Source organism: Phocoena phocoena, chromosome 5, assembly GCF_963924675.1.
Source record: "Phocoena phocoena chromosome 5, mPhoPho1.1, whole genome shotgun sequence".
NCBI classification, from domain to species: Eukaryota; Metazoa; Chordata; class Mammalia; order Artiodactyla; family Phocoenidae; genus Phocoena; species Phocoena phocoena.
In genome coordinates, this window is record NC_089223.1 from 96327381 (window position 1) to 96596215 (window position 268835).

Sequence of the window (268835 nt, forward strand, 5' to 3'; positions counted from 1 at the left end):
CTGTGTGCGCGCACACACACACACACACCATTTAAAGATATGTAGTTCCAACAGCAATTCTGTGACAGCAATTGGATGTCCTATAATTTGACACGTAGAGTTAGAGCAGACACATAGGTCAAGGGCTCAGCCCCACAAGACTGCCTCCACAACAGATGCCAGCCAGGAGTTTAAAGTATCCCAAAGCTACCCACACTTCTACCCAGCTGACTCCAAATTCAGGGATTCCCATGACTGCTCACCACCACCCCCAGGTGTGATAATTCTCTAGAATGACTGACTGGACTCAGGAAAGCGCTATGCTACCTACTCGAGCTTTTTTTTTTTTTTTCCTACTTGAGCTTTATCATAAAGGGGCAATGTATGGGATGCAGGGAGTGCAGAGCTTCCATGGCCTGCCTGGGTGTGCCACCCTCTCAGCACATTGGTGTGTTCACCAACCTGGAAGCTTCTTGAGCCTGGTTGTTTCAAGGTTTTTTATGGGATTTCATTGAGTAGGCATGATTGATTAAATCATTGGCTATTTAATTGAAAATCTTTAGTCCCTTTCCCCTCCCTGGAAATTGGGGGATAGGCCCTGAAAGTTCCAACTCTGTAATCACCTGGCTGGTTTTTCTGGTGACCAGCTTCTATCTTGAAGCTATCTAGCGTCTCCCAACCCACCAAGAGTCACCTCATTAGCATAAACTCAAGTGTGGTTGAAAGGGACTCAGGAATGACAAAAGACATTTCTATCACTCAGCAAACTCAGGAGGTTTCAGGAACTCTACCAGGGACCAGGGACAAAGATCAAATAATTTTTTTCTTATACCACAAGAGAATAAAAAAGTGAACACATAATACCCAACACCTAATTAAGAAATAGAATATCAAGGTACCTTTTTAAGTCTCTTATGTCTCTTTCTTAATGTATTCCCCCTTCTTCTTTCCCAGAGGAAACCACTATCATGAATTTTATATTACTCGTTACCTTTCTTTTCTTTAGAGTTTAGTTTATTATAAGGCTACCTAGGTGTATCCCCAAAATATGCACTGTGTTTTTGCTTTTTTTAAACCTTATTATGAATGTAGTTATTTTGCATGTATTCTTTTGTAACTAAGTTTTTTTTCCATTTAACACTGTTTCTAAGAGTAATCCAAATTTATGCATGTAGCTATAGTTCATTCCTTTTCACTACCATATAATATCTTGTATTAGACATACAACACACTTGAGTTATCTGCTATATTGTTTACTATTATGAATTAAACTTATCAGCATTCTCAAACATGGGCAAAAGTTTCTCTGGCTAATATGCCTAGAGGTGGTGTTATGGACTGAATTGGGTTTCCCCAAAATTCAAATGTTGAAGCCCTTACTCCTAATACCTCCCAATATCTCAGAATGTGACTGCATTTGGAGATAGGGTCTTTATTAATAAAGAGGTAATTAAGTTAAAATGAGACCTTTGATGATGGTGGGGCGGCGGGGGTGCCCTAGTCTGGTCTGATTGTTGTCCTTATAAGAAGAGGAGATTAGGACATACAGAGAAACGCTGGACATGTGCATGCAGGGAAGAAAGGCCAGTGAAGACACTGCAAGAAGACATCTGCAATGCCTGGGAAGAAACCAAACTTTATTCTTGGACTTCTAGCCTCCAAAACTCAGAAAATAAATTGGTGTCTAAGCCACCCAGTCTCTAGTATTTTTGTTATGGCAACCCTAGCAAACAAATACAGCTAGAATTGCTAGATGGTAGGATTATGCACAAGTTCAGTTAGTAACGCCAATATTTTTTTAAAGTACTTGGACCGATTTACAATCCTACTGGCATGTATGAGAATTCTTGTTCTACATCCTCGCCCAAACCTGATATTGTCAGACTTTACTTTCTCCAGTCTGTTGGAAAGGAGTGGAATCTTATTGTCATATTAATTGCATTTTCCTGATAATTAAGGAGAGTTGAATATCTTCATGTGTTTCTTGTTTCTATATCAATAAAATGCCTGTATATCTTCGTCCACTGTTCTGTTATTTGTTTTTTTATTACTGATGGGTAGGAGTTAATTTTAATGAAAGTTAAGATTTATCCTTTAATAACCTGTCTTCTTTTATGTCTTATTTAAGAAATTCTTCCCAACCTCCAGAGTAAAAGAATATATTCTCTCATTTTTTTTCTGAATGTTTTACATTTGAATCCTTAATGTATCTGGAATTGATTTTTTTTTAAGTTTGGTTTGAGGTAGATATATAGTTTCATTTTTTTCCCATGCTAATAACAGTTGTCCTAGTCCTATTTATTGAATAGTCTTTGGCAGCTCTGTTATACATCACATCTACCTATGATGCGGTTCTCTTTCCGGTCTCTAATTATGATTTTTGTCTACCTCTAGACCAGCATCACATTGTCTTAATTACTATGGTTTTATAATAAATCTTAATATATGGTAGTAAGTGGATTCTTTTGTTTTAAATTTTATATATATATATGTATATTTATTTATTTAACAATTGATATGTGTATGATCTTGAACCTTTCAAATGTGGAGAATAGAGCTAGGTGTGTTTTTTTTGTTTTGTTTTGTTTTGTTCTGTTTTTTGCGGTACGCGGGCCTCTCACTGTTGTGGCCTCTCCCGTTGCGGAGCACAGGCTCCGGACGCGCAGGCTCAGTGGCCATGGCTCACGGGCCCAGCTGCTCTGCGGCATGCGGGATCTTCCCGGACCGGGGCACGAACCCGTGTCCCCTGCATCGGCAGGCGGACTGTCAACCACTGCGCCACCAGGGAAGCCCGAGCTAGGTGTGTTTAAGCATAGGAAATGGTCTTTGCTCCAAAGACTAAAAAAATTCTTTTCAAAGGCAACTCAAAATCAAACCAGTGAGCCATTTCTAATATGAGACCAGGGTTTTTGGGGTATTATGGATGGGGTTTTAGGTGGAAAAAGCTGGTCCCTGAGTTGATAGTTGTTGAGGCTAGTTGGGTATATTTTATAGATTTCAGTGGTTTCTTTTCTTAATAAATATAGGATGTATCACTTGTTAGGTAATTATATTGGGCCTTTAATTACTACTTCTTTTGTATTTGTTATGATTTTCTACTCAGAGAATTCCATTTCTTCAGCAAGGCCTAATGATACATCAGGTAAGTGTACATAAAGTTAATAGATTTGAAGGTCATACTTTTTGTTACTGTTATGAAATTTTTCAAAGAGAATACAGTAAAATGAACCCAACACCTAACTTCAACCTTTATGAATATTTGGCCAGTTTTGTTTCTCTTCCTTCCCCCTCCTCGGCCACATGAACACACTTCACACACCCCATCCCACTCTCAGCCAGAATTATTTTAAAGCAAATCTTAGCTGTCACTTCATCTAATATCCAGTGTTCAGATTTTTCTAATTTTCTCAAAAAAATTATTTTTCATGCTTGTTTCTTTGAATTGGGATCTAAACTATATCTGTACATTTCATTTGATATTTCTTATGTCTCTTTTAATATTCAACTAGCTCTCTTCCCCTCTCTTTCCTTGACATATATTTGTTATAGAGATTGGGTCATTTGTCTAGTTGAATTTCCCATATTCTGGATTTGGCTAATTTCAACTTTATACTGTCACTCAATCTGTTCTATCATGTGTATTTCCCGTAAACTGCTATTTAATGGTAGATGATTGACTAGATTATAGCTTGACTTTTTTTCTAGGAAGTGGGGCAAAATACTTATGTGGTAGCTTATAAACATTTTATTGCATTCATATCAGGAGGTGAAAGTCTTCAATAATATTTTTCAAAGTGTCCTAATATACATGATTAAGGATTATAAATGTGTTCTGTAGTCTTTTCATCTCTAATCTTCCTGTTTTTACAGATGGGAAAACTAAGGCCTAGAGAGTTAAATATTTGCCAAAGACCAACCAGCTAACTTAATAGAAGTAGGGCTTTTTTCCACCTAATACTCCTTTCAGAATTTTGCTTCAGTTGTATATGGCTTCGTCTGAAGGTTTTCACGCATCAGAAAAATGTCAGAGGTGGTCAGGATGGCATTTCTGCCTGTTCCAACTAGAGTTTTTGTGACTGAAAAGGTAAGACGCAGTACATGTGTAACTGTGTAAAGTTTACACACTAGTAAAACACTCCCTTGAGTGGTTCTGTTTTTGCATTGCCAGTGTGATAGCTAAGACCTGAGTTTGAAAGTAACAGTCAGAGGGGCCTTAGACAGGACCTAAGCCTGAAGCTTGGTAAATCCAGGATAGGAAGACTGCAAGAAAATCTTTATAGGCTACAATAGTATTTAGTTATTTGGTCCTAAATAATTTTTTTGTGTGTGTAGAATTGTTCACCTCATACCTTTTTTTAAAAAATAAATTTATTTGTTTTATTTATTTATTTTTGGCTGCGTTGGGTCTCCGTTGCTACGTGCAGGCTTTCTCTAGTTACGGCGAGCGGGGGCTACTCTTCATTGCGGTGCGCAGGCTTCTCATTGCGGTGGCTTCTCTTGTTGCGGAGCACGGGCTCTAGGCATGTGGGCTTCAGTAGTTGTGGTGCATGGGCTCAGTAGTTGTGCCTCACTGGCTCTAGAGCACAGGCTCAGTAGTTGTGGCACACAGGCTTAGTTGCTCCGCGGCATGTGGGATCTTCTTGGACCAGGGCTCGAACCCTTGTGCCCTGCATTGGCAGGCGGATTCTTAACCACTGCACCACCCACCAGGGAAGCCCTCATTTCTTTTTTAATTATTATTTTTAAATTTATTTATTTATTTTTGTCTGTGTTGGGTCTTTATTGCTGTGCGTGGGCTTTCTCCCCTTGTGGCGAGCGGGGGCTACTCTTCCTTGTGGTGTGTGGGCTTCTCACTGTCGTGGCTTCTCTTGTCACAGAGCACAGGCTCTAGGCACGTGGGCCGCAGTAGTTGTGGCACGCGGGCTCAGTAGTTGTGGCTCATGGGCTCTAGAGCGCAGGCTCAGTAGTTGTGGTGCACGGGCTTAGTTGCTCTGCAGCATGTGGGATCTTCCCAGACCAGGTCTTGAACCTGTGTCCCCTGCATTGGCAGGCAGATTCTTAACCACTGCGCCACCAGGGAAGCCGCTTCATTTCTTTTTGTATTGTTATGCTTTGTTTCCCATTTTAGTTTTTACTTGTCTTATAAATATTAGCTGTAAGTTCATACTAATTTGAAGAAAATGAATTAATGTAACAAAATATAGGAAGTGAAAACTAGAGGGAAGTTACATTCCTCTACAGCTTACCTAACTGAACAGATGCTGTGAAATCAGTGATGTGAAAAATCTTCTAGAAAACTTCACAGAAATATCTTGAGTTGCTTCATCTTTTGATGTGTAAAAGTGGACTGTAGTGGCAGGCTCACTGCTTTCTTTTTAGTGAACTGACGGGAATTTGCAAAAACAGTGATTGTAGGTATATGACAAATAAATTTATCATTTAAAGCCATTACCTTGATCATTTTTTAATACAATAGAAATGAGCTGATACGGAGAAAGGAAGGTTTATGACTAAAATAAAAGTTTCATGAAATAATACTTTTACTTTGTGAGGGAAAAACGTTATTACATACAATTTCACTAATGTTTAAATGCAACATAGAGAAATAATCCCAAATAAACACAATACAAATAAAAATCGGGAACATTTTATTTAATGTGATTAGTATGCTGTCTGTTCATTCCAGTCTGAGATACACAAGGGCAGTTCTCACGTATCCGATTAACCCTGTTTCTTTCCTTTGTTTTTAATTGGATTAACTATTAAAGCACTAGTGAGTAGTACTACACTAATTCTGCTTTTCAGTGGACAGTCTTATTTCATCCAAGAGGATGATAAATTTAATGTCTCATAATCATTCTTTAGTGTTTATGAAAAGTAAGCTGTAATATTTCATAGTCTTTAATTACCAAGTGTGTATAACTCAATTTTTGATTGAGTCTTAGGAAGCCAGTGAATCTAACCAGATTTTTTTTCTTGAATGCATCAGTCTTTTTTTTCTGGGATATAATGGTTAAAAGTTTGAGACAGGCTGGAAGCAGTAAAAAATAGACAAAATATATGAAACAATGTTTTTAAAGACACTGGACATCTGTCAGTGAAGAACAGGCAATAAAGGACATGAATCCTGAGTGAGAGGAAACAAACAAGGTGAATTCTGTGATGACTCCAGCTTACTGCCTTGAGAGAATTTCCAGGCCTCAGCACAGCCATGGGGACCACAAGAAGAGCCTGGTGGGGTCCCTCGTTTGATAAGATAGAGCTGAGAGCCGGTGAAACCAAAGTGGCTAGAGTTTGCAGCACAGAGTACTAGAGAGGAGAGAGCTGCACAGAAAGAGAACTGTGGAAATCTGGAAAGAATCTCCCTTGCGTTTTCAGGTGAGTACTGATCAGTGCATGCAAGTGAGGAAATTACCTGAGGCCAAGAAAAGGACCACCTGAAAGTTTTAGAGGTAATAGACCCCAGCTCAAAGAGGGCTGGAAATAATGGCTGTTCCCACAAGACATACTGGAAAAGCATCATTCACAGAGCAATGGATAGAGTACATAGAAGGGTCTTGCCTCAATTGTGGGGAATAATTAGCCCTAGGCTGAGCACTGTTGTGTCTTGTATTTAAAGCAAGATCTGAAAACATCAAACTGTTCCCCAGTAAGTGTGCCAGAACAAAGACCTCCAGGAATACAAAAATATCCAGTACCTAGAAAGGTAAATCTTTCATTGTCTGGCATCCAATCAAAAATTACCAAAGATGCAAATAAGTGGGAAAATAGGACGCATACTAAGGAGACAAATCAATTGAAACTGATCCAGATGTTAAAATTTGCAGCCATTATATTGTAACTATTCCATATATTCAAAAAGTTAAGTAGAGACATGGAAGATAGACCAAACTTCTAGAGATGAAAACTACAATGTGCGGAATATAAAACACTGGGTGGGATTAATGGCAGATTTGACACTTCAGAAGAAAAGATTTATGAGTTTGAAGACGTGTCAATAGAAACTATCCAAAATCAAGCACAGAAACAAGACAATGAGTAAGCTGTGCACAACTTTCTAATACGCCTGTAATAGGAGACTAAGAGATGGGGAAAGAAATCTGAAGAATTTATTTAAGGAAATAGCTTAAAAGTTTTTTTAAATTACAGAAACTGTAAACCCACCAATCTAAGGAGATCAATGAACCCCAAGCACAAGAAGCATGAAAACAACTACACCAAAGCACATCATAATCAAATTGCTTAAAACCAGTGATAAAGACAAAATCTTTAAAAACACCAAAGGAAAAAGCATTGTTTTCAAGATGAGAATGACATCAGATTTCTTTTAGAAAATATTCAATTGAGACATCAATAGACAAACTTAATTAATGTATTAGAAAGAACCCTGTCAATCTAAAATGTTATGCCCAGAGAAAATATTTCAAAAACAGGTGAAATAACTTTTCAGACCAAAGTTGAAAGAATTCATCACTAGCAGATCTGTAATGCAAGAAATGTTAAAGCAAGTCCAGTCTTTCAGGCAGAAAGAAATACACTACAGACTGGCAAACTATAGTCTGCAACCTTGTTAGTTTACTGCCTGCGATCTAAGAATAGTGTTTACATTTTTTAAATGTCATTTAAAAATATCTCCAGAGATTGTCAAATGCTTCTTGGGGTGCAAAACCGCCTCCAGTTGAGAACTACTGGCTCTATATACCCCAGTTAAAACGCAGAGATTGTTGGATTGGATAAGAGAGCAAGACCCAATTATATGCTGCTTATAAGACACAAGTACATTAAAAACAGAAAAATGCAAAAAGAAATGTGATGGTAACACCAATCAAAAGAAAGCTAGAGTGACTATTGTTATTAGACAAAGTAGATTTCAGAACAAAGAATACTGCCAGGTGTAAAGAATGCAAAATGATACAACCACTTTGGAAAATACTTTGTCAGTTTCTTGTAAAGTTAAACATGCATCCATATGATCTAGCCATTCTACTCTTAGATGTTTACCCAAGAGAAAAGGAAATATTTGTCCATGTGAAGACTTTTACATAAATGTTCATAGTAGCTCTATCATTTTGTAATAACCAAAATTAGAAATAACCAAAGTGTCCATCAGCAAGTGAATAAACTGGTATATGATAGAAGACATACAATGGAACACTATACAGCAATAAAAAGGAATGAACTATTGATACATACCACAACATTGATGAGTTTAAAAAATAATTATGCTGAGTGAAAGAAGTCAGACAAATGATTCCATTTATATAAAATTCTAGAAAATGCAAACTATATGGAGACAGAAGATCAGTAATTGCCACAGAAAGGCAGGGGTGGGGGAGAGCAGGAAGGAGGGCTTACCCAGGGTACCATGAAACTTGGGGATGGTGGGGATATTCATTATCCTGATTCAGGTGAAAGCTTCTTGTGTTTATAAAAGATCAAATTGTACATTTTAAATATGTGTGGTTCACTGTATGTCAGTCATACCTCCATAAAGCTTTTACAAAAGTTTGTGCCAGAAAAGTTAAATGTACAATATCTTTATTTCTTTCAGAATATCTTAATTTTTTCCATATGTTGTGAAAACTTGGGGAGCATGTAATAGCTGGGGTGATTACTGCTATGACAGCAATGCCTTTTGGAACTTTCAGATGTGTTTGAATTTTGAAATAAATCCCTGTAGTTGTTAAGATAGTTCATCAAGAATGCTGAAAATATCAGTTAAGTATGTCATGTTATTACTTAGATATTGTCTTTGGAACTATTTGACAAATAGCAATTGCTTTTCAACTAGGAAAAAAATAGTTGACCAAGTAGTACTAGATATTTAATAAAAATAAACTTTCACTGAGTTTTTCAATACCTCAGTGAAATCACCAGAATGTCTTTGGATAACAGAATTTTCTTATATTGTACGTTAGTTGATAATGACTGAAGCTGGTATTGGGTGCATGGTGATGTTCATTATACCGTTGTCTCTATTCTTATTTTAGTTTGAAATTTTTCATCATAAGACATTTTAAAACATATATTACCCAGCAATATATTATCTACTCTAAATATATCTAATTCAGTTTTGTGTGGAGTTACGTATAAACAACATAACATATCCTGTGCGAACGAATCTTGCTACACATATCCAAGAAACTAAAAGCTATGCAGCTTATTATCATCAAATTGGATTTTGAAATCTTTATAGACTTGTGATGAGTATTGCTTCTAAATGTTCTGCAGTAGTAAAACAAATGAGCTACTGTGCTGGCACTCTGCATGTTTTTTTTTATTAATTAGATACAAAGTTATACACACCATATCCAAACATGCTGTAAGAAAATATGTGAAGCATTTTCTGTCTCTCAATTTGCTTTAATGATGATAGTAAGATTTTATCATTAACAGTGGTGGAAAGACTAAGAAATTAGACTGGAAACTTGAATGCATTTTTCCCCTTTCTTTATCAATAAATTCAGCAGGTTGTTTCCAAGGAGATTTAATTTTGAAGATTTTAAGCTTTTATTTAAAAATACCATTGGCAGTTTAATAAACCCACATATTAAATTATCTTCATTATAATCTCGTGTACTTTCTTATTTTTCGCTGTAGAATGTGGCTTGCATGAAATCAAAATTTGCTGTTTAAAATAAATATTTTTCTCCTTATTGCCACTATTTTACACCTCAGATCCAGCAGTTGAACTTGAACAGTTTTCAATTCACCATTCCTTATTCCTTTTGCTTAAAAAGTATGGTTTAAGTGCAATTTGCATTAGTTTTATTAAAATGTTACAATTCACAAGTTCAAAAATATCACACTAGATGTTTCCTGACCATCTTTCAAGTCAAATGAGAAGACAGCAACCAATTCATGTTTTATTTATCACATTCTCTCCATTAATTGTTCCTTGTAACAGTTGCCACTGCTGAGCATGGTATTTGTGGCGGTAGGTACAGTCCTTGCTCACACTTTGAGTAAGTTGCTCTGGCATTTTCTATGAAAAAGATTTGCTGATTTCAGTCCACAATTAGCTTGTGACCTGTTGCTTTTCAAAGCACCTTATTACGCCATTTGATTTGCATTTAGAGGCAATATGAGACTTTGCTTAGTCTCATTTGAGTGTTATGCTGAGTCTTTCCATATCTACATGTCAAATAGGAGGGTCAAATACATACTTAGTATGTAATTCATGAGTAGTATAAGTTGTTTAATATGCGTTGAAACTTTCACTTTAACAAATATTGAACGCCTATATAGTATGCCAAGTGTGATGCTAGGCACTTTTACATTTGCTTTCTCATAGATTGCCATAAAGGTTATAGAGCTTGCCCATGATCATGTGGTTGTTTAGTGAAGGAGCCAAAGAGTAGAACCAAAGTACTATGACATGCATTCAAGTGTCCTTTGCATTATACCATGATTCTAATCATTAAGAGTGGAATGAGATTTTCACAACTAATAGTTGCAATTTTTAACAGTACTATTATGGTTTAGATTTTCACATTAAACCAGAAAGTATTCAACATCTAGTAATTTCTTTTAAAATGAAGCTTATTTAATAAGCTGAAAACACTACCAGTGTGTAAAACCCTAATCTAGTTAGCAACTGGGTGAATTTTCTCCATTAACACCGCATGGCCTAACAGGCTGCACTGTCATCAGAGCAACAACAACAACAAATCTCATATATCTAAAATCTGAAAAGTTAAATCAGCCTAAAAGATTTGCATTAGAGGAACAAGATAACTAAATGGTCTTTCTTAAAAAGTGTGTCAATAGGAACTTGATGCAATTCGGTTTGCAGTCGGCCACAAGGAAAGTGAATCAACTTCCTCTTGCTTCAGCCCAAGGGTGTGGCATGTGGTCTTGAACAACTAACTTGCGACCCAGATTTCTTTGAAGGACTCCTCTAGAGAACATAAGTGCATGTATACTGTAGTCGTATACTGTAATCATCAGAGTCTTAGCAACAGCTAAATCCATCTCAGCTGAGAGCCCATGGTTTTTGTTTTTGTTTTTTTGTTTAGTTTTGTTTTTTTCCTTAATGTCAGGATTTCTGTGTAGTTTTGACTGAAGTTCAGGTAGTCTCATTCTAAGGTTGTGTTCCTTTCCTCAGATAAACTTTAGCTCTGCTCAAGTGGTATAAAATTTCAGTTGTTATTACATGTTTTAATACACTGATTGAGGCTCTGGTATGCACAAAGCTCCATTCTAGGCAATGGAGTTGGTGAGGGGCATGGGAAGGGGTGAGACAAGTGTAGCTTGGAGTGCATACTTTGGGCATTCCCTGTGGGCACCCGGATTCAGATAACTAGGTACATCTGGCATACTCGTAGGGTGGCCCCAGAAAAGTTTTACGAAATTTGCTGAGGTAACTTATGCAAGGCAGATCATCTTAAGGGAAAAAGAAATGAGCTGGACCAATACTAAAACCATTGTTGGAGTGAAGGAGGGATTTTGAATGTGATGGTATGGCTGTACCTCAAATTTGCCCTGGTTCAAACTCCCAAGAGCATATCTGATGCCCAGGGAGCTAGAGGGCTCCAAGTGAATACAGTTGAAAGCTACTTCACTAAATACGTGATGCTCAAGTAACCTTCCTTTGGGACCTCTTTAACAGTGTGTCACAAAGAAGAAAGCCATTCTTTACTACCTTGGCACCTAAGCTCATGATGATGTGAGAATAGAGGGCTCAGGGGAAGAAAGGAAGAGACACAGTGACTCACTTGTCATCTGGGGTAGCCATATCACTATAAAGGGAGTGAATTTGTTACTGAGCCTGTGAGAAACATCCCTGGGGATTCAGAGCACTTCTTAGTAATGATGGGGACATTCTCCTGAAGCTGCAAATTCTGCACTCGCTGGTGAGGCGGTGAATCATTTAGATTCACATGTTAATGGTATTGTGACCTCATCTGTATCTGTGGGCTGCTGGGGCCTGGGGAAATATGGGTTATATAAAGATGAAAAAACGTCCCTACCTTCAAAAAGGGCTCACTTTAGTGGGGAAAAAGACATGGTCATATGGATAAAAGTAAAATGCAATATATTCAATATTGTAAGTGATGTACTACACCAGGTACCTTATTGAATGACACATATGAGTATTTGCATCCTATTCTGTAGAAATTGGGGCACCATTAAATGTTTTTAATTAAGGGAGGTTATCAGATCTACATTAGAAACGTTTCTGACTAGCTAGTTTGGCAGAAGGATTGAATGAGAAGAAGCTACAGTCAGGGAGACTGGTAGTTCAAGCAAAAGGTAAGTAGGGCCTAAACTAGGTCCATATCAATGTGAGTAGAGAAGGGGTTGGATTAGAGATCTTTAAGAGGACTGTGTATTTTATTAGATATTCAAGTGATAGAGAGAGCTTTTAAAATAACTCTAAAATCTCTAGAGACTGTATCATACATTAAAAGATACAGATTCTGGTGCTAGACTGCCTACATTAGAATCTTGGCTCTGCTATTAACGGGATAGCCTTGGGCAAATTATATATCTCTTCCATCTCAATCTTTTCATCTATAAAGTAGGGAGGATAATAGTACCTACACTCCATACAGCCATTCTGTGAAAAGATAATTTAATACCGTAAGTCCTTAGCAGAGGGCCTTGTACTCAAGTTTGTTTGCTATTGTTATTCTAGCTGGGGTGACTAGATGAACAGTGATAAAAGTCAGGATGAGAACACAAAGGCTTGGCAGGCTCAGAGGACAGAGAAAACGGTGAGTTCACTTTTGGATATACTGAGTCTGGAATTTCTGACACACAGTGTTTGTTGAATAACAATAGAAATGAGTGGGTTTTTGTTTTTTAAAGAACTGTGGTTATGTGCCAGGCACTGTTATAAACTCTTTACCTGTATAATCCCATTTAATTCTCACACAATGCTGTCAGATAATTTATATTATTTCCATTTTACAGTTTATTTAGCAAAAGAGTAAACAGGCTTGTGGCTTAACAATATTAACAAAAACCTCGGGGCTTCCCTGGTGGCACAGTGGTTAAGAATCCCCCTGCCAGTGCAGGCGACATGGGTTCAAGTCCTGGTCCGGGAAGATCCCACATGCTGCTGAACAACTAAGCCTGTGCGCCACAACTACTGAGCCTGCGTGCCACAACTATTGAAGCCCGTGCGCTTAGAGCCCGTGATCTGCAACAAGAGAAGCCACCGCAATGAGAAGCCCTCACACTGCAACAAAGAGTAGCCCCTGCTCGCCGCAACTAGAGAAAGCCCGTGCACAGCAACAAAGACCCAACACAGCCAAAAATAAATAAATTTGTATGAAAAACCCCAAAAACCTCATTCCCAGAAGGCAAAGGAAGTTGTGATTTACTTTGCTAGTAGTAAGTGAGAAAGTAGATCAGCTGGGATTGGACCCAGACAATCTGATTTCCACGCTGGTATGCTGAACCACTATAATGGCTCAAACCATTTTGAACCTCTGGCTTCTAATATCTCTTAACACTAGAGTCTATTAAGATACATTGTCCTATTTTACATAGTGTTAAATGTTTAATAATAAAAATACCTGTCATTAAGTGGATGGCTACTATATGCCAAGCATTATATGTATAATCTTCAATCTCCACAATAACCTGTCAAGATATTATAATCGATATTTTACTGCAGTGGAGACTAAGGCTCAGAAATGTTCAGGAACTTGCCCATAGTTGCATAATTATGGAGAGATTTGAGCTCCTCTCTGTTTATTCCTGAAGTCTGTTTCATTTCTGTATCATTCATGTAGTAATCTATCATGCAAATTTAGCTATATTATATTTAGTGTATCATGTCATTGTGTTTTCCAAATGATACCATGAGTTCCATGAATTCTACAACCACCTTATGAAGTTTGAGAACCAGTTTTAATTATGGATGTGTAGTTAAAAACTGGGATAGTATTTTTCAAACTTTAGTTACATAGGAATTGTGTATAGGGTCTGAGACCTTGCCCCACATGTATTGAATCAAATTTCCAAGGGTGAGTCTCAGAAATCAGATCTTTAAGAGGATGGGATGTGTTCTTAATCAGGTTCCCAGAGGACTATATTCTGAATAACACTGTAAGGGATGGGGCTAGTTCACGTACCCTTGGCATCTGAGCTCTCTGGTTGAAGTCTTATTGTACTTGCATTGTCAGCACCATACAGTTTGTTAACTCTTAATTATTATTTCAGAGCTTCTCTCATTAATTTAGCTGAGAGCAAGCATTTAGCTAAGAACCTTGAAGCAGTACGTATTCTGTCTCCTGTTCTGCCACATATTATTTCCCACTGTCTGCACCCCTTTTCACTGATGAAGCTCTAGGCAGGCTATATGGTAGGACTTGTGTTTAACAGAAAGTGAAGTGTGATGCTGTACAAGAGGGAAAGAGCATCGCAGTACAGTGAAAATGAGAGATCTGGCTTCAAATTCAACTTGTACCTCTGAGCGTTGATTCCCTCGTCGGTAAAACTGGGCTGGCAGAACCTAATTCACAATGTTGTCAGATAATGTGGTGCCTGGTATACAGTTAGTCTTTCAGTGACTGATGGCTATCATCAATGCGTAATTTACCCCTACGTTTGGAGAGGAAGATCATAGAAGTATTAAGTTGTGTGTAAAAAAAAAAAGGGATATCATTTTTCAGGAATGTTCAGTTAGAGACAGGCAAGATTAAACGTGTAAGTCTATGATTCTTCATGAATAATAGCATTCCTTTTATTTCGACCCATCCTAAAGCTGACTCAAATTGGACATTTACATTTGGTAAGTATTTCACAACCACCTCTTACTTATTTCCCTGCAGACTCGGTCAATATGACTTACTATTTTATTTTATGTGGCTAGACTGTCAGCTTCACTGTATCCTCATGAAAGAACCTAAGCTAGAATGACCTGCTAAGCCATTCTGGGATGCTTGATCCCCAGAAACTGTGAAACAAATGTTTTAAGCCACTAAGTTTTGGGATACTCTGTTATACAGCAATAGATAACTAATACCATGAGACAAAGAGAAAACCTCTATCTTGTTTCAGCCACTGTCGTTTTGTATATTCTGTCACTTAACAGCCAAAACTGAGTCCCTCCTTTCTCCAGTTAAATTTATTTGTAGAATTAACCTAAAAAAAAAAAAAAAAAAAAAGTCTTTCGGGCTTCCCTGGTGGCGCAGTGGTTGAGAGTCCGCCTGCCGATGAAGGGGACACGGGTTCGTGCCCCAGTCTGGGAAGATCCCACATGCCGCGGAGCGGCTGGGCCTGTGAGCCATGGCCGCTGAGCCTGCGTGTCCGGAGCCTGTGCTCCACAACGGGAGAGGACACAACAGTGAGAAGCCCGCGTACTGCAAAAAAAAAAAAAGAAAAAAGTCTTTCAAGGTGCTATTTCTGGAGTCCCAGAGACTGAGAACTGGAGGAGACCAAAGAAAGCATCTTGTCCAATCTCTTCATTTTATAGGTGAAAGTAACAGCTAATATTTAGTGTTTTCTGTGCCAGGCTCTTTGCTAAGTTCTATATAACATGTAATTCTCAGGATATCCTGTGAGCTAGAGACTCACTGTCCTATTTTACAGGTGAGGAAACTGGGTCCGCACTCCTACCCACTTTGCCTTACTGTCTCTCTATTGTTAAAGAATACTTTCAAACAGTTCTATCACAAGCATATGCCAATGTTTTATTACAATCTTGCACATAAGGGAAAAAATCTGTAGTCATCCAAAGAATCATCCTGGTAGAGACATTTTAGGAAAAGTGACTGGAACGAATCACAAACTAGTTATAAAGAAAATAATGATTGGTTAAAGGTCAATTAACTCTTAAAGAACCTAATTCTGTTGGGCTGTTGGTGACTGATTTCCCGTAATAGAGAAGCACTTGCCTGGCAGAGTCCTTTTTACATGTGTCATAGATTAATCAATATGTATTAATTATCACCCCTTATCACTCTCAAAAGTGTCAGTACAGATGAGAAAACTGAAGCCCCAGAGTGGGCCATTGATTTGCCTAAGGTCCCATGGAAAGGTAGTTAGTGGCAGAGATGGAATTAGAACTCAGGCCAATGTTTTATGTATTAAACAAGTTGTTCCCCCCAAACCCAGCTATTAGTCAATTAATGGAAATCAGACACTCTTGTTTCTTTCTGCCTACATAGCTCTTAGCATTTTAAAAATTCCTGGGAGTTGCCTTATGTACGTGGGGATATTTTTTGTACTGTGTTCTGGGCTTATGAGGGAGGAAGGAAACAGAACTGATACTTCCCTAAATACTTTTTTCCCTTCTCTGTAGGCAGAGATTAAGCAATCACCGACCTGATTTCATCATTACAATGAATGTAAGCCTGACAATTTACAGGAAACTTATTGTTCCTTTCCATTCCAGAAATTTGTGATACTTCCCCTCACTACATGTTGCAAACAGCTAAGTCAAGTTGTCTGTGATAGTAGTCAACACCTTTCCCTTGGGCCGTATTCACTGCACCAGTTCAGCATGTTAGCTCATAATAGAGCCTTTGATTGGAGCTGGTGTTGACTTGGCAATATTTATTAAGAACAGGTAAGTGATACACGGGTATGTCTAGGGAATGGAAGGCTCTCACCTGTCTGGAACTTTTGCAAAGAAACATCATGGACCACTGTGTACATCTTATCTCCACATTTCTACTGGAGTAAACTATGGTCTTCGCAATACCTAAACTATTTCTTTTCCAAAGATAATCTAAGGAACTGAAGTACTCTAGATTTGGACACATATAGTTGGTGGAGTGGCCTACATTCTTCTTTGTCACCTTTCGCTCCTGTTCAGAGGTGAATAGCACATATTAGGCATTTAGTTTGTTGACATAAACTGATGACAGAGAGCTGTTTTTCAGTGTAAGGTTAAGTACAGATTGTAGGATGAGGAAGACATAGATTTATATCCCTGATTTTCCACTCACTAGCTCTATGACCTTGGACAAGTCAATAACTCTAAACATTATTTTCCTTTTCCGTCAAGTGGGAAAAACAGTAGAAACTTCCACATATGGTAGTTGTGAGGATTACACATGACAATTCATGTAAAGCACTTATAATACATGTTAAGACATCAATACATCTTAATAATTGTTTTCTTCTGTTTACCTCCACCTGTATCTTTTCTCTTTCCTTTAATCCTTCCCCCACTCTGTTTTTCCTCATCTTTTAACTTCTGTCCTATCTGTCCCTTTTTCTTTTATGCCTCTTCCTCTTCTCAGCTCTTCTGTTATCCTATGCCTTTGTATATGTCCAAGCATGTCTTTTTTTCATGTATGAGGCATCAGTGAATCACCTCTAGGGGAGAGAGCTCCACACCTTGAATAAAAGGGCACAGTAAGTAGCACCCGTATTCCAATCTGATGACTTATTCTTATTTATTTCATTGATTTTTTGGCTGCGTTGGGTCTCAGTTGTGGCACGCAGGATCTTTGTTGAGGCATGCAGGATCTTTTGTTGTGGTGCGCAGGCTCTTTATCGTGGCGTGCGGGCTTCTCTCTAGTTGTGGAGTGCGGGTTTTCTCTTCTCTAGTTGTGGCACGCGGGCCCAGTTGCCCCGTGGCATGTGGGATCTTAGTTCCCTGACCAGGGATCGAGCCTGCGTCCCCTGCATTGTAAAGCGGATTCTTTACCACTGGACCACCAGGGAAGTCCCTGATGCCTTATTCTTTTAGTCAAGAATGTGCTCCAAAAATGCAAACTTAAAGTTCTGGGAATGGACACAGACTCACTGTGAGCACAAAGGGACATGGAACAGGAAAATGCCCAATGTGGTAGATCCCCCCCACCCCAACTTTCTAGCAACTATTTGGACATTAAAAAGATCTGGCAGCTAGGGCGGCCTAGCCAAAGTGAAAATGGTCCTGTGTGTATGTCCTATAGGAAGTGCAACAGGGGCTTGGTGGTCTAAAGAAGAGAAGTCAGCTAGAACTCACTGGAATGGCTTCCTACCGACAAGCTGGGAAAGGCCCATGTCAGAAGGAAGGGACCGTGTGGCAGGAGATGAAGGCGCAAGTCTCCAGGCACAGGTACAGGAAGCATTCCAGGACTCTATATGTCCGTGCAGTAGGCTGGGGCTTCCGAGAGACTGGATATAGCTCTGAAATGATGGATCTAACGGTGATTGAGATTAATTAAACCGAAATCTTTAAAAAAACGTAATTTTGTTTTTCAAATACAAAATTTGGAAAAAAGTTTTGTTAAAATTTTGAGAAAAAAGTAGCTCCCCTCTCCCCTGAATCAGCCACAGTCCCAACACCAAAAGATAGCCACTGTCAACATTTTGATGTATTTCCTTTTATCCCCTTTCAAATGCATTTATAAAATACAGTTGCCATAAGATTGTTTCTATTATATTCATTTCTGTATTCTGACGTTAAAAGTAAACATGCTCATTTAAAACACTGGAAAGCATAGAAAAATATAAGGGAGGGAGGGACTCATCTATAACTTTTGTCAATCAGAGGAGACATTAAGGCTTTGTGTCATTTATGCCACCCTTTTTATGCATTTTTGTAAGCTTGTTATGGATTATGTGCAATTTTGATTCTGCTTTTTTCAGTTAACCTTATATCATACCTGTTTCCCCAAGGTCATTAAAAACACCATCCTTACCCTCAAAGGTGCTTCCAGTCCTACCAGGAAAATTGATGCGGACCCAAGGGTGTCATAAGCACAGTAACCAGAGGCAGAGCAGATTAGATACAATTTTGGGATAAACATAAAATGGCTCTACCTGCAATTAGCCCGGCTGCTGCTGATTATATATAATCGAACATTTTAGTATTTTTAAAGACTTAAAAGTCTTTTAAAATGCATTATTATTAACAAATTTTTATAACTGTAAGAATAATAGGTGAACACAGTAGAATATTAAAACTGTATCAAAGGGTATGTATTTAAAAGGCATTTAACTGTTTCCCATCCTAGAAGCCCTGCTCACAAATTTCTGCTGTCTTATCCTAGAAACACATACTATACTTTTTTTTTTAAAACACAAAAGAGAACATATTTAACAAAGTGTTCTCTACATTGTTTTTCTTCTTAACTTAGAACGTCTTGGTTTCATTCCATATCGGCAAACATAGATCTACCTTATACTTTTTAACAGATGCCTATTTGTCCATTGAATGAATGTACTATAATTTATTTATCTAATATCCAGTTGATAGCTAGTTGTTTCCAATTATTTTTGTCATTGTGCAAAAGATTTTATTATATCTTTTGTGACAAGCTTTTCTTTCCATAGTGTTATGGGCTGAATTGTGTTCCTCCCAAATTCATATGTTGAAGCCCTAATCCTCAGTATGTCAGAACGTGACTGTATTTGGAGACAGGGCCTTTAAAGATGTGATTAAGTTAAAATGAAGTGGTTAGGGTGGGCCCTAATGCAATCTTCCTGGTGTCCTTATTTGAGAAGGAGATTAGGACATAGACACCAGACATACACAAGCACAGAGCAAAGGCCATGTGAGGACACTGTGAGAAGGTGGCCATTTGTAAGCCAAGGAGAGAGGACTTAGAAGAAATCAAACCTGCTAACACCTCAGTGTTGGACTTCCAGAACTGCAAGAGGAGAAATTTCTGTTGTTTAAGTCTGTGATATTTTGTTATGACAGCCCCAGCAAACGAATACACACAGGCACTCATCTGTATATAGTGAAAACCAATGGGGAAATAGAATTCACTACTCAAGTTTAAAGAAAGAAAGTAAAAGTTTGGGGCAAAATGCAGGCTTATGTATATTTCATTTTCTGAGGTCCATGTGCATATAAAGTATCTGAAAGGAAAATGAAAAAAAAAACCCCCCAAAACCAAAACAAACCGTAGCATCTGGCCTCACATTCCAACTCAGTGGCTATCTTTTCTTTTAATAATGCCATCATCCCTGCTAAGAGCTTTACTCCTAAATCAACCTGCAGCAATTGTTGATTGGCTAATTTGACTGACAGTAAGCATCAACTCTGGTACTGAGTTAGGACTGGGATTCCAGCTGTTGGGGATAGCAACAACTTTTCATTGCTTGCTTTCACAAGTAACCCGCTGCAGGGTAAAGTGCTGTGTCACATACTCAGCTAAATGGAGTTAAACATAAATGCCTTAGAACTGACTTTCCCTGACCAGTAACCCTCTCCAGGGCCCTCAAAACCAGGGTTGGAAAATACCAGTGAAGAGGCCTCATGTCATCATACATTTAGGCCAACAGGGAGTGATTTGGCATTTTCTTCCCCTGTAGCATGCTGTTTTCAGAGAGAATGAGAGAAGGAAAGAACAAATTACCGATCCACCAGGCACTATACACTTTGGAATTTCACTGCTCTGTTCATATGCCTTATCTAGTTTCCTTGTTACCCACAGCTAGATGGTCTATTAGAATTCCTTCGCTTTCATTTACCAGAAGAAATCATAAAGGCATGATTAAACCGACAACCTTAGCCTTAATAACAGTTCGTGATCTGATGTAGTTGTAGGAATCCATAAAAACGATACTACACTGATCAATGTCTTCTTTTTTGGGGCGAAAGTTTAATGTAAATCAATCATTTATTCTGGATATATCAGGTGATTATTATCTTACTCAGCATATGGAGCAAATATTAATAACTTCTTCTGAAGGGAAGAATGACCCACAGGACTTATTTTTTTATATTACTTTATTTCTTTCATTTTGTCATCTTAAATTCCCTGAAATGGCCAGTCCAACGTGGCTGTAGTTTAGCTAACTACACAGCTTCAAATTCTAGGTTACAGTGAAACTGTGGGTGGATGGACTTTTTTGTTGTTAAACACATATTTAATGTGCTTGGTTCTAGGGGTACACTGGTGAACAACAGACACAAACAGGTATTGGGAAATAAAACATGGTGTATTAAAAGCTAGTTAAAATGAGGAAATTACAGAATGCCATGAACTTCCCTCATTCCTTCTTTCTTTATTCAACTATTGAGTACTAAGGGTATGTAAGATAGGCATTGTTCTAAGTGCTGAGGATAAAACTATGTGCATATTCTCATGGAGCTCATTGCTCTATATGACTGGTTGACCTGAGGTCTGGGTCTACATTCCAAGATAGCTAGAGTGACAGATTAGAATAAAGTAAAGAAATAGATGGAAAATAAGAAAATGTCTTCTGGGGGGTATTAAAAAATATAGAGGCAAAACCATAGTGAATGAGTAGAGTTTTAAAAGAAAGGAGAAGGGGAGAGGATGGGAGAAAATGAGAGAGATATCAAGGACCTTATCTATATTCTATTACTTAGGTGCTATTCCTGTTTCTAGGACAGACTCTGTATAAACCGTCATCTCTGTATCCCACACAACTAACAGGGTGCCTGGGACGGTGTTATTGGACCTAGATTTATATGTCCGGATTACTCGCTAATTTGTGGGATGCTAGGTAATTACCAGAATGCCTTCAATACTTAGTTTCCTACAGTACTACCTCACATTTGTTTTATTTAATAATGATAGCTTACAGACAGTACTTACTATGTGCTAGGTACTATTATAAACAATTCAAATGTATGAACTCTCTTAATTCTCATAACAATCCTATGAGGTAGGTATTTGTCTTAGTCAGCTCAGACTGTTATAAAAAAATACCATAGATTGGGTGGCTTATAAACAGCTGAAATTTGTCCTGGTCCTAGAGGTTGGAAGTCCAAGATCAGGGTGTCAACATGGTGAGGGCCAGACTGCTGATTTCTCCCTGTGTTCTCACCTGGGGAAGAGCAGAGAAGGGAAGCAAGCTCTCTAGGGGACTCTTTATTAGGGTTTTACCTTCATGACGTCATCTAATCCTATTATCTCCCAAAGGTCCACCTCCTAATAACACCTGAGGGGTAGGGTTTCAACATTTGAATTTGAGGCAGGCACAAGCACTGAGTTCATGGCTGTATTAACCCCATTTTATATACGAGGAAACTGAGGCACAGAGAAGTCACGGTAGCTTGCTCAAGGTCATACATGTAGTATATGGCAAACGAGGAATCCAACTTCATCTCCAATCTGTGCTTTTAAACACTGCTCATATTGCCTCTCAATAAATGCACATAGTAAGATTAGAGACAAACAAATGCATTCTTCTGCAAAGTTCTTTCTTACAGCCTTCTACTCCACCATTTATTGAATATTTATCAAGCCCTTATATTGTCCTGGAACTGTGATAGACAATACAGATACAAGGGGTGAACAGAGCATCCGGTTCTTGCTCTCCTGGAGTTTATTGTCATTAAGCAAATAACATAACCCTTCCCAGGTTCTCAGCCTTCCCTGTTTTCTCCCATTTCTCTGTGTCTATTAATCCTCCAGCCAGCCAGTCCAGGGTTGATCTGGATGAGCGAAGCCCGTAATAGGGTCTTCCTAGGTCTCCTGGAGGGCTGGGGCCGGGATGAGGTGACCTGTCGGGAAGAGCCAGACTGACCTTTTTCTTGGCAGTGACCTGGTTTGTCTCCTTTCTCCCTGAGCCTCGGGTTAAAATGGAGGGATGTGTCTCGAACTTCCTTTCCGCACTAACTTTCTCTCATTATTTACCCTCCTGCCCAGCACCGAAGGCCTTGCTGACATCCCTGACCTGGCGTCCCTGTGCTTGAGGTGCATTCCTACCTCCTTGATCCCCAGGAGACATTTTCCCTCCTTGGAGTCTCCAGAATTCCACGCGGCCCGTCCCTTTCGCCCGCCCCGGAGGAGATGCGTGATCCCAGCCCAGCCTCCAGACCCAGGCTCCAAGCCCGCCCCGAGCCCACGGGCCGCCATTGTCCGGTCCTGTCCCACGTCCCCGTTTTCCTCATGGGGCGCAAGTTTTGGGAGCCCCCAGTCCTGGTTCCCCCAATCGCTGGGACCTCTGACCAGCGGGCAGGCGGCCGGGCCGGCATCGGCATGGGCAGGGAGGCGAAGGGCGGCTCAGGAGGGCCGGGGCGCGCACAGCGCAGTCGACCGGGCGGTCGGGCCGACCGCGGCCATTGTACTCGGTTGCCTCGGCCTCAAGACCTGGTAGGCATAGCGGCAAAAGGCGCTGACAGCACCCTAAAACGACACCCCCTCCTCTCAGATCATGTGTTTTCTGTTGCGAAACATAACAGACAAACAGGAAAACGACTTGGTTTCTTTTTCTGGCGCAGAAGGAGGACGAGCAACGTGAGTTGAGCGGGGAGGTGAAAACGCGAGCCTCCGCCGCGCGCCTGGTCACGTGGTGCCGTAGGGACCGCATGGCGGCGACCCGCGCGCCCCCGCGTCCCGGCCGGCCCGGCAGCCCGGGCGCGCGCTCCGACGGGGCGGGCGCATGCGCAGGGGGGGGCGCCGCCTCTGCCCCGCGGCGAGGGTGTCTATGGAGAGGCGGCGGCCGCGCCTGCTGAGGCGGAGGCTGAGGCGGTGGCGATGGCGCCCTTCCCCGAAGAAGTGGACGTCTTCACCGCCCCACACTGGCGGATGAAGCAGCTGGTGGGGCTCTACTGCGACAAGGTAACGGTGTGCGGGGCCTCTGGCTCTGGGCGGCGCGGGCGGAGGGGAGGAGCGGGCCGGATCCCTGGGCGGCCGGGCCTGCGCGGCGCCCTCAGCCCCTGGGGGCCGCGCCGGGCGAATTGTAGCCTGCGCAGCTGTCAGCGCCGTGCTCGCTGACCCGCACCTTCCGCGGGGAGCCCACGCCCCGCCCGGCTGGCGGCCTCGGACGTGCCCTCGGAGCTCGCGGCGCGGCCCCTTCCCGGCCGAGGGCCTGGCCACCCGCCGCCCTCGGGGCGGGCTCCCCGCGGCCGCGCCGGGCCTCCCGCCCCTGCCCCCTGAGGGAGAGGGGCCCCTGCGCCCCTACCGATCTCTGGGGACCCCGGGCCGGCTACCTGCGGTGGCCTCCTCTCCCTCTGGCGCAGGCTGTTTCTGTAGTTGTCCGCCACCTCCCCCATCAATACTGCCCCCAGCCCTACCCCCGGCCTGTGTTGGGCCTCCCCGATTCTCCTTACGAACACCCATCCATTCTTCTGAACCTCTGGCCCGCTTTCTGGCCCAACGAGCACCTTCTCCCAACTCCTCCCTGCTCATTTTACGCCCCAGCTTTTCTCTGGTTTGATTTGGGAGAAAACTCAGGTTTCGTGGCTTACGAACCAGAGAACCTTCACTCTTCTTTTGTGGTCTTTTTCCTTGCAACTTTTATTGTCCGGAGCGTTTACTAGATGTCGATTTTGTTACAAGACAGCTATTCTCTGTTGGAATTCTTTACGTGGGCTCGAATAAAAGGGCTTCGGAACAAGTTGATTTAACTGCGAGAACCTTTTTGCACTCTTAATTGGTGCAGCATAAGCTGAAAAAGCACTTTTGTGGAGATAGTTCAGGGCTGTTTGCTCATGCTTTTTGAGTCCACATTTTTGTCAAAAATTTATGTTGGGTAGAGTTCACATACGGATATTCTGAGAACTTCAGGCAATCCTGCTTCATGTAGAAATGAACCAAACAAAAAGCATTTAAAGACCTATTGCTTAAGCATGGATATCAACTTTGATGAACTTTCAGAAATTACATAGCACTAAGCAGAACCGCTGTTGCGAGAAAAGAGGTGTTCTTATAGCCCATGAGGTGGTTGGAGGATGCCCCGTGTTCAGTGCCAGGCCACACTTAAAAAGCATCCACAACCATCTTTTCCCTCCCTCCATTTTGAAAATTAACAATACCCGATTCAGATACAGGTTTAAATACCACGGCAGTCTAGGACAGTGTTTCTCAACCTTGTTTGCTCAGTAGAATCACCCTAAAGCTGTTAAAAATGCTGATGCTCGAGTCACTAAAATCAGCATCTCTGAGGCTGGGACCCAGGTATCAAGTATAATTTAAAGCTCTCCAGGTGAGTCCACTGTGAAGCCAAGGGTGAAAACACCTTTCCAGGAAAAACATAATGAATGGGTAAGCCGTTAGTTAAGCTGTGTAACTCTGGAATTAAAAAAAATATATATTTGTTTAATTTATTTAGTTTTGGCTGCACTGGGTCTTTTTGCTGCACGCGGGCTTTCTCTGGTTGCCGCAAGCGGGGGCTGCTCTTTGTTGCAGCGGCTGGGCTTCTCATTGCGGTGGCTTCTTGTCGGGGAGCATGGGCTCTAGGCGCGCGGCCTTCAGTAGTTGTAGCATGTGGGCTCAGTAGTTGTGGCTCGCGGGCTCTAGAGTGCAGGCTCAGTAGTTGTGGCGCATGGACCCAGCTGCTCCGCGACATGTGGGATCCTCCCTGACCAGGGCTCGAACCTGTGTACCCTGCATTGGTGGGCAGATTCCTAACCACTGTGCCACCACTAGATTTTTGAGTTAGCTTACTGTAGTGTTTTTACCTGCTCTGGCTTTTGAACTTAGTTATTCTGATGGTATCCTTTAATTGCAGGAAAGAAAAAAATGGGGAGGTTTTTTTACTTTCTCAAAACCAAAAAGGGAAAGTTAATGAGGAGTAATAGAATTTGAGGTCTTCTCTCTAGACTGGGGAGAGGTGGTCCAGGACCACCTGAAATTGTTATGGAAATTTTGGTGCATGTGTACATTTTTCTAGGAGGTTTGTGGCTTTCATCAGGTTTCCAAATGATTGTGACCCTCCCCAAATTGGTAAGAATCACAACTTTAGCTACGTGCTAGACTAACCAGCGTATTTAAAAAATTGAAGAAGTCAGTCACTAATGTTGTGTGTCATTACCTGGTGATTGAGAACGTTAGAACAAATTTTGAAAATACAGTGCCCTTTTTAAAAACAATATTTGAGTCAAATAAGATTCTTTTTGGTAGTTAAATGTCCCCTTTTGAAATAACTAGGAAAGCATTTTCAATTTGACATAGCAGAAATTAAAATTATCACTAATTTTGAGTTAATTAGATGTAGTTAATGAGATTGTTGTATAAATTCATCAGGAAGATTAAAAATTCCAATTTTCTGAACTGTGGATCAGAGACCAAGGTGATTTAAGGGAAAAAATAAAACTGCGTAGGAATTACACATCCGGATTCCTTCTTGATACTGATAGTTAATTGGAATCTCTCCTAGGATGCCCTTTGGGAGCTAAAGGGGAAAAATGTATTTTATAATGGCTAAATTGTCTTAAAGGAGTATATGTTTTTATTAATTTGGCATCTCAACTTTTTTAAAAAATTATTTTATTTTTATTTTATTTATTTTTGGCTGCGTTGGGTCTTCATTGATGCACGCGGGCTTTCTCTAGTTGCCGCGAGCAGGGGCTACTCTTCGTTGTGGTGCGCAGGCTTCTCATTGCAGTGGCTTCTCTCGTTGTGGAGCACGGGCTCTAGGCATGTGGGCTTCAATAGTTGTGGCATGCGGGCTCAGTAGTTGTGGCTTGCAGGCTCTAGAGCGCAGGCTCAGTAGTTGTGGTGCATGGGCTTAGTTGCTCCACTGCATGTGGGATCTTCCTGGACCGGGGCTTGAACCCGTGTCCCCTGCATTGGCAGGCGGATTCTTAACCACTGCACCACCAGGGAAGCCCTCAACTATTGCCTTTACCATGTTTTGCCTGTACAGACCACGGGTATCCAGCCCAAACAGCATATAGTAAAACTTTACAAAATGAGAACTAGCTTTTGCACTTAAACGAAAAAGATACAAAATATGTTATTTCATCATATTCTATATGTTGACTCTGAATGCCCAGTAATTATAAAGTCAGTTTTATTTTGAATATTGACTTTTCAAGTACAATATATTTTAGAAGCATCCATTTATTTATTAGCAACAACAATTGTTTACGTGCTTAGACTAGTTTATTTAGAATAATTCTGAAGTTGTGGGCCATTTTTTTTTAAGAAGATGTTGGGAGTAGGAGTTTATTAATTAATTAATTAATTTTTGCTGTGTTGGGTCTTCGTTTCTGTGCGAGGGCTTTCTCTAGTTGTGGCAAGCGGGGGCCACTCTTCATCGCAGTGCGCGGGCCTCTCACTATCGCGGCCTCTCTTGTTGCGGAGCACAGGCTCCAGACGCGCAGGCTCAGTAGTTGTGGCTCACGGGCTTAGTTGCTCCGCGGCATGTGGGATCCTTCCAGAACAGGGCTTGAACCCGTATCCCCTGCATTAGCAGGCAGATTCTCAACCACTGCGCCACCAGGGAAGCCCATGAAGTTGTGGGCCATTTTAAATATTGCTGTATTATATCTAATTTAATACTTCGCTCATGGGTTTCCTTTTACATTTATAAAAGGTTTAGAAAGATTTTTCACTGTTGTTATCCAGACAGCAGTCCTTTTAGGTACGTAAAGGCAGAGATATTTCTGTTATATAGCTGGGGATTTGTAGGGCTAGATTAGTTAGACCGAGCTTACATAAGCAGTTAGTGATAGATCCAGATGGAAACCCAAGTCAGGATCATGATTCCTAGTTTAATTTTCTTCGTATAAAACCAGAGTTTCTAAAAAAATTTTCTGGTGACAGTCTATTATGAAATCTTTCGCTAATTCACTGACCTTCCAAATTAGGATGATTTTAGGCAATATTTACATTGGATCACATCCTTTTTTCCAGTTTATTCCAATTCCTCAGTTTTTCCTCTAATTCTCAAAACTTGACAACATTAATTCTGCCAGTGGGCATGGAGTTTCTACTGTCACTTGGCCCTGTAGTAGCTTGTATTGGCCATGCGAGATGTAGTTCCTATTCTTTAGGAGATTACAGTCACACATTTGTGCTAGGATGGAAATCCAAATGCCAGTTAGTGGGAGCAAAGGGAGGTATTTGGTCAGCTCTACATTAAAGTGTCAGGAGTGGGCTTACAGTCTCTTTGAACTGATTTCTGAGAACAAGGTAGGTGATGGTTGTAAAGATGTGCATAGTACAGAGCTTTCCAGACTGTACAATAAACCAGCTATAAAAAATTCAAGTGGTGGAGGCTTTATGGAGTGCCCAGGTTTTTCAGGTAAGGATATTACCTGAAGTGCCATCTACTTTATCATTTTACAAAGATAGGACATTTAATGAGCAAAGCCATAGGGAGAAAATAAGCTCAGAATAATTTGAATAGATTATTTTTTAAAAATTGAATGAGTATAGCTTTATGAAGAATTCATTTAGTTTTCCTCGATTTTCTGTTCCTATGCATACCTATAAAAACTGTTATTGACTGGCATTGGGTTATTGGAGAGAATACGTTTTGAATTGAGAGCTAAGGAGAGGAGGGAAAAGGGAATTTAATGAGTTCTTACTACATGCTTACTTACTTTTAATCCTCACAAGAGCCCTGTGAGACAAGTGTTATCCCTTATTTAAAGATGAGGAAACAGACTTAGTGGTTAAGTAACTTACCCAACTCACTCAACTAGTAATTAGGGGAGCCCGAATTTTTAACGTTTAGAATTTGTTTCCTTTCTGAAGCCCATGTTTTTTGCATTACCTTACTGGTTCTGCTATTTGCTACTAGCTATATGATTTTATGCAGAACATTTCACCTGTGGATCATAGGTTTTTCTATCTGTAAGTTAGTTTGAGCAGATAGTTATTAAGGTTTCTTCACTGAGTGTAAATCAACCTCGCTTAAATGAAAGCATTGTCTGGCCGAGGAGAGAAAAAGTAAAAACTTATTTGGGGTAATAGTATTTGAGTTTTTGTTATGCTGTTTTTCATATCTGCTTCTGAACTTAATATCTAGTCTTTAAGTGGCACACAGCTTCAAATCAGTTTGAAGCCAGGCTGTAAGTATGATTTTAAGTTGTAGAATGTCTGAGGCAGAAAATCAGTTTTTTAAAAATTGTTTACATGATACTCTTTTCTTTCTTTATAAATTTATTTATTTATTTTTGGCTGTGTTGGGTCTTCATTGCTGCGCGCGGGCTTTCTCTAGTTGCGGCGAGTGGTGGCTTCTCTTGTTGCGGAGCAAGGGCTCTAGAGCGCAGGCTCAGTAGTTGTGGTGCACAGGCTCAGTTGCTCCACCGCATGTGGGATCTTCCCGGACCAGAGCTCGAACCGGTGTCCCCTGCATTGGCAGGCGGGTTCCTAATCACTGCGCCACCAGTGAAGTCCCAGAAAGTCAGTTATAAATTCTTTTAAAATATGGGAGATACCATGTTACTGATTGTTACTATTTGTTGATTATGTGTATCCTGTTCTATGTAGGTTCCTTGTTGAATCTGCTAGGCATCAGACGATACATGCTTATAGGTCACTTGGGAACTTTTATAATCTTACTGTAGAACAGTGTTTTTCAAAGTGTGTTCTGTGACCCATTAGTGGGTCGTGGAATCGATTTTGTGGGTCAGAAATAACATTTAAAAAATGAGGGGACTTCCCTGGTGGTCCAGTGGTTAAGACACGGGCTTTCACTGCCGTGGACCTGGGTTCGATCCCTGGTCAGGGAACTAAGATCCCACAAGCCATGTGGTGCAGCAAAAAAAAAAAAAAAAAAAATGGAAAAGTAAATGATAGAGTGCATTACAAATTAGGGAGGGAAATATTGTTTCCTGAAATTTGTTTGAAGTGTTTGTGATGTGTGTGTCTGGATTGTGCTGTATTTCATACTAAAGGTCATGGTTAAACATGTTTGAAAAAACACTTCTTTGGGGCAGCATTTCTCAACTGCAGCACTGTTGACATTTTGGGCCAGACGGTTCTTTGTTATAGGGGCTGCTGTCCCGGGCTTTGTAGAATGTTTAGTCCGTCCCTGCCATTTACCCGCTAAGATGGCAGTAGTGCTTCTGCAGTCTCTAAACCTTGTCCATTAGTTCCTGGGGGGCAAAATCGAACCCCTGGAGAGAACTAATATTTTAGAGCAAGCATTCTTTCTGACAATTTACTCTGTTGGCTCTGAAGAGATAGCTTTATGATTAGGACTAACATTGCATCTTGTGGAAGGTAAGTAGGTTTTATAGTCATAGAGAGTTGACCTCTGTTTTGTTGTCTACCAGTTGTATGATTTTGGGTAAGTTATTTTCTCTGAGCTTCAGGGTTTTCACCTATAAAATGGGAATTATAACATCTACTTCCTAGGATTGTTGTTAAGAATTAAACAATATCTAAAAATATTTAGTATAGTACCTAGCACGCTCTAGGCCTCAGTATGTCCCAGATATTATTAGGGTCTAGGTTTATTTTTTTTTCTCAATCAAGTCTCTATGATTGAGTAACTTTCTAGAGGTAAACAATTTAAAAAAATGATTCATGTACACAAATTTTTTAAAAGTTAAACTGTATATGCTCAGGTTATTCTTTTCACTGCTAAATTTTCTGACTTTAGGTACCAGGTTAAAAACAGTTGCTCTTTTCAAGTGGAGAAAAACTGACTTGGGTAGGATAAGGACTTCTAATGATAGTTTTGTTTGGGTTAAATATAGGAATAACAGAAAAACCTAAGTAGGCTTATATATGTTATATTCTGTGTTCTTTAAATATATTAACTTATTAAATCATCACAAGAACCCTATTAGGTAGTTAATATTATTAGCCTTATTTTACAGATGAAGAAATTGAGTGAGGTACGTAGCAACTTAGTGACTTGATGGCAGAGATGGATTCATGCCTAAGCAGTCTGGCTCCAGAGTCAGCACTTTTAACCACTCTGCGGGATTAACTCTATGCATAATGGAGAGTCCTTTTGTCTAATTTGGTTCTCAGTCTGTAGCATGAACCTGGTCTTTACCTTAGCTTGTTATTAAATCCGAAGGATTTTCTAATAGTCCAGTGAGACTGTATGCAAAACTTCCTGGATGTGTTTTACGATGTTATTTTCCATAACTCACGTGAGGACATTATTTAGTTTTTTGCCATCCTTTTTGTTTTTAAAAAATTTTATAGCCATTATTAATGCTTAATTTACCTCTTATTTCTACTGACTTATTTTTAACTTTTTTTTTTAATATAATGGCACACGATAGAATTTGCTGAGATTAGCCCTAGTGGATTTTGTTGTGATTTTGTGTGGCATTTCTTAGGATAAAATCTACAACCTTGGTTTAACCAAATCCATCCTGTCTGTTATTTTTGTATGGCTCAGGAGCTAAGAATGGTTTTTACATTTTTAAGTAGTTGGAAAAAGTAAAAAGAATAATATTTTATGACATGTGAAAGTTACATAAAATTTAAATTTTAGTGTCTGCAAATAAAATTTATTGGAATACGGCCACAGTCATTCATATGACTACTTTTGTGCTACAACAACTGAATTAAATAGTTGCTACAGACAGTATACCTCACACACAAAAAACTTAATATATCTGACCCTTTACAGGAAAAGTTGCTAACCCCTGTTGTATTGGGTTGGCCAAAAAATTTGTTTGGGTTTTTCCATAACATCTTACGGAAAAACTGGAACAAACTTTTTGGCCAACCCATAGATAATTTATTTATTGTGGTTACAGTTTGTTGTCTTATTTCACTAGATTGTAAACTCTGTAAAGGCAGAGATGTCTGTTTTGTTCACTGAGGTATCCCAAGTACCAGAAACAGTGCCTGGCTTATAGTAACTGCTCATTAAATATTTGAATAGGGTAAAAAAACCCCATGAATTTATAAAAATGAATGATTAATTTTCAAAGTAATGCTAGCTAATACTTATTTAGCACCAGTTCATTTAAACCTCACAGCAACCATATGAAGTACAGGCGGTTTTATTATTCTCATTTAACACCAAGAAGAAACTAAGACATTGAAGGAGAAAAGTAGCTTACCCAGGGTTACACAGCTAAATAAATGGTAGGACTGGAGCCTAATCCTAGAGAATCTGGGTCTAGGTCTGGTTTTCTGTAAATGACTCATACCCAATCCATCTGCCTTTTACAGTAGATCATTGGTTAAATTATATAGTGGAATAGTCTTGCTTTAGGAGTTTGTTGTCTTTTCTGATGCTTTGTCATGAGCTGACTGTTCCTGCCCAGAGCAGGCAATTAAGACACCTTAGACTCTTCTCCATTTTAGGAATACTAGATCAGACTTTACAGAACAAGTCTAGGAAGTATGGTGTTTGTAGCTTCTTTTTCTCCATTTACTGTCTGTTGTTTTTAACCTAATCAGATTTTTCCTTTTAAAATGAATTTTGAAACTGGAATTGACATAATAGAAGATAGATTTAATATGACAGTGGAGGTAATAGAAGGTTTGAATATTACTTTGAACTTCATCTTGAATCGAGTTTCCCGATAATATATATGCTTTGAACATGAGAATTTAACTTGACATTAAATGTAAAAAAATAAAATTATATCCGAATAGTCATTTTCTCTTGTTGAATAGTAGAATTAAAGAAAATGACAGTGTATATATTTCTTTATATTTTCATTGATTTTTATCTTTCCTTCAAGTGCATTTACTTTCTCATGCCCTGATGTACAAGTTTTTCACATTGTACTATTGCAGTGCTTCCACTCTAGGAAGTATGTGATCCTTGTATAAACTGCTAAGTGTTTTCCCAAAAAAAAAAAATTAGTTCTTATAAAATTATCTAATAATGTTCTGGTAGCTCAGTCAGTGTTTTCTGAACAGATCAGACTCATCTTGATATTAAACTTTAAACAAATTATAATAGAAAGTTCTTGAATTTTTCACATTGTAAAAGTAGTATAATAGCATAAAGAACATTTGAACAAAGAAAAAGGTGCATCACATTATCCTAACACAGCTCTTTTAATGTTTATATGTAACTTTATGGAGTATCTGTATTTAGTATGTGCACAGAGTAATGGAATTTTAGGTTTCGAGGGAGTCTGGTTTAATCTCTTTTATTTAAAGAAACTGTTTTGTTGGTGCATACATCCTTTCCTTCAGAATTCAAACCAACATCTTCCTGTCCTGGGGTACTTTTTATTATACCATTATAACTTGTTTTTTATGATTTCCTTTCCTACTTTAACAAAGTATAAGGGAGGTATTTTGATATGTACAAAACTAAATAGGAATGCATTTGAGTATTTCCTATTGGTGCATATTTGCATGTATTTATTATGCCTTTCTTTTTAAATTTTTATTCAGCTTTCTAAAACCAACTTTTCCAACAACAATGATTTCCGTGCTCTTCTGCAGTCTCTGTATGCTACTTTTAAGGAGTTCAAAATGCATGAGCAGATTGAAAACGAATACATTATTGGTTTGCTTCAACAACGCAGCCAGACCATTTATAATGTGCATTCTGACAATAAACTCTCTGAGATGCTTAGCCTCTTTGAAAAGGGTCTGAAGAATGTTAAGGTGAGTTGCAAAAATGGATATTTATCACAGCTTGTGCCATCTTCTGATATGTCATTGGCAAAACTTGTTAGCATTTTATAGTAAATGATGTTACTATAGTATAGTAAATGTATGTTAAAGAAAAAAAATTATTCTGACACTTGTTAAAGACGGTAAGGAAGACTTTATTCAAGGGATTACTGCAGTGGGGTTTTGCAGTAGGAGAGAGAGATTGGGTTGAATTCTTATAGCCAGGGAGCAGAGGTGAGGGTCAGGAAAATTACTAAGAGGAACATCAAGGTTGGGAGATTCTTGCTAGACTGACTCTTGCTTCTTTTTGCTGAAGGCATACCAAGGTGACAAGATATTGAGGGTGGATAGATATTGAGGGTTATCAAATGCCAAGGGTGGTAGTGGTGGGGTTGATAGACTGATTCAGGATGATTTTGGTAAAACTGGACTAAGTGGGCCAAGGACAGAGCTCAAGGTCAGGGCCTGGCTGAGAAGACTCAGTGGATCCTGGCTCAGATTTGATGAGAATCTTTATCAGTTACCTCTTTGTTACTATATGTAAAATTCTATCATGAATGCTGCTCTCCAAATCTTAAAAGTGTTTTTGTAAGTTGAAATTTCGATTACTGTACAAATTTTACTTTCTGATAACATTTGCTGAACTCTTAAAAGAAATCTGTAGTAAATGCAGTTATGGGTGACTAAAGGTAGAATTGTTACTTAGAATGAACAGGGCCGTAGGGGTGGTTACAAAGAATAATTTTTAATTGTATGACGTAAAATTAAAGATATTTTTGGGGGTAGTTTAGGATAACGGTGTAGAGAAATTTCCCTATTAATTATATTTACGTATTATAGGATATTTGGTCTTCATTTGTCCCCCTTTTGGCAGTTGTAACTCTGTCAAACCACCATGCACCTTTCATTGATAGATTTGTGTTCTAGAAAGACTGTTCTTAAGTAGGGAAGATGATGGATTGAAGGGAAAAAAAAGACCCAAGCAGGAAGATTGTTATAAAAAAATTATTATAATAGTCTCCAGAAGAATACACAGTAGCTATTTGGTGGGGAGGTAGGAGATTGGGTAGGGATAAGGTACTGGGAGGGAAGATGGTATAGGAAGATTTATTTTTTTATTGAATACTCCTTTGTACTGTTTGAATTTTATATCATGTTCATGTATTACCTATTCAATAAAATGATTAAGATCAGAACTGAAGTAGTAACTAGTGGAGACAGAAGGGAAGGGACAGACTTGAAAGTAATGTAGGACATAAAATTGATAGAAGGTAGTGCTTGCATATACAGGAAGGAGGAAAGGAGAAAGAGAAAGGAAATAAGAGTGAGAATTGAGCTTGACTTTCTAGGGAATATAGAAGAGGCTAAAAAGATCCATTATGGGCAGGTTGGGTTTGAACTGCTTGTGCAGTCCAGGTGGGCATTTATAAGTAGGAGGCGGCATTAGTTGCGCTTCAAGGTTGGAAGGGTAATTTGGTTTGGAAAAGCAAATTTGATAATTATCAGCATGTAAGTAGAAATGGAAGCCACTTGGGCATGCTTAAGGAAAATGTGTAAAATCCTAAGAGAATAGGACATTGGATAGACTATTGGGAAGCAGGTTAATAAATTAGTTAAAAAAGGAGGAGACTAGAGAGGACTCAGCAGGGTTAAGATATTCCCACATTTTAAAAGTTTCATTATTGTGAATTTTCCACATGTACTAAGTTGAGAGGGCTGATACAGAAGTGATGGATAAGTTACAGGGAGATATGACCATAGTTCATATGGGGAAGAACTCTTTAGCTGTTGTGCAGAGTTAGAACGATTTACCTCAAGGTACAGTGAGCTCCTTGCCTTTAGAAGTGTAGATGGTCTTCTTCAGGATAATGTAACAGGTATTCTGAATTGTTTAGTAGAGGATACACTAGAGATGACCTTAAAGGGATTCTGTAATGATATAGTCCAGTAGGCGCTTATGAACCGCTCAGAGGTATATTAATCGGAAAACAGACACATTGAAATTGTATAAATGTATGCATTAGAAATCAGTAGAAGTTTTGAGCAAATACTTGCTATTTTTAGACTTTTTATGACATTTTTAAAAAGAAGTATGAGATCACATTACTAAAGGAATTCAAGGTTCTTTTAAGAGATGTTTTGAGGCCATCTTTTATACTTAGAAAAGTACAGAGACCATTTTGCTATTTGTTAGTCCCATTTTTTACCCTGACGTTTCAAGTTACATTTCACACTGACTTTCTAGGATCAGATATAGTATAAATTATGAAGCGAAATTTTTATAGAATACAGTTTTTTTGTTTGTTTCTAGAATGAATATGAGCAGTTAAATTATGCGAAACAGTTGAAAGAGAGACTGGAGGCTTTTACAAGAGATTTTCTTCCTCACATGAAAGAGGAAGAGGAGGTAAGCATAATTTTTCCTCTTCGTGATTTTGCTTTATAAAATTGGAGAAATGTTATTTTTCCTTTGAGTCTTCAAAATAATACATAGGAAGATGAACCTCCAGATCTTTTTAGAAAATGAAGAAAAACCCAAGGAAAAAAAACATTAATTTTGTTTCCTTAGAGAGTTTGTTGCTTTTCATTGACTGAGTGATTGATTTAATTCATTTACTCAAAAAATATTTATTCTCTTATTATGTGGATGGCACTGTATTGATTGTTAACTTTTTATGCTACCCTAATGTCTTTTCTGAACCTGTAGAAGATCCTTTAAACTTTTTAATGTTTTCTCTATTTCCATTCTAGGTTTGAAGAATTTTTAGTGTTCTTTTTTTAGTAGTGGATTTTAGTAATTAAATGGTGGTGTTAAACTTATCAGTCTTATAACTAGTGCACATGTATTAGGATATCCCTGAAGTGGATGAGCAAAACATTTTCTCATTCTCTTCTTTCTCTAAAGTGGGATGAGTATCAGGGTAAGGAATAGAGAAAATATTTTATGAGGAACTGGATTCTTGTTCAGCTGTAAATCAGTTATTATAGTGATTCTCACTATAAAAAGGCTTCACCTTATAATCAGATGGCCATTTAAAAAAAATCTACTTTTAAGCCCTTTCCAGACCAATTAAATCAGGTGGGAGATAGAAATGGACATGGATATATTTTAAAGGTTCCCCAAGTCATTGTACTATGCAAATATGCAACCAGCATTGAAACCACTGAGTTACCAGAGCAGTGTTTCTTAACCTGTGATGCACATCAAAATTATCTATGGAGCAAAGAAAAAAAAAAAAAGCCCTTGTCCACCTCTAAAGATTCTAACTCTGTCAGTTGGAGGTTGGGACTAAGCATCTGTTTCAAAGAAGACATCTCCTAGATAATATTGAATAGTTGAAGGTATCAGTAGAGCTCTGACTTTTATGGTTGGCAGTACACTGGGTACGGTTCTCATATGATTTAGAGGCCCTGTTTGGGTAGAGGTCAGTTGTTGTAGTAGCAGAAAGCAGTTACCTGACCTAAATGTCTCACCATAGGAGAGTGATTTAGAGTGTATGATAAGCTCTGTACAGGAGGACCTTCTGGTTTGGATGCTTGTAAATTGTTTCGAGAATGAGTGGAGAAGCCATAGAAAGAAGGATCTTGGTGGTGGTATTCTTCTTTGCAATTTTTGGGGAAACTAACTTGGTGGTAACAACTAAATTTTTATGTTTTCCAAATATGTGGTCATAATACTACACTTGAGCCATTAATACTTTAAAAGATGTAGAGTAAAACAAAACTAATTAAGCATATTTCCTTATGAGTATTTTGTTTAATTTAGGTTTTTCAGCCCATGTTAATGGAATATTTTACCTATGAAGAGCTTAAGGATATTAAAAAGAAAGTGATTGCACAACACTGCTCTCAGAAGGATACTGCAGAACTCCTTAGAGGTCTTAGCCTATGGAATCAAGCTGAGGAGCGGCAGAAGTTTTTTAAATATTCTGTGGATGAAAAGTCAGATAAAGGTGAGAGTCATATGTTCAGATAGCTAGCTAGCGATTTATTCGTTCCAAGGCCATTTACTTCTTGTTGATATGACCTCTATATTTTGTTTGAAGAATAATTTAGGCCATTTGTTTTCAAGTGTAGTAAATTTAATTGAGGACAGTAGTTTCTATCTTAGAATTTAGTATTGTCTGTGATAATTTAACAGCTCATATACTTGGGCCATGTGCAGCATAGTGTTTCTTGAAGGAGTTTATATATAATAATAATGATAATTTTGATTAGTAAGAATAACTATCAATATTATTTATATATAAATACATAATGATAATTTAATAATATTTTATTATTAATACTTATTATTATTTTGGTCAATCAAAATTATTGAAAACTACCATATACAGAGCACTTTTGCAGTGTCATCCAATTTTCTGAGCTCCACTGACCATAGTGGCTGTTTTTATCCTTCCTTGTTTTTTCTTTTTTTTAAAAAATCAGTTTTCAAAATCATTTAATGCTTATAGTTTTCTCTCTACCCTTTCTCATTCTCTTAGCTTATATCCAGGAATACACAGGGGAGTGAGTATGAGAGGCATAGTTTTTCTATGTATAGTCACTTTGAGAAAACAAATGACAAATGTAAATAAAATATCTCTGCTTTTTTTATTGATAGACTACTTCCTCATTTTTATTCTTTCTTTTGTTTGATAGCTTTGCCTTTTAAAACATCATTAAATAAAATTATTGGCATCCTGAGGCTAGTAAAAATTCCTTTGCTTTTGCTAGATGAGAAATAGCAATGCATTCCTGTTAAAATTGCTTGAAAGTGTTTGAAATTGGTCCTTTTTTTCTTATTTTTATTTAATAAAGTAGGTGAGATGCATGTTGGAACAAAATTGTTTTTATAGGTTAAGCTATAATTAAACCCATAAAGCTTGTGTGCTTCACTCTGAAATGCAGCTTGTGCTTTAGACATCAAGTCAGGACCTGTTGTATCTGGTTTAATTTTAATTATAAGATGGGACTTAAAAGCATCACACTTACTATATTGAATTTTCCCACTCCTTCAAAGTAAGTTATAGTTGTATTATGTTTAAAATATTTGCCATTTGTAAAGGGTTAGGTTAAAATAATTCATCATAGCATTTCTATATTTAAGTTGCTTTGTGAAGACAAATCAAATATATAAGGTACTCAGATTCTTTTTAGTACATTAATGATGAAACTTTTATATTTTATATTCTTTACTGTACACCTCATTTGCAGTTTTCCTTTGGAAAGTTGCTACTGAAATAACCCATTATAGGAAACTGGATATCCAATAACTGTTTTCTATATTAGCTGCTGACAAAAGATTCCTGATAAATGTTTACCAGCATTAGAAATATTTACATTATATTGTCTCAACTGGCTCATAAATAGGATAAGGTTGAGGCACCTAAACGTTATAGAGGTCAGATTTCAGAGTTCTGAAACGTGAAAATCAAAGAGGGAACACAAGGAACATGCTGACAGGAGTTGTAATGCATGAATGGAAAACGTTGTGAGATTTGTGTGCATCATTAAAAATGCCATGGATTTCTCATTATTTGACTGACTCTACACTTGCTGACTTACAGCTGTATAACCTGTTGGGTTCCTTTTTCAAATGATGCTTCTTATGCTACAAAGTGAGTATTGTATTTTCTGCGACGCCTTTGTAAGACGAAGTAAATCCTGTGTTCATTATTGTAGCTCCCACTGATGAAGTATGATTTGGACCACGATAGTTTAACCCTACGGGTTCTTAACAAGTTTAACATCTCCATGTTACCTCTAATCCATGTTATTTCCTTTTCACATCTTGCAAGCAGGAAGGAGTGGACTTTAGGCACTGGATTTTATTTATAGAAATGTGATTGTAATTTCTTACTGCATTTGCTCTTAGAGCCTTTTATGTTAAAGGTTTTCTTTTTTATTTCAGAAGCAGAAGTGTCAGAACAATCCACAGGTATAACTCATCTTCCTCCTGAGGTAATGCTGTCAATTTTCAGTTATCTTAATCCTCAAGAATTATGTCGATGCAGTCAAGTAAGCACTAAATGGTCTCAGCTGGCAAAAACTGGATCACTTTGGAAACATCTTTACCCTGTTCATTGGGCCAGAGGTAGGTAAATGGGATGCTTAGTTTGTTTTAAAAATATTTCAATCTGTTTTTTTTTTTTTAAGTATATACTCATAGACATTAATAAGCAAGGCCAGGGAGGGAAACTCTGAAAGGTTGCCTAAAAATAGGTTTCATAGTTAGATTATATGTCTTTGTATACATTTTTTAAAAGCTAACAATTCTGAAGTATTCATGAGTGAATTATGTGATGTGTGCAATTTCCTTTCAAATAATTAGGAAAAAATAGTTGGGGATGGAACGAAAAATAATTGGCAAAATGTTGACAATTGTTTTTTCTTAATAAATTTATTTTATTTATTTTTGGCTGCGTTGGGTCTTCGTTGCTGCTTGTGGGCTTTCTCTAGTTGTGGCAAACGGGCTACTCTTTATTGTGGTGCATGGGCTTCTCATTGCAGTGGCTTCTGTTGTTGTGGAGCATGGGCTCTAGGTGCATGGGCTTCAGTAGTTGTGGCTTGAGGGCTCTAGAGTGCAGGCTCAGTAGTTGTGGTGCACGGGCTTAGTTGCTCCATGGCATGTGGGATCTTCCCGGACCAGGGCTCGAACCCGTGTCCCCTGCATTGGCAGGCAGATTCTTAACCACTGTGCCACCAGGGAAGCCCCGATAATTGTGAAGATAGGTGATGAGTACATAGGTGTTCATTATGCTACTTGTTTAATGCTGCTTATTCCTACTTTTGACTATATTTGTAATTTTCCATAACAAAACATTAAAAATAAAATTAATAGGTTGTCAGAACAGCTTTAAATAATTAGATGAGTATTTTAAAAATACAAAATAAATTAATTCTATAAAATTTAAAGTTGAGGCACTGTTATGTTTCCCTTTTGATAGTAGCTCAAGATAACTGAATGTATTTTTGTCTTTAGCATATTTTTTTGTGATTAATAATGCCTCATTCTATAAATTACAATTTCATATTAGTTAATTTCATTGTGGTAAGTTAGTTTTACATGTGAACAATTAAAGAAAATTTTGCTTTCATGAGCATATAATGCAGTCATGGGATAAATACAACTAATATGGCATATATTCTTCTGTCACTGAATTAAAACAGTTTTTCTAGGTGAGTACCTCAAATTTCACATTAATTGTTTTTAGTTTTTTATAATTTGTCACTTTGACATGGAAATATATTTTTTACATAATTAAAGTGTGAGTCTGATATAAAAATAGTTTTATTTTTTATATCAATATGTAGCACTTTTAAATAAGCTTTTGTTAGATATATAATATTTTTTGCATGAAGCTCTTTGGAGTATTGGGTAGACTTACATGATCCAAATGATTAGAATTATTATTTTTATGTGGAATAATTTTACTTATTGTAGGATAATATATTAAGTGAAAGGTCAGATAAGGCAAGTATGGATATATCACATACTTTTTTATTAGATATATTTTTGATTATGAAGAATTACTTATTAGGTAGTAATACATAATTAGGTACTGTTTGATATAAAGATCAAATATGATAATGCTATGCTAGATTTCTGTGAAGTTAACCAGATTAAATATGCTGCTTTTTTTTTCTGTTTTTAATATGCTTAAACAAAAAGTTCCAATAAAAATGGTTGTAATTTAATTTATTTATGGTATTTGTTTCCTGTGATTCTTGATCCCAATTGATTTGACCCCCTCCAGGGGATGTTTTGAAATGCCTGTGGAGGCATTTTTGTCCCATCTTGGAGTATTACACTGGCATCCAGGGGGTAGAGGCCAGGGTTACTGCTAAACACCCTGCAATGCACAGGGAAGCACTCCACAACAAAGAATTACCCAGCCCAGAATATCAATGGTGTTAAGGTTGAGGAGCCCTCACTTAGATGTAACGTTAGGAATTCAATAAATTAATTCTGCATTGTCTTGCACTTCACAATCATGTAATTTATTTGCAGTGTATTCTCCAGGATCTTTAAATTTATGGTTTAGCTTTACCTTAATCTTTCCCTTTTTCTGTTCCCACCGACTTCTGAATTGCTAATTCACTACTGAGCAGAAAGTCTTGCTTCCTTTTGTTTATTAGCAATTGTCTTAATGTGGGTATTCCTGGAGCCAGTGTGAAGCCACAGTAGGGAAAAAGGTTAGGTTGTTTTCAGTGATTTCTGAAGTTTCTTGTTAAGACTGTTGATAATTATTTTTCATAGTTTTTTGGTATGTCTGAAATTGAATTCTGTGCTTATTTAAATGTAATTTTTTAAACCACAATTGTTTCTAACAATAGGTGGCTCATTGTGTATGGCTCACATATTTTTTGTGTGCAGACATTTTTGTTATAAATAGATTATATTTTTGTAATGGTGGCCGATCTAATCTTATTTTGTTCCTTTTGTTTTTTTTTGTTGAGTAGGTGACTGGTATAGTGGTCCTGCAACTGAACTTGATACTGAACCTGATGAGGAATGGGTGAAAAATAGAAAAGATGAAAGTCGTGCTTTTCAGGAGTGGGATGAAGATGCCGATATAGATGAATCTGGTAAGCTATGTCTGGAATTAAAATCGTTACATGGTGCTTTAATAATTACTGTTACATTTAACAAGTACTTAGGTGCTAGGATTTATGTATTTTGTGTTTTCTAAAAAACCTGGTGTTTTTAAGCCTGCTGCTTTCTAAACTTTCATGGAATAGTAAGCGTATTTAAAATTCTGTTTAAAGTAATTTTTAAATGTGTATAGGCTTGTTTCCCATATATTTTTTTTAACAGATTTATTTTTTTATTTATTTTTATTTATTTTTGGCTACATTGGGTCTTCGTTGCTGCCCGCAGCTTTCTCTAGTTGCAGCGACTGGGGGCTGCTCCTCCTTGTGGTGCATGGGCTTCTCATTGTGGTGGCCTTTCTTGTTGTGGAGCACAGGCTCTAGGTGCGGGGGCTCCAGTAGTTGGGGCGCGTGGGCTCAGTAGTTGTGGCTCATGGGCTCTAGAGCGCAGGTTAAGTAGTTGTGGCCCACGGGCTTAGTTGCTCCACAGCATGTGGGATCTTCCCGGACCAGGGCTTGAACCTGTGTCCCCTGCATTGGCAGGTGGATTCTTAACCACTGTGCTATCAGGGAAGCCCTCCCATATGTTTTTATATTTATTTAAACGCTTTAAAAAAAAATCAGAAAATGATGGCTGTTTTCCTTATTGAAATAATATACATTCATTATAGTGCTATGCAGTTTACAGTGTGTTTTTAGGGCCACTTCATTTGATCAGCTCAGTAGTATATATTGAGTCATCTGTGGCCCAGAGGAAGGAGCATAAAGCTGTTGAACCTGTTTATTAATTTGTAAACAGTCATGCCACTTGCCTCACATGGTGGTTATAGAATTAAGAAGTAATATATATGAAAATTCTTTGTAAATGGTAAGGGATTATATAAACTAGTGTAGCCATTCATTAAGCACCGTGGGAGAATTCAAGGGTGACAAAGACTTTATCCCTACCCTCAAAGAACTCACAAATGGGAGAATTTAGAATACATGATTCTTAATCAAGGTATGTATTGGAAAATGCTGTAATGAAGGTGCAGAAAGATGCTCTTTGGGAATATGGAGGAGAAAGACACAAATTCTATCTTAGATGTTACTTTAGATAATGATTAACTATTAAAAGATGATGAAAATAGTAAAAAAAAAAAATAATAAGATATTCTTCTACTTCGTAAAACTGAACCTGTAGGAATTTTTTATTTATAAGTTGCCCACTTATAGTAAGCTGGTCTGGCAAAAGAACTAAACTTGTGGAAAGTAAGGAATATAAATACAAAGATTATTGTTTTAGCAGCAAGTTTATTTTTATGAAATGAAGGTGCAAAACACCTTGGTATAGTTTTAAATGTTTGGAAGGTGTCATGTAAGGAGGTCTATTCCAGTTAGATTTGGTGATTTGCTTATCCTGTGGCAGGCACTTTCTGGGCATGAGGTTAATAGTGAACAAAATGGGAAAAAAAAAATCCTTGGCTTTGTTTAGCTTAAAATTTGGAGGGGGAGGTAGACAGTAAAGACAGGCAAAATATATACTGTATTAGATAGTGTTAAGTGCTGTGGAGAAAAATAAAGGAAAAGCGTGCCAGGAAGAGAGGAAAGAAGTTACCATTTTCAATAGATTGAGTAGTTAAGGTCCCTTGAGAAATTTGAGCAAAGACCTCAAGGAATTAAGGTCTTTACTCAGATGTCACCTTAGGGAAGACTTGAGTTATCCATTCTGAAAAATCAATTCATAATACCTGTGTTGAGTTTTAAAGGCTTTATCAAACTTAATGTGTTTATCTCAGCACTTACAGATAGACAAAGAGACTGCTGTTGTTTTCTTTCATATTGAGAGGGAAAGATTAAGGTTATAATGATGGAGCCTTTCTAAGGTAATATATGTGTTTAGCTGTTTAGTGTATCTAAGAGTAAACTTTGGATCTGTCATCTGTGTTAGTGCTTTTTCAGCTTAGCTGTCTTTACTAGTCTTGTAGAGAAGTAGTTATTCTTCATAGGATGTTTAGTTTTCTTTTTTTTAGGATTTCACAGTAAACAGTACACATTTGGATAGAGAGAGCCAGAGAAACAAAAGAATCATTTGGAAATAAAATTGTAGTAGAATAAATAGGGTTCACTAAAAGTCACTTTTATCCCTATATTTCACATATATGTCTAACTAAAGGAGGAATTTAGAATATTATCTGTAAACATGGAAACAGTCAAAAATTCAGAATTATTGTTTCTATTTATATTCCTTTTGTCAGCTACACTCAGTTTTGTTTTAAATGAGACTTCCTCAGCTTATCCTGTTAAACTGTTTTATGTTTGGAGACATTTGAGTTAGGTTTTCGGGTAAGCAAAAAAGCAATAGGATCCTGAGAAAGGTGATAAAATTATTAGTTCATTCTTTTTGGTGTAGTGTGTTTTTTCCCTTATATCAAATTGGAGTTTGTAGGATTTTTTTTTTTTTTTAACTGTTACAGTAGTGCATCCTGTTATACACATCTAAACTCTACAGAAGTTATTAAGCAGAAAACAAAAGCCATGCTCATTTTTAATTTCTTAAAAATTCTACGGTACTTTTTGTTGCTTGATTCATTATGACCAGCCTAACTTAATTGTTTCAAATCTCTTCTAGCTCTGTGTCCCTTTTATTGATATTTATGTAAAATAATGAATGAAACTTTTTATTATTTTTATTATGGTTTATTTTCCTCTTAGGATATAGGATATAGATATAGAATATAGGATATAGGATATCCTATATTCCCTTGAAGAACTTACACTATTCTTCAAGTAGTCAAAGTTTTTTCCAAAATTTTTTCGGTGCCTGAAACTGGAGTTATTTTTATCTTTTCTCTGATAATTAGCTTGAGAAGAAAATTACCTTCAGCCTTGAAGCATGTTAAAAAATTCTTCCTTTCATTCCCATTTAAACCTTTTTTCTTTTTCTATTGTCTCTTTTTAGTTGATGTCAGACCTGTTAATATAAATATTAAGTCCTGGCGAATGAGGACTTGTCCATTTAATTTGCTTTGCATATATAGGGGAGTTTAAAAGGAGAGCAAAAAGTATTTCATATTTAATGATTTGGTGATTCCTTGAGTAGCCTAATCATAATTAGTGTATCAAGTTCTTAGACTTTTGAATTCATTTTACAGAAGAGTCTGCAGAGGAATCGATTGCCATCAGCATTGCACAAATGGAAAAACGTTTACTCCATGGCTTAATTCATAATGTTCTACCGTATGTTGGTACTTCTGTAAAAACTTTAGTATTAGCGTACAGCTGTGCAGTTTCCAGCAAAATGGTATGTATAAATTAGCACTAGTTTAGGTATTAAGAAAAAGTAGCAACGATCTACATTTTGTTTGCTTATTCCTGAGTTAAATTAAAAAAAAAAATAACAGTTTACCCATGAGTGTACCTTCCCATGGGTAGGCATACACTGCTAATTTTCATCTTTTTTCATTTCAGTTCTCATAGTAATCTTTGTACATAGATATCATTGTCTTCATATTATAGAAAAGGAAACATAGACTGAGAGGTTAAACAGTTTATTTAGTTTCACAGATGTTAAGTGATCAAGCCCAGTTTTATATGATTCTTTATATTGTGTAAGGCATGGTAAGATGGGCAGGTGAAATTAAATCATGGTTTTATAAAAGACTATCTTGTGATATCCTACATTAGAATCTCCTTGGGTATTCCTTAAGAATGTAAATTTCCTGGGTCTAATCTTAGAATTACTAAAACAGATTTTCTGGGATTTCATCACAATATATATTTGTAAGGTAGAATTGAAGTGATTTTTACATGCAGAAAAGTGTGAGAACCACTGGTTATATTACTTACTAAAAGTTATATATTACTTACTAAAAGCTATGTCTCTAACCTAACTAAATTCTGCAGATCTTCACAGTGACTTTTTTTTCCCTCTTAGGTTAGGCAGATTTTAGAGCTTTGTCCTAACTTGGAACATTTGGATCTTACCCAAACTGACATTTCAGATTCTGCATTTGACAGGTTAGTTAATTTTGAATATACAAATTTAATGATTTCTTAACTATGAATCAGTAGAATTGTTCTGTAGTTTTTCATTTACATAATTACAGTTTAATCATACTATTACTTTCTACTATCAGATTTTGGTCATGTTATGGTAGTAGCACCCTCCAATTCTTTGCTTTTGTCCTTAGGTCCCAGCTGATTCAAAACTTATATGTGTATCATCCTGTCACCTTTATAATCTTGTACTGTGTCTAGGCTTTTGAGCCTTGCTGTGTAACCATGTAGCTTGGTACTGTGTTTTAAAGAAGTTTTCATTTTCAGTTGGGCTCCCAGTACCATTTGGCAAAGCTCCCTCTTCATAGTTATTCTAAAATTTTAACACTTTCTTCAAGCAACCCTCAGATTTTATTTCTTTGGATGCTGCTACTTTCCTTCCTATTCTACCTTGCCCTGCTGTTTCCCACCCTAGCATTTATATCAGCACCTCTTTACCAATTTCAGAGGGAGAAATGTATTCTTCTCTGGCTAAGGCTAATTCTCTACCAATTCCTAGAGCTTGTTCTTCTGAATCTTTCTCCTCTAATTATTATTTTCTTTCTTTCATGTCTGTAGAGCCTTTCCTCTATTGGTTATTTTTCAGGATGAAAAACAGTCTCTCCCTTCCATACCCTTCTCCTTTCCTACTCTTCTTTTGGGTTAGCAATACTCTTAGTTCCTCATTACTCTTATTGTCTTTTCATATTCCTAGCATTTAAAGTAGTGCCTAACAACAGATATTCAGTAAATGATTGATTATATTAGATTTAAAATTTTTCTTGTGGTTTCCATTTACTTACGTATAATCAAATCTTTTGAAGAATTTAACAATATCCACTAATAGTTTTGTTACCTCTTAATTATAGTTGGTCTTGGCTTGGTTGCTGCCAGAGTCTTCGGCATCTTGATCTATCTGGATGTGAAAAAATCACAGATGTGGCTCTAGAAAAGATTTCTAGAGCTCTTGGAATTTTGACATCTCATCAGAGTGGCCTTTTGAAAACTTCAACAAGCAAAATTACTTCGACTACCTGGAAAAATAAAGACATTACCATGCAGTCCACCAAGCAGTATGCTTGTTTGCCTGATATAACTAACAAGGGCATCGGAGAAGAAATAGATAATGAACACCCCTGGACTAAACCTATTTCTTCTGAAAATTTCACTTCTCCTTATGTGTGGATGTTAGATGCTGAAGATTTGGCTGATATTGAAGATGCTGTAGAATGGAGACATAGAAATGTTGAAAGTCTTTGTGTAATGGAAACAGCATCCAATTTTAGTTGTTCCTCCTCCGGTTGTTACAGTAAGGATATTGTTGGACTAAGGACTAGTGTCTGTTGGCAGCAGCATTGTGCTTCTCCAGCCTTCGCGTATTGTGGTCATTCATTTTGTTGTACAGGAACAGCTTTAAGAACTATGTCAGCACTCCCGGAGTCTTCTGCATTGTGTAGAAAAGCATCAAGGACTAGATTGCTTAGGGGAACAGACTTAATTTACTCTGGGAGTGAAAAAACTGATCAAGAGACTGGGCGTGTACTTCTGTTTCTCAGTCTGTCCGGATGTTATCAGATCACAGACCATGGTCTCAGGTAAGTAATCTGTTGCAGAGTATTAGGAAATGAGCACGTTCTCATTCTCAAATGGAGTGGAAAATTTTGAATCTAAGTCATTCCTTTCAGCTGATTTATTTAACCGAAAGAGTTAACCACTTCAAAGAGTTGTCCTACTGCAAAATTTTGGAACGTTAAAACTTCAGCATGAAGTTTCAGTCAGTTCAATTGCTTTGTAATGTGGAAGAACATAAATTTAAAAGTTTAATAAATACAACACAATAAATACACGCAACACATTTTCTAAGGTGCTTTAGTGGATGTAAAGATGAATAAGATACAGTTTTTACCCTCTAGGACTCGTAACAGAGAAGAAAATATGTATACTATATTCTGTGTATTATTTGTGTACATCCTTTAAGGGATGTTGAATTAAAGATTCTATGGGGATCAAAGGAGAGAGAGAGAGACTTCTCATCCAGTTGTAGCAAATGATCAGAAAATGTTATGAAGAGGGACTTCCCTGGCAGTCCAGTGGTTAAGACTTTGCCTTCTGATGCAGGGGGTGTGGGGTCGATCTCTGGTGGGGGAGCTAAGATCCCACATGCCTCGTGGCCAAAAAACCTAAACGTAAAACAGAAGCAATATTGTAACAAATTCAATAAAGACTTTAAAAATGGTCCACATCAAAAAAAATTTTTTTAATCTTTAAAAAAAAAGATAAGATGTAATGAAGAGGTGGCCCTTAATTGAACCTTGAAGATAGATGAAGGATTTTGATAGGTGGCAGAGGAAGAAGAGACCATTCCAAGCAGTAGGGATCATTTGAGCCCACAGTAAAGCACTGTTTAACTGTTGTTAGGGTATTTTGCTGTTACGGTTGTTCTCAGCGTTAATAATTGTTTGATTATCTGTGGCATGAGCCTTCAGAAATTGACTTTATGTTTTCTCTTTTACCCTGTAATAGACTTGAATTTTACTAGGGCTCCTTAATAATGGGGTGTCAGGCATGTTAAACAATGAAAATTCATCCAACATAAAGCCTATTACCCCCTCTTGTCTTTTAAGTATGATCTTTAGCAGATTAAATTGAACTCAGTGGAGGATGTTCAAAGGAGTATTCCCGTTTGGTTGTAGAGAAGGATGTGTATTGGGGAATAGTGGGGAGTAAGGCTATGACAGAGTTTGAATTCAGGGAAGAATTCATTTGGGGAATGGGGAACACAGGAACTATCTTACTTGATATTATTTGGACTGGTAGCTTATCAAAAAAGCTGCAATCTGAGTGCCGCTCAGATTTTAAAAAGTGCAACTCCTTTTAATCAGATTATCTTGAAGGAGTCTTTCTTAATCATTTAAATATTTATTGAGCATCTGTTGTGTGACTTGCCCTCTTCTAACTGCTCGAGATACAGAATAAATGACTCACATTTCCTGCTTTCATAGAGTTTATAATCTAATGGTAGAAATAAGACAACAAAGATGTAATATCAGACTGAATGTTCTGAAGAAAAGTGAAATATGTCTATGGGGTAGAGAATACAGAGAATGCTCCTTCACATTTGATGGACAGGAAAGGCCTTGAAAAGAAGCATTTTTTAAAGTAGAGATTGGGATGAAGTTAGAGAGTGAATTTCTGTGCATTTCCTGGGAGAGAAGCTAAGGAAATCGAAACTACAAATTTGATTTTTAGAAACAGCTTTCTTCTTGCATTTATTCTGTTGGTTTAAAAAGTATTTCAGTTAACTTAATAAGTTCAGCTGGTGTTCAGGTTTGAGAACAAATACAACTTGTGCAAGCATTCACCTCAACTTGGGGGAACAGAGTTGCTAGTTGGGAGTATTCTGTGTATCCTTCTGTAATAGTCATTATGTTTTATTCAGGGATGGGTAGCATGAATTTTGGCAAGTTGGTTATGGGGCTTGTTAAAAGAGCATTCACTGTAAAAATGTAGGTTGAAAATCAGTTTTAAACTAGATTGAAGCCGTAGGGAACATATAGTGTAGTGTGTAGTCTTCATGCAGCATTATCTGGTTTTCATAGGAATGAAATAAAATAAATTTTGGCTGTCATTGAGTAGAAGTAGCCTGTTTAAATTTTCAGCCTTCGTTGGACCCCTCACATTGCCATTATTGTTTCGGTACAAACTATTCCTTTTTTCCTTGAATCCAAGGCAACTGCTCTTGAATCTTTTGCAGATAGCATGTATAGTTGGGTGTTACAGTTAAACATTCTCTCATTTAATCTTTCGGTTTCACAATATGCATTTAATGTAATTACTGATATGGTTAAATTTATGCCTACCATCTTACTGTTTGTTTTCCCCCTGTTTCTCTTTTCTTTATTCTTGTTTTGTCTTTTCCTGACTTGCTTTGGATTTATTAAGTATGGGTTGGCCAAAAATTTCCTTTGGTTTTTAAGTAAAAATAAAAGACATTTTTCATTTTCACCAAGAACGTTATGGAACAACATATTCACTGTTTTGTTCCACCACCTTCTGCCATTTTTGAGGCAACTTCATAATTCCATCTTCCCAAAACTTTTTATCTTTTTGAGCAAAGAACTGTTCCAGGTGCCTTTTAGTGTTCTAGGGAATTGAAATTTTTTCCATTGAGAGAATTTTGTAAAGACCGAACAAAATAATGGAAATCCAAAGGTGCAATGTCTGGTGAATACAGCAGATGAATCAGAACTTCCCAGCCAAGCTCTAACAGTTTTTGCTTGGTCATCAAAGAAACATGCGGTCTTGTGTTACCCTGATGGAAGATTGTGCGTTTTCTGTTGACTAATTCCGGACGCTTTTTGTTGAGTGCTGCTTTTGAGTTGGTCTAATTGGGAGCAGTACTTGTTAGAATTAACCTTTTGGTTTCTGGAAGGAGCTCATAGTAGAGGACCCTGTTCCAGTCCCACCATATACATATCACCTTCTTTGGGTGAAGACCGGCCTTTGTTGTGGTTGGTGGCAGTTCATTTTGCTTGCCCCACGACCTCTTCCGTTCCACATTATTGTACAGTATCCACTTTTCATCGCGTGTCACAATTTGTTTCAAAACGGAACGTTTTTGTTACATTTCAGTAGAGAATTGCACGCGGAAATATAGTCAAGAAGGTTTTTTTCACTTATGTGGAACCCAAACATCAGAGCGATTAACATAACCAAGCTGGTGCAGATGATTTTCAGTGCTTGATTTGGATATTTTGAGTATGTCGGCTATCTCCTGCATGGTATAACGTTGATTGTTCTCAGTGAATGTCTTCATTTGGTAGCTATCAACCTCAACTGGTCTACCTGACGGTGGAGCATCATCCAGCAAGAAATTCCAGCATGAAACTTCGCAAACCACTCACACTTTCGATCAGTCATAGCACAATCTCCATATGCTGCACAAATCTTTTTTTTCGTGTTTCAGTTGCATTTTCACCTTTCTTGAAATAAGAAAGCATAATATGTCGAAAATGTTGCTTTTTCTTTCATCTTCAATTTTTGAGTGGCTACACAAAAATTCACTACTTTTGATAAGTTTTTTTTAAATGCACGCTGATATGACAGCCGTCACAAGACAATCTAACAAAATTGTTTCAAATGAACTTAAATATAACTAAGCCCTCCTACTAAAGCCATCTTACGGAAAATACGAACGAACTTTTTGGCCAACCCAGTACTTTTAGTATCAGTTTTATCTCTACTCTCGGTTAGTATATCATTTATTTAGTGTTTGCTTTAGGGTTTGTATGTACCTTGTAAATAAAATTGTGGTAAAATATACAAACCACAAAGGTTACCATATTAACGATTTTTTCTTAAATTTTATTTTATTTATTTTTCTAAACAGCAGGTTCTTACTAGTTATCCATTTTATACATATTAGTGTATATGTGTCAATACCAATCTCCCAGTTCATCACACCACCACCACCCCCCTCGCCACTTTCCCCCCTTGGTGTCCGTGTTTGTTCTCTACATCTGTGTCACTATTTCTGCCCTGAAAACCGGTTCATCTGTATTATTTTTCTAGGTTCCACATATATGTGTTAATATTCGATATTTGTTTTTCTCTTTCTGACTTACATCACTCTCTATGACAGTCTCTGGAAACATCCACGTCTCTACAAATAACCCAGTTTCGTTCCTTTTTATGGCTGAGTAATATTCCATTGTATATATATACCACATCTTCTTTATCCATAGGTCTGTCGATGGGCATTTAGGATGCTTCCATGTCCTGGCTATTTTAAATAGTGCTGCAGTGAACATTGTGGTACATGACTCTTTTTGAATTATGGTTTTCTCAGGGTATATGCCCAGTAGTGGGATTGCTGGGTCGTTTGGTAATTCTATTTTTAGTTTTTTAAGGAACCTCCATACTGTTCTCCATAGTGGCTGTATCAATTTACATTCCCACCAACAGTGCAAGAGGGTTCCCTTTTCTCCACACCCTCTCCAGCATTTGTTGTTTGTAGATTTTCCAGTGATTCCCATTCTAACTAGTGTGAGGTGATACCTCACTGTAGTTTTGATTTGCATTTCTCTAATAATTAGTGATGTTGTGCAGCTTTTCATGTGCTTCTTGGCCATTTGTATGTCTTCTTTGGAGAAATGTCTATTTAGGTCTTCTGCCCATTTTTGGATTGGGTTGTTTGTTTGTTTAATATTGAGCTGCATGAGCTGTTTATATATTTTGGAGATTAATCCTTTGTTGATTTGTTTGCCAGTATTTTCTCCCATTCTGAGGGTTGCCTTTTCGTCTTGTTTGTAGTTTCCTTTGCTTTGCAAAAGCTTTTAAGTTTCATTAGATCCCATTTGTTTATTTTTGTTTTTATTTCCATTACTCTAGGAGGTGGATCAAAAAAAGATCTTGCTGTGATTTATGTCAAAGTGTGTTCTTCCTATGTTTTCCTCTAAGAGTTTTATAGTGTCTGGTCTTACATTTTGGTCTCTAATCCATTTTGAGTTTATTTTTGTGTATGGTGTTAGGGAGTGTTTTCATTTCATTCTTTTACATGTAGCTGTCCAGTTTTCCCAGCACCACTTATTGAAGAGACTGTCTTTTCTCCATTGTATATCCTTGCCACCTTTGTCATAGATTAGTTGACCATAGGTGCGTGGGTTTATCTCTGGGCTTTCTATCTTGTTCCATTGATCTGTATTTCTGTTTTTATGCCAGTATCATATTGTCTTGATTACTGTAGCTTTGTAGTATAGTCTGAAGTCAGGGAGTCTGATTCCTCTAGCTCCATTTTTTTTGCCTCAAGACTGCTTTGGTTATTCAGGGTCTTTTGTGTCTCCATACAAATTTAAAAATTTTTTGTTCTAGTTCCATAAAAAATGCCATTGGTAATTTGATAGGGATTGCATTGAATCCGTAGACTGCTTTGGGTAGTATAGTCATTTTCACAATATTGATTCTTCCAATCCAAGAACATGGTACATCTCTCCATCTGTTGGTATGATCTTTAATTTCTTTCATCAGTGTTTTATAGTTTTCTGCATGTAGGTCTTTTGTCTCCCTAGGTAGGTTTATTCCTAGGTATTTTATTCTTTTTGTTGCAGTGGTAAATGGGAGTGTTTCCTTAATTTCTCTTTCAGATCTTTCATCATTAGTGTATAGGAATGCAAGAGATCTCTGTGCATTAATTTTGTATCCTGCAACTTTACCAGATTCATTGATTAGCTCTAGTAGTTTTCTGGTGGCATCTTTAGGATTCTCTATGTATAGTATCATGTCATCTGCAAACAGTGACAGTTTTACTTCTTCTTTTCCAATTTGTATTTCTTTTTCTTCTCTGATTGCCACGGCTAGGACTTCCAAAACTATGTTGAATAATAGTGGTGAGAGTGGACATCCTTGTCTTGTTCCTGATCTTAGAGGAAGTGCTTTCAGTTTTTCACCATTGAGAACAATGTTTGCTATGGGTTTGTCATATATGGCCTTTATTATGTTGAGGTAAGTTCCCTCTGTGCCCACTTTCTGGAGAGTTTTTATCATAAATGGGTGTTGAATTTTGTTAAAAGCTTTTTCTGCATCTGTTGAGATGATCATATGCTTTTTCTTCTTCAGTTTGTTAATACGGTGTATCACATGGATTGACTTGCGTATTTTGAAGAATCCTTGCATCCCTGGGATAAGTCCCACTTGATCATGGTGTATGATCCTTTTAATGGGTTGTTGGATTCTGTTTGCTAGTACTTTGTTGAGGATTTTTGCATCTATATTCATTAGTGATATACTTCTGTAATTTTCTTTTTTTGCCAGGTAGAGTAATCTTGGTTGTAGGTTCTTCCCGTTCATCTCTTTAAGTGTATCATGCCACTCCCTTCTGGCTTGTGGAGTTTCTGCTGAGAAATCAGCTGTTAACCTTATGGGAGTTCCCTTGCATGTTATTTGTAGTTTTTCCCTTGTTGCTTTCAGTAATTTTTCTTTGTCTTTAATTTTTTCCAATTTGTTTTCTATGTGTCTTGTCATGTTTCTCCTTGGGTTTATCCTGCCTGGGAGTCTCTGTGCTTCCTGGACTTGGGTGGCTAGTTCCTTTCCCATGTTAGGGAAGTTTTCGACTATAATCTCTTCATATATTTTCTCGGGTCCTTTCTCCCTCTCTTCTTCTGGGACCTCTATAATGTGAATGTTGTTGCATTTATTAATGTTGTCCCAGTGGTCTCTTAGTCTGTCTTCATTTCTTTTCGTTCTTTTTTCTTTCTTCTGTTCCATGGCAGTTAATTCCACCATTCTGTCTTCCAGGTCACTTATCCGTTCTTCTGCCTCAGTTATTCTGGTATTGGTTCTTTCTCGTTTATTTTTCATTTCAGTTATTGTATTGTTCATATCTGTTTGTTTGTTCTTTAATTCTTATAGGTCTTTGTTAAACATTTCTTGCATCCTCTCGATCTTTGCCTCCATTCTTTTTCCGAGGTCCTGGATCATCTTCACTATCATTCTGAATTCTTTTCAGGAAGGTTGCCTATCTCCACTTCATTTAGTTGTTTTTCTGGGGATTTATCTTGTTCCTTCATCTGGTACGTAGCTCTCTGCCTTTTCATCTCGTCTGTCTTTCTGTGAATGTGGTTTTTGTTCCACAGGCTGCAGGATTGTAGTTCTTCTTGTTCTTGTTGTCTGCCCTCTGGTGGATGAGGCTATCTAAGAGGGTTTTGCAAGTTTCCTGATGGGGAGGGACTGGTGGTGGGTAGAACTGGCTGTTGCTGTGGTGGGGAGATCTCAGTAAAACTTTAATCTGGTTGTCTGCTGATGGGTGGGGCTGGGTTCCCTCCCTGTTGTTTGTTTGGCCTGAGACGACCCAACACTGGAGCCTATTGGGGCTCTTTGGTGGGTCTGAAGGTGGACTCTGGGAGGGCTCATTCCAAGGAGTACTTCCCAGAACTTCTGCTGCCAGTGTCCTTGTCCTCACGGTGAGGCACAGCCACCCCCTGCCTCTGCAGGAGACCCTCCAACACTAGCAGGTAGGTCTAGTTCAGTCTCCTATGGGGTCACTGCTCCTTCCCCTGGGTCCCGATACGCACACTATTTTGTGTGTGGCCTTCAAGAGTGGGGTCTCCTTCCCCCGGTGCTGTTGAAGTCCTGCAATCAAATCCCAGTAGCCTTCTAAGTCTGGTTCTCTGGGAATTCCTCCTCCTGTTGCTGGACCCCGAGGTTGGGAAGCCTGATGTGGGGCTCAGAACCTTCACTCCAGTGGGTGGACTTCTGTGGTATAAGTGTTCTCCAGTTTGTGAGTCACCCACCCAGCAGTTACGGGATTTGATTTGATTGTGATTGCACCCCTCCTACCATGTCATTGTGGCTTCTCCTTTGTCTTTGGATGTGGGGTATCTTTTTTGGTGAGTTCTAGTGTCTTTCTGTCAGTGATTTTCAGCAGTTAGTTGTGATTCCGGTGCTCTTGCGAGGGGGAGTGAGAGCACGTCCTTCTACTCCGCCATCTTGAACCAGTCCTTCCATTTTAATGATTTTTAAGTGTACAACTCAGTGGCACTCTGAGTTCACAATGTTGTATAACATTGCAAATATTTCCAAAACTTTTTCAGCACTCACAACAGAAAGTGTAACTATCAAGCAGTAACTGCTTACTCTTCCAACCCTCCCAGGCTCCCTACTGTTTTACTTTCTGTCTCTATGTATTTGCATCATTTATACTACATAGATACATCATGTAAGTGGAAACATACAATACTTGTCCTCTCTGTCTGGCTTATTTCACTTAGCATAATGTATTCAAGGTTCATTCATGTTGTAGAATGTATCAGAACTTCATTCCTTATTATAGCTGAATAATATTCTGTATTTATATACCACATTTTGTTTATCTGTTTGTCATTGATGTCATCATCAATGGGCACTTGGATTGTTCTCCCTTTTAGCTGTTGTGAATAATGCTGCTGTGAATATTGGCATACAAGTATTTGAGTCCTTGTTGTCATTTTTTCTTTAATTTCTTTTAGCAGTGTTTTGCAGTTTTCAGTGTATAAGTCTTTTGCCTTAGGTAAGTTAATTCTTAAGTATTTTAATTTTTTGATGCTATTTTAAGTGGAATTTTCTTAATTTCTTTTTCAGATTGTTCATTGCTAGCATATAGAAATATAACTGATTTTTAAAAAATTAATTTATGTATTTTTGGCTGTGTTGGGTCTTCGTTGCTGCACGTGGGCTTTGTCTAGTTGTGGAGAGCAGAGGCTACTCTTTGTTGCATTGCACGGGCTTCTCACTGTAGTGGCATTTCTTGTTGCTGAGCACGGGCTTCAGTAGTTGCGGTGCACAGGCTTAGTTGCTCTGCGGCATGTGGGATCTTCCCAGACCAGGGTTTGATCCCGTGTCCCCTGCTTTGGCATGCGGATTCTTAACCACTGCACAACCAGGGAAGCCCCTAACTGATTTTTGAATGTGGATTTTGTATCCTGCTACTCTTCCACATTTGTTTTTTAGCTCTTAATACAGTTTTTTTGGTGTGAATTTTTTAGAGTTTTCTATGTATAAGATCATGTCATCTACAAACAGAGATTATTTTACTTCTCCCTTTCCAACTTAGATGCCTTAAAATAATTTTTTTTTCTGGTTTAATTGCTCTGGCTAGAATTTCCAGTACTGTATTAAATGGAAGCATCCATAGTGGGCATCCTTATTAGGGGAAGAGCTTTCAGTCTTTCATCATTGACTGTGTTAGCTGTGTGTTTTCCATATATGGCTTTTCTTATGTTGAGGAAGTTCTCTTCTAGTCCTAGTTTACTGAGTATTTTTATCATAAAAGTGTATTTGATTTTGTCACATGCTCTTTCTGCATCAGTTGAGATGATCATGTATTTTTTTCTCCTTCATTCTATTAGTGTGGTATGTTAATTTGATTGAGAACCGCCCTTGCATCCCTGGGATAAAACTCACTTGGTCATGGTGTGTAATCTGTCTAATTTGCTCCTGGATTCAGTTTGCTCGTGTTTGTTGTGGATTTTTGCATCCATATTTGTAAGGGACATTTGGCCTGTAGTTTTCTTTTCTTGTGCCTTTGTCTAGCTTTGGTATCAGGGTAATAATACTGGCCTCATAGAATGAGTAGGAAGTCTTCCTCCTCTTAAGTGTTTTTTAAGAGTTTGAGAAGGATTGTTACTTCTCTAAATGTTTAGTGGAATTCACCAGTGAGGCATCTGATTTTGATTTCTTAGTTGGGAAGCTTTGGTTACTAATTCAGTCTCCTTACTTGTTGTAGGTGTATTCTGATTTTCTGTTTGTTTGTTTGTTTTTTTCCTTGAGTCAGTTTTGTTACTTTTTGTGTTTCTAGGGGAGTTGTCCACTTCATCTAGGTTATACAATTTGTTGATATACAGTTGTTCATGGTACTATTTTATAATCCTTTCTATTTCTGTAAAATCGGTAGTAATGTCCTAACTTTCTTTTCTAATATTTATTTATTTATTTTTGGCTGTGTTGGGTCTTCCTTGCTGCTCATGGGCTTTCTCTAGAGTAGAGAAGAGTAGCGGGGGCTACTCTTCGTTGCAGTGTGCGGGCTTCTCATTGCAGTGGCTTCTCTTGTTGCAGAGCATGGGCTCTAGGCATGTGGGCTTCAGTAGTTGTGGCTTGCGGGCTTTAGGGTGCAGGCTCAGTAGTCGTGGCACACGGGCTTAGTTGCTCCGTGGCATATGGGATCTTCCCGGACCAGGGCTCGAACCCATGTCGCCTGCATTGGCAGGCGGATTCTTAATCACTGTGCTACCAGGGAAGTCCCCTAATGTTCATTTCTTACACTGGTAATTTGAGTCCTCTTTCTTTCTTAGTTATACTAACTAAATGTCAATTTTTGATGATCTTGTCAAAGAAACAAAGTTATACCTTCTATGTGTTCAACCTTTTAAAATTTATTAAGCCTTTTTTTGTGGCCAAACGTGATCTGAGTATTCCATGTGCACTTGAGAAGAATGTGTATTCTGCTGTTTTTAACCGGAATGTTCTCTTTATGTTTGGTAGGACTAATCTGTTAATAGTGTAGTTCAAGTTCTCTATTTCCCTCTTGATCTTCTGTCCACTTGTTCTATCCATTATTGAAATTGGGGTATTGTATTTCTGACTATTTTTGTAGGACTTTTCATTTTTCCCTTTAGTTCTATCAATTTCGTATCATATATTTTGGGGCTCTGTTGTTAAGTGTGTATATGTTCTCAGTTTTTTTTAATCTTCGTGGAGTACACCTTTTACCAATATATAATATCCTAATACCTTTTGCCTTTTGTAAACATTTAAAAATTTAAAGTCTTTTTTGTTTCGCAGTATTATAGTCACTCTTGCTTTGTTTTTGATTACCTTGTTTTTTTGGCCTCACTATGTGGCATGCAGAATCTTAGTTCCCTGACCAGGGATTGAACCCATGCCCCCTGCAGTGGAAGCCTGGAGTCTTAACCACTTGACTGCCAGGGAACTCCCCCCTTTTGGTTGCTTTTTGCTTGGAGTATCTTTTCTCATGCTTTTACTTTTAACCTCTTAGTGTTTTTGCATCTAAAGTGAGGTCTCTAATAAAGAGAATATAGATGGATCATGTTTTTAAAATTCTGAAGTTTAAAAATTTTTAATATAGTCTGTTAATCTCTGCCTTTCAGGAGGAGAATGTGATGGATTCATTTTTAAAGTAATTACTGATAAAGGAGACTTTACTTATGCCATTTGTCTGTTTCTTTTCCTTATGTTTTACATGCTTTTGTTCCTCATTTTCTCAGTGACTTCCTCTTTTTATGTTTTGTTTTGTTGTAATATACCATTTGATTCCCTTTTTCTCCATTTTCTTTGTTTTTTAAAGTTATTTTTTTAGTTGTTACCTTAGGGATACAATTAACATCTTGATCTTAAAACAACCTAGTTTGACAACCAGCTTAGTTTCAAACATGTACAAATACTCCACTCTTGACATCTCTGTCTCATCTCCTTTATATTGTTATTGGTACAGGTTACATCTTTATACATTGTGTGCCCTTTAACGTAGATTTATAATTTATAACGTAGATTTATAAAAAAACAGTAAAAGCATTTTTACTGTTTTATGCTTTTGTGTATGCATTTTTAACTAATTGCTTTCTACCTTCAAACAGTATTATACCACTTCACATAGAATGTAAGAATCTTAAAACAGTAATCGTCTGTTCCCCTCCCCATTCTTTGTGCTGTTTTTGTTACATATTTTATTTCTATATATGTTTTAAACCCCATAATACATTGTTAATATTTTTTCTTTAAACAATTGTCTTTTTTTTTTTTGGCCATGAGGCATGTGGGATCTTAACTCCCCGACCAGGGATCGAACCCGTACCCCCTGCATTAGAAGGTGAAGTCTTACCACTGGACTACCAGGGAAGTCCCAAACAATTGTCTTTTAGAAAAAATGAACAAAGAAGTCTTATTTCACCTTTTTTGCCATTCTTCATTCTTTTGTACAGTTTCATGTTTCCATTTGGTATTGTTTTTCTTTTGCCTGCAGAGTTCTCTGTAGTTTTTTGTACTGTTAAGTCTTTTGTCAGTAAACTCTCAGTTCTTGTCTGAAAAACTCTTTATTTCACCTTCATTTTAGAAAGATTTTCACTGTGTATAGAATTCTAAGTTGGTAGTTTTGTTTTAGCACTTTTAAGATGTTACATTGTCTTTCAGCTTGCATCATTTATGAGAATTGTATTAAATTTTTATCTTTGTTCTTCCGTATATTATGTGTGTCTTTTCTTTAGCTGCTTTAAAATTTTATTTCTGCTTTTAATGCAGTTTGCATATGGTATGCCTTGGTGTGGTTATCTTCATTGTTATCTTGCTTGGGGTTAATTGAGATTCTTGGATATGTTATTCCTAGCTTTCATAAAATTGAAAAACAAAATTCAGCCATTATTTCCTCAAGTACTTTTTCTCTCCTTCCTATTCTCTTACCCCTGCTTCTTGCTGGGACTTCCATGTATGTCAGACTTCTTGATACTGTACTATAGGTCACTTTAGTGTAATAGTTCCCTGGACTGTCATGACAAAGTACCACAAGCTAGGTGGTTAGAATGATAGAAATTTATTCTCTTAGAGTTCTGGAGATTAGAGTTCTATAATCAGGGTGTTGGCCAAACCATGTTCCCTCTGAAACCTTTAAGGGAGCATCCTTTCTTAACTCTTGAAACCTCTCATAGACCCAGGTGTTGCTTGGCTTGTGGCACTATAACCCCAATCTCTGCCTCAGTCTTCACACGGCCATCTCCTTTTTGTGTCTGTATATCTGTGCGTCTTCACATAGCATTATCCGTGTGTGTGTGTGTGTGTGTGTCTAAATATCCCTCTTCTTATGAGAACATAAGTCATATTGGATTAAGGCCCACCCTAATGACCTGATCTTAACTTAATTAAATCTGCAAAGACCATATTTCCAACTAAAGTCACATTTATGATACTGAGGGTTAAGACTTCAACATATCTTTTTTTGATGGGGGTGGGAGGGGACACAATTCAACCCATAACACCAGGGCTTTTTTTTTCCTTACTGTTTTTGTTCTTTTTTCTCTTGGTGCTTCATTTTGGTTAATCTGGTTGTTCTTCAAGTCCACTAATTTTTGCAATGTCTAATCACTGCTAATCTCATTCAGTGTATTTTTTATTTCAGATATTGTATTTTTCATCTCTAGAAGTTTGATTTGGTACACTCGTGATCCTCCCTGATATATACATATACACACACATATAAGCACATCAATAATGTATGTAAATATATTAAAACATAAAAAAAACTAATATATAGACATGTTTTTTGTTTCATTATGTTCATATTTTCTTTTAAATCCTTGAGCATATTTAAAATATGAAATCTGTTTTAGTCATTATCTACTAATTTCATCATCTTTATCATTTATTGGTCTGTTTCTATTGATTCTTTTTTCTGATTCTTTGAGTGTTTAGTAGTTTTTGATTGGATACCAGATAATGTGAATATACATTGTTGAATTCTGGATTTTGTTCTCATCTTTTAAAGATTAATACTTTGAATCACTCCCTGGTCTGTATTATTTCTGTAACTTGTATATATTTCTAAAACTTTTTTTCTTATTGCATGCATTATTAATACTTTGTTTAAATGTTTCTTTATTTGTTTGAGAGCAAAGAATGTATTTTGCATTTTACTGTGTAGACCTGTGCCTGACATACTTGGGTATTGGTGATAAAAAGTAGACTAGAGTGATCTTTCTAGTATGCATTTCTTATTACTTGTTATTACTCCTTTAAGCGTTTCAGTGAGTCTTATTGCCCTTTGGTTAAAGTTCAGATTCTTGGCCCTTGCTTGCCTCTGTAGTTTATATCTTGTTACCTTCTTTAAATCTCTTCCTTTTACTTCCTCACATCTTCACCTCTGCCAAAAAAAAGACAGCAAGTAGGTAAACATAAACATAACACACAAAACCATCCTTTCTTTAACCATACTCAGCTATTTTCGTTTCCTCCAGGTATACAGGCATACCTTGTTTCATTGTACTTTGCTTTATTGTGCTTTTCAGATAATTGCGTCTTATACAAATTGAAGGTTTGTGGCAACCTTGTATTGAGCAGGTCTGTCAGTCCTATTTTTCTAACGGTATTTGCTTGCTTCACGTTTTTGTGTCACACTTAATTCTTCAATATTTCAAACTTCCATTATTATTATATTTGTTATGGTGATCTGTGATCAGTGATCTCTGATGATACTACTGTAATTGTTTTGGAGTGCCACAAACCATATAGGATGGCAAACTTAATCGATAAATACTGAGTATGTTCTGACTGCTTCAACTGGCTATTCCCCCATCTCTCTCCATCTTCTCCTGCCACCCTGTTTCCTGAGACACAACAGTATTGAAATTAGGCCAATTAATAACCCTACAGTGGCCTCTAAGTATTCAAGTAAAATGAGTCACACATCTCTCACTTTAAATCAAAATCTAGAAATGATTACACTTAGTGAGGAAGGCACATCAAAAGCCAAGCAAGATAGGCTGAAAGCTAGGTCTTTTGCACCAAACAGTTAGCCAGGCTGTACAAGCAAAGGAGAAGTTCTTGAAGGAAATTAAAAGTGCTACTCTATTGAACACATGAATGATAAGAAAGCGAAACAGCCTTTTTGCTGATAAGGAGAAAGTTTTAGTGGTCTGGATAGAAGATCAAACTAGCCACAGTATTCTTTTAAGCCAAAGCCTAATTCACAGCAAGACCCTAACTCTCTTCAGTTCTGTGAAGGCTGAGGTGAGGAAGCTGCAGAAGAAAAGTTGGAAGCGAGCAGAGGTTGGTTCATGAGATTTAAGGAAAGAAGCCATAACATAAAAGTACAAGGTGAGTACAGAGGAGAAGTCAGTGCCTGGCTTCAAAGGACAGGCTGACTCTTCTGTTAGGGGTTAATGCAGCTGGTGGCTTCGTTGAAGCCAGTGCTTATTTACCATTTTGAAAATCCTAGGGCCCTTAAGAATGATGCTAAATCTACTCTGCTTGTGCTCTGTAAATGAAACCACAAAGCCTGGATGACAGCACATCTGTTTACAACATGATTTACTGACTTTTTAAGCCCACTGTTGAGACCTACTGCTTAGGAAGAAAAAACGTTCCTTTCAAAATACTGCTCAGAGATAATGTACCTGCTCACCCAAGAGCTCTGATGGAGATGTACCATGAGATTAATGTTTTTTGATGTTGTTTGTTTTATAAATTTATTTATTTTTTGCTGTGTTGGGTCTTCGTTGCTGTGCACAGGCTTTCTGTAGTTGTGGCGAGCAGGGGCTACTCTTTGTTGCAGTGCGCGGGCTTTTCGTTTCAGTGGCTTCTCTTGTCTCAGAGCATAGGCTCTAGGCGTGCGGGCTTCAGTAGTTGGGGCACGTGGGCTCAGTAGCTGGCTCGTGGGCTCTAGAGCACAGGCTCAGTAGTTGTGGTGCACGGGCTTACTTGCTTCATGACATGTGGGATCTTCCCGGACCAGGGATCGAACCCGTGTTCCCTGCGTTGGCAGGCGATTCTTAACCACTGTGCCACCAGGGAAGTCCCTGAGATTAATGTTGTTTTCATGCCTGCTAACACAACATCCATTTTGCAGCCCATTGATCCAGGAGGCATTTCAACTTTCAAGTCTTACTATTTAAGAAATATATTTTGTAAGGCTATGTAGCTGCCTTAGGTAGTGATTCCTCTGAGCTAGGCAAAGTAAATTGAAAATCTTGAAAGGATTCACCATTCTAGATGTGATGAACATTTGTGATTCTTGGGAACATATCAAAATATCAACATTAACAGGATTTTAGAAGAAATTGATTACAACCCTCACGAATGACTTTGAGGGGTTCAAGACTTCACTGGAGGAAGTAACTGCAGGTTAGAAATAGCAAGAGAACTAGAATTAAAAGTAGAGTATGAAAATGTGACTGAATTATATCCGTGATAAAACTTTAATGGATAAGGAGTTGTTTCTTACGGATGAACAAAGAAAGTGGTTTCTTCCGATGGAATCTACTCCTGGTGAAAATGCTGTGAAGACTGTTGAAGTGGCAACAAAAGATTTAGAATATTACATAAACTTAATTGTTAAAGCAGTGGCAGGGTTTGAAAGTAATTGACTCCAATTTTGAAAGAAGCAGGGTAAAATGCTACAGAGCAATCATTCGTGGAAGGAAGAGTCAGTTAATGCAGCAAAAAAAACTTCATTGTTGTCTTATCTTAAGAAACCACCACGGCCACCCCAGCCTTCAACCACCACCTCGAGATCAGTCAGCAGCCGTCAACATGGAGGCAAGACCCTCCACCAGCAAAAAGATTATGACTTGCTGCTGAAGGCTCAGATGATACAATAAGTATTTTTAGCAATTAGCAATAAAATAAAGTATCTTAAATTAAGGTATGCATATAGTTTTTTAGACATACTGCTATTGCATCCTTAATAGACTACAGTATAATGTAAACCTAACTTTTTTATATGCACCAGAAAACCAAAAAAATTGTGTGGCTTGCTTTATTGTGATATTCGCTTTATTGTGGTGGTCTGGAACTCAACCTGCAATATCTCTGAGGTATGCCTGTACTGTATTTCTCTGTCTTCATACATTTGCATTTGCTGTCTCTCTAACAAATGTTTACTGGCTAACTTCTGTTCACTTCTGCCTCCATTCCAGTTTAAACGTCACTTTTTAAGGGAAACCGTTTGTGACCCCTGTCCCCCTCCCTCCACCAAGGCCCTTAAATACGTTCCCAGGAGAGCATTCATCATATGATATTATAACTGCTTGTTTACTTTTGTCTTGTTTGATATCCCACTGGACTCAGTGAATGCATATACAGTTTACTCAAGTGTATTTGTGATATAAAGTTTTACATTCCATGCAGTCTGTCCTCAGTGTACTGAAAATTTGTAAGTTTTAGAACATGTAGCAGTTTCTGCATTGAGATACCTTCTGAGATCTTTTAGACCACTTTTTAGAAGCTGTTTTATTTTTTATTCTGAGCTATTCAACTTTATAGGAAAAAAAGAATCAATAAACTTTAAACAATAGTCTTCCTTTAAAGATGTCTATTTGTAATTACTGTGGCCCAGTCAAGCCACTGAAGTTCTGAACTGCCACTGTTACTAATTTAAACTGTAGGAATGGATCAGGGAATCTATGATTTAAGAAAAAGTCAGTCTTTTTCAGTCAAAATATAAGGAGAAGTATGCATTTAAATCTCTCACATGTATTGGGGTCTTGATAAGCTCTTTTTGATAGGCCAGGTTTTTCTTGTAAACATGCAATGACAAAACATTAAAATGTATGTACTGATCTTTGTCCATCAGTGCCTGTCACTGAATATATAAATATTTCCATAGTTTATTCTAATCTCAGTAGTTTACATATTTTTACTTACCTTTACTTCCTAATTTCCATGTATCTGCATAATCATGCTATTTGTTTTTTTTACTAAATTTATTGTATTACTAGTTTTTGGATAGTGCTGTCAAGATAGACTGTCTCTAGTTTTCCCAGTTTTTGCTGTTCTATAGAGAAAATTGATGTTCTCAGTTTTGCTCTTGATATTTTTCAGCTCTGCCATTGTCATTTCAGTCAATTTCTCATTTTATTCTTTTTATGTAAATTGTTTTTTAAAATTCTTCTAGGGTATGCCATGAAAAGCAATATTTTCATTTTTACTGAAATGAAATTCACATTAAATTCATTCTTTTAAAGGGTACAAATCAGTGGTTTTAGTATACTTATAAGGTTGGCAACCATTACCACTATCAAATTAGAAACATTTTCATTAAACCAAAAAGAAACCATTTACTCATTAGCAGTCATTCTTCATTCCTCTTTGCCCCCAGCCCCTGGTAGCCACTAATTTACTTTGTCTGTCTATTCTGCTTATTTTAGACATTTCATATAAGTGGAATTACATAGTATGTGGTCTTTTGTGTATGATTTTTTTCACTTAGCACAGTATTTTCAAGGTTCATGCATGCTGTGGCATGTATCAGTTCTTTATGGCTACATGATATTTATACTAAATTTTGTTTATCCACTCATTGATTAGTGGACATTTGGATTGTTTCCACTTTTTGGATATTATGAATACTGCTGCTGTGAACATTTGTTTGCAAGTTTTTCTGTGAACATATGTTTTCACTTCTCTTGGGTATATGCTGATTCTTTAACTCCTTGAGGAACTGCCAAACTGTTTAGTAATTTTCTTGATAATTTTTACTTAGTTTAGTAGGAGAGTGAAGATGACAATTCCAGGATTCATTACTTCCTTCCTGTAAGAATTGAGTTACTGTAATGTTCTTATAAAGAACATTTCATAGACTTGTTTATTGAATGTCTTCAGAAATGTCTCTGTTAAATGTATCCTGCCTAAGGATGAAGTTAGTTGTCATGTTTTATAGAGATACTTTAATTTTTCATTACCAGATTGAAAGGTCTGTTAATAGTCCATTGGGCCATAGGAATACATAAGTTTTCATAGATTTTACAATACATTTTAATTGTTAATATATTCTAATTGTTGAATTGCTTCTCTTACAGGGTTTTGACTCTGGGAGGAGGGCTACCTTATTTGGAGCACCTTAATCTCTCTGGTTGTCTTACTGTAACTGGTGCAGGCCTGCAGGATTTGGTTTCAGCATGTCCTTCTCTAAATGATGAATACTTTTACTACTGTGACAACATTAACGGTAATGCCTTTTAACAATGGGATAATTTTGGAGGAGTTGATTTAAAAAATTTTAACAGTTCTGAAAATTCTTAGGGTTTCTATTTTGTTTTCTAGATTTCTAATTACCAAACATTTTTACTTTCAGGTTTAGTCAGAAAGATAAGTTTTCTTATCTTTCTAAAGATAAATTTTCTTATCTTTTTAAAGATAAGTTTTCTTATCTTTCTAAAGATAAGTTTTCTTTTGGAGAGATATCTCAACTATCCATTCTGCCAGATTTTAGAAATATGTAATAGTTTAATCAATCTAAAGAGACAAGTTTTTATAGAATTACTAAAATTCTTATAAAATTTTGGGAAATTCCTCTAGAGTGAAAGAGCACTCATTAACAATACAGCGTATTGCTGTTCTAGATACACCTAATTCTTAGGGATGTTAGAGTTAGTTTCCTTGTAGGACAAGAAAACTTCATAATGTAGTAGAAGAAGGAGGACTGCGGTAATGTGAACTCCTCAGGGACCCTGAATCTGGTTCCAAATAAATCTCTTGGAAGATTGAGGAGAATGGTGAGTGTGGTATTGGGAAGAGGCTGAGGTGCTTTAAATGTGATTAAAATTCCTATAGTATTATGGAGATTGAACCCTGAACCTACTTTTAACAACCATCAGGTAAACATTTCTTGATTTTTTTGTTTTATTTTTTTGCGGTACGCGGGCCTCTCACTGTTGTGGCCTCTCCCCTTGCGGAGCACAGGCTCTGGACGCGCAGGCTCAGCAGCCATGGCTCATGGCTCACGGGCCCAGCCACTCTGCGGCATGTGGGATCTTCCCAGACCGGGACGCGAACCCGTGTCCCCTGCATCGGCAGGCGGACTCTCAACCACTGTGCCACCAGGGAAGCCCCTTGTTTTATTTTTTAAGCCTATTCCTGCCCTGCAATGGGACTGTTTAATGTGCTTTTTCAAAGTACGTTCAGTGCCCTTTTGGGCATTTGATAATCACTGGTAGAGACTGAAGTCCTGAAGCATGAAAAACTGCTCCTCAGTTATTAGTAAGGAAGTCAACCTCCTGTATTTATAATTGGAAAAAATTTACATGGTTCAGATTCTACTGTGTCTTTTTACATCATGTTTTTGTTTTTTTTTTTTTTTTGCGGTATGTGGGCCTCTCACTGTTGTGGCCTCTCCTGTTGCGGAGCACAGGCTCCGGTGCACAGGCTCAGCAGCCATGGCTCATGGGCCTAACCGCTCCGTGGCATGTGGGATCTTCCCGGACCGGGGCACGAACCCATGTCCCCTGCATTAACAGGCGGACTCCCAACCACTGTGCCACCAGGGAAGCCCATGTATTGTTATTTTTGAGAGTCCAGTTCATCTTAAGATCATGGGAAGATAAACGGAGTCTCTCAGGCAGAAAAATTGACAGACGCCAGCAAGACTAGAGGAATAGTATCTTCTTTAACGACATACCAGTAGGCAGAGAAGTTAGCAAATCTGCCATTTCTCAGAGATTAGATTTTTCTTAAAATGTATATGAAGAGACAGGAGATAGCAGCTCTTTTGTTTCTTGAATCACATTGGTGATGCAGGAGATGACCTCCCATGTTCTTGAAATAGCAACACTAACTTCAAGCATTTCTTTGCTCTCTGTTGCCTTTAGTGTATAAGAAGGAATGGGGAAAATTAATGTCATTTTAGTTGCAACCTGCTAAGTGTACAAAAGAAGGTGTGAGTGCTACAGTGCAGCACTTGCTGCTTTTGGGGATGCAATAAAGATATATATATATATATACTTTTAATACACGGTTATGTCATTGTGGGTTCACTGTTGTACTTACTAAGGCTTATAGGACATATTATGAAAAGTAGTCAGTAAGCAATTATTTTTTGTAAGAAAAACACCTTATTGGTAGGTTGCATTTGAACTGTCTACACTGATTTCAGCATAGGTTATGCTGGTGGGAATAAATCTCAGAACCTAATTTGTTATACTTATTTTGGGGTATATAGATGTTATTGGATTGGTGGGGGGATTGGGTTTCACTTCATTTTTATGATCTGCCTACTACTTTTGTGTGTGTGTGTCTTTTTAAAAAAAAACTTCTTGAAATAATTTAGGTGTTGGGATAAAGTTAAATACTTAAAAACTTTTTGCACTTTGTTAGTATGTTAGAATTCCTTTCATCTTGACTGGTTCTGAATATATAAATATTAAAGTGTTCCAAAGGAGCTGCTACATTCTTTTTGTTGAACGTTAAGTTTTTTTTGATAAATGAGTGGTAGTTTTCAATAAATGAATTTTAATGAATATATCTGACTTTAAAATGTTTGAAAGGAAATTGACCGTGCTTGTATAATCCAATACCAAGTCTCCTTTTACAGCTTCTTAAAGCATGATTTGGGGGAAATGGAAATCCTTTATAGTTTACAGGGTGACTTGTCATGTGAACTTATGTTCCAGAGTTCCAGCCAGTTGCTCATAAAGCAGTGCCCTGATACAATCTTTTCCTTAAAAGGCCATATGGACACTAGAAAGTGTTAGAATAAAGTTGCATTGTATCCAGTTTTGCAAGATGACACAGGATTCATCCAATATCTTTTATTATAATTCAACTTGTACAAATACTTAGTGACTATAAATATTTAGCACCCTTTTTATTATTATTTTTATTATTTCTGAAAGTAGTCAATATTTTTATACATGTTCTTAAACTAATAGGGAGCATATTTAGGTGACACATTATATTTTAATATTTGAGAGTAACACTTAACTAAAAATGTATTTTGTCAAAAGAGAGTTTACATAGTTAACTACCAGGTTGCTAACTAAAAGAAGTAAATGCTGATAAATAATACTCATTAACTAAAAAGTGCTAAGTAAAACAAAATTTTCTATTTCCTAAGCATTAGCAGAGATTTTGGAGAAGATAAATTAGTAATCAGATATTCAAACAGTGTCTGCTGTGAGCAAGACACTATACTAAGCATTAACATAAAATGCCATTTTTATTCTTAATGATTCTTTCATGACATTTAAATTTGTTATTTGATTGATAAAAAAGTTAAGATTTAAGTATAAAAAAAGGCTTCTTAGCCATAACATTTAAAAAATTCCTTGTCATTTAAGAAGTGTTAGATGGAATTGCCTAGTTTTAGAGCTCTGAAGAACATTTGAACAATGATAGCAAATAAACTTGTTGTACTGATTTGCATTTCAATGTATGTTTAATTTATGAATTAAGATAGATTAGATCACAGTAGGTGACACAGTTTCAGATGATTTGCTCTCTTATGTTTCTAATTTAAGTTAAAGAGGAATTAAAGGTAAGTGAAGGTAAGTGCAGATATACAGCATAAGTAATATGCTTAAAATCTAGGAAAAACAAACAATTCAGTAATAAAAATTTGGGAAAATAACAATAGCTACCATTATAGCTCTTCTTAACTAATATTTTAAAAAATGCTCTCACAAAATTTATTTTTACCATGCATTTAAAGATTTTATTTAATGATTATGCAAATATTATTTTTCTGTTTTATTATGCTTTACTGTAATTTAGCCCTCATCTGTTATAACCATTGGGTTTATTATCTTATATCAAGATTGACATTTACTGGTGATAAGTCAAATGTTTACCTTTGAAATTCCGTGTCTGTGGAAGCACAGCTGTCTACTTGAGATACTTGGCAACCCAACATATCTTAGTCATGTTTCTTTCCAATTCTACCTCACTTTTTCTGTTGCCTGTTTATTCTGTTGTCCATTTATTCCCTTTTCTAAATAGTCCTTCTGTGATGCTTAAGGGTCTTAACTGTTAACATTGCTTATGATTTCCATGCTTTGGCAATTGCTTTCTCCCCTGTTTTCTACAGTATGAAACTAACTTACAAACAGCGGTTGTCTTCACTTTTGCTTTGCCCTAGGCCTTCAACAAAATAAAACCCATTCATGGATGATACCACTTTCATGGATTTTTAGGATCAGTCACCTGGAATGTCATTCACCTTATGATGGGATTGTAGTTTTGAGGTTGTTAGTATTACAGTTGTTGGTTAAGTACAATTTATGCCCTTAGATTTCCATTGAAACTAAGATATTCTGGTGTGTATCTGAGAAAGGGAGCACATTTTATAGCAATATGAGCGTGAACTTTGTTTTGTGATGAATAAGGAGATGCTGACAGATATCAGGATAGGGTTACTTTCTACCTAATATAGGACACATATTTTTATCCCTACGTTTTTCTTCCCATATTATCCCCACTTCCATCCCTTAGACTTTGAGAGCAAAAAGTGACTCAGGTCACCAGAGTGGAGACTGAGGATCCTGAGCCTCTTTTTTGGGGGAGGTTGGTGAAAAACTGTGTGGTACAGGCACACCTCGGAGATATTGTGAGTTTGGTTCCAGACCACCATAATAAAGTGAATATTGCAATAAAGTGAGACGTGAATATTTTGGTTTCCCACTGTATAGAAAAGTTATGTTTGCGCTGTACTGTAGTCTATTAAGTGCAAAAGCATTGTCTAAAAAAAGCAACGTACATACTTTAATTTAAAAATACGTTTTTGCTAAAAAGTTTTAACCATCATCTGAGCCTTCAGTGAGACATAGTAACATCAAAGATCACTGATCACAGATGACCATAACAAATATAATAATAATGAAAAAGCTTGAAATATTGTGAGAATTACCAAAATGTGCCAGGGAGACAAGAAGTGAGCAGATGTTGTTGGAAAAATGGTGCCAATAGACTTGCTCAGTGCAAGGTTGCCACACACCTTTAGTTTGTAAAAAATGCAGTATCTGCAAAGTGCAATAAAGTGAAGCACAATTAAATGAAGTATGCCTGTGTTTGGAAAAATATGAATCTTTTGATTAGATTCCTTGATCCAATTGGCTCCTTTGAGGCTCCCATTTAATTTTCTCTCTTGAAAACCAGTAGCATACTTTACTTTGATTGCTTTCAGCCATCACTTATGATTTTTCCCTAGGCCCGTGATTGCAGTATAAAATTTCTTCCTTACCTTTCTGTGCTTTTAAAAATAGGACTATAGACATTTTGAAGTATTGTCGGGAGTTTCAGTTTGGAATATTGTACCAAAGTCTCCATGTCTCTTTCCTTATATTTCTCCCTTTCAAAAAAGTTAGAATAGAATTATATACTGAGAAAATGATAGATATGTTTTTGCAAAAACCACCAGTTTAAGCATTTCATCACAGGGACTGTGTCAGGGCAGGGCAATGATAGTGAGGTAGGAGATTGGCTCTTGGAGAAAGGCTCTAATGTACTAAGAAATTTCATTTTGACTCTTTGATTAAGATGACTAGCATTGTGTCTTAAGAGAAAATAGTCTTAACAAAAATGCTACTTCATGAATTTTAAGTATTTGACACATTTAACTTTTCATTTTCAAAATAGAATAGATTTTAATTTTGATTAAATAAAAAATAAGCTTGTGGTAATTCAATTTTATATTTGAAATGACTTTAAACTTTTATTATAGAACATTTTAAATATATAAACATAATAATATAAAGAAGATTTATGGATCATTGGCTTCAGCAGTTATAAACCTGTGGTCAGTCTTTTTTCATATACTATTGCCCATTCCCATACCTGCTCCCCGTATCCCAGGCATTATATTACTTTAAAAGTTAAGCATAAGTATTTGAAAATAAATGAAATCATAAGCTATTGCAGTTCCACTATGCTTGTAAAGTTCATTAGTTTCTTTTCTTACTTAAAGATACATTATTTCCATTAGTGAAATACATGAATGCTATACTTCACTGATTGTATATCCTAAGAAATTAGTCCTTTGTATTTTGTATATTGCCATTACAGGAATACAAAACAAAGTTAAATTCTGGTAAATAAGTGTGTTCTCTGTGTTTATTTGCAAGTAGTTATTTTCTTATGTTGGTATTAGCATAATTGCCTTCTTTTGCAATGGATTGCTACTTCAAAAGACAAAGAAAGCTAATTTAATATATTTTTCTAAGTTAAAGTCTTGATATCATTCCAGTGATTTTTCAATTATAATCCATTTGATAAAATAAATATTATTTTCTATAATAAAAGTATATTTCATGTACTTTTGTGGTCCTTACGTATCAAAAATGCAAGTATTTTGGTTCTAATTGATGAAAGAACTAATTAACTTTGTTCATGGTGCAGACATACTGAAAGGCTTCAATATAGTTAAAATGTCTTTTTCCACATTTGCTCGCCTTTATGAAAACTGTGATTCATTCAGAGTACTTGACATTTGAATATGCGCCATGATATCTCTTTGATACTTTCTAATTCTCAGCTTTGTTCCCTAATGGATCTTTTAATCTAGTGTCTGGGTAGCATAATGTGATTGGAATAAAATGTCAGTTATTCCACAAATGTATTATTACTTTTCTTTGTAATTGGATCATAATTTTTATTATGTCTTAGATATGTTTTTAATTATTCATTCATTACATATTTGATTCTGGAAGATAATTTCACCTAACCCTATCACATGACTTATTTTGGGTACAGATGTTAAATAACAATATGGCAAATATGTTAAGGCTATATCTACGTAGTTTATTTTTAACAAAAATTTTGAATGTAATATTTATTATAATTGCTCAATACTGGATTTTTTAGCTTATCTATTATAGATAAGGTTGTTTTTGCCTTAATTATATTTCTAGGAAAGATGTTCATGATACAAGAGATCCATTGTGAAGTTATCCTGGCAGTCTTGTTCTGTGGGTTATCTCTTTTCTTCTTGGATTTTTTATTTTGTAAGATTGTTGCCAAAAAATTACTTCTTTTCATTCTTCTTTTTCATTTACCTATATTAGTTAGTCAAACTGCTGTTGGCGATTTTTGTGCTGAATAATTTTTTATACACTCATTGTGGGATTTTACTTCTATGTTACAAATGTATTACTAGTTAAAAAAAAATAAGTGTTTTACTTCTTTCATTAGCAAGATTATTTTTGTGTGATAAGAAATGCCTCCTTTCACACTTTTCTGTTTTCATACAGGTCCTCATGCTGACACCGCCAGTGGATGCCAGAATTTGCAGTGTGGTTTTCGAGCCTGCTGCCGCTCTGGCGAATGACCCTTGACTTCTGACCTTTGTCTACTTCATTTAGCTGAGCAGGCTTCCTTTCATGCACTTTACTTATAGCACATTTCTTGTGTTAATCATCCCTTTTTGAGTGTGACTTGTTTTGGCCCCATTTCTTACAGCCTCGGAAATCTTAATTTACCAGTGAATTGTACAGTGTTGTTTCTCTTGCAAATCCTATTTTTGTTTTAGAAAGGGATTAGGTCTTTTTCACAGGGTGAGAACAATTTTATCAGATTTCTTTTAAACTAAATATTTTGAAGAAAATGTCACTAATGCCATGCCATTTAAAGTATTTTTTAGATTATTTTGAGTTTTGAAGTCAATGGGTTATTGGTTCTCTTCATAGATAAACACTGTACCAAGCCTTGCAGATCTTTTCAGACATACATTTTTGAAGTTTTATTTTCAGAGACTGCACAGTTTGGAAACCAGTCTCCTTTCCATAATATTTCCTTTATTTGAACAATTCTCAGAGGGCCAATTCAAACATATCCACATATAAGATTCTTTAAGATTATAAAATAAATTGGCTTCTTGGTGTTAGCTCAGGGAGCTGGCACAGCACCAGTGTCTTTGTATTCGCTTTCTTCAAAGACCCCTGGTTCCCACCACTGTCCGTAAATTGTCACATTTGGGGGAGGGGTTTTTAAAAGTTCCACAGTCATTTGAAGAAATGTATAAATAAAATCTACTTTGAGGACTTTACCAAGTAATTTCTTTTGTGTTTTGATTTTGTTGTAAATCTCAATCCAGGGTTACTTTACTGTGAAATGGGACTAAATAGGTCTTTTGAACTCCCTTGAAATCATGACTCTGACAAATGAATAGTTTTAGACAGCTGGATTGTCTTTTTGAAATTTATTGTGCAGTCGTCAGAATTTGAATTTGTAAGCTTATCTTCATTGCTGTTTGAAATAATAATTGTAATGGAGACCTGTTATTCAGAAAGGCACATATTGAGTCAATTTTATGTCATGCTATGTATAATTTATGTCACAAAGAAAATAGTCAGCAGCATGCCATCTATTTTTATAAATATCTGTAAGGCTGTGGAAGAGGAGGTAATCTTGCAGTTATGTTCTTTGTGGTCCCAGGTATTTTTTGTTTGTTTGTTTTATTGAGGAAGATGAAGAGCAGGAAAGATATAAACTATAGATAGACAGATTTCAGTTCAGGCTAAGAGAAAACTATTTTACACAGAGTTGTCTAAAGATGAAGGAAGAAACATTTGACGAGAAAATAAATGAGAAGTCACTCTGCTTTTAAATTTAACTAACATTTGAACTAAATACTGTGAGAATACCACAGTATTCTCACAGAATACTGTGAGATCACCTCTAAGGAAGGACATCTAATGACTCTGAAATTTCACTTTTCTCTAAGTTTCCTCATTTTGATTCCACTGCTGTTAACATTTGTGAAATATAAGATGGAACCCCTCAAGTTTCTTGTATGGAGGATTAGGGCAACTGTAGAAGCAGACCATCTTACCCTTTAAGTTTGTGTCTCTTAGCTTAAGTCCTCATGCCTCTTGTGGCACTACTGCGCCTAGCTGCCTCCTTTAAAAGTCTGGCCTAAGCACAAAGGAAAAAACGTTCTGGATTCCCTTAGAGAACTTGAGAGGAAATCTGAGTTTAGTGAACCGTTACAGGGTCAGAAGTTTTATTTTGTATGTTGACTGTTGTGTCATTACTGTACTTTTATTTCCTTAAGTGATTAATAAAGTTTATTTGAAAAGTTGACATCAGGGACTATTTCAAGAAAACAAACTAAAATAAGTCTTCTGGAGTGACTCCCATCCAACTGCATGGTAAAATTAGTTATCTATAACCAGGTCCCAAGTCATCAAGGGAGTACTCAAGCTTATACCCATGTAATCAGAAAACAGTGTAATATTTGGGGAGTAAAATTTTTGATAATACTTAATGGAAAAAATCATTATTAAATGATATTTTGGGACTTGGCTTAAATGTTATTCTTCATAAATTAATTAATTTGAGCAGCTAATTTCCCAGGGGTTCCAGGTAATGGAGGTGCCCCCTTTTTGCCTTGTACTGTGCCACTTGATGTTAGAAAACCATTAAATAGGACTTGGCAGTCTTGAACCAAACTGACTTCAACATGTGAGCACATTGCATGTGGAAACTCACTGTTTTTCTACCACCCCCACTACCCCCACCCATTTCATGGGGAGATGGCATAATCTGCATTTAATTTTTAAATATTACTGCTGTTCCATTATTAAGGATAGTTAATGCTTTAAAATTTCTTCTAAATTTATTTTTCATTGAAATATAGTTGATGTACAATATTATGTTAGTTTTAAGTGTACTGCGTAATGACCTGACACTTGCATACATTATGAAATGATCACTGTGGTAAGTCTGGTAACCATCTCAACTTATATAAAGTTATTACTGTATTATTGACCATATTCCTTATGCTGTATATTACATCCCCATGACTTATATAACAGGACCTCTTAATCTCCTTCACCTATTTCCCCTACCCTCCTCCCTTCTTGCAACCACTGGTTTGTTTTCTGTATCTATGAGACTTTTTGTTTTGTTTTTTAGATTCCACATATAAGTAAAATCATGTCATATTTGTCTTTCTCTGTCTGACTTATTTTACTTAGTATCCTCTAGATCCATCCATGTTGTCTCAAGTGGCAAGATTCTTTTTTAATGGCTGAGTAATACATATACGTGTGTGTGTGTGTGTATATATATATATATATATATATATATATATATATATATATATGTATGTATGTACTTTATCCATTTATCTTTCCATGGACTCTCAGGTTGCTTCCACCTTGTGGCTATTATAATGCAAAAAATTATAACATTATTAAATTATGTATAATTATATAATCAATATAACAATTATATAATTAATAATAGATTATAAATATAAACAAGTATGCTAATTTTATAATTATAAAATTAATAGTAATTATATTTATATTAAAAATTTATATTATTTATAATAATATAAATAATGCAGCAGTGAATACTGGAGTGCATATAACTTTTTGAATTAGTGTTTTTGTTTTCTTTGGATAAATACTCAGAAGTGAAATTGCTGACATTTCTATTTTTAATTTTTTGAGGATTCTCCATACTGTTCTCCATAGGGGCTGCACCAATTTGCAATCCCACCAGTAGTGCATGAGGGTTCACTTTTCTCCACATCTTTACCGACACTTGTTATTTGTTGTCTTTTTGTTGGCAGCCATTCTGACAGGTGTGAGGTGGTATCTCATTGTGGGTTTGATTTGCATTTCCCTGGTACTTAATGATGTTGAGCATATTTTTATGTGTCTGTTGGCCATCGGTATGTCTTCTTTGGAAAAATGTCTATTCAGGTCTGCTGCCCATTTTTTAACCTGGTTGTTTGTTTTTTTGATGTCAAGTTGTATGAGTTTTTTGTATATTTTGGATATTAACCCTTTGTCAGATATATCATTTGCAAGTATCTTCTCCCATTCAGTAGGCTGCCTTTTTGTTTTGTTGAGAGTTCTTTTTGTTTTTTTGCATGCAAAAGCTCTTTAGTTTGATGTAGCCCCATTTGCTTATTTTTGCTTTTATTGACCTTGCCTGAGGAGACATATCCAAGCTATTGGTAAGACCAGTGTCAAAGAGCATACTGCCTGTGTTTTCTTCTGGGAGTTTTATGGTTTCGGGTCCTTACATTTAAGTCTTTAATCCATTTTAAGTTTATTTTTGTATTTGTTGTGAGAAAGTAGTCCAGTTTGATTCTTTTTTAATGTAGCTCTCCAGTTTTCCCAATACTGTTTATTGAAGAGGATGTCTTTTTCCCATTTATATTCTTGCGTCCTTTGTCATAGATTAATTGATCATATAAGTGTGGATTTACTTCTGGATTCTATTCTGTTCCATTGATCTCTGTGTGTTTTTTATGCCAGCACCATACTGTTTTGATTACTGTAGCTTTGTAGTATGGTTTGAAGTCAGGAAGCCTGATACATCCAGCTTTGTTGTTCTTTCTCATGATTGTTTTGGCTGTTCAAGGTCTTTTGTGTTTCCATTCAAATTTAGGATTATTTGTTTAATTTTGTGACATGCTATTGGTATTTTGACAGAGAGAGATAGCATTGAATGTAGTATGGTTGTTTTAACAATATTAATTCCTCCAATTCATGAGTGTGGTATACCTTTCTATTTGTGTTTTCTTCAATTTCTTTCATCAGTGTCTTATAGTTTTCCATGCTATACCCACCTTAAATGGATATTGAATTTTGTCAAAAACTTTTTCTGCATCTTTTGAGGTGATCATATGATTTTTATTATTGAGTTTCTTAAGGTTATCACGTTCATTGATTTGCAGATATTGGATCATCCTTGCATCCCTAGGATGAATTCCACTTGATCATGGTGTACGATTCTTTTAACATATTGTTGAATTTGGTTTGCTAATACTTTCTTGAGGATTTTTGCATCTATGTTCATAAGTGACATTGGCTTGTCATTTTCTTTTGCATGTGTTGTCTTTGGTTTGGGTATCAGGGTGATGCTGTCCTTGTAGAATGAGTTTGGAAGCATTTTTCTCCTCCGCAGTTTTTTGGAATAGTTTGAGAAGGATGGATGTTAACTCCTCTTTAAATTTTTGGTGGAGTTCACCATTGAAGCCATCTGGTCCTGGACTTCTGTTTGCTGGGAGTTTTTTTGATTACTGATTCAATTTCATTACTGGTAATTGGTCTGTTCATATTTTCTGTTTCTTCCTAATTTAGTCATGGGAGATTGTACATTTCTAGGAATTTATTCTATTTCTTCTAGGTTGTCCATTTTATTGGCATATAATTGTTCTCAGTATAATCTGTTACGATTCTTTGTGTTCCTGTGGTGTTAGCTATAACTTCTCTTCTTTTGTTTTTTATTTTATTTGGACTCTCTTTTTATGTTGATGAGTCTGGCTAAAGGTTTATCAATTTTGTTTATCTTTCAAAGAACCAACTCTTAGTTTCATTGATCTTTTCTGTTGTTTTTTAGTCTCTCATTATTTTCCTCTGATCTTTATTATTCCTTTCTGCTAACTTTGGGTTTTGTTTGTTCTTTTTCTAGTTCCTTTGGATATAAGGTTAAATTTTTATTTGAGAGTTTTCTTGTTTCATGAGGTAGGCTTGTATTGCTATAAACTTGCCTCTTAGAACTGCTTTTGCTGAGTTCCATAGACACTGGATCATTGTATTTCCATTTTCATTTGTCTCCAGGTATTTTTTTAAATTTTTTTGATTTCTTCAGTGATCCATTGGATGTTTAGTAGCATATTGTTTAACCTCCATGTGCTTGTGTGTGGGTTGTGTTGGTTTTTTTTTTTTAGGTAGTTGATTTTTAGTCTTACAGCATTGTAGTTGGAAAAGATTCTTGATATGATTTCAGTCTTCTTAAATTTACTGAAACTTGTTTTGTGGCCTAGCACGTGATCCGGAGAATGTTCCATGTGCACTTGAAAAGAAGGTGTGTTGTGCTGCATTCGGATAATATGTTCTCTATATATTTAAAATCCATCTAGTGTAATGTATCATTTAAGGCCAGTGTTTCCTTATTGCTTTTCTGTCTGGATGATCTGTTCATTGATGTGAGTGGGGTGTTAAAGGTTCCTTCTATTACTGTGTTACTGTCAGTTTCTCCCTTTCTGTTTGTTAATATTTGCTTCACCTTGTTAGGTGCTCCTTTGTTGGGTGCATATATATTTATAGCTGTTATGTCTTCTTGTTGGATTGACCCCTTTTATCATTGGGTAATATCCTTCTTTGTTTCTTGTTATAGTCTTTGTTTTAAAGTCTGTTTTGTCTGATATAAGTGTTGCTACCCTGTCTTTTCATTTCCATTCACATAGAGTACCTTTTTATGTCCACTCACTTTCAGTCTGTGTGTGTATTTAGGTCTGAAATAAGTCTCTTACAGGCAGCATATATATAGTTACTTTTTTGTTTATTTTAAAAAATCTGTTCAGCCACTCTAAGTCTTTTGACTGGAGTATTTGGTCTATTTACATTTAAAGTAATTGTTGATAGGTAATGTACTTTTTGCCATTTTGTGAATTGTTTTCTGGTTGTTTTGGTAGTTTTGTTCCTTTTTTTTCTTTTGTCTTCTTCCCTTGTGACTTCCTGACTATCTTTAGTGTTATGTTTGGATTCCTTTCTCTTATTGTGTGTATTGATTATAGGTTTTTGGTTTTAGGTTACCATGAGGTAGGTAGGAAGTTACATAGATAGGTATATGTGATTGTTTAATGTTGATCTTTTTTAGTTTGAATTCATTCTCACAACCCTGCATTTTTACCTCCCTCTCCACATTTAATGTTTTGATACCATATTTTACATCTTTTTGTTTTGTGTATTTTTTGACTACTTATTGTGGATATAGATGATTTTACTACTTTTGTTTTTTAATTTTACTACTAGCTTTATAAGTGGTTGATATACTACCTTACGGTTTGTTTGCTTTTATTGATGAGGCTTTTGCTTTTTAAATTTTCATATTTCTAGTTGTGGCCTTTTTGTTTTCCACTTAGGGAAGTCCTTTTTTTTTTTTTTTTTTTTTTTTTTTTGTTGTATGTGGGCCTCTCACTGTTGTGGCCTCTCCCATTGTGGAGTACAGGCTCCGGACGTGCAGGCTCAGTGGCCATGGCTCATGGGCCCAGCCACTCCGCAGCATGTGGGATCCTCCCAGACTGGGGCACGAACCCATGTCCCCTGCATCGGCAGGCGGACCCCCAACCACTGCGCCACCAGGGAAGCTCAGGGAAGTCCTTTTAACATTTCTTTTTTTTTTAACATCTTTATTGGAGTATAATTGCTTTACAATGGTGTGTTAGTTTCTGCTTTATAACAAAGTGAATCAGTTATACATATGTTCCCATATCTCATTCTTCTTGTGTCTCCCTCCCTCCCACCCTCCCTATCCCACCCCTCCAGGCGGTCACAAAGCACTGAGCTGATCTCCCTGTGCTATGCGGCTGCTTCCCACTAGCTATCTACCTTACGTCTGGTAGTATATATATATCCATGCCTCTCTCTCACTTTGTCACACCTTACCCTTCCCCCTCCCCATATCCTCAAGTCCATTCTCTAGTAGGTCTAGTAGGACACAGTCTTTATTCCTGTCTTACCCCTAGGTTCTTCATGACAGTTTTTTTTGTTGTTTTCTTAAATTCCATATATGTGTTAGCATACAGTATTTGTCTCTCTCCTTCTGACTTCACTCTGTATGACAGACTCTAGGTCTATCCACCTCATTACAAGTAGCTCAATTTTGTTTCTTTTTATGGCTGAGTAATATTCCATTGTATATATGTGCCACATCTTCTTTATCCATTCATCCGATGATGGACACTTAGGTTGTTTCCATCTCCGGGCTATTGTAAATAGAGCTGCAATGAACATTTTGGTACATGACTCTTTTTGAATTACGGTTTTCTCAGGGTATATGCCCAGTAGTGGGATTGCTGGGTCATATGGTAGTTCTATTTGTAGTTTTTTAAGGAACCTCCATACTGTTCTCCACAGTGGCTGTATCAATTTACATTCCCACCAACAGTGCAAGAGGGTTCCCTTTTCTCCACACCCTCTCCAGCATTTATTGTTTCTAAATTTTTTGATGATGGCCATTCTGACTGGTGTGAGATGCTATCTCATTGTAGTTTTGATTTGCATTTCTCTAATGATTACTGATGTTGAGCATTCTTTCATATGTTTGTTGGCAGTCTGTGTATCTTCTTTGGAGAAATGTCTGTTTAGGTCTTCTGCCCATTTTTGGATTGGGTTGTTTTTTTCTTATTAAGCTGCATGAGCTGCTTATAAATTTTGGAGATTAATCCTTTGTCAGTTGCTTCATTTGCAAATAGTTTCTCCCATTCTGAGGGTTGTCTTTTTGTCTTGTTTATGGTTTCCTTTACTGTGCAAAAGCTTTGAAGTTTCATTAGGTCCCAATTGTTTATTTTTGTTTTTATTTCCATTTCTCTAGGAGGTGGGTTAAAAAGGATCTTGCTGTGATTTATGTCATAGAGTATCCTGCCTGTGTTTTCCTCTAAGAGTTTGATAGTTTCTGGCCTTACATTTAGGTCTTTAATCCATTTTGAGCTTATTTTTGTGTATGGTGTTAGGGAGTGGTCTAATCTCTTACTTTTACATGTACCTGTCCAGTTTTCCCAGCACCATTTACTGAAGAGGCTGTCCTTTCTCCACTGTACATTCCTGCCTCCTTTATCAAAGATAAGGTGACCATATGTTCGTGGGTTTATCTCTGGGCTTTCTATCCTGTTCCATTGATCTATCTTTCTGTTTTTGTGCCAGTACCATACTATCTTGATTACTGTAGCTTTGTAGTATAGTCTGAAGTCAGGGAGCCTGATTCTTCCAGCTCCTTTTTTCGTTCTCAAGATTGCTTTGGCTATTCGGGGTCTTTTGTGTTTCCATACAAATTGTGAAATTTTTTGTTCTAGTTCTGTGAAAAATGCCAGTGGTAGTTTGATAGGGATTGCATTGAATCTGTAGATTGCTTTGGGTAGTAGAGTCATTTTCACAATGTTGATTCTTCCAATCCAAGAACATGGTATATCTCTTCATCTATTTGTATCATCTTTAATTTCTTTCATCAGTGTCTTAAAATTTTTCTGCATACAGGTCTTTTTTCTCCTTAGGTAGGTTTATTCCTAGATATTTTATTCTTTTTGTTGCAGTGGTAAATGGGAGTGTTTTCTTGATTTCACTTTCAGATTTTTCATCATTAGTGTATAGGAATGCCAGAGATTTCTGTGCATTAATTTTGTATCCTGCTACTTTACCACATTCACTGATTAGCTCTAGTAGTTTTCTGGTAGCATCTTTAGGATTCTCTATGTATAGTATCATGTCATCTGCAAACAGTGACAGCTTTACTTCTTCTTTTCCGATTTGGATTCCTTTTATTTCCTTTTCTTCTCTGATTGCTGTGGCTAAAACTTCCAAAACTATGTTGAATAAGTGGTGAGAGTGGGCAACCTTGTCTTGTTCCTGATCTTAGTGGAAATGCTTTCAGTTTTTCACCATTGAGGACGATGTTGGCTGTGGGTTTGTCATATATGGCCTTTATTATTTTGAGGAAAGTTCCCTCTATGCCTATTTTCTGCAGGGTTTTTATCATAAATGGGTGTTGAATTTTGTCGAAAGCTTCCTTTGCATCTATTGAGATGATCATATGGTTTTTCTCCTTCAATTTGTTAATATGGTGTTTCACGTTGATTGATTTGCGTATATTGAAGAATCCTTGCATTCCGGGAATAAACCCCACTTGATCATGGTGTATGATCCGTTTAATGTGCTGTTGGATTCTGTTTGCTAGTATTTTGTTGAGGATTTTTGCATCTATATTCATCAGTGATATTGGCCTGTAGTTTTCTTTCTTTGTGACATCCTTGTCTGGTTTTGGTATCAGGGTGATGGTGGCCTCGTAGAATGAGTTTGGGAGTGTTCTTCCCTCTGCTATATTTTGGAAGAGTTTGAGGAGGATAGGTGTTTGCTCTTCTCTAAATGTTTGATAGAACTCGCCTGTGAAGCCATCTGGTCCTGGCCTTTTGTTTCTTGGAAGATTTTAAATCACAGTTTCAATTTCAGTGCTTGTGATTCGTCTGTTCATATTTTCTATTTCTTCCTGATTCAGTCTTGGCAGGTTGTGCATTTCTAAGAATTTGTCCATTTCTTCCAGGTTGTCCATTTTATTGGCATAGAGTTGCTTGTAGTAATCTCTCATGATCTTTTGTATTTCTGCAGTGTCAGTTGTTACTTCTCCTTTTTCATTTCTAATTCTATTGATTTGAGTCTTCTCCCTTTTTTTCTTGATGAGTCTGGCTAATGGTTTACCAATTTTGTTTATCTTCTCAAAGAACCAGCTTTTAGTTTTGTAGATGTTTGCTATCGTTTCCTTCATTTCTTTTTCATTTATTTCTGATCTGATTTTTATGATTTCTTTCCTTCTGCTAACTTTGGGTTTTTTTGTTCTTCTTTCTCTAATTGCTTTAGGTGCAAGGTTAGGTTGTTTATTTGAGATGTTTCCTGTTTCTTAAGGTAGGATTGTATTGCTATAAAATTCCCTCTTAGAACTGCTTTTGCTGCATCTCATAGATTTTGGGTCGTCGTGTCTCCATTGTCATTTGTTTCTAGGTGTTTTTTTATTTCCTCTTTGATTTCTACAGTGGTCACTTCATTATTAAGTAGTGTATTGATTAGTCTCCATGTGTTTGTATTTTTTACAGATCTTTTCCTGTAATTGATATCTAGTCTCATAGCGTTGTGGTCGGTAAAGATACTTGATACAGTTTCAATTTTCTTAATTTTACCAAGGCTTGATTTGTGACCCAATCCTGGAGAATTTTCCATGAGCACTTGAGAAAAATGTGTATTCTGTTGTTTTTGGATGGAATGTCCTATAAATATCAATTATTAAGTCCATCTTGTTTAATGTATCATTTAAAGCTTGTGTTTCCTTATTTATTTTCGTTTTGGATGATCTGTCCATGGGTGAAAGTGGGGTGTTAAAATCCCCTACTATGAATGTGTTACTGTCGATCTCCCCTTTTATGGCTGTTAGAATTTGCCTTATGTATTGAGGTGCTCCTATGTTGGGTGCATAAATATTTACAATTGTTATATCTTCTTCTTGGATCGATCCCTTGATCATTATGTAGTGTCCTTTTTTGTCTCTTCTAATAGTCTTTATTTTAAAGTCTATTTTGTCTGATATGAGCATTGCTACTCCAGCTTTCTTTTGGTTTCCATTTGCATGAAATATCTTTTTCATCCCCTTACCTTCAGTCTGTATGTATCTCTAGGTCTTAAGTGGGTCTCTTGTAGACAGCAAATATATGGGTCTTGTTTTTGTATCCATTCAGCCAATCTGTGTCTTTTGGTGGGAGCATTTAGTCCATTTACATTTAAGGTAATTATTGATATGTATGTTCCTATTCCCATTTTCTTAATTGTTTTGGGTTCGTTATTGTAGGTCTTTTCCTTCTCTTGTGTTTCTTGCCTAGAGAAGTTCCTTTAGCAGTTGTTGTAGAGCTGGTTTGGTGGTGCTGTACTCTGTCAGCTTTTGCTTGTCTGTAACGGTTTTAATTTCTCCATCAAATCTGAATGACATCCTTGCTGGGTAGAGTAATCTTGGTTTCAGGTTTTTCTCCTTCATCACTTTAAATATGTCCTGCCAGTCCCTTCTGGCTTGCAGAGTTTCTGCTGAAAGATCAGCTGTTAACCTTACGGGGATTCCCTTGTGTGTTATTTGTTTTTTTTCCCTTGCTGCTTTTAATATGTTTTCTTTGTATTTAATTTTTGACAGTTTGATTAATATGTTTCTTGGCGTATTTCTCCTTGGATTTATCCTGTATGGGACTCTCTGTGCTTCTTGGACTTGATTAACTATTTCCTTTCCCATATTAGGGAAGTTTTCAACTATAATCTCTTCAAATATTTTCTCAGTCCCTTTCTTTTTCTCTTCTTCTTCTGGAACCCCTATAATTCGAATGTTGGTGCCTTTAATGTTGTCCCAGATGTCTCTGAGACCGTCCTCAGTTCTTTTCATTCTTTTTTCTTTATTCTGCTCTGCAGTAGTTATTTCCAGTATTTTATCTTCCAGGTTACTTATCCGTTCTTCTGCCTCAGTTATTCTGCTATTGATCCCATCTAGAGTATTTTTCATTTTATTTATTGTGTTCATCATTGTTTGTTTCATCTTTAGTTCTTCTAGGTCCTTGTTAAATGTTTCTTGCATTTTGTCTATTCTATTTCCAAGATTTTGGATCATGTTTACTGTCATTATTCTGAATTCTTTTTCAGGTAGACTGCCTAGTTCCTCTTCATTCGTTAGGTCTGGTGGGTTTTTATCTTGTTCCTTCATCTGCTGTGTGTTTTTCTGTCTCCTCATTTTGCTTATCTTACTGTGTATGGGGTCTTCTTTTTGCAGGCTGCAGGTTCTTAGTTCCCGTTGTTTTTGGTGTCTCTCTCCAGTGGCTAAGGTTGGTTCAGTGGGTTCTGTAGGCTTCCTGGTGGAGGGGACTAGTGCCTGTGTTCTGATGGATGAGGCTGGATCTTGTCTTTCTGGTGGGCAGGTCCACGTCTGGTGGTGTGTTTTGGGGTGTCTGTGGACTTATTATAATTTTAGGCAGCCTCTCTGCTAATGTGTGGGGTTGTGTTCCTGTCTTGGTAGTTGTTTGGCATAGGATGTCCAGCACTGTAGCTTGCTGGTCGTTGAATGAAGCTGGGTGCTGGTGTTGAGATGGAGATCTCTGGGAGATTTTCGCCGTTTGATATTATGTGGACCTGGGAGGTATCTTGTGGACCAGTGTCCTGAAGTTGGCTCTCCCACCTCAGAGGCACAGCACTGACTCCTGGCTGCAGCACCAAGAGCCTTTCATCCACACGGCTCAGAATAAGAGGGATAAAAAGTAGGAAGAAAGAATTAGTAGAAGTAGAAAGAAAGGAAGGATGGAGGGAGGGAGGAAGGAAGGAGGGAGGGAAGGAAGGAAGGCAAAAAAGAAAGAAGATAAAATAAAATAAGATAAAATATAATAAAGTTATTAAAATTAAATGATTATTAAGAGAAAAAAAAAACGAATGGATAGAACCCTGGGACAAATGGTGGAAGTAAAGCTATACAGACAATATCTCACACAGAAGCATACACATACACACTCTCAAAAAGAGGAAAAGGGGAAAAAATCATAAATCTTGCTCTCAAAGTCCACCTCCTCAATTTGGGATGATTCGTTGTCTAAAGGGGGTAAGGAAGGAAAGAAAGAATAAAGATAAAATAAAATAAAGTTATTAAAATAAAAAGTAATTATTAAGAAAAAAAATTTTTAAAAAACGAAAAAAACAAAAAACGGACGGATAGAACCCTAGGACAAATGGTGGAAGCAAAGCTATACAGACAAAATCCCACACAGAAGCATATACATACACACAAAAAGAGGAAAAGGGGGAAAAAATTATGAATCTTGTTCTCAAAGTCCACCTCCTTAATTTGGGATGATTCGTTGTCTATTCATGTATTCCACAGAAGCAGGGTACATCAAGTTGATTGTGGAGCTTTAATCCGCTGCTTCTGAGGTTGCTGGGAGAGATTTCCCTTTCTCTTCTTTGTTCTAACAGCTCCCAGGGGCTCAGCTTTGGATTTGGCCCTGCCTCTGCGTGTAGGTCGCTGGAGGGCGTCTGTTTTTCCGCTCAGACAGGACGGGGTTAAAGGAGCCGCTGATTCGGGGGCTCTGGCTCACTCAGGCCAGGGGCAGGGAGGGGTGCGGAGTGCAGGGCGGGCCTGCGGCGGCAGAGGCCTGCGTGACGCTGCAACAGCCTGAGGCGCAACGTGCGTTCTCCCAGGGAAGTTGTTCCTGGGTCACGGGACCCTGGGAGTGGCGGGCTGCACAGGCTCCCCGGAAGGGGGTGTGTGGATAGTGACCTGTGCTCGCACACAGGCTTCTTGGTGGCGGCAGCAGTAGCCTTACCGTCTCATGCCCGTCTCTGGGGTCTGCGCTGTTAGCCGCGGCTCGCGCCTGTTTCTGGAGCTCCTTTAAGCAGCGCTCTTAATCCCCTCTCCTAGCGCACCAGGAAACAAAGAGGTAAGAAAAAGTCTCTTGCCTCTTCGGCAGGTCCAGACTTTTCCCCGGACTCCCTCCCGCCTAGCCGCGGTGCACTAACGCCCTTCAGGCTGTGTTCACGCCGCCAAACCCAGTCCTCTCCTGGCGCTCCGACCGAAGCCCGAGCCTCAGCTCACAGCCCCGCCCGCCCCAGCGGGTGAGCAGATAAGCCTCTCAGGCTGGTGAGTGCCGGTCAGCACCGATCCTCTGTGCGGGAATCTCTCTGCTTTGCCCTCCACACCCGTTGCTGTGCTCTCCTCCGCGGCTCTGAAGCTTTCCCCCTCAGCCACCCGCAGTCTCCGCCCGCGAAGGGGCTTCCTAGTGTGTGGAAACTTTTCCTCCTTCACGGCTCCCTCCCACTGGTGCAGGTCCCCGTCCCTATCCTTTTGTCTCTGTTTATTCTTTTTTCTTTTGCCCTACCCAGGTACCTGGGGGGTTTCTTGCCTTTAGGGAGGTCTGAGGTCTTCTGCCAGCGTTCAGTAGGTGCTCTGCAGGAGTTGCTCCACGTGTAGATATATTTCTGGTGTATCTGTGGGGAGGAAGGCGATCTCCGCGTCCTACTCCTCCGCCATCTTCCCGGAAGCCTCCTAACATTTCTTGTAAAGTTGTTTTAGTGGTACTGAAGTCTTCTAGTTTTTGCTTATCTGTAAAGCTCTTTATCTCTCCCTCAAATCTGAAGGATAGTCTTGCCAGATAGAATATTCTTGGTTTAAAGTTTTTTTTTTTTTCATCAGTTCTCTCCCTTCTGACCTACAGCGTTTCTGCTGAAAAGTCAGCTCATAGTCATATGGGAGGTCCCTTGTATGTATCTAGCTGTTTTTCTCTTGCTGCTTTTAATATTGTCTCTATCTTTAATTTTTTGCCGTTTTAATTATAATGTGTCTTGGTGTGGACCTCTTTGAGTTCATATTCTTTGAGACTCGCTGTTTCCTGGAACTGAATGTCTGTTTCTTTTCCCAGGTTAGGGAAGCTTTCAGCTATTATTTCTTCAAATAAGTTCTCTGCCCCTTTCTCTTCTCCTTCTGGAACCCCTATAATGTGAATGTTAGTGCACTTGACGTTGTCTCAGAGGTTCTTAAACTTTCTCATTTTTTAACTTCTTTTTTTTTTCAGCTTTGGTATTTCCGCTACTCTGTCTTCCAGTTCACTGACTGTTCCTCTGTATTTAATCTACTGATGTTTCCTTCTAGTGTATTTTTTATTTTTATTGTATTCTTCACCTCTGTTTATTTTTCTCTACAGTTTCTGTTAAACTTCTCACTGTGTTCATCTATTCTTCTCCTGAGTTTGTTGAGCATCTTCTGATTATTATCTTGAATTCTTTATGGGTTAGATTGCTTATTTCCACTTTGGTTTGTTCCTCTTCTGGGGTTTTGTCTTTTTTCTTCATTTGGAACATATTCCTCTGTCTCTTCATTTTGCTTAATTCTCTGTTTATTTCTATGTAACTAGTAGGTCACTTAGCTTTTATGATCTTGGAGAAGTGGCCTTCTGTCAGAGACATTTAATGGGGCCCAGCAGCACCCTCCCCTCTGCTCACTAGTGCTATATGTTCTAGGGGGTGTCCTCTTTGTGGGCTGTGTGGGCCTTTCTGTTGTGGTGGGGCTGACTACTTTGGGTGTGTGGTAGGTGGGGCTGGCCCCTGGCTCAGTTGGCTGCTGGGCCTTGCCTTGTGTGGTGGCTACTGGCTCACTGGTTGGTGTGGCTGAGTCTACGATGGCAAGCTGCATGTTCCAGGGGGTCCTGGGGTTGGTGCTGGCTGCAGGGGCTGGGGGTACCTGGTGGTGGTGGTGGTCCAATACCAGGTGTGCTGTTAAGCCCCCTGCACTAATAGACTAGAGAGAGTACTCCAGAATGGTGCTCACCAGCACCATTAGTGTCCTAATGGTAGAATGAGCTCCCCAAAATGGCACCCCCAGTGTTTATGTCTGTGTGGGGAGTCCCAGTTCCCTCCTACCTCTCAGGGAGTCTCTCCAGGATCAGCAAGTTTGTCTGACCGAGATGTCTTTCAAATTACTGCTTCTTCATTGGGACTTGGAGTGATTGAGATTTTGTGTGTACCCTTTAAGAGTGGAGCCCACTTGTCTCTCACATATGCAAACCCCACTGGCCTTCAAACCCAGACATTCTAGGGGCTCATCTTACAGGTGCAGGACCCCTGGGCTGGGGAGCCCAATGTGGGGCTTGGACCCCTTGCTCCTTGGGGAGAACCTCTGTAATTGAGATTATCTTTCCATTTGTGGGTCATCTACCCAGGGGTGTGGGTCTTGACCCTACTGTGTCTCCGACCCCCTTAGCCATCTCATTGTGGTCCTTCGTTATATCTTTAGTTGTGGAAAATCTTTCTGCCAGTTGTTCTCATAGATGATTGCTCTGTAAACAGTTGTAATTTTCCTGAGCCTGTGACAGGAGGTGAGCTCAGTGTCTTCCTATTCCACCATCTTGGCCACACCTCTGTGGATAGTTAATGGTTAATGAAACAATATATACACTTGGTTTAAATTTATATTGAGCTTTGTGATGGATTTTATGAAATAATGAAACTGTTTTTAGAATAAGAGGCAACAATTAAGTAAAATGCCTTGTGTTACCTGACATACATCAAGTGCCACATACTGGGTAGTGTTTTAAGTACTTTAAATATACTGACTTTTAAAATCAGTACAACAATGTGATGAAGTTGGTAATGTGATCATCCCAATCTTATATATGGGGAAAGTTAAGTAACAGACAGGTTAATTAACTGGCCCATGGATTACCCAGCTAGTAAGTGGCAGAACTAGTATTTCTCCAAAGCTCATGCTCTTAACCACTCAACTCTCCTGTCTCTATATTGCTATATTGGTAATGACTATTATGGGTCAGACCTTGAATTCTCCTTTGAAGGGTTCATAGTATAAATATCAGAGGCATGTAAACACATAATCATAATTTGATAGGGAAAGGCATAAGGGAATAAAGGTAAAATTTCCTTAACTTGGTTCTATTGTCTTTATGTTTTTTGTTTTGTTTTGCTTTTAAGTGAGATTGTATTCCAGCTACATCAGTGGTTCTCAGCTGGAGGTAGTTTATCCCATAGAAGACATTTGGCAATGACTGGAAACATTCTTGGTTGTCACAACTTGGCAGAGGGGAAGAATGCAACTGGCAGCTAGTGGGTAGGTGCCAAGGATGCTGTTAAACATCCTACAAAGACCTTCACAACAAGTAATTACTTGGCCCAGAATGTCAATAGTGCTGCTACTGAGAAATCCTGTTTTACATATTTCTATTTTGTGTACATCTTTCCGTGTCAGTACATACCTTTAATTCCTTTTAGTATTATCTGACTTTGGCTTCATCAGTTTGGGCTGTTGTAACAGAGTACCATAAGCTAGATGGCTTAAACAACAACTGTGGCGGTGCTCACAGTTCTAGAGGCTGGTAAGTCCAGAATCAAGGTTTCGGCAGATCCACTGTCTAATGAAGACTCTTTTTGGCTTGTAGACAGCCATCTTCTCATTGTATCCATGCATGGCATAGAGGGGAAGTAAGCTCTCTCCTGTCTTTCTTAAAGGGCACTAAATCCCATCTTGAGGGCTGTATCCTTTTGATCTAATTAACTCCCTAATTACTTATCTCTCTCTCTTTTTTTTAAATTTTATTTTTGGTTGCACCAGGTCTTAGTTGCCGCAGGCAAACTCCCTAGTTGTGGCTTTTGGGCTCCTTAGTCGCGGCTCACCAGCTCCTTTAGTTGCAGCACGTGTGCTCCTTGGTTGCAGCCAGTGGGCTTCTTAGTTGCGGCCAGTGGGCTCCTTAGTTGCAGCTCGTGGGCTCCTTAGTTGTGGCATGCAAACTCTTAGTAGCGGCATGCATGTGGGATCTAGTTCCCTGACTAGGGATCGAACCCCACGTCTCCTGCATTAGAAGGCATATTCTTAACTACTGTGCCACCAGAGAAGTCCGTCTCTCTTTTTTTAATTGAAATATAGTTGATTTACCATATTATGTTAGTTTCAGGTACATTATAATACAGTACATTATAGGTTATTACAAGATACTGAATATAGTTCCTTGTGCTATACAGTAGGTCTTTGTTCTTCATCGGTTTTATATATAGTAGTGTATATCTGTTAATCCCATACTCCCTAATTTATCCCTCCCCCACCTTCCCCTTCGGTAACCATAAGTTTGGTTTCTGTGTCTGTGAGCCTGTTTCTGTTTTGTAAATAAATTCATTTGTATTAATTTTAAGATTCCACATATAGGTGATATATAATATTTGTATGATAATCTCTAGGTCAATCTGTGTTGTTGCAAATGGCAATATTTCATTCTCCTTTATGGCTGAGTAATTATTCCATTGTATATGTATATACACCACATCTTCTTTATCCATTCCTCTGTTGGTGGGCACTTAGGTTGCTTCTATGTCTTGGCTATTGTAAATAATGCTGCTGTGAACATTGGTGTGCATGTATCTTTATGAATTAAGAGTTTTCGTCTCTTCTGGGTATATGCCCAGGGGATTGAGTGGGATTGCTGGATCATATTGTAACTCTATTTTTAGTTTTTTTAAGGAACCTCCTGACTGTTTTCCATAGTGGCTGTACCAATTTACAGTCCCACCAACAGTGTAGGAGGGTTCCATTTTCTCCACACCCTCTCCAGCATTTATTGGTAGACTTTTTGATGATGGCCATTCTGACCGGTGCGAGGTGATATCTCATTGTAGTTTTGATTTGCATTTCTCTAATAATTAGTGATATTGAGCATCTCGTGTGCCTGTTGGCCATCTGCATGTCTTTGGAGAAATGTCTATTTAGGTCTTCACATTTTTTGATTGTGTTGTTTTTTTGATATTGAGTTGTATGAGCTGTTTGTATATTTTAGAAATTAAGCCCTTGTTGGTTGCGCCATTTGCAGATGTTTTCTTACAGTCCATAGGTAGTCATTTTGTTTTGTTTATGGTTTCCTTTGCTGTGCAGAATCTTATAAGTTTGATTAGGCCCCATTTGTTTATTATTTTATTTCTTTTGCCTTGGGCGACTGATCTAAGAAAAAATTGCTGCGATTTATATCAGAGAATGTTTTGCCTGTGTTCTCTTCCAGGAGTTTTGTGGTATTACGACTTACATTTAAGTCTTTAAGCCATTTTGAGTTTATTTTTGTGTATGGTGTGAGGGAGGGTTCTAACTTCATTGATTTACATGTGGCTGTCCAGCTTTCCCAGCATCCACTTGCTGAAGAGACTGTCTTTTCTCCATTGTATATTTTTGTCTCCTTTTTCAAAGATCAATTGACCATAGGTGTATGGGTTTATTTCTGGTTTCTCTATTCTATCTATGTGTCTTGTTTCTGTGCCAATACCATGCTGTTTTTTTTTATAGCTATTTATTTATTTATTTACTTTGTGTTACACGGGCCTCTCACTGTTGTGGCCTCTCCCGTTGCAGAGCACAGGCTCCGGACACGCAGGCTCAGCAGCCATGGCTCACGGGACTAGCCGCTCCGTGGCATGTGAGATCTTCCCGGACCGGGGCACGAACCCATATCCCCTGCATTGGCAGGCGGACCTTCAACCACTGCGCCACCAGGGAAGCCCCTACCATGCTGTTTTGATTACTGTAGCTTTGTAGTATTTTCTGAAGTCTGGGAGGATTACACCTCCTGCTTTGTTCAGTTTCCTCAGGATTGCTTTGGCAATTCTGGATCTTTTGTGGTTCCATATAAATTTTAGGATTATTTGTTCTAGTTCTATGAAAAATGTCATGGGTAATTTGATAGGGATCACATTAAATCCATAGATTGCTTTGGGTAGTACGGCCATTTTAACAATATTCTTCCAGTCTAAGAGCATGGGATGTCTTACTGGCAAAGAAGAAGAGCATTCTAGATAGGAGGTGAGCAGGTACAGAAGCATAGAGGAATAAAGCTCATAGGGTAAGCGGGAACTCTTGAGTTGTCACAGTTGAATTTAGGGTCAAAGTGGCAGAGACAAGGCAGACTACTAAATAAAAACTTATTTTGCATATTTTGAAAATAATGATAATTTTATTTCATTATTTGTAAGTATTTTCTTCCCTTTGATCAAGAGCACTTAAAAATATTCTCATATCTTAATTATCATTTTTACATGATATAAAACATACAATGAAAAAATTATCTGTTGCGTATAAGGGAGGCAACATAGATCCAAACAGACAAAACATTTTTGGGATATGGGTGGATATATACAGCTAAAGCAAATTCAACATTAGGCGCATCAGTATTATGTACTCCAGTGCTATACACAGCTTCAATTAAAGGCTTCACTTCAGAGTATGGCATGTGAAGGGGAAATCCAGAGAACTGAAGGAAAGCAAAATAAAATTTTTAGTCATTAGTGAACGTGAAGTTTTCACTGTATTTTTTCCCTAAGTAAGTATGTACAGTTCTTAATATTCGTAATAGGAAGTCTTCCTTTTGGATCTTAAAGTCATTTATTTAGTTTTGTTTTTCTGTCCAGCTATATATTAGCAATATAGAAAATGGAGAGAGGCTAAATGTTGATTTTTGTTTTAGTTGCTAACATACTGACTTGGTGTTTAAGACACCTGTTAGTCACCCAGCTACTCTCCACTGTTTCCTTCTTTCTTCCTAATAGCCCCAAGTTTGCATAGAAACCCGTGCAATTCCAGGGACCTAGGTTAAGTTAATACCTTCTATCCCCTTGGCCTCAGTGTTGATCTACAGAAAAGAATGTATAATCTAGGAAACTTGAAAGGGATAGTGGCACGCAGATGCTCTGTCCTGCTCAGAGCAATATGTGTGCAGATGTGCGTCCTGCTGGGAACTATTCCAGCCATTTGCTACCACAAGAAAAGCCATCCTGTGGGTGATGCCACCACATGGAGGAGGGCAGAGTGGGAAGACTTGCAGACATGTGGTATAGCCCTGATAGCTACTTACCCCTAACTTTTACCTAAATAAGCCCATAAGTTGTTAATGTTCAAGCTTGTTTGAAGTAAGTTTTCTGTTACTTGAATTGAAAACATCCCAGCTGAAAAATGAGCCTTATAAGGTAAAGGTAATTTTTAGTCTGTGAGTAGAATTAAATGTACAACTTGATTTCATACTGTTTAGCCAATGAGGCTTACTGTTTTAGTTTGAGACTACTTTCTAGGTTTTAGGATCCAGATAAAGGATGTGAACACACAGCACTACTGACAGGCAGTAGAGAAAGCCTATTAATGAGAATTTTTCTTAGCAATGAAAAGCAATTAGTATAAAATATCCTTTTAAAAAAAATCTGACCAAGAATGGTTGGTTTCATCTGTATGCTCAGTTGAGTCTAACATGATTTAGCTAGATATTTTCATTTTATTTAATGCTCTTGCAATTTTATAAAAGATATTATTTTTCACAGGACCCTCCTACAAAAAAAGGTGGTGTTTTGGTTTTATAGAGGCATTTTGCTCTTTAATGGTAGGTTCATTCTTGAGATTTGAACTTCTAATCACATTTTTTAGTCTGTGCTGCTTCATCTGTGTACTTTGGGGAGTAATTTAGGCATTTTGATTCCAAAAACCCATAGTACCAAGCAATTTCCAATTTGAAATGAACTACTTACCCTGTAGTCTCCTAGCTGTTTCAGCAGTTCTGCTCTGTGGTCGTCTTCCACATCTTCTCCATGATTTCTTTCTAATAGAGGCAGGAAGTGACGCAGAGTAGAGGTACAGTATCTATTCCACCGAGTCAGATGGCGAGGCCTCCAGTCCATGATTTTTTCTTTTAGTATTTTTTCAATCCTGTTTATAAAAGATAAGTTCCATTTTTTGGTGACTTGACTTTTCCCTTGTAAACAAAAATAAAAAATAGTATTCTGAAACTATTAGAAGAAACAAGATTTTTGGGGGGAATTTGTTGTTCTTAGGATCCCAAATAAGGCTGTATTTGAAATTTGCAGTTGAGAGTAAATTGGTATTTTTTAGTAATAATACCTTAAAAAGGGTCACATTTAATCTTGTGCAGCTTGACATGCTGCTCTTCACACAGCTTGAGACAGTAGAAAGGGCACACAGGCTTTGAAACTAGAAAGGTCTGGCTGGGCTCAGAAGCCCCCTTTAACACTTGACAAGTATGTGGACCTCTCTGAGCCTCAGTTTCCACACGTGTGAAACTGGGGAAATAAGTTCTATTTTACAGCATTATAAGTATTATTGGGGCTCAAATAGGCTCTTACTAGCTTTGTACATGTGTTAGGTTTTTAAAATAGCTGAAGTTCACTTAAGCACTAATTGGACAAAATAGGCATATTTAAGCTGAGGGTTATGATATTGTCTGAACAAGACCCATAAATAACATGACGTTGAACTCTAAATCTGAGGTTAAGTTTTTGGAGAACTACCTATCATTGCTGGATTTCACTGCTGTATGTCTCACACCATGCTGATGCTAAAGCCTTCTTTTGAGCCTTGGGATTTAGAGATCACATTTGTACTCTGCATCTATAAACATGAATTAAAGTTTAATTGCCCAAATTATTTTACATTGATCCAGGTGGAAAATTGTTTAGTTGGATATTAACACTCCTAGTGACAGACTGCATATGCATTTATGGATATCAAGTGACCTGTCTTGTAGTTCAGCTGTAGCCACTTTGTCGGTGCGCTGGTAAATTAGCTCTTCTGGCTGTAAAAGAAAAAATAGTTCAGGAATTTTAGAAATCAGTTACATTTAATTTCAATAGCTATACATCCTTTTCTAAATTTTTTTTTAATTATGAACTCTCAGACATTCAGTTAGTTAGACATCGAGGATAATGTAACAGATGCAAATATACCCAAGACCTACTTTAAGTAAAGCATCACAAATTATAATGCTTTGTGGTTCTTTCTCAATTTTATCACCCTTTTCTGTCACAGAAGTAACCATGATCTGAATTTGTTTGTTAGCACTCTTTCATTCATCATATACTGAATACCTACTGTGTGCCAGGCACTTACTTACACAAGTGAAGGGGACAGAGCTGTGAATTAAATCCCTGCTCTCATGGTGTTTACATTATAGTCAGTGGAGATAGGCAAATTAGTGAAATGTGTTTATGACTTAACTACAGATGTATGTATCCCTAAACAATATATTGTACTGCATGTTTTCTGAAATTTATGTAATAATTTTATACTGTAAACATGCCATTTTTTCTCCCTTAACATTATATTTAGAATAGCAGATACCTATTTTCAGTGTGCTTACTAATACTCATGAATATTAATTCATTTGTGTAACTACTATAAAATATTCTACTATATACCATAATTTATCTCTTCTGTTGTTCCAGTTTTAGGCTTTTGCAAACAGTGCTCCTATGAAAATTGTTATGTTACCTTGTATACATGGGAGAATTTCTCTAGGGTGATTTTTCTTAAAACTTCTTTTGGAAAGGTTTGATCCACAGTAAAAACTACATTTTATATTACACACACAGTATCTATATATCTATAGCTATCACATTTAAAGTTTTAGTAAACAGTTCTCATGCTTACTATTTATAATGTATTACTGTCCAGGACCCTCTAAATTAATGTTATGAGCCCCTCCTGGATCATGCCCTGCAGTTTGATTTCAGGTTTCAATAGCAGTGATGAAATTAATTTAGTGAATTGAGACCAGCATTGAAAAAATTAAATGAAATATATTTTGTGGTATTCTTTTGGGTCATGGGACTCTGTATCAAAACTTACTCTTTCACATATTTGTGTACTGGTTCATGATATGTTGGTCTTTCTTATTGGGCTTAACTAACTTTGAAAATGACATATTATTCTAGACTAAATATCTAGGAGTGGAATTAAGGGTCAAAATATATCTGGCTACCCAATATAACGATATCACATTCCTCACTTTCTATATCTACATTTAATTGTTAATAAAAAAATTATACCTGAACACTGGAAAGGCCAGGATATGGAAGCCTTCTTGAAAAGAAAGATTTCCATAGCTTGGGCTTGGTGACATCAAAATTCATCCTTAATGGGGAATCATATTGTTGAATATTAAACCAAATCTAAAAAAGACAGGACTACATTAGCATATATGGTAGCAGATGTATGTGTATACATGTGTGTATGTATGTTATATAAAGAGAGACAGCAGAGAGAGACAGAAAGGGAACATGTAGCTTGCACATGTTTTTGTCATTTTGATTTTTAAGACTGATAAGCACTTTATGATCAGTGGCATCGTATAGTTGTCAGCAGCCTTTTTTTTTTTTTTAACATTTTTTATACCTGCAGTTGAGGTGCACCTTACGATTAATTGTAGGTTGATGAAATAAGGTAGTTCCTGGTGATAAGACACTTAGAATCTTTTGGAAGAAGACAGACAAGGCTACTCCCTTCTCGGGCTAGCCTTTCCTAACCTTGCTCTTCCCAGCCTCCTAATTGTGGTAGGTGTCCATCTCTTTGCTTCCACAGCACTCTGTAACCTCTGAGATAGCACCTGTCTTATTGAGGCACTGTAGCATGTTAATTCTGGAACCAGACCACTTGCATTTGAATTCTGGCTCCAACGTTTACTAACTGTGTGACTTTGGACAGTTTAATTACCGTATGCCTCAGTTTCCTCCTCTATAAAAGTGGGATGATCGTACTTAACCTCATAAGGATGATGATAACATTAAATGAGTTGATACATTTATACCTCTTAGAACAATGCCTGGTACATAGTAAGTACTCAATAATTGTTAGCTATTTTATTACTGTTGTTAGTATTTATCATTATTTATAGTTGTTTATCTCACTGGACTATTAGATGTTGCCTTGAGGACATTTGCCATGTGCTTTATTCACCATTGTATCATTAGCATCCAGCACAGCTCCTGGTTGGCGTGTGGTAGGCATATTGAGTAACTGTGTGCATGAGTGGTGAATTTGTCCATTCAACATAATCAAGTACCTTATATTTAGTGTCAGTTCTAATCACTGTGGATAAAGTTGTGAATGAAACATAGTTTCTACCAGCATGCAGTAGCTAAGGAAAAGACAGTGCAAACAAACAAATACATGGGATATCAGATGATACAAGACGTGGTAGATTGCATCCCTGGCCCCAGTTCCTCACCCCTTCCTATACCCACAGCCTTTGCCCTGTTACTTGGCAGTTACTCCCACTAAAAGGGCAGAAATGTATTTCCTTGCCTCTTGACTTTTGGTCAGTAGAATGGGATAGCAGTGTCATTATGTGACTTCTGTGTCCAAGCTTAAGCAGCTCTGTGTGTTCCTGCTTGCCCTCTTGTGCCTCTGCCAATTGTCATTGCCCTGAGTCCCAGAATAAAAATGCATGAAGCAGGGCTCTCCCAGCCTAGGTCAGCAGAACCATCCCAGCTGACTCAGATCCATGAGAATAATTGTCTGAAGCCATTTCTTTTGGGGATGGGTTTTTGGTATTTTGTTGTGGCAAAAGCTAACCTTACAAGGGCTATGGAGAAAACTATGCAGGAAGAGGTGAAATTTTAGGGTAGGCAGAGACGTTTTCACTGGAAAGAGCATGAAGGAGTGAGGGAGAAATTAATGAAGATACCTGGTCAGGGGAAGGGTCATCTATGCAGAGGAAATAGCAGATGCACGGTGTGTCTGATGTGTCTGAGGGACAGCAAAGAAGACTAAGTGACTTCAGAGGAGTGAGCAAATTAAAGCAAGAAAGAGATCAGCAGAAGATGATGGGGGCAGGGCAGCTGTCAGATCATAGAAGGCCTTGTGGGCCATTTTAAAGATTGAGGCTTTGACTGTTGAGTGAGCCAGGAAGCCACTGGAGTGTTTTATGCAGATGAGTGACATAATTTCCTTCTATTTTAACAGGAATATTCCTTGCTCTTTTGAGATTAGACAGCAGGGGGTAGGGGCAAGTCGTTTAAAGAAGGCAAGGTTTACTTTAAGAACTATAATTTGGCTGTAGGGTAGGGAATGTGCAGAAAGTAGTGGGAAATAGCACTGGAAAAAAAGAAGTCAGGTTACATAGGGCTTTCAAATCCAAGGTGAGACATTTATTTTTAAATCTGTATACAGTGAGGTACCCTCAGTACTTTTTGAGCCATTGAATGATGAAAGCTGAAATTCAGTAACAGGTATCAGTGTACCAAATAATGGACTGAATTGGAGACAAATTATTTAGTTGGCTACTTATAGTAATGCAGGATGAAACAATAATGATATGACCTGGAAACAGAAGAGGTAGAATCTATATGAGTTGGTATCAAAAGGATTGAAGTAGGAGGAAGTGAGGGAGGGGGAAAATCAAGGACAGTTCTGGGGTTTGAATCTGGGTAACTGACATCCACAGAAGTAGGAAGGCCAGGAGGAGGAGCTCTTTTTAGAGATAAAGGAGAAATGATACGAGTTGTGGATGGCCTGAGTTTGTGATTTTGGTAAAGCATCTGGGTGTCTAGCAAACAGCTGAAAATTCAGGACCCAAAGATTCTGGGGCTAGTGACAGAATTATGACTTTTTTTGCCAGGATAAACTAGATAGAGCTGTAATAAATAATGTGTGGTTCTGCAAGAAATCTAAATGTAGAATTTTCAGGAAAATCTACTTTTAAGGTGTGGAAAGAAAAGCCAGTGGAAGGAACCTAGGGAACTATTGCAGAGAAATGAAAATCAACAGTCCTTTATCAGTAAACCGAGGATGAGAAAGTGTTTTTTTGCATGAAGAGGTGATTAGTTGTGTCACGTGCCATAGAAAAGGACAGGAGAGGGAGGAGTGGAGTAAACCATTGGATTTATTTATGCATGAGCAAGACAATGGTACTTCTCAGAGGGTATTTCTGTAGAATGGTCAGGGAAGAGGACTAGATTATAGGCGGTTAAAGTCTGAGTGTACTGAGGAAGTGGAAGCAGGGCATATAATTAGTATTTAAAGAATTTTGGAAGGAAAGGAAGGAGGGGCAATGGTAGTTTAGGCTGTAGCCAGGTTGGGAGAAGCATATTTTAGAATTGTTGGACTTCTGAGCCTATTGGTGGAGAAGGAGAGAGAAAACATATAGAGGCCAAGTTGGGACAGTTAGTGGAGCCAAGTGTTGGAACAGGAGTAGAAACACAAACATGGGTGGAAGGGGGAGACTTAGTTCTTGGCAGAGGAGTGAAGGAGGAAAAAGGCTGACAGTCCAAAGAGGTGGTGTGGTAGAGCAGGGGCAGTTGAGGTTTCAGAGTGCCAGGCCTGCAAAGCGAGCCTGAGGTCCTCTCCTGAGGGTGGCCGAGGCTTAGAGCAGGTTCAGAGCAGCTGCCACGTGGGATGGCCGGCATCATGAGCCGCTGCTGCCTGTCTTGTTAGAAGAGGAGGAAAGGGGGTCTTTCTTCCTCCCCAAAACTTGGGCTTTATGTGAATTAGTCAACCATACAGTAATTGTTTTGAGAACTAATAATTTTGACAAAGAATGGAGTTCTCTGTAGGTTTTTTCAATGCCTGTTGACTCTGCCTGATTACTAATATGACCTTAAGATGGTTCTCTACATGTATTAATAGATGGAGCTTAGCAGATCATTTATGATTATGATACTGCTTTTAATTAAAAATAATAACATGCAAATTGTACACTACACTGCTCTTTTCACACTTGTAATTAATAATAGTTACCATTTGCTCAATACCTATGAAAGACAGGTACTTTGCTGAGTGCTTGGCATATGTTATCTCTAATTATAGTAGTAACCCATAGACCAGTGGTCTTCAAGGTAGGGTGCACATCACAGACATAATAGAAGAAATATTAGATCTTCTAATTATTTCTTTTCATTTTAAGAGTTTCTTCTGTGTGTAATATAAATAATATATTGATCCATAAGTAAATACATATATAATTTATAAATAAAAATACATATATTGGGGATATATGCTCAAATGACTTTTCTGACGGATAAAGTTCAGAGAACACTCAGGTAGATAATGATTATAAAAACAGTCACAGTAGCCAACACAGGGTTGCTACTGTATGTTAGCTGCTTTGCATTGATTATCTCATTTACTTCTCACAACTACTCTGTAAAGTAATTACTAACAAATACCTTCATTTTACCAGTGAAGAAACTGATGCTGTATAAGATTAAGAAACTTTCCTAAGCTTACATAACTAGTAAATGATGATGTTAGAATTTAAACTCAGGCAGTGTGATCCCATAACTCATGTTTTTAACCAGTGCCTTATAGAGTACCCTTCATAGTTAAATGGCCTCCCAAACTGGGTGCAAGCAGAATCACCTGATGGTACCTGGGAATCTCTTAGAAAAAGAAAAGGAAGAAAAGAAAGACAGTCTTTTCAGGTGATAAATTTGGCTCATTTAGTTCTCAAAACACTATGAGTTCGGCATTGTAAACTCTTACTTTGGAAGGGAAAACAGGACAAGCCAGAATACAAACTCAGGTCGTCTGAATCTAAATCCTAAATTCTTTCCTTAACCTCATTCTGCTTCTCGAAGATCAGGTGACTAATTCAACCAGAAGTTTTTATTTAGAACAGTTCTGCCACTGTGCTTGACACTGCGTTTCTTTAATTGGTATTATATATGTTTATGTAAATTTTTTGACACAAAATATTATTAAAATCAGTAGATCAATTTAAAAAAAGCAATAGTCAACCACATTTAAGAGGAAATGGTAATACTTACATTATCGGGACCTATTAAACAGCCCACGCTTTTTAAGGGGCAGAATGTATCAAATTGTCCATAACAATGTCCACTGCAGGGATTCCATATTAAATAGTGACTTTGCTCCCGAGTTAGCACATAGGCAGTTGGACCCTGAAGGAAAATAGCCATTAAACCAGTTTCCGATTAATTATGCTATTAAGGTCAACAGTAGTTTGTATAGACAGTTCATTATTTTAGTTGGACCCCTAATTTCTAAACCCCATGGCTAATGGTGAAAATTATTTTGCAGTTCTAGATTATGCTGAATTAATAAAATCAAAAGTTTATTTTTGCAAAATTCTTGCATGTGCAACTAGTGTGATATAGTGACCAAATAGGAATAGTGGTCATGTTACTCAACCGACATATCCTTTTTTTTTTTTTAAGTTAAATGGGGTATGTTGTGGGGTTTTTTTTTTAGTTTTACTGAAATATAATTGATGTACAACACTGTATAAGTTTAAGGTGTACAACATAATGATTTGACTTCCATACATCATGAAATGATGACCACAGTAGGTTTAGTGAACACCCATCATCTCATACAGATACGTTAAAAGAAATAGGAAAAAAAATTTTTTTTCTTGTGATGAGAATTCTTAGGATTACTCGCTTAACGGCTTTCATTTATAACATACAGCAGTGTTAATTATCTTTATTATGTTGTATATTGCATCCCTAGAACTTATATATCTTATAACTGGAGGTTTGTACCTTTTGACTACCTTATCTAATTCCCCTTCCCCCTATCCCCTGCCTCTGATAGCCACAAATCTGATCTCTTTTGTATGAATTTGTTTTTGAAGTATAATTGACCTACAACACTATGTTAGTTTCTGGTACACAACATAGTTATTTGATAATGTCTATACATTTCAAACTGATCATCATGAAAAGTCTAGTTATCATCTGTCACCATACAAGGATATTACATAATTACTGACTATATTCCCCACACTGTATATTTCATACCTGTAACATTTATTTTGTAACTAAAAGTTTGTACTTAATCTTCCTCACCTATTTCTCTCCTCCCCCTCATTCCTCCCTCCATTCCCCCCTCCTCCCCCTCCATTCCCCCCTCCTCCCCCTCCATTCCCCCCTCCTCCCCTCTGGCAACCACCTGTGTTTTTTGCTGTATCTATGTTTCTTTTTTTTTCTTTTTTTTAAAATAATTTATTTTTGGCTGCATTGGGTCTTCATTGCAGTGCACAGGTTTTCTCTAGTTGCAGCGAGCCGCGGCTACTCACTGCAGTGGCTTCTCTTGTTGTGGAGCACAGGCTCTAGGCATGCGGGCTTCAGTAGTCGTGGGTCGTGGGCTCTAGAGCACAGGCTCAGTAGTTGTGGCACACGGGCTTAGTTGCTCCGTGGCTTGTGGGATCTTCCTGGACCAGGGCTTGAACGCATGTCCCCTGCATTGGCAGGTGGATTCTTAACCACTGCGCCACTAGGGAAGCCCTTTATGACTGTTTGTTTCATTATGTTTGTTCATTTGTTTTGCTTTTTTAGATTCCACATACAGTATTTGCCTTTCTCTGACTTACTTCACTTAGCATAATACCCTCTAGGTCTATCCATGTTATTGCAAATGGCAAGATATCTTATGATTGGCTGAAGAATGATTATTGATGGAAATAAGTAGTCACTGCATTTTCTTTTTAGAATCACTTAAGATTGCTTTTTAAGTATTTAGAAGGCTGATTATATCTGAATACTACTTCTATTTCTAATACAGTAATTAATATTTGATATACATTTATAATTATGTAAATGAATAGAAGATAATTTGAGAGGATACTTACTAAACTCTTGACAGTGAGTACACCCAAGGAGGGGGTGGGATTGGGAGTTAGAGCCTGAAGAAGGACTTTAACTTTTAATTCAGAATACTTATGTATTATTAGATTCTCTTTTTACAATGAACATTTATTCATTCATTTATTTCTCATGTATGATTTCATTTGATGCTCACTATAGGCTTCTGGGGAAGGCAGGGCAAAACTTACTCTCCCACTTTCATTATAAGGCTCAGAGTTGTGAAGTGACTTGCTTAAAGTCACACAGCTCATGAGGAGTGGGCATAACCTTGAACCCAGGCAGGCCTTGTGACTTCCTAGCCCATTATTCTGTTCCTTGTACAGGCTATCTGGGAGATAATGATGGAGCATGAATTAGGATTCAGATATGATACTGCCTGTCTAGTAGCAACCTGTGCTGTCTAATTCCTAAGGATTCCTAGAGCCCTTCTTTTTGAAACACTCTTTGGATAAGCTGTTTCAGTCCATATGACTTTTCTAAGTTTGTACCCAAAATTACCCCCAAAACGTGCCCCAAATTTCGGGATATTTGCAGTGGGCTGGGGAAACAAATTTTTGTAGTCGCTATCTCCAGTCTAATAAAAATAACAATGGTGATACCAAAATATAGCTGTGGACATTCTTTTCTTTGTTCCTGTGGTTATCTGCCTTGTTGCCCTTTGCCTGCCGGGTTAATAGCAGATGCCTGTGGATGAAGCAGGCGTGAAAGACTCTCTGTCCTTGCCGCACTTCCTCAGATCCCCTTCGATCCTTGGCATGAATAACACTAGATCACTAAGGGAATCAGAATTCTTAGTAGCATGGGTGGGAGGGGGCTCTTGCTAAAAGGACAGAGCTAGGAGGGGACTATGGGTGGTAAAGGGCTCCGATTTGCCAAAAACACCCTGAAGCATTGTGCAGGGCCCGAGTACCCTGAAAACCACTTCATGTTTTATCGCTGGTTCTCTCTTCCTCTTGTGGAATCTCTGGGCTACTTTCCTTGCAACTCAAAGAATTGTTATGAAAATAAGTCCTGTCCATGATTTGGAACATAACACAGCCATCCATGTTAGCCAAGGACACTTTGTTAGAGCCAACCTATGTGGTCTTACCTCAGGAATAGCATTGCCCATCACCAGCCAGGCCTTCTTACCCAGGGAGAGGAAGTAATTGCATAGTAATACTGCATGCTCTTCTTCGTCTCCTGCCAGGAGATCAAGAAATTGCTGACCAAAATTAAAAACAAAAAATTATGTTGCATTGACTGGCCGCTTCATTCTAGATTGGCTGTATAGGATTTTAAAAAGTTATTGTTAAAATTAGTACCTTCAAGGATAAGATCTATTTTAAAAAGATTTTTCCAAATGTTGGTACTGTGTTGTTAATTCATTAAAATAAAAAATACCGCAACACTTTTAGTCGGACATGGTATTTTCTCTGACATCGATGACATGATTTCTAGAATCAATTATGGGGTGAGGTGTGGGAGACAAATTTCAAAGTTCCACGTTTTATTTTGAACTTACATATGGTAGCTCCCTGTGTACGAAAGACTTTCTTTGTGAAGACGTTATTTTCTAGAGCAGTTTTAGGTTAACAGCAAAGCTGGCAGGAAAGCACAGAGATTCCCCACACTTTCTTGCCCCCCCACAGGTACAGGCTCCTCCACCATCAGCATCCCCCTCCAGGCATGCCGCTGTGGGTTGCAATTGACAAACCTACCCTGACGCACCATGATCACCCAAAGTCCATAGTCTATATATAGGGTTCACTCCTGGTGTTGTACGTTCTGTGGGTTTTGACAAGTCTGTCATTACAGTATCATGCAGTGTGTTTTCACTGCCCTAGAAGTCCTCTGTGCTCTGCCTGTTCACATCCTGTCCTCCCACTGTGGCCACCACACTGTTTAAGCGCATTGCATGCATCAATTCATTTGATCCTGGAACAAACCTTTGAGGGCGATACTCTCATCTTCTCATTTTACAGATGAGAAAGTGGAGGCACAGGGAGACGAGGCAATACCTAGGAAGTGGAAAAGCCATTCTGGCTCTAGAGCACATGAACTATATTCTATTCTTCGTATATCTTCTTACAGATATCTTGAGGTTGTGGAAATTTTATCTCTTAAAATTGTGAACATTATGTTGCCAAAATATATTGGGGAGCAAGAAATTTTAAGTGTACTTCAGCTTCTTCCTTTTAGAGCTATCCTTCAAAGGGAGTTGTATACCACAGTTCAATTTTATGCAAACACAGTACAACATGAGATCCAGAAGCAGAATGGATACCAGTGATAATACATGTTTGTTTCATACTACTGAAGACTCATTTGGAAGTTTATGTAGCGTACGTTGATTGTAAGTTCCATGAGGTCAGAGGCCATTTTATTTTGCTCATAGCCAGAACTAAGTACAGTGTCTGACATGTGATAGGTGACCAAGAAATACATACTGGATAATGACATGCCTTTAGAAGCCCATAAATTAAGGAATATGCAATTTCCAAAGCCCATGCATTAAGGAATATGCAATTTCCAAATGTAATAGAGAATGTGATTTTGATTATTTTATGAATAAAATTGGGATGTTAAGGTAACATTGAGAGGATAAATTAGCATTAAGACATCTGAAGTGGTTTTGTGTGTGTGGGTGCGAGTGTGTGTGTGCGCAAATAATTAATTTTTTTGTTTAATTTCTGAACTTTGGGCAAGTTGAACCAGGAAGAAAAAAGTACCTCAGAATTTAGCTCATCCTGCTAAACAGATGGCTGTGTAGATTTTTATAATAACTAATGGGTGTTGCAATTTAAAATTATGCAAGCCATTTACTAATGTTCCATGAAATCAGCTCAAACTAGTAAGTCTGTGAGGGAGAACTACTTACATCAGATGTGCTCCACAGGTCACAGATACCAGCAAATGAAACAGTGTCAGGCAAGAAAGGAATCAAAGACACATATCGAGCCACCAGTTCCTGTTTAAACAAAATTAGCTGTAATCATTTTTCTAGTAAAATAGAAAGCTGGATCGTCTATCTCATTTCTTGGAAGAAAGTTTCATATATCACAAACATTTATGTGAACAAAATGAAACGAATGCTCACAAGTGCTTACTAAGTGTTGTGTTAATATTATCTCATTTAATCCTCTCCAAACATCCTGAGGAAGATTATTGTTATTATCCATCTTTTACAGATGAAGAAAATGGCTCTTGGGTCTCTTTGAAATGCTCTCATCTTCTTCCTGTGCCCGCCCGCCCCCCCCCCCCCACCTTATAACAAGACTCTCGAAGATCATCTTGTATTTTCTCTAGCCCAGTCCTGAAAGCAGCCATTTCTCTAAGAAGTCCTGGTTCCTTTTAGAGGGCAGTAGTATTTAGAAACCAAGATGGGTGCATCACTGTGGTTGTAACTCATTATTTCTATAATTGCTCAGGAGGCTGAACATCTTTTTATATACTTATTGGCCTTTCATGTTTCCACTTCTGTGAATTTGTATTCAAGTATTTTGTACACTTTTAAATTGATTTGTAGTTTTTAAAAAATATATTCTAGTTACTATTCCTTTGTCTATTACATATGTTGTAAATGTCCTCTCCTGATCGTGGCTTGTCTTTTCCTTTGTGCTGGTTTTTGCTAACTTAAGTTCTCAGTTTTAATATGGTGAAATTTATTCTTTCTCGTTATAGTTACAGTAAGTCCCCTACATACGAACGAGTTCCATTCCGAGAGCGAGTTCGTAAGTCCGATTTCTTCGTAAGTCCGACAAAGTTAGCCTAGGGACCCAAACACAATTGGCTGTATAGTACTGTACTGTAATGGGTTTATAATACTTTTCACACATAATACTTAAAAAAAAACAAACACAAAAAATAAAGAAAACATTTTAAATCTTACAGTACAGTACTTTGAATAGTGCAGTCTAACAGCTGGCATACAGGGGCTGGCACCAAGTGAACAGGCAAGAAGAGTTACTGACTGGAGGAGGAAGAGGAGGTGGGAGATGGTAGAGCTGAAGGATTGTCAGCAATAGGAGATGGAGGGCAAGCTGCAATTTCACTCACGCCTGATGCTGATGACACAGGTTCTGGTTCCTTGCCGGAACCAGATGCACGTTCACACCTTTGAAAGTTTGCAACTTGAAGATTCGTATGTAGTGGACTTACTGTAGTGCTTTTTTCTGTCTTGTTTAAGGAACTTCCTACCTCAGGTCATAAAGATAAAAATGCCTCTCATATTTAAGTCCTCAATCTATTTGTTGAATGGTGTGCAGCAGGAATCTATTTTTTTTCCCACGTGTAAAATCAGTGATCCCAATACAATTTATGTAATAGTCAATTTTTACTAATTTCCAATGCCAGCTTTGTCATATATCAAGTTTGAGTGGGTTAATATTTGAGTAGACCTATTCTGGATTTTTAAATTCTCTTCCATTTTTCTCTTTGTTATTTGTGTTCAATACCATTTTACCTTAATTACTACAGTCTCATAAGTATCTGGTTATGATGTGGCAGATCTTCCCACTGAGTTCTTCTTTCTTTTCAGGATTGTCTTTGCTATTTTTTTGCCCTTTGCACTGCTGCATAAATATTAGAATCAGCTTGCCAAGTTCCACTACAAGCTGTTTTAAAAATCTAGTTTTACAGTCTTTGTCTTTTAACTGGAAAGCTTAATCCCTTCACTTTGATTGTGATTATTGGTAAATATTTAGACTATTTCTACTACCTTATTCTGTGCTTTTTATTTATTTTTCTACAATTTTTTCTATGTTTTTTCCCCTCCGTACTCTCTTTACCCCATTTTGTTATTTTATCTCCTGCTGGTTTGGAAGTTATACTCACTTCTTAAGATTCTTTTAAGTTGTTAATCTAGAAGTTTCAGTATGAATATTTAACTTAAAACTCTAAAGTTAATAAATATCTTTGCCCTCATCTTGGAAAATACAAGGGCATTAAGATACTCTCATAGATCCTGTCCTGACATGTCTACATTTTTTTTCAGGATTTTTGTTTTATCTTGATTTTTCAACCACATTGCTTTTATTATTACTGTGAAGACGATGCTTGTTGATTTATTCACTAATTTCCCATTTTCTTTACCTATCATTATGTGTTGCATCTAGGATTTTCCAACAACCTTCCTTCTCTTTATATTTTTTAGAAATTCCTTAAGTGAGAATCTTTTGGTTGTAAATTCTCCCAATGTTTGTGTGAAAGATAGTTTCACTGGATATAAATTACTAGTTTGATGACTGTTTTCTTTTAGTCTTTTGAAGATGTCATTCCATTTCTGGCTTTCATTTGTGCAGCTAAAAACCTGTTAGTTTAATTACTGTTCCTTTTAGATAATCTGCACTTTCGCAGCTTTAAAGATCATCTTTGTTTTTTTTGTTCCCTATTATACACCTGGAGTTTAATTTCATTTTATTTATCTTGTGTGGGATTCATTGGGCTTCCTGAACCATTGTTGTCTTTCATCAAATCTTGAAAATTCTCAGCTCTATCTCTTTGAATATTGCTTTTCTTCTTGTAAACACAGTTTGGTCCTCCTCCCTCTATCCTCCATGTCTCTTAACCATTCCTTTATGTCTTCCATTTTTTTCTGTTTCTGCTATACTCCAAGTAGTTTCTTTGCCTGTATATTCATGAATTATCTCTGTATTTAACTGTATTTAATTTAACTCTGTATTCAACTATATTTGACGTTAGGTTTAAACTGTTTGTTCAGTTTCTAATTTTAACTATTCTTTATTTCTACAAGTTCCATGTAGTACTTTTAACACGCTGTGTGTCAGTTCTAATAGTCTATTGTCCTTTTGTTATATTTTCAATTCCCTAGATTTCTTAAACTTATTAAACATACCTATTTTATATTCTGAATCTGGTAATTTGTGTCCCGATTCTGCAGAATGTTGTTTCTGCTAACTTAGCTTCTTCATAGTGACTTATTTCTTCATTGATGATCTTTTATATATTCATGTTGCTTGGAACTTTTTCTGTGGAATTTTTTTGAGGCTGCGTTTAAAGGATGTTCTCCTAGAAGAATTTGGGTTTGCTTTGACAGGGACTTAGGGGCATTACCAACAGGGAATTCTTGAAATTAAATTTCGATTGAAGGTTTTTGGGGTCCTACAGGTAGTGTGAATTTCAGTCCCAAGTGTGAATAAGTACAGCTTAGTGATTAGGAATTCTTAGGAGAGACTTTTTTTTTTTCTCTTCCATCCAGAGTCAAGGCTGAGACAGGCAGGTTGTCTTCTGCAGGGCAGAGTATTTCCTAGTTTACCTACCAGTGAGTTTACACTTCAGGGGTCCCAGCTCCGTGGCTGAGTCTAACCCAATGCTCCAGCACCATGCATTACCTCCCATCTCCAGCAACCTTGAGGCCCATTGAAACCCATCTCTTGGCATTAGGAATTACGGGTGACCCCAGAGCAAACACTATTTCAAGCCCTCACCCTTGTGGAGTCTTACTTTCCTGTTGTTTCCTGTCTCTGGGTTTTCCTCCTCATCTTATTTCCATTTCAGTCATGATTTAAAACATGTTTTAAATATTTTATTCATCCCTCTTAAGTGTTCTCTACTGGGAGAAGTTTTCTGCATATCTACTCTGCTAGAGAGAATAGAAGTCCCTGTTAAGGTTTTTAATAAAAATTGATTAATAAAAGTAAATGTAATGTAGAACACAATGTTTATTTGGTTTTCTTATATATATCTATATCTGCAAATAGGCATATCATTACCCTGTTCCTAAATTACTAAATTAATGACTTATTAGCAGCAATTACTCTCTATACTATCCACTCGCCAAAGACAGTTACGGGTTACTGTGTCCACTTAAGAATAGCCCATTCAGCGTACAGTTCTGTTCGTGTGAGATTGCGACGGGTATGGTGCTTTGCAGGCAGACAATGATGCATGAGTATTTAATGGCCTGGTATGGATGTACTTTACGGGGATGGCCTACATGCTTGTACATACTTAAAGCTTGGAAATAATTTTTGCTTAATTTGAATTTAATGATGCTTACAGCATTAAATATAATATTGAGTAGTTATCCTGGTATAATAGAATGTGCACGAGTTCTAAGTCAGAGGCCTAGGTTCAAATTCTAGCAGAGTTATAGAGAGTACGTAATGAAAACATGTTTGTATAAGACATTGTGAAAGTGTAGAGCGTCTTCCAAATTTTAGTTTTCCAGCACCCAATGTAATGTCAGGGACACAGTAAGCACTCAATAATTAATTGTTCCCTGAAAGAATGGACTAAGGATTATTATCCTCACTGGTACCTTCAGACTTTTCTAAAGAAAGTAAGCCTCATGGTACTAAAGGAGTTTTAATCATTAATGATCTTGATCTAGTTACTATCCTAGGTACTATGAAATGTGTTAATTAAGAGGGCAATATACTGAAACTTTAAAACCTTTTTAGCGTCAACACCGATTGGCTGTGAAATACTTACTGCTGTTGCCTGGGGATTGTTGGGGTGAGTGTTAAGGAGCTCCTGAGGAGGATTTAAAGGCTTGAGATAACGAGTAATGAAGACGGTTTTCCCACTAATGTCAACCACTCTTGTAAGGCACTGACGATTTGGAAACTTTAAGGCACATTCAGCTTGAAACTTCTCAGTCGCTTGAAGCAATTTCTCATCTTCCTGAGAATCAAACTTCAAAAATAAAGACTCCATGGAGTTTGTATATCATTACAGGAGATACAGTAGAACCTATTCAGATACCACAGTCAACATGAACTCAATGTGTGCTTCAGGAAGTATGATTTAGTGACCCCCCCTACAAAATTGTCAGGCCCCAGTGTTCCTGAAGCTTTATTTAATTATATTTATAATTTAAAAATTAGATGGATTCATTAAACACTTAAAATATATTCAGCAGGGCTTCCTGGTGGCACAGTGGTTGAGAGTCCGCCTGCCGATGCAGGGGACACAGGTTTGTGCCCCGGTCCGGGAAGATCCCACATGCCGTGGAGCGGCTGGGCCCGTGAGCCATGGCCGCTGAGCCTGCGTGTCCGGAGCCTGTGCTCCGCAACAGGAGAGGCCACAACAGTGAGAGGCCCACGTACCGCAAAAAAAAAAAAAAAAAAAAAAAGTATATATATATATATATATATATATATATATATATATATTCACCAGCATTGAAAGAAAGTAGCCAACAGGCAAGCAGCCATATGGAAATTATTGGATTAATAAAGCAACATATAAAAATTAAACTATGATGTACTACTTCTGATTGATGAGACCAAGCAGTAGTTTTATGCGTATTTTGATGTTGGTTTTAGAGGGGAGAGGGCTCGGAAATCAAACATTTCAAATGCAAAGGTAAAGCAGCTCATGTTAAAAGGACCACAAATTCACAAGTATATATGGATGTATTAAAAAGTTTTAAATCCATAACCAACATACTAAATAATGGTAATGGGTCTCAAGGTAAAAGGAAGCAGAACTCGAAACATCAAATGTATAGTAGTTTTTTTAAGTGGTTCTCTGATCCAAGATGAGCCAATTCCCAGACTTTTTTTGTTTTGTTTTGTTTTTAACATCTTTTTTTTTTTTTTTTTTGTACGCGGGCCTCTCACTGTTGTGGCCTCTCCCGTTGCGGAGCACAGGCTCCGGATGCGCAGGCTCAGCGGCCATGGCTCACGGGCCCAGCCGCTCCTCCGCATGTGGGATCTTCCCGGACCGGGGCAGGAACCCGTGTCCCCTGCATCGGCAGGCGGACTCTCAGCCACTGTGCCACCAGGGAAGCCCCTGTTTTTAACATCTTTATTGGAGTATAATTGCTTAACAATGGTATGTTAGTTTCTGCTTTATAACAAAGTGAATCAGCTATACATATGTTCCCATATCTCCTCCCTCTTTCGTCTCCCTCCCTCCCACCCTCCCTATCCTACCCCTCTAGGTGGTCACAAACCACCGAGCTGATCTCCCTGTGCTATGTGGCTGCTTCCCACTAGCTATCAATTTTACGTTTGGTAGTGTATATATGTCCAACTCAAAGCAGCTGAAACAAAACAGATTTCAATTGTCTCTGGACATAGGGTGTCATTTTTCCTTCAAGCCATTGTTGAAACGTAGCATGGAAAAAAGCAGATATTTAAATGTTTTTACAAGATTTTTGTTGTTTAGTATAAAAATATATGTATGCTTGCTTACATTTCAAAGGATTTTAAGACAAACTCAAAATTTTATTAGAAAATCAATTTTTAGGTAAGATTTACATTCTAGGTAGTGCTTGAAAGTTTTGTTTGTTTTCAAGGAGGGAAATACATCTAGATATCCCCTTCATACTCTGCTTTACTTATTTTAGCATTTAAAACTGCTGATATATTTGTTTACTCTGTCTCCCTCATAGAGTAAGATTCTTGAAGTCAGGGATTTTGTTTTGATCTAGTTTTTTACCTTCAGTGTCGAGGATACTACACACATAGTACATAGTACATAGTAGGCACATGGTAAGTGTTTAACGAATGTTGTTGAATGAATGAATGAGAGCACAGAGAACATCCCATTACTTTTTTATGACTTTTAATAGGATCTAGTATACTGAATTGTTCTTGGCTTCTCTTATATTGGAGCTGGACTGTGGCTCCTGTTTCTAATTTGATTTCTGTATCCTAAGAAATTGAGGTAGCGGTTGTGGCGGATAGATAGCATGGAGGCATTTCCAAAAGCCTCCTGTATATTCTTCATGGGATGTGCCCTGACATCTGAATCCTAACATTATCATCATCGTCATCGTTATAACCACCTACTCAGCACAGTGCCAAGACACGGTAGCTACCGAATAAGTGTTATAATGAAGACATAAATAAATGAAAAAGGTGAGCTTACAAGACTTTGGTATGGATGTATACAGACTCTAGGGTATAAATAATTGTAACTTTAGAAAGACTGAGAATTATGAAACAAGGGTGGTGTGAAGAAAAGCACTCTTTTGAATTCATCCCTGTTTCCTTTAAACTCATTAATTTACATATGCATCCAATTATTTGAAAAACGTTTGCTGAAAGTCTAAAGGGTTCTAGGCAGTCTGCATAAATGTATATGAAACAGACCCCTCAAGAAACTTCTAGTCTGGAGGAGGACATTAATAAGCAATCAGGTGCTTGAAACACTTGACCAGAGAGCCTATAGGGATAGACACCATATGCTATGGAAGCATTAAAGAGAGGCAGCTATAGGCAGTGTCCAGAAAGAACAGTAAAAGTCTTCAATCAGTACTGACTACTTCCAAATTGAAAAAAGTATGTATAGAACTTTTTCTGCCACTTGGACCTGGATGTTCTGCTGTGTATTTTGACTCTGTAGTTAGTGCTTCTTGGGAGCAGGGCCCATGGTTCAATCATTTTGTGTTCTTCTCTGCACTGAGCATGCATAATGTAAGCATTTAATAGGTATCTATTAATGGTCATTAATACTTGTTTAGACCACAAGGATGCCATTTAATGGATTGAAACAGTAATTTAAGGGTAGTATGCCATGTTGGTAATCTAAGAAGTGCCAAGCAAAAGTTAAATACTAAAAGGATTTGGGTCGTTTATTATGAAACAAATAAAGATGGAACTGACAAATTCACAATTTGATTCAACATGAAATTTGGAAGATTCTTAACTGGCTCAATTCTTTAACTTCTAGGTTAATGTAAATATCTACAGAAAACTGAATGGGTTTATTTTCCCTTTGAATACCTATACTGTGGCAGCTCCACTGACCAGAAATAATTGTCCCAGCCACACTGTTTCTGTAAGAAGCAGCTCATGGATTTTACGGACGTGGAAACAGTGGAGGTAGCTCCCAGTATGCAGGTGACATTCAGACATGTGACTTCCTGATTCAGAGCTAAATAAGAAACTTTCTGACAAAATGAAATGGGCCAAAAGACAAAGGTAGTTATTCTTCATGAACTGCAGACATCTGTAGTTCATTGCCAAGGGATCACACATACATTAGGACCCAGCAGCTTCCATAAGGTGGCAGAGGACAGAAGCAGGTAATTAAAGCCTAATAACTATTGGCTGATGAATAGTAAAACAAAATGCTTGGTACCTTTTTAAGCATGTCACTCATCTATCAGAAGCAAGAAAGAAAAAAGAGAAGGAATAAGAGGAAGACTTCATTAACAGACATAATCTATTTTTAAAAACTTTTGTTTTTATCGAGACAGAGTAAAGTAGGGGGATGTTAAGAGTTTCAGGAGTTGCTACTGAATTTTTAGACAGTTCCATGAGTAAATATCTTTAAAAAATCGTATGGAATGGTTCAGCATGGGATGATGGTGGAGGGAAGACTCTAATGGGCTAATCCTGGCAGTTGCTGTTAAGTGGAAAAACAATTCCAGGTTGTGGTCCCTACTATTTAGGGCAAGAGCTTCTCTCTCCTTTCTGCCACTTTGTGTTTAGGACGCCAGGATCCTGTCAGTGCACAAGTCTTCCTTATCAAGGAGCAGCAGAGTCTGCCTTCCACAGGGGTTTTTCTTACGCCCTCATTTTGGAGGTCTGAGAGAAATGCCACATACAGCCACAGCGGGGCAGTGAAAAGCCACCAAAGGCAGCAGCTGACAGCCTTGATATCTCATTTTAAGGAAGGAAGGCCACAGGACCCTTAAAACTTCTGCAGGAGGAGGTCAGTGCCTGGGAAGAAGGCCAAGTACAAAGGCACCTCTGGTTTTCAGCTTTTCAGCTTTTCAGCCCCAGTCACAGACTGCTCTCTCATGGTTTGGAAGCTCACCTCCAGGTGGGGGACTAACTGACCGCTTTTGCTTCTGTTAAGAATACATAGAACTAGCAAAATCATCTTTTCTCTGGGAGCATTTTTCTGTGTAAACATGCTTTTTGACTTTCTCTTGAGTTTGTACATGAAGAAAAGCATTCCGAACATGTTTCCCTTCCTAGAAATATTTTGAAATGTATATATTCTAACATGATTATTGGAGAACATATTTGTTACAGCTTTAGTGACAAAGGCTAGCATATAAGGTTAATTTGAATTTCATAGATTTGTTTTTCCAACAATCCTTGATGTTTTCCTGTAAATGCCTTGCAAATAGGAAATAGTGATAGTATTTTTCTCTGTGACCCAAACTGTAATAGTGAAAAAGAAACAGAGGAATGTGCTCATTTTTTTTCAGCTCTGTCTGAGTCTTAATTACAGTGGATAAAGAGTCAGCATAATAATTTGGGCAGTGTAGCTTAGTAGTTAACAATTTGGAATTTTTATTTGCTTTTTTAGGCAGCTATATTCCCAGTGCCTAAGAAATGCCTGTCCCACAGAAGATGCTCAGTAAATATTTGTTGAATATATATGACTTAAAGTCAGACAGATGTTTGTTAGCGCTGCCATTTACTTCCCTGGGGTGAACTTGGACAGTTCAGCCCCATTTTCCTCATCTCCTAGTTGAAGACCCACCATACAAGACAACTGTGAGTATTCAGAGAGAGGACACATGTCAATGTCTGACAGAGTGCTCTGGACAGAGTGACAACTCAGCACATGTTGTTGTTGGTGGTGGTTGTCATTACTGTATTAGTTTATAATAATAAGAGGCCATGATCAATCTTTCTCCCAAGTCTGATAAGGGCAGTATGCATCAATGCTGCACAAGTATGTTACATTAAGAAAGTATCTCCCGATTCTGAAGGTTGGGAAACAGTTGCTAACAAGTAGAAGTTCTAGAAATTCTTTTTCTCTAGAGCTGCGCAAAATTAGGGTACTTGTGCATATACTTACTTGTTTCTGTCCGAAGGCACTGAAATAAACTGTGGTGACCCCTGAAGGTCACCTGGTTTTATGATCCTATGAATTGATTCAATATACAACATGACCAGGGACTTGAGGTCAGATTTAGAAATTCATTTCAGCATGCTTGCCAGTAAGTGTCAAGATAATAAAGCAATCGGCTTTTCTACTTTCATATTTCATTTTCTACCCAACGAGAAAATTCTTCTAAAAGTAGAGCCTGTTTATATTTGTTTTGCTTTGCTAAAAGTTTAAATTGCTGATTGACCTAATTATTGACTCAATGAAGTACAAGACCCACACAGCTGTTCTCTAACCTTCATTCTGTCCAAACCGAAAGAGTAATAAATGGATACTGAAGTAAGGAAACCTCTGCTTGTGCCATTCAGTACAATTTTATAAAAGCATGGCCTAGCAAGCATTCCTCAGGTTTCATCCGCGTCAGACATGCAATTGCAGAGAGTACGCAGTTACCTTTTCTCGAACCGACTCCCCAGGAACCAGCTGAGGCTCCAAGGTAATGAACAGGGTGATGTAGGAGCCTTCGCTCAGGCTTCGGACAGCGTCAAAACCCCGCTCAATAATCACACTTCGTTCCTTACTGTAGCCCAGAAGAACTGGGGGAATATTGATTTTAAATGTCCCATCAATCTGTGAAGAAAATACAATTCTGTAAACATCCTGGTGATTTTCCAACAGAAGTTCAAAGGTAAGTGTCAACTCCTCATCTGATGAATTCAGTAAAAACTGCTCAGACTGTATTCAGGGCCCACCCCGTCTCTCCAGGCTTGTCTCCTTAAGCTGTCACAGCAAGGGCTCTCTCTTTCCCTGCCTTCTTTGCTTGGTTCAGTGGAACATGTGCGAGTTATGCAAGTTGATTCCAACACTAGGTTGCCTGTGTTCAAATCCTGAATTAAACTCAAAGTGACAGCTTGTGCATTTGTAAAAAGGAGATAATAATAGTATCTACTTGGTAGGGTAATTATGTATGCTGAATGGATTAATAGATGTAAAACACTAAGAAAAATGCCTGTCCTGTGCTAAGTGCTCAGTAAGTGTTAGCTGACAACCAGTCCCCTTTTCTGGGATGCCTCAGCTTCCCATTTCCACCTTTTAGAATTTTAATCATTTTTCAAGGCTCAGGTCAGATATTATCTGCTTCGTGATTTGTTTTATCTCCACCAGCCTTACATACAACTTGCTTCTTTCATTCATTGCATTGACACATTCTGCCAGACTTTACTGTTGTGTGCATATTTATCATGTTCTTTTAGATAATTGTTCTTTGCAAATAGAATCTGTATTGTGCTCTATTTTGTATCATCCATCTCCAATATATCACAGTGTTTTGTATACACAGGAGGTGCTCAATAAATGTAGGCTGAACGAATTACAAGCCTCTTACATAAAATGACCTAAATTATGTAGAGGTTCAAAAAGGCAGAAGTTCTTACTCCTTTGTAGTCAAAGCAACAGTAAGTTTATGGAAGATGTCTAGTACTACAAAACTACTCAGGGCTAGACTTTGAAATCACAGATTTTCAGAGAATCCAATTTTTATTTCAGTGAATATGTCCTCTAGAGAGGAATGAAGGAAGCTCTTATTTATTTTCCTCTTTACATTGGTGGAGTTCCCCCAAAGCCTGTATGTACCCAGGCAGATGAGAGGGTACAAGGAGAAGAAGAATATAAATACAGTGCCATAAAAGTACAGCTGAAATAACTGGGCACATCTGGTCTGTAGAACAGATAGATGAGCCAGGAGGGAATGGACACTGTCTCCAAATAGTTGAAGTGTATGAATTTAAGACAGAGTCTCTCACCCTGGGCACTGTTGATGTTTGGGGCCGGAGAACTCTTTGTTATGGAGAGCTGTCCTGTGCATTGTAGGGTGTTTGCAGCATTCCTGCCTCAATACACTAGATACCAGTTGCACCCCTACTAGTTGCAACAACCAAAAAATGTCTCCAGATATTGTCAAATGTGCCCTGTCGGCTCATTTAAGAGCATGAGCTTTGGAATCAGGCAAAACATTTAAAATGACAAATGTGATAAAAATCATTCTCAAAAGCAATATTGAGATGTATAAACTCAGAAGTTGAATAGGTCTCTCAAATTTTACCAATCTCCTTCTTCAAGGATAAGCCAATGTAAAATGTTGGAAGTTGGTAAAAATTGAATCCCAGATCTGCTGTAAACTTTGGGATTTGAGTAGTTACTTACCTTTCTAGGCTTCTGTTTTTTTCATCTATAAAATGGGGATAATAATGTCTATTGAGCTGTTGTGAGGTTTAATTAAGGTGACATATAAACTAGCTAGAAATGGTATATATCACTAATATGCACTTGATAAATATAGTTATTCCTACTATTATTACCAAATTAGGAGTCTCCTTGTTTTGTGTAGCTCCAAACCAGGACCTATGAATGGGGGTCCCAGGGAGGAATTTAGCTTATGGCACAGTTTAAAGAAGAAATTTATGACAGAGATATTGGAAAGAGAGCAAGTTACCTTATGAGGCAGGAAGGTCCCTACTTCTAGAGAGTATGGGTATTACTAGGATATAGTAAAGGAGATTCATTTATCAAGAAGGAGTTTGGAGTAATTACTTCTGAGTACCCTTCCAAATGTGATGTCAAATAACATGGGCAGTTTGATTTGCAAAATGATGTGCTCTTTAAAATTTTTTTCATTTCAAATCTATTCAAAGAGGGAAATGTAAAATTTTTGGCACGCATATAGCTGCAGCGTCACCTGTAGACAGTCCCTTTGGTCTAGGGAGGATTGCAATTCCAAATGATTCTTGAAATTCCAACCAATCCAAGCCTCTCACACTTGAGTTTTGTTCTTGGCCTTGCTTGAGACCATGACCCAGGCAGCATTTGCTCTAATGTGGTCATCACATGTGGATTTAAACTGTTTCCTCTTGTAGCTGTGTGAGATTAACACAGTCTTTGGCTCAAAGCCTCCTGTTGCTATGGATTTAATACTGGGATATTAAAGCCATTTCAGAATCTTTAACTGTCTCAGATTAGAGCTACTATGCCATTCAAGAATTGTTAACCTAATGGATCCCCTTAAGCAAAATTGTTAACCTCTGAAGAATGGTATTTTAGTTGAGCAAGCCGCTACCAACCATTTTTCATTTTTGAAATGGTGAGGACTCTGGAAACATTAAAGCACTTGATTAAAATGGGCCATCAACTGGCCTGGTTGTTTTCTTCAAGTTATTTTCAGGCTTCTATCCACTCCACTTTTGTCATTTTTGACAAGTTTCTACTTTGTCCTACCTTCTTCACTTTCATTTAAAAGTTAAAAAATTCTCAGATTGGCAAAGTTGTACATTAACTACTAACTGTAAGAAAGATAGATGTTTTAATAAGTCATGCAAATATGACAGAAGATCAATGGCTTTATATAGGGATTTTTATCTTTCCAATAGTGGCCTTGCACATAGGTTCTCTCAGTGTTAAGGGTCTACTTCCACAAAAAAACCTTTAACAGGAAAAATGGATAGAGCAGTTCCCTATTCCTGTGAAATTCTTACTTTTGATGCTTACCCTTGCCTGGAAATATATCGTGCTAAATGGAATTTTCACACATCCCAACCAGTGTCTCTCAATACGGGTGTGGATTCCACTTCCTCTTTCACGGTCATCCTAAAGGAGGGGTGGGAAGTGATAATTGTTTAACAACTCCGGATAGGAAGTAGGAAAGCAGCAGGATTTTAGCTGAAAGCCTGGTAGGTTTAAGTTAAACAGATCTAAGTCACATTCTGGTTAAGACACTTAATAGTTCTGTGACCCTAGGAAAGTCATTTAACTTCTCTGAACCTCAGTTTCCTCATTAATAAATTGGGAATTTAACAATCTACTTTGTAGGGGTATTTTAAAATTAAGACTGTATAAAAAGCCCCTAGTACAATTCCTGGATCATAGCAGACAGTCAAGTTGAAAATAAAAAAACTGGTTCTCTTCCTCCCTTCTTTCTTTCCCCGTTTATACATGTCAGGTTTCAAACATTCCAAATTTGGGGATTGATGGGGCTCAGGGCAGGCTGCCCCCAAATGTGCCAAAGTGGCATATGGATTACTTTGAATTCAAGTTACTTGAAAAGCAGCTGGTGCAAAAACACTCTGACCCTCCTTTGTCTGCAGAAAGCAGGAAATAAATCTCCTGTGTGAAAGGTGCCCTCCCTGCACCTGGGGGTAGAGAGACATCCTTATCACCGGAGACAGGGAATCCAGGGCTGAGGAGGCTGTACAAACAAACCTTGTTATTTCTTTACTAATTTACCCCAAACCAAACATCTATGTCTTGTCAATTCTTCACAAATTTATTGTTTCTTTGTCTAAAAGGTATAAAAGCTGTCTGTTTTGGTCACTTCCTAGATCATATATCTATGAGACCTTTGTACATATAAAATTAAAAGTTGTTTATTTTTCCCCTGTTAATCTGTCTTGTGTCAATTTAATTATTAGACCAGCCAAAAGAACACACAAGCGTAAGGGGAAATTTTCTCCTCCCTGACAGGACTTAACACAATGGGTAGAGGATAGGAAAATGAATACAGACATCTTTCTCAAAAACGTGAACTTACCTCTAAGACATCATATAGAACTTCATCAAAAATGTTGATGAACACGTCATCTTTCACTGACTGCAAACTGGTGGTGCTGTAATCCCCATTGGGGGCCCTGCAAATGGGCACCCATGATCAGGGAGCATGAAAAGAGCAAAAGAGAAGTAATGAGTACTCAAATGTCCAAACTGGAAAAATACCTGAATATGAGCATAGATAGGAGGACTAATGGCAGTTGTCTCATTTAAAGGATTTCTCTAGCACGAAGACCCTCTAAGGTAGTACCTATACTCAAATGGCAAGGCAGTAGACTGCAGGCTCCGTGCAGAGAGACAAACCCTTTTGCTGGCTTGTCCTGGTGAGTCTCACATCATCTCCCAACCATGGTGAGCATTGCAAGGAGCCAGTTGCCTACATACAAGGTCTCCAGCTGATACTGGTGCTGGTATGTGGACTTCCTAAGCAACTGGGCTCTGGAAGGTGCTTCTCTGTCAGACCATTCCCTGGTCATAAACCTGTTGTTATGTGGCTGGTTGGATGGTCCCTGCTTCACACTCACTTTCCCCACAGATAAGTAAAGCAAGGTAGGGATGAGGTTCATCTCCTATAACATCACCTGCTGAGTCCAGCCAAACCTGGCCCAAGCAGGCCTCTCCATGGCATGGCTCAAGACCAGGCTACTGCATCTATTGTACTGAGCATTTGCCTTTAACTTTTCTCATTCTTTTTGCTTGTACTATTTATAAGAGTGCTATCTGTTTCTCCCTTCTGACTTAACTAGTTCTAACCCTTGCTCAGTCTCTAATTTACTATCTGGCATTAAGCAAGTTACCTTTCGTCTTTAGGTTTTAGTTTATTTTCTATAAAAGTAGAGCACTAGACTAGATAATTTCTGGGTTGCTTCAAGATCTGAAATAGAGAGTCTTTTAAATATGTAAAATCATTTAATCAAAAATTTTAAATGCCTATGTATTCTGATGAGGGAGGAAGCTTAATTTATGGGAACTAGGGAGCTTCAAAATTACTTACAGCTTCCAGAGTTGGGGAGATGGGGAAGAAAAGAAAAACAGTGTAGAGGCTGTGGGATTGAGGGACTGGGAAGCTTGGGCTGTAAGAAGCCAGAGCCTGGAGAGGAGTGGGGTGTCCCAACAATGAACCCAAGTTTCGGAAGTTGGACATTTTCCCATTTTATTCTTGATTGGAGTCACTTGTAGAATGAGGAAAATATGCCTACCTAAATGGAAGTTCGAGTTCTTCATTCCAGCTGGGGTTTGGGCCTTCAGCTGTAGTTGTATGGCAAATTGTTCGCTGAAATGAAACTTCTACAAAAGGACGTACTAAAACCTTAAAATCAAGAGCAAAGAATCTGTAACAGTAGAATTATTTTGATCCTAACAGAGGTAAAATATATTTCTAAATGGTGTGTTTCCAAAGAAAACAAGGCAGAAAACAGACTATGAACTTTCTAGGCAATTCTTAAAAATAGAAGGGGCAAGATTCTAAGTGGAGATCCAGCACTGGGGTATTTCACCTGGCCGAGGGGGTAGTCAGCACTGTGGGTTGCGCTTTGTGTGGTTGGGGAAGCAGCATGCTTTTCGCTGAAAGTCCTTGAAGATCTCGATGGCTGCTGGAATTTGCTAGGAGAGAAAATGTATGAAAGAAATAAATGGCATGGAAAGTCTAATTATATACTTTGCAGACGGTTTCTCCAAAGATGTATGGTGTTGGTGGCTATGGTGACAGACATACTCTCTAAGCTTGTTGATGCTTCAGAAGTCTTTTTGCATGCTCTGGTCCTCCTCAGTCACCTAGTGATTACGAGAGCCTTCCCAACTTTCATCCATAGGCCTGCATGTCTGTCTGGAATACAGGAAAGGGACCTCTTCTCTCTGCTCTCTCATGGGTGCCTTTTCCCCCGTAATTGAGAACCTCAATCCCTCTCAGGTAGCAGAATCCTGAGCTTCCTAACCAGCCTGCCCTGCCTCCATCCAGTTCTGGTCCTTTCCCACTGTATTTTCTTTGAACGTGCACTCTCCAGTAAACACGAGCTATACATCCCAGGTAAGACATCTCTCTCTGGGCCTGCCAAGCATCAATGGGAAAGGCGGTCAGGGATTCCTAGCTTGAGTTAGGATCTATGAGTCTTGCCCTCTTTCCCTTTTGAGCTGCCATTCTTAAAGGGAGAAATGAAGGTCATGTCCAGAGATCCTCTCCCAGATACCTTCCCCCTCATCCCAACAACCCACTTGCATATTTGTTTTTCGGGTTTTTTTAATAAGTTTATTTTATTTATTTATTTTTGGCTGCATTGGGTATTTGTTGCTGAGTGTGGGCTTTCTCTAGTTGCAGGGCGCGGGGGCTACTCTTCGTTGCGGTGTACGGGCTTCTCATTGCAGAGGCTTCTCTTGTTGCAGAGCACAGGCTTTGGGCGCACGGGCTTCAGTAGTTGTGGCGCACGGGCTTAGTTGCTCTGCGGCATGTGGAATCTTCCGGGACCAGGGCTCGAACCCGTGTCCCCTGTATTGGCAGGCGGATTCTTAACCACTGTGCCACCAGGGAAGCCCCTGCCTATTTGTTTTGAATTTTATGGTTTGCCAAGTATTTCACATTCATTTGCTTAGCAAAGTACAAATTATCTTTTTCCACCAGACTGTTTTACCTTTTCACAGAAAGGGTTTCAGACAAACTATGAGGCAATGAAAGTAGAACATTTAACACAACAGCGGCCAGAGAAAACCTTTTCCTGTTTGGAACACTGTCAATTACATTATTACACAAACACTTGTTAAGTACCTACTATACTTTAGGCCCTGTGTTAGACACTGGGGCTGCAAAGGCAAATAAGATAAACTTCGGCTCAAACTAGATAAACAAATAATCACAATATAGTGGGGTATATGTTAGACTAGAGGGGTGGGCATGGGCCATAAGAGTGCAGAGAAGGAGTTGAACAATCCTGTTTAGTTGCAAGGGCAGAAGGTTAAGATTTGCGTGGGTTTAGTGCAAGAGTTGATATTTGAACTGACTTGATGAGTTTACACTGAAATGTATAACATATAGGATCAACTATGCTCCCCTGTAATTATTTGAATGAAATGGTTTAACTTTTAAAAAACTTTATGGAAACCAAAACTAAGAGAAACACCTACATATCTTTTTAAAAAAACCAGCTTTTCACCCCACAGTTAAACTTTAATGCAATCAAGATGAATGTTGGGCTGTGTGGCTTAAGGAAGCAATGCTATGGCACAGATTCAAGAGCTTAAATGGACATTTACATATAACAAAACACTGAGACTAGCTGGTGATGATCAGATGTTCTATAATGGGTGGAAGAGTTAGTCAGCAGAAAAATAAAGTAGGGCAAAATAATAGGGGGTGGATAATTTAAAGGGAAGACCCTAGGGACAAAAGATGCCAGGGGCTTCTGTGATCAGAGAGCTGGATGACCTTGGGCAAGCCACTTACACTCCCTTCATTTCCATTTTCCCTTTTGTAAAATGGAGACAGTAATAGTAGTGAGAAGTAAGTGAAATAATATAAATGAAAGTGCCTAGCATAGTGCCTAGAACACGGTGAATGTACACTAAATTATAGTTTCCCTCATGACATTGACAAGGGCACCAGCAAAGAGAAGTAATTCTTGGACCTTCCATCTCTGTTCTCTAAGGGGATAAGAAACTTTGGCTCACCTTACCTATGGTGAGGGGCTCCCCATTGCCCCAATGTAACGAAATACAGTAGACATAATTCACTTCTCTGAGCAGATAAAAGAGAAGTCATAGTTTTGTGCTCAAACACATGTTTCAGAATCTAGAATATATACCTTTTGGGTATCTGCCCAGCTCTCACCCACTTCTCAGAACTGTCCTCCATCTTCAGGACAGGTCCTTGTGACCTGCCTCTCTGACTGTAGGTGACTAGACATGGATCAACACCTGACCCAAGTTAGGACCTTCAGATTCACTCCTGGGACGCTGACACCTGGTGGGTGGTACCCTGACAGGATGGACCACTTCCATCACATGGAGAAGAATAAAGCAAACCCACAGAGGGAAGCAAGCAAGAGAAACAATGGGGCCTCTGAAGAAGCCCATTTTAATCTTTACTTCTACCATGTAGTTTGGCTGTACCTCTTTTTCTTGAGTTCTAGGAGATATTCCCAATAAATCCCCTCTTTACCCTAAACTGACTGATTTGGTTCTGTAACTTGCAACCAATAGGGCCCTGACTTCATCAAGAACCCTCTTCCTCCCCGCCATCCCTGCCCTCGGCCCCCACAGAATAACAACTATGTTAAAAACGAGAGTGAACATGCTCTAAAGAGGTTGGATCCTGCACATTCCATCCCAGGGCTGTTCAGAGGGCTCTCACCTTGTCGTTGGCTTCCTCACTGGAATGTCATAAGCCCGGATAATGTTCACCAGCAGCTTTATGTCTCCATCAGACAGGTTTTGGGCTGTCACCTTCTTCCGGCCTTTTCTCCTTGGCCTCAGTGGTCGTTTTTGTTCTGCCAGCTTGAAAAGGCTCAGGCCCAAAATGCTAATGATTACAGAACAAGATTAGGATGCCAGGGAAAAGAAAGATCTGGAAAGTCTTGAGACAACTTCCCAAATGCTGCACCAAGGTCCCTCACAAGCCCCTGAAAAACTCCTTGTCTTTTTAAGGAGGGTGGAAATTGTCAAGAAGTCCTCCCAAGATGGGGGAGAGCCCACTCTGTAGATTATTAACATTCATTTTAACTGCTACCAATCAGAGGATGAAATTCATGTTCTGGTCCCTCCCTGCACTCCCTGCTTGCTCTCTGCCTTGCTTATCCACCAGCCCCTCAAATGTGGCCTGTGCTCTCCTACTGTCTGCTTTCACTCATGCCAATCCTGCATGCTGAATGCCTCCTTCCACCTCCCTCCTCATCCACCCACTCGGTTGCAGTTTTACCACTTTGCAGGGCCAGTATTTCCCCCTCCCCGGAGGCCCAGCCGCATTAGCCCGAAGCGAGGCTCCCTCTCCTGGGCCCCTGGAGCCCTCATTAGCCTGCTGCATTCACATGGCAGCTGATGTTTACAGCCTTCTCAGGCCCTTCCAGGGATACCTCACTCTCTGGAGTTAGGCAAAACTAGGTGTGAATCCTGCTCACCTTGAGCAAATTATTTCACCTCTTGAAGTCTCTGTTTCATCATCTGTAAAATGGGGTTGTTGAGAGGACTTTGTGAGGAGGTGTATACAGAGCACCCTGGCACTGGTCTAGCATTAGAGGCCCTAACATAGTGACTGTTGGGACGATGACAATGATTATGATGCCAGCGATTATGTTGGAGAAAGGAGGGGGTGGAGACAGGAGGGAGGGAGGGGGAGCAGGGGGATCCTCCTCTCACATCTCTCTTCCTCTCACTGAGATGACCTCCATTAACACTTCCTAGAAGATGAAAGCAACGCAGTGGATCACGGGGGAGAAAGGGCCATGGAGAAAATAACTTAATTCTGCCCCAGAGACTAAACAGAAACACAACTGTGACTGCGTATCAGGAAGCTGACGTTAATGACTATGCCCGAGAGCCACAGAACAAAGCCAGCGGTGCAGAGCTGGCCTCGGGCTGGCAGCGCTCACGCTGCTCTACTTCCCTGTGGGTATCAGAGCTGGCCAGGAGACCTGCTGGACTGGAGCCCTCTTTCCAAGAGACATGTGCCAGCTGGGGAGACGATGGCTCCAAGGGGCTTCCGGGGGCTGTTGTTCCCAGTTGCTTCCCAGGGTCTTCTGTCCCACAGGGCGCAGAGGAGCCACCATTTACCAGCACTTCTCTGGTTCAAGCAGAGTGCTAGGTGCCTTACGTATAATATTTCTAATCCTTACAAGTATATTTATCTCATTTTTCATATGAAGAAACTGGAGGCTCCAAGAGGTGATAGAATTTGCTAAATAGGAGGAGAGGGAGCTGGGGTTCAAAATCAGATCACCCTGACTACACAGCCCAGCTTCTTCTTTTAACATTTACATATATTTATTCATTAACTCATTTAAGACAAGAATAAGCCCATTACATGTTAACATGATATAAAATTATGAAAAATAACTATCCTTTTCAAAACAAAGAGTGCGAGGAGAATGACACTGTTTTACATTTTTGCAAATCTCTTTTTTTGATTTATTATATGTTTTAATTTATTTTTTATTTTAATTGAGATATAATTGACATATAACACTGTATACGTTTAAAGTGTACAATGTCTTGGTTTGATACATTTATATATGGCAATACGTTACCACTGTAGCATTAACCAACACTTCTATCTATCACTTCACATAATTATTATTTCTTTTTTTGTGGTGAGAATTATTAAGATCTAGTCTCTTAGTAACTCTGAAGTTTATAATCAGTATTGCTGACTATAATCACTATGCTGTGCATTAGATCTCCAGGACTGATTTATCTACTGGTTACAGGTTTGTACCCTTAAACATCTCCCCAGTTTCCCCCACCCCCAACCCCTACTCACTAACATTCTAGTCTCGGTTTTTATTAGTTTGGCTTTTTTAGATTCCATGTATAAGTGAGAATCATATAGTATTTGTCTTTCTCTGTCTGACTCATCTCATTTAACATAATGCCCTCAAGGTCCATCCACGTTGTTACAAATTACAGCCCATCTTCTTAATCCCTCTGCCAGGACAGCTACCTAACCCAAACTTGGGGACCTCAGAGAGAAACCTTTGCGGGGGGTCATGACATGGCACATCCCTTCTTTTCTCAATACTTTCTCCCTCTCAGAGAGGTGCCTCCTATCATGAGACTTTGCTGCCTCCCTAACAGTCAGCTTGAGAGCATCTTGGTGGCTTGGACCATTATATAAAGAAACATTTTAATTTAAAGCCAAGAACAAACCAGAATTAAAAGAAGGAAGAACATACCCCGAGCCTTCAGAACTTAATGCAGAAAGTAAAGCAGAAAAAAGAAAAAGAAAGAAAAGAAATGGAAAAACAGCATGAAAAATCATCATCTATTCTAAAGTGTAATTTTCATGACTGAAAAACAAACAAACAAACATTCAATGACTGGACTCTGGGCTTGGAATAAAGAGAGAGGGTTTGCATGAATTTATGTGGGCACAGCCTCCCTTCTGTACGAGGATGGAGGCAAAGCCAAAAGAAGGGGCTGCCATGGATTGCACAGTTTTTTGTCTCCTTGCCAACTTGATGGTGGAGAGGAAGTACATGCATAGGAAATGACCTTTTCAGGAGACCAAGAGATTTAATCACAGGGAGGGTCATGAAGTTAATAGACTGTGCAAGCCCACCAGTATAGAAAGTTCTCTTTCATCTTTCATGCATCCACCTCCAGTTGAGACCATCTGAGGATTATTCTAAATGATAGGGAGACAATCAAGCAAATAAACACAGTCAATTCCCAACTTCTATGTAAATATCCATTGTTCCCTGCTGCCCTTGCCTCTCACCAAACACATGGCAGCTCTGTGTCTCCGAGCTGTGGTGCTGGAACAGACCTCTCCATGCCACCCAGAATCTCAGTGGGCAAGTTCTCAGCCACCCCCACTGCCCTGTGATGGGAGAATAAAGGAGACCCTGGCATATGGAGGTGAGGAAAGCAGGAGGCGGATGTGCTGGAGGGGATGCTGTCAAAACTTCATGTGACTGGAATGAGAAGATAGCCAAGACTGGTGAAGTTCACTTGGAGGTGCTGGGAGGTGAGATGGGGTCCACTGGATGTGATGGAGAGGATCTCGTGTGACTTGTTCTAACAGAAAAACTCCAACTAGTGTAACATTAGGCATTAATCAGGCTTTACCAGTTTCCAGTATTATTAGGGGCCCAAATGCACACCATACACTGATAAAAATATTATATTTACATGAAATTTTTAATATAATACAATACAAATAATTTTAAAAGAAATAATAAAAAAGGTCTCTTTTTTTTTTTTTTTACCTGATATTAGGAACTTCTTCTTCTACTACCAAATCCGAAAGAAGAAAATGGTGTTTTGCAATTAGAAAACGATTTATCACTGATTCTCTAACCTGAGGAAAGAAATATGTTTTATTTAAAATGTTTTTGTTCTATGAACGCACACTTCACTGCTCTAATGTCACCTCAGTGCAGGTTTCCAGACCACCTTTACTTTTCTCTGCAGCTCTGACCTCTTCGTATTGTAAATCATCCAGCTTTCCTCACTAGCATAAGCTCCCTAAGGCAGAGGGATTCTATTTTGTTCTCTGCTGTATTCTCAGGACCTGGGAAAATTCCTGGCAGATAAGATCATAAAATTTAGCTGAATGAATGAATGAGCAACTACAAAAAGTAGGACCCGTCTCGAAGCACACACACTTCAGAACTGATTCTGAAGTTCTTCCCCTATTCAAACTGACTTGCTACCTAATTATTCTTTAAATAGAGGACCTCTTAAATGTCATAAATATTCTTTTTTTTTTTCATACATGAGCTACAGGGTAGATCAACCGGATGAGAAAAATGTACTCTAGCCACTAGGGCATTTCTTATAAGTTAAGTTAAAGGAAGGAAGGACAAAAGGATATTTTGACTTTCTAGTGCAGAAGGGCAGTTAGTATGTCATTTATCTTATTTTTTTATTACAAAGGTAATAAGATGCAAAAATTCAAATATTAAAAAAAAATCATGACTTAGAAAGTTAAGTCCCTTGTAATCATACCCCCTCTTAAGATAACCACTGATAATAAACTGAGATACATCCTAGTGTTTTCAGCGTTTCTGCATCGAATACACTCCCCTTGGTTCCCGAGCTAGTTCAAATTGGATTTTTATCACTTATAATCATGAGTCCAAACTAATACAAAGGAGAACCAAGTAACCATGTTCCAGAGTTGAAGATAGCTGTTAATCAAATTTAATCTGTAATTATGAGAAAATAAGCCTACCGGGGTTAAGAATAGAGACCTCCCACCAACCTTAGGATGTTGGCTATTTTTCCCCTATGAGGACTGTTTAAAATGGTTTTCCTTACCTGCTGGAGGTACTTGGCTACTATGGCCCTGTGGGTATCTATGTGGTCTTTGGTTTCAATTACATTTCTGTCTCGTAACCGTTTCTCATAGTCCTAAAATTAAAAGGAAGCCATACTTTTATGATTTAAAAATACTAGTACTCTCTCATGCCCTTTTTGAGATTAGAGAATTATTTATCACATGTGGTTTAAGTCACAAATTATGGTTCTAAATGTTCCTTCTGAACTTTTGGTTCAGAATTGATCTTTGATGCAGTATCCAGGATTTAGAGTTATTTGATTGAACTGCCTTATAAGTAGAAGAGAAATCTGTAATTACAAGTTACAATGTTCATGCAGAAAGAAATAGAGGTAGTAGAGTCGCTGTAGTTCAAGATGATAAGCTCACCCAAACAAGATGCTAAGCTCACCCAAACAATTAAGCAGGGCCAAAGGCCCTGCTTAAATGTTGCCTTTTATATTTCAAGTAAAGCAATTACAGAAATAGTAAATAGCGTCTGGCTGCAGCTGACTTGCACCTACTTGAAGGAGAGGAATGGCTGCCTTTGGCTTTGTCTTCTTAGGCCGCTGCACTTTTCTCTATCAATAAAATTCCATGGGGTCCCCAGGGAGATGCCATGTTCCCCTTCACTCCTTCCCTGGTCACAGCTGAATGCCCAGGGTGGCCCCTAACCCAGGCTGGGTGGCTCAAAAGTTGTCCCCAAGATTTTTAAACTTGGGACAAGAGGACACACCTCTCCCTCCTGGCTGAGGCTACTAGATGTGAACTTGGATGATATTGGTGACCAAGTGATGAAATAGAGAAATCTGTCTACAGTGGGGGAAAATGAAGTCACCATACCAAGGAAAGCCCAGACAGGATGGTGAAGGGGCCTGGCAATAGTTGGGTGTCTTTGAGACGCAGATGAACTCCTGTCATTCACATGTTTTAGATGTTTAACTCTATTTTGTGATTTCGTTATCTAATAAACTCCCCTTCGTTCATAAGCTAGTTCAAATTGGGTTTTTATCACATAATCACAAGTCCAAACTAATATAAAGAACCAAATAACCAAAAATATTCTCCCAGAATAATTTCTGCATGAAAAATCATACAGTCCTGGTATTAACTTCTAATGGCTCTCCCTTTACCTCATCAAACACACGCTTGTCTGGCTTTCACTGGCTTGCCCCATATACACAAGCCTATTACCTATAACTCCTCAAAGGCTCCCCGCTCCCATTCCCGCCATGTTCTCTCCTCTGCCAAGCCTTTGTGGATCCTGCTGCCTGTCTAGGGTGCCCAGAACTGTTCCCCACTTCCTTCCTGGCCCCCCGCGCCAAGGCTGCTCAAATCCTACCCACCTATTTTCCCTGCAGTGCTTACCACCGTGCTTTGTGCTTAGTAAATACCTACTGGATTAAAATGGCATTGAATTCCTGACTAAGGCACAATCCTTTACCACATTAACACTTAAAGAGACTCTTCAACCCTACACCTCTAAGTTTTCCTAGTTTAGATGTCATTATACTGAGACAAAGATATTATTTAAACATTGGATTCAACAAAAATAATGGGAAGGTTATGTGAAGTACTACAAAAGAGGAACTAATATTGCTACTGAGAACATAGCAACAACAACAAAATACATACATAATAGTATACCAAATGGCACAGCAGATATTTTATTAATAATAAAATAAGCTAATTTCTCACCTGGAATACCTTTTCCATAATTTCTCGGTCATACATTGGAATTTGTTTATAATTTCGGAATTCTGGCACCCCTTGGCTTCTAAGACCAAGAAGCCTGAATCGTTTGGATCTGTTTAATTCCTCATCTGAAACAAAGTTAAATTCCTGTTGTAGCTGTTCCAGTCGGAAGAAATCAGGGATGTAGGATTCACCACTGGTAGCAACCTATAAAAACCAAGAAAAACAAAACTCTAGATAACAGGCAGATTTCATCCAAAGAAACTTGGCACTGAGCTTTTGGGAATGACGTTTTAACGGTTTTAGGCAGAGAGACTTGAAACATCCATCATTTCATTTAAAGAGAAAATACACTAAAATATAATGGTAATGAGGCAGATGCTACTCTGCCTTTTATAGCTACTAATATTCATTTAGTAGCTATAAAAAGTATCATGAATCATTTTTCCAGAGAAATAAAAGTTAAAAAAGTTCATTTTTGGTACGCACGCTCCTCTAACAGTTGTCATGAAAATATACAGACTGAAAAATATGAGATTTATATCAGTGTATTACCAAGTGCCTACTGCAAATAACATTATTCATATACATAATGTATATAAAGTGTATGTATTTTAAATGTATTTTTAAAGTATTTTACACTTTAACATTTTAAATATATTTTAAAATATTTTTAAAATATAACTTTTGGACTTTATTTATGCACAAATGTAGATAAAGGCCCTAGAGTTGGCTGATCAGCTTCACTTGGCTCCACAGCCATGCTCTCCTGTCCCTGCACAGCACCTCATGGCCTTGGTCACTGAGAAAAGTGAACCAGAGATGGACCCAAGCACCAGCCTCCGATGCCCCTGTACCCTGGTACAGAAAGTGTGGCTTCAGCACCACCGAGAAACTAGCAGGTGTGGGCTGCACTCTGCCCAGGTGTCTGCTTGTTCCTCTGCTGGGTGCTTTGCCAGCTGCAACCTCCTCCTGGGCAGATCTCTTGCTTCTCTTCAGGGAGCAGAGATCTGATGGAGCTTTGCGATGGGAAAGGTGATACTGCTGTGAAAATCCTGGTTCATAAAAAAGAGGCCAGTCAGGAAGGCAAACTCTGTGTTTTGTCCTTCTATGGGAAGCAAATAGTTAAAAAGAAAAAAAAAAAAAATGAAGGAGACATATGCACTATATTATTGTCAATTTAAAGCTAGTCATTGAAACATATCAATAATTTGAAAGCTTTATATGAAATAGGCTACACTTCAGGTAACATGGCCTATTCTTTCTTTTTTTTTTTAAGGTGGATATTTTCATTTTAATTAATAAAACAAAAATGAAACAATGAAGACATATATTGGGACTTCACTCATTCACCAATTATGCAAGAAATGTTTTGGTTAAATAAGATAATTTATTCTTTCTAATAGTTCTCTAAGTATCAACATGCACTAAGTATCATGTTGGAAGGAGATTTTATGAAGATGAAAGTCAGAATAAACCAAAGCTTGCTTTGGGACTTATCTTAGAATCACTAGGAGAGAAGTGAAAGTTTTCATCCTGGTTATAGTTACCCTACTGATGGACTTGAACTAGGAAACGTGATCACGGAATGTGTTGCTATGGCCACTTTCTGGATCATCTACTTGTTTATTAGGTTTTGTGGGAATTATGAACTTGGGAGTAAAAGCAATTGTATTTGTTACCAAGAGAAATCATTTACTGACTAATGTTCCATTTTATTTACAACTTCATTGAAGAAAGAATTTTGAATGTTATGATAGATACAAGCAATTTATATAAAAAACACTTCAATGAAACCTAAAAGGTAATCTAATTAATCATACAACAAGAAAACAAACAAAACCACCATTTCTGAAAATGCCCCATCAGCCCTTCAAAGTATGATGGAAAGAGCACAGGACCTGAAATCACATCAACTTGGAGCCGTGTCTTACCATCTGTGGGATGTGGAGCAAGGAACCCTGAGTGTCTGGGTTCAGTGTCTCTCCACAGAAGGGGCAAATTGAAACCTTTCTTTAGGGGTTTCACAGAGGTTAGAGGTAAGAGTAACAACAACAGCAGCAGCTGATGTTGACCGTACACTGACCGTGTGCCCAGCTAGATGTTGATCCACAGCAGCTCATTTCCTCCTGACAACACTGTGAGGGCATCACAGGGCTTAGGGGCATGAGTGCTTGCCTTCATCACACAGCCAGTAGGTACAGAGCTAAAATTTAAACCTGTCATTCAACCCAGGCTTCATGCTCTTAAACACTATTGCACAGGAGAACATATGGGAAAGAAAATGTGTGTCAAGGCCCAGCCATTTCTGTTATTAATCACACCAAGTGGAGAAGTGGTGCGTGTCCAGATCTCCTGCCACATTACCGAGATGAGCTGCATCAAAGGGGCATTGCTGGGGTCATTGGGGTCAAGCTTGGACTCTGCTGCCCACTTGGCCAACTTTTTCATGTCTGTCAGTCCTGATGTGCCGATAGATGAGATGGCATCTGCTCTCTTCAAAGCACTGAAAATGAAAGTTGATTCCATGAGACCGACTTTATCACAGAGCAGTTTGCATTAGGACCACAAAATCCCAGGGACAGCACCGCTTAAGGAGGCTATTCCCTATGAGAGAAAATCTGATCATAAGGAAGGACTTTTGACATTTTTCTTTACTTGATGGTTACTATTAAATATGTTATAAGCATAATAAAGAAGTCTGAATGGTGGGAGAAAGTATTTTCAAGCACACATCTAATAAGGGGTTAATATCCAAAAAATATAAGGAACTCACACAACTCAGTAGCAAGAAAACAAATAATCTAATTAAAATGGGCAAAGGATCTGAACTGACATTTTTCCAAAGAAGACGTACAAGTGGCCAACAGACACATGAAAAGATGCTCAACATCGCTAATCATCAGAGAAATGCAAATCAAAACTATAATGAAATATCACATCACACCTGTCAGAATGGCTATAATCAAAAAGACAAGTGAAAACAAGTGTTGGCAAGGATATGAAAAAAAAGGTAGTCCCTTGTGCACTATTGGTGGGAATGGAAATTGGTGCAGCCACTATGAAAAACAGTATGGAGGCTCCTCAAGAAATCAAAAGTAGAACAACCATATAATCCAGCAATCCCACAACTGGGGATATATCCAAAGTAAACAAAATCAGTATCCCGAAGAGATATCTGCACTCCCATGTTTACTGCAGCATTATTTACAATACCTAAGACATGGAAACAACCTAAGTGTCCATCAATGGATGAATGGATAAATAAAATATGATACATATGTATAATATATATATCATATATAGAATATTATTCAGCCGTAAAAGAAGGAAATCCTGTCATTTGAAACAACTGGATGGACCTTGAGGGCATTATACTAAGTGAGATGATCTCAGTTCTATGTGGAATCTAAAAAACACAAATTCATAAAAACAGAGAATAGATTGGTGGAGCCAGAGGTGAGGGGGACGGAAAAATGGATGAAGGGACTCCAGAGTACAAACTTCCAGTTATAAGATGAATAAGTTCTGGAAATCTAATGTACAGCATGGTAACCATAGTTAATAATACTCTATTGTATACTTGGAAATTGCTAAGATAGCAGGTCTTAAAATTGCTCATCACAAGGAAAAAATTATAACTATGTGTGGTGATGGATGTGTTACCTAAACTTATTGTGATAGTCATTTTGCAGTATGTACAAATGCCGAATCATTATGTTATACATCTTAAACTTATACAGTGCTATATGTCAGTTATATCTCAGTAAAACTGGGGGAGAAAAGAAGTATAAATAGAAGGAATGCAACTGTGACCCTGCATTCCTACAACTCTGCCCAGTGCGTTAAAGTGTCCTCAGTCCCTGATCCAGACTAGTGACAGGTGCCTCTGCATCTGGTGCAGGATGCCCAGAAGGCCTCATCTCCCAGATAACTGGGGACCACTTGTACCTAAAATAAAAGAGAAAAAAAAAACACTTATGCAACCAACTTAAGAACCAACTTTGGACATGACTGAGTTCCAAGGGGGCCAGTGTGGTCACCTTGGTTGAGTTGGGGCTTTATTTTATTTTATTTTTTTTGAATTTAATTTTATTTATTTTTTTATACAGCAGGTCCTTATTAGTCATCCATTTTGTACACATCAGTGTAAACATGTCAATCCCAATCTCCCAATTCATCACACCACCATCCCCACCCCCTGCCGCTTTCCCCCGTTGGTGTCCATACGTTTGTTCTCTACATCTGTGTCTCTGTTCCTGCCCTGCCCGGTCATCTGTGCCATTTTTCTAGGTTCCACATATATGCGATAATGTACGATATTTGTTTTTCTCTTTCTGACTTACTTCACTCTGTATGACAGTCTCTAGATCCATCCACGTCTCTACAAATGACCCAATTTTGTTCCTTTTAATGGCTGAGTAATATTCCATTGTATCTATGTACCACATCTTCTTTATTCATTCGTCTGTTGATGGGCATTTAGGTTGCTTCCATGGCCTGGCTATTGTAAATAGTGCTGCAATGAACATTGGGTTGCATGTGTCTTTTTGAATTATGGTTTTCTCTGGGGGTATATGCCCAGTAGTGGGATTGCTGGGTCATATGGTAGTTCTATTTTTAGTTTTTTAAGGAACCTCCACACTGTTCTCCATAGCGGCTGTATCAATTTACATTTCCACCAACGGTGCAAGAGGGTTCCCTTTTCTCCACACCCTCTCCAGCATTTGTTGCCTGTAGATTTTCCGATGATGCCCATTCTAACTGGTGTGAGGTGATACCTCATTGTAGTTTTGACTTCCATTCCTCTAATAATTAGTGATGTTGAGCAGCTTTTCATGTGCTTCCTGGCCATCTGTATGTCTTCTTTGGAGAAATGTCTATTTAGGTCTTCTGCCCATTTTTGGATTGGGTTGTTTGTTTCTTTAATATTGAGCTGCATGAGCTGTTTATATATTTTGGAGATTAATCCTTTGTCTGTTGGGTTTTTTTTTTTTTTTTGCGGTACGTGGGCCTCTCACTGTTGTGGCCTCTCCCGTTGCGGAGCACAGGCTCCAGACGCTCAGGCTCAGCAGCCATGGCTCACGGGCCCAGCCGCTCCGCGGCATGTGGGATCTTCCCGGACCAGGGCACAAACCTGTGTCCCCCGCATCGGCAGGCAGACTCTCAACCACTGCGCCACCAGGGAAGCCCTGTCTGTTGATTTGTTTGCAAATATTTTCTCCCATTTTGAGTGTTGTCTTTTCATCTTGTTTATGGTCTCCTTTGCTGTGCAAAAGCTTTTAAGTTTCATTAGGTCCCATTTGTTTATTTTTGTTTTTACTTCCCTTTCTCTAAGAGGTGGGTCAAAAAGGATCTTGCAAAAAAAAAAAAAAGGAAAAGAAAAAGGATCTTGCTGTGATTTATGTCATAGAGTGTTCTGCCTATGTTTTCCTCTAAGAGTTTTATAGTGTCTGGCCTTACATTTAGGTCTTTAATCCATTTTGAGTTTATTTTTGTGTATGGTGTTAGGGAGTGTTCTCATTTCATTCTTTTACATGTAGCTGTCCAGTTTCCCAGCACCACTTATTGAAGAGACTTTTTCTCCGTTGTATATCCTTGCCACCTTTGTCATAGATTAGTTGACCATAGGTGCGTGGGTTTATCTCTGGGCTTTCTATCCTGTTCTATTGATCTGTATTTCTGTTTTTGTGCTAGTATCATATTGTCTTGATTACTGTAGCTTTGTAGTATTGTCTGAAGTCAGGGAGTCTGATTCCTCTAGCTCCGTTTTTTTCCCTCAAGACTGCTTTGGCTATTCAGGGTCTTTTGTGTCTCCATACAAATTAAAAAATTTTTTGTTCTAGTTCCATAAAAAATGCCATTGGTGATTTGATAGGGATTGCATTGAATCTGTAGATTGCTTTGGGTAGTATAGTCATTTTCACAATGTTGATTCTTCCAATCCAAGAACATGGTATATCTCTCCATCTGTTGGTATGATCCTTAATTTCTTTCATCAGTGTCTTATAGTTTTCTGCATACAGGTCTTTTGTCTCCCTAGGTAGATTTATTCCTAGGTATTTTATTCTTTTTGTTGCAGTGGGAAATGGAAGTGTTTCCTTAATTTCTCTTTCAGATCTTTCATCATTAGTGTATAGGAATGCAAGAGATTTCTGTGCATTAATTTTGTATCCTGCAACTTTACCAGATTCATTGATTAGCTCTAGTAGTTTTTTGGTGGTATCTTTTGGATTCTCTATGTATAGTATCATGTAATCTTCAAACAGTGACAGTTTTACTTCTTCTTTTCCAATTTGTATTCCTTTTATTTCTTTTTCTTCTCTGATTGCCATGGCTAGGACTTCCAAAACTATGTTGAATAATAGTGGTGAGAGTGGACATCCTTGTCTTGTTCCTGATCTTAGAGGAAATGCTTTCAGTTTTTCACCATTAAGAATGATGTTTGGGGCTTCCCTGGTGGTGCAGTGGTTGAGAGTCCATCTGCCGATGCAGGGGACACAGGTTCGTGCCCCGGTCTGGGAGGATCCCACATGTCGCGGAGCAGGTGGGCCCGTGAGCCATGGCCGCTGAGCCTGCGCGTCCGGAGCCTGTGCTCCACAACGGGAGAGGCCACAACAGTGAGAGGCCCGTGTACCACAAAAAAAAAAAAGAATGATGTTTGCTCTGCGTTTGTTGTATGTGGCCTTTATTATGTTGAGGTAGTTTCCCTCTATGAGTTGGGGCTTTATCAACAGGGCTGCATCTCTCATCACTCACAGTGTTTTACCTCCTCTCCTGAGGAGCTGGAGCTTTCACCCCCAGGAAATTTCTCCAGCATAAAACTCAATGAGACAAATGCAAAAGGCTTATATTCAAAGACATAAACGAGCCTCCAGTGGAAATGCTGCAGGGTCCTGGCTGAGAAAGGCCTTGTTGTTTTTATCGCATGGATACAAGCATTTGCACTGGATGGAGAGGGTGTAAAGGGAACAAAACCAGCCCCAGTCTGTTTTTCCACACATTGAAAATGACAGTCTTTGACTTGGGAAGTGTCTTCTTGGTGATCAAGATAAGTCCTTTTATTTTATGGAGGCAATTGAGACATCATTTCTAAGATGATCCACTCAAGACACATCTATTGGGGAAGGACAGAAGCAAGACACAGTCCAGGCTGCCTGGACAGGCATCAACCACAAGGAGAGAGGGCCCGTCCATCTGGAGTGAACTAGTGAGGCCCAGAGTCCCTTTCTGCTGTTCTGAGTAGAAACCTAGGGCTAGCAATCAAGGAAGGGGGCTGAGAATAGGGACTTTCATATAATCAGAAGGTTCTACACCAATCATCATTTACAATGAACATTTACTGAGGGCCAAATATTGATATATACAGCTATGTGCTATGTACTTTCCCCATTTGTGAAATCGGGAAAGAATACTTCACAGTTAATTGGTGAAGATTAAATAAGGTAAAGTGCTTTACTAATAAAAAAAAAAAACTGAAAATACTGGCACATAACAATAAAAGGAAAGAATGGGATATTGCAAGATTTTTCCCACTGGGTATTGTTCATGCCAATGCTGACATTGCTTATCAGCTTATTCTAGCCATACATTACCTTCTAAATCCAATATTCTGCTGTGACAATGGAGGAATTAAAGGAATCCCATTTTCTCCAATGGCCCATGCCACACTGTTGGACACTTTCCCCGAGGTCATTAGAATCAGTTGATTACTACCATCAGCTTCAAATGAGAAGGGTACTCCTGGGGAAACAGCAGATTAAATAGGATGGTGTTTAGAAAGAGGGAGGAGCCCAGTACTAGCAAGAAAGCAGAAAGTAGACAAATGGAACAGAGTGGGTGGGAGTGGTGGGGATGGAACACATAATTCAAATCGACATCACTGAACTTCTTCAGGGAATGACGCTCACCATCGGCCACTTGGCTCTATCTCTTGACAGCACAGTGTAGGCATTATAATAAACGATGCACTTTGTAGTGGGACCAACTGCATGTATATTCTGGTTCTGCCACTTGACAGCTGTGTGGACAAATTACTTAACTTCTCTGAACCTTGGTTTTGTTGTGTATAAAATAGAGAACATAATAGTACCCCCTTTTATGGATTACTGTGAAGACATTCATTTATTCATTCATTCAGTAGATACTTCTTTGAGCTCCTACTTCATGCTGGCACTATTCTGGTCACAAATATAACAGTAAAGAAACAAAACTGATAGGAATCCCTGTTCTCATGGAGTTTACATTCAAGTAGGAGAGACAGGTTATAAGCAAGATAAGTAAGAGACATGGGCAGTATGTTAGAGAGTGATAAATGCAAAAGAGAAACAAATTAGGGAAGGTGTATAGAAAATGTGTGTTTGGAGGAGGCAGGGGTTGAACTTTCAGACGGGGTGGCCCATGAGAAGTCACTTTTTAATAAAGGCCTGAAGAAAGCTAAGTGAGGCATGTAGGTATCTTGCGAAAGAGCCTTCTTGGCAGAAGGAACAAAGGCAAAGGCCCTAAGGTCAGAGTATGCCTGGAGTAAGGAACAGCATGTTAAGTGAGGTAACACTTGCAAAGACTCAGACATGCCTGGGAAACGCTGACCACTCCACAGATGCTATTGCTTAGCTGCTGTAGCGACGGTAAAGCCTCACTGATTTGGCCCTCACTGATTGGACATTAGTGATAAAAAAAGTCTCAGGTTAGGGCATTTAATCAAGTAAGGAAGTAAAGATTTTCAAGCATGAAATAGCAACTTCATGCTTTGGGGAGTTCCAGTTAATATTTTTAACACAAAAACAATACCACTGTTAACCCTATAACAGCATCTTTGTGTTTTTCAAAGATCTTTCCTTCATACTGAATACTCCATCTTGATCTTCAAAATAACCCTATATGACATTAAGGGTGTTATTAGTAGATCCATTTTATGAATGAGGAAGATGATATTCAAAGAGGTTACATGATTACTAGGATCACACAGCTTGTCAGTAGCAGAGCTGGAACTAAAAGCTTAAGCCTCCAGACTTTTAGACTGGTGATCAGTTTAGAGACTCAAAGAATTCTTGAAGATAAAATTCCAGATATGCTCTCATAATAAAAAATCACCAGGCACGTGAGGAAACAATCAGAATCAGACCAGTAAGCAGATAGGTGTTGGAATGATCAGATACAGAATATTGAAAAATATTTTAATGTGTTTTAAAGAATAAATGAACGAATTAATGAATAAAAGAAATGATCGAGGGTGTCAGAAAAGGACAAAAAGTTGTCAGAACTGACTGTAAAAAACTAAATAGAATTTCTAGAGGTGAAGAATGTAATCATTGAAACAAGAAACGTAGTGATGAGTTTCAATGACTCGACATAGCCAAAAAGTGAATTCATGATTTGGAAGACTGACTTAAAGAAATTGCACAGAATATAAAAGTGAAAAAAAGAGATGTCAAGTATATTAAAGAGAGGTTAAAAAACATGGTGGACAGAGTGAGACGGTCCATCATATATTTAATCAGAATTGTAGAAGGAGATAAGAGAATATTATTTAATAATCTCCCTATTATTTATTTCAAACTTTTCAACCTTACAAATAACACTGTGAGGTACATTTTTTTTATGCACAAAGTTTTGTCTTCATTTCAAATTGTTTTCTTAGGAAAGATTCCTAGAAGTTGAATTAAGGTGTCAAAGGCAATCTAAAGGCCCTTAATTCACACGGTAAAACTACTTTACACTTGCATAGTTATATGAATTTTCTGGCCACCCATAGTATATAAAAATGACTTTGCCAAAAATTGTATATGATTATTGCTTTAATTTTTCTGATAGCAATTTTATAATTGACTGCTTGTCTGATAAGTGAAAAAAAAGATATGTTCAAATTTGACCATGAATCCGTTAGCCATTGAGGCTTTCCATACCACTGCCAACTCCCTCGTGGTCCAGTGTCACATGCTGGTTACTGCTAAACTCCACTTCTTCAGTGGGAGCTCTTCCGGTGACAACAGTAGTTTCAGGAATAGGCAGAAACACTTCTGCTAGCAAGGTGGTACCACTGTGTCCAACTGTTTCATATACCTGAAATTGAGGAAGGGAACAGCCAAATAAAAACAGAAATAAAGGTGCTCACTCCCAGATAATGAGTACATTTTCCTGTGCTGGTCACTGTTCTAGTCAAGAGCACCCATCTCAGAGTGGAAAGTTGAGTTGTGTTGCTATGGTCTCCATGGAGACCAGGTTATACCCTATTTATGGTCACGTTGTTGGCACCCTGTCTTCTTGCCTGGCCTAATCTCCTGGGGTAGAGAGGTTAATCAAATTATCAGGCGACTGCAATTGTTTCTATGTCAAACTAATACACAGTAGTTTGGAGAATGGGCTTCCTCTTTCTCCTGGTTCAGATTATTTCAGAGAGAAACGCCATCAGGTTGAAAGGTGGGACAATATGGACATGCCACTAGATGGTTTATTATCTGCACCAACCTCAAAGTCAATAGGAAACGCACCATACCTAGAAATACTCTAGGGTATTCAAATCTGTTATTTGGTAAATCTCTCAAAGTTCTTTCCTTCAAGACCTCATTTTATTTGTTAGTTGCTGAAATCCTATCCAGCTTCTTCTCAGGCCTTCTCCCAAAATGGAGCTAACTTGACCACCTGTAGCTCTGATACTAACTACTGTGGTGTGTCTTACTGTAATGCCATCACCATGAGATGAAGGACCCATTGCCAGGGCAACCACAGATTATGAATACACAATACAGTCTCAGTAGGACCCTCTGCTTCCCCTGTATTCTTGGGTCATTTCTTTTGTGGTAAAAGATAAAATATTCCACAGCTCTGCTGGCTTCCTTTCCATGTTTTATTCTTTCTTCCCATGAGGCCTCTCTGGCTGGTACACATTTCTCTAAAATGCAGATTTTACTCTTCTATTTCTACAAATTAAGTACTCCTGTTTTCTTTTCATATCACGGCATGTGATATGAATTCTTGTCCAAGGATAAGGATGAGGATGGATTTGTACTGGGCTGCTATCCTGGCTTCATCTCCCTGGTATCTACCAGCTCACATTTGCAAGATGGCTGATTGAGCTTTGAGGGGCTACTGGGGCAAAGACAAAGCAGAGACTGCATAGGAACTGAACTCAAAACCCCAGACTTAGTACCACTGTGAGGTATTCTAACAGGCTGGATGCACCAAGAAACCTGTGATTGTTCAGGGCTTACCTCTGCCTAATTCGGGGGCTCAGCAGGAAGCCCATGAGTGGCACATTTAAGCCACGCTCTCCAAATTCATCTTTATCAGTAGATAGGTGATATTTTTTTTCCTTATTAAAAAGACCTTTTAGGGAAAATTTCAAATATATGTAATCTTAGAAGAAGAATATACCATGAACCCATCACCTACCTAGCTTCAATTACCATTAACTTATGGCCAATCTGGTTTTATCTACACTCTCAACCATTTGACTCTCCACCAGTATTTTGAACTCAGACATCATTTTACTGTAAATGTTTCAATATGTATCTCTAAAAGAGAAGGATATAAAAAGGCATAATTACAATACTATTATCACAGCAATTCCTTAATAATGGCAAATATCAGTAAGTTTCAAATGCTCTTTAGAGTCTCAAAAAATTACTTTGAATTAACATCACAATTTATTCCATACGTTGCAATTGATTGGTATGTCCCTCAAGGCTCTATTAATTTATAGGTGATCCCCCTCTCTTTTTACATTTTTTAACACTTTTTCTCTATATTTTTATTGGCTCAGAACTCCAACGGAGAAAGGAGGGCCCTTTTTTTTGCTTACCTCGACCTCTCATAAGAGCCTGCCAGTTTTATAATATCACAGACCTTAAAGAACATGTAGCAGGTTGTTGTTTACTGCACAGGAGACCTTGGTTTGACCTGTTCAATTATGGACTCACCGGCATCAAGTTTCAGTCTGAGAAAATGGTGGGTTTTTCTTTAAAATTTTTTGTACTTCCCCCCAAATTTTAATTCACTGAGACATTCGTTTGTATGAAGCCGTCTGTTATCTCGTTTAAACTTAACCACAATCCTATGAAGGACGGTTTGTGGTAAAGATTAAGCACGATAACAGACCCAGCAATTCTAGATTATGGATGTGTGTGGCTCGACAAAGGGGAGAAACTTCCCCTAGTCCCTCATCTCTTAAGTCACAAAGCTGCGGATTGAATCTACAACTGTTTCACTTCAAAACTCGTACACTTTTTCTTACATCTTCCTCATTGGTCAAGGAAAATCAGAAAGGTGATTAAACAATTAAGAAACCTTTTAAAGCCATAACCATGATCCATAATGTATAATTACTTTAGATAGATTGGTGAGAAATAATGACTGAAAGATAATTTAAAATCTGAATGAAAGAACCACAAAACATGGAAGTGCTATAAAAACAATGGCTACAATCAAAGGTTAAAGGATCACCTTAGCATGGGCCATCGTGATCAAAAGACCACCGAACTCTTCCTGTCTCTGACTTCCTCTCAGACCCTCAAGGGGCTTGCTTGGTCTCTCAGCAAGGCGAGGGTGCACTGTCCACTTCGCGCAGGGGCTTTACCTCCCTGGAAGGTGCCCCTGCTGTAATGGACACTGAGTGAGACCTGCCACATGCCCACCCATACTTACTTAGGTGCCACCACCTTTCCCTATGATTTCCCTGTGGGAATGCTTATTCCCTCTATTGAAATTCGTTGTTTATGCATCATTTGTCTTACTGGATGGTGAGATTCCTGAAAGTAGGGATCTTGTTTGATTTCCCTTTGACTGCTCAGTACCTACCATCTGTGAATTAATATATTTAGATGGGAGCAGGTTAACTCCCGTTTTTTTTTTTTTTCTGATTTTTTTGGACAAAATTTATTTACTTATTTTTACAGAAGAGACTATTTAGAATGAGAACAAATCACAACGAAGTATAAATGTTAAAAAGCTGGCAGATGCTATAAACTCACAAAATCCAGAAAAATAACACTACAATCCATTTTAGAACATTTCGTCACACTGAAAAAACTCTCAGACCCGCTAGCAGTTATTTCCCTTTTTACCTCCCCTTCCTGACAGCCCTGGCAACCACAGATATACTCTGTCTCTATAGATCTGCCTATTCTGGACATTTTAAGTAAATGGACTCATACACCTTGTGATTCTTTGTACCTGACTTCTTTCACTTAGCTTTCATTCTTAATGCTTTAAAGAATCAGCCATGTTGTACCATGTATCAGTATTTTTTTCTTTTGTTATTGCCAAATAATATTCCATTGTATGGCTATGTCACATTTTACTTGATGGGTATTTGGGTTGTTTCCACTTTTTGACTATTATGAATAATGCTTGTATGAACGATCAACATCATTATCCGTCAAGGAAATGCAAAGCAAAACCACACTGAGATACTATTTCACACCTACAAGGAGGGCTGCAATCAAAAAGGCAAATGAAAACAAGTGTGGCAAGGATGTGGAGAAAATGGAAGCTCACACACTGCTGGTGGGAATGTAAAATAATGCAGCCACTTTGGAAAGCAATCTGGCAGTTCCTCAGAAGGTTAAACATAGAACAGTTAATAGAAGTAAGTTGTTAGATGATAAATCCGTGGAATGGAATTGTTTTCTTCTCTCAACAGCTGGTAGACTTGGGTGTAGTATGGCTCTCAGATTTTTTTTACCTGACTTGTTTTACTCCCCACATGACTGTCAGCTCCTCCCACAGCCTGCGGAGGGCAGTGTGGTGGACAGGACAGGGCAGCCTTGTGGTTCAACGGGTCTGGGACTGAATCCTGACATTGCAACTTACTAGCTGTGCTGTGTGACCTTGGGCATGACATTCCCCTCACTTTTGCTCTCATTGTAAAATGAGGATGTTACCCAAAGCTCAGCAGGAAGGCAGTGATGCAGTTTAGCTGAGATGGATGAAAAGCCTCTTTCCCTCTGTATGAGTTCAATAAATGTTTCTTCCTTCCTTGTTTGGGCATACAGTTGACAACAAGCATGTGCATTTTTATAATACTTTGAAGTTTACAAAGGTCTTTCATAAACATGATTACATTTCCCAAATATCTCATTAAATCTTGTTGGCCAATTGATTTTATTCAGCTTTATGACAAAAGAATTTCTTTTGTTTAACTTAAATTTTAACTTGTAAGAATGTCTTTTCAAGACACACTATTTTTTTTCAAGGAAGACATTAAGTTTCTGAGGCCTTATAGGAATTTTATGGCATATTCCATATTTATAATTAAATCATCTATATTTCTAGGAACCCAAAGGCAAGGAGGTGAAAAACAAACTACATTAAGCCTTAAATGCTTAAAAAAAATCAGGAGCTAATAAAACCCTTCAAGTTAAGGCAATAGAAACCATACCAACAGTCAGAAAATACCATTTATGCTGGTAAAATGCTTCACAAGATGACATAAATGCAGTATTTATTTAGTTAAATCTTGCCTGACTTTGTGTTTCTCTTAACCACTCCTATGACTAATGAATTCCCAAACAGCCCAACACCCAGGGCAACTAAATCAGGGTGTGAAACACATCTAAAAATAAAAACAAATCCAAATATTTTTCAGATTCCTTATATCCCCTTCCATAACAGAATTCAGTGTTTGTTCACTCAGCTGGTCACCACGGTTAATGATGCCCAATAAAACATGCAGTTACTACATAAAGGGCATTTCTGGTAGATGTCAGTGGAAGGGTCTGTTTCCCCGTCTCCAGAAACACATTCCTGTCTAGTGTCAGAGAGGAAATGAATTGGAGAATCTTGGTGCTGAGTCTGTAGGACAGAGGCAACTACAGACTCTGGGGAAATGGAGGGTTTGCTGATTGGGACTACTGTCTCAGAAGGTAATAATCAACTTTTTTTTTTTAATTAAGGAAAAATGGATACCATCCCACAAAGCCAAAAAAAAAAAAAAAAAAAAAAACACAAAAATTTCCTAAACTTTTTACCCTACCTATTTTTTTTTTTTTTTTTTTTTTGTGGTACGCGGGCCTCTCCCGTTGCGGAGCACAGGCTGCGGACGCCCAGGCTCAGCGGCCATGGCTCACAGGACCAGCCGCTCCGCGGCATGTGGGATCTTCCCAGACTGGGACATGAACACGTGTCCCCTGCATCGGCAGGCGGACTCTCAACCACTGCGCCACCCTACCCTACCTTTTAAAGGTAGCCAGTTGATGTTAGTAAGCTTTGTAAAATAAGAATTTCTTTTATTTAAATTAAACTTTAACATGTAAGATCTGTCTTTTCAAGACACCCTAATTTTTTAAATAGCAGTTCTATTTAATGCTAGGATGAAATGCTATTTTTTTTTTTTTTTGGTGATAAGCGGGCCTCTCACTGTTGTGGAGCGCAGGCTCCGGACGCGCAGGCTCAGCGGCCATGGCTCACGGGCCCAGCCGCTCCGCGGCATGTGGGATCCTCCCAGACCGGGGCACGAACCCGCGTCCCCTGCATCGGCAGGTGGACTTTCAACCACTGGGCCACCAGGGAAGCCCAGAAATGCTATTTTTAAAAATCAGAAAATGGGCACTTTGGGCTTTATAGGTATTTGCAAATCACTTTTTGTATAATTAAGTTTAATTTTCATTTTCTTTCTAAGTCAGGGGTTCTCAACCTCAGCACTGCTGACATTTGGGGCTGAACAATCCTTTGTTGCATTATACTGTGCTGTACATTGTAAGATGTTTAGCAGCATCCCTGGCCTCGACTTACTAGAGGTGCCAGTAGCTCCTCACCACTTGTGATCATTAAAATGTCTCCAGACATTGCCAAAAGGCACCCCCCGGGGGGGGGGGGGGGGCAACATAATCTCCATTGAGAAGCACTGCTCTAAGCCAAATGAGTGTTTGTGTGTGTGTGTTTGAAGGTGGAATGTTAATGAAGAAACAAGACAGGAAATATAATTTATGTTCAACTGTTCAAAAATTCCTGTTGTATAAAGCAAGGCAGCATTGAATTCAGAATAGCAATTAGATCAACTGCTACCAAATTGGAACTGTTTGTGTGATTCTTATTAACTTCTGCATTTGGAATGGTGTTTGCTTTAACTCAACACTCTGGTGCAAATTTACCTGCTAACAGTATTTAGAACTGTATAGATAAGACAAACCTTAGAAATGTAGGGGCATTAAGTTTAGATAAAAAAGAATCCATCGTGAAGTAGTTTATACTGCGTGGTCTTAAGTCATGTTTCTCTTATTTTAAAACCTAAACAAAGCAAAGCAAAACAAAACACAGCAGTTTCATATTTTGCACATGGTGGTGTTGGATTTGGTATAAGTGGCTGCCCTGTAATCTCAGCCACCGGTGATGTTATCGTCCAGTCTGTTAATTGTCTCTTGGTTGATGTCCCCGTTTCCCTTCAGTGTTGGATCAAACCTTCCTTACTCTTGTGCCCACAGACTCCCTTCCTTCACTGAAAAGGCTGTGGGCATTGGAGGTGAACCCCCTTACGGCCAGCCTTCCACCCCCTCCCTTGTGTCATCACTCTTGACTCAAAGGACCATGCTATTCTGTCTTGATCCCACCCCTCCCGGTATCCTGTGGCATTCCTTCCCTCAACACTCCCACCCTCTTTCCTTCCTTTCTCCCACCCACTCCCCCTACAACTTTCCTTTTTATTTTCCAAGTCATCAATGTTTTGTGGACTGGCTGCTTTTCCCACAGCTGACAACTGTGCTCCAGTCAACTACTCCCTAAAGTAAACCATGGTCCCCTTTCAGACCCCTGATCCAGTTCCCTCCTTCCTTTCCCTGCCAAGCTTCTGGGAGGGAGTCTCCTTTTGGTATCTTTATTTTCTCTCCCCCTGTCCCAGTGAGCTACAGGAGGGTTATCAAGGACACTTCTCCAAATAGGATTGGTTTTCCCACTTGGAGAGTGCAATTCTGCAGAAGAGCCAGGGAAATCAGGAGAGGCTCTGGGAAGGGAAACTCGAGATATTGCCAACTTGGTTAAAAGGAAAAGTTCCCTATCTCAATCTGCATGCCAGGAATATGAAAGCTCAACAGGGTTGCTTCATAAGGAAAAAGTAATAATGCTAAGATATTTCAAAGCCACCCAGCAGTATTACACAACAGCTGTTAGTTTTGGGGAGTCAAGAAGATGAATATGGGGTGATATTATAGATGTGGATGATAAGGAAGTGAAGGTCATTATCACAAAGCTTTTTTATTTCTAAATCAAACTTCATTTTTGTGAAAACACCAAGCATTTATTTTGGAATGACCTCAGAAGCCAGACCTTTTCAAGACCTTTCTGGAAGGGCTCTGGTCCCATTCTAGCTCCCATTCTGTGAAGTCCCATCTCACCCTTCCCTTGGGGCCAACCTTGATTCCTCTTCTTTTTACTCCCTCTAGTCAAACCATCATCAAGTCCTGTCAGTCCTTCTTTCAAGGCTGCAGTGTTGCTCTAATTAATTCCTTCCTCCCATTTCTGCTGTGAGGCCCAACCCCATCCCCTCACTCCTGGCTTTCTGGGCCAGCCTGTGGACTTATCGTCTTCTTTGTAGGGCTGCCCTGGCATTCCTATCTCAAGCCTGGCTAGGAAACACTGAGCCTTGTGGTTCAAAACATGCAAGAAGTCAAACATCACGATCAGCACTGTTCCCTTCAGCAGTCCTATGTATCATACTGCACTGAGCGTTGCTTCTTTGTAGTTGTCTCTCTCGCATCTCCTAGCTGGATTTAAAGCTCCCTGAGACAGGGCCGTGTATACCTCCCTTTATACATGGCTTCCAATGCTCCACTATACTCCTGGCTCAGCATCAGACCCTCAGCTGGCTCTCAACAATTAAACAACATTCAGGGCTTGGTTGTTGAGTCATCAACTGATGCATTACAGTTCTGACAATCTTGGAACATTTTCTGAAACACATTACCTCTATAGAAATCTGATAGCACTCGCATAAACAGATGCATTTAAGGTGATTTTTCTTATCCTCCTGAAGTTGCCAGTAATCCTTGAACCTTCCCTAATTCAAAACTTGCAGTTATATGGAAAATTTCCAAATGACACAGTAGTATTCCTAGACAGTCAAAATACAATATCCTCTAAATTAATTTCATCTATAACCACTACTCAATTATAAAAAATTAGGCCATTGAGCCATTATGATATGTAATTTGATCAGTTATCAACTCTTTATGGATAGTTTAAGAACTTACCCAAGACTCCTTTAATTTGTAATTTTTTAAAGAAGATGACATGATTCAGCTCTTAAGGCCAAGATAATAGCTTATAAGTATATTCTTAATATTGTAGGATAAAATTTTGTTTTTTTATTTAAAAATTCATTTCATAATATTTTAGAGAATACCCTTTTCACATTACTTTATAAAATTGTTTTGATTGTAATATCCATAGCAAGTTAATATTCAAGAGAGTCAATGGGAGATAGTATAGGAGGCTTCCTTTATGTTTTAGAATATATGTGAAATAAAGTCTTGGTACATTAGTGGAAGGTGGAGGATGTCTTCCCACATGGTAATTCAGAACATTTAGAATGGCCCAGAGTGGGAGAGGGTTTCACAGACTGGCCAGGTGGTCTGAGCTCTCACCGACCAACAGGGACGCAGGCTGGACACCCGGATGCCAGGGCCTTCTCTCCTGTCCTTTGCACTAGCTTCAGTGTGGGAGGGTCTCTTTCCGAGGCCCCCAGTCCTTCCTACCTGCCATGTTCTGTCTGCTGCTCTCCCCCGCCTCCCTCTAGCTCTCTATCTGATCTCCTCACGTGAATCTCGGTCTTCCTCAACATCAGTTTTTCCTCTGCAGGGGAGGAAGGGGAGGAGTCAAGGATGAATCTCAAACAAGGGGGCAAACTCTGCGTAGCTGAAATCTTTGCTATTCTGTGGATGTGGGACAGGTAAGACTCTTAAGGGTCCCCAGCAACCTCTCATGGTGAAGAACAGGTGACAGCAAAGCATCGAGCTGGCTTTTGGAGTTTGTGTTTATTTACTTTCTCCATCAAGTTTTATTCTTCACTTACACAGTTTTCCCTGCGCAGTTAAGTCTTGCTTTAAACTGTAGGTTAACCACACTCAAGTGTGCAGGGCCAGGGCAGGAGGGTTCATGTGGGAAGCAGTAAAGATGTGGGGCTTCAGAACCAGCAGGGTGTGACCCTCCGCCCAAAGGCATTTGGATTTTAAATGTTCCAAAGCCCTTTGCCATGCAAGGAGAAAGACACTGCCTTCAGGCTCTGCACTGCAGAGAATCTCTGGCTAAGGAAGGCCTCTCTTAATCAGGTGTTAGTCGTACAAAGAATACCAGATTTTCTAATTTCAACAAATCTGAAATGGGATTGTGTCTTTGGATCCATGGTGCCTCGTAGTTAAGTGACTCAAATAATGGTGCCTCTCACAGGGAGAGATGATGGGATGAAACCCAGTCAGCAGGATCTCAGAGCCCCTCAGACACAACTTTGCTAAGGGACAGAGGAAGAGGAGCCCTCTACGTAAGCAGTCAGGCTCAGCAGGGGCTCCAGAGGAGCGGGGGTACACAGTCGGCGTGGACCTGGCACCATGGGCAGGGTTGTTAGTACCAGGCAAGCCGACCGGCCATCCACTTGGAGGTGCCCTCAGCTTCCCTTCCCAGTGCAGAGCTGGGTGACTCTCTGCTCTCACCTTCAGGCACCATCACCCCATCATGCAGAAATGTCGAGATTATTTTCCCACGGATATTCATAGGGAACTTTCAGGCTTAAGAAAAACTCACATTTTCACCAAACCTCCGCATTCAATCCCCTTTCTCATATCATTCTTTACTTTAACAAAATCTCCTTACTTTCTCCTCTCACCCATATTAAGTTGAGCAGCAAAGTAATTTCGTTCTGTTTTTCTTAAGTTCCCAAATACATAGACATTTCCTTAAAAATCAGATGGGTTTTTGCAGAATTACATGAGTGACTGGACTAAGCCTAGCACTAAACTTTCCAGAAAAACATTTTTCAATTTTGTAGCTATCAATGCTGTTATCAGCACAGCAAAGGAATTTGGCCTGAGTCATGATGCTAGGTGCTTTGTACATGAGGATCACCCTCAGCCCTCACCACCCCCAGATCAGGGATGAAAGGAGAAGGACAAAATTGCCACAGTCTCTGGAAAGCCCCAAACCCAGGTGGTTGACCTTGGGTGCCCAGTGCTGACCGGTTCAGGGTCACCATCTCATTTCTTGGCATCCCTACTTCATTCTGAGCATTTCTACTGTGCTTCCTTCCCACTGTCAAAATAACCCCCTATCTTAGCTGTTTCAAACTTCCTCTACTAGTTTTAGAAGGTTTTCAACTACCTGAGTCTAGACAGGGGTTGATATTCAAAACATTGAACAGTACTCACAGCCAAGTGCTAACCAATCACAAGAACTGTTACCGTACAAGGGGACAGGATCCTGGAGGCATTAACCTTGTTCAGACATACCCTTTAACTGGTCCATTGTAAGAAGGTCCAGAGGGTCTTGGAAGTGGGGTCTATGTGGCCAGGGTGGCATTTTGGGGGTCCAGGATGGAAACTCTTTGCTATTCAGTAGAGAAGTATTTAAATATTTTAATAATTACATAGCTATAATTGTATCTGCAGACTTAATGTCAATTACAATCAGTAGGTAGTGGCAGCCTGGAGTACAGTGTTGAGAAGGATTCTGAAGTTATATCCAGGCTCAGTGGGGGAAAATAGGGCATGATCAATTGTCATTTCTGGCAAGGGTGGTGGATAAGAATGAGAAATTTCTGCACAAGTGGTGGATGAGGATTAGTGATTTCTGCATGGGTGGTAGGTGGCAAACAAAGGCACCTGTGCCACATATTTGCAAGCCTAAGTAACATGCCTATTAGTATCATAAAAGAGAATCTGTCAGCATCATAAGAGAGGTTTCGCCATAAGAACAGCAAGCCTAAGACACTGTAGTAGATTGAATAGTGTCCTCTAAAACTTCATGTCCACCTGGAACCACAGAATGTGACCTTATTTGGAAATAGGGTGTTTCCAGGTATAATTAGTTAAAGATCCAGATGAGCGTATACTGGATTAGGGTGGGTCCTAAATCCAACGAGAGTGTCCTTGTAAGAGACCAAAAAGGACACACAGACAAGAGAAGGCCATGTGTAGATGGAAGCAGAGATGGGAGTGATGCTACCACAAGCCAAGGAACACCTGGAGTCACCATGAGCTGAAGAGGCAGGAAAGGTTCTTCTCTAGAGCTTTTGGAGGGAGCACAGCCCCACTGACACCTTGATTTCAGACTTCAGGGCCTCCAGAACGGTGAGAGAAAAAAATGGCTGTTGTCTTAAGTCACCAAGTTTGTGGTGCTTCATTATGGCAGCCTTAGGAAACTAAAACAGACACAAATAAATATATTGCTAATGGTGGCATTTAGGCTAGTGGGGAGCTTTATTTATTTTGGGGGATCCTAGCACCTGTACCCCAACCCCCCATTATAACCACCTGTGATTATAGAAGTTGATTTCTCTGGTATATTATGCTAGGATCTTGGTACAGCGTGACGTTGAAGTTCTCTGATGAATGAGCCAGAGACCTCTCTACCGTCCCCCATCCTCCCTCATCCCCCCACCTCATCTAGAGACACACACTTGATCACTGTGGCCAGTTACTCCGCCAGCATTTCTAGGAGCCAAGTGGGGTAACAGATCTTTTCTGACAAGACCTTAAGACGTGCCCAGGAAGAGCTGACCTTCTGTTCCCCTTGAGAATCTATCAGGACACCAGCATAGCCAATGGATGATTTAAAACCATCTTGCACCTGTGATGACCCAAAATTCTTGGGACAGTGACTATAATTAAAATATGTACCTGAAGTGTTAAACTCTCCGGCCAGTTGAATATTTTCAAGTTGAAAATCTGTCCAAAGTGAACACGGAAGTCAGCCCCAAGTGGCCGACTGTCGGTCCTGGACACTTCCTTGTTGTTGAAGGTCACCTTTAAATACAGCGAGCGCCTCTTGACATCCTCCCTTCGCAAGACCTCCACCCTGCAGAGTGAGACCATTCACTGGTGGGTCAGTATTCATTTACTAAGTATAACTGGAGTGTTTGACAAATGGGCACTGACCAGAATAAGATACACTGGAGCTGGAGCTTCAGTCCCTTTAGCCTTCATTGAACCAAGGCAGTCATAGGTCTTGCAGTGCTTAATATAATAAATAGTATGTGTGATATGAAATAAGAGGCCGTGAAAAGGCCACAGGGGATTTAGAACTGTGCTAAAGCATCACTGTGCTACGGTCTCCTTAATTATTTCAAACAACCCTTACATTTGTATCCCAAAGTTTAAAGTAAACAGAATTATATTATTTGTTAAATGGAGTGAGTTCAGACCATAAAGGCTAGTAGTGATTTATGTTTGGGGAGGATGTTTTAACCTATAAATATAATAGCATATTGTAGCATTTGGGTCAACTCTGCTTTTCCAAGATCCAAGCTTTTTCTTAACATTTTCCAATGGTGAGTCACTGCTCACTGGCTGCATGGGATTAAGAAATGTTCCTTATTGTTAAAGGTCATTTGAATCCCAATAGAACATAGGAGGTATCTAGGCAAGCATATCATTCTTTTTTTTTTTTTTTTAACATCTATATTGGAGTATAATTGCTTTACAATGGTGTGTTAGTTTCTGCTTTATAACAAAGTGAATTAGCTATACATATACATATATCCCCATATCTCCTCCCTCTTGCATCTCCCGCTTACCCTCCCTATCGCACCCCTCTAGGTGGTCACAAAGCACCGAGCTGATCTCCTTGTGCTATGTGGCTGCTTCCCACTAGCTATCTGTTTTACATTAGGTAGTGTATATAAGTTCATGCCACTCTCTCACTTCATCCCAGCTTACCCTTCTCCTTCCCGTATCCTCAAGTCCATTCTCTACGTCTGCGTCTTTATTCCTGTCCTGCCCCTAGGTTCTTCAGAACCATTTTTTTTTTGTTTTTTTGATTCCATATATATGTGTTAGCATACAGTATTTGTTTTTCTCTTTCTGACTTACTTGACTCTGTATGACAGACTCTAGGTCCATCCACCTCAATAAGTCAATTTCATTTCTTTTTATGTCTGAGTAATATTACATTGTATATATGTGCCACATCTTCTTTATCCATTCATCTGTCGATGGACACTTAACGTTGCTTCCATGTCCTGGTGTAAATATTGCTGCAATGAACATTGCGGCATGTCTCTTTTTGAATTATGGCTTTCTCAGGGGATATGCCCAGTAGTGGGATTGCTGGGTTGTATGGTAGTTCTATTTTTAGTTTTTTAAGGAATTTCCATACTGTTATCCATAGTGGCTGTATTGATTTACATTCCTACCAACAGTGCAAGAGGGTTCCCTTTCCTCCACAATCTCTCCAGCATTTATCGTTTGTAGATTTTTTGATGATGGCCATTCCGACTGGTGTGAAGTGATACCTCATTGTAGTTTTGATTTGCATTTCTCCAATGATTAGTGATGTTGAGCATTCTTTCATGTGTTTGTTGGCAATCTATATATCTTCTTTGGAGAAATATCTATCTAGATCTTCTGCCCATTTTTGGATTGGGTTGTTTGTTGTTTTGGTATTGAGCTGCATGAGCTTCTTGTAAATTTTGGAGATTACTCCTTTGTCAGTTGCTTCATTTGCAAATATTTTCTCCCATTCTGAGGGTTGTCTTTTCATCTTGCTTATGGTTTCCTTTGCTGTGCAAAAGTTTTAAGTTTCATTCGGTCCCATTTGTTTATTTTTGTTTTAATTTCCATTTCCCTAGGAGGTGGGTCAAAAAGGACCTTGCTGTGATTTATGTCATAGAGTATTCTGCCTATGTTTTCCTCTAAGAGTTTTATAGTGTCTGCCCTTACATTTAGGTCTTTAATCCATTTTGGGTTTATTTTTGTGTATGGTGTTAGGGAGTGTTCTAATTTCATTCTTTTACATGTAGCTGTTCAATTTCCCCAGCACCACTTATTGAAGACGCTGTCTTTTCTCCATTGTACATTCTTGTCTCTTTTATCAAAAATAAGGTGACCATATGTACATGGGTTTATCGCTGGGCTTTCTATCCTGTTCCATTGATCAATATTTCTGTTTTTGTGCCAGCACCATATTGTCTTGATTAATGTAGCTCTGTAGTATAGTCTGAAGTCCAGGAGCCTGATTCCTGCAGCTCCATTTTTCTTTCTCAAGATTGCTTTGGCTGTTCGGGGTCTTTTGTGTTTCCATACAAATTGTGAAATTTTTTGTTCTAGTTCTGTGAAAAATGCCATTGGTAGTTTCATAGGGACTGCATTGAATCTGTAGATTGCTTTGGGTGCATAGTCATCTTCACAATGTTGATTCTTCCAATCCAAGAAAGAGAGTGGTATATCTCTCCATCTATTTGTATCATCTTTAATTTCTTTCATCAGTGTCTTATAGTTTTCTGTATACTGGTCTTTTGTCTCCTTAGCTAGGTTAATTCCTGGGCAGTTTATTCTTTTTGTTGCAGTGGTAAATGGGAGTGTTTCCTTAATTTCTCTTTCAGATTTTTCACCATTACTGTATAGGAATGCAAGAGATTTCTGTGCATTAATGTTGTATCCCGCAACTTTACCAAATTCATTGATTAGATCTAGTAGTTTTCTGGTAGCCTCTTTAGGATTCTCTATGTGTGGTATCAAGTCATCTTCTGCAAACAGTGACAGCTTTACTTCTTTTCTGATTTGGATTCCTTTTATTTCTATTTCTTGTCTTTTTGCTGTGGCTAAAACTTCCAAAACTATGTTGAATAATAGTGGTGAGAGTGGGAAACCTTGTCTTATTCCTGATCTTAGTGGAAATGCTTTCAGTTTTTCACCATTGAGAACGATGTTGCTTGTGGGTTTGTCATATACGGCCTTTATTATGTTGAGGTAAGTTCCCTCTATGCCTACTTTCTGGAGAGTTTTTATCATAAATGGATGTTGAATTTTGTCAAAGCTTTTTCTGCATCTATTGAGGTGATCATATGGTTTTACTCCTTCAATTTGTTAATATGGTCTATCACATTGATTGATTTGTGTGTATATTGAAGAATCCTTGCATCCCTGGGATAAACCCCACTTGATCATGGTGTATGATCCTTTTAATGTGCTGTTGGATTCTGTTTGCTAGTATTTGTTGAGGATTTTTGCATCTATGTTCATCAGTGATAATGGCCTGTAGTTTTCTTCCTTTGTGACATCTTTGTCTGGTTTTGGTATCAGGGTGATGATGGCCTCGTAGAATGAGTTTGGGAGTGTTCCTCCCACTGCTATATTTTGGAAGAGTTTGAGAAGGATAGGTGTTTGCTCTTCTCTAAATGTTTGATAAAATTCACCTGCGAACCCATCTGGTCCTGGGCTTTTGTTTGTTGGAAGATTTTAAATCACAGTTTCAATTCCATTGCTTGTGATTGGTCTGTTTATATTTTCTGTTTCTTCCTGGTTCAGTCTCAGAAAGTTGTGTTTTTCTAAGAATTTGTCCATTTCTTCCAGGTTGTCCATTTTATTGGCATATAGTTGCTTGTAGTAATCTCTCATGATCCTATGTATTTCTGCAGTGTCAGTTGTCACTTCTTTTCATTTCTAATTCTGTTGATTTGAGTCTTCTCCCTTTTTTTCTTGATGAGTCTGAATAATGGTTTATCAATTTTGTTTATCTTCTCAAATAACCAGCTTTTAGATTTATTGATCTTTACTATTGCTTCCTTCATTTCTTTTTCATTTATTTCTGATCTGATCTTTATTATTTCTTTTCTTCTGCTAACTTTTGAGCTTTTCTATTCTTCTTTCTCTAATTGCTTTAGGTGTAAGGTTAGATTGTTTATTTGAGATGTTTCTTGTTTCTTGAGGTAGGATTGTATTGCTATAAACTTCCCTCTTAGAACTGCTTTTGCCACATCCCATAGGTTTTGGATCATCGTGTTTTCATTGTCATTTGTTTCTAGGTATTTTTTGTTTTCCTCTTTGATTTCTTCAGTGATCTCTTACTTATTTAGTAGTGTATTGTTTTGCCTCCATGTGTTTGTATTTTTTACAGACTTTTTTCCTGTAATTGATATCTAGTCTCATAGCATTATGGTCAGAAAATATACTTGATATGATTTCAATTTTCTTAAATTTACCAAGGCTTGATTTGTGACCCAAGATATGATCTATCCTGGAGAATGTTCCATGAGCACTTGAGAAGAAAGTGTATTCTGTTGTTTTTGGATGGAATGTCCTAAAAATATCAATTAAGCCCATCTTGTTTAATGTATCATTTAAAGCTTGTGTTTCCTTATTTATTTTCATTTTGGATGATCTGTCGATTGGTGAAAGTTGGATTTTATAGTTCCCTACTATGAATGTGTTACTGTTGATTTCCCCTTTTATGGCTGTTAGCATTTGCCTTATGTATTGAGTTGCTCCTATGTTGGGTGCATAAATATTTACAATTGTTATATCTTCTTCTTGGACTGATCCCTTGATCATTATGTAGTGTCCTTCTTTGTCTCTTGTAATTGTCTTTATTTTAAAGTCTATTTTGTATTATATGAGAATTGCTACTCCAGCTTTCGTCTGATTTCCATTTGCATGGAATATCTTTTTCCATCCCCTCACTTTCAGTCTGTGTGTGTCCCTAGGTCTGAAGGGGGTGTCTTGTAGACAGCATATATACAGGTCTTGTTTTTGTATCCATTCAACCAGTCTATGTCTTTTGGTTGGAGCATTTAATCCACTTACATTTAAGGTAGTTATCGAAATGTATGTTCCTGTTACCATTTTCTTAATTGTTTTTGTTTCATTACTGTAGGTCGTTTCCTTCTCTTGTGTTTCGTGTCTAGAGAAGTTCCTTTAGCATTTGTTGTAAAGCTGGTTTGGTGGTGCTGAATTCTCTTAGCTTTTGCTTGTCTGTAAAGGTTTTAATTTGTCTGTCAAATCTGAATGAGATAGAGTAGGATAATCTTGGTTGTACGTTTTTCCCTTTCATCACTTTAAATATGTCCTGCCACTCCCTTCTGGCTTGCAGAGTTTCTGCTGAAAGATCAGCTGTTAACCTTATGGGGATTCCCTTGCATGTTGTTTGTTGTTTTTCCCTTGCTGCTTTTAATATTTTTTCTTTGTATTTAATTTTTGATAGTTTAATTAATATGTGTCTTCGTGTGTTTCTCCATGGATTTGTCCTGTATGAGACTCTCTGTGTTTCCTGGACTTGATTGACTATTTCCTTTCTCATATTAGGGAAGTTTTCCACTATAATCTCTTCAAATATTTTCTCAGTCCCTTTCTTTTTCTCTTCTTCTTCTGGGACCCCTATATTGCAAACGTTTGTGTGTTTAATGTTGTCCCAGATGTCTCTGAGATTGTCCTGAATTCTTTTCATTCTTTTTTCTTTATTCTGCTCTGTGGTAGTTATTTCCAGTATTTTATCTTCCAGGTCACTTATCCTTTCCTCTGCCTCAGTTATTCTTCTATTGATTCCTTCTAGAGAATTATTAATTTCATTTATTGTGTTGTTCCCCATTGTTTGCTTGCTCTTTAGTTCTTTTAGGTCCTTGTTACACGTTTCTTGTATTTTCTCCATTCTATTTCCAAGATTTTGGCTCATCTTTACTATCATTACTCTGAATTCTTTTTCAGGTAGACTGCTTATTTCCTCTTCATTTTTTTGGTCTGGTGGGCTTTTACCTTGCTTCTTCATCTACTGGGTTTTTCTCTGTCTTCTCATTTTGCTTAACTTACTGTGTTTGGGGTCACCTATTCTCAGGGCAGGTCATAGTTCCCATTGTTTTTGGTGTCTGCTCTCAGTGGCTAAGGTTGGTTCAGTGGGTTGTGTAGGCTTCCTGGTGGAGGGGACTGGTGCCTGTGTTCTGGTGGATGAGGCTGGATCTTGTCTTTCTGGTGGGCAGGACTGCATCCGGTGGTGTGTTTTGTGGTGTCTGTGACCTTATTATGCTTTTAGGCAGCCTCTCTGCTAAAGGGGGGGGGGGTTGTGTTCCTGTCTTGCTAGTTGTCTGGTATAGGGTGTCAAGCACTGTAGCTTGCTGGTCATTGAGTGGAGCTGGGTCTTAGCATTGAGATGGTGATCTCTGGGAGAGCTTTTGCCGTTTGATAGTACATGGAGCCAGGTGTTCTCTGATGGACCAATGTCCTGAACTCGGCTTTCCCAACTCAGAGGAACAGGCCTGACACCCGGCCGGAGCACCAAGACCTTGTCTGCCACATGGCTTAGAAGTAAATGGAAAAAAAGAAGAAACAAGGAATGAAATAAATAAAATAAAATAAAATAAAAAGTTATTCAAGTAAAAAATAAAAAAGTAATAAAAAAGAGAAAAAATGAAAGAAAGAAAAAACAGAGCAACCAAACCAAAAAGCAAATCCACCAATGATAACAAGTGCTAAAAACTATACTAAAAAAATAAAAAAGGACAGACAGAACCCTAGACAAATGGTAAAAACAAACCTATACAGACAATATCACACAAAGAAGCGTACACATCTCACAAAAAGAGAAAAAAGAAAAAATATATATATTAAAAAAAAAAGGAAGGGAGCAACCAAATCAATAAACAAATCTACCAGTGATAATAAGCTCTAAATACTAAACTAAAATAAACACAAAACCAGAAACAAATTAGATGCAGAACACAAACCCCAAGTCTACAGCTGCTCCCAAAGTCCACCGTCTCAATTTTGCAATGATTCATTATCTATTCAGGTATTCCAGAGATGCAGGGTACATTAGGTTGACTGTGGAGATTTAATCTGCTGCTTCTGAGGCTGTTGGGAGAAATTTCCCTTTCTCTTCTTTGTTCACACAGCTCCTGGGGTTCATCTTTGCATTTGGCCCCAAATTTAAATGTTGGCCTTTGCTTGTAGGTCGCCTGAGGGCGTCTGTTCTTCACCCAGACAGGAGGGGGTTAAAGGAGTGGCTGATTTGGAAGCTCTGGCTCACTCAGGCCGGGGGGAGGGAGGGGTACGGATGCCGGGCGAGCCTGCGGCGGCGGCAGAGGCCGGTGTGACATTGCAACAGCCTGAAGTGTGCCCTGTGTTCTCCTGGGGAAGTTGTCCCTGGATCATAGGACACTGGTAGTGGCGGGCTGCACAGGCTCCCGGGAGAGGAGGTGTGGATAGTGACCTGTGCTCGCACACAGGCTTCTTGGTGGCTGCAGCAGCAGCCTTAGCGTCTCATGCCCGTCTCTGGTGTCCGCGCTGGTAGCCATGGCTTGCACCCATCTCTGGAGCTCGTTTAGGTGGTGCTCTGAATCCCCTCTCCTCGCGCACCCCGAAACAATGGTCTCTTGCCTCTTAGGCAGTTCCAGACTTTTTCCCGGACTCCCTTCTGGCTAGATGTGGCGCACTAGCCCCCTTCAGGCTGTGTTCAGGCAGCCAACCCCAGTCCTGTCCGTGGTATCTGACCTCCGAAGCCCGAGCCTCAGCTCCCAGCCCCCATCTGCCCCAGTGGGTGAGCAGACAAGCCTCTCAGGCTGGTGAGTGCTGGTCGGCACCGATCCTCTGTGCGGGAATCTCTCCGCTTTGCCCTCCGCACCCCTGTGGCTGCACTCTCTTCTGTGGCTCTGAAGCTTCCCCCCCGCCACCCCCATCTCCACCAGTGAAGGGGCTTCCTAGTGTGTGGAAACCTTTCCTCCTTCACAGCTCCCTCCCAGAGGTGCAGGTCCTGTCCCTGTTCTTTTGTCTCTGTTTTTTCTTTCGCCCTACCCAGGTATGTGTGGAGTTTCTTGCCTTTTGGGAAGTCTGAGGTCTTCTGCCAGCGTTCAGTAGGTGTTCTGTAGGAGTTGTTCCACATGTAGATGTATTTCTGATGTATTTGTGGGGAGGAAGGTGATCTCCACATTTTACTCCTCTGCCATTTTGAAGGTCCCTCGAAGCATATCATTCTTATAGCCACGAAGTTAAAAAAATCAAAACCTTCAAGAGCGGTCTTTAATTTTATTGTACATATTTGCAGAGATGCCCACTACAAATTCCAGTTATTGGTTAAGCCAATAGCAACTCAAATTTGTTAAGGAAATTTAAAGGTTAGAACATAAAAATCTAAAACACGCTCAGGGTTTTTTGGGTTGTAGTTGTTTTTTTTTTTTTATATTATGATGTATAGACACAACATAACACTTCTCATTGTAACTATTTTTAAGTATATATCATTCAGTGGCATTAAGTACATTCACAGTGTTGTGCAACCAACACCACCATCCTTCTCTAGAATGTTTTCATCATCTCAAATAGAAATTCTGTACTCATTAAATTGAGTGGGTAGTTTTAACTTTCTACCTCTCCATAATTTAGGCCCATCCCAGGCATGAAATTGCTCAGTTGACTTGAATTTTTTTTTTTCTATAAAAGACACTTAATAACAAATCTTGAGAAATATCCAAGACCCCCAAAGACTTCACTCAGGGTTTTTTAAAGGCTTATTCCCAATACTGCAACCTCATGCCACCAACAGACCTAAAACAGACTGTCTTCTGCGTGGCCCCCTTTGACCTGATGAAGAGGGTGGCTTATAATCATTGGCTTGGGGCAATCTGGTTTATAGTCCCCAAGCCTAGTGAAAACTCAGAAACTTCAGACTGAGGTATACATTCTTGGTCAAAATGGGACTCACCATAAAGGACTGTAAAATCAAGCCTCAATTTTCCCTTTAAAAAACGTGCTCAAAATCACATATTTTGAATGTTCATAACAAAGTTATACGGTATGGTATTTGTGGCCTGAAAGTAGCTAATTTAGTGCTGGGGAACAGTTTACTTATGTATAGCATCTGAATGCTACGAAGTTGAGAGAACACATGAAAATGCACAGGAAGCTACAGTGTAAAAGTAAGTTATTAGCATATTAATAGAAGTTTGAAACTAAGAAGATTGTGGGGTCTTATAAAGACATCCTGGTTAACCCCTGCATCCTAATATCTCCGATGCTGACTTCTCACTTTCTATGGTGGAGTAGTGAAGATTCAAGTCTGAGATATTCCCTGTGTTCATGATAGGTCTTCTGGGTACTGGAGTATTAGGCCTGGGATCTGGTGGTAATAATTATTTCAATATATTTCCTTTAATAGATAACAGTATAGTTTAACATGCATCAGAATCACCTGGAAACCTTGTGAAAACACAGTTTTCTGGGCCCTAACCCAGAATTTCTGATTCAGCAGGTCTCAGTAGAACCTGAGAATTTCCAACAAGTTCTCCAGGGATGCTGATGGTGCTGGTCCTGGGGTTACACTTTGAGACCCATCTCTGTAAAGTATAGGAAAGAAATAAATAGCAAACTTAAAATATTTTTATTAACTTATAAATTTCTAAAAAAAGGACGAACATATATATGTGTGTTTATGAACTTATTATATGTATAGATTTATAAACGTTATATAACTTTTAGGGATCACATACAAATGACTAGAGATGTAATTCTACCAGATCTGGAGGGCCTCAGATGGCCTCAGATGGCCTTGACTTTATCTCAAACTATAGGGAATATCCACAATTCCTTTGGGAGGCTCTGTGAGGCCTTCAAAGACAGCAGCTGGCCTAGGAGCAGCTGAAATCAAGGGCCAAGGAGAGATCTGGGTGTCTGTGCCAGGGACAGGGGGTGTGCCAGCAGTGGACAAAAAAGACACACTGAGGTTACAGATAAAGGCTCCAAACCAGAAGCCATGCAGGCAGGCACTGTGCAGAGTGTCCTCTACAGGCAGCTTCCAGTAATGAGCTCCTGAGTGGCCAATGGTGATGCGTTGCGTGGGTGAACCATATGAAATCACCAAAATCTGGACAAATACCTGCAATTTCATATCGTCCAACCTAATAAATATCTACAGAGACTTCATGATTCTCCTGATCATTCCATGTCAGTCAGGAGATGTACATTCCACATGGTGCAGTGTGTGTGTCACATGTCAACCTCATTCATGTTTGGAGCATCTGCTCACCTGGGACACTGGTCGTTGGGTGTCACATTCCCTGCGAGGCTCAACTCTGGGACCAGCGTGGGCTCCCCGGGCCTCCTCCGGCTCTGGGCTGCTCTCTCCCTCACCTGTTGCTCTATCACAGCCCGATCTGTGGGCTCTGGAGGGACGGGTTTCACAGGCTCCTCCCCGGGATCTGACTCCTTCATCTCATCAGGACGTTCTTCGACTGCTTGTTTGTTTTTCTTCTTTTTGGCCCTCTGTTGGGTAAGAGGCAACCTTATGTCAGGAATTTTGGAATTTCTTTGAAAAGCATAGTCTTCAGAATCAGATAGACGTGGATGCAAACCCAGCTCCACCTCAACCAGCTGTGTGCGCTCAGGCAGCTCACTAAGCCATTTGACCTCTCCATGCCTCAGTTTTCTCGTCTACAAAGTGGGAACAATTATAGGAAACTTTTTCCAGGTCTCTTGAAATGAGGTAATGTCTGGAAAGAACGTATCACAGTGCCTGGTCCCTAGAGAGAGCTTAAAAAAGTTAACTATTCATCTGCTCATTAGTATTGGTTCTAAAGACCAAGGATACATCTCTTTGGCTGCACACGCAGCATGCGGGAGTTCCCCAACCAGGAATCGAACCTGTAGCCCCTACGGTGGAAGCACAGAGTCTTAACCACTGGACCACCAGGGAAGTCCCAAGGATACATCTTGAAATTAAAATAAGGCTTGTGAATACAACTGACACTGCAGATCACCCTGATCTATTACTTATTGTCCCTGGATTACTTATTACTTATTGTCCCAGTTTTGCAAGGTCATATGTATAAAGTTATATAATTTTCTGGGGGAAGCCCAGAAGCACCAATACCCTACATTAGATAGGGCAAGCCACGTAAAATAGTAAAATACGTATCACAGAGCTTGACAGGCACATGAGCGATTACCAGGTTATTGCTGGTTCATTCAAACAGCCACAGGATGATACAGAGAACTGTTTTTGGAAAAAACTTTCTCTGGTATCAGCAGGCTGGGTGGCTTTTTCAACAAGTGCATTAATCAGTTCATTCTCTCATCCTTTTGTCCCCTAGCGAGGGGGCTGGGAGGGAGACAGAGCACAGCAGGCAGGGGACCCCAGTCTGCGTGCCCAGTTTCCCTCCTCCTGTCTCAAGGTGCCTCTACCCAGACCCTTCCTGTCCCCCAGGTCAGCTCTGTTCAAGGCTGTTTACAGACCTGGGCTTTCTTCCAGGCTTTCCACCGCTGCTGTGCACTTCTGTATTCCTCCATCTTCTGTTCGTACTCTTCCATGTGCTCTTCCAACAATTCACTTATCTCAGCCTGAATTTCTGCTTCATATGCTTCTTCATCAGCTTTCTGGTCAACTTTTTCCCTTTAAAATAATTTATAGCACCTTAGTTATTTCTTGAAATTAAGTGATAGAGTAAAAATAGCAGCAAATACCTGTATCGGGCTTGCTCTGTGGCAGCTCCTCTCCTAAAAGCTTTGCACAGGTGAGCTCACAACCGTGTGAGGCAGATACTGTTACCTTCAGCATTTTATACACTAGGAGACTTCAGCACAGAGAGGTTAAGTAACTTTCCCAAGAACACACAGCTGGTGAATGGAAGAGCTGGAATATGAGCCCAATCTATTTACACTAAGCCACAAAGCCACGCTGGGTTAGATGATCCAGATGGCACCCTGACACAGTGCCTGCAAATTCTCAGCTGACAGAGGCAGCAGTTTCATTGTAGTTACTTTAATTCTTCCCGTCTCTGAGGAACCCCTTCATTATGCTGCTACCAAATCCCTGAAGCTACTTTTTTGACTTTGGATTGACAATTTGAATTTTTCTTTGATGATTCTGCTGACAGTGCATTAACGTTCAGCCTGACCCAGAGCAGTGCTTCCCGCAGTGTGTTCTGTAGAGTTCTGGTTCTATGAGGTGCCCTACAAAAAAAAAAGGGTGCTGTGGCCAAATCAACACGAGATTGAACAAATGTGAAGTTTCCACGTTGCTTTGTGAAGGGCTTTGCAGAGCCCTTACATGCGGATGGGCAGTGTGACTCCCCAGGAGGGTGGGGGAGGGCAAGCATGGTATCCAGCACATCCCACCCAGCACTTCAGAGTTGTTTCAACCCATCCCCTGTGCTTATCTCCTAATGCGATCAGTATGGTCTGGCCTGCAGGTTCTGCTCTCTTAAAGTTCCAGCTCCTTTTTAGAGAAAGTTAGTCAAGCGCCTAGAGCTGACCAACGTTTGCATATGTACACGTGTGGCCTGGTGGGTTAGCAGTTAACAGGCCCCCAAGGCGCAGACTCTTACAAAGCTACTACTGAAGAAATCACTTGGGAAACACCTGAAATTTATAAACATCAGAGAAATTTGGCCCCCAAGTTATGTTCCATCTCTGATATATATTCATTCGCTTTCCTCCTTGTTAATCAGAGGCATGAATAAACTAGTTGAAATTTAAATATTTTTGCAGGAAGAAATAATGCTGTATCGTAAGGTAGCTAGATGAATCAAGAATGTGAAGAAAGGGCACTTCAAAAGAATTTAGGACACAGCTACTTGTGGGTGGAAGGGATGTGAAGTATCACAAAAAGGAAGTTTGTAACCTAGAGGTGACCTTAACTGTAAATTTCCTATAAATTTTTGTTTATCCTAAACTCAAGGGAGGAAGGAGAAAATAATCTTGTGACTATTTATGTTCTGCTTCTGGATGGAAGGGATGGCCTGGAAGATGGAATATGGAAGCCAAAACACTGGGATTTCTGGAAGACATCCACGATTTCTGTGGGACAGACTAACTGAACTTGTTTTTATATTATATTATATATTTTATATTAATTGAGCAGATACTACGTGGCAGGTGTGCTGTCTGGGACCAGATACCCAGTGGTGACAAGATCCCTGCCCTCATAAAGCACAGTCTTGTGTTTGTCCTGGAAACTGCAGAATGTTTTCTCAGTTTTATGATAATTACAACCCCCCAGCATCACAATTTGCGGCTATCTTTGGCTAAAAACTGACTGTTTTCAAAGCACAGTATCAGATAATTGCCCTCATATGTCACTTTTCACGTAGATGTATGGGCACATCACTTATGCAGATGAAACAAACAGGAAGGGACCAAAACCAGCAGCAGAGATGCTCTTGAATTAATATGCAGAACATGGTTTTGTTGTGATAACAGTACTCTTAATTATGTACCAAAGTCTAGTCAGTTCAGCTGCATAAATATTATCCAAGCATACTTTCTCCACACCACACACAAAGATCAATTCCAAATAGATTAAAGGTGAATTTGAAAGATTAATCTTCATTAATATGAAGATTACAGGAGACAATATAGTAGTATATCTACTTGATTCAGGGGAAGAATTTCTTCAAACAAAAAGCACTGATCAGAAAAGAAAAGACTAATATATTCTATCTCTTTAAAATTAAGAATTACCATTCTTCAAAAAGCAGCAAACTACTAAAAAGACAACTACAGAAGATTTCTGCAACACACGTCGACAAAGGTCTCATGTTCAGGATATATACCAAACTTCTACAAATTATGGAAAAGATAAAAGGACAAACAATCCAGTTCAAAAATTGGCAAAGTCTTGAACAGACACTTTGAAAAAGAGGAATTCAAAATGGCCAATTCATGCATAAGAAATATAAATTAAAACATGCCATCAGATTGGCAAAATGTTAATATTTGACAACATCAGGTGATTTGGCTGATATGGGTGACATGGACCCATGGGAACACTGGTCGAACTGAAAGTCAGCACAAACACTCTGGAAAAGTGTCTGCAACCAGCATATAAGTATTTGGAGAAGCACATCCCCTAAGACTCGACAATTCCACTTCCAGGTATATTTCTGGAAAACTTAGGCACATGTACCCTAAAAAGACACATACAAAAACATCTATAGAAGTGCTGTCTGATTTTATTGTCTGTGTCCCCTTCACTCCCAAACCGGAAGCTCTGGGAGGAAAGAGATGATGTTTATCTCCTTCATCAGTGTAGCTCAAGAGTCTAGCACAATGCATGACAGAGTGGGCACTTAAGAAATGATGAATTGTACTTGAAAACTGAGTAATATTTTTATAACAATTTTGAGAAATAAAATTCATTCTTTTAAAATGTAAAAAAAAAAAAGAAGTGCTGTCTATAACAGCTGAAAAATGGAATCAACTCAAATGTCCATCAACAGTAAAATAGACAAATTTTGTTATATTCATATAATGAAGTGTTATAAAGCAAAGAGAATTAACTACAACTGTGTGCCGAAAAGGAGATGAATCTCCAGTGGTATTGAAGAAAAGAAACAGGTGTGTGTTCACTAAAGCATACACACAATATACTTTCACTTATGGGAAAGTCAGATACAGGCAATATTAGACTAAGTGTTAGAGATTACACATAGATGGCAAAGCTATTAACTAAAAGCAAGGAAACACTGGTCATAAAAGTCCAGAAAATGGTTACTTCTGGGACGGAGGAGATGTAATTGGGGTTAGGAACATGGGGGATGCTCAGATACTAGTAATGTTCTAGCTCTTAACTTGGGGAGTTGCACATGGTTATTCATTTGTAATTATTATTTTAAAAATTATTTTAAAAATTGCATCTATGTTTAATACATTTTCCCCTATGCATGATATAACCCAATAAAACAATTTTTGAAAAAAGCCTACTTTCTCAAAACAAGTTTCAAGGGTGTATTTGTAAACCTCTGGAACTCTCGAAGGGATTTCATCTCTTTCCAGACTTTTATGATGGCCTTAAGCAATGTTCGATCTTTTTCTTGTTCAGCATCACGCAGTTTTCTTGTTTGCCTACAAGATATAATACATGGATATATATTTAAAAGTTATTTAGGTGTGTTTGCAAATTAGGAAAAGCAACTAATAATGCTATAGTGATTGTATAGTTAATTTCACAGCTACGATATTTCTTTAGTACTAGAAAACCAAAAATATGAATGCAAATTTGAAGTCAATAGGATGCTGGTCTATTTTTATAGGTTATTTGATTTTGTTTTCTCTAGTAGAATCTGACTCCAATTAAACTAAATTACCGTTTAAAATTCTCATTAATACTGTGCAATCTTAAACAGCCACTTTTGAAGTTATGAAAATAAGGGGCCCAGTAAACGTAGTTCTCATGGACTAATCTATGATAAACAGGAAAGTATGTTGCTGTCCCAGTTAATAAGTATATTAAAGTCTGCCTGTGTTAACACTAATCACCAGTCCTACGTTTAGGAGATGAAGTAATGTTACTACATCCCTTGGTGAGTTTTCAGTGCTGACTAGATTAGCGATATTTTTGGCTTGCTTTGAAGAGGCTTCTTTTGAAAATGCTTTCATTGTGATTGATATTATTTAAAGTGTTTGGGAATTATTTACTGCCTTACTTTAAGCCCCCTCTACAAATAATAGCCAAGTCCAGAGCCCAAATGTACTCTATTATGCCATTAGTTAGTTAATTAATTAGATTTTTTTTTTCTTGGGCAAGTATCAGGTGTCATTCCAGGGGATTCAGAAGTGTTCCTAGGAGATAGTAGGTGTCTCTGTTCTCAGGGAGTTTATAGCTTGGCTCAGGAGACAGACGCATAGATAAATGACTGACAGAGTGCCCTAGGGAACCATAGCCACAGTGTTTCATGAATCATCACCTCCTGAACTCCAGAAGGAAGGCCTGTGTCTGGAAGTTGGTTGTACTTGTGATGACTTAGTCTGGAGATGGTGCAGAGAAACACAGAGGTCTAGGTTTCTGATCATTCAGTTGGTGTCATGGAAAAGGAAGCTGGTAGAAGCTGATGGCCAGTTAGTGGCTGGGTAGCCAAGATTTGGGACTCTCGGAAGACCTTAGAAAAGCTAGGAGGCAATGAACTAGAATAAGAAACATTCTTCTTGAGGAGCAGTAAAGCATTCTGGTTAAGGGCACAGATGTGGGAACCAAGATACCCAGATTTAAATCCTGGTTCTAGCCGGCCTTGGGCAAACTATTTACTTCTCCATGCCTTATCTGTAAGTAGAGATGATAACAGAATTTATTTCACAGGGTTGTTGGGAGGAGTAAACGAGTTAATTAATACTAGAATCATGTCTGACATCTGGTAAGTGGTCCACAAATATTATCTGTCATTACCTAGTGGTCTGTTCTTCTCTTATGCCTTTAGCAGCTATCTCCCCGGCCTCCTTTAAAAAAAACTGCAATATAAAATTATTTTACTGAGTTATATGACACCTTAAGCCTTTCTGATATATTTTCTACTTCCTTTTTTAGTCCCTGACAAGATAGTTTCTCAGAAATGCTAAAAAGAACGCTTAGCAAGTAAAATTTGACCTATGAGCTAGAGAAGCAAAGAATCACGAAAGAATATTTAATTACAGATTGTTGCCAGACTATGGAGGAAGAGGAAAAGGCAACTATGATTAGGGAGCTGGGTAACACTTTTCTTTTTCTTTTTCTTTTTTTAAATCTATTTATTTATTTTTGTCTGTGTTGGGTCTTAGCTTCTGTACGAGGGCTTTCTCTAGTTGTGGCGAGCGGGGGCCACTCTTCATCACGGTGCACGGGCCTCTCACCATCGTGGCCTCTCTTGTTGCGGAGCACAAGCTCCAGACGCGCAGGCTCAAGTAGCCGTGGCTCACGGGCCCAGTTGCTCCGCGGCATGTGGGATCTTCCCAGACCAAGGCTCGAACCCGTGTCCCCTGCATAGGCAGGCAGATTCTCAACCACTGCGCCACCAGGGACACCCAAGGGTAACACTTTTCTGAAGCCTGATGTAGATGGGGTCTGGAGTGTGGAAAGGAGTCCAGCCCAGAGGTGAAACTTTGGGCGCCACATTGGCATCTAGATGATATTTAAAACCACAGGACTGGATTCATCTCAGGAGAAAATGCAGATTAACAAAAGATTAAAAACAAAAAAATCCTGGGAGGAACTCTGAACATTTAGAAGCTGGGCAAAGAAGGAAGATTAGGCAAAGGATAGTGGGAAGGACAGGTGGCCGAAGAGGGGTGAGGGCATCTGAGAGAGGGTGGTGTGTGGCACCCTGTGGGGACAGCGCCCAATGCCAAGTACCAAGGGGCCTGAGAGGTCCCCTTCTGCTTAGCAACACGGAGGTTCCCCAGGACTGTGGCAAGATCAGCCTCAGGGCAAAGGTGGGCGCAGGAAAGAGGCTAGACTGGACAGTGAAGGGGAGGGGAGGGAGTAGAGACAGCAGTACTTACCAAATTTACATTTAAAATACTTATTAGTAAATACTTGCCAGAAGTTTGGCTGTGAAGGGAAATACGGGGATAAAGTGGTTGCTGGATGGGGATCTGAGATCCTAGACTTGTTATTTGTTCAAGATTGAGCATATGTGAGGGTGAAGATCCAGGAGAGGGTTAAATAAAGTGTTCCCCTGTATTGCACGAACACCCATGTTTCCTTTCTTAATACAGCCTGGTTCCAGTGCAGAGGATGAGCAATGTGGTCATGATGCCGCTTACGGAAAATAAGATGGAAAATGCGTCACTGGCTGAGGTTAGCTGCCCCAACCTGGGACCTATCAGATACCCAGGGGTGGGCTCCAAGGCAGCTGGCTCATTAGCAGCTCCCAGGGGGCTGCAGGGAACAGGTCCGCTTGATGAGATATCCAGGAACAGACCATCTGCTTAGAATTTGCTTTTCCACCATGTGAAAAGTCAGTAAAGGACTAAAATCCACTCTTTCACTGCATCAGAAATGCTGAATCTCAGTGGTTTCCCATCTCCAGGGGTGGCAGGATGTTTGCAATGGGTCTGCGATCCATGGGTCCACCTGGCATGGTCTGTAGGACTCACACACGATTCTGCTACTGTTTCTCAAATACTGATTAATAAATGCAATTCCATATCAAACCTTCATTGTATCCAGAGTAGCTTTTTGTCACTTTTTCTTACTCAGTGTATACTAAAACAAAAATTACTTTCACAAGGAGGAGGCAATGTGCTTTTCTTTTAACATAGATAAGAATTTTCATTTTTAAACATACTCCTCACACTTTTACAACTATAGTATATAGTATAGTGACTATAGTATAGTGAAAATCACTAATTTTCACTTTGGTAGGAGAATTTCCAACTCAAGGGCAGATTGTTAGGAGAGAAGTATACATTTAAATTCCTTGAATAGATAACTGATAAGGACCTACTGGATAGCCCAGGGAACTCTACTTAATACTCTGTAATGATCTATATGGGAAAACAATCTGAAAAAGAGTGGATATATGTATATGTGTAACTGATGCACTTTGCTGTACAGCAGAAAATAACACGACATTGTAAATCAACTATACTCCAATAAAAATTAAAAAAGATAAACCCCTTGATTTATTAATTCCTGTTCTAAGAATTTATTCTGTGGAAATACTTATACAGGTACACAAATATATACATATAGGAGTGTTAGAGTACAATTTAAAGTAATAAAAAATAGGAATAATACAAACACCTATTAATGGGGAATGTAAAATCTATATAAATGTCAGCTCTTAAACAATGATATAGACCTAGATGTACTATGATAGGAAAAGGTCTCAGATGCGTTTTACATAAAAAAGCAAGTTGCAAGGTGGTAAATGCAATGTGATTCTTTAAAAAAGTAAAATATATACACATAAACACATCTGTGTGTATATATATATATATATATATATATATATATACACATGTATATATATGTGGAAGAACTAGCAAAAAACTGTTACCCATGATTTTCCCTGAGAAATAGGACTCTAGAATAAATGTTCACATTCTATATTGTATGTTTCCTTATTGTTTGGCAATGATCAGGGTTTTAATTTTTGAATTTTAATTATGAAAAATTTCAAGATATAGAAGAGCACATATAATAAATAATATGACACTTACTAACATTTTTTCCCATTTACTCAGAATTTTTGTTTGTTTGTTTTGCAATGTTAGAGTTCCATTTGAAGACCTCTCCATTCCATCCCCTTCTCTCCCTCCCTGGAGGAAGAAACTGGCACGTGTGTCTTTTCCGTCTGTATGTAACACACATGTGCGTACCTGGAACACATGAGTATTGTTTCACATGTTCTTTAGGGCTTGTGACCTGTATCACACAGCAAGTCTCCTCTTACAACTGATTTTTTTATTCAACACTATTTTATCCATGATATACGCAGATCTAATTCGGTCCTTCTAACTGTGGGAGGGACGTTCATTTAAAGATTGAAGCAGATGGGTTCATTCTGGTGTGGGGTTATCTCTAGCTTCTTACTCTCGTAAGTGATGCTGTGGAATGCTTGCACACATGTCCGGTGCACATGCGCACACAGCTCCTTGGAGTACATGTGTCTGAAGCAGAATTGCCAGGTCCTAGTCTGCTGGCATTTTCAACTCCTTGCTCGTCTCTGGACAGGCTGCTGTCTGAAGTGGTGGCTGTAGCAATATTTGTTTACACTAGCAGAGTGTGCAAGTTACCCTATTCCCCCTGTGCGCCCTCCCGTCTTCATTCATTTCTTGGACTTAAATTTGGTGTTAATATGATCGACATATATCGTTATTTCATTTGGCTTAATGTATTCAGTGCATGCAGAAAAACTCTGAAAAAATAAACTCTCAATATGTACAGGGGAAAAAAAGCAGTAGTTATAGATTTTACTCACCGAATTTCAGATTTATACTCATTGATGGTTTTTTGGGTTGTTTCAAGAGACTTAGGAGTTTTTGCTGGATTAAGGCCCATCTGAACAGCATTTCTTAGAGCTTGGAGCTAGAAAAGATATGGATACAAGATCTGAGTTAGAAGCTCTACTCCTTACTACAAGTGATGTGCTTGGACCCACCCACTTCTCCAGGGCAAAATGATGTCAGCAACCTGTGAAGGGATGTGCAAGCGTCCAGCCATCTCCATGCTTTCACTGAAGTGAATTTTGACAGAGAGCTATTGCTTCTATTAAAAAAAAAAAAAAAAGGAATAATAAAGAACTGTGTGTGTCCATCCTTGTTCTGTGGCCCAGATCCAGCTGCTCATGACAGATGCTACTTTTACTCTATTGTCTCAGAAACAAGTTTTCTTTCAAGGTGGGGTGGGGGTCTCTCTGGGGCCTGGACATATAACGACATTCTTGTGATATAAAGAGAGCATAAAATTATAGACCTATAGGAGGAGATATTGTGGAGTTATCTCTTATTTGGGTAGTAAGGTTTTAAAGTCAGGGCAAAAGTTGTCTATAGTCAAAACCACCCATGGAGATTCCACGGGACAGTGTCACATCAGAAGTAAATCCAAAATAGACATCCAAGGATAGACATTTCCTTATGCATCAGTTGAAACAACTGACTTTTGTTTAGGTACCATGTATGGGTAAGTTACATATAACAATGAGAATGTCTCTAAGGACACAGAGATTCTCAGGGCATGAATGGTCTCATCATATGAGATCACATAAGCAAGACACAGCTACCCACTGCCGGTGGGCGAGATCCCTTGCTCTGTTTGCAGGAATCGTTCTTTCAACCAAGTGTGTGCCACTGAATTTGTACAGGTTAAATGTACATGGTCGTATCCTTTCTTTTGCCTCTAGGTAGGTCAACGCATCACATCCTAGACAGAGGGAACATGAAGGAAGCACACGAGTATTTGCTGCTAGAAGGTATTTTTGTTGTTTGGGCTCCTCAGGAGAACCAACCCCCTCAACAATTGGCATGGAAGAGATCACGGGTACCTTGTCGGTAAGAAATTGTGCCTTGTGTCTCTGGCGTCTTGCAAGGTACTGGTCATATAACTGGGCCAGTTTGGCTGCCAAAACATGCTCTCGGCTAAAACAGGGATGATGTGTGAAGATTAACCCCGAAATATCAATGTCCAGTTGGAAATTTCCAGGAGGGTCTCCAGATCCAATCAAATGCTGACTTCTGTGGATGTATTTTACTGCCTGCCAAAGAGAGCAGAGTGTAGGGGGAACACAGTTAAAGCACTTCCTAGATACTGATCTGATGTGCAATAGGAAAAGTCAGATGCAAAATATTTCCTACGCTAATCAAGCCACGAGAACCTTGCTCCATTCCCTGTTCCCTGGGGTTTTAGGGGCCTGCCCTTTTCTGAACACTTGAAAAGTAAAATGAAGGACAAGGAGTGAGAAAAGAAATCATTTCAATCTTGCTTTCCTAGGTCTTTTAGGGTTTATCTCTACTGAGTCATAGCCCTAATCTTTGTCATGCGACTACCCCATTTCCTGGAAATCTTGGGCTTTGCAGCTGGTGACCTTGAAATTCTTTTAATGAGAGAAGCATAGATTCTAATCCAAACTGATCATTATTTGGATCATAGATATACTCTCCACGTGGAGAAGTTTTTAGTTTGTAGACAACAGCCAGAGACTAACATACTGAACTGAGCTTCAGGCTGGCACCTAGTTTTCCTGGGAAGAAGAAAGTCAGTCTGCAAAATAACAGAGGAAGAGATAGTTGGGGCAGCTGAGTGTGTAGAAAACAGGAGTGGAAATTTCCACTGGGGCTTTCCTGGATCACTTGGTATACAGTGTGTCAGATAAATCTCTGTTTTTCTTCCTTAAACTCATCAAGATATTCGATGTTGATCACTGCTGCTCATAGGTGAATCTAGTTTTGGAGGTTGCAGAGCTCCAAGGTGGGGAGGACACCTTTTCGATATTGTGTCTTCATGTTCTCTCCTTGTCATAGACATTGACTACAGTCAGAGTGTGGGGTTTGACACACTTCACTTGATCCTCCCCTTTGCAGAGAGGAGTTTTTGGAAGCTATTTATGTTATCTAGAAAAGATTATGTGGGCCAAAGGTATTATTTATAAGTTATGAGGTAAATTGGAAGCTGCAAATATTCTAGTCAGAAGTGAAGCATCTATCCGATGTTAATTGCGGGTAACGTGTTCAGGAATCTCTTCATTTAATTCGTCTTCATGGTATTATGTAAAGATGCTGAACTGGGGTCAGAAGCCTTGGATTCTAGCTGGGGCTCCACCTCTAACTTGCTCTGGAACCTTGGGCAAGTCACTACACATCTCCATGCCTCTATCTCTTTATCGTACAAATGGGAGGCTGAGGAAAAAGATCCAGTTGGCATTTTGTAGGTCACTAGGCATCATATAAAGCACTTCACGCATATCACCTGGTTCATTCTGTTAGGGAACTGCTGGCCATTAGACAAGAGCCCATGCTTGGGCCCTGGAAGGGGTCCCCCTTCCTGCAACAATTCCGTAGAGATTTTTGGTTGTCTACAACATAGTGAGGCCTGTCTGCGAGCAGCAATAGATTGAAAAGGGAAAAATGGGGTGTGATCTTTATAACTTGGGGCAGGAAGGATGAAGTCTGAGATGTGCAGAGGGAGGGATGGAAACTGGAAGAGGGGGCTCCAGAGTTAGAATCCTACATCACAAGATCCTAACGTTCTCCCCATCAGACTAAGTATGGAAAACAGGTCACACTGTGTGTATGTACAAGTATACATGTCCAAAAATGTATTCTCATTTGTTATATAGTGTGATCTCCTTTTCAGTTACTATTAGTCATTGAAATAGTACCAGTAGTTGCACTTACAGTAAAGCATATACACATGAGTCTTCATTTACCAGTAAATTTGTTGTTGGGTTGTCTTGTTGCCTGCTTTGTACCAGTATTCACGAGTAAGGATATATGAGTATATTTCCTTTTAGACATTCAATTTCATACTTATTTTCCCTCAAATTAGTAGACAATTAATGTATATTTAGAACTTATGATTTCCTACAGGACGCCTGTACCCTATGTTTTATAAAAGAACAAGTTTTTTCTGTAAAATAACATTGTCTTTTTGATGAGAAGACCTATAGATTTTTTATTTTTTAAAAATGTTCTTGTAAACTGGGATGTGTTTACAAGTATGCTATGCTTGAATAAGAATGCATTGACTATACCTCAGTACCTTCCAAAATATGCTGAATTGAACCTCCATTTGGATTTACAGGGAGGAAAGCCCATCCCTACAGGGGTCATATTCCAATATTTTGTACCTTATGAAAGTCCTAATTTTGACATTAATATCCTTACACTTCACACCGCAACAATGGAGGCCCATCTCTTTTCTTTCATTCAAGCAAAAGTATCCAGTTATAACCTGCATTCGTGTTAGAGGCTTTTAATCTGCATGTGGTGACTCTGTGTCTTACTGTCACACTGACCACCTGGATGAATTTTAAAATTCCCACCTCACAAAGGTGTGTACCACTAAACATCAATCCACAGACCTGACGGAAAATTCCTCTCTAATTGTCTGGCTCCTGCTGGTCCTTGCTTTGCTGTTCCTCTTACCATGGGTTGCAGAGTTCTGAAGTCGCTCAGGGTGTGGCCCTCAGGTTCCATCTTGTACTCTTCTTGGTATGAGTAAGTAATGTCAGTAGTATGGTCCTAATGTTACCTAGGTCAGCTGTACTTTGTGTCTCCTCCCCCAAATCTTCATTAGCCCATGTTTAAGTGATTGCTGCTGGTCTCTGCCTTCCGCTCAGCTCAACCAAGTGAAAAAGCTTCCAGGACTCCTGGTGGGCATTGGGTTAGACTGCTCAAAAGACCCCCAGCTCTCTTCCTATTAGGGAGAAAGACCCCTAGTCTCTTGTCTTTCTTTCTGTTGTATCTGTTTTCTTTTCTGAAAACTATCATGAAAACAGTACAAAACTTTCTCCTAAAAATAAATAATATTTACAAGGTATATTATTTTAATTTTGAAATTGATTTGATTCTTCAGTCTTCAGTGGAAAACTGAAAACGCAAACTATCAGAGGTGATGCACATGGGTTATCTGCTGATGTTCTCAGTGTGTTCAGAGTTGCTTGCCGATGGAGACAGAATTTTTAAGGTTGGACAGAAAAAGAACAATCATTGGTGGAATTAAAATAAAAGTTTCTATATTTGTCCTGGGAAAATAATAGCAACAGAACCTGAATCCAGCCCAGAGCCTGCAGTAGATTCTATAGCTGTTGTTCTGGTCTTCTCTGGGAAGATTTCTCGTTCTCCATCTTCTGGGTATGTCTCTAGGACATGAGGTTGGTGAGGGGGCATATGTCCCACTTAAAACTGACTAGTTTGTCCTTGGTGTTGATAATGTGAACCTTGGGGAAAGATATGATCCCTTTCCTCTGGAATTTCTAAGCTTAGGTTATCAAGGGTCCTAACACATGGAGAATTCTGGCCTGCCTACAACAGGAGAGAATGAGACCAGTCAACATTCAAGGAGAACCAGGAGAAAGAGAGGCAGAGAGACAGACCTGCTGGCACAGAGTCCCCGGTCCCAGAGTCCTAGTTCCTAAAGCCCCTCCTTCATGTTGTGATTTATCTCCAGATCCTTCCCAATTTTGTAAGCCACCAAGTTCTCTCTTTGCTTAAGCTAGTTTGCAGTGGGTTTCTGTCCCTTGCAACCCAAAGAGTGCTGACTACCGCAGTGCTCATTACACAGTAGGGGACCAATGCTTCTGTGAAAAATGGCTGAGAATAGTGGAAGGGGAAAGTGATAGTTTTATCATGTTGGGATTAACAAGGAGGTTGGAATTATGCTAAATTCCTTAGATTAGTGTGCAGTGTTGAAACAAGAGGAGGCAGCTACACATATGTCCCTGGGAATGCGTGTTGACTTCTAATCACTGTGCCTTTAACACTTGATGACATTTCTGTCTCCCCCCACTAGGCACAAAGTCTCTCTAAGGCCAAGTTTGAATGTTGCTACCTCTGAGTTTCCAGAGTTTAGCACAACTAAGAATATAGTAGACTCAGTTGAGGACGGAAAGAATTAAAAAGAAAAGAAGAAAGGCAGGAGGAAAGGTAGGATGGAAGGCAGGAGGAAGGAAGGAAGGAAGGAAGGAAGGAAGGATGGATGGAGGCTGTTGGAACAGCTTTCAGCAACCCTAAACTTACTTTGCTATTATGCTTAGGCAAACTACATAATATTGTTTATGTTTTACCTGCAATGTCTCATTTGGAATTTTCATTTTTCAGTTTTGGGTTAGTTACTTCTTACGAGGTATTAAATTGCAATCTTTCTCATTTGAGGTTTAACTTTGTTCTTTGCACAATATCTAATCTTTTTGCATTTCTCTATCTTTAATGGTCTCTAAAAAAGAATCCCAGTTTAGTAGCAGCAGAATATTTCGCTTTTAAAAACTACTTCTTTTCCCTCTGTAATTAAGGAAAATGTTCAAAGAAGGAGGGCTGAATACCAACTCCCTTCTAAATAAACCTCCTAATTTATCTAATAGGAGGACATACACTCCCTCATTTGAATTGGCAGTCTAATCAAAGAAGAGCCAGGCTTGACTCCCATCCAGGATGGGTTTGGTCAGTCCTGCTGGGTTAGCATCAGACCTGAGAGCTCTGAAGTGTAAATTCATCAAGCTCCATTAATGGCTCAAGGAATTGCCAATTCCTGATCTAGCACACCGACTTGGTTTTCCATCATTTAGTTGCCAGGATGAAGCCAGGCTCTAATAGGGCTACTGTTTTATAGGAGAGACAGCCGAGTTAAGGAGAGGAGTAGAAAACAAGGAATTTCTTCTAGATCCATTCGGCTCAACTAAGTCATTTAAATGATATTCAATTCACACTTTTACTGAGGCATTCCTACATGCCAGGCTTCCTGCCAAGTGCGAGGGTCAGAAGAGGAATAAAACAGTGTTTGCCCTTTGTTACTCTCAGGGTAGTGGAGGAAGGAGAGCGAAGATAGATTAATGATCTATGAATAAAACAATCACTGCCTGTTTATCTATTTCTCTGCTCCTGCATTGTGTCAAAACTCCCAGATATAAGGTATGTTTAGACATTAGACTGAAAATATAGGCCATATGCATTTAACACTGCTTCTTAAAGGCAAGCCTATTACATGGAACAGAGGGGAGAAAAAATGGGTTTTGGCATCAGACAGACCCGAATAAATGTAAGAAAAGGTGAAAGTTAGTAAATCAATAGAACTGTAAAAAATTAACTCTGAAAGAAACGCATTGTTGTTTGAATTCCTAGAAAGTTCCATAAACACATTAAAAAAAAAAAGACTGAGGTATACAAATCAACAGTGAAATTAATAGGCAACCTGTTATGGAGAAACAAAGAGGTAGGAATAACAAAGAGGTAGGAAACAAAGAGGGAGGAGAAACAAAGAGGTTATTCCTACCTCTTTATAACCTCTAATATAACCTTTGCTTCTTTCTTAGGCACGCTGACAGAGTCTCTATGCTTTGCTATGTTTGAAGCCTAACTTTCTATGAAATGACCTTGGAAGACTTCAGCCCCTTTAGATTTCTCCCTTCTCTAACTTTTGGTCTGTGATGCAGGATGACCAGCCCCTCGTAGTGGAACTATTATCTTCCTCTACTTTCCTGTTTCTGCCCACAAGATAGGAAGGTCTCCCCTCTCAAAAGTATTGGGAGGAAACTCTCTGTGCTCTCCCCACTCTCGCATCCCCACTGGCTCCTTCCCAAAAGAGAAGGAAGACTGCTTGATTAGAGAGTCAGCTGGAGCCCCAAATCCATTGGTCCAAATTCTTTGCTGGGCAGAGTAACCGGTGGCCTCTAACTGTCCCTTCTCAGCTCTCTCCCGAGAGCCTGCTCACTGGCCCCGTGGGTTCTCCACGGCAGTCCACGTGGTGAACTCATTGGGGCCCTTCTGTAGATGGGGGGACAGAACTCTTGGGAGATGGAGCCGGAAGCCCAATTGGTCTTGTGTCCAAGCAGCATTCTGCTGTCCAGCTTTATCCTTAGTTGCAGCTGAAACCTGCATCCCTCTCTGATTCCTGTGCATTTCCCAATTAGCTCAGAACTTCAAAAGGAGACGTATAAGGCTAATCTTAATTGGCTCCCTCAAGATCCTACTCTCCACAGTAATTACTCTTCTATTTTCTAATTTTAACCCATAAGTTTTTGCTTCATTATATCAGTGTTTCTTGCTGAAATGGTTGGATGGATGAAGAGACAAGGTGATGGATTATTACGCATGCATAAGACGATATTGTCTGGATCACTAATTATATCATGTATCTTTGTCATATAAGCAAATAGATGATAAATCCCGCATGGACTAGGACTTCAGTTTATGCTTGTTTTGTAAACCTACTCCCAGGGTCACATTTCTGCACAAAGTAGTCACTCATTACTATTTGTCTGTAATAGCAATATTTTATAGAAATTCATTTTAAAAAAGTGCAAACAGATACATCACCTCAATACTCACAAAAATAGTATGAGGTAGAGATGATGAAGATTTTTCAATTAAGGAAACAGCTCCAGAGTGGTCAAGGGAGCCTCCCGAAGCACAACCCAGTAGGACACCCAACTGCTCAGATTCTCTGACTTGGGCCTGTGTCTTCCCTGTTCAGCATGCCTCTCTATAGCTATATAAAATGATCTTATATCCCCTTATTCTCTTTCACGCTAGCAGTGTTGAAATAATTACATGGGTTTCTGAAGGAGGTGATCCTTGCTGGACATTTCAGGAAAGCAAGAGAAATATAATTAAATTTGAAAGCAGGCAACTGTCTATTCAGCACCAGCCAGCCCTCACTGAGCTCTGTGTGAAGCACTTTGTTGTGGCCTCTCCCACTGCGGAGCACAGGCTCCGGACGCACAGGCTCAGCGGCCATGGCTCACGGGCCCAGCCACTCTGCGGCATGTGGGATCTTCCCGGACCGGGGCACGAACTTGCGTCCTCTGCATTGGCAGGCGGACTCTCAACCACTGCACCACCAGGGAAGCCCCCTGAAGCACTTTTATGTATTGTCTTAACCATCTGCACAACAGTCCTAGGATGCAGATGCTATTATTACTCCCATTTTACAGATGGAGAAATCGCAGCACAGAGAGGGGGAGAGACAAGTTCGCCCAGTGAGTGACAGGGCCAGGACTCAAATCAGACAGCGTGGTACCAGAGCTGAGGAACATACCATAGAAAGGATTTGCGAGGATAGAAAATCTCCAGTTATATAATAAAGAGAAAACGAGGGAGAAATAATCCTGCAGTATATGTGAGATGACAGAGAGAAAAGAAAAAAAAATCAGGGTAGCTAACCTGGTTATGTGAATAAAGACGCTGACCTAGCCATTCCTACCTGGGAAACTCATTCCTTGTTTAAGAAGGGATTTGGTGAGGGCAGGAGACTCACTCTTATATAATATGCCTGCTGTTTGCTTTGCATGTGTAAGATAGTGAATTATTAAAAAAAAGTCAAAAGAGAATGTTGCAAAATCATCATTCCAATCTATTCAAAAAGCAAAGCACTTTCAAGCAAATTTATGTATTAAAAATGGGGAGGGAGGTTTACCTTTTTATACAGTGTTTCAAGTTCTGCCTTAATGTCTTGCTCCTGTGTCAGCATGAGTGGTCTTGAAGGAAACGGCTTGATGGGGTTTGGCAGCGCTAGGATTCTTCCATCATCTCCGAACCATCTCCTCCCCTGGGGATCAAGCAGAGGGACAGAAAATGGTTTACAAAATAAACAGCGTTTGCAGGGAAATTCTCTGTCAACATACGTATTTCATGCACCTTCCCCTTGCCCGGTAAATATTTTAAAGTCTCTGTTTCCATTAGAAATTGAGTTTTCACTAATGGCCCCAGAATTAATTTAAGATATAGTTTTCAACCTTCTCTCCTCAAAAAACGTTTAAGGAAAAAATTAAAGGATTGTTTAGGAAAAATGTGTTTTCTATTCGTCAAAAATTTAAGAAAGGCAACTAAGGAGAAAAACAATTGAGAACATTCTATCTTTGGACAATTAAAAATTTCTGTGAATTGGGAAAAGGTTGCCAATATCGTATTTAACAGGAGCCTGACTCCAGCTTGGAGAAGATGGGATGTGAGCAGAGGAGAGGGTGTGGTGTTTGAGGGCCACTGAACATATTGAGGACAAATTAAAAAAAAAAAAATGAACCACTGTGCAGATGCTCTCAGGAGGAAATGAGTACCACGCTGCAGTGGTGGCCCATAGGATAAAGAGCATCCGTGAATCCTTGCTGGGCTACAATGAGGCAGCAGGGCTGAGAGCTTACGGGCTCCTGCATCAGCAACCTGTTCTCCACGATGTTCTGGTTGGTCCTTGGCACCTCCAGTCTTGCCCCGATGTAAAGGCCTTCGTCTTCCGGATACCTGGGCTGCACATTCTCAGGAAGCTTTTTATACATAGGCACTAGACAGTTCATAAATAAATACAAGCCTCATTAGTGCCAACCTGAACGTTTCAAACCGCAACTTGGTGAATGAAAACCACCACCGGAGATTTTATTTAAGTTCTTGGAAACTGCAAATGCTCCAAACTGATTTCTGGAAGCAGGACCAAGGGAAAGATGAATGTGTTTACCCGCAGTATCGTGTTGGATATTCTACACCTAACTCGCCCGCGTGGCCTCACACACCGCGAGGACTGTGGTACCCAAATCAGAGGAGCTGCTCCTGGGTTCATCAGTGGAGTGAATTTGGACCAGATGCTTCTTTGAACTCTTTCCTTCCATACAAAAGTGATTGGAATATCTATTTCTTTGGGGTCTTGGGAGAATTAAATGAAGTAAAGTATGAGGAAGTGCATTGTAAATTAAAAAGTTCACTTGAGTCAACGTGACTTCATTTACTCCCTCACTCTTTGATCTGTTCATAGATCAGATCTTTGCTGACAGCTTCCCTGTGCCCAGTGCTCAGGAGGCTCTGTGGGGTCAGTGGGAGCGACAGGCAACAAAGGATGGAACAAGATGATTTCAGAGAATGGTAAGCACGGTGAAGAAAAGAACACCTGTGATAATAATGCAGGGCGGGAAGGGGATAGACTTGAGATGGAGCGGTGAGAAAAGGCTTTTCCATTTGCACTGCCTCCTGAAGATTGAGAAGGAAAGAGCTGGTGATGGGACGAGCAAGTGTGTCTGCCCAAGGGAACAGCCTGTGCTGAGTGGGAAACAGAAACACCCAGAATGCAGTGGTGCCGAGGGCAGGAGCAGTGCCTGGAGATAATGTCAGCAGAGGGTAGAGGGAGAGCCGGGAGAGCCCTGCACGTCTCAGAGGAGCTTGGGTTCTGGTCAAGGGGGTGGGGTCACTGAAGACCTTGTGCCAGGGAGTGACTGAGCAGATCCACAATTCCAAAAAGACATCTGGGCCTGCTTCTTCAGCAGAGTGGGCTAGAGGAGAAGCTGGCACATGACATGAGAAGCTGCTGACATGAAGGTCAGGATGTAATCTGGCAATGAACAACGAAAGGTGGAGACCTGTTTTTGTTTTATAATTATCTCACTCTAAAACACCCCAAATCCCTGAATCTGCTAATTTTCCAGCGTGTGGCCATTTGGACACTCTGCATCCCAAACCCATCCACAAAAAACAACTAATACCAGTGTTCCTAGGAAAACCTATCTCTGGGTCCTTAGAAAATGTGGAGCAAACTATCGTTTTACCTTTTTTTCTATCCCCCACCTCATCTATCCACAAGTCTAAACATCAGTCCACCGCTAGTCCAATGGTCTTCAAAACTTGTCATCGCAACATCCTTGGGTACTTGCTCATTATATGTATGTTTATTTATTAGGTATGCACTATGGCACAAACAAAATTAAATTAGGAAAGGATGAGATTAAAATTAAATGTAAGTAGAAGTCTTGATGTTTTCTTCCTATACCCCTGGGATGAACTCACTCTGCTTTGGAGACCATTCTCTAAACAGTAACAAGAAAACAGCAACAGTAATAGAAGTTCTTATTTTTGATCCCCTGCTAAGTGCTAGTCGCAACACAGGCACTTCACTCATATTATTTCCTCAATGCTCAAAATAAAAATAAATGCCCAGAGTCACCTTGCAGGATAGTTTCATTGTCCCCTGTCTTCAGGTGAGGCACCTGAGAATAGAGGAACATGCTCAAGGTCATACCTCAGGAAGGAAGAGCGGGGTCTCTGTGCTTGGTCGTGGGGTCGCCTCCACGGAATGGAGGCCCTGATTCCCTGCTCAGAGCAAGCGCAGTGCAACCAGGACTCCCTAAGCCTCTTCCACTGCCTCTACCGACTCCCAGTTTCTGGCCCGGTCTGAGACAGCCCCTGGGGTCTAACCTCCATCCCCAACTCAGGTGGGCTCCAGGGAGAGGCCTAACAGTGAATCCTCTGGGCAAAAACCCAAGTGACAAAGCTCCTCCTTGGCTGAGTTCGCTGCAATGCCTCTCTCCCCGAAGAAGCATCAGGATGCATGTGCACGTGGGTGGCCTCCGGAGCAGGTCACCTAGATCGGAAACCTGCCTTGCTTTACTAGCTTCATGGTCTTGGGCCAGATCCCTAACTCCTCTGAGCTTCTACTTCTTCATCTATAAAATGGGCACGACAAAAAGTCACTTCTCCAGCCCTGGTGGGTGGGTGAGGCACGTTTGTTGATACACATCAAGCATTTGGAAAAGTACCAGGTGGAATCAATGCACAGAATGCATTCACTATTGTTATTACTATTATTATTATTGTAAAGTTAAAATCCTTGGGTACTTTTGCCAGCTACCTACTAGAAAAAGAAACTTGGAATGTCCAGCAAATTATGATACTTTGAACGTAGTTGATTCAAAATGACCTCTCAAAAAGAAACAATAATTTGCTTTTGGCTCAGTATTTAATTGGAACTTAAATAGAACGGGAAAAATGAAAAGAAATCCAACTTCCAAGTAAGATAAGCTCAGGCCTCCTTTGCAGCCTGAGGGGTGCGCTCCTGCAGGACTCACTGGAACTGGGGGGATCCCTCAGGAACTCTCAGGAGGAAGGGAAATTCCAGGGGGAAAAAAGAGCAAAGGGAGACCCAGGAAAGAGAGGGAGAAAGGAGATGTACCTGGGAACCAGTCAGATGGTCCCGGCTTCAGTAGCCTGGCCATTTCCCCATGGAGGAGGAAGCTCGGCCAGCCAGCTTCCTGGCACACAGCTCTTCAAACCCCTGGAATCTCTGGAGTGGTAATTGTCTCCTGTATGCTAATGAGATGACAGGTGGCTGGGGCTCCTGTCAGGATGGGTGCTGGTGGCCAGGGGAACCAAGCATTTGAGGAGAGGGCTGGGGCTTTCAGCATCTGCCTCCCTCTATCCCTACCTCCGGGACAGGAGAGGGTCTAGAGAGAGAATCCATCACCAGTGGCCATGATGTAATCAATCATGCCTACATAATTGAAGCCTCCGGAACAATCCTCACTGAAGGGGTTTAGAGAGCTTCCTGGTTGGTGAACGCGTGGAGGTGCTGGGAGGTTGTGTGCCTGGAGAGGGCATGGAAGCTTTCCCTCGTACCTCGCCCTATGCATCTCTTCATCTGCATCCTCTATCATTTTCTTTAGTGTATAATAGACCAGTAAATATAAGTAAGTGTTTCCTTGAGTTCTACGTGCTGTTGTAGCAAATTATTCAACCTGAAGATGGTGTCATGGAACCATCTCATTGTAGTAGAGTCAAATAGAGCTGTGGGTAACCTGGTGACCCAATACCTAGGGTTGGCATGGGAGGTAGGGGGAAGTCTTGTGGGACTGAGCCCTAAATCTGTGGGTTCTGTGCTAACCCCAGGTAGACGCTGTCAGAATTCAGTTGTAGGACACCTAGCTGGTGTTGGAGAATTGGTTGCTGTGGGAAGAAACCCACACATCTGGTCACAGAAGTGTTCTAGAAGTGTTGAGTGTAAGTAGAGGATGAAACTGAGTTTTTCCTTTTCACAGCCTGAATCTCAGTCTCCCACACTCTCAGCCCCAGAACTGGTCATGGATTTGGTGGACGGGTTCCCATAGCATCCTGGTATTTCTTCTGCTAGTCCATCCATAAGTGTTGTTGAATGGATATTTTCCCATGTTCTATATTTTTTTGTCTGAACATATTTCTTCATTATGAAATTAGATTAGAAATTGGGATCAGTTGTGGAAATAGGCATCCTTATACACAAGCCACATTTCATTTGAAGGAAAACGAAGATGCCTAAGTTGAGCAGGAGGATAAAGAGAGCAAGTACCTGTCAATGTGCTGGGTATGAACAGGAGTTCTTTTTCCATCTGCAGACGAATGTGGACACTTTCATAATCCGCAGGTCTGACGGCCACAAAATCTTCAGCCGCATGATCTAAGCCCAGTAGGAGATGCTCAGCATCCCCGCCATCGAGCAGCTCTTCCTCGTCCTGCATTTCATTAAAAAACAGCAAGAGGGTTTCCTTGGTGGCACAGTGGTTGATAGTCCACCTGCCGATGCAGGGGACGTGGGTTCATGCCCTGGTCCGGGAAGATCCCACATGCCACGGAGCGGCTGGGCCCGTGAGCCATGGACGCTGAGCCTGCGCGCCTGGAGTGTGTGCTCCGCAGTGGGAGAGGCCACAACAGTGAGAGGCCCGCGGACCGCAAAAAAAAAAAAACAAAAAAAAAAAAACAGCAAGAAACAATCAGGCAAAAATAATTAATTTACTTGCAAAAATAATCAGTGATATTAAATGCAACAAACAACTTATCCTACAATAAAGTTACCTTTTCCTTTTATCTTTTCCTAAACAAAAGCATAAAACTATATGGCCTTTCCTATTTTATAAGCTTTGGTTTTTTCACTATTCCACATACTTGGAAAAATCAGAATGCACTGAGGTCAGAAGAGATGTGCAAAGCAAAGCAAGAGAAATCTCAATGACTGTGGCCTTCTTTGAGGGTGCCTGTACTTCCACAGTTACTCAAAGAACTTGGGTTCATGAGTTATGCAGCTTTTTAACCTTCCATCTAGCACTGACCCCAGGGCCAATGCACCAAGCATGGGTCCACACACTCTGCTTAGACTGCCTGGGCTTGAATCCCAGCTTCACCCCATGCTGCCTGGGTGACTGTGGGGAACTTACCTCCCCTTCTGATCCTCAGTTTTCTCAGTTGTAAGACTGGGGTATTAATAGATTTTACCTCTTAGGGTTTTGTGAGAAGAAAATTAAATAATGCATGTAAAAATTCTAAGCACAGGACCTGTAATTACAAATTGTCAGCTGAAGCATGTTAATTTAGTTTGAATATTTTCCAAACTTTTTTTCCTTTTCTTTTTCCTCCTCCTCCTTCTTCTCCTTTTCCCTCTTTTTTCCCCTCCTTCTTTTCTTTTTCCTTCTTGTTCTTGTTTTTAAAGTTTAAACCTGACATCCATTTATGAGGAACACCTTTTAAAATCCTGTGGAGAGGGAATTCCCTAGTGGTCCAGTGGGTAGGACTCTGCGCTTCCACTGCAGGTGGCATGGGTTTGATTCGATCCCTGGTCAGGGAACTGAATCTGCAAAAAAATCCTGTGGACGCTGCCAGGTAGCTGAAGACAATGGCAGTAGCCTAGCTTCCTGCCTCCTAATATTTCCTCCACAAATATGCAAAACGAAAATAAGGGTAAAGTAAATCGACACGGTAACCAAGCTCTCAGCATAAATTGAAGACAGAGAATGCCAAAAACTTCAACAAAGTGAAAAGAGAAATATCCGGTAATAATAGTATGTGGTCTTTCTTGCTCGTGCCCCATCTCTGCTTTGGGCAAATACAGGCTGAGAAAACTGCAGAGAAGAAAGGAGAGAGAAGCAAGTGATGGGGCCTGCAGATGGTCCAAAACCTCCACCAGAAAGACTAAACCCACTCTGAGTATGAAAATGCTAAAAAAGTGTCTGGGCAGACCAGAGCCTGGACTGCAGGCTACAGGGGAGGAGCTTCAAAGTATGCATGATTCAAAAGGGTAGTTTTAGAAACAGAAATTCCATGGAGAAAAAAATGCAAAAGGAAGGAGAAGTGGCTTTTGGAGAGAGGTGTCCTGATTTAAGAAGCCCACAGATTTGTTCACAGTCCTGCCTTCCAAAAATGGAGTCTGGGGCTTCCCTGGTGGCGCAGTGGTTGAGAGTCCGCCTGCCGATGCAGGGGACACGGGTTCGTGCCCCGGTCCGGGAAGATCCCACATGCCGCGGAGCAGCTGGGCCCGTGAGCCATGGCCGCTGAGCCTGCGTGTCCAGAGCCTGTGCTCCGCAACGGGAGAGGCCACAACAGTGAGAGGCCTGCGTACCGCAAAAAAAAAAAGTGGAGTCTGATACTCCTCCCTTTCTATGTGGACCGTACTTAGTGACTTCCTTCTATGAGTAGAATATGAGTTCGGTTATGTAGAGTCTGATACTAGGTCATAGAAGGCATCCTGGCTTCCTCCTTGCTTCCTCTCGGATCACTTGCTTTGGGAAACCAGCTGTCATGTCATGAGGACACTCAGGCAGCTTTACAGGAAGGTCTGAACTGACGCCTCCCGCCAACAACCAGCACTTGCTGGGCAGATGGGTGAGCCACCTTGGAAGCAAACCCTCCCAACTCTGTCAAGCCTTCAGAAGAGTGCAGCCTTGGCCACCTTGTCTGCAACCTCATGACACATCCTGAGCCAGAACTAGCTGAATATAGATTTGTAAAACAATTATTATAGAGCATGCTGAAGTATTCCCAAGCTTTCATAGACCTAGGTAAGAAATTCCATTTCTGGGAGTCATTTTTCAAGGGAGATGACTAAAAGCTAAGCACAGACATAGGCCAAATGTGCAAATTCTGAAACATTCCGGTGTGTTTTCCTTTTTGTTTTTTAATGTGGTAAAATATAAGTAACATAAAATTTATCATATTAACCACATTTAAATGTACAGTTCTGTGGCATTAAATATATTTACATTGTCGTACAACCAACGTTACCATCCATCTCCAGAACTTTTTCATCTTCCCCAACTGAAACTCTGTCCCCATTAAACAATATCTCCCCGTTTCCCCCTCCTCCAGTCCCTGGCAACCACCAATGTACTGTCTTTCTCCATGAACTTGACAACTCTAGGTACCTCATGAAAGTGGGATCACACAATATTTGTCCTTTTGTAACCGGCTTATTTCACTTAGCATAATGTCTTCAAGGTTCATCCATGTTTAGCATATGTCAGAATTTCCTTCCTTTCTGGCTATTATAAATAATGCTTCTATCAACACGAGTGTACAAATATCTGTTTGAGTGTCCGCTTTCAGTTCTTTTGGGTATTGCTGGATTGTATGGTAGTTAGTTCTATGTTTCAATTTCTGAGGAACCTCAGAAATAGGCTTTTTCCACAGCAGCTGTACCACGTTGCATCACCATCAGCAATGCACAAGTTTCTCCACATACTTGCCAGCACTTTTCCTTCCTTACTGCCTCCCTCCTTCCCTCCCTTCCTTCCTTTATCTACCTATCTATCTATCTATCTTATAATAGTCACTTTAATCTGTGTAAAGTGGTATCTTATTGTGCTTTTGATTTGCATTTCCCTAATGATTAGTGCTGTTAAGCATCTTTTCTTGTACTTATTGGCCCTTTGTATATCTTCCTTGGAGACATGGCTGTTCAAGTTCTCTGCCCTTTTTTTTTTTGTGGTACGCGGGCCTCTCACTGCTGTGGCCTCCCCTGTTGCGGAGCACAGGCTCCGGACGCGCAGGCTCAGCGGCCATGGCTCACGGGCCCAGCAGCTCCACGGCATGTGGGATCCTCCCAGACCGGGGCACGAACCCGTGTCCCCTGCATCGGCAGGCGGACTCTCAACCACTGTGCCACCAGGGAAGCCCCTGCCCATTTTTAATAGCACGTTTTCTTTGATTTCACACATCCCACCCACAATTACAGAATCTGAGTTGTAACTTGGTTGTGGTATGGGGCACAAAAACCTGCTCACCTGTAAGGTTGTGGGGGGAGAGAGAGAGAGAGGTTTCATTTGCCTTGGAGAGGTAAACATTTTGTATATGAAATGAATACTAATCCTTGTGTGGAGTCTAGCAAGAAAAATCTGTAAACGATGTTGCTACACTTTTTTTTTTCCCACAAGAGAAAGATGGACAGATTTAATTAAGGTACTTAGTCCCAAGATTATGGGGTAAAATCAAGGGCTAAGAAAGCAATGTGAATCTGGTATTCTTACTGCTTTCATTTAGGACATGGATGAGTTGTTCTGTGTGGTGGTGGTGAGTTTGTTCCCAGCCACTTTTTTCCTGGCTGGGATATCATCACAATCATTGTCACCATCATCGTCACCATCACCATCATCACGATCATCATCCCCATCATCACCATCATCACCAATACCATCATCACCATCATCACCAATAGCATCACCACCATCATCATCATCATTCCTTTCCTCATTACCATCCTAATACTAAATACCATTTTGTTTACTCCTTCTTGCACAGGTGGCTCTTCTTCCTCTTCTTCCTCCTCCTCTTGGTTAGTTCCATGTCTACTTTTTGCCTTTGGTTTTTCCTCTGATTCCTCTGGTTCGGGATCAAAGTTGAAAGTAAAAAAGTTATAAGCTTCCTCAGCAGAAGGGAAGCCAGGCGGAACCTACAGAGAAGCAGCAAGCAATAGAATTTGGGATTATCTAAACTGAGATAAGCTCTGCACGGTTCACTGACAGCTGGCTGGATGCTAAGAGCATCAGGCACATTCTAGGCCTCTTAAGCATATTACCTTTGTTGAAGGTGGTGAACTTTAACAGATGCAACAGGCCTCCTTAGTTAAGTAACTTTAATGAGTTACTTTTTATTATAAATCAGCAATTATTTACCTTTCTACAAGCACATAAATACATTATTTATATCAGTAAATGCTTTAGAAAAGATGATTAAAATGCAAAAAAGTGGATTCAATTGTTTTATAGGCCAATGCTGAGATACTTTTAATTTTGATCAATACAGTGTTTGTTAAACTATTTTTTATAAAAAAAGATCATTTTGGGGAGTTTGTTTTAATTCTTCTTGAGTTAGTATCCCCTTTTTTCCCCATAGTAAAAGCTGGTGCAACTTCATGGCCGAACAAGTAGTCTTATCATGAACATTTCCTGCCCTTCCATGCATTTCCCTTCCCCAAAGTAGGCAGTATTCTAATCTCTCCACATGATTCTAGGATTTCAAAAGTAGGAATCATTTCTCATACTTTTTCTCGCATACTCCATGCAATAGGAGTCAGCTTGTGTGTATAGTCATTTCTCATTGAATATTTTTGAAAAACAAACAAATCAACAAAATACATGATTTAAAGAATGCATGATTTAAAACAAACATGATTTAAAAAGACAGGATTTCTCACCGGGGGTTTAGACTTGATTTTTCGCGCAGAATCATGGAATTTTACTCTTGAAAAACCTTGGGAGTCATCTTCTTCTTGAGTCCTTTGTACCTCTCTACCTGGCTATACGAGTAGAAAAAAATGATAGAGACACCATTTAAATCAAGAAACTAAGGATGTTTTAAAACAAGCATTAACCTTCAAAAGTCTTATCTTTTGACCATTGATGCATCTCACCATTTCTAAGGAATGAAATGTTTACACATTTCAAATATATTTGAATGTTAACGTGGCTGAATGTTTTCTTACTCAGCTCTGTCACTCTCAAGACTAAACCAATATAAAAGTTTATAGTCAATAAACCTGAAAATGAAAAGTGTTATTTCATCCTATAGATCAATAGATTATCCAGCTCACAGAGCATCATTTCCAAACAGTCTATGAAGAAAAGTATTAATGATTATAAATAAGTCCAAGTGGGCAAGGGCTGCCCCAGGCCCTGGCCTTTCAGTTTTGTGTAAATCTCAGAATGGCTGACTGGGTCTCCTCAGGCATTTATCCAGAGACACCTCTGTGATGAAAGCTAGAAATACTTGGAACAGCTAAGATAAGGTGCCATAAAATTTCACCTAAATGCAGCTAGATGTCCGTCAATGGCCAGAATAAAAATGAGGACATCAGCTGGGTATAATCTATCATACTAGCAAGAGAATACATACACTTCCAATTTATGTAAAATTCTACGCTTTTCCTCCATCTTCTCATTTTGCAGTATAAGGTTAAGTAGTTATGTACCAGTACTCAATTACGTAGAAGTTGAAGGCATGCTAATGAATACATTTCACAGTGCAGTGCCAAGAGTTATTATTTGTCTTGATAAATTCCAGAATTTTAAATGGTGCTTTTGAAGATGAGGAAAGAAGCAGATGGGTATTACTTAGTGTAAGGAGAAACAACTGAAAAAAATTAGCATAGACTAAAGATCAGGTTCCAGTGCTGGATCAGGAAGACTTTCTAAGGATCTTCCAAGTTTAGTCTTCTCATATAACAGGGCTAAAGCTTTCTCGTTCACTGCTGAGGATGCCATTCTGCTCCTGCCTGCCTCAGAATCCCCCACCTCCGATAGCCCATGAGGGAGACTGATACGTTTGACAGTATGAAAACAAGCCAAGGGGTCAACCAATAAGAGAGAAGAGAAGCTTGACTCTGTGTGTAGGCAAGCCTTGGGTTTTAGAGAACTGTAAAGATGATGATACTAAAACACAAGACCAAGCAGAAACACTAGCCGTTTAGGAAGAAAAAGATAAGTAGGTTAAATTCCATGTGGCAAATATGTGTATGTGGAGATTAGTATTTTATTCTTTTTGTTTCTTCCCATCCCTTTCTATACTTGCTTGGCATAGAGGCTATTAAGTTCCAAAAATACAATTTCATTGGTGTCTTTCATTGTAATATTGACAGTTTTATTATGATATTTATGGACTTGATCAAAAAGCTTGTAATTTAATTTTTATTAAAATCTAAAAATATTTAAAAGTAAATTATACTAGCATATTAAAAGCTATTACATATATTTAAAAGGATTGAGTGTGCAGAATTAAATTTTAAAGAACTATTATCTATAATATCTTTATATAAGCTTAGAGTAACAATGACATTTAATTTCAACTTGAATGCCTATCATGATATGTGCACGTGTCCAGCCAGGAATTCCTGCTCACCCTTGAATTTGTTGTATCCTCCAAGAAGGCTCTATGGCCCTCTTCTAGCTTGAACTAGGCAATATCAAGTCTCATTAGTTTTACCATACCATAATTACAAAATATACTGGTTCTAGCCCTGATCTCTCTTCTAAACTGCTAATCAATGTTTTTAATTCCTTAAAAGACATCCTAGTCTGGATTATCTTGCAGATACCTCAGATTTTTATACATTCTTGATATCAGTCATGATATTAATCAAGATATATGATTTCCAAATAATTTCTCCCATTCTGTGTGTTGTCTTTTCACTTTCTTGATGGTTTCTTTGACGCTCAGAAATGTTTAATTTTGATGAAGTCCAGTGTATCTATTTATTTTTTTCCACTTGGGAGATAAGAAACCATTGCCTAAGCCAATTTTACATAACCTGACTCCAAGGCTGGAGCCAAGTGCCCTTTCTATGAGCTCCTAATAGCATCCACCACAGATCTTAATCATCCTGTACTTCCATTGTCTGATAACCTGCCTGTCATCCCTACTGGGATCCTTGAGAGTAGGCTGTGACTGACATCCCTGTGTATTCAGAGCCCAGTGGGCACCTGGCAGGAAGAAGTCTCCTGTAGATGCTGGCTGGGCAACAGGTAGAGTGTCAAGGGATCAGAACTTGGGTCACCTGGGACAGAGAACCAGACCCAGAAAATAAAGACATTATGGTCGTGTCTAGTGGAGACCAAGCAGTCAAAAGTTCCGTGTTATCTCCACTTTGATGTTGACATGTTCTTAGAGATTTGTGTTTGGGCTTTGTTCTCTTATCACAAGTCTGCTGAGTATAAAGTAAATAGAAATGCAAACAAGAGTTAAGCACGTGTTTGTGTTGATAATTTGGATTCTCCACCATATTCCCAACTGGTTTCTCCTTTTTTTTTTTTTTTTGCGGTACGCGGGCCTCTCACTGTTGTGGCCTCTCCCGTTGCGGAGCACAGGCTCCGGACACGCAGGCCCAGCGACCATGACTCATGGGCCTAGCTGCTCCGCGGCATGTGGGATCTTCCCAGACCGGGGCACAAACCCGTGTCCCCTGCATCGGCAGGCGGACTCTCAACCACTGCGCCACCAGGGAAGCCCTGGTTTCTCCTTTTCACTCTGACCCTTCAGCCTTTAACACTAGCTAACACTTACAGAGAGAGGGCTTACCATGTGCAAGGTGCTATCTGAAACACTGTAGCATGTATGAGATCATTTAATCCTCAAAACAATACCAAGAGTTGGGTTCTAGTAGTATCCCTATTTTACAGAGGTGGAAAGTGGGGTCCAGAGAGTAGATAAGTTACATGTCCAAGGTCACACAGCTAGTGTGTGAGATTGCCAGCACTGAATGCTGGGCAGCTGAGGTCCAGCATCTGGGTTCTTCCTGTGCTTTGCTCTTTGCTCCATAGGATATAAATGGACCACTTTTTAGATATTCCTTCTGCGTTGAGGTGTATACATGAAGAAATGTGCTTGTGAATGGTATGTTCCATTAGCAACCTGAGATCAGGTCTAAGGGCAAGGCAGTTGATGTTTGCCTCAAATCCACAGAATGGCTCTTAGGGGAGATAGACTATGACAGACATACAGGTCAAGGTCCTGCTCGCAAGGAGAAATAAATACCCTATGGGCCAAGAGACTACATTTGTACCTCTAAAACTTCCAGCTTGATTTGGATATCATATTCATGGCCCATGGACAAGTGAAAACTACCATGACTGTATGAAATGATTATCCATCAGAAGATACATACAAGGCCGGATATAGGAGACCAGACCCTCCTATCACTTAGACCACTTGACCAGAAGCCGAGACTCACACACCTGCTGAAACAATCAAAGTGTTTGTGTCATCATGATGGGATTTCAGGGCTTTTTTCTTTATTTTCCAGTATTTTAGAATTATGGCTCTTACAATTATGGCTCTTACGGAAGAAAATAAGTTGGAATTAAAGAACAAGAAATGTGTCCTCAGTAGAATGGAGTAGCAAATTGTCATAAAGCCTTTTTAGGGGACTGACTGAGTGTTCCGACAACCTATGAGGACGGCTGCAACTTTCCTTGTAATCATGCAATCTCTGTCTTGTTTGGGATGAATATAGGTAAAAATTTGTAGCATCTCATCATAGAAAAAGAAAAGGCATCATCTAAGAAATCAGTGGTTGTGTTTCAGAAATATCCCTAAAGCATAGACTTTGAAAACAACCAAAACCATCATCATCAACAACAAACCATTGGATTAGACTTGCAAACACTTCATTGAGCCATTTGCTCTGTTCTTTCTGTTCCTTCTTTTACCCTCTTACATGCTTGTCCTTCAGCAACATCCCTGCTACGTCTTTCTGTCTTTTACTGGCTTCTACTCTGATTCATGGGCTTTTACTGTCAGTTTTTCTCCAAGTGTTAGATTGTCTTCATTCAGTCTTCTTTCCCTCAGGAAGCAAAGGCACTCTCAAAACTTCAAAACTGACCACAGTAGAAACGCTTCCAAAATCTGTTTCTCCAGGCCCAGGTCCCTTCCTCTATGTGCATCTCCAGAGGAACACGTGCTGTGATGCCTCACCAGCATCTCAGATTCAAACAGAAATCAACCCAGTGCATTCAAACCACCTCCCTATCCTATTGTCAATTGCTTTCCACTGCTTATGAAAAACCATCAGTGCTCCTTAATGTAACACTCAGGCCCCCACGATCAGATTCTATTCTCATCTCTTTCTCTGTTTCCCAGCAAGATCCATGGACCCAGCAACACTGACCCTTGAGACAGACTGGGAATGAGATAGAGCTGGCGTCAAATCCTGACTCCTCCACGTACATGCTCTGTGACCTGGGGATAGCTTTGCAGCCCCTCTGAACCTCATATATCAAATGTGAATGGAAATAATAGTACCCACCTCATAGGTGTGTTGGGATAAGGGCATGTGATAACATGGGGCAGACTTGGCAAAATGCCTGGCACCGAGTAGCACTTTATAAATAGTAGCTATTATTATTAATAATAAGCATTTAACACCTCCTCTGTGCATAGCTCTGTTCTAGAACTTTTGCTGGAAAATTTATATTCTGCTTCATTGTCCTTGGTCACAAGGTAGAGATGGCCCATTTCTCACCTCTGTGCCAAATTCAGTCTCCAATTCTTTCTCACTGGGACGTCGTAAGCGCCTGGGCCGAGGGGTGGGTATTTCCTGCAGCAACGCACTTTCTGCTTTGGACTAAAAAGTCGAACAGAAAATTATTGCTACATCACGTCAGTGATGCTATGAAAATCTTGGTCACCATCTTAGGAGAAAATAAATCAGTAAAAAATACACGTTATACTTCTTTAAGAGATAAGAACAAAGATTTAGAAAAAGGATGTTAAATTCTTAAGTATAGTTTTCATCTGTGCCAATATTAAATACTGCATTAACATTTAGAACATGAAAAACAAATTTAACGGTATTCAAATCCATGCAGTTTTGAGCAAACAAAGCAAGCTAGACAAGACCAGAAGCATTGCAGTCAGCACCAAACAAAATATTCCTGTGGTTTCTCTCACCCTTGCAGCTTGTAATTTCTCCCTCATGCGTTCTCTCATGGAAAATTCTGCAAAGCCTGTTCTGGAAGCTGAAGGAATTGGAGGTAAGCCTAAAACAATACAAGAAAATTACTTTAAAACATTTTTTTTTTCAAAGGGAAGATTAGATTGAAAAATGGCAAGAGAATGTAATTTTATTTTGCAAATTTAGAACTTCACATAAGCAATCATGAGATAATGCTGATAACCATCCATTTGATGTAATAAGGACATGTCTTGGCTTCTTTAAGACGGACAGTGAAAACCTCGGTCCTATCAAGGCTGTTACATTGACTTAACTAAGAATAAAACGAATGACATTTGACTATTCAAGGCACAGACACACTTACCAATTCAATTACCATTGGGAAGAGGTTCTCGAATTTGTTGATTTGAGAAACAGGCTTGTCGGATGAATGGATGGCTATTGATTTCGGAGTTCAACTTTCAACAGCACTGATAACTTCAGTCAGAGAAACCTTTTCTATGAGAGGTTCTATAGCCCTGGGATATCCCATACAGACAACACATATTTTGTACATATTATTAAACCTATACATAAATATCATGAAATGTTGTTCAGCTATTTTGTGTCGGGCTCTGTGATAATGTGTTGAATGCATCTTCTCGTCAATCTTATGCCATCCCTGCTAGGAAGGATCACCTGGCACCTTGAAGATGAAGACTCTGAGGCCCTCTGTGATAACTGACTGGCATGGCGATTGCACACCTAGGAAGTGGAATGCTTGGGATTTGGTCCCAAATGCTCTACACCATTATGAAAGAGGTGGAAATAGAACAAAGCATTTGGGGAACAGAATGTTATGCTTGGAGCAGAGAGGCTGTACTGGGATGAAGTAGAAGATAAGATTGCAGAAGGAGTTTGGGGTGAAGTCATGGGGAGCCTCTGATGTCACATGAAGGAGTCTGGAATATATTCTCCATGTGGTGGGGATGTCTTGAAGGATGTGGAGAGAGGAGGAAGTGAAGCAGCATTTTCTGAGCTGTTCCTGGGTCTGCAGGTACAGCATGGTTGGAGTGGAGGCACCAGGGACCCCAGCTGGGATACCCTGGTGAGATAATAAAGAGGGAGTCTGTGGGAATAATTGCGAAGACGCCACAAGAAAAATGATACAGTTGTCCCTAGGGACGATGGCGAGTAGGGCACTAGTTCTCCCAGCAGTAGCAGCATCTTCTGGGCACTTGGTGGATGGGCAAACACTCAGGCCAGACAGACTCGGTGAATCAGAACCTGGAGGTGGAGCCACCATCTGGGTGATTTAAAGACACACTCAAGTTGGAGGACCCCCGGTTTAGAGCAAGAAAGAGAAGGTGAAGGTGTCTGAGGTTTTGACTGAGGTGAGTAGGGGTTTGGGGTTCCTGAGAAAGAGAAAAGAGGAGGGAAGCCAGTCTGGGAGATACTGAAGGGGGTCACTTTGCAGCTGGAATGAGTCTGAGGTGCTGGCAGGATATGGAAATGTGTGCTTGTCCTGCACCTGAGCTCCGGGAAGGGGTCCAGGCCCCAAGATGAAGACTTAGGAAGCGTTTCTACCGTGGTGATGTTAACGTTTTGAGAAAACCTTTCCCGAAGGAGAGAGTGCAGAGAGAGGAGGCTTCTGACCCTGTAGCCATTGGCACTGTTAAGGGACGAAGGCTAAAAAATGAAAGCAATAGAGAAGGCAAGATGATTTATTAGCAGGTGGAAGGAACTGTGGCAGAGAGAGGAAGTGATGATGGGCAGAGGCCACTGTGCTGGCCCTTCGGCCTCCGCTTATGCAGAAAAGCGATCCTGGGCTTTGGAGCTATTTCTGCAACTTGGCCACTCAGTGCTGAGGCTGGGCTTCCTTCCTTCTGTGTGATAGAGAGATGAAAAATCCTACTTCATCAGGCACCAATCATGCCATTTCCTCAATGCCTGTAGGAAAGCATGAAATAATTGTAGTGAAGATCACAGTCTTGCATGTGTGGATTGAGGTTCAAGTTCTTTAGAAGAATCTCCATTAGCTCGATAAAAAGGCCTTTGGCATTGTTTTTCAACTCACGTAAGAAATCAAGTCATTATTTCCTATTTTAAAGATCATCTACCCGTGGTAGATCATATCTCCATGTCAAAGTCCCAAGACTTGTCCTGTATCCCGTTTGTCACATTTTGAATTTATATATTTGTGTGGTTATTTGATTAGTACCTCCTACCTCTCCCAGGTTCTATGGTTTTCAGCCACAAAGGGTGGGCACAGGTAAGTGTCACTAAATGCGTGTGGACAACCTAGGCTGATAAAGAAGGGCTTCTAGACTGGACCCCCTGGGGCTTGCCCATCCTGTTCTCTGGCTGATCACTCTCTTTGCTTCTGTCTCTAGAGAGCTGCCCTTTCATAGTTAACAAGGCATGCTTTTGAACGTGAAAAAAAATCTTGTTTATTTACTCCCATTCCCCCTGCTTTTTTTTAAAGAGATCTAGTTTTTCAAATTGACTTAAAATAGCTATTGTGCACATGGAGCTCATTAGAATAATTTTATGAATTATTCTTTAAAAGAGAGACAAGATATTTTATTTAAACACTATCTCTTCTGACTAAAGAAACCAAAGGGGCTTCTTTAGTACGTATTAGTTTTAAAAAACTTGAAAAATTCTCAAGTGGTGAAAAGTAGTTCTTGTCTGAGTTTTTCAAAACTCTGTGTTAGTGAAAGGCATTTGGAGGGCATAAAGATTTCCAAATCTGATCTGTACAGTTAGGTGGTGAGATGTTATTTTCCCAGCTAGAATGTGACCTGCTTGAGGGCAAGGACCATGTTGGTGACTTTTGTACCTGGCACCTTGTAGCACTATATCAATAAAGGAAAACACACGAAGGAACCATGAGGGTGTGAGAGATATTATACTTAAAGAGGGATTTCAAACAAAATAAATGTAATCCTCATTTGGATGAAATCAGATGATGACAACTTTTTTCTTTTTAAGGTAATATTACTACCATGATAACCATGGAAACCAAGTGTACTAATTCACTCCCTTTGACCTAATAACTAATAGGGCTTAGGGACTTTCATTTTTATGTTGGTAGTCCATGGCAAACAGAGTGTCTTTAAACAGCTAGAAACACGAAGACAATCCTCATAAGACATTTTTCCACCTTATTGTCAGTTACTCCACTACATGACTAACCAGCTACGTGGTCCCAGACTGACTCTATTTGTCTTTCCCTGGGGCTAAGAAGTGATTTGCCAAACTTGAAAAAGGGTGTGATTTCACATTTACTAAACAGGCTCTGTGACACAGCTAAGAAAATCTGGCATGCATAAAGTTTCCACAGGATCCAAGAGTGCAATGAAAATAATTTTTTAAATTATTAAAGATTTGAGTGGAGGACATGCAAGAACTTACGGGTAATGAGAGAATTTCAAGACATTCCATTAAAAATATATACATAATGTCCATTAGTATGAAATATGGATTCCCTTGGCCATGTGATGTTTTTCATCAGAGGCAGCAGGGATTACAAATTCAGCAACACTGCACTGGCTGCTCAGTAAACCCGTGAATCCCAAAGCTTCATTATCCTCGTGCTGCTTCCAGATCTTCTCCGTGCTGTCACCTTTTCCTGTCACCCATACTCACTGCACCCTATTTCTCTCTCCTTACGGACTGCATCACAAGTTGGACGTGTTCCATTTTTCTTTAAACCACTTCCATTATACGTGACCCCTCAGAAAACAAAGTCTTCACTCCACCATCTGGAAGTGCTCCCCTCTTTCCCTTACTTTTGCAGACATTCCCACACGTCTTGATAGACCATTTGTTCTGTGAATCACACTGCCCAGACCAGAGCTCTCTGTATACATTGGGGTGTACAAGGACTTTCCAAGGACTTGACATAAAATTTGAAATGCAGTTCAGCCAGCCCTCTGTGTCCATGGGTTCTGCATCTGCTGATTCAACCAGGCACAGATAGAAAATGTTTAGAAAAAATTCCAGAAAGTTCCAAAAAGCAAGACTTGAATTTGCTGCAAACCAGCAACTATTTACATAACATTGACATTGTATTAGGTATTATAAATAATCAAGACATCATTTAAAGTATACAGGGTGATGTATGTAGGCTATATGCAAATTCTATGCCATTTTATATAAGGGACCTGAGCATCGATGGATTTTGATATCCACGGGGCGGGGTGGGGCGGGGAGTGGTCCTGGAACCAATCCCTGTGGATACTGAGGAATGACTAAGTTGGTTGGATTTGAGTTGGTACTATCTGAATTCACAGATTGTCAAATAGGAGAGTGTGCCTACGATTCTTGGTTAATTACCTCACTCTTCTACCTTTCTATTCTAAAGAATATGCTACTGGAAGCTTTTATTTATTTATTTTACTTCTTATGATTAATACATATTGAAGAAATTTTACAGTACCTTTATGTCTTCATCAGTTGTGCATTATTGATATTGATAATAAATAACTCAATCAAAAATTCAACTTGTTAAGATGGTGAGCAGTGAAGACTTTTTTTTAAAGCTATTTTTTTTATTATCTATTTTATACATATTTGTTTATATATGTCAATCCCAATCTCCCAATTCATCCCACCACCACCACTTTCCCCCTTTGGTGTCCATACGTTTGTTCTCTACATCTGCGTCTCTATTTCTGCCTTGCAAACCGGTTCATCTGTACCATTTATCTAGATTCCACATATATGCGTTTAATATACAATATTTATTTTTCTCTCTCTGACTTACTTCACTCTGTGTGACAGTCTCTAGGTCCATCCACGTCTCTACAAATGACCCAATCACGTTCCTTTTCATGGCTGGGGAATATTCCATTGTATATATGTACCACATCTTCTTTTTCCATTCGTCTGTCGATGGGCAGACGAATTTATGCTGCTTCCATGACCTGGCTATTGTAAATACTTCTTCAATGAACACTGGGATGCATGTGTATTTTTGAATTATGGTTTTCTCTGGGGGTATATGCCCAGTAATGGGATTGCTGGGCCATATGGTAATTCTATTTTTAGTCTTTTAAGGAAGCTCCATACTGTTCTCCAAAGCGGCTGTATCAATTTACATTCCCACCAACAGTGCAAGAGGGTTCCCTTTTCTCCACACCCTCTCCAGCATTTGTTGTTTGTAGATTTTCTGATGCCCATTCTAATCGGTGTGAGGTGATACCTCATTGCAGTTTTGATTTGCATTTCTCTACTAATTAGTGATGTTGAGCAGCTTTTAATGTGTCTCATGGCCATCTGCATGTCTTCTTTGGAGAAATGTCTATTTAAGTCTTCTGCCCATTTTTGGATTGGGTTGTTTGTTTTTTTAATATTGAGCTGCACGAGCTGTCTATAGATTTTGGAGATTAATCCTTTGTCCATTGATTCGTTGGCAAATATTTTCTCCCATTCTGAGGGTTGTCTTTTCGTCTTATTTATAGTTTCCTTTGCTGTGCAAAAGCTTTTAAGTTTCATTTGGTCCCATTTGTTTATTTTTTTTTTCATTTCCATTTCTCAAGGATGTGGGTCAAAAAGGATCTTGCTGTGATTTATGTCATAGAATGTTCTGCCTATGTTTTCCTCTAAGAGTTTGATGGTGTCTGGCCTTACATTTAGGTCTTTAATCCATTTTGAGCTTATTTTTGTGTATGGTGTTAGGGAGTGTTCTAATTTCATTCTTTTACATGTAGCTGTCCAGTTTTCCCAACACCACTTATTGAAGAGACTGTCTTTTCTCCATTGTATATCCTTGCCTCCTTTGTCATATATTAGTTGACCATAGGTGCGTGGGTTTATCTCTGGGCTTTCTATCCTGCTCCATTGATCTATATTTCTGTTTTTGTGCCAGTACCATATTGTCTTGATTACTGTAGCCTTTTAGTATAGTCTGAAGTCAGGAAGTCTGATTCCTCCAGCTCTGTTTTTTGCCCTCAAGATTGCTTTGGCTATTTGGGGTCTTTTGTGTCTCCATACAAATTTTAAGATTTTTTCTAGTTCTGTAAAAAATGCCATTGGTAATCTGATAGGGATTGCATTGAATCTGTAGATTACTTTGGGTAATATAGTCATTTTCACAATATTGATTCTTCCAATCCAAGAACATGGTATATTTCTCCATCTGTTAGTGTCATCTTTGATTGCTTTCAACAGTGTCTTATAGTTTTCTGAGTACAGGTCTTTTACCTCCTTAAGTAGGTTTATTCCAAGATATTTTATTCTTTTTGTGGCAGTGCTGAATGGATTGTTTCCCTGATTTCTCTTTCTGATCTTTCATTGTTAGTGTATAGGAATGCAAGAGATTTCTGTGCATTAATTTTGTATCCTGCAACTTTACCAAATTCATTGTTTAGCTCTAGTAGTTTTCTGGTGGCATCTTTAGGATTCTCTATGTATAGTATCAGGTCATCTGCAAACAGTGACAGTTTCACTTCTTTTCCAATTTGTATTCCTTTTATTTCTTTCTCTTCTCTGATTGCCGTGGCTAGGACTTCCAGAACTATGTTGAATAACAGTGGCAAGAGTGGACATCCTTGTCTTGTTACAGATCTTAGAGGAAGTGCTTTCAGTTTTTCACCATTGAGAATGATGTTTGCTGTGGGTTTGTCATATATGGCCTTTAATATGTTGAAGTAGGTTCCCTCTATGCCCACTCTCTGAAGAGTTTTTATCATAAATGGGTGTTGAATTTTGTCAAAAGCTTTTTCTGCGTCAATTGAGATGATCATATGGTTTTTATTCTTCACTTTGTTAATATGGTGTATCACATTGATTGATTTGCGTATATTGAAGAATCCTTGGCAACTCTGGGACAAATCCTACATAATCATGCTGTATGATCTTTTTTATGTGTTGTTGGATTCTGTTTGCTAGTATTTTGTTGAGGAGTTTTGCATCTATATTCATCATTGATACTGGTCTGTAATTTTCTTTTTTTGTAGTGTCTCTGTCTGGTTTTGGTATGAGCGTGATGGTGGCCTCATAGAATGAGTGTGGGAGTGTTCCTTCCTCTGCAGTTTTTGGGAAGAGTTTGAGAAGGATGGGTGTTAACTCTTCTCTAAATGTTTGATACAATTCACCTGTGAAGCCATCTGGTCCTGGACTTTTGTTTATTGGAAGATTTTTAATCACAGTTTCAATTTCATTACTTGTGATTGGTCTGTCCATATTTTCTATTTCTTCCTGGTTCAGTCTTGGAAGGTTATGTGTTCCTATGAATTTGTCCATTTCTTCCAGGTTGTCCATTTTTTTGGCATAGAGTTGCTTATAGTAGTCTCTTAGGATGCTTTGTATTTCTGCAGTGTCCATTGTAACTTCTTTTTCATTTCTAATTTTGATTTGAGTCCTCTCCCTCTTTTTCTTGATGAGTTTGGCTAAAGGTTTATAAATTTTGTTTATTTTCTCAAAGAACCAACTTTTAGTTTTATTGATCTTTGCTATTGTTTTCTTTGTTTCTATTTCATTTATTGCTGCTCTAATCTTTATGATTTCTTTCCTTCTACTAACTTTGGGTTTTGTTTGTTCTTTCTCTGCTTCTTTTAGGTGTAAGGTTAGATTATTTGAGATTTTTCTTGTTCCTTGAGGTAGAATTATATTACTATAAACTTCCCTCTTAGAACTGCTTTTGCTGCATCCAATAGGTTTTGGATTGTCGTGTTTTCATTGTCATTTTGTCTCTAGATATTTTTTGATTTCTTCTTTGAGTTCTTCAGTGATCTCTTGGTTATTTAGTAACCTATTGTTTAGCCTCCATGTGTTTGTGCTTTTTACGTTTTTTCCCCTGTAATTTATTTCTAATCTCATAGTGTTGTGGTCAGAAAAGATGCTTGATATGATTTTAATTTTCTTAAATTTACCGAGGCTTGATTTGTAACCCAAGATGTAATCTATCCCGGAGAATGTTCCATGTGCACTTGAGAAGAAATTGTAATCTGCTGTTTTCGGATGGAATGTCCTATAAATATTAATTAAATCTATCTGGTCTACTGTGTCATTTAAAGCTGTGATTCCTTATTAGTTTTCTTTCTGGCTGATCTGTCCATTGGTGTAAGTAAGGTGTTAAAGTCCCTCACTATTACTGTGTTACTATTGATTTCCTCTTTTATAGCTGTTAGCATTTGCCATATGTATTGAGGTGCTCCTATGTTGGGTGCATATATATTTATAATTGTTATATCTTCTTCTTGGATTGATCCCTTGATCATTATGTCATGTCCTTTCTTCTCTCTTGTAACATTCTTTATTTTAAAGTCTATTTTATCTGACATGAGTATTGCTACTCCAGCTTTCTTTTGATTTCCATTTCATGGAGTATCTTTTTCTATCCCCTCACTTTCAGTCTGTATGTGTTCCTAGGCCTGAAGTGGGTCTCTTGCAGACAGCATATATATGGGTCTTGTTTTTGTATCCCTTCAGCAAGCCTGTGTCTTTTGGTTGAAGCATTTAATCTGTTCACATTCAAGGTAGTTATAGATATGTATGTTCCTATTTCCATTTTATTAATTGTTTTGGGTTTGTTTTTGTAGGTCCTTTTCTCTTTTTGTGTTTCCCAGTTAGAGAAGTTCCCTTAGCATTTGTTGTAGAGCTGGTTTGGTGGTGCTGAATTCTCTTAGTTTTTGCTTATCTGTAAAGCTTTTGATTTCTCTGTCAAATCTGAATGAGATCCTTGCCGGGTAGAGCATTCTGGGTTGCAGTTTCCTCCCTTTCATCACTTTAAATATATTGTGCCACTCCCTTCTGGTTGTAGAATTTCTGCTGAAAAATCAGCTGTTAACCATAAGGGAGTTCCCTTGTGTGTTATTTGTTGTTTTAAATAATTTTTCTTTGTCTTAATTTTTGTCAATTTGATTACTATGTGTCTTGGCATGTTTCTCCTGCCTGGGACTCTCTGCGCTTCTTGGACTTGGGTGGCTATTTCCTTTCCCATGTTAGGGAATTTTTGACTTTAATCTCTTCAAATACTTTCTTGGGTCCTTTCTCTCTCTCTTCTCCTTCTGGGACCCCTATAATGCAAATGTTGGTGCATTTAATGTTATCCCAGATGTCTCTTAGGCTGTCATCATTTCTTTTCATTCTTTTTTCTTTATTCTGTTCTGCAGCAGTGTATTCCACCATTCTGTCTTCTAGGGCAATTATCCATTATTCTGCCTCAGTTATTCTGCTATTGATTCCTTCTAGTGTATTTTTCATTTCAATTATTGTATTGTTCGTATCTGTTTGTTTGTTCTTTAATTCTTCTAGGTGTTTGTTCTTTAATTCTTCTAGGTCTGCATTAAACATTTCTTGCATCCTCTCGATCTTTGCCTCCATTCTTTTTCCGAGGTCTTGGATCATCTTCACTATGATTATTCTGAATTCTTTTTCTGGAAGGTTGCCTATCTCCACTTCATTTAGTTGTTTTTCTGGGGTTTTATCTTGTTCCTTCATCTGGTACAGAGTCCTCTGCCTTTTCATTTTGTCTATCTTTCTGTGAAAGTGGTTTTCATTCCACAGGCTGCAGGATTGCAGTTCTTCTTGCTTCTGCTGTCTGCCCTCTGGTAGATGAGGCTCTCTAAGAGGCTTATGCAAACTTCCTGATGGGAGGGACTGGTGGTGGGTAGAGCTGGGTGTTGCTCTGGTGGGCAGAACTCAGTAAAACTTTAATCTGCTTGTCTGCTGATGGGTGGGGCTGGGTTCCCTACCTGTTGGTTGTTTGGCCTGAGTTGACCCAACACTGGAGCCTACCCGGGCTCTTTGGTGGGGCTAATGGTGGACTCTGGGAGGGCTCACACCAAGGAGTACTTCCCAGAACTTCTGCTGACAGTGTCCTTGTCCTCACAGTGAGCCACAGCCACCCTCTGCCTCTGCAGGAGACCCTCCAACAGTAGCAGGTAGGTCTGGTTCAGTTTCCTATGGGGTCACTGCTCCTTCCCCTGGGTCCCAAAGTGCACACTACTTTATGTGTGCCCTCCAAGAGTGGAGTCTCTGTTTCTCCTGGTGCTGTTGAAGTTCTGAAATCAAATCCCGCTAGACTTCAAAGTCTGATTCTCTGGGAATTCCTCCTCCTGTTGCTGGACCCCGAGGTTGGGAAGCCTGATGTGGGGCTCAGAACCTTCACTCCAGTGGGTGGACTTCTGTGGTATAGTTGTGCTCCACATTGTGAGTCACCCACCCAGCAGTTATGGGATTTGATTTGTGATTGCGCCACTCTTACCATCTCATTTTGGCTTCTCCTTTGTCTTTGGATGTGGGGTATATTTTTTGGTGAGTTTTAGTGTCTTCCTGTCGATGACTGTTCAGCAGTTAGTTGTGATTCTGGCACTCTCACAAGAGGGAGTGAGCGCACGTCCTTCTACTCCACCATCTTGAACCAATCTCAATAAAAAGTTTTTTAACATAGTAATATATTTTTTAAAATTCTGTGGGGGAAATGGAATGAAGGAGTTAGAGAAGAAAAGGGAATGATGTGAAATTCTAACTGTTCAGGGAGGGTTTGTTTATTATTTTGAAACAGATAATGGTGGTTCTCAAATCCCTATGCCATTTAGATTCCTTTGGATGCTTTAAAAGTGACATAAGAGTTTTATTTTAAAGCATTAATATTTACAATATGACATCAATAAAATCTTTTGTAAATATTTAAAAGCATGATAAAAACTCTTGATGGCAAGTTACATATAAGCAACATTCTTGTAGTGATCATGGACAAAAGGGCTGGGAGTACACTGGCCTGAACTGGCTTTTCACTCTTGCCTCTCTCCTCCCATGATAAATAATTTCCCACGGTTGTAAAATTCCAGGGATAGGATGTAAATATGGAGTTGAGGGGTAGGGAGAGCACAGGATGGAAGCCAGCTTGACTTCAGTAGGAAAACTTGGAGAGGAGCAGAGGTAATAATCTTAAAGACTTGAGAGGAAAAACGTAATGAGTGAGACAATCAGTTGGACTATCCCCAACTTCTAAGCTACTGCACTTGGATGTAAGAGCTTGGGATACCCTTTCAGCATTAGCAACCCTCTGTCAACACATGACTTCCTCAGCGGTCAGGCAGGAAAAACTCAGCATTAGAAAAGGGCCTGAGGTTAGTGGTGGTTGTCCCTAGGGTATAAGAATGTGAGTGATTACTTTCTCCTATTTCCTTCTCCAGATTTTCTAATTTCATTAAAGGGATGAGTATTGTGGAAATTTTACTACACAAAATGGAGGTCAAAACAGGCTGAGAACTGCAGGATCTGCCCTGGGTTCCAGCCCTAGCGCTGCTGAGAGCTCACCTGTGCTGAGGTTCTGCAGGGATTTCTTTGGTCAATTTCTTCTTTTCTGGTTCTTTCTTTCATAGTCCCATTAACATTTTTATTTTATATTAACTGAAAACTCAGGGTCTTATTCTGGCATATAAGTTTCCTTCTGACTCAGGGGGGCTTGGACCTCAGGATTTTGGCTCTGCCTGCTGCCCTTTCCTGCTTCTTTGTGCTTCAGCACACCTCCCAGGCTTGAAGATTATTATGGTCTGAATGTTTTCACCCTCCACAACTTCCCATGGTGAAGCCCTAACCCCCAGTGTGATGGTATTTGGAGGTGGGACCTTTGGGAGGTAAATAGGTTTAGATGAGGTCATTGAGAGTGGGGTCCCCATGATGTGATTAGTGTCCCTATAAGAAGAGGAAGAGAGACCAGAGCTCTCTCTCTCTCTCTCTCTCCATCACATGAGGACACAGTGAGAAGGGCCATCGGCCAGCCAGGAGAAGGCTCTCACTAGGAACTGAATCATCCTGCACTTTGATTTGGACTCCCAGCCTCTAGAACCACGAGAACTCAATGTCTGCTGTTCAAGCCATCAGTCTACGGTATTTCGTTGTAGCAGCTGGAGCCACCTGAGACAGGGACCATCAGTCTGGAAAAGACTGGGCCCGGCCAGCCCTGCCATTTGTCCCTGTGCTCCGGCATCATCATGGTGATGGCACGGGGCAAGAGGGCTTCCAACAGAACTGAGACAATGAACAGTGGTAAAGAACATCATAGATATACTTTGACATGACAATTTTGCCTCAGGTTGAGCCTTCCACATTGCCTTGGGCAGAGTGGAAAAAACATCAACGGCATTCAGGAGGGCCAGGTACTGCCTGGGAGATGCCAGGGTAACTGTGAGTGGTCTCAGAACAAGCTTCTCAAACTTTTAAGAGAGGAAATAATAGGTAAATCTTCTGAGCTTGGAATATTTTTGCGAGAGTTAATCTCTAACAGGATACTAGTACATGTTCTACCCAACCCACTCTTGGAAGTGCTAGGTTACGGAATCTAGTTCAAGCATTCCACTAAGAAATCTTTATTGAGCATGTATTATATGTACAAGGCAGTAGGGATATAAGAGTGAACAAAACAAATATCCCCACCTTCCTGGAGTGAAGTAGTATGTGGAGTATGTCAGATGGTGGTAGGTATATGGAGACAAACAAAGCTGGCTTGGGGATAAGGAGGGCCAGGAGGCAGGGGTGTATTGTAGTTTGGAGTGGCCAAGCAAGACCTTCAAGGTGACATTGGATCAGGGGAAGGAAATGAGGGGTCAAGCCAGGTGGGTAGCTGGGGGGATGAGCATTTTAGCTATAAGTCATATCTGGTGCAAAGACTCTGAGACATGGCCATCCTAATGCAAGACCAGAGCGGAAAGGGGAAACATGAGGGGTAGGAGATGGAATATAGGATAGCAGGTCATAGAGATAAGGGGGAGACAAACTGTGTAGGTCATTCTGCAGAATTTGACTTTAACTCTGAGTCAGTTGAGAACCATTGGAGGATTTGAACAGCGGAGTAACTTGACCTTACTTTTATAAGGCCACTCTGGCTGCTGGGGTGAGAATGGGGGGTGAGAATAGGAGCAGGGGCAACAGTTAGGAGGCTATGGCAACACTTTTTAAAATAATTGCAACACTTCAGATAGGAGTTGAAGGCAGCCTGGATCAGGACGGTAGTAGGGGAGGAAGTGAGAAATGGTCATACTTTCAATCTATTCTGATGCAGAGCAAACAGGACTTATTGATAGACTGGAAGTGGCTAGACAGAAAGAAAGGAGTTAAGGATGACCATAAGTTTTTGACCCAAGCAACAGAAAAAATGAAATGTCTATTTAGTGAAATGAGGATGACAAGGATTTCCCCACCCTCATGACATCCTTTAACAAGCTTTGCAAACTTCCAAGAAGAGTAATGGTATGTAAAGTTTCTGAAATTGGAAGATTTTTGTAGGAGAAACAGGTTAGGGTTGGAAGAAGGAGATCAGAAGCCTAGTTTCAGTCGAGTAGAATTTGGGTTGTCTCAAAATAGATCATGGACCTAACTAAATGTAAAAGCTAAAAACAGAAAACTTCCAGAAGGAAAATATAGGAGAAAATGTTCATGACCTTGGGTTGGGCAAAGAATTTTTAGATACAATCCATAATAGAAGAAAAGTGATAAATTTGACTCCACCAAGATTAAAAACTTTTGTACTTCAAAAGACACCATTAAGAAAATAAAAAGATTAGACGTTTACTTGGAGAAAATATTTGCAAATTATATACCTGATAAAGTACTTGTGTCCAGAATCTATAAAGAACTCTTACAATTCCACAGTAAGACAAAAAATCCAATTAATAATGTATAAAAATTTAAACAGACATTTTACTAAGATGATATACAAAAGGCTAATAAGCATATGAAAAAATACTCCATATCATTAATCACTAGGGAAATACAAGTTAAAAGCACAACGAAATACCACTGTATACACATTATAAAGGCTAAAATTGAAGACAGATAATATCAGTTGTTGGCAAGGAAGTGAGAAACTGGAACTCTCACAAACTGTTGGTGGGAAAGTAAAATGATACAGCCAGTTTGTAAAACAGATCAGCACTTTCTTATAAAGTTAAATATACATTTATCATATGACCCAGTTCATAGAAGCATTATTTATAATAGCCCCAAACTGGAAATAATCCAAATATTCATCAACAGGTGAATGAATAAATAAAATGTAGTATACCCATATGATGCAATATAATTCAGCAGTAAAAAGGAAGAAAATGTGGATAGATGCTACAATGCTTATAAATCTCAAAACCATGCTAAGTGAAAGAAGTCAGACACAAACCCCACATATTATATGGTTCTATTCACATGAAATGTCTAGAAAAGGCCTATTTATAGGAATATAAAACAAATCAGTGTTTGTCTAGGGCTGGGGGTGGGAGTGGCTGCAAACAGGCATAAAGGAACTTTTTGGGGTGATGAAATGTTCTAAAACTGGATGGTGGTGATGGCTGCACAGGTCTACAAATTTACTAATAATCATTGAATCGTATACTTACAATGGGTGAATGTTATGATATGCAAATTATGCTTCAATAAATCTATTAAAAATGTGAGCTGTCTTATGTGATTTGCAAAAGTGGGTGTTAAGTTGGTAGTTGCACATTTAGTCTGAAAGAAGCCCAGACTGGAGATAAAAGTTGGGAACTGCTCAGTTATACATACGATAGCTATATGATAGAATTTAAAGTCTTGAGATGACTGAGAGAATGAGTGTTGACAAAGAAAAGAGGGCTGAGCACTGAGCTTGGGGGCTCCAAGATTTAGAGGCTGGGGTGTAAGAACTAGCAAGGAGATGGAGAGGTCCAGCCAGCGAGGGAGAAGGAAAACCAGGAGAGTGGTGTCCGGGGAGCCATGTACAGAAGAGGAGAGAGCGTGAGCTGCAGGGAACGCAACTGAAAGTCAAGGATGGTAAAGATGAAGGACTGACTATAGAATTTAGCAAATGTGCGGCTCGTGGGGACCTCAACAAGGAGAATTTTGACAGGGAGGGGGGATGTGAATTAGAGGAGTAGGTTCAAGATTGGAGCCAGGATGGGAACAGACGACTCTGGAGGAATTTTGCTATAAAGGAGTTTTTGGGAAAATGTGTTTCCTTATAACTAATAATAATGATGGGTCTGTTTTATATTCTTTGTATTCTTTTATGAGATGGTCAGTCAGGTGGGGCACAAGACGAGACAGAGGAGAGGCTCAGGAAACAAAGTTGATCATAAACTCTCAGGTTCTGCAGCCCGGGGGCAGGACATGCCACGCAGGGCACATGGAAAGACACCAGGGTGGTCAGGAGCAGAAGACAGGAGGGGCTGAGAGCTCAGCTCATGGCCTTTCTTGGGATTTCTGAGGGAAAGACAAGGCAGGGCAGGGTAAGCAGTTTATGGTTGGCGGGTTCGAGTGGTTCTGGGGGGCTCTAAGCTATAGGGGTGGTCCCTAGTTGCCTGGTACCTGGCCCTGGGATGATCCAAGCAGAGGAATCTTGCTTCCTGGGGTTGTACTGACGCCGAAAGCTCAGGTTCTCTGCACTGGTGCCAGAACAAATCTGAGAGACAGAGTTCTGGGTGAAGTAGAAGAAGACAGCTTTATTGCTTTGCCAGGCAAAGTGGGCCACAGCAGGCTCCTGCCTCAAAAAAGTATGTGTCCCAATCCCGGAGGATTTGATGAGAAGTTTTATAGCAATAGCTCAGGGGGGATGTTGCTGACAAGATTAGGATGTGTGAAGGGCTTGCACTCCCTTAATCTCATCTCAGGTGCTCAGTCTCCTAATCTGGAGCTTTTTTGGTCCCTTTAGTCTTGCCTCAGGTGGTTTCCTGGCTGCTCTTCCCTTGATTAGTAACAGTTCGACTCCAGCTTTGTAACTCAGGGAAGGTCATGGAGGCTGGAGTCTTGCCTACAAGAAACGGGGGACGAAAAAGGCCTCCATGCCCAGGCAACCCACAGGACCTTCGCTCAGTTTCAGTACTGGCCAGACAGAGGAGGTGGGGCTCTGGATTGGTTATTTTGCATTAAAGTCATACTCCAGTCCTGACTCTTTGCTATCTCTAACAATTGGCTACTGTCTCCCCAACCAGAAAGGTTTTTTTGTTTTTGTTTTGTTTGTTTGTTTGTTTGGGTGCTTATTTTTAAGATGTCAAAAATCATAATATCCAGAAAAAAAGTGTATTGAATACAGCATACAATTTATTTTTACTTAGATAAATATTTTACTTAGTACTGTAATTTAGTCCCCCCAGTACCGTGTGAGGTAGTAAACTCCAGTGTTGGTGAACTTTTGATATTTCCTACATTCCCCAGTGTGCACCCTCTGACTAGAATGTTCTTCACTGCTGGGCTCCAAGGTAACTCCCAAGACCAGCTCCTTTGGGCCATTCTCCTCTTGTCTTATACTGAACTTTATAACATTTGTTTCCTGGGTCAGTCTCTCCAGGTCTTGGTGACTTTTAAAAAGTATGCCTAAAATAAGTGATCTGTTTCCTTTCATTTGCATCAAATTTCACTGGATTCTGAATTTTATTTTCAACCAATACTGAGAAATTGGCTCTGAAATGATGCTTTAACCAGAGAAACTAACAGGAATGGATAGAAAACAGATGTCGGTAATGAAGAAACTTATGTTCATAGGAAACTGCTTAACATTCAATAGTTCCTCCCTTAAGAGACGGTGCAAGTTGGAATCGTGGGGGAAATGTGTGTACTTTTTTCCTAGTTGTTTATTTGATTGGGAGCTATGTTCCTATTCGGTGAAATGCTTTCTGAATTTGGAAAGTCATGACTGTGTATATGTTTGAATAGCAGATTAGAAGCCAAAGCTTTCAGTGCATGGATTTACACTGCTGTTCATCAGGGAGATGGCCCCTCTGGGCGTGGGCCTGGTGCAGTGCGGAGGCCATGTCTTCAAGGATGCTGGTATCTGAGCATCTGACTACAGTCTGGACTTGACAACACTTGGAGACCCGCAGGAATGCTATAGGATAGAGAGGGTCATGGGTTCAAGGGCAGAGGCTGGGGTGGTAGCGCTGAGCAACAAGCCAAACCCATGAGAGGTTTGGGGAATGAACCATCAAGAGGGAGTCAAAGAATTGGATCCAGGTGAGCAGACTTGGTTGGAAGGATGTGGTGGGTGTGGTATGGGGGTAGTAAGTGAGCATACAGAAACCAGAGCATGGCCTTGAGTAAAATACAGAGAGCACTGTACCTTCCCTGGGCAACTGTAAACCATTCTCTTTAAAGACCAATCAGAGTTAAGATTTGCTGGTATAGAATGATGCTGTAGTGCAGCAATTAAGATTGCAGGTTCACTTAGTATGATAATCTGAGGGAACTATATTCAATATCCTGGTTTATCAAACCATAGTGGAAAAGAATATGAAAAAGAATATATATATATATATATATATATATATATATATGACAAACACTTTGCTGTATAGCAGAAATTAACACAACATTGCAAATCAACTGTACTTCAATGAAATAAATTTAAAAAAAAGAAAAAAAAAAAGAACACAGGTTCCTGAGGTCTGTAGACTGGAGTTTGAGTTCTGGCTCCACCACCTCTAGCTGTTGGTTCTCTCTGAACTTTAGTTTCCTAAATTATAAAACAGTGCCTGATGACAGGACTGTTCTGAGTAATGTAATGCATGTAAAGACCTCAGCATGGTGCCAGCCATATCATAACACTCAAAAGAGGTAATTATTTTTGTTAGTTATTTAGCATCAAGTTCTTCTTCCAGCTGGAGAAGGCGACTAGGTATGTGCCAGACCCTATGTGCGGTGCTTTCTGTGTATCATCTGATTTCACTGTCATAACAGCTGCACGAAGCCAAGGCTTTTATGATCCTCGTTTTTATCAACATAAACGAGGCTTCTGTGGCTGAGGGAGACCGGGCTGCTGCTTGAGGTCCCAGGACTAAAAGTAGTAACGAGTAGTAAGTAGTGAATCTAATTTCAGTTTCTATGGGTTTCAAGGAATGTTTGCTGACTTGAAATGTTGTTTATTTCTCTTAATCTTGGGCAATGTACTGGGATATGAGTAAGAAAGAGAATGAGGAATCTTGACGGAAATGTTATCAGAAAGCTTGCTGTGTGCCTCAGAACATGGTATTAAGCTCTCAGGGTTCAAGGCTGTCAGATTTATCATCCGGTTTTCTCCCTTCCTTCCTTCCTTCCTCCCTCCCTTCCTTCCTTCCTTCCTTCCTTCCTCCCTTCCTTCCTTCCTTCTTTCCTTCCTTCCTCCCTCCCTCCCTCCCTTTCTTCCTTCTCTCTCTCTCTCTCTCTCTCTCTCTTTCTGAGGGAGAGGAGGATGCCTCAGGTAAACCAATAAGTGCTTAGAGAAGAAAAATATAATGAAATCATATGAGCTTAAAAAGTTCCACAGCTTTCTTAGCATAAACTTTCTTGCTTGGGATAGGGAAACCACCGAATCTGAGGTTTTGCCTAGAAAAATGTAGGTAAGTAGCATTTATAAAATGGTCATGAGAGACAGCCTCTTGAACCATTTAGTAGTCTTAGCTCAAGTTGGTGGGCGTGGGTGGGAGGTGCCCGGATGGTTCCACATATGAAAATCAATCAGTGTAATACACCTCATTACCAGAACAAAGGACAAACACCACATGATCATCTTGCTTGGTACAGAAAAAACATTTGACAAAATTCAACATTCTTTTATGATAAAAAGCATTAGACAAACTAGGAATAGAAGGAAATTACTTCAACATGGTAAAGGCCATATACGAAAAGCCCACAACTTACATTATACTCAGTGGTGAAAAACTGAAAGCATCTCCTCTAGGGTCAGGAACAAGGCAGGGATGCCCGCCCTCCCCCATCCCCCCGCCCCCCGCCCCCAACTTTACTTCTATTCAGCATAATACTGGAAATCCAAACCAGAGCAATTAAGCAAGTGCTATAGACAGAATGTTTGTGTCCTCCCTGAATTCATATGTTGAAGTTTTTGTCCCAGTGTGATGCTATTTGGAGATGAGGCCTTTGGGAGGTGATTAGGTCATAAGGGTGGAACTTTCATGAATGGGACTAGTTCCCTTATGAAAAAGACCCCAGAGAGCTTCTACTCTGCCCCTTCTACTGTGTGAGAACACAAGAAGACAGCCATTTATGAAACAAAAAGCAGGCCCTCCTTAGCAGACACCAGATCTGCTGGTGCCTTTGTCTTTGACTTTTCAGGCTCCAGAACTATGAGAAACAAAATTTCTGCTGCTTATAAGCCAACCAGTCTATAGTGTTTTATATTAACAGAGCAAACAGACTAAGACAGTAAGAAAAAGTTACAAAAGGCATCCAGATTGGGAAGGAAGAAGTAAAATTATCTCTGTTTGCAGAAGACATTGTCTTATATAGAGAAAACCTTTAAAAGAGTCCCCTGCCACACACAAAAAATGTTGAAACTAATAAGCAAATTCAGCAAAGTTGCAGCATAGAAAATCAATATGTAAAATCAGTCGTGTTTCTATCCACTAACAGTGAAACATCTAAAAAGGAAGCTAAGAAAACAATTCCATTTACAATAGCATGAAAAGAGTAAAACACTTAAGAATTAACTTAACCAAAGAGGCAAAAGACTTGTATGCTGTAAACTAAAAAAAACTGTTGAAAACATTTAAAGAAGACACAAACAAATGGAAAGTCACCCCATGTTCATAGATTGGAAAACTTAATATTGTTAAAATGTCAATACTACCCAAGGCAATCAACAGATTTAATGCAATCCCTATCACAATCTCAATGGCATTTTTCTTATGAAAAGAAAAGTTCATCCTAAAACTCACATAGAATATTAAGGTTCCCTGAAATAGCCAAACCAGTTTTGAAAAACAACAAAATTGGAGGCTCAGGTGTCCTGATTTCAAAACATATTATAAAGCTACATCCATTAAAACAGTGTGGTACTGGCATAAAGACAGACATATAGACCAGTGGGATAGAATAGAGAACCTAGAAGCAAAACTATGTGTATGTGGTCAAATAATCTTCAACAAGGATGCCAAGACCACTCAATGGGGAAAATACAGTGTCTTCAACAAATGGTGTTGAGAAACTGGCTATCCACGTGCAAAAGAATGAAGTTGACCCCTACCTTACACAATAAACTCAGTAAGGATTAAAGACCTAAATGTGAGATGTAAAGTTATAAAACCCCTAGAAGAAAACACAGAGGAAATCTTCATGACATTGAGTTTGTTAATGACTTCTTGGATGTGACACCAAAAGCACAGGCAACAAAGGCAAACACAGACAAATGGGACCACCTCAAACTTAAAAACTTCTTCGCACCAAAGGACACAATCAATAGAATACAAAGACCAACTGTGGAATGGGAGAAAATATTTGCAGTTCCCTTCCGATCTAATTTCCTTCTTCTTCCTCTTGCTCACTGTCTGTCAACCACTCTGGCATCCTTGTTCCTTAAATACATCAAGCACACTCTTGCTTTAAGGCCACTTTCCTCAGGGGTCTCACATTTCCTTCAGGCCTCTGCACAAACGTCTTCTCACTGGAGAGGGCTTCCCCTGATGACCTTTCATGAAACAGCAGTCCTTCCTCTCATCTCCACTGTAGTCTCGTCCAGCCAATTCTTTATGTTTCTCTGTAGCACTTCTCACCACTGGCCATACTGTATATTTATCACATCTTTTTTGATTTGCTTTCTCTTTTTCCCTCTAACTCCCCAGCTGGAATATAAACTCTGTTGGGGTATTAAGGCCTTTTATTCTTGTCCCTACTTTGCAGATAAAGAAACTGAAGTTTAAGGAGGTGGGGAAACTTGCCCAAGCAAGTGAGAAAGTAACAGGTATAGACTGGTACACACACTTGTCTGACGCCAAAGACCGAGGCCTTAACGGATACAACTGTATTGCTTTTCTGTCACAAGCTTAATAAAGAGATGGGTGGAGAGCTTTCTGAGTGGGCACCAAAGCCTGGGAATGCCCAGGTGGCCACAAGGCATTCAGAGGCCAGTAGCAGTCAACCAGGGTGGAGACAAATTGGAGAAGAGTGGGAGTAGAATTGGAAAGGGCCAGATCACATAGGGTCTCAGAACTCAGAACAAATAAGAGTGTGGATTTTATGTGATGCTCATTACAGATTTCTGAGTATAGTTTTAAAGAAAGATGAATGTGGTGGTTTAAATATATGCCCATAAATTCCTTTGACACACCTCTCTTTAAAGGTGGAGCCAAATTTCACCCCCCTGAAGATGGGCTGGACTTAGTTTCCTGCTAAGTGGGTGGGTGATTTCCCAGGTGAGGTCCTATAAGACCCGGCTGCTCCTGGACACACTATTTTCTGCACACATTGGGAGTTTCAGAGCCCTCTGTTTGGAGTCCTCTCCCACCAACACTCTACCACGGAGACACCTGCACATCCTCTGTTGCTTCTGCTCTGTGTCTTGCCTTTCCTGTCTCAGGTCGAGACTCCTCATGTTGCTCATTCCTTGCACTCTCGCTCTAACATGTGTTGACATGCTGAATGAGACCTATTCTGCTCTCTTGACCACATGGCTGACTTTCTGCTGGTCTTGACCTCTCGTTTCTAACTGATGCCTGTCTACCCAGGCTTCTAATCCATCAGGTGCCCTCACCTCACTCCCGGGGATTTGCTCTACATCTTGGCCCACCAGTGCTGCCAAATGAGCAATAGCCTCCAGCTCTGCCCTGAGCTGCCCAGAGACCGGCTGGTCATGACCTTGCTCAGGCAGGCACATCTAGCCTTGTACTGTTCTTTCCTTCTTCAAATCATAAATTGTATTTTTTATTTTTTCCTTTTGGACTAATGCATAGATTGCCTATTATCTCACTCTAACACACCTTAGTTACTGTGTATTTATCTATTTAAAATACTAGTGCATGCTATTTAAATATTTAAAACTGTGCACACTCTTTAAAATATTTCCACATCCTTTTCTTGATTTGATCCTTACAATCACCCCCATGGTGACAGTAAAGAGTATTTCTCCCATTTTAGGAAGAAGGAAAGAATTCACTTTTCATTATGCTACAGAGCCTTTATTACTGGCCATGCTCTCTGACATTTTTTTTTCTCTTGATTTTAAAACAACTACTTAAATATTCAATAGTTGTGCTCTGGACGGAATTGTGTCCCCACAAAATTCATACGTTGAAAGCCCTAACCCTCAATGTGACTGTATTTGGAGACAGGGCCTCTAAGGAGGTAATGAAGGTTAAATGAGGTTATATGGTAGGGCCCTAATATAATAGGATTAGCATCCTTATAGGAAGAAACACCAAAGTGAGCACACAGGGAGATGCCAGCCACCTACAAGCCAGGAAGAGAGGACTCACTGGAAAGTGACCACACGGGCACCCTGATCTTAGACTTCCAGCCTCCAGAATTGTGAGAAAATAAATGTCTGTTGTTAGAGCCACCCAGGCTATGGTATATTTTGGTACGGCAGCCTGAGCACACTAAGACAAACTGTAATCTTCAATAATGAATAATTTTACCCATTTAGAAAATGAAGTAACTATATGGGATAAAGTTATATATGGGATAAAGTTTGGTTCTACTTTACTAACTGGTAACAGTTCTACTGTGTTATTGGTTTTGGATGGGAACCACATTTTTCTTAGGGTTGGACATCAGATGAACTTGCTTCCAAAGCCCTCTAATTTCCAATAGTTACTTTATTCCCCAGCTCAGCTGCAGAAAAATAGAGTAATAATAATTATGTAACAATTGAAAAGTGTAACACGCCTTCTTCCCTGGTCTAATCCACTGTTCAAGAAAAGCAACAAGTGAGGGGTAATAATTTTCCCTACAGTGAGCAGAGAATGAATGATGGTCACTGTGATGGGGAAAAGTAATGCTGTAAAATACAGGCCACAGTTCCTGGAGGGAGAAGGGAGTATGTGTGTGTGTGTGTGTGTGTGTGTGTGTGTGTGTGTGTGTGTGTGTGTGTGTGTGTTGGGGGGTGGGGTGAGGGATGGATAAGAGAAGGGGTCCTCGAGGGGCAGGATCTCTGAGAGCCTCAGAAACATCCTCAGGTTTTCCAACATCTGATTCTAATACTATTTCATTGACAAATATGCCTTCCCATTTCACCCATCCTTGAATGTCTACCTCTTTGATTATTTGCACCACTTCTATTTCAATGAATGCTTCAAAATTCTGTGGTTATGTAAATATGTCTTGGGGTTGTGTCCTGTCTCCCAGACAGAGGTGAACTTAGAAATTGCCTAGAATTGGGGTAAAATGCTGTGGAGGGCGGTGGACGCGTACAAAAAATAATACCCAAGCAAAATCCCCACGATGCTCTGTGCTGATCCCAGGAGGCAATTAATACTGGTTGACAGAACTTACTCCGTGGGCCTCGTTGGCTCGTCATGCCCAGGAGGTGAGTGTCAGAACCTTCCTGCATGGGCTCCTGCTGGTCGTCTGGATGGGATTTTTCAGACACCATTTCCTTGGGGCCAGCAGCCGACAGCTGTGGGCAGATGGTCAGAGGTTGTGAATCTCAGGGCTTTGGTTGACTCGGATGCTATCTCAGGATGAGGTGGGTCACTTAGCAAGGGGACAGGCCTTAATCCTCTTCAGATCTAGATAACTGTGGTCTGTGTCACCTGAGTCACTGTGGTCATGATCTCCTATCCCCACAGGAAGCAGTGCCGATCCTGATTTTGTCTAAGAGGTTTTGGGGAGATGACCCAGGTGGCGCAGTGACTTCCCTGGTGGCGCAGTGGTTAGGAGTCCGCGTGCCAATGCAGGGGACGCAGGTTCATGCCCTGGTCTGGGAAGATCCCACATGCCACAGAGCAACTAAGCCTGTGTGCCACAACTACTGAGCCCGCGCACCTAGAACCCATGCTCCACAACAAATGAGGCCACCTCAATGAGAAGCCCACGCACTGCAATGAGGAGTGGCCCCTGCTCGCCACAACGAGAGAAAGCCCGTGAGCAGCAGCGAAGACCCAGCGCAGCCAAAAAATAAAGAAAAGAATTTAAAAAGAAATTTTAAAAAAATGAATATTTTCACTTTTTCTAGGTTTAATGTGTAGAGCTCTGTAGAAATTTGGAGGAAAAGGGAAACAGGAAAATCACAACCAAACTATTTGATCCCAGCTCCAACTCATTTGGACATAGCTGTCAAAGTGTCCTTGGTTAATCCAGGGCAAAGAACAGCCTCTGGTTCCTTCCCCAAACTCTCAGAGGAGGACAGACTGGTGAGCAGAAGTGGCAGTGGAAGCCCCAGGTGAGTGATGGCCTTTGGGCCAGACAAAGGCTTGCCTCCAAACTCAGATTTACCGTGGGACTCGAGCGAGTTATCGAACTTCCTAACTTCCTTCGTCATCCGTAAAAGAAGGGAAATGAAAATAGCCCATTCACTGAGATGCTGCTATGTATAGGCACTTTGTAAAGCACAGACATTCTGACTTAAATAAATGGCCTGGAGTGGACCTGAGGCATTTGACTTAAAAAAAAAAAAAATCCCCAAGTGATTCTGAAGGGCCGCTGGGGTTAAGAAACACTCTCCAGATTTCTCACAAAGCACCAAATACTGCACGTTCGTTGTCTGATCAGGGCTCTTTGTGCAGTTCAAGGAATGAGATGATGTCTCAAGAAAGCGCCACACCTAGGACACAGAAAGTGCCTTCTTTCCATCCCTGCTCCTTTCTCCCGTTTAGTGCAAGCTCCACGCCCCTAGCCCCAGTCACCATTGCTTACTGTGCCTGTGGCCTTGGAGCTAAGGAACTGAGCTCTTTCCATTTGTACCGGCTCATCTGACGCCTCGTTGGGCCCCGTGGCCCCGGCTGCAGAGCCCCCCGCTGACCCTGCAGGAAGGGGTTAAAGTCCCTGAGTGGCCAGAGGGCCCAGCCACAAGGCCAGGTAGCACCTCCAGCCTCTCCGGGCCCTCCCCTGGGCCACTCCATCCCAGCTACAGAAAAGGAGTTTCCTTGGCCCAGCTTGTCCCAACGGGATTGTGCTGGGAGACGGGAGAGCTGAAAAGGGGTTTCTCCCCTGACTTCAGCTCTCCTGGTGCCCTCCCCGCCACCCCGTTCCCGCTCTCCAGGCGGCCCCATCACGTGGCTGCCGGCTCAAAATGGCTCTCCTTCCCCCTCCCTCCCCTGCTCGCATCTGGATTATTCCAAGCCAATCGCCCCTCCGCAAAATCTTCCCGGCCTCCTTTCCAAGGGCGTCTATTTACCTGGAGAAGGTGGACCTTGTATAGGGATGCTCACGGCCAAGGAGGGTAACTTCTGCTGCGGGCAGAGCCGGGGGAGGGACCGCCAGCAGGCCCGGGAGATGGGGGTTGGCCTTGATTTAGACTGAAGCAGAATTTGGGCTTGGAGCTGGGAAAGTGGAAGATCCCTGAGATTTGTAATCCTGCACTGCCATCTACCGCTGGTCTTAGTCTATGGCCTTTGATGACAGCATTAAAGGGGCTCATTTTAGCATTTCTAAACTTGTCTCTCAGGGGATGGGAAAAACCTTGGAGGAAACATGCTCCAAATACTGCCCATGGCTTCATGGTAAGGGTCATCCATGAGACCCCACATAGGGTCCTTCAGCTGGACCATCCACCAGCATCCCTGCCTCTCCCAGAGAAGGCCAAGTGCTTGTACCCACAGGAGGCTGTATGGCCTCTCGGGGTGCAGTGAGCTGTTAACTGACAGCCCGGTAGACAGACAAGTGCTTCTGTCACTCCCTACCTGCTTCTTTCCTTTTTGTCTTGGAACCTTCGCGGTCTTCTTCTGTCTTCCCTCATCTGCATCCTCACTGTCTTCAATGAACTCCTTTGTTGAGATGCAAATGGAAGAGTTATCTCTTAGTGTGTGTGTGTAAATTGGGAAAAAATGATAAGTGAGGAAGAGGGGTGGGATTTTTAGGTGTTAAAATGACTGTCTTGTCCTGGAGCCTCCACCCACTAAAGTTGAGTGTGAGCGAAGGGACAGTGGACAGACATCACCATCTACTCTTCTCAAAAGTTGTATCCAAATGGAAAGATGGTCAATGATATGGTGTTGGAGCTTCCATCGACCCAGGTGCTCATTCATGCCTAGGGAATTTATGGACTGCTGACTGTGTTCCAGGCCTTGGGCGCACAGAGGTACCGGAGGTGACTTCCCTCAAAAGTCATAATCTAATGAAGGCCACGAACAAGTGAATCTGCCAGGACTGATGTACTGACCCGGATGGAGGCCTCTGGCCCAGGACGATATCAGAATCACACTAGGGGCTTCCAGGGTTGGGCTTATCTGCTCCCCACAGCCTTACTGTCAGGTAGAGAATAATGAGGATACATGTTAAATCACCATGGAAGTTTGTATTTAATGCAAAGTTTTTCAGGTCTTTTTGAAAAGGGAGAAATCCTTTTTGTGTTTTGTTTTGTTTTAAAATTTTCTTGGAGTATAGTTGATTTACAATGTTGTGTTAGTTTCAGGTGTACAGAAAGTGAATCCGTTATATATATACTCTTTTTTTAGATTCTTTTCCCATATGGGTCATTACAGAGTATTCAGTAGAGCTCCCTGTGCTATACAGTAAGTTCTTATTAGTTATCTATTTTATATATAGTAGTGTGTGTGTGTCTATCCCAATCTCCCAATTTATTCCTCTCCCCCTCCCTTATCCCCGGGTAACCATAAGTTTGTTTTCTACATCTGTAACTCTACTTCTGTTTTGTAAATAAGTTCATTTGTATCCTTTTTTTTAGATTCCACATATAAGCAGTATCATATGATTTGTCTCTCTGTGTCGGACTTAATTCACTCAGTATGACTATCTTTAGGTCCATCCATGTTGCTGCCAATGGCATTATTTTGTTCTTTTTTATGGCTGAGTAATATTTCATTGTATCTATGTACCACATCTTCTTTATTCATTCCTCTGTTGATGGACATTTAGTTTGCTTCCATGTCCTGGCTATTGTAAACAGTCCTGCATTGAACATTGGGGTGCATGTATCTTTTCAAATTAAGATTTTTTCTGGGTATATGCCTAGGAGTGGGATTGCTGGGTCATATGGTATTACTATTTTTAGTTTTTTAAGGAACCTCCATACTGTTTTCCATAGTGGCTGTACCAATTTACATTCCCACCAACAGTGTGGGAGTGTTCCTGAAAAGGGAGAAATCCTTTAACAGTGCCAACTTCGTTTCTTTTTCCATATTATGCTTTCTAAAGTTTTAGTCATAAAATGTTAGAGCTGAAGCCTCTTAAGTTTGAAGCTTTAAAGTTTCCTAGTTTGAGTTTTGCAAACCAGGACACAAGTACCTCGGGGTATAAAAGAAGTTGCAAGGTAAACCCAGAACCTCTTCTGGTGTACCGGATTTATTAGACATTTTTTTTTCTAAAATTGGGAAATTTTTGTTTTTATACTGAAACAAACTTGGAACACAAAGCATGGGTTTTAATCATATAAGATTTCAAAGAAATGGCATGCAGGTTGCTGGGCTAGGCTTCAAACACTCAGCAGTGCCCTTGGCCATCTGTTTAGAGAAAACCTCAGCTTCAGCTGCAGAGGAGGGAACTGAGGTCCCAACCAGGGAGTGGGCATGGCTTGGGCTTTTTCTTTGTCTAAGGGACCTGATCGCTCTGACTCATCCTCTGGGTGCAAGCCCCACCTTCACTCAGACCTCCTTCTTCAGAGCGGTGTGCAACTGTGGTTCTTAATTCAAGTCTAAATTCTTATTGGCTTAGAATGGGCTTGTGAGAAATATACATCAAGCTTTTTTTTTTTTTTTTTTTTTGGCTTTCCAATAATGTTTTGATCCTCTGTCAATGGAAAACTCTCCAGTAGGACCTCAAATTAGACTGAATGTGAACTCCAGGAGAGCTCAGCATTTTCTTCACTGCTCTATTCCCAGGGACCAGAGGCACAATGGATATTTGTTGTATGAATGAATGAGCACAGGTAGATGTAGGTAAGTTGTCAGTACTTGATATCTTGCTTAAAGTTAATCTGTGTGGTTTCATCTGGGTTCCTTCAGGCTTTTTGAAGTTCCTGTTGGAAATAGCATATTGTCCCCATTTCTGCCTCTATGGTCTCAAGTTACTGAGCCCTAGAGCCAAGAGAGAAAGGAGGATTGAGAGGAATACTTCCTCTTCTGTTCGGAGGTCTCTGGTCTCCAAACTGGAGAAGGCTTTGCTCCTCTGGTCCAGACAGCATTTAATGATGTTTTGCACAAAATGAGTTAGAAATTGCAGGACTCCATGAGGGTTTTATAAGTGGTTATATCTACAGTTGTTATCCTCATTTTGAATTTCTTTAGAAATCAATGTGCTTTACTGAAAAAGAATGAATCTATGTATATGTATACGTGAATCACTTTGCTGTATACCTGAAACTAACACAACATTGTAAATCAACTATAATCCAAAAAAAAAAAAAGACATCAATGTGGTTCAGTAGAACTGGACCCTTTAGGTGGTAACTCAGAACTGCTGTCTGTTGGAATTCATGAAATGGTGACAAAGCAGCTTCAGAGCCCTCAATCCTGGAGCACCTGCAGGGCTGCATGCACCCCTATTCTCCTCTGTGTGCCCAAGGTAGCACCTTCTGCATGCAGTAGGCGTGCAATAAATGCTCATTTCTGGCCTAACTTCCTCACTCACCAGCATGTGTGACATGAGCATGCACACACAAAGATACATCCCTTGGAGACATCTAAGCCATCACTCACCTCTGTGATTATTTTCACTTTTTCTTCCTTGGGCTTCATTTTAGCTGTGATGGCTCCTCCCTGACAGGCAAAGACCAAAGAAGAAGTCAGGCCCTTTGAACTCAGTGAAATGTCTTTCTTCTCACTACTGATAACGCTGAAGCTGACCTTGATGGTTAGTGAAGTGTTTGAACTGAGTAGACCTTGCATCCACAAGGAATGCATTCTTAGGCCCCAGGATTGGTGGACATGAGCCCCAGAGGAGAAGGAAGGAGGCTGGACCCTCTGTCCCCACGAGCCTGTCAAAGATCTTGGCTTTCCTGTGTAGGAGGTGGAAGCCAGGAGAAGGTTCTGCCCTTGGTGTCAGATGACCCTGGTAGGAATCCAACTCCTGAAGGACTATTTCACAGCCTATCCTCTCCACTCAAAATTTCACCTTCCCATCCCCCTTCACTGTCTACCCTTGGCCTTTGTTCTCATTTCAAGAGCAAAGAGATAAAGCCAGAGATGGACCCTCCCCCATCCCCATCTCCCTGTCTCACCCCACTGAGTCATGTCACCCCCTCTGCTTCCACTTGCTCCTGTGGTCTGTCCCTGCTTCCATCTGGGCCATGGTTTCTGCCTGGGCACTGCTCCCGCCCGCTCCAGGGCCTTGATCTGGACAGTTTTCCCCTTTCACCTGCATAGTCACTTCTTCCTGCTCTTTTGGTTCATTCCTATCCATGTACAAAGGCCCCTTCCTTAAAAAACTCTCTCTGGGCTTCACATCTCTTTCTGTCGCTCAGTTGTTCAACCCTCTGAAAGAAAAATCCTCAAACCCTCTCTTTCCAAATCAGTTTTCTGAGCCTAGCGCTCCCTGGAACCGCTCTTGCCAGCATCTCCAAGGACCCCCGCATCACCACATCTTATGATCCATCCTCAGCCCTCACCTTAGTTGCCCTGTCAGAGGTGTTTAGTAATGAAAGTGACCAGTTGCTTTCTCTTTCTTGAAATATCTTCTTCAGTTGGCTTCTCAGACATGCTCTTTCCTGGTTCTCCCCCTACCCACTGCTTCTCCTCCTCAGATTCCTCGGCTGGTTTCTTCTCATCTTCCAAGCACCACGTGTGACAGTGCCTGGGGCTCAGCCTTGCCTCATTCCCTTGGTGAGATCGTCCTGTCTCTTGGCTTTAAATACCGTCAATCTACTGATGCTCCCCAAATTTACATCCAGGGCCCAAACGTCTCCCCAGAACTCCAGACTCAAATATCCGAGCACTTGATGGACACTTTCCCTTGGATTAACATGCCCCAAATGAAGCTCCTTGTCATCACCCCTGAGTCTGCTTGTCCTGCAACCTTCCTTGTTGCAATACACAGAACTCTATGTTTTTCCCAGGCCAGAAACCTGGGAGTCATTCGTGAATCCTCTCTGGCTCTCACATGACACACCACATCCAATCCATCAGAAACCCTGCCGTCTTCGCCTTCACATTACATTGACAAGCCCACCACCTTAAGCAGCTCACTGTTACCACCCTGGTCCAGTACCGTTGTCTCTCAGGGATTTTTGTAAGAGTCTCCTGACGTCTTTGCTTCCCACCGCACTTACCTACAACCCATTCTCTGTATTGAAGCCAGAGTGAATTGTTTAACATATAAGTGAGATCATATCCTTCCTCCGCTCAAAATTCTCCAGTGACTTCCTTCTCTTAACAGAGTTAAATCCAAAATCCTTCAGTGGCCTACAAGCCCCTGCATGATCTGCCCTTGAACCTTCTTGCCTCAGGACCTTTGTAGTTGCTCTGCCTAGAACTCTCTTTCCCAAGACATCTACCCTGTTCTCTCTCTTTTCATTTCCTTCAGGACTGCTCAGATTTCATTTTATCAGAGAGATCTTCCCTGAACACTCACAGTACAATGATAATCTCCCACCCTCACCCTCCTGGAGCTCCATAACCACCTTACAGCGATTTCTTTTTTCATAGTACTTATCACCAGTTGACATACCTATTTATTTGTTATTGTCTGCCCATTCTCATAAAATATAAGCTACAAGAGGGCAGGAACATTTGCTCATTGTTTAGCCCCAGAGCCTAGGACTACGGCTCCCAGTAGACACAATAAATTTTGTTGAATGAATGACTAAATTACTCTTTACTGGCTGTGTCTTCCTTGGCCACATTCTGAAGGCCTTCAAAGCTTCATCGTCCTCCTTGGGCTGCTGTGAAGATTAAATGAGAGACATGGGGAGCAACAGCAAGGCTGACAAATCATAAGCCCTTCTAATAGCTATGGAATCTGAATCTTAACTGGGACTTCGTCATGTAAGCAGCTCTTCTGAAGCCTTCAAGGTTTCATTTACCCTCATGGAGAATTAGCACCTTAAAGGGAAATAAAGCATCTGAAATTCTATTGTCTGAAGTCCAGAACTCCTCCCAAGCTGTAAAATATGGAGGAAAGGAAATGGTGAAAGCAGCTAAGATATTAAAAGGGTGAGGAGGTAATCTAGAGAGAATCAGGGGGCAGATAAGAAAAATAAAATTCTACAGGGCAAGGGAGCTCCCTGAAACAGTGGTAATTATGAAGTGGAAAAAAAAGAACTGTGAAATATTTTAGTAACTAAAAAAAAGAAAAGATTCTCAACAAGTTAAAAAATGTTACATGGGAAGAAACAGAAGCAGAAAATGAAAAATATAATGGGGCTGATTTTTTTCTCCTCATTTTTTCCTGATCATTACCTTTGAATGTTTCTAAGGAAATCAAATGACATCAAAATTTATCTTTTTATGAGCACTGTTGCTAAGAAAACAAATCAATACTCTGCAACTTTAATATGCAGCTTGTCATCATCATGTACATTGAGTGTTTGTTAATATATTGCTATTGGCAACATCAAAATAAGAGCCGTGATTTACTGCAGACTTATTTTGTTCTCTCTCTAGATATACGTTATCACTCGGGCTCACAAAAACACTTCCAGCTTAGTAGCATATGCCTCAATTTGCGCATGTGGAAATGGAGGTTTCCTCTGAGGTTAGCCTCTGACAGGTTCTGTGCTTTGCCATTATGGTTATTAAATGTCACAGTCAGAACTTGGCCCCGAGAATCTGTGATTCCAGGGTCCTCCTCCATGTCCCCCTACCTCTCTGTCTCAACGTTTATTCTGGTTTTGCAATATCAGTAACTCTTCTATGTTAGTCCACTATTCTCGAAATATTTACAATTGAAAAGCACAGAGCATTGCCCCTATGGGAAAGGGCTTTGGCTACTTCAGGTCAACGATGTATTTAGTTTAACTCAATGCAGAAAACCAAAGATATTTTTCAAGGAAAGTACTGACGCCTTCATCCGAACAAATGGACTATCTCTGAGGGTCATCAGAGGATCAGATTCCTGTCCAGAGGGTCTCGTGGTAAATTCTAAAGAAGCAGAGAAATAGGAATGAATGTATATGAAAAGGGTGGCATTGTATGCAATGCTTTTCAACCTTGGCTACTTAGAAGATAATACAGTATATGCGTCCTACCCCAGAACAGTGAAGACATGGGTTTATAGAAACAGTGAGACCTTTGTAAAAAATTATGTGAACCTGGATTCAAATTCCAGCTCTGTTTATCAGCTGTGTGATGTTGGAGCAATGCCTTCACCTCTCTGAGATACATTTCTGTACCTGTAAACTTGTGAACATAATTCCTACCTCAATGAGTGATTATTTTATCAGGGTTAAATGACAGACTATGTGTAGTAAAATGTGTAGCATGGACCAGGCTCTCAATACTGGGAAGTAAGTGTAATTATTAAGAAAAGGTGACGGTAGATGTGGAATGTAGAAGAAAAGAATGAGGAGGGAAAAAGCAGGGGACAGGAATGAGAGAAGTAAGAAAGACCTTAGGTGACGCCAAATTCCCCATTACCGTCTTTGGTTCTCAACTTTGAATTTGTGGCACCAATAACCAATATGCCCTCTCTCCCATGCCGCAGCTGCGCCCAGGGCAGTTTTTTTTCTGTTTCCTTTTATGGTGTTTCTGAAACCATCCCCTGTCCTCACACCTATGAGCATTTTCTCCCAGTGCATGGCATTTAGCCTTTTCTGTCTGATCCTGTTAGATCCTGGAACACTGGGCAGGTGCCATGCACACCCTGTTTGATTTCATTTCCTAATTCTACAAGTTATTCCAGCCACAGCTTCCTGTAGTAAAAGGTGAATGACAAATAGCTTTATAGAATCATTTCATCAGCTCCATGTAATGTATATTGTCTTCAAAGAGTATAAATACCACATCTGAGGTGTGTGATGTGACATATACCCAGTGCATTTATCTGATGAACTGAGTTCTCCCAGATCCTCCCTGGGAGTCATCCTGCTGTGCTTTAAGCACTCAAACCCTTTCATAAATCTCTTATGGCGCTTAGCCCATTGTACTGTTATAATCTGTTTATAGGTCTGTCTTCCCAGTAAATTCTGAGCTTCCGACCTGCTCTAGTTCATTTTTGCACACTCGAAACTTCAGCACCTTACTGAAGCCTGGTGCATTGTTGATGATCAATACAGGTTTGAATGAATGACTCCTTAAAAGAGCTCTAGGAGAGCCATTTGAAAGAGATTTCATTCTGGTCCTGAATTTACTTGCAGGAAAGCTTATACGAAAACCCAATAACATACATGTATTTCCCATTAGACTTTATCAGCCTTTCAGAGCCCCTCTTTGCAACAAAGAGAAACAATCAGTTTAAACACAGCCGGTAGATTTCCTTGTGGTCTTTTGGCTAGAGCAGCCAGCCTTTGTCTGTAACAGATCTTCCTCTGTCTAATGCCAAGGAAAGTGAAGCTTGCAATAACTAGTATTTCGCCCCTCGAACCAATTTGAACTAAAAGGCCCAGAAATGCAACCGGCAGCCAGTGTTTCCGGGAGACCAGAATGCAACAGGATGGCGTGGACATCCTAGGAAGGAAGCAGAGACAGCTTCGGGAGAAATTCCACCCAGGGGCTGTCATGAGCCAGACTTAATTTCCTGCAAACCAGACACCAGACAGTGGCTCAAATCAAAGCAGCCCAAGTCATACTGTACGTTTCCATTCCAGAAAGTAAAACGTAAATAATAATGATGAGGACCCCTACCTTTACAATTCGTTAGGCTCAGGGTGTCCAGGGGAGAGGCTGAACTCCAAGCCTGGTAGCTGAAAGCAGGACTGCACTGCTGCAGCCCAGCTCCCGGGAAGAAGTAATTTACCTTAAGGAACTTTACAAGGCACTTTGCAGATTCTCCTTCCTGGGACGAAGGGAACGTGGAATGTGTCTCACTGTTGAATCTTCTAGAAAATCCAGAGGGAAAGGCTGAACGTTGGGGCGGCCCCTGGGCTGCTCCCTGGGAAGCTGCAGCCACGTCTCAGCAAAAACACCCGCTTAGCAACCCGTTCCTAAGGAAGGTCACTAGGTGGCTTTTTTTTTCTTTTAAAGTGACAGGTTACTCTAGCAGAGGAACACACATGCAAGGGGTGAGCAGAGGTGCACAACTTACAGGAGAAGCACAAAGGGAATCAGCATGAGGGAGCTGGGCAGAAATGAGGTCAAGCTTTCGGAGCTGTCCCTTCCCTTACCACAACTGGTTGCTGGGCCTTTCTGGTCAACGACAGGCAACGCTCAGAGGTGGGTGGCTTAGAGTCAGCGAAGGTCGTCATTACAGGGCAAGGATGTCTAACTTATCTGCTGCACAGGCTCCCTGGAGGTTGCTCTGGAGCGTTTTCTGGTTAAATGTCGAAAATTGAATGTGCAAGAGGAATCTCTGCTTATTCTCTGAACCCCGCCCAAAACGCAAAGGAAATGGGAAAAGAGGCAAAGAAGATGGCAGAGTAATGGAATGAACAGACCAAAAAAGCCACCCTCCAAGTATGCTAGCATGTGTGCGTGTGTGTGTGCATCTTTGTGGATCTATGTGTGCCTGTGTGTCTATGTGTGTATCTGTTTGTGTGTCTGTGTGTCTGTCTATGTGTGTGGGTATGTGTCTCGTGTGTGTGTGTCTGTGAATCTGTGTCTGTGTGTGTATGTAAGTCGGTGTATGTATGTGTGTATGTATCTGTGTGTGTGTGTCTGTGTCTTTGCATGTCTATCTGTATGTGTACATGTGTCTGTGTGTGTTTTTGCATTTCTGTCTGTATGTGTACATGTGTGTGTGTCTGTGTTTGCATTTCTGTCTGTGTACATGTGTGTATCTGTGTGTCTTTGCATTTCTGTCTGTATGTGCATGTGTGTGTGTGTCTGTGTCTTTGCATTTCTGTCTCTGTGTGCACGTGTGTGTGTGCCTCTGTGTGTACCTGTGTGTGTCTGGGGTGGGGTTGGGGGGTCAGGTAGGCATGGAAATGAGGAAATGAGCTGAGCCGCTCTGCAGAACTTCAGAGAGGGCTCCGGATTTGGCTCAGCAGTGTGATGGGCTGAGTTGTGTCTCCCAGAAAGATATGTTAAAGTCCTAACCCCTAGTACTTCAGAATGTGACCTTATTTGGAGTTAAGGTCTTTAAAGAGGTAGTCAATTTAAGATGAGGTCATTAGGGTGGGCCCTGATCCAATAGGACCGTGTCCTTTTAAAAAGGGGGGATTTGGGCACAGGCAGCCATGCACAGAGGGAAGACCTGTGAAGGCACAGGGAGAACATCGTCTATCAGCCGAGGAATGTGAGGCCACCAGAAGCTGGGAGTGAGGCCTGGAACTGATTCTCCCTCACAGCCCTCAGAGGAAACCAACCCTCCAAAACCTTGATTTCTTATCTTTGTATGACAGCCCCAGGAAATGAATACAGTCAGGTACCAAGGAAAGTGGGGAGACTCTGGGGCTGAGAATGCAAGAAAATGTGAAAATCTATGTATCGAGGGGCTAGGTCCTCAGGACCCTCCCTGACCCCTGGAAGCCTGAGGAATAATACCCTTCTTTCCCAGCCCCCTCTTCTTCTGCCACCTTGAGGAAACTGGGGGTTTCTTCTCAAGGGAAGTTGTACCAGAGCCACTGGTCTCAAGTTCAGGTACAGCAGAAGGTGTGTGTGTCTCAGGTCTGAAAACTGGGTCTGAAATGGAGAGGTGGGCAGGATGCACCTTTCTCACAGAGCTGAGACACCCACACATATACCTGGATCCTCTGTCCTACCTTTGCTGTAACCAAACTGGAAAACATGGAATATTGTTTTCTGGAAAAACTGAGTGGTCACAAAGAGCAGGTCCCAGATATGGGTATTTCTGGCTCTTCCAATGAAAGAAGTAGCATATTGCCTTTACAGAAAGGCAATACAGAGAAAATGGGAGGATCATAGAAATTCAACACTTGTAGTTATATAGAAAGAGAGAATCAAGAAAATGAAAAGGTAGAATGTTTCAAAGAAGTAATACAAAGAAGACTTTCAGAATTGAAAGAAGTCCTTCTATTGAAAGGGGCTATTACCTAGTGCTGGTGCAGGGAGACCATGAGAAAACTTGTCTGTCTCTGTTCACCAACTCTGCATGTGGCAGGAAGAGTATCTCCTGAGAATTCATAACCATTGGCTTGCACCATGCTGATGAATTCCCTCATTCATGCTACCTACATCATTTAGGAACTCCCTAAGTGACACATTTTAACTAGTGGTCTCAGGCTACTGTATCCTTGTGGGGTGTTGGGCAAGAGCAGATACAAAACTTTTCTGGAGGGACACAACTTCAAGTAGTCCATTCAGAATTGCTACAGATAAATGTTGCTGAAGATGAATTTACAATACAAAATTAGACACACAGGAGGATATAGTCAAGAGTCTGCAATTAGAGGTTATAGTTAGATACCCAAGAACTTCTGATAATGCAGTGATCATATGGAGAATCAGAAAAAACAATGACTGTAAAAGAACTTAAAAAGAGGCTTTGAAAATATGGAAGAAGAGTGAGATACTGTCAAAAAGGTCAGGCAAATGTTAAAAAGAATCAGCTAGAGCTTTTAGAAATGAATAATAAAGTCATGAATTCTTAAAAAAGTTTTTATTGGAGTATAGTTGATTTACAATGTTGTGTTAGTTTCAGGTGTACAGCAAAGTGAAATAGATATATGTGTGTGTGTGTGTGTGTGTGTGTGTGTGTGTGTATATATATCTCCATGATTTTTTTTTATTTTAAAGCAAAGGACAGATGAGAGAGCTGGAAAGAGAATGAGTGATGTAAAAGATAGATTTAAAAAATTCAAATGTGGGGCTTCCCTGGTGGCGCAGTGATTGAGAGTCCACCTGCCGATGCAGGGGACACGGGTTCGTGCCCCGGTCCAGGAAGATCCCACATGCTGCAGAGCGGCTAGGCCCGTGAGCCATGGCCACTGAGCCTGCGCGTCCGGAGCCTGTGCTCCGCAACGGGAGAGGCCACAACAGTGAGAGGCCCGTGTACTGCAAAAAATAAATAAATAAATAAATACAATTCAAATGTGGCACAGAGAGGTGGAAAATAGGAAAGTGCGGATGAAAGACATGGAAGAGAAATTGACAAGGTCCACCATGTCTGCCATGTCCAGTGGAGTCCAGGAGCAGAGAAGAGAGAGACATTGGATGCTGGATCTTAGAGTTGAGGGATCTTAGTCAACTTCCTTAATTTCTCAAGGTTTCAGTGTCCTCATTTGTAAAACGAATTCATAATAGTACTTACTCCAGAGGGTCACGATGAGGCTTATTAAGTTAGTTTTGTCAAGTCCTGGCACTCAGTAAATGCTGTAAAGTTTAATGGAAAAAAAAATGTGGATGTTGTCTTAGCTCTGGCTGCGTTAACAAAATACCATAGACTGGGTGGCTTAAACCATAGAGATTTATTTTCTCACAGGTCTGGAGGATGGAAGTCCAAGATCAAGTTGCCAGTTGATTCAGTTTTTGGTAAGGGCTCTTTTCCTGGCTTGTAGATGGCTGCCTTCTTGCTGTGTCCTCACATTGCCTTTCCTTGGTGTCTGCGGATTAGAGAGAGAGAACTCCCTCTTCTTTTTCATATAAAGCCACCAATCCTATCAAATTAGGGCCACACCCTTAAGACCTCATTTAGCCTTAATTACCTCCTAAAATCCCTATCTCCAAACACAATCACATTGAGGGTTAGCTGTCTACATATGAGTTTTGGGGGAACGTAGTAGATGTTTATAGTGAGAGATCATCTACTTCAAGTGGTCAACTCTTATAAGAGGTAGGATTTGTTCACTATGCTTGTGCTAACCTTCTGATTATCACCTCCCTTATCTTTTTCTTGAGGGCACTTGTTAAATTCTTTTATTAAGTAGACCCAAATGTGACTAAACAAAATAGTTAGGATCAGAGTTGGGGCAAAGTTAAATGGATTCTGTGACAATATTCTCCCCTGTCTTGAGATTTCTTTTTATTAATTTAATTTTTTTTATCTTTTATTTTTAACATCTTTATTGTAGTATAATTGCTTTACAATGGTGTGTTAGTTTCTGCTGTATAACAAAGTGAATCAGCTATACATATACATATATCCCCATATCTCCTCCCTCTTGCTTCTCCCTCCCACCCTCCCTTTCCCACCCATCTAGATGGACACAATGCACTGAGCTGATCTCCCTGTGCTATGCAGCTGCTTCCCACTAGCTATCTATTTTACATTTGATAGTGTATATATGTCCATACCACTCTCTCACTTCATCCCAGCTTACACTTCCCCTTCGCCATGTCCTCAAGTCCATTCTCTATGTCTGCATCTTTATTCCTGTTCTGCCTGTAGGTTCTTCAGAACTTTTTTCCCCTTAGATTCCATATATATGTGTTAGCATATGGTATTCATTTTTCTCTTTCTGACTTACTTCACTCTGTATGACAGTCTCGAGGTCCATCCACCTCATTACAAATAACTCAATTTTGTTTCTTTTTATGGCTGAGTATATATGTGCCACATCTTCTTTATCCATTCATCTTTCAGTGGACATTTAGGTTGATTCCATGACCTGGCTATTGTAAACAAAGCTGTAATGAACACTGTGGTACATGACTCTTCTTGTTTTTTGAATTTTTTATTTCCTTCTTTTTTTACAGCAGGTTCTTATTAGTTATCCATTTTTTTTTTTTTTTTTTTTTTTTTTTTATGCGTTACGCGGGCCTCTCACTGTTGTGGCCTCTCCCGCTGCGGAGGACAGGCTCCGGACGCGCAGGCTCAGCGGCCATGGCTCACGGGCCCAGCCGCTCCGCGGCACGTGGGACCCTCCCAGACCGGGGCACGAACCCGCGTCCCCTGCATCGGCAGGCGGACTCTCAACCACTGCGCCACCAGGGAAGCCCAGTTATCCATTTTATACATGTTAGTGTATATATGTCAATCCCAATCTCCCAATTCATCACACCACCACCACCACCCCCGCCACTTTCCCCCCTTGGTGTCCATAAGTTTGTTCTCTATATCTGTGTCTCAATTTCTGCCCTGCAAACCGGTTCATCTGTACCATTTTTCTAGGTTCCACATATATGCATTAATATATGATGTTTGTTTTTCTCTTTCTGACTTATTTCACTCAGTAAGACAGTCTCTAGGTCCATCCACCTCACTGCAAATAACTCAATTTCGTTTCTTTTTATGGCTGAGTGATATTCCTTGTATATATGTGCTACATCTTCTTTATCCATTCATGTATCGCTGGACATTTAGGTTGATTCCATGACCTAGCTATTGTAAATAGTGCTTCAATGAACAATGGGGTGTATGTGTCTTTTTGAATTATGGTTTTCTCTGGGGGTATATGCCCAGTAGTTGGATTGCTGGGCCATATGGTAATTCTATTTTTAGATTTTTAAGGAACCTCCATACTGTTCTCCATAGTGGCTGTATCAATTTATATTCCCACCAACAGTGCAAGAGGGTTCCCTTTTCTCCAAACCCTCTCCAGCATTTATTGTTTGTAGACTTCTTGATGCTGGCCACTCTGACTGCTATGAGGTGATACCTCATTGTAGTTTTGATTTGCATTTCTCTAATTAGTGATGTTGAGCAGCTTTTAATGTGCCTCATGGCCATCAGCATGTCTTCTTTGGAGAAATGTCTATTTAAGTCTTCTACCCATTTTTTGATTGGGTTGTTTTTGTTTTTCTTTTTTAATATTGAGCTTCACGAGCTATCTATATATTTGGGAGATTAATCCTTTGTCCATTGATTCGTTTGAAAATATTTTCTCCCATTTTGAGGCTTGTCTTTTTGTCTTGTTTATAGTTTCCTTTGATGTGCAAAAGCTTTTAAGTTTCATTAGGTCCTGTGTATTTCCATTTCTCTAGGAGGTGGGTCAAAAAAGATATTGCTGTGATTTATGTCATAGAGTGTTCTGCCTATGTTTTCCTGTAAGAGTTTTATAGGGTCTGGCCTTACATTCTGGTCTTTAATCCATTTTGAGTTTATTTTTGTATATGGTGTTAGGGAGTGTTCTAATTTCATGCTTTTACATGTCACTGTCCAGTTTTCCCAGCAACACTTATTGAAGAGACTGTCTTTTCTCCATTGTGTATCCTTGCCTCCTTTGTTAAACATTAGTTGACCATAGGTGTGTGGGTTTATCTCTGGGCTTTCTATCCTGTTCCATTGACCTCTATTTCTGTTTTGGGGCCAGTACCATACTGTCTTGATTGCTGTAGCTTTGTAGTATAGTCTGAAGTCCAGGAGCCTGATTCCTCCAGCTGCATTTTTCTTTCCAAAGATTGTTTTGGCTATTCAGGGTCTTTTGTGTTTCCATACAAATTGTAAAATTTTTTGTTCTAGTGCTGTGAAAAATGCTATTGGTAGCTTGATAGGGATTGCATTGAATCTGTAGATTGCTTTGGGTAGTATAGTCATTTTCACAATGTTGATTCTTCCAATCCAAGAACATGGCATATCTCTCCATCTGTGTGTGTCATCTATAATTTCTTTCATCAGTGTCTTACAGTTTTCTGCATACAGGTCTTTTGTCTCCTTAGGTAGGTTTATTCCTAGGTATTTTTTTCTTTTTGTTGCAATAGTAAATGGGAGTGTTTCCATAATTTCTCTTTCAGATTTTTCAAGATTAGTGTATAGGAATGCAAGGGATTTCTGTGCATTAATTTTGTGTCCTGCTACTTTACCAAATTCACTGATTAGCTCTAGTACTTTTCTTGTAGTGTCTTTAGTATACTCTACGTATAGTAGCATGTCATCTGCAAACAGTGACAGCTTTACTTCTTTTCTGATTTGGATTCCATTTATTTCTTTTTCTTCTCTGATTGCTGCGGCTAAAACTTCCAAAACTATGTTGAATAATAGTGGTGAGAGTGGGCAACCTTGTCTTGTTCCTGATCTTAGTGGAAATGGTTTCAGTTTTACACCATTGAGAATGATGGTGAGAATGATGATGTTTGTGGGTCTGACATATATGGCATTTATTATGTTGAGGTAATTTCCCTCTTTGCCTTCTTCCTGGAGGGTTTTTATCATAAATGGGTGTTGAATTTTGTCAAAAGATTTTTGTGCATCTATTGAGATGATCATATGATTTATCCCCTTCATTTGTTAATATGGTATGTCACATTGATTGATTTGCATATATTGAAGAATTCTTGCATTCCTGGGATAAACCCCACTTGATCATGGTGTACGATCCTTTTAATGTGCTGTTGGATTCTGTTTGCTAGTATTTGTTGAGGATTTTTGCATCTATGTTCATCAGTGATATTGGCCTGTAGTTTTTTTCTTTGTGACATTTTTGTCTGACTTTGGTATCAGGGTGATGGTGGCCTTGTAGAATGAGTTTGGGAGTGTTCCTCCTCTGCTATATTTTGGAAGAGTTTGAGAAGGATAGGTGTTAGCTCTTCTCTAAATGTTTGATAGAAATCGCCTGTGAAGTCATCTGGTCCTGGGCTTTGGTTTGTTGGAAGATTTTAAATCACAGTTTCAATTTCAGTGCTTGTGATTGGTCTGTTTATATTTTCTATTTCTTCCTGGTTCAGTCTTGGAAGTTTGTGCTTTTCTAAGAATTTGTCCATTTCTTCCAGGTTGTCCATTTTATTGTCATATAGTTGCTTGTAGTAATCTCTCATGATCCTTTGTATTTCTGCAGTGTCAGTTGTTATTTCTCCTTTTTCATTTCTAATTCTATTGTTTTGAGTCTTCTCCCTTTTTTTCTTGATGAGTCTGGCTAATGGTTTATCAATTTTGTTTATCTTCTCAAAGAATCAGCTTTTAGTTTTATTGATCTTTGCTATCTTTTCCTTGATTTCTTTTTCATTTACTTCTGATCTGATCTTTATGATTTCTTTCCTTCTGCTAAATTTGGGTTTTTTGTTCTTCTTTTTCTAATTGCTTTAATGTAAGGTTACGTTGTTTATTTGAGATGTTTCTTTTTTCTTGAGTTAGGATTGTATTGCTATAAACTTCCATCTTAAACCCACTTTTGCAGCATCCCATAGGTTTTGGGTCATTGTGTTTTCATTGTCATTTGTTTCTAGGTATTTTTTGATTTCCTCTTTGATTTCTTCAGTGATGTCTTGGTTGTTTCATAGTGTATTGTTTAGCCTCGTGTGTTTGTATTTTTTACAGATTTTTTCCCTGTAATTGATAGCTAGTTTCATAGTGTTGTGTTTGGAAAAGATACTTGATATGATTTCATTTTTCTTAAATTTAAAAAGGCTTGATTTGTGACCCAAGATATGATCTATCCTGGAGAATGTTCCATGAGCACTTGAGAAGAAAGTGTAATCTGCTGCTTTTGGATGGAATGTCCTATAAATGTCAATTAAGTCCACCTTGTTTAATGTATCATTTAAAGCTTGTGTTTCCTCATTTATTTTCATTTTGGATGATCTGTCCATTGGTGAAAGTGGGGTGCTAAAGTTCCCTACTATTATTGTGTTACTGTTGATTTCCCCTTTTATGGCTGTTAGCATTTGCCTTATGTATTGAGTTGCTCCTATGTTGGGTGCATAAATATTTACAATTGTTATATCTTCTTGGATTGATCCCTTGATCATTATGTCATGTCCTTCCTTGTCTCTTGTAACATTCTTTATTTTAAAATCTATTTTATCTGACATGAGTATTACTACTCCAGCTTTCTTTTGATTTCCATTTGCATGGAATACCTTTTTCCCTCCCCTCATTTTCAGTCTGTATGTGTCCCTAGGTCTGAAGTGGGTCTCTTGTAGACAGCATATGTACGGTTCTTGTTTTTGTAGTCATTAAGCCAGTCTACGTCTTTTGGTTGGAGCATTTAATCCATTTACATTTAAGGTCATTATCGATATGTATGTTTCTTTTACCATTTTCTTAATTGTTTTGTGTTTCTTACTGTAGGTATTTTCCTTCTCTTTTGTTTCCTGCCTAGAGAAGTTCCTTTAGTACTTGTTGTAAAGCTGGTTTGGTGGTGCTGAATTCTCTTAGCTTTTGTTTGTCTTTAAATTTTTTAATTTCTCTGTCAAATCTGAATGAGATCCTTGCCTGGTAGAGTAATCTTGGTTGTAGATTTTTCACTTTTGTCACTTTAAATATGTTCTCCCACTCCCTTCTGGCTTCCAGCGTTTCTGCTGAAAGATCAGCTGTTAACCTTATGGGGATTCCCTTGTATATTATTTGTTGTTTTTCCCTTGCTGCTTTTAATATTTTTTCTTTGTATTTAATTTTTGATAGTTTGATTAATATGTGTCTTGCTGTGTTTCTCCTTGGATTTATCCTGTATGGGACTCTGCACTTCCTGGAGTTGATTGACTCTTTCCTTACCCTTATTAGTGAAGTTTTCAACTATAATCTCTTCAAAAATTTTCTCAGTCCCTTTCTTTTTCTCTTCTTCTTCTGGGACCCCTATTATTCGATTTTTGGTTTGTTTGAAATTGTCCTAGTGGTCTGAGACTGTCCTCAGTTCTTTTCATTCCTTTTTCTTTAGTCTGCTGTGCAGTAATTATTTCCACTATTTTATCTTGCAGGTCACTTATCTGTTCTTCTGCCTCAGTTATTCTGCTATTGATTCCTTCTAGAGAATTTTTAATTTCATTTATTGTGTTGTTCATCATTTTTGTTTGCGCTTTAGTTCTTCTAGGTCCTTGTTAAACATTTCTTGTATTTTCTCCATTCTATTTCCAAGATTTTGGATCATATTTACTTCATTAGTCTAAATTATTTTTCAGGTAGGCTGCCTATTTCCTCTTCATTTGTTTGGGCTGGTGGGTTTTTACCTTGCTCTTTCATCTGCTATGTATTTCTCTGTCTTCTCACTTTGCTTAACTTACTGTGTTTAGGATCTGCATTTCGCAAGCTACAGGTTTGTAGTTCCCATTGTTTTTGGTGTGTGCTCCGAGTGGGTAAAGTTGGTTCAGTGGGTTGTGTAGGCTTCCTGTTGGAGGGGACTGGTGCCTGCGTTCTGGTGGATGAGGCTGGATTGTGTCTTTCTGGTGGGCAGGAACACTTCTGGTCATGCGTTTAGGGGTGTCTGTAACCTTATTATGATTTTAGGCAGCCTCTCTATTAATGGGTGGGGTTATGTTCCTTTCTTCCTAGTTGTTTGGCATAGGGTGTCCAGCACTGTAGCTTGCTGGTTGTTGAATGAAGCTGGGTCTTAGCGTTGAGATGGAGATCACTGTGAGATCTCTCACCATTTGATATTACATGGGGCCAGGAGGTCTCTGGTGGACCAATGTCCTGATCTTGGCTTTCCCCCCTCAGAGGCTCAGGGCTGACACTAGCTGGAGCACCAAGACCCTGTCTGCCACTTGGCTCAGAAGAAAAGGGAGAGAAAAAAAACAAAGAAAGAAAAAAATAAAATAAAATGAAGTGCTTAACATAAAAATTAAAAAATATTATTAAAAATAAAAAAAATTTAAAGTAATTATAAAAAAGAAAGAAAGAAGAGAACAACCAAACCAAGAAACAAATCCACCAATGTAAGAAGCACTAAAAACTATACACGAAAACAAGAAAATGGACAGACGGAACCCTAGGACAAATGGTAAAAACAAACCTGTACAGACAATATCACACAAAGAAGCATACACATGCACACTCACAAAAAGAGAAAAAGGAAAAAATATATGTTAAAAAAAAAGGAGGGGCTTCCCTGGTGGCGCAGTGTTTGAGAATCTGCCTGCCAATGCAGGGGACACGGGTTTGAGCCCTGTTTTGGGAAGATCCCACATGCCGCAGAGCAGCTGGGCCCGTGAGCCTCAACTGCTGAGCCTGTGCATCTGGAGCCTGTGCTCCACAACAAGAGAGGCCGCGATAGTGAGAGGCCTGCGCACCACGATGAGGAGTGGCCCCCACTCGCCGCAGCTAGAGAAATCCCTCGCACAGAAACGAAGACCCAACACAGCCAAAAATAAATAAATAAAGTTATAAAAAAAAAGGAAGAGAGCAACCAAATCAGTAAACAAATCTACCAAAGATAATAAGCTCTAAATACTAAACTAAAATAAACATAAAACCAGAACCAAATTAAATGCAGAAAGCAAACCCCAAGTGTACAGTCACTCCCAAAATCCACCACCTCAATTGTTTGATGATTTTTTATATATTCAGGTATTCCAGAGATGCAGGGTACATCAAGTTGACTGTGGAGATTTAATCCACTGCTTCGTATGCTGTTGGGAGAAATTTTCCTTTCTCTTCTTTGTTCACACAGCTCCTGGGGTTCAGGTTTGCATTTGGCCCCAAATTTAAATTTTGGCCTCTGCTTGTAGGTTGCCTAAGGGTGTCTGTTCCCTGCCCAGACAGAAGGGGTTAAAGGAGCGGCTAATTTGGAAGCTCTGTGTCACTCATGCCGGTGGGAGGGAGGAGTATGGAATGCAGGGTGAGCCTACGGCGGCAGAGGCCAGTAGGACGTTGCAACAGCCTGTGGTGTGCCGTGTGTTCTCCTGGGGAAGTTGTCCCTGGATCACGTGACTCTGGCAGTGGTGGGCTGCACAGGCTCCCAGGAGGAGAGGTGTGGATAGTGACCTGTGCTTGCCCACAGCTTCTTGGTGACTTCAGGAGCAGCCTTAGCATCTCATGCCAGTCCCTGATGTCCTTGCTGATAGCCGAGGCTCGCACCTGTTTCTGGAGCTTGTTTAGGCAGTGCTCTGAATCCCCTCTCCTGCACACCCCAAAAGAATGGTCTCTTGCCTCTTAGGTAGTTGCAGACTTTTTCGCGACTCCCTCCCAGCTAACTGTGGTACACTAGCTCCCTTCAGGCTGTGTTCACACAGCCAACCCCAGTCCTCTCCCTGGGATCTGACCTCTGTAGCCCAGCCTCTGCTCCCAGCCCCCACCCGACCCAGTGGGTGAGCAGACAAGCCTCTCAGGCTGTTGAGTGCTGGTCAGCACCGATCCTCTGTGCGGGAATCTGTCCACTCTGCCCTCTGCACCCCTGTTGCTGCGCTCTCCTCCATGGCTCCAAAGATTCCCCCCCCCATCCCACCCCTGTCTCTACCAGTGAAGGGGCTTCCTAGTGTGTGGAAACTTTTCCTCCTTCACAGCTCCCTCCCACTGGTTCAGGTCCCATCCCTATTCTTTTGTCTCTGTTTTTTCTTTTTTCTTTTGCCCTACCCAGGTACTGGGGAGTTTCTTGCCTTTTGGGAGGTCTGAGGTCTTCTGCCAGCATTCAGTAGGTGTTCTGTAGGAGTTGTTCCATATTTAGATGTTTTCTTTTTTTTTTTTTGCGATACGCGAGCCTCTCACTGTTGTGGCCTCTCCCGTTGCGGAACACAGGCTCCGGATGCGCAGGCTCAGTGGCCATGGCTCACAGGCCCAGCCGCTCCGCGGCATGTGGGATCTTCCCAGACCGGGGCACGAACCCGTGTCCCCTGCATCGGCAGGCGGACTCTCAACCACTGCGCCACCAGGGAAGCCCTAGATGTATTTTGGGGGAGGAAGGTGATCTGCACGTTTTACTCCTTGCCGTGTTGAAGGTCCCCTCTCCCTTATCTTTTAATATTTAACTAAACTAAAGCAGTTCATAAGAATTATATATCTCCTCATTATGTTCTAAAATTATTAAAATGCCTCATTCAAATATGGCATTTCTTACAAAAATTCTTATGCAAGCAAAATAAATGAAGCTAGCAGACTTGTTTTAAATCAAAATGCAAAAATCTCATTCTTTTAGGTTAAGTGTTCCTATGTGGCTGAAGAGTTTTTAATCATGATTGAGTGTTGTATCACAGCTTTGTTTTTTTTCCTGCATCTTTTGAGGTAATCAAATATGACTTTTTTTTTTCATCTCTTAATGTTGTGGATCTCAGTGACAATGTCAAACTTTTCTTGCATTCCTTGGATACACTAAACTTGGTAAAGATGTTTTAGAAATTAATTGTTGGATTTAGTTACTAATATTTAGCTTATTTTTGTCTTGATGTTCATTACTGAGTTTGACTTATTGTTTTTCCTTTCCTGTATTGTTCTTGAGAATAAAGGATATTCTAATATCTAAAAAGAAGACTAATCTTTTTCTTTCTCTCTCTCCCTGTCTTCCTCTGTCTCTCTGTTTCTGTTTCTCTCTCTCTACCTCTTTAACACACACACACACACACACACACACACACACACACTATCTGTTTTATGAACTTGTCCATAAAACTTTGGGTCTGGTGAGATGTTTTTATTATACACACACACACACACACACACACATATAAATGACATTAAGTTTTCCATTTTAAGTGTACAATTCAGTGGCATCAGTTACATTCACAATGTTGTGTAACTATCATCACTATCTATTTCAAAAACTTCTTCATTACCCCAAATAGAAACTCTACTCTTTAAACAGTAAATCTCCATTTCTCCCTTCCCCTAGCTCTTGGTAGCCTCTAATCTATTATCTGTCTCTATGCATTTGCCTATTCTAAATATTTCATCTAAGTGGAATCATACAATACTTGTCCTTTTGTGTTTGGCTTTTCATTATCATAACATTTTCAAGGTTCATCCGTGTTGTAGCATGTATCATCAGTACATCATTCCTTTTTAAGGATGAATAATAATCCATTGTATGCATATACTACATTTTTCTTATGCATTCATCTGCAGACGGACACTTGGTTGTTTCCACCTTTTGGCTGGTATGAATAATGTTGCAATGAAAGTCACATACAAGTATCTGTTTGAGTCCCCATTTTCAATACTTTTGGGCATCTATATATCTATATCTATATCTATCTATCTATCTGTATATATATATATATATATACACACACCTAGGAGTGGATTGTTGGGTCACATAGTAATCCTATGTTTAACTTTTTGAGGAGATGCCAAACTCTTTTCCAAAGAAGCAGAACCATTTTACATTCCCATTAGTCATGGACAAGGGTTCTAATTTTTGGTTATCCTCACCACCACTTGTTATTTTCCATTTTTTGATGATAGCCATCTTAGTAGGTGTAAAGTGGTATCTAAATGTGGTTTTACAGTAAGTCCCATATATATGAACAATTTCCATTCTGAGAGTACGTTCTTAAGTCCAATTTGTTCACAAGTCCAACAAAGTTAGCCTAGGTACCCAGCTAACACAATTGGCTGTATAGTACTGTACTGTAATAAGTTTATAATACTTTTCACACAAAGAATACATAAAAAACAAACACAAAAAATAAAGAAAGCATTTTTAATCTTACAATACAGTACCTTGAAAAGTACAGTAGTACAGGACAACAGTTGGCATACAGGGGCTGGCATTGAGTGAACAGGCAAGAAGAGTTACTGACTGGAGGAGGGAGAGAAGGTGGGAGATGGTAGAGCCGAAGGACCTTCAGCAATAGGCGACAGAGGGCAAGCTGCAATTTCATTCATGCCTGATGTTGATGGTACAGGTTCTGGTTCCTTGCTGGAACCAGATGCACATTCCCATCTTTCAAAGTCCGCAACTTGAAGGTTTGTACGTTGGGGACTTAGTGTAATTGGTATTTCCCTATGAGTAGTGATGCTGAGTACTGTAATTCATTGTATTTATTGGCCATTTGTACATCTTCTTTGAAGAATGGTGGATGTGTGTATTGGTGGGGGGATGGTTGTAGTTAGATTTTTGACCACTAATTTAATTTCTTTAACGCTTATAATCCTGTTCAAGTTCTACATTTCTTCTTGTCTTAGTATATTATATATTTTATGAACTTGTCCTTGTTCTTTGTTTTTAAATTAATTGGCATAAGGTTTTTCAAAATATTCCTTATTAATTTTAAGCTCTAATATACAAGTAGTTATATTCCTTTTATTATTCCTAAAAATAAACATCCTGTGACCTATCGTGTTATGCCCTGTAGTGGTTTTAAAATGAAACCTCCAAATTCATTGATATTCCTTCCATCAAGAAGTGGTGTCTATTTTCCCTCCCCTTACAACTGCATGGACCAGTAGAATATGGTGGAAGTGCTGCTGGCTTGTTGGTTGACTTCTGAGGCTGAGTCATAAAAGATGATGTGGTTTCTATGTTGTTTGCTAGAACTTTTGTGCTTAGAATCTTGAAGAAATTTGACTACTCTGAGGCTACCATGCTGTGAGGGACCCAGGCCACCTGTAAAGGTCATGTGTATGCACTCTGTTTGGCAGGCTTAGACTGAGTTATCCTAGCCAAGGTTCCAGATGTGCACCTGAACAAGGCTTTGGATGATCCCAGCCCCTAAACACTGAGTTTCTTCCCAGAGTTCAAGTTTGCTTAGCTGAGACCCCAGACTTTATGGAGTAGAGATTAGTTGACCAGCTCTGCTCTGTTCAAATTCCTGACTCACAGAATCCATGCACATAATAAAATTATTCTTTTAAGTCACTGTGTATTGGGGGTCATTTTTTACACAGCAATAATAACTGTAGCAGTCACATCTTTAAATAAGTAAATAAATAGATGAAGGAATGAATGAATTGATAAATGAAATAAAGTCATTACTTTTTTACGTGGGACTCCAAGGCACATAATTTTTACAATGTATACCTAAAAAAATAGACAAATGCATTCAACGACTTCAAGGGCAATGTCACTAAAACATGATGCATTTGAAGCCTCTTTGGGAGGTTAGAACACTAGAATAAACACGGAAAAATTAAAGCACCTGAGATGAAAGTATTATGCTGTATAGGAAAGCACATAGAGAAAAACTGCAATGGTGCATTATTTATTTATTTATTTTTGGCTGCTTTGGGTCTTCTCTGCTGTGCGTGGGCTCTCTCCAGATGTGGTGAGCAGGGGCTACACTTTGCTGTGGTGTGTGGGCTTCTCCTGCAGTGGCCTCTCCCGTTGCAGAGCACAGGCTCCAGGCATGCGGGCTTCAGCATTTGTAGCATGCGGGCTCAGTAGTTGTGGCTCACAGGCTCTAGAGTGCAGGCTCAGTAGTTGTGTCTCACGGGCCTAGTTGCTCCGTGGCATGTGGGATCCTCCCAGACCAGGGTTCAAACCCGTGTCCCCTGCATTGGCAGGCAGGCTCTCAATCACTGTGCCACCAGGGAAGCCCTGGTGCATTATTACATCAATAAATGGCTAAAATATGCTTTTTATACCTGAACATGTGGAACACAATTTCAGCTTTAGATGAATGTGTCATTCTTACTCGGCTCTTGGAATTGAACAATATTTTTGATTGTAGCTGATTTATTCTCCATGAAAGAAAAATGTTTCACAAGGGAAAACGCATCACTAAAATAAGGCTCAACTCGGAAGCTGAAGAATCACATTTGAATCATAAATTTTATAAAACTGTTCTTCAACATTAGATTTATATTTTCCAATTTATTGAATTATATACATCTCCTCCTGAAATAAAACTTGAACTCCAGTAAATTTGAACCTCCTGTTTCTATAGTAAATGGAGAGAAACACATTGACTCAGATGTATCAGTTGTGTCGCCTATTTTTATTTTATAGATATTAAAGCATTTAATTTTCTTCCTTCAGGGCTATGATCTTCAACCTGTTTTGAATTGAAACACTTTCTTCTCATTTGCTTCCGTTCACACCATTTTCACCTCCTAAGAGAGCTGTATGAGCTACTGAGAATAAAATGATGTAGGATTCTTTTTTTTTTTTTTTTTTTTTTTTTTGCGGTACGCGGGCCTCTTACTGTTATGGCCTCTCCCGTTGTGGAGCACAGGCTCCGGACGCGCAGGCTCAGTGGCCATAGCTCACACGCCCAGCCGCTCCGCGGCATGTGGGATCCTCCGGGACCGGGGCACGAACCCGTGTCCCCTGCATTGGCAGGCGGACTCTCAACCACTGCGCCACCAGGGAAGCCCAGGATTCATTTTATTTAGAGACTCATGTCATAATTTGAAATGACTGGAGAAGCTCTTACATAGGGAAAACTGCTGCTCTAGTATGAGTAGTGAATTCTCATATTTTTCTCATTGAAAAGTTACTTTCCTAGAATTTTTACATTCTATTCTCTCTAGCTACTTCCCTTAAGTGCATCTCACTGGTATGACTTGCGTCAGCAGCTTAGGGTAACAATTATCTTCATGACACTCTCATTCTCTAATTAGTTGCTTGAAAATGCCTGCTTTTATTAACAGGACATCCTTGAAGCCCCATTTTCACTTGGAGTTGTTCATAAATCTTGAGGGGCTTACTCGATTCAAATGGTAGTCCTATGTCCAGATGCCAGAGGAGGGAGAACAGAGGCATCTAGCTAGCTGGTTACCGTGGGAAATGGCTCCCAGGAAGTCTGAGCATTTTTGCCCTTGGCTGCATCGATGTGTCTGATGGTCCAAACACCCTACCCAGATTCCTCACATTTGATTTTTCAAGGTTACCTTCTTCTGTTCATAACAGTGCTTCTCAATTAGTGTTGACTTTGCCATCCCAGGGGACATTTGGCAAAGTTTGGGGGTATTTTTGGTTGTCACAACTTGGGGGAAGATGTTACTGGCATCTAGTGAGTAGAGGCCAGGGATGCTGCTAAACATCCTACAATGCACAGGACAGCCCTCTCCCCCACCTCCCCAGTGGAAAAATGATCTGGCACAAAATCTTAATAGTACTAAGGCTGAGGAGCACTGGTTTCTCCAATATGATTTACACCAATATTATCCAACCTTCTGGTTTTAGCCCTCAATCACAGCTATGCCTAAATCAGCAAACACCCCTTCCTCGTCTTTCCCCCTCCCCTCCCACCACTCCTGGCCTTCTGATTTCTGATTGGAACCCCCATCACCAATCCAGTCAACACCCCCCTCTACTCCTGTTGCATCCCGCCCCATGGTGCTAAGTATCCCTTCAGGCTAATCCACTCAATTAGGACCATCAAGTTTATCAGAGAGGTTTTAATGCTGTTGATATTCAGCAGGAAAGAGGTCAGCATCTAAATCTCTTTTGTCTTTTCTCCACACCTTCTCCAGCATTTATTGTTTGTAGATTTTTTGATGATGGCCATTCTGACTGGTGTGAGGTGATACCTCATTGTACTTTTGATTTGCATTTCTCTAGTGATTAGTGATGTTGAGCATCCTTTCATGTGTTTGTTGGCAATCTGTAGATCTTCTTTGGAGAAATATCTATTTAGGTACAATGGAATATTACTCAGCCATAAAAAGAAACAAAATTGAGTTATTTGTAGTGGGGTGGATGGACCTAGAGACTGTCATACAGAATGAAGATATATGGAATCTAAAAGAAAAAAAGGTTCTGAAGAACCTCGGGGCAGGACAGGAATAAAGATGCAGATGTAGAGAATGGACTTGAGGACACGGGGTGGGGAAAGGGTAAAATGGGATGAAGTGAGAGAGTGGCATGGACTTATATATACTAACAAATGTAAAATAGATAGCTAGTGGGAAGCATCCACATAGCACTGGGAGATCAGCTCGGTGCTTTGTGACCACCTAGAGGGGTGGGATAGGGAGGGAGGGAGGGAGACACAAGAGGGAGGAGCTATGGGGATATATGTATAGCTGATTCACTTTGTTATAAAGCAGAAACTAACACAACATTGTAAAGCAATTATACTCCAATAAAGATGTTAAATAAATAAAATAAAAAATAAATCTCTTTTGTCTCAGGACATTTTGTAGATTTCTTTGCTGATGTCAAGGACTGCAAGGGGCACTTGGAAAGAACAGCATCTGTCATGTCACAGAAAATCCTGTGATATCTCCCCTTCCCAGGGCAGTGGGTGTCCCCTTGTCTTACATTTGCATAATCAAGAAGAGGTGCTCAAGTGACACTTCACTGAAACAAGATCTTATCCAAGGAGACTTGCTGGGCTCACTAGATAGAGGAGCAACTGACAGTATCTCTTGATAAAAAAATATTATATTTGGCTTCACTCTGCACTGATCCACCTGTTATTTTCTCATGTCCTGTGATGCCACAAATTGTACTGCATTTCCTTCAAATGCACCAAATGCTAAAGATACTTGGGAAACAGGCAGTTTGCTAGACTCAATTTAGGAATGATCTCTCTACTGATTCCAGGTCACAATTATCTTGTCTCTGCAGCCACAGGTCTCTATAGAGGCAATTATGCTTTGTCTCCTGATGCAGAATTGTCAGGAATCTGGTAGGGGATTTGGGTCCTTATATTGGTCAGATGATATTTGGGTATAGAGAGTGCCTAGGAGCATCTATACTCGCTTCCTGATTTCTGCCAAATTGGGAAGCTCTATTTCTTACATCCTTAGATGGACCAGGGTATATATAGAACTTTCTGGGACTTGCCTCTGTTTTAAATCACTGTTGATATTTTGGAAATGCATGGGAGGTTCCAAAACACTGTCTAGCAAATAGATTTCTGGAGTAAAAGCCATCTGTAAATTGGTAGCTGCCTGTGTTTTTACAATGTGAGAGATGGAATTTGGAGCAGAGGGAAAAGGGACCCTGTCATCACGCACATTTCTGCTCTCTTGGGCTTGGACTCTGAGGGTCTTTGACACACTTGAGGAGTTTCCTGGGGTAGTAGGGAAATTTGGACACTGCCATATGCTGTCTATCCAGAGCTAGACAGGGAAGAAATCCTATAGGAATCTGGCCAACCTCATGAGGGTGGCCTGTAGGTCTTAAGTGTCATCATGTCTAGTCGCTATCTTTTAATAACTTATAATTCCTCCCTCTTTTCTCTGAGACTTCAGTAAAATCTTGTAATTGTTCCAACATGGTCTCATCTGTGCTGTGGGGAATTACAGAAAGGGCTTCTATCCATCCTTGGGATGGAAGTGTAAGGAGAAGAAGAATAATTTCTGGAGCCAGTATGATGGTATCAGTAGAGATGCTAAATCCTCAAAAGCCAAGTGAATTCTGGGACTAATAGTTGGGGGAAAGGAGACATGAGTTTTGCCCCTTACCATATGAAGCTTCTCTCCCTTCACCACCAAACTGGGTTACTTTACCAAGGGATGCTGAGGTTTACTCATAAACTCTTCAAGATTTCAGTCTATGCTCGAAACCTTCAGGGCTGTGTCCTAATTCACATCTCCACTAACACTGGGGAAGGATCTATCACCAATATCAAGACTTCCTTCTTTCTTTATCCTCCCAGTACTTATCACTAGCATAGTGATTGGGACATCATTTTGTCTTTCTCACTGGGTTCTCATTACTAAGGGAAATTCATGGCACATTGTAAACACTCAATAAATATGTGTTGAATGATTGAAGAAACAACTGCTGCTCTCAAATCTTAGGTCTGCCATTTGCTAATTGGAAAATGAAGCAAGAGGCTTTTGGTTTTAGTTGATGTCTAATTTCAAGTTCAAACTTATCTGTCCAACTATCTACCCATCCATATGACATTTGTTAAATATGAGCCATGTGGCAAGTATGGTGAAAAGTACTAGAGAGTCAAAGATAATTAAGAAAAAATTCTTACCTTTTAACTGTTTACCATCTAGTGGGAAGTTGAAATCTCTATCCACACTTATCCAATCAGGTTTGTGGCAAGTCACAGAAGGGTTGTCTGAAATTGGAATTTGTCATTGTTATCCTATTTGTTTATTTTATTTAGTTTATATTTTATTGAAGTATAGTTGATTTACAATGCTTCAGGTGTACAGCAAAGTGATTTACTTATATATGTGTGTGTGTATATATATATATTCTTTTTCAGATTATTTTCCATTACAGGTTATTACAAGATGTTGAATATTCCCTGTGCTATCCAGTAGGTCCTTGTTGTTAATCTATTTTATATATAGCAGTGTGTATCTTTTAACCCCAAATTCCTAATTTATCTCTCCCCCACCCTTTCCCTTTGGTAAACATAAGTTTGTTTTCTATGTTGGTGAGTCTATTCCTGTTTTGTAAATAAGTTCATTTGTATCATGTTTTTAGATTCCACATGTAAGAGATATCATATGGTGTTTGTCTTTCTCTGCATGTATCTTTTTGAACTAGAGTTTTCATCCTTTCTGGATATATGCCCAGGAGTGCTGGATCATATGGTAACTCTATTTTTAGTTTTTTAGGAACTCTGCTTATTAATTGGAGTATATATGGAAGGGTAGCTTTTAAATACGTGCTGGGCAATGGGAGGAGATGAACAGAATGAAAGACAGAAGATCTTGGCTCCAGTCCTGTCTTAGCGACCACTGACAAGTTCCTCATCTTTTATGGATCTCTGTTTCCTCTTCTGTATCATGAAGTGGTCAGAGAAAGATAAACTCTAAAGCCTCTCCAAGCTCACTCTTGGATTTTCTCAGAAAATCTGTTCTCTAGCAGAGGAATTACCATTGCTGGCCACTGGAGGTCAGTCCCTTAAAAGTAAGCTGGCTACACTCCATTCTCCTGCCATCAAAGTCAGCCTTGAATCAAAAGCAAAATTACTATTTTTTCCCTTTGTTTTGGGAAGGAAGAAACATTCCCAAAGAAACAGTTTTACTTTTCACATATTAGAGTCTCCGTCTTGACATCCTTAAACTCCTGTGCTAAACGCTGACTGCAGAGTTTACTAACAATCCTAGTGTGAGAGATGGAATGAGCAGAAGATACAGCCCTACTTATTGAAGCATTTATGGTTTCTGTACAGACCTAAATGCAGTGATGTGTAACAGGACGAAAGAGAAATGGAAAATGACTGTTCTGTAGATCAATTCCCTCTGCATATCCACTGGCGGCCTTGCTCTTATCCATTCACTGAGAATTAAAGGGGAAATAGGTTTTCAGATCAGCTCTTCTGATAGGAAATAGGTTTTCAGCTCACAGAAGCACGGGGAAGGCATCATTTTTCTCCCTCTCCCTGAGTTCCTGCCACCTTGAAAAATAGGAACTTTGAGTCTCTTACTGGCTTGAAATTGCCAATCTCTATCTTTCAATGACCCTTTCCAATGGTGGGAGGGAGGAGGAGTAATTTCTCTGTCTGGTGAGATGGCAAGAGTCTAGAAACCACTGGTCTTTATGTCACTCTTGGGAGTGGGCTGTGTGTAAAGGGCCACTTGCACGTCTGGCCAATCTGGGGTTCTTTGAAATTGACTTAGGGTGAGGCAGACCTTGGTCCTTTCTGAGGACCAGAGAAGTTTCTGATCTGCAGGGCAAATGCTCCCCAAGGTCTGGACCTAGAGACAAACCATTGGGAAGTTTTTTTCAGCCTCATATCCAAGTTGCATTCTCTGATTTTGTGCTACAGGTAGGAAAGCCAGTTCCATTTTTGGTTCCATTTTTGACTTACGAGTATATTTCTCAATTGGCTTAGTGCTGTCTGAGAAGGGAAGCTGGATAACATGGAAGCATCTCTCAAATCCTATCAATGGAGGTGGGTTCATATTGTCCCCTCGCGCTTATTACCGCAATCTTGTTTGTGACCTGATTAGGGTGGGGTTTAAGCAAGAGTAGGGCTCAGGGTTGTCTTTGGGGACACAGGACTGGGGAAAGAAGACAAATATGGCCCTCCTCCACTGATCATCACTGTATACAGCTGAGATCAAACTGAAATGAACATAAAGGACAAATTGCAGAAAAGAAGTTATTAAAATACAACTTGAAGAGTATGTAGGAGGAAGATATTTCTTAGGCTTCATCCAAGTCATGGTAGTGGTGCAAAAAGAGTTGGTATTAAAAGCCAGGCCTTGGGCTTCCCTGGAGGCGCAGTGGTTAAGAATCCGCCTGCCAGTGCAGGGGACACAGGTTCGAGCTCTGGTCCGGGAAGATACCACATGCTGTGGAGCAACTAAGTCCATGTGCTACAACTACTGAGCCTGTGCTCTAGGGTCCACGAGCCACAACTACTGAAGCCCACGTGCCTAGAGCCCGTGCTCTCATTCCACTGCAGTGACAAGCCTGCGCACCAAAACGAAGTGTAACCCCCGCTCGCCACAGCCAGAGAAAAGCCCACGTGCAGCAGCAGCGAAGACCCAATGCAGCCAAAAAAACAAAAAAACAGCCAGGCCTTGTCTGGTACTAGCTGGTGGTTCTTTGTTTTGTTTAATGCTCCGTTTTACCCTTCTCCAATCATTTTAACTCTTTCATTGGCATAAGGAGGCAAACAAATAAGGATCCACAACAATGGCCCCAATAATAACCATTACATTCATTTATATAGAGCTTTCTATAATTCATTCATTCGCTCATTTATCCCTTAAATATGTCTTGAGCATCTACTATGTGCCAGGCACTGTTTCCCCTCACTCATAAAGCTGACATTGATTTGAGAGTTGACAGAGTGCTACAGTAGGTGATGTCAGTGCCTCTCCTCTACTTCTTAGACATTAACCAGTTCAGGGTGCACTGGAAGATATCCATCTGTCTTATCTTCCTCTCTGTGCCTGAGGCCTTTTTCCAGAACCTTGGAAAGCCACTGTGCTGGAACACCAGTGTTTGCCCAAAGTGCTGGGAAAATAACATCCCCAGGAGTAGGCCTCCACCAAGGACCATTGAGAGTTGGTCTTTAAATAGTTCAGCTTCCTCACTTTTGGGGTTAGCTCATTCTGGGGGGTATGTTTTCTCCCATTTCCCTTAACTTCCCTCTGGGATAGGCTTCAGTCAGCTACTGTGGTAGTTGCTTAGTAACAGATGTTTATGAGTTGTCTTCCTTTCCTTTGATCACTTCCTCACTCCTTTTTTGGTGTTTCCAGCACCTCCCAAATAAACTACTTACACTCAGGTCCCTGCCTCAGGGTCTGCTTTTGGAAGAAACCAGATAAAACGTCACTTTTGACATACATGGATGGTCACCTTTGGTCCTTGAAAAGACCCTATGAAGTTACGAACATCATGGTGCCTGCCCTTCAGACCCTTTTGAAAAGAGAGAGAAGACAAACAAACAAACAAAACAACAACACACTAACTTCTTCTGCTGAGGGGCTTTGCCCAGGCAACCATGTTTTATACGGGTACTTAGAGTCCTAGCTGATTGGACCAATGGAGGCCTCTGACTCAGCATGCAACCAGTCTCTAGACTGGCCCCTTGGCAAACAAGGGCCAGCTAAGACGTGAGATCCTCCCTTTGGGACATCTGAACTGGGAAATGGGAAGAGAATCAGGCAGAGATTGGGCAAATGGAGCTGAAGCAAAAAAGATTTCATGACCTTGCGCTGGACCATGAGAGGCTAGGAGAGGTGGAAATGATGAGAAAGCAGAATCCATGAAGTAGAAAAGATACACAGAGGTGAGGAAGCCAGGGGGTAGTATGAGAAGCCCACGGGTGCAGAAGGAAACAGACATGAAGAGGAGTGGAATCAAGGTCAACGTTGAGGGCAGGAATCAGGACCTGCCTCGTCCTCCACTGAGGTCCTTGAGGACAGTTCCCACAAGGTCTGGTCAAAGCAGGACTCCATGACCATTTCTCCTGCTCTGAATTAAAAACAAAATCTACTTCAGAAGGCAGTCATGTTCGGCTTTTAACTGAGGTGTGAAACTAGGTATGATCTTGCCTTTTAGGGTTAAATTTGGAACACAAAGTATTCCAAACTTTCATTGGAGCTTGCTCATTTAATTCAAGGAAGATAAGTAGATTTATTCTCAAGGGTGTAGTCTTGTCAATGGATGGTGGCCCCCTGGAGACTTTGCTGAGAAGAATTTTGAGGCTGCACCTGGGCATAGTGGGGAGGAATGCTGTGATTGATTGGCAATGTCTGCTGTGAATTCAGAGAAAGGAAGGCAGCCGCTTATTTTCCACTACAGATGTAATATGGAAACAGAATTACAGGATTTAGGTGACTTGTCCAAAAGTCACACAAAGCTGGTTACTGGAATTGTCAGGACTAGATCTTCTGTCTTCTGACTTTCCATCCAGCTTTTCTTATGTCTTTCTGATTTCTCAGTTTTTAAAATTTAATTAATTTAATTTTTTATACGGCAGGTTCTTATTAGTTATCTGTTTTATACCTATTAGTGTATATATGTCAATCCCAATCTCCCAATTCATTCCCCCGCCCTCCTGCCCCAGCTTTCCCCCCTTGGTGTCCATATATTGGTTCTCTACATCTGTGTCTCTATTTCTGCCTTGCAAACTGGTTGATCTGTACCATTTTTCTAGATTCTACATATATACGTTAATATACAATATTTGTTTTTCGCTTTCTGACTTATTTCACTCTGTATGACAGTCTCTAGGTCCATCCACGTCTCTACAAATGACCCAGTTACGATCCTTTTTATGGCTGAGGAATATTCTATTGTATATATGTACACCACTTCTTTATCCATTCATCTGTCAATGGGCATTTAGTTTGCTTCCATGGCCTGGCTATTGTAAATAGTGCTGCAATGAACATTGGGGTGCATGTGTCTTTTTGAATTATGGTTTTCTCTGGGTATATGCCCAGTAGTGGGATTGCTGGTCATATGGTAGTTCTATTTTTAGTTTTTTAAGGCACCTCCATACTGTTCTCCATAGTGGCTGTATCAATTTACATTCCCACCAACAGTGCAAGAGGGTTTCCTTTTCTTCACACCCCCTCCAGCATTTGTTGTTTGTAGATTTTCTGATGATGACCATTCTAACTGGTGTGAGGTGATACCTCATTGTAGTTTTGATGTGCATTTCTCTACTAATTAGCGATGTTGAGCAGCTTTTCATGTGCCCCTTGGCCATCTGCCTGTCTTCTTTGGAGAAATGTCTATTTAAGTCTTTTGCCCATGTTTTGATTGGGTTACTTGTTTTTTTTAATATTGAGCTGCATGAGCTGTCTATATATTTTGGAGATTAATCCTTTGTCTGTTGATTCATTTGCAAATATTTTCTCCATTCTGAGGGTTGTCTTTTCGTCTTATTTATAGTTTCCTTTGCTATGCAAAAGCTTTTAAGTTTCAGTAGGTCCTATTTGTTTATTTTTGTTTTTATTTCCATTACTCTAGGAGGTGGGTTAAAAAACATCTTGCTGCGCTTCCCTGGTGGCACAGTGGTTGAGAATCTGCCTGCTAATGCAGGGGACATGGGACATGGCCTGAGGCGACTCGGCACTGGAGCCTTCCCAGCTCTTTGGTGGGGCTAATGGTGGACTCTGGGAGGGCTCACACCAAGGAGTACTTCCCAGAACATTTGCTGACAGTGTCTTTGTTCCCGTGGTGAGCCACAGCCACCCTCCGCCTCTGCAGGAGACCCTCCAACACTAGCAAGTAGGACTGTTTCAGTCTCCTATGGGGTCACTGCTCATCCCCCCTGGGTCCTGATGTGCACACTACTTTGTGTGTGCCCTCCAAGAGTAGAGTCTCTGTTTCCCCCAGACCTGTTGAAGTCCTGTAATCAAATCCTGCTAGCCTTCAAAGTCTGATTCTCTGGGAATTCGTCCTCCTCTTGCCGGACTTCCGGGTTGGGAAGCCTGAGGTGGGGCTCAGAACCGTCACTCCAGTGGGTGGACTTCTGTGGTATAATTGTGCTCCACTTTGTGAGTCACCCACCCAGCAGTTATTGGATTTGTCTTTATTTTGATTGTGCCCCTCCTATCTTCTCCTTGTGGCTTCTCCTTTGTCTTTGGATGTGGGGAAATCTCTGGTGAGTTCCAGTGTCTTCCTGTTGATGATTGTTCAGCAGTTAGTTGTGATTTCAGTGGTCTTGTAAGAGGGAGTGAGCACACGTCCTTCTACTCTGCCATCTTGAACCAATCCTCTCTTTCTGATTTCTGATTCAGTTAAATTTGGCTGTTTGACACTGTTTTGGGAAGCTAAGGATCCCTTCATAAGAAAAGCTGCTTCTTATAGGAGAAATTAATGCATAGCTCTTCTGAAGGTCACAGGGAATCATATCATGCCTTTGCAGGAGAATTCTAGGGGGGCGGGTAGAGTTACCAGATTTAACACTTAAAAATACAAGGCACCTGGTTAAATGTTTTGGACATCCTTATACTAAATAATTATTTGTTGTGCTATGTGAAATTCAATTTGATTTGACATCCTGAATTTAATCTGAATTTTGTGCCTAGGAGGAGTCACGTGGATAAGAACTTTTTGTGTGTGTGCCTATCTTTATATATCGATGTGTATCTCTCCTGGGTTCTGACGATCTTGCCTACCAGCCATCTGATTATTTTTTTGCCAGTCATCTGAGCACTGGAAAACTTCAGGAAGCTGTATTTTAATTTTAGTTCTGAATACAGTTGGTTCTCAGTATCCACATGGGGTTGTTTCCAGGTCCCCCACGGATACCAAAATCCCTGGATGCTCCAGTCCCTTCCAGTCAGCTTGCGGTATCCTTGGAAGCAGAATGGGGATACCGAGGAATGACTGCACAGTAAGACCTGGGTATTTTCTGTAGAAAATCCCTGCAACTCCCTGTCATTGTTTCAGAGTAATTTCAATAATAACAGGGACACACTGCAGTGCAAAGAATGTTATCCGAAGTTGTGGTAGGGAGACATTATAGAGACAGCTTTTTCCTATTATTTCAGCCAAGGCAACATCTCACAAGCAATCTTGGAAAAGATAGCACTGTAATTTAAGAGCATCTCTGCACCTCTTAGAATTTATGATTTTTCTACTTTCAGTGTTTTCAGATCATTTCTTGGAATTCTGACCAGGTTGAGCAAGGCTTTGCTTCAATAAATCCTGCAACCTCCGTGATGGCACTGGAGCAAAGCCACGATTCAGTCTTCTTCATATGGCTTTTCATAAACGTCTTTGCTATCCAAGAAATGCACCGGTTCTAAATGACTTCATACTGTGGTTAACCCATTGAGTTTATGGTTCCTGACTCAATAAAAACTCAATAAAATGCTGTGAATTCAAGTCTCATTTCCTTCCCTGTTCATGTTAGGGTGGGATAATTTAAAATATATGGAAACTAGGGTTATTTTGTTTTATTCTTGCTTTGAAGAATCCTCTGGAATATACTTGCAAATGTGCCACCAGAAAACTTCAAGAATGATGTTGGTGCATACTTCAACCTACAGTGTTGTGGTTGTTTTCTTCTCTTAGACTTTTTTTTTTCTGTAATCCTTTGGGAGTGTAATAATGTACAACTACCCTGAATACCCAAGAGCTTATATAAAAAAGTTTTATGTAAAATATGTTTATTATAAAAATTGAAATTCAAGATGTAGAAATTTAAAAGCCTCTATCAATAACTAATTTTTATCCAGACTTTTTCTGTACACACATGCAAAGATATTTTTAAAATGAGATAATCACTGAGAATGTTTTTAGTAACCTACTTTGTTAATATTTCATAAACATCTTATTGTGCCAATGCATTTCCATCCTCATCACTTCTAATGACACTGTATATATTCTAGTGGATGAATGTACCACAGCTCATTTAAACATTATTCTCTTAACAGACACTTAGGCTATTTCCCAGTTTTCTATATTATGAACTTTGTTGCAAGGATTTTCTTGTAATTAAATCTTTGCACACATTATTAATTATTTTCTTGGAATACATTCTTAGAAGTTGGTGACGTTGTGATTTTTGTATCCTAGACAAAACAAAAAAGAAATATGTTGGCTATAGTGAAAGGGATTTGGGTGAGGGTAGAGTTTCTGACTGCTTCTCGTGTGCTTTCGGGACAGTGTACAGTTCAACTAGGGGTTCTCAGAAGGGAACAAATATCTTACCTGAAATGGTGAACAGCCATGTGGTTATGTCTGTAAAAAAAAAAAAAAAAGTCATTTGGAAAATGGTTGCTGGCAAACAGGTAGATTGTGGGGACTGAGTAGATTCTGCCACCATGAACGTGTTGAACAGAAGTTCTCAGCTGGGGAGTTTTGACCCCAGGGGACATTTGGCAATGTTTGGAGATATTGTTGATTGTCACCACTGGAGGGGGTTGCTCTTGGCACCTCCAGCGTAGAGGCCAGGGATGCTGCTACACATCCTAGAATGCTCAGGACAGACCCACAGAACAAAGAATCATCTGTCCCCAAGTGTCAATATGGCTGAGGTTGGGAAACCCTGATGTAGAGCAGAAAGCAAAGGCGTGTCAATGTCACTGTGTCTCTTGGAAACCATGACACAGCATTTAAGCAATCCTCATGGCAAATTTTTTTTTTTTTTAATATCTTCTCCAAATGACTCTTCAGTTACCCAGTGTATTTGGCACATCTTAAACTTGATCTACAACCACATTGAGGGACACATGAGGCCTGTGAAAAGGGTTGTCCTGCTTGCTCCTGGCTTCTGTTTGGATTAATCTTGACAAGAACGTGTGCGTGTGTGTGTGTGTGTGTGTGTGTGTGTGTGTGTGTTTACTGTAGAGACTGTCTTGCAAAGAAAACTGAGGCATTCAGGCTGCCTGATTTTTCTAAACATGTGATATAATGATGATGCTAAAAGATTGCCTGGGCTCTCCTTGGCAGAACTAAACCAGACCCACGGACCCAGCACCAATCTCTTAGGGCCAGTCTTTGTCCCTTTTGCAGAGCAAGGGAAGTTGGTGCAGTTTTGGCTTCTTAAAATTTGCCTCGTCTAATAGCCACACTGAATATCTTGGGTGTGCTTGAGCATGTCCTGATAGTGACAAGCTTAGTTCCCAGCTGTAGTAGGAGGGAAAGGATATTTACCAGCATCAAAGGGAGAGGATTGAGGAAGGAAGCTTTTCCCTCATAGTGCAATGATCTATGAAACAGTGTCTCAATGAAGTGGTGTTGAGAGGTGGGGAGTGAGGTGTGTGTGCTAATGACAGAGCATGGGGGTTGGGGGTGAGCAGGCAGGACTTCGAACCCCATGTGTATTAAGGCTTGACCCTGGTCTCCTTGCTCAATGGCTCTGAGCCTTGCTTTTCTCATTTCTAATGGGGAAGGGGGAGCAGTTAACTCACGATGAGCTGGAAAGCTATTTGGTAGAATCTTGAACCCTTGAATGCACAGCCAGCTGCCTGTGGCCTTTGCAAGTTTAGGAGAGGGATTTACGGAGGGGACACTTCATCAACATCTCTTCAGCACTGCCAGGTCTTGGCCTCAAACTCAGTGTAATTTTCTTGTAAGTCGAGCTGGACAACTCTGAGACTGGAAGGCTCCTTGTGCATGAACTAACAGGCAGCCCTAAGCAGCATTAGAAGGTTTCCCTTCTGCCCTTAACAAGATGGGGCACCAGTTCTATTGCACCCCATCTATGGAGTTTTGGAGAGAATCTAGAGAGGGAAGGGATTAAAAAGTTTTTCTTTTTATTGGAGTATAGTTGATTTACAATGTTGTGTTAGTTTCAGATGTACAGCAAAATGAATCGGTTATACATATACATATACCCACTCTTTTTTAGATTCGTTTCCCATATAGGCCATTACAGAGTATTGGGTAGAGCTCCTTGTGTTCTACAGCAGGTTATTATTAGTTATTTATTTTATATATAATAGTGTGTGTATGTCAATTCCAATCTCCCAATTTATCCCTCCCCACCCTTACCTCCTCGTAACCATGTTTGTTTTCTACATCTGTAACTCTATTTCTGTTTTGTAGATAAGTTCATTTGTACTGTTTTTTTAGATTCCACATATAAGCTATATCATATGATATTTGTCTTTGTCTGACTTACTTCACTCAGTATGACAGTCTCTAGTTCCATCCATGTTGCTGCAAATGGCATTATTTTGTTCTTTTTTATGGCTGAGTAATATTCCTCTGTACACATGCACCATATCTTCTTTGCCCATCCCTCTGTTGATGGACATGTTTCCATGTCCTGGTTATTGTAAACAGTGCTGCAATGAACATTGGGCTGTGTGTATCTTTTTGAATTATGGTTTTCTCTGGATATATGCCCAGGAGTGGGATTGCTGGATCACCTGGTAACTCTATTTTTCATTTTTTAAAGAACCTCCATACTGTTCTCCATAGTGGTTGTACCAATTTCCATTTCCACCAGCAGTGAGGAGGGTTCCCTTTTCTCCACACCTTAGAGAGGGAAGGTATTAAAGAGAGGATCCCTGTGCTGTTTAATTTCCACTTGCTCCCACCTTAATTCTTGACTCCCCATCAATTTTCTATCCTTCCTTGTACTGCTCTTTACATGAGAATCCCCTTTCTGTGCATGGAATCACCCAGTCTCCCTTGCTTCCCAGAGCTGTTGGGTTTGGTCGGGGGAGGACAGATAGGAGACTGGAGGGTGGAGGAGAGCATGGTCAGAGATCTACTGCCTTAGCTTCTTCTCCACTTCTGCCTGGTTCTAGCAGTGTCCAGGCTCTTCTCCAGGTGTGCTTCCTGGAGGAGGGTCTTCCGAGTCTTCTGCTGTCTGCTGCACTCAGCAACGAGTCTTGCCTCCTCTCCCCTTCAGACCTCGGGGTCGTGATGGTTCTTGCCATTGCTAGTGCTTGGATACCTCAACACCTCTACTTGGTTCTTTTAACCTTGCCTGCACTTCTGAATCCAGTTATTCCACTGAACTCTCCATAGGGAAATCGTTTTGAGTGTGTCCTGCTGCTCCTTTCTTGGACCCTGAGTGACATGTTCCCAGGAGACAAGAACCCATAGAGACTGTGGTATGTGGCCTCAACTTTGACCTCATCCCTTGTCATTCTTAAGCAACATCCCAGGATTGGGGGTCCTGACATGTTCACACTATGCTCCTCCTTCTAGGGGGAGAGAGAGGTGGGAGAGGCACTGTTTTTCCTGAGAATGAAATAAGGTACAAAGCTAAAAGGACCCAGCATGGTACTGGTTACTAAGAAGACACAGAGTAAATGACAACTGCTGGTATCATTAGGCATCGATTGATGATCTTTCAAGAAACAAGAAGGAAAACATGAGGACAGCGATACAGTCAGTCGATAAGCTAGGATAGCATTTCAATTCCCCATTTCAGTGCTGTTATTTTGTTGGCCAAGAAATGAATTGGATTTACTGGTCATTTTTTAATTCTACAAAGAGACTAATCTCCAAGGATGCTTTCTCCCCTCTTTTTATAATTATCAAAGATAACTGCATAGATTATTGTACATTTTAGGGTATTGATGTAAAAAATCTGAAGGTTGGAGGGGGAGAAGGAGATTTCAGTTGAGAATAATACATTCTTTCATTAAAAGTGTTGACTGGGAGCTAGCATTAAGATAGCCTGTAGCAAGAGATCATCACAGATGCCAGGTTCATAGAATATACAATATTTAGTCAAGTCTGACAAAATATTATAAAAATTTAGATTATCTCAAGGAAAATCATTCTGGCAACAGATTTATTTTGCATCATGCAGACAAAATAAATGTGGTTTTGATTTTATATGAAATCAACCTACAGGGGTCACCTGTTGCTTTTGACTGACCATCAACAATCTCCCTTTTTCTAGACCTGGCACCTTTATTTTCCATATGAGTTAGGTGGGACTGATTCTGCTTTTAGCTCTGGGGATGGACATATGACATGGCCCGGCCAATGGGAACATCACATTCCACTTAGCTGATCATTGATTACGGGACATACTCATGACTCAAGCAGGACCAAACAGAACTAATGGGCTGTCATCCCCAGGTCTTTTGCTAGGACTATTGAGAAAGAGAAATATATGTATTTTTCCTGCTGAGGCTGCAAAATGCAAACATGGAGCTGTTGGTGGCTGTCTTTGCCACAATGGCAGGTGCCTGCCTGAGAGTGAAATCTGCACTGGGGAGAGGTGATCTGTGAGATGGGGAGAGATGAAATCCTGGTGATAATGAATGAGAACCCAGATATGGCTCTAGAATTTTATGTGACTTCAGTGAATTCCCTCTTCTTGAGCCAGTTTGAGTTGGATTCTGTTAGTTGTAATCTCAAGAGTCTTGGTTAATGCACAGGACGATCATAGGGCTTTTCTGTTGCGATCTCTTTCTCTCCACATGAAAAATTGTATTTGAAAAGAACTTGTCACTGATTAATTCATCCCATTTTCTATTGAGCATATATTATGGCAGGCATTGTGTCCAGTCCTGGAATGTAAAGATGATAGGACAAAACCTCCATCAGATAGACAGATGTAGAAATAGACATCATATAGGACCAGCTATATGGTGATGGCACTGCTGTGAAATGAGTGTGAAATAGGACAAGGACCTAGCATGATGATTAAAAAAGTAGACTCTGGAGCCAGACTGCCTAGGCCTACTGTGCCACTTACTATTTCTTGTGACACTTATACATTTCTTAACCTCTCTGTCTCTCCGTTTTCTCATCTGTAAAATGGTGAGAATAATTGTTGTGAAGACTGAGTGAGTTGATACACATGAAACACTTGAAATAGTGCTCAGTAAGTGTTCACCATTACTACTGTGACTATGCACTAGTTCCCAGATGGTAAGGAAGACACATGAGGTCACCTGTGATTCCCCTTGTGCACAGGGGAAGAGGAATAAGAATATTAGAGATAAGGAAGTAACTTTTGAGCTGAGCTTTGAAAGGTGACCTGGCCAGGCAGAGAAGGACAGCAATGACATTATGAGCAAATGAAGCTGTGTGCAAAGGTCCTGAGGCATGTAAGAGCAAGGCATCCTGGGACTGCATTTATCTGCATTTTCTTTAATTATAGGTTGCATGTGGGTGACTTTTGAAATGTGACTATAAAAGTCAGCAGAGGCTAGATCCCAAAGGGTCTAATGTGCCTAGCTAAAGGCTACTTGCATTAATATTAGGTAGGATAACATCTTTTGCAAGTGACTGAATACCCACCTCAAAAGGGCTTAAGTGAAAATGGCATCTAATGGCAGCCATAACTGAAAAGTCCAAAGGAAGAGCTGGCTATTATAGATATGTCTAGATCAGGATCCAAGTGATGACTCTGAGCGCTATTTTTCTCCCTTTATCTCTGTTTTGCGACTTCATCTGTGTGTGGTTCTATTCTCATATGGTATTATGCTTTGTTATCATAAGATGTGTTAGAGTTTTACAGGCTCAAGTCCACTGGGAAAGAATGAGATTCTCTTTTACAGATGTACAAGCAAAGTCTCACGGTTCTGTTTGAGTCACCTGAATGAATTATTTTGGTGAGCAGAATGCTATGTCTGATTGATCAGGCCTGAGATTTACAAACTGCATAAGTCAATTCTACTTAGAAGCTTAAAGACTTAGCATATAAAGGATGGTGGTCCTTCAGGAGGAAATTGGGTATGAATACCAGAAAAAGGATATACATGTCAGGTAGCAAAACCCAAATAAGTTCAAGACACATTTTATATTGTAGAGATTGGAGGGACATTGCTGGCTTCTAAGCTGAGGAGTGACATGGCCATATGTATAATTTAGAAGGATAGATCTAACCTAATGCAGAGAATGGATTGGAGGGTTGTGGCCATAGGAAAAGGCTCAGTTAAAAAGTTTTTACTAGTCGGGGGAAGAGATGGTGAGTATATGAATGAAACTTTGGCATTGGGAATGGAAAGCTGCAATGACTCAGAAATGTACACACAGGAGCTAGAACCATAAACATTTACGCTGAACAAAATTCACTGGGGAAGGGAAGGAAGACATAGAATAACTCTTAGGTTTTGGCTTTGGTGACATGATGAGTAGTGATGCCATTTACTGAAAGTGGAACTACAGAAGGAGAGAGAGAGGAAGGTATAAAACAACAAATAGCTAATATGTAAAATGTATTTATGTCCATGATCTTTTTCATTGAGTGGCAGAGAAAAAGTATATTTAAAGTTTATGGAATCTTTTTTTTTTCCACGACAAACAACATCATTCACAGTGATGAATGACCTGAGGATGCCATTTTGCACACACAGATACAAGGAAATACACAGGTTCTATAAATGTGTAACATAGGTACAAGCATGTTCATGTACACACAGTTTTGTATTAGCCTCACTTTGGTTAGTTTTGCCCTTTTCTTCTCAACTGCTTTTTTTAAAATATATTTTTTAACATCTTTATTGGAGTAAAATTGCTTTACAATGGTGTGTTAGTTTCTGCTTTATAATAAAGTGAATCAGCTAAACATATACATATATCCCCATAGCTCCTCCCTCTTGCATCTCCCTCCCATCCTCACTATCCCACCCATCTAGGTGGGCAAAAAGCACTGAGCTGATCTCCCTGTGCTATGCAGCTGCTTCCCACTAGCTATCTATTTTATGTTTGTTAGTGTATATATGTCCATGCCACTCTCTCACTTCATCCCAGCTTACCCTTTGCACTCCCCGTTTCCTCAAGTCCGTTCTCTACGTCTGTGTCTCTATTCCTGTCCTGCCCCTAGGTTCTTCAGAACCATTTATTTATTTTTTTTAGATTCCAAATATATGTGTTAGCATACAGTATTTGTTTTTCTCTTCCTGACTTACTTCACTCTGTATGACAGTCTCTAGGTCCATCCACCTCACTACAAATAACTCAGTTTCATTTCTTTATATGGCTGAGGAACATTCCATCGTATATATGTGCCACATCTTCTTTATCCATTCATCTGTTGATGGACACTTATGTTCCTTCCAAGTCCTGGCAATTGTAAATAGTGCTGCAATGAATATTGTGGTACATGTACCTTTTTGAATTACGGTTTTCTCAGGGTATATGCCCAGTAGTGCGATTGTTTGGTCATATGGTAGTTCTATTTTTAGTTCTTTAAGAAACATCCATACTTTTCTCCATAGTGGCTGTATCAACTTACATTCCTACCAACAGTGCAAGAGGGTTCCCTCTTCTCATCCTCTCCAGCACTTATTGTTTGTAGATTTTTTGATGATGGCCATTCTGACCAGTGTAAGGTGATACTTCATTGTACTTTTGATTTGCATTTCTCTAATGATTAGTGAAATTGAGCATCCTTTCATGTGTTTGTTGGCAATCTGTATATCTTCTTTGGAGAAATGTCTATTTAAGTCTTCTGCCCCTTTTTTTAATTGGGTTTTTTTTTTTTTTTGATATTGAGCTGCATGAGCTGCTTATAAATTTTGGAGATTAACCCTTTGTCAGTTGCTTCATTTGCAAATATTTTCTTCCATTCTGAGTGTTGTCTTTTCATCTTGTTTATAGTTTCCTTTGCTGTGCAAGAGCTTTTAAGTTTCATTAGGTCCCATTTGTTTATTATTATTATATTTTTCCATTTCTCTAGGAGGTGAGCCAAAAAGAATCTTGCTGTGATCTATGTCATGGAGTGTTCTATGTTTTCCTCTAAGAGTTTTATAGGGTCTGGCCTTACATATAGGTCTTTAATCCATTTTGAGTTTATTTTGGTGTATGGTGTTAGGGACTGTTCTAATTTCATTCTTTTACATGTAGCTGTCCAGTTCTCCCAGCATCACTTATTGAAGAGGCTGTCTTTTCTCCATTGTATATTCTTGCCTCCTTTATCAAAGATAAGGTGACCATATGTGCGTGGGTTTATCTCTGGGCTTTCTTTCCTGTTCCATTGATCTATATTTCTGTTTTTGTGCCAGTACCGTACTGTCTTGATTACTGTAGCTTTGTAGTATAGTCTGAAGTCAGGGAACCTGATTCCTCCAGCTCCGTTTTTCTTTCTCAATATTGCTTTGGCTTTTGTGTTTCCATACAAATTGTGAAACTTTTTGTTCGAGTTCTGTAGAAAATGCCATTGGTAGTTTGATAGGGATTGCATTGAATCTGTAGATTGCTTTGGGTAGTATAGTCATTTTCACAATGTTGGATTTTCCAATCCAAGAACATGGTATATCTCTCCATCTGTGTGTATCATGTTCAATTTCTTTCATCAGTGTCTTATAGTTTTCTGCATACAGGTCTTTTGTCTCCTTACGTAGATTTATTCCTAGGTATTTTATTCTTTTTGTTGCAATAATAAATGGGAGTGTTTCCATAATTTCTCTTTCAGATTTTTCAAGATTAGTGTATAGGAATGCAAGAGATTTTTGTGCATTAATTTTGTATCCTGCTACTTTACCAAATTCATTGGTTAGCTCTAGTAGTTTTCTGGTAGCATCTTTAGGATTCCCTATGTATAGTATCATGTCATCTACAAACAGTGACAGTTTTACTTCTTCTTTTCTGATTTGGATTCCTTTTATTTCTTTTTCTTCTCTGATTTTTGTGGCTAAAACTTCCAAAACTATGCTGAATAATAGTGGTGAGAGTGGGCAAGCTTGTCTCGTTCCTGATCTTAGAGAAAATGGTTTCAGTATTTCACCATTGAGAATGATGTTGGCTGTGGGTTTGTCATATATGGCCTTTGTTATGTTGAGGTAAGTTCCCTCTATGCCTACTTTCTGGAGGTTTTTTTTTTATCATAAATGGGTGTTGAATTTTGTCAAAAGCTTTTTGTGCATCTATTGAGATGATCATATGGGTTTTTCCCTTCAGTTTGTTAATATGGTGTATTACATTGATTGATTTGCATATATTGAAGAATCCTTGCATTCCTGGGATAAACCCCACTTGATCATGGCGTATGATCCTTTTAATGTGTTCTTGGATTCTGTTTGGTAGTATTTTGTTGAGGATTTTTGCATCTATGTTCATCAGTGATATTGGCCTGTAGTTTTCTTTTTTTGTGGCATCTTTGTCTGGTTTTGGTATCAGGGTGATGGTGGCCTTGTAGAATGAGTTTGGGAGTTTTCCTCCCTCTGCTATATTTTGGAAGAGTTTGAGAAGAACAGGTTCTCTAAATGTTTGATAGAATTCGCCTGTGAAGCTATCTCGTCCTGGACTTCTGTTTGTTGGAAGATTTTTAAACACAGTTTCAATTTCAGTGCTTGTGATTGGTCTGTTTATATTTTCTATTTCTTTCTGGTTCAGGCTCGGAAGGTTTTGCTTTTTTGAGAATTTGTCCATTTCTTCCAGGTTGTCCATTTTATTGGCATAGAGTTGCTTGTAGTAATCTCTCATGATCCTTTTTATTTCTAAAGTTTCAGTTGTTACTTTTCCTTTTTCATTTCTAATTCTGTTGATTTGAGTCTTCTCCCTTTTTTTCTTGATGAGTCTGGCTAATGGTTTATCAATTTTGTTTTTCTCCTCAAAGAACCAGCTTTTAGTTTTATTGATCTTTGCTATCGTTTCCTTCATTTCGTTTTCGTTTATTTCTGGTCTGATCTTTATGATTTCTTTCCTTCTGCTAACTGGTTTTTTTTTTGTTCTCATGTGCTTTTGACTAATGTGTTCTTTCTGTATTTTATCAATCTTTGTAAGTGGCTTTAAATCCTTTGGATCTGAAAGTAGGTTTTGTAATGAAAAACTTTTAAGAGATAAGTAAGTAAACAACATCCAAAAATGAATGCATTAAAGGTTCATGATCATAAGAAAATTTAAATTACGTAATATTCTTATGGGTTTTGACTGTCTGCAATGAATTCTCCATTTTCAGTTTCTCCAGCAAATCCCATAGTTTTCAAAGGGCCCATATTTTGTTGTTCCCCACATTAGCTTCTTCTGTTGGCTGTTTTATAAAATGGTTTATAGTTTGGAATTCCAGGTTCAGATGCTATTTAGAGGTAGGTGACTATCTCAAACACCTCTTCTCTCTCTTCTTTGTCTAATCTTTATTGACCTTGGTCTCCCAGATACATGTCCTGACTCAGAAGGAGAGAAACAAGTGGTTAATGCATGGTGGGCATAGGAAGATGAAGAAAGCAAGATAGATCTGCAAGATGGGAGAAGGAAGTATTGCCCTTATGTACAGCTGCTTGATCATTGTAAATTTCACCCTTGATATTAGTAGCACCCAGCTCTGGAACACACAGGGGTTTCACACTTTCTTATGAATAAACTCCCCAATCCTCAGGTAGACAATTGAGACTTTTGAAATATGGCCTATGGATTCTTCTTTTTGGTCTCTGCTCTCACTTTCATGCTTTGTCCCCATTGTTCCCTCTGTTGGACATGCCCTTTCTCCATTTTGGCCACTCCACTTCTTATCTGTCACTCCAGGCCAAGGGGGCAGAGATTTCCCTAGTTGTTTTCTCTTACATCCCAGTTTTGGAGTTAACATGTTC

At 39.7% G+C, this 268835-nt stretch overlaps 2 protein-coding genes across 4 annotated transcripts; one reads left to right on the plus strand and one right to left on the minus strand.

Annotated features, from left to right (window-relative positions):
* The first annotated feature begins 23270 nt into the window (after positions 1–23270).
* FBXL5 (F-box and leucine rich repeat protein 5) lies at positions 23271–73689 on the plus strand. 3 transcript variants are annotated; one of them, XM_065877339.1, is made up of 11 exons: positions 23271–23420; positions 32868–33083; positions 35404–35499; positions 36859–37045; positions 38989–39171; positions 41541–41666; positions 44804–44952; positions 45586–45668; positions 46556–47281; positions 65738–65886; positions 72896–73689. In XM_065877339.1, the coding sequence occupies exons 1-11, from the start codon at positions 23337–23339 to the stop codon at positions 72970–72972; spliced, it is 2076 nt and encodes a 691-aa protein (XP_065733411.1). In that variant the 5' UTR covers positions 23271–23336; the 3' UTR covers positions 72973–73689. The 3 variants fall into 3 exon arrangements, with proteins under 3 accessions (XP_065733411.1, XP_065733413.1, XP_065733412.1); XM_065877341.1 differs by having other exon boundaries at positions 23274–23420; positions 32919–33083; XM_065877340.1 differs by having other exon boundaries at positions 23337–23420; positions 38992–39171.
* Positions 73690–92763: 19074 nt separating this feature from the next.
* CC2D2A (coiled-coil and C2 domain containing 2A) lies at positions 92764–230131 on the minus strand. Its single transcript, XM_065877669.1, has 37 exons — positions 229980–230131; positions 224789–224848; positions 221816–221899; positions 219468–219591; positions 196307–196395; positions 195879–195980; positions 191061–191162; positions 190140–190316; positions 185952–186114; positions 182017–182153; positions 181293–181424; positions 173710–173919; positions 172648–172754; positions 167675–167815; positions 164207–164363; positions 163002–163237; positions 152897–153074; positions 140987–141143; positions 138677–138824; positions 133449–133587; positions 131085–131288; positions 129389–129481; positions 128335–128426; positions 124767–124934; positions 121924–122029; positions 121627–121736; positions 120411–120507; positions 119372–119470; positions 116285–116461; positions 110519–110722; positions 105945–106034; positions 104175–104288; positions 101243–101377; positions 96527–96649; positions 95216–95274; positions 94214–94391; positions 92764–92952 (listed from the first exon to the last, which is right to left on the minus strand). The coding sequence occupies exons 2-37, from the start codon at positions 224825–224827 to the stop codon at positions 92764–92766; spliced, it is 4860 nt and encodes a 1619-aa protein (XP_065733741.1). The 5' UTR covers positions 224828–224848; positions 229980–230131.
* Between the last annotated feature and the right edge of the window lie 38704 nt (positions 230132–268835).

What these genes read in the sequence shown, in the direction of transcription:
- FBXL5 (XM_065877339.1), top strand. Translation starts at nt 23,337, where the DNA reads ATGGCGCCCTTCCCCGAAGAAGTGGACGTCTTCACCGCCCCACACTGG. An exon ending in AGGGTCTGAAGAATGTTAAG is followed by an intron (nt 33,084 to 35,403) that starts GTGAGTTGCAAA and finishes GTTTGTTTCTAG; the next exon opens with AATGAATATGAGCAGTTAAA. An exon ending in GGATGAAAAGTCAGATAAAG is followed by an intron (nt 37,046 to 38,988) that starts GTGAGAGTCATA and finishes TTTTTATTTCAG; the next exon opens with AAGCAGAAGTGTCAGAACAA.
- CC2D2A (XM_065877669.1), bottom strand. Translation starts at nt 224,827, where the DNA reads ATGAAGCCCAAGGAAGAAAAAGTGAAAATAATCACAGAG. An exon ending in AAGTGAAAATAATCACAGAG is followed by an intron (nt 221,900 to 224,788) that starts GTGAGTGATGGC and finishes ATCTCAACAAAG; the next exon opens with GAGTTCATTGAAGACAGTGA. An exon ending in CCACGAGGGAGTTGGCAGTG is followed by an intron (nt 138,825 to 140,986) that starts GTATGGAAAGCC and finishes CTGTTTCCCCAG; the next exon opens with GAGTACCCTTCTCATTTGAA.